Raw genomic sequence first — 243,159 nt, forward strand, 5'->3', positions numbered from 1 at the left:
TTTTTGCAAATAACAGTACTGCAGCTAAAACAATAAGATTATAAAATTTCAAAGAAAATGGTTGTAGGATGTTGCATTTTATTACAGTTTCACAATATTTTCACAATACGCATTACTTTTTATGGGAAAGTGGGGCAAAGAATTAAATTAAAATAGGATTTTTTTCAAAGGTGGAACCAGCATGATTTTAGGCTATGAGATGACACTCATTCATTCAAACCTTTATATAAGACTCTGGAAATCAGTTAAGGGAGAGCCTTATTGTCAGTGGTGCTGAGTATAAATAAAGACATTAAAAACAATCAATAAGCAAACAAAGAACCATCATGTATACTGGTTAAAACAGAAAAGAAATGCGTGTATGAGTGTACCCATACCAAGTCCTTACAGTAACACTTTAAGGTAGTCTTAACAATGGTTTTCTTGGTGATCTACTAAAAAGTGTCCCAATTATGTGACCTTCCTCTCATTAGCCAATAACAGAGGGAAGTCCGTCAATCACAAAGAAAACTGTGGTGCTTGTTATTTTGACTGTCAGTATTGTTACAGCTCAGAATTTAGCAATCCCATCAATTAAACTAGAGAGATAAGGGACTAAGAAAGAAACACAAGCTTCCTGAGAGGAGCAGCTCCATCACTCATTACTGATGACAGAGGAACTCTGAGGCTCAGCCTCTGTGGGAGGAGCAGGAAAACAGAGATATTGTACAAACACCACAAGATACCTGCAGACGATACACCTGAGTCACACACACCTGCAAAGAACAGACTCCTCGTCACACGAGACAAACTTCGTGAGGACATTTTATTTCCACTTTAATGAAGAACTTATCTGGATTTTGTTGTAGTTTCTCTCCTCAAGATCACCGGATAAAAAGTCATGCTGGTCGTTCAGGTACTTTGAGTTTTTAAAATCTTTAACTTAAAGTTCATTTTTGTCCTCTTCTCACAATTTTTGAATTTACCAAATTTAATTCACTTTTGACAGTACATATTTATTCATTTTTATATTTGCACAATTTTTTTGTTGATCTTCTTTGTTTGTTGTTTTGCAATTTCATCACGGTGCATTTGAGTGATTTCTTTGTTTTCTTGTTATTTTAGAGCTTTGCAGTTTGGTGTCTTCTAGCATCAGGTGATGCAATTAGCAATTCATTCCTTATTTTTTAACACACACAATAACTTATCAGAAACAAAATGTCTAACTGATGAAAGACTTCTTCTTCCTCCAGATCTTCACTTTATTACCTCAGCGCTGGAAAGTAAGCCCTGCGTTATTTTCCCCTCAGTCTATTAATAAATAAAGCATTAATTCACAGCAGATTGTTGAGACCTAACTTTGCCCTTCTGCAGCTTGTAAGACGGCCTGGTTTGATGAACACGATGTTTCCACTTACGGGGACTCAGAGCTCTTAAGTGACTTGAGAAGGAAGCACAGGACGAGGATCTGCTCTGACCCGGTGGACATGGAGGCTCAGACGGTGTCTGGAATCAAATCACAGCACACCAGAAACACCTTCCACACGTAAAGAGTTTAACAGATTTAACATCAGGAAGCTGTCAGTGATATAACTCATGATGTGGTACAAAGTCTGAGTCAAGAACTGATTTTGAGGTTTTTTTAATGAATGGATAAAACCACATTTTAACACCTAAGATATTGACATTTGCAAGTTCCTAATGCACAGTGTGAGTAACAGAGAATATATTGGCTGATCCTCTGTGAAGTTGTGCCCAGTTCTTCAAACCAACTCAACAAGTGCAAACATTCAGCAAGAAATACTTTTTTTACATTAATCAAAAATTTACCTTCAACTAAAGGCTGTAGTTTGATACCTTATGTGAGGAGCTCAGATGAACGGTGGTGGAAATACACTGCACAGGTGTCAGAAGTTGACCTAACTCTAGAGTGTGGAAAGGATCAACACACACTTACTGACATCAGGTGCCACTTTTAAAAATGATGAAACGGTAGATTACTGATATTTTTCTTGGTGGTGAACTTGAAGGTCCAGTGTGTAGGATTTAGTCGCGTCTATTGGCAGAAATGGAATTTCATAATTATGTTTTCATTTATTTATGATCAACTGAAAATAACAATCATTGTATTTTTGTTAACTTAGAAGGAAACAATTATATGGGCGACAGAGGGTCCTTTCTCATGGAGTTCGCCACTGGCTCCACAGAGAGACATTTGCATTTTTGTGTCGGCCACTGTGGTTCTTCTACACACTTGGCACACGGGAGAAGTTTCAGCTCTGCAACCTCACTGCTGTTTGCCACTAAATCCTGCACACTAGACCAGAGACAGGCATCCTGTGGCTCTTTAGCTTTTCTCGAGTGGCTCCCTGCAGCTTTCACAATTATTTTCTAACATTTTCATTTTCAGTTATCACTGATGTAGGCCTGAAGTGATTCTTTTATTCTCCAACTGTGAAAGTGTGGCACCTATACGCTAATTTAAAAAAAAAATGTCTTAACATTTTGTCAGCTAAAATGCACATATTTCTCTATGGCCTTGTGTCTTTTCCTCTAAATTTTGCTGAACCTCAGTAGTGCTGCCTCATCTTGAGTCTCTCTAGCTCGGCCAGCTTTGGATTCAAAATACAGAGGAGTTAATGTCTTGGTTAAAAAAAGAGAATTTAAGAGCACTTGGATGGATTCAGTTTAAAGGGATAGTGCACCCAAAAATGAAAATTCAGCCATTATCTACTCACCCATATGCCGACGGAGGCCCTGGTGAAGTTTTAGAGTCCTCACCTCCCTTGCGGAGATTGGCGGGGAGAGCGGCTAGCACACCTAATGGCTGACGGCGCCCCAGACTAACGTCCAAGAACACAAAATTGAATCCACAAAGTATCTACATACTGCTCATCCATAGTGATCCAAGTGTCCTGAAGCCCCGACATAAAAAGTTGTTTCGAAAAACGTCATATGAACTCTGTTTTTAGCCTCACTGTAGCCTGTAGCTCTGACTGCTTCTCTGTGCTCCACTCTCACGTGTGCGCGCTCAGGGTGATCGGTGATCTCTGAAGAGCAGCAGTCTCGTCAGTACTGATGTCCAGATTCTCAAGTGCAGGCATCGCCAATTCCCAGTCTGAGCAGCAAAGACTTTCCTCATCCGTTGGCATTGCTTTGCATTTGAAACAACTACACCACCAGGTTTCCAGTGCTCGACTCTGGTATTCTGCGGCTGGCTGAGGGTTCAGGCTCATGAGCTGCGGCAGCTGCTTCGTCCAGTAGCCTGAGTTCCCTCCGTGTACTCGGGCTCAAACAAATACGGCTCAACAAAGAAATGCTGTTCCTCCTCAATTTCAAAGTCTTCAGACATGTTGGGCTGTCCTTTGCTAAAAGACCGTAGTGCAAATGATCTTTTAGCTACTGTGGTTACTGTTGTCCCTCCCTGCGGTGCACGTGTCACGTGATGTAAACACAGGTGAGCAAAGCTCATGCTTTCGCTGGTCTCGCGCAAGCGCGCACACGTGAGAGCGGAGCACAGGAGCACAGAGAAGCAGTCAGAGCTACAGGCTACAGTGAGGCTAAAAACAGAGTTCATATGACGTTTTTCGAAACAACTTTTTATGTCGCGGCTGCAGCACACTTGGATCGCTACGGATGAGCAGTATGGAGATACTTTGTGGATTCAATTTTGTGTTCTTGGACGTTAGTCTGGGGCGCCGTCAGCCATTAGGTGTGCTAGCCGCTCCCCCCGCCGATCTCTGCAAGGGATGTGAGGACTCTAAAACTTCACCAGGGCCTCCGTCGGCATATGGGTGAGTAGATAATGGCTGAATTTTCATTTTTGGGTGCACTATCCCTTTAAGTTTAAGTAGCAGATAATCATTAAAAAGCCCATATGTAAACATATCATTTAGACTTATTAGTAATATTGACAGGTTAATTTAGACTTAATCGTTTGTGTTACCTTCATTATAAGGTCTAAACATGTTTTGTTTTGTTGATGACAGAATTATTATTTTATTAAATTTATTTACTTTTTAAAATTTTACCAACAATGACTCTTTTGATAATAAAGGTTGCCGACTTCTGCTCTGGACCTTTTACGGGTAAGTGTAACATGAGCATGTGTTTTGCAGTTTCAGTGCTGCTGAGGGCCTCGTCTGCCTCAACTCAGAACAGAAAGGGAGTCAGTGTGAAGATTACAAGGTCATGTTCACCTGCACAGGACAGTTCTGCTCAGGTACGTGGCACAACAATAGTGATGGGATTTCTCGTTCACTTTGAAGAGCCGGTTCAAAGAAGCGGTTCATTCATTTGTTGTTGAGGTTTTTTTTTTTTGGTTTTTTTTTTTTTTGCTGTTTTGTGTGTGTTGGAGGTGTTAGTGGGTTCAACGACAAATCGCATTACTGATTTATCACATCACGTGACCTGGATATTGTAACAAGGACCCAGAATAGACTCCATAGATATAAAGTTAGGTGTAGCCATAGCAACATCTTTTATTAACAGCAAGTCTGTCAATACAAGCAAGTGCTAGCAGATAGCGGGTTAGCTTTCTATCATTTGTTTCTAACTGAGGGGGGTCATCAATACGACGTGAATAAAGTGTCATGGTCACGCGAGAACATGTCCCATTCTTACCAGAATAACCAACAACCTTCCCCTATCCCAAAACACGGCCAAAAGGGCTCTCAATAACAAGTTTATAGTCTAAATTCAGACTTGTTCCAGCGTGTCTGAACTGCATGCTGGGTAACATGCAAACTAGCTTGCAAACCGGGCAGCGCTGATGAAATATGAATCAAGACAGAGAGTGTGTAACCCGGCCACCACGCTGAATACTTTAGAGCCAAAATCAATCTCTGCCGAGCAGCTGGAACACAAACCTTCTCATGATACAGCTAAACAGTGCACTAAAATATGTTCCTGAAAACATTTGAGACGAGAAATAGGCAATGCAGTCACAGAAACTTGATTCATATTTGATCAGCTTTGCTTAGTTTGACCAAAGTACACGAGCAGTGATTGACATGACTGACAGCTGCGTTAGAGACTCCTCAGCTCTGATTGGTTACTTTCAATTCCGTGCTGTGGATTGTAATGCCATTGGAAGAACTACAAGGAGGCAGAAGAGTATAATTGTTTTTAAAGCAGATTATCTGTCTCGTACAGCTACAGCAAATATTTATTTTTTTTTTTTTACCAACTACAGCTTTAAAAGACAAACATTTTGGGTTGAGCTCTGAACATGGTTTCTTTTATTCCTCATTGTTCACAGAGTGCAGGACACGCTGGTTTGATCACGATGACCCAACAGGAAACGGAGACTACGAGGTCCTCAGTGACCTCCTACGCATGTACCCGAGAGAAATCTGCCCTCAGCCAATAGCCATCGAGGTCCAGACCGTCTCTGGGGAACCTGCCTCCAACACCTCCGATACCTTTTTAAAGTGAGATTGATGACATCATTCAAAATGTTAAACAATAACCTGAGAAGGGACTGGTCACACTCATCAGTCTCCCTCTCTCTGTTGCAGTTATGATGCCACCTATGGGTTCGCCTGTGTTAATGCAGATCAGAGGGGCGGGAGCTGTGAAGATTACAGAGTCAGATACACATGTCCTACAGAGTTCTGTCAAGGTACTGATGCTCTTTTACTCTGGACTGAACACACTTAAGTTTTCTTGTGTGTGTGTAAAATAACAATTAACACAAAAAACAAACACAGACATATGTTGATGGTGTTGAGTGTGTTGATGAAGTAGTAACAAAAGTGGAATGAGTTAGAACAAGAGGAACTGCCGAAAGGGGAAAAAAAGTCACAAGTGCAGATAGATTAAGCAAACAAGAGTTGGAAAAAGGAGACAGAAAAAAGAATGAATGAATATACACATAAACAGAAAAATTTTACAAAATAAATAAATAAAAATAACAAGTAAAAAATAAATAAACATTACAATTTTAACATGGAAAACACATGAATAAATAAATATATAAATAAAGAAATAACAAGAAAAATAGATAAACAAATAAAAAATTAAGAAGAGAAAAATAAATAAATAGATAAATTTAACAAGAACAAAATAAACAAACAAAACTTTTCATATTGAAAATAAATGAATAAATAAATATAGAAATAAAAATAAAAACTTAACAAGAAACATCAATCAATCAATAAATAAAATTTTAACGAGAGAAATAAATAAATAAAAATAAAAAATTTCAACAAGAAAAAATAAATCAATAAACTTAGGATTTTAATACGGAAAATACATGAATAAATAAATATATAAATGAAAAATAACAAGAAAAATAGATAAATAAATAAAACATTTAAGAAGAGAAAAATAAATAAACATAAAACTTTTAACATGAAAAATACATAAATAAATATATAAATAAATATAAAAATTTTAACAAGAAAATATAAATGCTTACTCCCGTCTTGCTCTTCAAATTCAATTCAATAAATTAAAATTAAAAGCTCCCAGACCCTGGAGAGGGGGCTGACTGATAGATGCCACCACCAGCTGCTTCTTTACCTACAGAACAACCCCATGACCCGATGGAAGGGAGTCTGTTCGTGAGGTTGGAGGTGTGTGTATGCATTCATCAAATCAGATGGTCCTTTTTTCCCACTATCCCTTTCTCTTAATCCCCTTAAACAAAACACTTGTTTTTGCTACTTGTTGATCCAATTGTAAATTCCCGTCAGTGTCAGAGCGGTGTCGAACACAGTGGCTGAACAGTGACGACCCGTCAGACGAGGGTGATGTGGAGTCCATACCTCAGCTCCTGAAAACGTTCCCTGGTCAAGTCTGTGGAAACCCACTCAGCATCGAGGCCAAGACAACAAGTGGAATATCAGCCGAGCACACTGGAGACACTTTCCTCTCGTGAGCATGTTTTTAATCAAACACACAGCTTTGATGTGGTTTTTACTCAGTGCATCAGCCTTTCATCATGACTGCTTTATTCTGCTCTATCATAATACAGCTATGATGCTGCTTTTGGGTTTGCCTGCATCAGTGAAAAACAGAGGAATAAACAATGTGAGGATTATCAGGTGATACTGACCTGTCCCCCAGACTTCTGTCAGGGTGAGTCTTCATGCACGCAGAATTATGATTTATTATTTTATTCAGTAAAAGTATTGAGTTTTGAGAAAATATCAATGAAAAGTGGATCGCAGCAAGATCTTATAACAGATATGTGATCCTTATAGATGTATAAAATGACGAAAAACAAACAAGACAACCAAACCAAATGTAAATCTTTGAGTCTTGTTTCCACATGCTTTACCTGTCTTCCATGTTTGGCAGGTTGCAGGACAAGTTGGTTCAACTTGGACAATCCCACAAAGCAAGGGGACTATGAGACCCTCCGCCAGCTGCAGATGCAACACCCCAATGAGGTCTGCTCCCAGCCTGTGGCCATTGAAGCCATGACAGTGTCTGGTGTCCCTGCACACAAGACCGGTGACGTCTTTCAAGTGTGAGTTAAAGGAAAGACAACAACAGTACCAAGTGTTACTGGATAAACAAGCATCATAGCATGTCTGAAGTAGCCCAGTAAGATCAGACCATCCTGATGGCAGGATGACCTGTATCTAGACACTGAGTCTAGACTCAGTGTCGCCCCAAACAGAGATTAAAATCCAGTTGGGGCCAATCAGTGATCCGCATCTTAGTGGACAACATAAGCAGCCAAACGGGATTGTTGAGGGCGTAAAATGCAGGCTGCAGCTTGAAAAACAGTAATGGTGGCTCATGAAGCAACAAGCATCAAATCTTATGTTAGTAGAATAAACACAGCAATTAGTGAGGTTAGTAACAACAATTAAACAAGAACAAGAGAATATACTCAGAGTTTCTCAGAGGAAAAGATGTTTTTGCCGTTCTTCTGACTGAATGTGGCAAAAGCTTGTTTAATAAAATGGCTGTGTTGATGAGGAAGTTGTTCCCCAATGTTTTGTTATGCTGATTGGCTGAAGGAATTTCTCGGTCAAGGCGAGCACTTCCACACACTGAAAGAGTTTGGGCCGAGTCCAGACTGATAAAGACAGTGAAACAGAATATTCAGAATGTTATGAAGACGGTCTCACTAGGCTACGTCTGCAGCAGGAAAATTAGATACGCATAAAATGTTGGGGTGAGGATGATATGAAATCTAAAATCTAAATCTTGCTTCACAACAGTTGATAATATTGATGCCGCTCTCACATCTGCATGGTAATTATTAAACTACCATCAGCAGCTAGTTAGCTTAGCTTAGCTTAGCTTAGCATAAAGACAAGAAACGGGAACTGCCCATTGGTCCGACATCCCGTTGTTCCGACCATATTAAACCCATTGTTCCAAAGTCCCGTTGTTCCGAAATCATCATGATGCCCTGTGGTTAAGGTCTGGTTAGGTTTAGGCACAAAAACACTTGGTTAGGGTTAGGAAAAGATCATGGTGTGGGTTAAAATGAAAAAGAAAGTGGCAAACACATAAGCTGTGAGCCTGCTCCGCCTCAAGCCTTTTCCAGCTGACCCAGAGCCGGTCGCAGCGCACCATCAAGGCAGAAATACACCCGCCAGGAGCCGTTCAGCACTGCGGAGAGCTCCCCACACAACCCCAACCCCAGAGTTAATAACAGGAGGTTATGGTGTTTCACTCTCTCCTCTCTATGACACTTGTATCTCGACCAGTAGCTTACTTTTGTTGCGTTTGCTGATCCTCTATGGTACACAAATACAGTATAGTCTAGCATAATCACATATTGGAACAATGGGACGTCGGACTAATGGGCTGTCAGACCAATGACATGGACCCCAAAAAACTGGGGGGAAACAGTTCGGCCCCGATCCCACAGAAAGTGTTTTAGCAGCTGGAGGTGGCACTTTGTAATTGTGTTTAATGAGAATGAGGCTTTGTGCTCGTGATTTTTGCGTTGTGACACGCCTCACGTTTCTCCTCTCTAAACTCCTCAAGTTGAAAAAACTTCAACCTAGAGTGGAAAAAAAGTGTCCTACCTCATCTCTTTTTTTCGTTATCTTTTTTCCCATTGTCCAATTGAGCCCGGTCTCACTCCAAAGTCATCGAAATGCGACGCCTGTGCAGTGACTCGCGGCGTCAGAAACCAATTTAAAAAAGCAGATGGATGGGTCCAACAAACAGCGACCTTCACCCAAGAGAGCGGTGTTTGCATCCCGTAAGATTCTGAAGCCAAACCCTGTTCTTTTTTTCCTAAGCCTAACTGTGCTTTTGTTGTTGAAGGACAGAAAGCGTTAATTGCAGTGTTGTAGCGACATAGTGCGTTTACACATTAAATTTCCTGTGAAAACTGAAGTGTACTTTGAAAGAAAACAATGCCTGTATCAGGCTGAACTTGACACGGTGTCCCAGAATGTCAACAACCAACGCACCCAGGGTACCTTGCTCATCATATCTGGACCTAGAAAGTCGGTATGTGAGAATATGTTGGCCAGTCAGATGATTTGAGAGGCGGGCCTTCTGTGGTAGTCACGACAACAAGTTTACAGTTGGTAAACAATGGAGAAGAAACTGGTGGTAGCACCTGCATCATGGAGGCGAAGCTCCTGGACCAACTTTTGGTACTTGGCAGGTTGGCATGGGTATGCATCTCCAACCGGTATGGAGGCTCTCAGGAAGTGACGTGGTAATTTGTAGTTCAGTGCTTCTGAAAAAGGTATAGAAGGTAGCCAACATATCAGGCATGTGGTAGACAGTATGCAATTTCAGACACAGCACTAGTTTAGCCCTCTGTAAACCAGGCAGTACTGTTTTTACACTTCAACAGACACGATAACATGAGTTAATTAGTTTAACTTTAGAGGTGCTTGGCAGATATTGCTACCTTTGGATAGAGAAATATTCAGCATCAGACATCCAGAGGGAGCTCGGAGTAGAGCCACTGCTCCTTTGCGTCGAAAGGGGTCAGTTGAGGTGGTTCGAGCATCTGATCAGGATGCCTCCTGTGCGCCTCCCATAAGGGGTGTTTCGGGCATGTCCCATTGGTAGGAGGCCCCGGGGCAGACCCAGAACACACTGGAGGGATTACATATCTCATCTGGCCTGGGAAAGCGTTGGGGTCCTGCAGGAGGAAAGGTTGCTAGGGAAAGGGACGTCTGAGGAGCTTTGCTTGGCCTGCTGCCCCCGTGACCCAACTTCAGATAAACAGTTGAAAATGGATCGATGGCTAGAGAAAGACTTCATGATAAGCTAAGCCAGCCTGATGCTGGAGGTATGTCCCAAAAAATAGATCTACCTCCAGTGATTTAACATTTCACTTCCATGTTCACCTCCTCAGCAGTTCTCCTCTTGACCAGTAAACTGAGACTCGTGTGTAAAATTGTTGGAGTGCCCCTTTAATACTTTGCTTATTGTACATTCTGCAGATATGACGCTGCTCGTGGTTTTGCCTGCGTGAACGCTGAGCAGCCTGGTGGAAGACGCTGTCAGGACTACAAGATCCGTCTCACATGCCCACTGGATTTCTGCTCAGTGTGACCTCTCACATCAGCGGTCAACATTTTTTGGGGGGGGATTTACTGTTAGCGCAGCCAAGTCAATACGTCAGCCAATACTTGTAGAAGAGAGCAAACACACACATTTTCTTGCACCAGTTTTCTCCAGTATATTTTTTTCAATGTCAATAAATGTATGTTGTCATAAAAAGAAAATGCGGTCATATGATTTGTCCCACAGGTGTTAACGTTAGCATGTTAGCATTAAAAATGTTGTGTAAATATACAGTTTATATACATTTTAAGTAATATCTAGGAGACAGGGTTGAAATATATCTGGTGTCCAACCTGTGTGTTTATGCAAGAGAAAATTGTGTTATACCACCATAGATCAGTGGGAATAACACTCAAGGAACATTATGGTATGGATGAATGTATTGTGTTTATTATTGTGTCACCAGAATTATGCCCAGCTGGCATGGGTTTACAAGACACCATAAAAGTAGATAAGCCAGGACCAGAGTCCAGCGTGCATATTTTCAGGCGCTGCACCAGTCTGTCATGGTGAAGAGGGAGCTAAGACATTGCCATCACCTATACTCCACCCACAAACAACCCCCCCAGCTAACCGCCACCCAAAGCCCTCTCGGTGCCCCGCCCATCTGTCCTCAACCCCCCGAATTGGGCCACCTCGTCCACCTCAGCCTGCACCCATGCTACTGGCTTCTAAAGCAAGATTTATGGTTGTGCGTAGACCCTATGCTGTAGCCTACGCATGTCGCCCACGTCGTTGTGAGCGTTCTTACTTGTGTGGTGGTGTGTCTGTGTCACTCTGCAGTTACACCTCCCAAAACACTAGTTGGCAGCAGAGGTTTCTGTGAAGTGCTGTAAAGTTTTGTTGATTCAAAACACACATTAAACACACATTAAACATGACTTAATAGAGACAATTTCAAACACAAGTACACAAATCAGCTTCACTATAACTCTCAGCATTCACAGACAAACACTTGTCTTTATCTGGACACATTTTCCCCACAAATACACCATGCTAATGTTATTAGCACAAGTCTATGGCATTTTACATTGTATAAATTAGCCTAGCAGCTAGCAGACTTTTCCTCCACTCATATAAAACCAGGGACAACAGCAACATTTAACAAAGGTAACGGCACTCAGTTTGGCTCCATTACAACTCACAAGGTTCACCAATAAAACAACTGTCACACTGAACACGTATCCAAACAAATACAACATGCTAATGTTATTAGCACAAGCCTATGGCAATGACTTTATTTGTTTTTTTTTATCTCAGACATGTTATGATGTTACATACAGTACAGGCCAAAAGTTTGGACACACCTTCTCATTCAATGCGTTTTCTTTATTTTCATGACTATTTACATTGTAGATTCTCACTGAAGGCATCAAAACTATGAATGAACACATGTGGAGTTATGTACTTAACAAAAAAAGGTGAAATAACTGAAAACATGTTTTATATTCTAGTTTCTTCAAAATAGCCACCCTTTGCTCTAATTACTGCTTTGCACACTCTTGGCATTCTCTCCATGAGCTTCAAGAGGTAGTCACCTGAAATGGTTTCCACTTCACACGTGTGCCTTATCAGGGTTAATTAGTGGAATTTCTTGCTTTATCAATGGGGTTGGGACCATCAGTTGTGTTGTGCAGAAGTCAGGTTAATACACAGCCGACAGCCCTATTGGACAACTGTTAAAATTCATATTATGGCAAGAACCAATCAGCTAACTAAAGAAAAACGAGTGGCCATCATTACTTTAAGAAATGAAGGTCAGTCAGTCCGGAAAATTGCAAAAACTTTAAATGTGTCCCCAAGTGGAGTCGCAAAAACCATCAAGCGCTACAACGAAACTGGCACACATGAGGACCGACCCAGGAAAGGAAGACCAAGAGTCACCTCTGCTTCTGAGGATAAGTTCATCCGAGTCACCAGCCTCAGAAATCGCAAGTTAACAGCAGCTCAGATCAGAGACCAGATGAATGCCACACAGAGTTCTAGCAGCAGACCCATCTCTAGAACAACTGTTAAGAGGAGACTGCGCCAATCAGGCCTTCATGGTCAAATAGCTGCTAGGAAACCACTGCTAAGGAGAGGCAACAAGCAGAAGAGATTTGTTTGGGCCAAGAAACACAAGGAATGGACATTAGACCAGTGGAAATCTGTGCTTTGGTCTGATGAGTCCAAATTTGAGATCTTTGGTTCCAACCGCCGTGTCTTTGTGAGACGCAGAAAAGGTGAATGGATGGATTCCACATGCCTGGTTCCCACTGTGAAGCATGGAGGAGGAGGTGTGATGGTGTGGGGGTGTTTTGCTGGTGACACTGTTGGGGATTTATTCAAAATTGAAGGCACACTGAACCAGCATGGCTACCACAGCATCCTGCAGCGACATGCCATCCCATCCGGTTTGCGTTTAGTTGGATGATCATTTATTTTTCAACAGGACAATGACCCCAAACACACCTCCAGGCTGTGTAAGGGCTATTTGACCAAGAAGGAGAGTGATGGAGTGCTGCGGCAGATGACCTGGCCTCCACAGTCACCGGACCTGAACCCAATCGAGATGGTTTGGGGTGAGCTGGACCGCAGAGTGAAGGCAAAGGGGCCAACAAGTGCTAAACACCTCTGGGAACTCCTTCAAGACTGTTGGAAAACCATTTCAGGTGACTACCTCTTGAAGCTCATGGAGAGAATGCCAAGAGTGTGTAAAGCAGTAATCAGAGCAAAGGGTGGCTATTTTGAAGAAACTAGAATATAAAACATGTTTTCAGTTATTTCACCTTTTTTTGTTAAGTACATAACTCCACATGTGTTCATTCATAGTTTTGATGCCTTCAGTGAGAATCTACAATGTAAATAGTCATGAAAATAAAGAAAACGCATTGAATGAGAAGGTGTGTCCAAACTTTTGGCCTGTACTGTACCTTGACATGTTTTGGCAGAAACTTCCGCCTTCCTCAGAAGTGTCACTTGGTAGTGGTTGTGAGGCGTCTTTATCAGCTGATCTGTCAATCAGCTGATATTAGGGAGGCGTGACCATCCTGTCAAAAACTGACAAAGAACAACTTAAGTTATTATCAGAAACTAAAGATATAATGAACACCACTGAACTACAAGCCTATGGCATTTTACATTGTATAAATTAGCCTAGTGACTTTCCTCTGCTCATATGAAGCCAGGATAAATCACACACAAGATAAAATGCTATTTTTGTGGAGGCTTTATTGTCTTCACAATGTATTGCTTCTTATCTGTGAAATTAAAGTAAATACAAGCTTCGTTTCCACTGAGGGAAATGGTGTCAGTATACATAAACAGACAGGAGGTCTGCGTCAGCGCGACGCGTAGTTCTAACTCTGACGAGGGGCATGTCAGGCCGTAGCTACGGCGTTGATTCAACGCAGAAGTATAAATGAACTTTAAGGCCTCGGACAGCACGAGGGCATCTGCTTCAAAACTGCTCGTCAGTATCTGTAATGTGCTTTGGTTTTATGGTGACGTCACTGTCTTGCTAATTGTGCATGTGTGCTGTTGTCCTTGTTTATGTGCTTTTGTGTTTTTGTTTGTGGCTGTGTGCTTTGGTCTATGTTGTGTTTTATGTGGTACTTTTGTATAGTACGTGTTAATGTTTTTTGGTTATGTGGTGATGTCATTGTTTTATGAATAGTGCTTATGTCTTGTTTTTGCTTATGTGTCTTGTTATGTGCGAGTGTCACCATGTCTCTGTCACCACATTCTTTATGATGTCCTTAAATTCGTGGATTGATATAAATGTTTCTAATTTCAGATCTTTATGAATATTGCTCCATGTCCAAGGTGCAGCGTAGGAGGATGCAGTTTTCCCCAGACCTGTTAAAACCTGGGCTACGTTAAAGAGCAAACACTTGGAGGAGCGTGAGGTAACTACCAGAGCTGACACACAGAAGGGAGCAGAGGTCAGCCCGAAGTTTATTTATTTACTTATTTTAGGTGCATTTAAGTTTACTTATTTTTGGTGTAGAATTACATTGAATTATTATTATCATTATTATTTTTGTAGATATTCATGAATAGGCAAAAATGTTGCTGACATGGATGTACCATCAATCTCCTTATGTACCTCAAAATAATAATAATAATAATAATAATAATAATAATAGCAGTGGCCTATCAAATAACTTGAGAAACAGATGTTTGCAGCAGCAGTATGTCTTTGATAAAGCTTTTGTTTGAATGCATCAACAAAATTCTTCAACAATTCTTCAATTCATCAACGGATTCTTAAAACACAAAAAAGTGGTCCTCCAGTTAATATTTCTGTCCTCACATCACCTCCAATATATTGACAGCCGTAAAAGATTTGCCCAATAATATTACAGCCTAGAAAAATCTAGGCGACGGCGGCGTCACTTCCGGTGGAATATTCCAGCGGATTTATCCTGGGCTCTTTAAAAGGACGCGCCTGAAAAAGCGGCGGTGAAGTTGACAGGTAAACGGACATATGTTCTGTATATGCTGCTGACAGGCTGCAGGTTCAAAACACACAAGTCAGATTAAGTGACACAGAGATTAATCCGCGTGGGAACAAAAAGAAAAAAAAGATAAAAGGAAGGAAAGATAATTAAGATTCGGCGTGTTGCGCGCGTTTAGACGTCTCCATCATTGGACTTGTGTAGACTTTGTAATCTTTGGAGGTCCTTTCAGGTAAGATGAGACGCACTTCATGTCTGTGCGGCACCTGCATCTTCAGTAGAGTCGTGATGAGGTGTTTTAGGATATAATCTAGGTCTGTTGTGCATGACTCGAGGCTCTGTGGAGGCTGTGACGCAGTTGCTGCAGCCTTTTCTTCGAAATGCTGGGATGTTTGACAGCTCCAAACATCCACCTGCTGCTTTACATCATCGGTTATTATCATGCATGTGCTGATGGTTGTGTGCGGAGAGATGTTGGCTGCGAGGTGTTGAGGATAATCGTTGCGCATTAAGGCCCCCGCTGAGCAGCTGTAACACAGCAAGTGGTTTAAGAGGCAGAATAACATTTGGAAAGCATCAGAGATCACTGAGGGCTGAATAATGCCACACACAGGAGCTTATATATTTGAGATTGTGCTCTTTGAAGAAATAAAAGCAAAGATAATTGAGGCAGGAAGGGTTGGTGTTACGCACATGACCAAATCCATGACCGTGAAAACTTTTAATACTATTTTAAGTGTTATTTGTATTGTTCTCTAGTAAGAAAATATGTTCCCAAGTAAAATATTCTAGACCTTAAAACTCATCAAGAACCCTCACCTCACTGCGATGGCATGTTCAGGTAAAATGGGACAGTGGTGTTTGTTTTTTGTTTTTCAGTCCATTCAGTCATTCATAAATTAAGTCATGTAACCTTATTGTCCATTAACTTCTCTGCCATGCTCTCCCTGGTAATTTGCTGCCTCTCCTTGATGCCATAACACCAGTACTTGTCTACAATAAATATGCATGGTTGTAAAAAATGTTGGCTAATTCTTGGCTATTGTGGCTGACAAAAATAAATACAATTATAATAAATAGAATAATTGATTTTATGTTGTCTGACAGCCTAAAAACATACTGGTTTCACCTTTCAAAAATGTCCTGTTTAAACTGAATTTTTAGAAATAAAGTAAAAAATAAAATAACATAAAATAAAATTTAAAAAAAAATATGAAAATGTACATTAAAATAAAAAAATAAAAAATAGAATGCATTATGCTACGGTGTTTAACACTAGTACTCGTCTACAATAAAGATGAGTGGTCGTAACAACGTTGGCTAATTCTTGGCTATTGTGGCTGACAAAAAGAAATGAAAATATAATAAATAAAACAATTGATTTTATGTAGTCTGACAGTCTAAAAACATGCTGTTTTCACCTTTAGAATATGCCCCATTTTAATTGAATTTTTTTAAAATAAAGTAAAATAAAATAAAGTAAAATAACTTAAAATAATATAAAATATATTCAATTGAAAAAAGACGATAAAAATGTGCATAAAAATAAAAAAAATAGAATGTGCATTATGCTACGGTGTTTTAAAAAAAATTAATAATTGTTTTTATGCTGTCCGACAGCATAAAAACATGCTGGTTTCGCCTGAATGCAGCACTCACTTAAAACCCTCTCCAATCAATAGTAAAGTGCACTGTGAAAATATTTTAATTATAAGTCAAAGAGTTAATAAAATCAGCCAGTGATTTTTTAACCTCTGCTCTGCCCATCTTAGTTATCAGTTAAAATACCAATGAAAAATTATTGTCACATATAAAGCACATTTGTGGTAACAACATGCTCAGTGACTGGTGGCTAAAGAGCCCAACATGTAAAACCTTATCTGTCCCATTTTACCTGACGTCCCACATTACCTAACACGTGGGCGTATAGTTTCCAGAATGGATCACCTCAAATCTTATTAAGGACTGTTTGTGACACGATGATGAAGTTCATTTTTATTTCTCGTTTCCAAATATCATTCTTTTGTATATACAGCTCAGCATCATGTATCTAATGCAGAAGCACGTCTGATTCTTTATTTTGCAGCTGATACGCTGTGAGCCAGAGACAATCATGATCCTCCTGACTCCCTCCTCTGGTACGTACTTGTTTCTCAATCTTACCTGATAATCTGGATTACTGTACATGGGCATGGGTGCCAGAGATTAAAGCCTGGGTCTGCTTGGATCAAATTAGGCAGGAAAACAACCACGGATGTGCTGAGGGAGTTAGACGCTCCGACTAAATAACATGGAATGTAAAAATAATAACTTTAATTTAATTTCTGTTTGACCATGATGTGAGAGAAATAGCTCATTATCACAGTACAGATGTATTCAGTGCTAAAATGTAATCAGAAACAGAATCAGAAATATTTTATTGATCTGAGGGGAAATTATTTGTTAGTCGCTCTGATGTAAAGAAAAGAGAATTATAAGTAAGAACAACAGTATTAAATAAAAGTATGTAAATATAAAGCAATAAAATAGAATAAAGTAAAATAAGATAAAATAAAACAAAATAAAATAAGATTGAATAAAATAAAGTGAAATAAAAAATAAAATAATGTAAAATAAGATAAAATAAAATGAAATAAAGTAAAAGAAATAAAATAAAGTAAAACAAGATAAAATGAAATAAAGTAAAATAAGATAAAATAAAATAAAGTGAGATACAATAAAATACAGTGAAATAAAAATAAAATATTATAAAATAAAGAGAAATACAAATAAAGTGAAATAAGCTAAAATAAAATGAAATAAGCTAAAATAAAATAAAGTAGAAAAATAAAATAAAGTAAAATAAAATAAAATAGAAATGAAAATGTACATTCAAATAAATTAAACAATGAATGTGCATTATGCTACAGTGTTAAACATTAGTACTTAAGATATAAAAATATTAAAAATAAAATATATATTGTCACTGTGCTGAGGCTTTAAGTGTGAAATTTAACTACCATATATACATCAATAGAAAAAAGTAAACATAGAAAATATGTACAGCTATGTGCACAGATTACAGATTACTAGTTAGCATGTTTAACATTTAAAAATCAAAGTAGTGTAACTATTTTAATGTTTTCAGCGGTGTGATGTAATTTATTTGATTACATTTCCAACAAATGTTTTAAACTGGGCAATAAAGCTGATAAATACCAGGTAATATGCTGTGTCAAAAGAGGACAATGCAAAGCAACAGATTAAATATTATATTCAACTTATAAACTTTTTTGCTGAAAAGAATATATTTGTAATCACCAACATTTTCACCAGTAACTGTAACTATTCACTCATATATCGTGAAATCATACTGCAAATTCACAAACCTCATCCAATAGGACATAAAGAATCAAATGTATGACTGCTGTATGTTAACTGCATTTTTATTTGTGCTATATCGGATTATCATAAAACACAGTGAAGTTTACAGTTGTCCAGTTAGTTCACTTTGGATGATCCACTGTTATGACTTGGTTTCCTTGTTTTCTGTTGAGTCCTTTTTTTTCGTTACCAGGTAACATAGCAGGGTATTACATAACAAGAGCCTTCCCATCATGCTTTGCAGTCATTAGGCAGCAATCCAGAAATAGAGACCTGCTTGAATTTGACAGTGTGTCTGACTCTGGCTTTATCCCAGTGATCAAGACAGTGAATTAGAGTCAAACTTCACCATCAGATCTGCAACCTCACTGATTATGATGCACATGTGCGGCTCTCTGATGATGTTTACTTTGATTCAAGTTAATAAACCTGATTAATCATTTGGCAATGACATGATTTTCATACAAACTGCAGGCTGTTATCTGCGTTAACTGATGTGCTGTGTTTAACCCATGATCAGTTTTCAGATAATGATAATAATTCAAATGCCAGGTTGTAATTTGTTAAAAAAAAAAAACAATCCAAAGTGAGAAATGGAAAGCATGCTGCTGTCAAGTAAAAGTGCACGTTCATGTTGGCTTTTTGCTGTGTCTCATACGCTGTTTTCTTTCAGATGAAGAGTCTCTTGAACTCGCCTGGCTTTGGAATCACAGGAAGTTCAGGGTGAAAAACACTTTAAGGGTTGCTACTGCAACACTGAAACATATTTAAAACTTTTGCAGGTCATTTATCTGTGCATTCTGTCTTGGACAGTACTATGACTTGAGAGAAAGTAATAAACTCACAAGGGAGGAGGCCGACAGAAATAGAAAACAAAGATTTCTTTGTTGGACTTCATTAAAAAACATCACAGCTTTGTGGGGGCAGAGGCAGGTTTTGGCTGGAGCGAGGCAGTGTCAGCAGTCATTCCATCTTGCTGACTGAGATGCAGCGTTTCTATCGTTCATACTGCAAATTTTGCCTTTAAAAAAGTAAAGATATCAAGTTAAGTTGACTGTAAACAAATGAAACTATTACAATTGGCGATATAACCCCCAAAAAATTAAACAAGGGGAGGGTGTAGATCTATCTTCATACCACGCTTGCGGTTAAAGCCCAGGCTGCAGTGGTATTAATAGATTTCAACAGTGAGCTCTGTGAGTGCTGCTGCCATGCCCTTGTCTCGGGTCACTACGTTCAATCAGGCTAATTGATCTCACGTCTGGTATGTGTCAATGCAGTAGGTCCAACTCACTCTCACTATAGCCAGTGGTGTATGTGGTAGTTCCCTAAATGTTCAAAGCTTGTTCCCCACACCAGTATCTGTGTGTATTTGACCCCTTATGAGATTACATCTGAGCGCTAACACTTCACATGCATCCTGTTCAGACATGTATCCTTGTCATGTTTTTTTTTTTTTATGTGTAAATATTATCTACTGATGCTGAACTTTACTGCATGCTGTTATTTTATTTTGTAACAGTTAAGATGATAATGTTAATTGCATAGCTATGGCTGATAACGAGGCACTCTGTAATGTTGCATGCTGTAGGCTGCGAATGAACGAATGTACAGTAACAAATGCATTTTAGTGATCTGAGAGTGGATGACTGTATCGTAAAGTCGGTCTCCGTCCAATAAACATACGTCTTGGTAAGTGATGCTTCTTTTACATTGGACAGGGGAATCAATTTTAAAGTTTTGATTTAAATGTAGTAAAAGAAAGAAACACACATATGCAAACATATAGGCCTACTATCATATCCTGCAGTATGGATTCCCACTAGATGGGGTACAAAATATCATTCAGTTATGACTGTAAAGCATTAAGATTACTTCCTTTTTTTTTTACTCTTACTGGGATATAGTTATTAAACTGTTCCCACACAAACAGCTTCATGAAAAGGGAATGGTGACAGGATCATAGTAGGGATCTAGCTTTTAGCTTTAGCACAGCAGAGGTTATCAACGTGACACAGACAACTACTAACTGCTGTTGTCGTGTGGTCTCAGGTCTCTTCCAGTGTACCAACAAGCTCGTTCTGAGTGATGAAGCCACGGGACTCCAGATCAAAGAGTTTGCACGTAAAAATGCAGCTAATGCTCTGTCAGTCGCCAACATGGTCATGGGCATGGCCTCCATTCTCAGCGGTCTAAACGGGTGAGTAAACACATTGTTACTGGATTTTACTGTCAGAAACATACAGAAATAGATAAATTAAAATACTGCAGTAAAAAGTAAGGAGTACCATAGGTTTTTGAATTCAAATTTTATTCATTGTTGTGGCCCCGAGGGGCCAAAAATATCACCAAAACATAAAAAACAAAAAAAAATTAGCAATACATATCACCAAAACAGAAAAGACAAATACTAAAAAATACTAACATATAACACACTAACTCATATTTTTACCTTGGGGCCAAAATATTTATGAAAATTTTGTCATAAAACCATAGGTAACACCTTACTTTAAAATTATATATATATATATATACATATATATATATATATATATATATATATAGACTTAATTACTTACTACTGCTTATTACTACTTAATTGATTTTTTTTTTAAGTTTTTTAAGTATGTTTCTTTGTTGTTTTGTTTAGTTTTCTTAAAACCACAGGGAAATCTTTATTTTTTATTCATTTATTTTATTATTTTTATTGTCCTTTTCTTCTTCTTGTTTGTTTTTTCTGTTTGTTGCTGAAAAAATGGTAACAATTAGTAGGACCAGTGGTATGTTTTTGTTATACATTGTTATTGTGGTTTGTCCCTCAGGGCCACCGTACTTACTAAAAGTTTGAAACCATAGGCAAGTCCTTACTTGTTGTTAAAATTATTATTTTAATACTATCATAATTTTTAATGCGTTTTTTTAACTGAAAAAAGATAACAATGATTACAACCAACAATGTTTTTTTCATGCAGTGTTGTTGTGTTTTGCCTCTCAGGGCCACCGCACATTAAGTAATGCTTGTAATGATAACAGATCTCTGTCTTTACCAGATGAACTTCTGATAAAGTTCTAGTAAGAAAATGAAAAGGCCACTGTCAGGAAGCGTGATCTTAAGATCTATTTTCTCTGGAAGAATGACGATTCTTTATCTCTCTTTGTAATCCTCCCAGCACCAGTCTCAGCCCTCCTGCACCGTGGAGACACTTCAAATATTCTACCCTTTGAAACGGGTTGCTGTCATCAAATAGCTAAACCTAGCACTCACTTGTTTTTGTCCAGGCACCATCATGCTGCATGTTGGCTGGTTCTGATTGGCTACCTGCTGGATTTGGCAGACGGAGCAGTTGCCAGGCGACTCGATGCCTGCTCTGCACTGGGTAAGTGGACTGTTGTGGTCAATAGCTCTTACCAAAGATGAACTTCAGCTGGCGTGTTGTTGGCAGGGCTCGCTGCACAGTCCTTTGTCCGGACCTTCTAATTTGGCTGCGCAAAGTCATAAACAAGGGGAACCAGTAAAAGGAAACCTGAAACCCTGAAATACTCTGGATAGTCTTACAAAGTCCCCAACAGCAGAGTCATGCATATTTAATGTGATGTAACTTGAACTTTATCAAATCAGTTTCTTTTACTATATTTCTAAGGACGTTACACACTTTTCAGGGTGGAGATTTGAGTGTGAATGACATGACAGCTCCTCTGTAGCCTCCCGATTAAATCAAACATCCAATGCGAATGCACAGCCTATAAAAAGTAGCACTGTGGCTTGTTTTCAGAAGATCACAGCAGTGTTTATATTAAACCAAGAGGCACAAATAGCTGTTTTACAAGCCTCCTGTGTTAAAGTTCACATTTTCTCCGAAGCCCAAAATAGCTCCCAGGTGCATCACAATACACCGCTGGCTGCACATTTCAGGGGGCTTTGTGTCCCGACAGGGTTTTTCTGCATGACTTTGCAGGTGGATGTTGTTGTGCCCCCCCATGTATTTTTGTCAAATGAACAATCACTTTCTGATTAAGCAGCCTAATTCCACGGGATCACGCTCCAATTGTCTCTGTTATCCCGTTGCTTTGGGTTCTCTGCATATCTGAAATTGCTAAAATTGTTGACCCTGGGCTGTGGAATTCCACCTCGGTCATTCGAGCCTGTGGCCTGAATCACCTCATCCTCATCTGCTGAAAACATGCTCCGTGCTCCTGAGGGATAAAGAGACGCGGCAGTGGAGAATGTTGTTTGTAGAATGGCCTGTCGTTGGGCTGACACTGAAATTTCCACTTTGAAAATTTTGCACGTACACCACCCGCTGTCATGTGTCAGTAACACTGGCAAAGACCGTACTGGAGAGATGATAACATATCTGCAGTGACTTTAATAGAATGTAAACTCTTGACCAGGGAACTGTCACATTGAAATAGAGTAGTAACAGAACAGCTGGCGCTTGCTGGTAGCTTTTCTAAAGCCGATGATTCAGAATACTCTATCTAGCTATCCATCTACCTATCTATCTATCTACCTATCTACATTTCTATCTACCCATCTACCTATCAATCTATCTACCCATCTACCTATCTTACCTATCTACAATTCCATGTATCTACCTATCTTCCTATCAATCTATCTACCTATCTTACCTATCTACCTATCTACATTTCTATCTATCTATCTATCTATCTATACCTACCTATCTACCTGTCTATCTTTATCTTCTTGTGACGCTCACAGCGCCACATCAGTGTTCATATTTGTCCTTGTCCTGTTCAGGTGCGAAGCTTGATGATTTCGCTGACTTCACAACATTCGGGATCGCCACGTCGTTGCTCCTAAGGACATCTGACCTGCTGGACAACATCCTGTGCGTGTGTTATGTCCTGTCCGTGTTTGTCCGCCTCTGTTTCTTCTCAAGCGGTAAGTCCCAAAAATGTAGTTATTTGTTACTGTTTGATGTATGCTGCTTACTATTTAAAGGATGAAGTGGAGATGTGTTCTGGTTTGGTCACCAGGGATTCCATTCATGTACCGCGGCCTGCCCTGCATCTACTCCTCAGCCATCCTGGCCAGTGCCTCTCTGCTGTCAGGGGGAAACCTGGCAATGCTGCGGGTCATTGCAGTGGCCATGATCCTCTTTATGATCAGCCAGAACTTCTATCCCCATGACAGAGTGCTGGAGTCCCAGGCCTGGAAGAAAGTAGTCTATGCTGGAGGTAAAGTATAATTCACTTCTCTCTTGGACAAGACCTTAACTATCAGGAGTAATAGTTTCATATGTAAGTAAAGTATCATTCATATTAGAATGCAAATACAAATTTCAGGTACAACATTTATCATCTGCATGTAGTAGTGGTATCTAGCCATGTAGATCGGTTCAGGGTTTTTTTCTGTCAATACATGCAGCTGCTTTTCATATTAAAATAGACACCCCAAAATTAAAAATACATATTTTCCTATTACCTGTAGTGCTATTTATCAGTCTAGATTGTTTTATGTGAGTTGTTGAGTGTTGAAGATATCGGCTGTAGAGGTGTCTGCCTTCTCTTCAATATAATGGAACTAGACAGCACTCAGCTTGTGGTGCTCCATGGTCCCTAAAAACATTTGAAAAACTCAACAGCAATGTGTCTTTCCAGAAATCATGACCCAGTTACTCAATATAATCCAATGGCCTTGTTGTGAGTAACTATTTACTCCTACCGAACTACACCAGCCAACCATATCACAGCAGCAGAAGGAAGCGTGCATCTACTCATGGATGAGACATGAGTGGCATCCTCCTCAGCTCAGCTGTAACGTTAGCTAGCTCAGTGGTGCTGTAAGTGAGCTAGTAGTAAATGTCTGCTTCCTACAGCATGTTCCCGCAGGAATGTGATCTAAAATCATGGAGAAATTAACAACATCAGCAGCCAAGATTACCTGGTTCACTGACGCTAGCATGTAGCTACATGTAGCAGTGTACTTGCAGCCAGAGAATGACTATAACAGAGTATAGATTTTCTACCATAAAAAAAAAAAAAATCACCAATAAAAGTTTCCAAACCAAAATCTTCACAATGTTCCAGCAGGAAATAAGATCTTATATCAGAAAGAAATTAAAAACATCAGCAATCAGGATTACATGTTTCCCCAATGTAAACACTTGGCAGTAGTGAGCCTGCAGCAGATGACCATTTAAAGAAATCCAAGCAAAAGGAAGAGTGCATCTATTCATGACCGATAGGCTCATGCTCGTGACAGACTGAGATGTAAACATTTATGACGTTAGCTAGCTCAATGGAGCTAGGTGAGCTAGCAGTATGCGTGTGTTTGTAAGGTAATTAAGCAGAGCTAGTTCGTCTAGGGTTTGACAGTATACAGCATATGTGTCAAACTCAAGGCCCGCGGGCCAAATGTGGCCCGCCACGTCATTTTATGTGGCCCGCGAGAGCTTAAAAGGTCTGATTGTCTAAAAATAAATAGGTCAAAAGCGTGATTTGACCAAAAACTACATTTCCCACAATGCATGTTGATTATGTTACTCGCGAAGTGACGGCTTCCCGCCACTAGACGGCAGTGTTTCCACATCATTAACATGATGCATATTTTTAACATATTTAACATTAAGGAGTAGTTACATTTATTTTACATTACATTTGGTTACATTTAGTTACATTTATAAGTTACATCTGGCCCTTTGAGGGCAGCCATTATGCTGATGTGGCCCTTGGTGAAAATGAGTTTGACACCCCTGGTATACAGGATGGTGTGTCAGTCAGAACACAGGAATGAACTGCACTGTTTCCCAACAGGATTTACTGAAGAACTCTAACATTCAGTATTGTCATCAGTCTGGATTAACATATAAATCACCATTAGGTACTGGCGGTTGACAACAAGTTATAATAATCTACTGTAAGGCCTAAATAAAAATGCCTGTATACATATACAGTATATCAAATTAACCAACTAAAACTTTTTCAAAGATAAATGTATCTATAAGCATTAAATAATTATTTAACAGAACAGTGACCTGAAGTTACATACAGATGAGAATATTACACTTCAGAGAAATAAAAAAACTTTATCTATTAACAAAGTAACAAGGGACAATGGCAACACCCTGTGGTTAAATGAGGGTACTATAATGGTGTCACACATAACAGACATTTCTCCTCACAGGGAGCAGCTATTAGTCTCAGTTTTCACAACAGCATAAACGGTACTTCTTTGTCTTAAACGTATGCCAAATAACAGTAACTAACGTAATATTTCCTCCTGTCAATTACAGTCTATGCTTTGCAGCACTACTGGGATATCTCTTAGCACATTGCGCACTTACGTGTTCTTACACTTAGAAAATACGAACATACCAACAAAGCAACAGGCACTTGCGTTCCATCATTGACTCAATGGATTACACAGGAAGGATGTTAACTGTCATCGGTAAGTGACTCCAAACCACGAGGCAAGGCAGGCTAAACTGTTATACTCACTCACTTTCCACACAACGAAAGGCTAACTTTTAATACGTCATCTATGCCCGGCACATGTCAGTAGTAATCATCATTAATCATTTCTAAGAGTCTAAGCCTTTTATACAGCAGGTGTAGTTTGGTAGAGAGAAATTAGTTCCTAAATGATGTCTGTGGATTATCTTGAGTAACTGGGTCATGATTTCTGGAAAGAGAGATTGATGTTGAATTTTTTAATTGTAATTTTTGGCGCTTTAAGCACCACAAGCCAGTGCCATCAAGTTCCATTATATTGGAGATAATCTCTACGGCCGATATCTCCAACTCTCGGCAACTCACATCAAAACAATCTAGACTGATAAATAGCACTACAATATGTATTTTTGATTTTGGAGTGAACTGTTCCTTTAACACTCAACTTCTATTTTCTTTTGTTTCCAGGGGTCATCATGGTGTTCTGCTCTTCCTTCCCCCCTGCATGCGTGTACTACCTGCTGTGGTCAGTCTCCTACATTTTATTCCCAACATCCCTTTGGAGCAGTAAAGTGTAAAATGGGCGCTGGCCGTGCCCCAAAACTCCCAAATAGTTTACCTCTGACCCATCCGGGTGAACTGAGGCTTCCAGACTGCTGCTGCTTCCTTCTGTCATGAGGATCCAAGCTGAACATGCTCATGCTCCACAGGCGAACACTGGCTCTATTTGACCTTTATTTTAACGTGACACCTCTGAGACAGAACCCACACTGAAGACAGTTAGAGTGAGGGAGGGGAAGGACATTTTAATGTTACTAGTAATGATTAACCTTCATGCCGTTTTATGTAATTGTTGCATTTTTACTGAAGCCGGAGGTCGAATGGCTTGTTCCACAAACTCAATTTTCATCGGGTTTATCTCCTATGTAATCTCCCTACTTCGGTATTAATCCAATCTTTCATTGATGTTGTGAGCACGCAGCAGCAGGTCAGATCATTTTCTCACAGGATAATACGAAAAGAAATTTCAAATTAAATAATGACATCGATCTCATATATTTTGGCTTCTAATTTGGTTTTTAGAATGTTTAATTTTGTAATCTCACAGGAGATCACTTATTCTGATGTCCACAGTGTTAAGCAGTAATTAGTGTTCGAGTGCTCCAGTATTAAGGGAAAGCATTTAATCTATTCTATACAAGATTTCCAGTGTCTTTTCTGGTTAATCTAGAACACAGTATTGAGCATTCATACGGCACTATGATCAGTCTTGTGTTAACGACTAATGTTTGCATCAGGGTCGGGGTCACTTCACTTTCATTCAGGTCAGGATGTTTCTTTCAAATCCACCTCTCCTCTAAGAACCTTTCAAACATGATGGTGCAGTCATTCCTATGATTAGAGTAGCTGTTTGGATGTATGTTTTTAATAAGTTCACTTGAAAGTCAACTGACCCTGACTCTGGCCTGTGTGAATTTAGTTTTTCAGACTTTTAGCTTTTTGCCAATTTGTGGCTCTGTCCGAGAAACAATGCGTTAGATTTCCATATTCCTTCTGTGTCATTTTATTCAGTCATTGTATGTATTTGCCTCTGTTTTAAGAGGCATTGTAGTTTAAATTCACACTGAATCACATCTCGTAGTACTCCTCTGACTATGGCTGAAGCAGTGACATCAGTGCTGCAGGCGGAGTCAGGAACACGAGTGGACGTTGCAACCCGTAAATGGCACCGCAGCAGCAGTTTTCTGCCTCGTGATTCAGTGTGAATTTGCCCTCAAAGAGCGACAACACACAGGCTGCAAATCCTGCTTTTCCTGCCACCTAGTGGGGAAGAAATCACCTCACTGTAAGCTCTGCCTGGTGTTGTAACATTGCACTACAGTTGATGTTGGCTGTGCTCACAAATGCACCGGACCAGTAGTGATAGAGCTGCGGTGAAACTTTAAAAACTCACAAGGAAGGAGAGTTTAAGTGTGTTGCTAATCTTTAACTTGGCCAATATTCAGTTTGAGGGACATCATTTTTTTTTGTAGACGGGTCCTTTTTCACTCACAGTTTTAGTTCAGTGATTTTAATGATTTGAACCCTCTCATAAGCAATAACTCATAGTGTTAGCAATTTATCTAAATCAGCCTCCCTGATAGAGTATTTCTAGGGAAAACTAAAACAGTATTTTATAAATCAAGAAAATTAATACAAAAGGTTCATTTCTTCTGGTTCTGATATCGATCTAAACTCACTGTGGTTCTTGGCATGGCTCTAATGACTAATCTGATTAGAATCTACAGTGTTAGGTGCATACACAGCCTGAACACAAATCTACTCTAGTACATTCAGCTTTCCTGTGTGGGTGCTTTGGTTTTCAAACTGTGAAGTCACAGTAATGTATGCATCCCAAGAGCATTACAGATACAAACACTGTACTTTGCCCAATGATTAAAGAAAATCTTAATGAATAATAAGATCTGTGCTTTTACATTTACTGTCTGTATATTTTTGGCAATAAATAAGTAATAAAGAAACGACTTGTTTTCAGTGTCATTAATTCATCACAGTAATGTTTTACTGTAAAACTGTTTATATATATATATATATATATATACATATATGGGACAACGGGGTTGTACTGAAATTTTCAGAATTGGGGTCAGAGGTCACCTACAGGGTCATTTCAGGAGTAAGAGTAATCCCAACGTTAGATACGTATACGGACATGAATGGAGCCTTCTTGTTGCATCCAACATTCATTTCATTCATATTTGTGCATGTTTTCTTATAATTTACAGATACGGACAAAACAAAGCGACACCACTGTCATCATGGGGGCATTGTAGTGTAGTTCAAGTGAGATACAACCATAGGTGTCACAGTGGGCACTGTCGACCTGCCATACATGCCACTTTCTCAGTTAACCCAGTAAATTTCCACTAACCCTGCCTCTCCACCACACCCACCTCATCAAGCCAACTGCTCTCACCTGTGGATCATTACCTCTGCCAGTATAAAGACTCCTGCTTCACAGACTCTCCTTGCCAGATTGTTCTTTGTCAGTCAGTGCAAGACTTTCCAGCAAGTGTTCTCAGACTGCTTTGTTGTTGCTGACCTTGCCTGTTTCTGACTCTCCTGCTTCGCCTGCTCCCCGGTAAACCACTCAGACTTCTGTCCCTGACCAAGAATTCTGCTTCCATGTTCCTGGTTTCTGTTCGCCTGGTTCCTGTTGCTGTGTGGCTGTCTGTCGATTCTACGTTGTGAGTTTACCTGTTATGCTGCCTGAGATTTCCTGTGCTATGGATTACTTCTCCAAGGGGCTGGACATTCTGCCATCCTCTTATTGTCACCGCTGGTTCCTCGACTCCTCGCCTGGCGCGACCAACCTACTGTCTGCTCCTCACGGTACCACTGCACACGATTGAACTGTCTGGTGTGTGTGCATCAAGCAGACGCTAGAGACTCTCCTGCTTTCTGTTTGGGCGTGGCTCGCAGAAGCTTTTTGGACTGATCCTGTGCCTCGGGAGGCCTCAAGCTAAGAGGGTGACCTTTCTAGTTGTTACACTCAATGGCCATTACAAACTTCTTCTTGTCTGTGGTGCTGCATCTGGGTTCTCACCACACCTGGGACAGTAGGAGTCAACAGCCATTTAAAATATGGCGTAACAGAACACACCAGTAATACATGAAAACAATCCTCCATCCACGTGTCATGATGCATTTAACGGCCTTATAGACCACCACCGTCTACAACCCTGCCTCCATTAAATGGTACATTATTGCAACCTCCTCCAGTTTTTCCTGGGGTGTAATTCCCCTAGGTGGATTTGTCGGTCCTCTTCCTCCTTTTTCCACTGATTGTCCCCTCGCCATACATATTTGACAGTGCATATCTTTTGAGCAGAAAAAGCTTAGGGAGAGTAAGGTGACTCTGTACCTACCTGACATTTTAGGCTTTCATTCATTGAAAGGGCATCGATTAAGGATACAGTTTGAGGGATTCAAATGAAGGTCAAAAAAGCCCACCAAACCCATTTTCCCCTGGTATTTAATAGTAGAAATTCAGCAATACTCGGTTGGTGGGTTTTGTTGCTTTTGGTAGCACATGAGCCTATGAGAGCAGTCCTGCATTTCTGTTGTACTCAAATACATCAATGACCTCAGGAACACAAATGTCTTTAGTAGAGGCCAGATGCTGTGAAGCCTCCAACAGCTTGATGATGGCCGAGAACGCAGGTCGGTCTTTGAAACTCCACATCCAACAATACTTCATCAGATCGTACCTAGAAGAAATTTCAAACACATCTGTGTTAAAGGAGTTGTTTGACCTTTTCATAGATAACCTTCGTAGCCGATGACACTCATGTCTGAAGTTAGAAACTACTGCAAGCAGCTGGTTAACTTTGCATAAAGACAGGCAGCCTGGTTCAGTTCAAAGGTAACTAAATTCGCCCACCACCATCTTATGAGTTTCCCACTTTGGTTTTTGTAGCCTACAGATTAAACAAATGAGAGTGTGTTAATCAGTGAGTTTTAGATGTACTATTAGGTGGATTTTTTTTTAACCTTTGGAAAGAGATCAGTCTAGTTGCCCCCCCCCCCTGCTTCTAGTCTTTGCACTTAGCTATGCTAACCAGCTGGAGCCAGCTTCATATACAGATGTGACAGTGGTGTCAATCTCATCTAAATCTCTACAGCAAAATCTTGTTTTCCAAAATGCCTTAAGCGATATACTCCTGTATATTAAGTGACTCTTTGCTGTAAAAGCTCAAGAGTATTTAAATGAAAATGCAACTTTCATGAGTATAAGTTTACTCAGTTGCTAACGCTACACCAATTGACAGTATATTACTCCATGAGTGTGTCTCAAATTGCATACTTCCTTTAGTACACTATATTCTTGCATGGTGCACTAATTTCAGTAGGGTAGTGTGCTGCCGTTTTGCACCTACCGGAAGTAATGAACCACCTGTTGTTCTTCGTTGTCTTCTTTTTAAATTGTGAATTGCAAACAAATAGTGGATTATTATCGCCAACATTTGACTGTTATCTTCGCCCACACATAAAGCAAACTTACACCACAACATCAATGCTGACTAAAATGTGCATCAAAACTATAGGAGCAAGTTAGCTAGCTAGCGAATACTAACATTAGCTAGCCATGTCAAAAGTTGACAAGTTTGCTACATCACAAAGATGGCGGCTGTCAAGGGCTTGAAGTGTCCATCATTCCACTCTCAACTTTAAAGTGTTTTAAGTGTGTCAGAAGTACACTGCATTTTTCTGTACCATGAAGTGTGAACACACTTAGTGCACTTGTGTACTCAAAACATTAAGTGTTTACTTACAAAGGTCCTCCACAGTTCTCTGGTCTCTTCATTCGATAAGACCCCTGTAGCTTTGGAAGCACAGACAGAGGCTCCAGATCAGGGTACGGAGGAGAGCCTGGGATAAAAACAAAGAAGAAAAGTATTCTTTAAGAAATATATTTTTATTATGGTAGTAAAATGTGATGCTGAGGATATGTCAGTACTGCAGTAGAAGTTGTTAAATTAAAAGATGCTAATGTGGATATGAAAAGACACAAATACTGATTGCTTAAAGAGACAGTTCACATCAAAATAAAAATTAGGCCACATATTTTTCCTCTTAGCCATAATAAATCTAGATTGTTTTGGTGTGAGCTCTTTTTTTCAAATATACTGGAACTAGGTGGCGCTTGGCCTGTGATGCTCAAAGCACCAAAAACAAAAAATACATTTGAAAAACTCTACAGCAATGTGGCTTTCCAGAAAGCATGGCCCAGTGGTGATAATACACAGTCATTGTTGTGAGTAGATTTATGTAGGAACTATTCTGCTCTATGAAACTATATCCACCAACTTTGACACCCACAGAGGGAAGTGTGCATCTACTCAGTACCACTGAGCTAGCTTAAGTTTCAGGTCAGCCAAGGAGGATGCCTTAAATGCCTTGCATCAATGAGTAGATGCTAACTTCCTTCTGCGCGGATTGCATGTTTACATTAAGTAGCACACACTGTTACCTGTAGCTACATGCTAACATCAGAGAAATGTTATCTTTGAAAGTAGAAAGTGCATCTACAGGCTACTCTGTTACAGTCATTCACCAGCAGCAAGTGTACTGCTACTCTGTGCTAACATCAGGGAAACTTGTAATCTTGGTTGCTGATGTAGTTAATTTCTCCACGATTCACATCATATTCCTGCAGGAACATGTTGTATAAAGCCTGCATTTCCTGCATCACTAAGCTAAACGTTACAGCTCAGCCAAGTTGGAAGCCATTAATGTTAACATCAGATGCACGCTTCCTGCTACTAATGATGGGCAAGATCAAGGCTTGTGCTTGTGAAAGAGTGAGATGTAAACATTAACGGCTTCCTACTCGGCTGAGCTGTAACATTAGCTAGCTCAGTGGTGCTAGGTGAGCTAGCAGTAGATGCACACCTCCTTCGGTACAGTGATATGGTTGGTGGGTGAAAATTGGTAGAAAGAAAATAGTTCCCGCATCAAACTGCTCACAACAAGGTCTGTGGATTATCTTTCGTTGACGGGTAATGATTTCTGGAAAGAGACATTACTGTTGAATTTTTCAAATGTATGTTTTGGCGCTTTAAGCACCAAAAGCTGAGTGCCATCTAGTTCCATTATACTGGAGAGATGGCAGACATCTCCACGGCCAATATCTCCAACACTCAGCAACTCACACCAAAACTATCTATATTGGTAAATAGCACTACAGGTAAGAGGAAAAATATGTACTTTTGATTTTGGGGTGAAGTGTCCCTTTAAAGAATGGACTTGATAATGGAACATGCAGCCCTACCTAAGGTGATCAGTTCATACAGTAAGATTCCAAATGACCACCTACAAAAAAGAGAATATGTTAACAAATGTTTTGACTCATAATAATTCTGGTTGCTTTGTGTGTTTCGCTTCCTTAGCCATAACTCTGCCCTTACACGTCGCTCCTGTCAATACTGAGCTGCATCATGATCCTCTCTGGAGCCTGCCATTTGAGAGGCACCTCTGCTGCCCTCTCCCTAATTGGTGGATCCGATCTGCGTCCTCCAAATGCCATGCCCAGGCCAGACACCCGGGCTGAGAGGCCTGGGCCAATTAAGATGTTCCTGGCAGCAACATCACCATGCACCAGCCTGTGCTGGGACATCAGATAATCCTAAGGGAGGGGCCAATTACGGCCAAACATATCAGTCATTGGTTGAGATGTTCATTCAAAATTCAAGAGGAACATGGGGGAAATTGGTATCTGGATCATGACCTGCGAGCAAGATATCTAAACATAGCTCATTTTAGTTGTTTGTTTGGAATAATTAGTGTACAAAAAGTGACTCACCAGGCCAGCTGCAACCTGCTTTGCCACCAGAAACACTGACCTCTCAGAGAAGTTCAGCAATGGATCCACAGTATTGGAATTCTTCTAGAGGGAAGATAGTTTGTCATAGTGTTCAGTTTAGGACTTGGAGATTGCATGTATGACCATTTCAGGTTTAAACCAAAGCTGTGTACCACCGTTACATTTCTGAGTGTCCAGAGGAAGTGAAGGAGGTTTCCTGGGCTGTAGGCATCTAAGACCAGATACATGGGTAGACGCTTGGTCTGACAGTACAACATTCGCACCACGTTCTCATGTTTACACACTGTGGCGTGGAACAGGACCCAGTCCACAAACTCCTTAGCTTCAGGCCGGTTGGGACCATCTATGAGGAGTTAGATTAATAACAAAGTTAGTAAGCAACCTTATTGATTATAATTACAATATACCGTATCTTAAAGGTTCTGGGTGTAACATTTTACATTTAATGCTTTTTTTTCTCCCCCTTGTTAAAGGGTTTTTTTGGGGAGTTTTTCCTTATCCGCTGCGAGGGTCCTAAGGACAGAGGGATGTTGTATGCTGTTAAGCCCTCTAAGGCAAATTGTGATTTGTGATATTGGGCTTTATAAAATAAAATTGATTGATTGATTGATTGAAGTTGATTTGTTTTTTGTTTTGTTTTTTGCCAATGAATAAGTAGATTGTTACCTAACTTAAAACCTGAGACCTTCCCTGACTTCCTCGGTTGCCCTTAACAGCCTGTGGACTGATGCTATGTGAAGAACTCAGGGCAAATATTTCAGGAAATTCCAAAAGATGTGATTAACCTTAACCAAGAAATCCCTTTCTGGCAGAAAGCCCTCAATGCAAACTTCTCCCAACGGTGTGCTACATCTCGCTTCAGCCCCACTACAACGCCACAGTGTGCAACAGTAGCTAACGTTAGCTTAGATATGGAGTTTGCTAACATCAACAGACTACTGGCAGCCACCACATCAGAGTCCATACATGCTGTGTTAACGTATACACTTTACTGTGGCAGCCACTTGATGGACTTTCGTGCACAGGTTTTTTCTGGCTGAATTTGAGCTGTTACAACCGCTAACTAAAGGTCCGTCTCCAGAGCTGCTGTCTGCTCTCCTCCAGGCTAAGTAATCCCTGAGCGGTGGGGAGTGAAACAGAAGGACAACAGGGCATACTAGCTAATTCTTGTCTCATTAGTGCTAGTCATCAAATTAAGTGCCCCATATCATGATTGCAATGCCCACCACGTTGTGAAAAAAAGTCCAATTTTAGCTAGTTAATGTTTGCTAACGTTGGCTTGCTTCATAATGGCTACAAGTTGCTAGCTAGCAAAAGTAGCAAAATACTGTATTATGTAGATGATGTTAGCTAATCCATCCAGAATCCCAAATTACAAATTACTTTATTAGCAACAAAGCAGCCAAACCCAGAGTCACACAGCATGGCTAATATACAGCTAACTGGATGGACAACAAGCTGGCTGCAGCCCAAGCTAAGGTTAGCCATCTAGCTGCTACTTTACATGGAAATGCCATAGAGTGCTCCACGAATGAATCCAAAAACCTAGGGATGAGTTAGCATTTTAGCACTCCTGGTTCCTTAATCTCGAAGTCAATGGGTTTTAAAATAGGTTTCCTATTAGATGCCTGACATGAGGGCTTAAGAGACTTTCACATTTTGTCCTACGACATAAAATACATCAGTAAATACTCCACTTGTGAATTTAAAAGCTTTATGTTTCTTAAAAAAGGCAGTTGCTAACAAGTGGCTAAATGAAACGACAGAATGTCATCACGCCAAACCTGGCTTTACACACTCGAGTCATGCAGCCGTGGTGTAGTTTGTTTATAGCCTAACGTTAGCTTTTTACCTCTGGCGATTGAATTTAGGCTTCAAAAATTATAAAATTGGTGTTCATTTGTGTAGATTATCTTGCTGAACAAAACTTTTAACTATCAGAAACATTTGTTTGCCATGGAGCTTATTTTCTACGATAATCCAAAAAGTCTTCATGTCTTAAATTTTTCTTTAAAAAAAGTTTGCTAATAAGTAGTTAAATGAGACTATAGAACATCATCACGCCGAATATGACTTTAAAGCTTTGTTTTGGTGGCCTAATGTCGCTTTTTAATTCTGGCAATTGCATTTACGCTTCTGTGTAGATTTTGTTGCTAAACAAAACATTTCACTATCTTAAATTTTTGTATGCCACGGTACTTATTTTCTACAATAATACAAATGTGAATGAAATAATCCAATAGGCTCTTGGACAAGGGAACCAAAATGATGCTAAATTCCGCGTCGGCCAACAAAAAAACCCATCATCCCTCGAGTACTCTATTGGTTGCTTTGTAATGTTAGCTAAGAAAGTTATTTGCAAATGGCAAGTTAGTTAGTGTCATGGAGCCAGTGGTCCAAATGAAATACAGGTACATTACAGTTAGCAACAGTTTACTAAATATGATTGTAATGTATTTTCCAGTATTCTATCAACATGATAACGACCAGCCTTAGTGTTAGTTCGCTCGCAGCCAGAGAGAGGTGTCCCTAAAGACAAGGATTTTCTGAAGTTACATGCAGAACCTTTATGTCTATCTTGCCCTTCTCTCTCTGTGATCTCTCCACATATTTTCAACTGTTATTGTACACAAAAGGCTCGGCTCATCTTGGCCTTATGACAGATTCATGCTGTACCTCGGAGAGACTTCACCACCACAGCAGAGGAGGCTCCGTCTCTCTTCTTCAGCAGACCTTTACAAATGGGGCCATGGCGACCTGTCTGCCAAAACTCTAGTCCCTCTAGAGCACACTCTTCAGGGATCTCCCAGGGATACAAAGCTGCCTGGACCTTTGGAGTGCTCACAGCAGCTGTAGCCGGGGATACACTTTGCTGGCCTGTTAAAAAACACAAGAGTAGATGCAGGTTTACTGAGAGCCAGAGATATATTAGCACCTGGCGTTGCTCTCAGTGCTGATGAAAAAGGACAGATTTTTATAGTATTTTTCAGCAGTTTTATACAGAGGATATACAGTTATTGCAGATTCATACCATTTGTTAAATGAGCTGAGGTGCTCTGTCGTCTCTGTTTGTTCTTATGGAGACTGCATAAAATCAAAGCAACTCCTAAAAGTGTGCTCAGAGCCAACAGAGAAGGGATGATGATTACAGCGAGTGGACCCGCCGACTCCTCATCTGAACAAGAAGGAAAAGAAGAAGCAGATTCAGAATAAGAAAGAGCCGAGGAGAGGAGCACGCAATAACATGAGTCTGCAACGCAATGAGTGGCATGTGTGCGACTCACTGCACATGGGGAGCGAGGTGTCGTTGCTGCAGTCACGAGGAGCAGCTGACATTTCTCACATGTGAGGGAAATTGCAGATCATATCAACAGATGAAATCCAAAACTCTCAGAAGTTAATTCCTGTGTAGGAAGTAAAACTATGATGAAACTGAAAATTGGAAAATCAAGCAAAGCATGAAGTTTAATTGCTACTTTGAAGTTTTCCTACCTGACACCTGATGCCACAGCGTTCCCGCCAACACATATTTACAGCCTTATGATGTTGAGATTAACAGCAGCTGAAAAACCACAATATCAGGGCTGCTATCAGCTGGTTCTGGTCTGCCTGCCAGGGCGCTGACCGAGGAGGCGAGTTTGAAAGTTGACTGAATGTTAAACATTAACAAATCACCAGAAATGATAACACTAACAGGTGTTGTGCTCACACTCGCTGCTGCTTTAATACTTAACTGATTAAACTGGGAATAAAAGAATACTTCAACTGCAAAATGACTATCTGTAAATCAATTATTCACCATGTGTTACCTTGAGAAAATGTTTTTTTTTTTTCCCTGTATGCCTCCATGGTGAACGGAGAATCCAAAAAGGGCGAACATTATTAGAAATGAAGTATAATCCAGAGGTGGGACCAACTCACTGTTTGCAAGTCACAAGTCTTTACACCGAAGTCCCAAATCACATTCCAAGGATGTGGAAGTTAAATCAAAAAAGATAAAACAAACAATAAAAACAAAGAAACACATTTGTAAATGTATCTTAAACTTTTTTTCATAGTAGTCATGGGTGGATTACGTGACAGTGGGCCCCCAGGGTGCACACATGCACAAGGCCAAACCACCTCTTCCACAGAGGAGCAAGAGCCATGAACTTTGAGCTGATTTTTCCTCTTTTTGTTGTTGTGTGTCTTTGTAGTTTTCAGCATCTTTTTGTGGTTTTGTGTCTCTGTGGTAATTTTGTGTCTTATTGAGGTCACTTTGTGTCTCTTAGGGATATATTTGTCTTTTTTGGGCCATTTTGTTTCTCATTGTAGCTGTTGTGTCTCTGAGTTGTTCCTTGGCATCCCTTTGTAGCCATTTGTGTCTATTTTATGTCATTTGGTTCTCTTATGTTTACATTTGTGTCTTTTTTGGCCATTTTGTCTCTCCTTCCAGATATTTTGTGTCTCTTTGTAGTACCCTGGCATCTCTTTGTGTTGTTTTTTGTCTCTTTTAGGTCATTTAGTTTCTCTTTGTAGTTGCTTTGTGTGTCTTTCAAATTCCTTTTGCGTGTTTTGTTGTCATTTTGTGCATGTTTAAAGGTCAGTTTGTGTCTAATTAATTAATAATTTTGTGTCCTTGTGGGTGCTTTATGTTTCTTTTCAATCATTTTGTATCTCTTTAAAATCATTTTGTTTCTCTTGGGGGTATATTTGTGGTTGTTTTGTGTCTCTTTATAGTTGCTTGGCATCACTATGTAGTCGTTTTGTGGCTCTTTTAAATCATTTTGTTTCTCTTGGGGGTCTATCAGTGTCTTTTTAATCATTTTTTATGTCTTTGTAGTTGTTTTGTGTGTATTTGTAGTTCCTTTGCATGTTTTGTTGTCAGTTTGTGTGTCTGTTGTTATTTTGTGTGTCCTTGTGGTTGATTTGTGTTTCTTCTTATATAGTTTTGTGTCTCTTCGAGGGCATGTTTTTTTCTCCTAGGGTTAAATTTGTGTCTTCTTTGGCCATTTTTTTCTCTTTATAGTTGTTTTGTGTCTTTGTTGTAACTTGGCATCTCTTTGTAGTCATTTTGTGTCTCTTTGAGGTCATTGTCTGTCTTAGTGGTGTATTTGTGTCTTTTTTTTGGCTGCTTTGATTCTCTTTGTAGTTGTTTTGTCTCTTTGGAGTTCCTTGGCATCTCTTTGTAGTCATGTTGTGCTCTCTTTGGTCATTTTTTTTGTCTTTATCATTGTTTTGTGCCTATTTGTAGTTCCTTTGCATGTTCTGTGCTTGTTTAATGGTCAGTTTGTGTCTCTTTGTTGTAATTTTGCGTGTCTTTGTGGTTGTTTTTTGTCTCAATTTCATAATTTTGTGTATCTTTTAGATCATTTTGTTTGTCTATAGGTTTATATTTGTGTCTTTTGGGCAGTTTGTTTCTCTTTGTAGTTCTTTTGTCTCTTTGTTTTCCCTTGGCATCTCTGAAGTTGTTTTGTGTCTTATTGAGGTCATTTTGTTTGTCTTAGGGGTATATTTGTATCTTTTTTTAGTCATTTCACTTCTATTTATAGCTGTTTTGTGTATCTTTGGAGTTCCTTTGCATGTTTTGTTGTTGTTTGTGCTTATTTAAAGGTCAGTTTGTGTCTCTTAAGGGTATATTTGTGTCCTTTTTGGTCATTTTGTTTCTCTTTATAGTTGTTGTGTGTCTCTGTGTAGTTGTTTTGCACGTGTTGTCATTATGTGCTTGTTTACAGGCCAGTTTGTGTCTCTCTGTGGTAATTTTGTGTGTCCTTGCGGTTGTTTTCTGTTTCTTTGAGGTCATTTTGTTTCTCTGCTGCATACATCTGTGTGCTTTTTGGCCATTTTCTTTGTTCTTTATAATTGTTGTGTGTCTTTGTAGTTCCTTGGCATCTCTTTGTAGTCATTTTCTGTTTCTGTTAAGTAATTTTGTTTCTCTTTGTGGTAATTTAGTATGTCCTTGTGTTTGTTCTGTGTTTATTTTTAATCGTTTTGTGTGTCTTTGAGGTCACTTTGTGTCTCATTGGGGTATATTTGTGTCCTTTTTGGTTATTTTGTTTCTCTTTGTAGTTGTTTTGCATGTGTTGTTGTCAATATGTGCTTGTTTACAGGCCAGTTTGTGTCTCTTTGTGGTAATTTAGTGTGTCTTTGTGGTTATTTTGTGTCTCTGTTTAATCATTTTGTATTTTTTGAGGTAATTTTGTTTCTTTAAGGGATATATTTGTGTGTTTTTTGACCATTTTATTTCTGTTTATAGTTGTTTTGTGTATCTTTTTAGTTCTTTTGCATGTTTTGTTGTTGTTTTGTGCTTCTTTAAAGGTCAGTTTGTGTGTCTTTGAGATCTGTTTGTGTCCTTTTTTTTGGTCATTTTGTATTTCTTTACAGTTCCTTAGAGGGTGGTAATAGTTTAGGAGGCAGCAATATCTCAGTCCATAGGGACTTGGCTTGGTAACTGGAGGGTCGCTGGTTCAAGACCCCATATGAATCGAGCATGGAGTGTGGACTGGCAGCTGGAGAGCTGCCAGTTTGCCTCCTGGGCATTGCCGAGGTGGCCTTGAGCAAGGCACCGAACCCTGTCCATCTCCATTTAATGCATGTGTTGGTCTTGTTTGTGCATGTGTGTGTATTTGAGGCCATGTGTGTATGACAACAGAGTGAAAGATAATGAATTTCCCCTTGGGGATTAATAAAGTATTTTTTGAGTTTCTTTATGGTATTACTTTGAGTGACATTTTGCAGATGAAGGCCAGGGGGGCCCTGACACTTTGGACCCCTGGGCATGTGCCCGGGGGGCCCGTTTAGTTCTCTATCCATGATGACAGTGGCACCAGTGTGGCTGAAGGGTTTTTGGACAGAGGTGTCAGCCTCTGACTGCAACAACCACAAGAGGGCAGAGTTGCGCAAAAAATGGCCTCCAACAAGTAGCCGAGTGCTCAGTCCTGAGAGCAAGAGTGAGTCTCCAAAAGGCTTCCAGGGACCTAAGCTACACAATAAAACCCAGGAATGACTAAAAGTTTCAGCCCACTGTGTAAAGAACACGTTGGACACATCTCAGACAGACTGTTGGTCGACTATCACGAACTTACAATAAACATTTCCCACGTGAAAATATGTGTCCCAGAGCGGGAGGAGCTCCGCCTCTCTAAACACACCATGGAAACAAAATCCAGCGCTTCCCAATCACAGAAGCCCCGCCCCCTGCCAGTCCCTATTGGCTCACAGGAGAGGCTGTAGGACCCTCCCCTGACCTCTGATTGGCCGGGACACCCTGCAATCAGGAAAAGAACACGGAAAAAGATCAAAAAAAAGTTATGGAGTGAAGCCCTAATCGGATCAGGTCTGTTGCATGCTGCTGCGTAGTTTTTAGTAGAAACTAAATCCCCTCAGTGCCTCTGGAGAAGCGAGGAGGAGAGGAGAGCGCGTAACGGACATCACGAAGCAGGGTTTGGGTGTGGAGAGGAGCAGATAACCGCCCGGTTCACAGCAGAGCCAGGTATGTTTTTCCGTTTCCAAGGACTGCCTTTGCTGATGTCACCGCGGAGGAGGGCAGGAGAGGAGGACAGGTGCGCACAGTAAAGTTGACTCTCCGTGAGGCTCGGACGAGGAGCTGTCACTGAGCCGAGGATTGCGCAAAAAAACGTTTTAGAAATCAGTTTCTGAAGTTTTTCTGCATTTACTCTTTAAAGAAGTTTTCCCTCCTGGGTGGTGTTATCAGTCTGAAGTGGAATATATCGCCTCTCCACGCGTTTGGAGCTGACAGGCTCTCCGGTGCGCACGAACTGCGGGGCTCACAGGATCCCGTCCTGCTGTGTGACATCGTGGTTTAACTGTGGAGGAAGCTGCTGCTGTTCTTTAAGTGCACATCAGCGTGAACTGGGGTGTGGGATCGAGACGCCCCAGCATCAGAAGCAGCACTTTCCGCTTCAATGCGACACTGACGCAGCTGATCTCGCATCCCAGTCGCAGACAGGTGATGCTCGAGTAAATTCAATGGGAGGATCGCTCATCGGCAGAGGGAGTTTGATTTAAAACACAGACTTGTTCACTCTGGGATGGAATACAACACCAGGAATCAGCCCCAACTTCTTTAATCTGCGATGATTTTCCCATGCGTCATTGCGTCTTAGGAGCAGAAGCGGATCTTGTGTTGAAGGACAATCGTTCTTGGACTTCGCCTCCAGGTTCACGAGAGCTACACCAACAATGTCCAAGACACTGAAGAAGAAGAAGCACTGGTCCTCTAAAGTGCAGGAGTGCACCCTGTCGTGGGGGGGATCCGGGGAGTTGGTCACGGTGGTTGAGGTGCGAGGCGGCGCGGAGCTGGGAGAGTTCCCCCACCTCGGACACATAGTTTCGGAGGCGATGGTTTGCCACGCCGGGAGGTTTCCCTGCAGCGGGGACGTGCTGCTGGAGGTGAACGGCACTCCGGTGAGCGGACTCACCAACCGAGACACACTGGCTGTCATCCGCCACTTTCGGGAGCCCATCCGCCTGAAGACTGTGAAACCAGGTGTGTATTTGAATCACAATAGACCCCACACACACACACCTTTAACTCCCCACCAAACCTGTCAGGTGTGTGAGGTGCTGTAGCTCAGGAAAGGCGAGACAAGTATCATGAATAAATAAGAGGGACTTGTGGGTACATGGTCACAGCTGTGCCCCTGTCGATGGATCAGGTGTGTGTGCAGTCTTAGCTCCTCCACAGGTTAATTGTGTGTTCTCAGCTGGTTTAAGCACATCTGAATTGTCCACCTGCACGCCTCCTGCACATCCATGTGAGGACAACATATATCTTCATGCTGCTGTGGCACAAACCCGCCAAACGACATAAGTGGGAGACCTGCTGTGTGTAGCTACACATGCCTGTCCATAGTGCCCAGATCTGCATGCACCTGCAGCCCTCGTCCTCTTTGTCATCTTTGCATCCAAGTGTTGCCTCTTCTCTCGGCTTGGCCACACACACACACACACACATGCATGCATGAATGAGCAACACAGCTTTAATGTCATTGCAAATGTGTGTGTGTGTGTGAGGTCAGCTAAAAGCTTATTGATTGGATTTATGCGTCTGTTATTACCTGACTTACTGGCAATTAGTTTGTGCTTCTTTATGGCTCACAGACTAATGAGTGTGTTAAATGTGCCAAAACATACTGACAGTCAAACTCTACCAGTCAAGTGGGACAATAGTGTGTGTGTGTGTTTGTATGGATGGGTGGATTTGATGGAGGCGCTGCTGAGTGTGGCGCTTTGCAAACACTTAGCCGGGATTTGTTAATGGCTGCCTTGCCAGCTTAGACCGTGTCGGCCTGCTTGCAGCATGGAGGTGAGCCCAAGTCTAATTGAATCAATTAGGCCCATATCCTTAAATCCCCACGATGCTGAGCTGGCCAGGCGACGCAGTTTGACACCATGACTCGCAGGTGTTTTGGCTTCATTATGGTATTAGTGAAGCACATTGTGTTTGTTAAAAGTGCATTTTCTCAGCTCAGCATTAACTCTGCATGCGTCTTAACATTTCTCTGTTATGTTATGTTATGTTAGGTGTATGTTAAGTGGTGCCCGAGCCACACTTTGACATGTGCAGGCTGCTTACCATAGGCTCCTCTGTTTCCCCTCAGGGCCCTCACTGTGTGTTTATATCTCTGTCCCCTTTCTCATGATTAATTCAAGCGTCATCCATCATTGATGGCTGCTCCGTGCCAAGATGAGGTGGCTTAGATGCTGGCCAACTGGTCTGGATATAAACTTGTATTCTTGTGAGATTGCAAAGCAGAGCTGCAACGATTAGTTGATTATAGTCATTCAACAGAAAATTAATTGGAAACTGTTTTGCTGATAGTTTTTAAGATAAGAGATAAGATACACCTTTATTGATCCCACAATTGAGAAATTCCAGTGTTACAGCAGTCAAGGGGAAAGAGTCAGATTAAAGATTTCAAAATTTAAAAACGTAAGACAAACTAGGCATGCAAAAAGAGTACAAAAATACAAGAAACGGCAATAAATAATAATAATAATGAGCAGTGAATAAAAAGTGAGCAATGGATTAAAGTGAACATATTTAGTGCAAATTGAATATTGTATGTGCAAATAAACAACAACAACATGGGGGACAGTTATGCTTATTATGGTGTCCATAAGGTGTCCATAGTTTTTGCAACTTTTTTAGCAAAAAAGCCAAAAAATTTCCTGGTTCCATGCTTCTTAAATGGGAGAATTTAACACCTCTCTATGCCATAAATGAAAATTGGGATACACAATGTTAAATTTTTTGGCAATATCTGATATGCCAATATGTAGAAACTCATTTCACAGACAACCAATACCGATATCAATATATCCACTTTTTTCCCTACCTAATTTTAGTGATCATCAAGTCTTTTTTGTAGTGGAATTAACATCTTGTTATGCATGTATACTCTTATCATGAGGGCCCACCAGCAGATGAGACATGAAATACAACACTTGTCAATGTATGAAATATTTATTCATTGTGCAAAATAAGAACAAGCATGTTGGACGATTGTGAAAGTTCATTTTAAAGCTGATATTGGCCCAAACAGATGATGTGCCGATATCATCATGCATCCCTGATTGTCGCAAAGGTACTAGATGTCCAAATGAGTATTCCAGTGCTTCGTTTTTTGTTTTGTTTTTTACATCAGTGAACTGGTGGGGGAAGCTGAAAAGAGGTGGTCAGTGTCGGACACGCCGTTGTCCTCAATGCAGCAATTAAATTGGCAGCATGACGAGTCAAAGGAACATGTGAGACTAATTGCAGATGGTTGTCCGAGTAGTGAAGCACTTGCTTTGCGTCTAGTGATGCCGCCTGACCGCTGACGTTTCTACTGTAGTTACTAGTAACTTACTCAGAGTGCTAAGTCCTGCTAAAGTCAGGTTGAGTTCTGGTGGGTGATTAGTGTGTATGAATAAGACCCCCTACCCCTTGGATCCCGTCACTGCCTGTCAAAGCTTTGAATATTCTTGGGTAATTATCACTAAAGCTTGGAAGCCCCAAAAGTGGTATTCAGGACAGCCCTCCTTAAAGAAGGATATATCGATTAAGGGAGACGATAACGGGCGGATTAACCGATAATGAAAATAAACATTAGCTGCAGCTCTACTGCAAAGTAGAGAGTGACGACAGATGGCAAGACTGACTCGTGAAGGTTAAGACTTGTCACAACAGTGTTGTATGTGTACCATGTTAAAAAGTTACATCAGCCTGAAAGGAGCTTTTACATTATTTCAGTTTGTCTCCCTGCTGGATTTCTCCCCTCTCCCTCCGTGCTGTCTAGTTTGTCTTTACTTTATCTTCTCCTCTCAGCCGATTATGCCTTATCATCACATTTTTCCATTCCCACTCGTCTCTGGTATTTTCTCTCCTTTGCTACATTATTCTATATTTCACTCTCAATCTAACTTTTGCTTCACCCTTCCTCCGACCCTATTCCATCACCAGAGCACTGCTTATTTTTTCTTTTCTTTCTCTGGCCACTCAGTCCTGTGAGTAAATCTGAAATATTTCGTTTAAGAATCTCACTTCCTTTAGTGGTTCTCACTCACCTGCCAGGACAATCACACCTGCAGCTCCTAAATCAAACATGGTTTTGCGCCTTGGCTACAGCTGCTGCCCGACACTTCCCCTGCACAGTCAGGACAGAAAACAGAAGTTTGCCTGGAGTGGTCCTCTGGCTCCGAACCAGCCGATGCACTCAGTATGCAGCTCCCATCCAGAGAGAGGAGCAAGGCAATAGGCAGTAACCTTGAGGGGGCGATTGGGTATAGAGGCGTAGTGATACAGATACCTTATTGCAGCTTAGAGACTTGTGAGTGGGCAGCTCATTGATTAATGCTGTAAACAGACTTAAATCTGCTTGTTTTTGCCTCATGGAGCTTAATGGATGGACCATTTAGCTCTCAGGTCCTGCAGCAACCTTGATTCACAAATCAGGTCTGTAATGGAAACTGGGAAAAGGGTTTTCAAAACCTTCTACCCTCTCTTAAAAAGCCTGGAAGATAAATCATGATAATGATATACTGAGATAACAATGGTTCACATTTTCAGGGCTTCTCCAGAGATTACATCTGAACACAGTATATGAATACATATCTGAAGGCCAAGATACAGACGGTGTCGTGCAGGTTCACACGTAAGGCGGTTCAGAGTTCAGTTCACACAGATTAAAATAACTAGTTCACGTTCATAGTTCACAATTTGAATTTTTGAACTTCACAGTCCCAAAACATGAACTAGTTTACAATTAATTCCTCCGTTTTGTTTTGTAGCTGTGCAATGATTTTTAACCTTTAACTTACTGTGTACCCTCCTGGTCACAAGCAGCATCTACAATAACTAAGCTTCTTATGATGATATACAATCAAGCAATTAAACTTGGCATGGCACATCTTTGCCATGTTCTTCAGAAACTAAATACGTTAAGTTTTGATAATTTCATTAACTCATCCATAAATGCGTAATGTACATCATCAGGCTCCCCAGGTGCTCAGTGACCTTGTGGTTCCAGTTACAGCTTCTGGCTCAGTGACACGTGGAGCAGCCGATGGGAACTGTAGGGTTCCCCTGTGTGAATCCTGACTTCTGTCTGTTGAGTTCTTTACCGACAGACCTTAAGCTGGATCCTGATTTAGATCACTTCAAACTCAAACTGAGACAGTTTTTGAAGATGACTCAGTTATGCAGTCATGACTAATTTGGTGCTTCCTCTTCTGTGGTGCTAATTATGTATCACAGACAAAAGCCAAAAATGCGGTGCGCCAAGAAATACTGGACACGTTCTACAATCAGGCTTCCACCTCACTATCTGTGTTGCCAATTTCCAATCTCCGAAATGTTTGTAAGCGTGGGTCAAAGTTTCTTCCGTCAAGTCTGTTATTATAGATCACAACTTTTCTGTGGGAGGTGGCGTACAGGCCTCGTTTTGTGCGTATGAGACCCGGAGTGTTGGGCTGAGTTGTGTTGGCATGCCAGGTGCCATAAAACACTAAGACCTTGTCACCTTGTCACCTTGTCACGACGTTTGGTCATGGACCTTCCATGTCCAGATAGGACGTGACCGGTATGCTGGCTGTGTTGGACGTTGTGTCAAGTTCTACCTTTTTCATATATTGCATTTTTTCAAAATACACTTCCATTTTCACAGGAAATTTATTATTTACATACAGTCTCTTTTGAAATAAACACAGTACGATGGTACAACAACGCAAATTGACATTTTTCTTCCTCCAACAACTAACGCACGTGGTTAGGTTTAGGCAACAAAAGCACACGGTTGGGTTTAGGAAAAAAAGAACAGGGTTTGGCTTTAGCATCTTAAAGTGTGCGAACACCACTCTCTTGGGTGAAAGTCCGTGTCTGTTGGACCCATCCACATCCACCACTCCTCTTGCCTGCCCCACTCAGACTTTTGCTGACTTAACATTCGTTCTTGTCCTGTCGCGTTTCCCTCTGATGCCGGCAAGTGCCATTCAACTATAACAGCAACAAACCCGTATCATGCCGACGTTACAGGACAGCATTTTTAGTCAGTGTCTGATGCCGCAAGTCACTGCCCAGGCGCCTGATTTCGACAAGTACAGAGTGAGACCGTGTTGCATAAAACGAATGTTTTTAACTGTCGCAAGACTGAACGACGCTCACGTTCAAGTTCATGATTTGCAAACTGATGCATTCAGGTCACCAACGATATGAGCATGCTCACGCACAACTCTTGATAAAGATGGAAAACACTTACATGTCATGGGTCAAACTGTTTACTGTGATGTTAAGTGTTCTTCTCTGTAAAGATATAGACTGAAAAAAATATTGTCAGTCCGAAAAACAGATGAAATGTCAACATTAATCTGGTGACTTTGGTGGATAAATGGCCTCTTATACAGAATGAGCTTTATGGCCGTACCTCACTGCCACCGTTTAAACGTAAAACATATTACATCACCATTAATACAAACGCTCAATCACGCCAGTATACATTAAAGTCGGGCAGTAAAGCTGTCTGCTACAGGAAAAAAGAAGTGTTTGAAGATATTTTCATTAAAGTAATAGTATTTTTTTATTCAAAAGATAAATGAGGTCTCCTCAGGAGTCTTCTAGCTACAGAGGAACATTTTTATTTCCATTGTATATCAGGGACAAGTCACTTAGTAGCTATACCTTCAGTATCTGGCGAGAAATGAACTGCAAAGATGTGTAATTTCATACAATCACACTTCACTTAATACCCAAGGAGAGGTGATAAAAATGAGCTGCCTTCAGTTTTTTTTATTTACCATTTTCATTTAGGAAAGGGAACAATGGATAACTTAAGTACTTTATGTACCTCACCTTGGGCTTTTATTCCAATATGCACACTAAATGATGAAGAATTCAGTTTTTACTTATTGTTTAGTATCTAATAGACTCTTTTCAAGCACGCAGTCTCTTTTTTCTAAACTAAAGACACCAGAAAGGATCCCGAGGACAAATTACGCCATAAGGAATCCAGGTAAGCTTTAATAAGCTTAAATAATTGAGTGAGAGATAATTTCCGAGACAACAGAGACAAATTCAAAGGACCCTTCTCTCCTCTTTGGATCCTCTTACACTGTCGTACATCACCAGACTGTGATGCTCACTGCGTCCCAGGAGTTACTATTTGATGAAGTGTTTTAATTTACCTTCTTGATATACCTACTTTCCCTCCAACCTGTCTCTTTCTGCATCGTTTGGTAACTTGCATCATTATAATCTCCCATAATGCCTTTCGACAGCCACCTGAGAATTTGTCGGAGCTTGCTGCATTCAGTTGTTGTTCCTAAACGTGGCTGGAGAAAGTGAGAGTCGCAATATGTCTTGTGTTTTAAGGCCTAATCAGTTTATTGTTTTGGATAATAATGATACGACTGTACTGAATGTCTTCTTTTTCCTTTAAACATCTGAAGCTTCCGTTGAGGTTTTTGAAGGAAGCTTTGAATGTTTGTCGTCATATTTTATGACCTCATCACCCTAAAAAGATAAAAACAACAAAAAAAAAACATCCTATAACAAAATCCTCCATTTGAATGAAGTGATTGAGGTCTTTATTTTTTAATGAAATCCACTTACATTGCTGTGAGATTGCTGCTGGACCAACCTAATGATACAGGTGTGTACCCTCTTTTATAAAATAACAAAAGTATCCATAAACACCTCTTCCCAGTGTAAGTCTGTGGGAAAAAGTATTTTTGTATCATGTGATGGACCCCAGAAATTGCAGTAGGCCTACTACTGTTTGGCCACAATGAAAAGCTGCACAGCATTTGAATGTTGGTTTAGACTTCATATGTCAACATTATAAATGTTATATGTTATAATTCGCCACAGACTGGATGTCTTTAGCGACATGGCTCTGTTCTGGGGCCTCTCTGCCTTTCCTCGGGCCTACGCAGAAAGCCTAAGGCATTTAGTTTAGGTTAAGGCAGAGAGAGCAAACCTCTCTGCCCTTCCATGCGCCTACATGGAAAGCCTAAAGTGCAACAGACACTGCTGCCGGCGCGGCGCTGTGGCCGTTAAGTGCCGCCCCCCAACACACATTGGCAGCAGCGCGCAGCGGCACCGTCGACCGTGTATCTCCCACCCCAGCCCGGTAGGTGGCTGTACCTACACTAGTTGCCAACGGTTGCCAACTGTTAGTAAAGGAAGAAGAAGAGGAAACAACAACTTGGATTTCACGGGTGAGTTTCTAACCAAATCTTCTTATTAAAAATTTGAAAAACTTAATAACGTTAAGCATCCCGATACCCCTTTGAAAGCTGCAAATGAAACTACGGTGGCCGAGATGTATATAAAAGGCTTTTCTCGCAGCGCCGGTGTGGATTTGTTCATAGAATGTAATGGAGCCGGGCGTTTTGACGCGCGGCGTATGGCGGCAGTGTGTGTTGCACTTAAGGCATTTAGTTTAGGTTAAGGCAGAGAGAGCAAACCTCCCTGCCCTTCCATGCGCCTACACAGAAAGCCTAAGGCAGGGAGGACAGCAGCAAAGACCCCAGGAACAGAACAAAGCAGCATCAATGACAAACAGAAATGACATTTATAAGTCAGACACAGCATGAAAAGGAGGAGCTGGGGTGGAGGCAGGTTGCAAAGCAGCTTGCAGAGGAAGCAGCAACAGTAGGCAGGCCAGAGCAGTTTAAATAGGGCGCCCTGAATGAGATTTGCCAATTGGTTACATAGAAAGGAATCATGTGATCTGTCAGCTGACTCCCTTCTATCAATCAGCTGCTCCATTAGTTGGTTGATGTAGCTGGGATGGGAGCTGGGCTTGACATTGTGTCCTGCCTGAGGTAACGCAAAGAAAGGCAGAAAATCCTCACATTAGAGAAGCTGGAACCAGCTGATGTTTTGGTGTTTGATGATGAGCAGATTATTGAAACAGCCGCTGATTAATCTTCTGTCAAATGACAAAGCAATTAATAAATTATTGATTGCAGCGCTACTTGTGCTGCAGTTTGGCCTACTGAGGCTATTATCAGTGGAGTACCTGCTGTCCCCATCTCCTCTACAGTCTCTACAGTATGCAAATGATTGAGTCTTACCACAGACCCCCACTGAAAGTGTTAATTCTTTGATTATTGAAGATGTTCCTGCTTCCAGAACTCATTGTTGCTGTCGTTATTCTTTCATCCAGCAGAAAGAGAAAAACACATCACCTACAAAACCTAACCATTTTTATTACACTGCTACAAAACAGATTTTTATTTTTTAGCAGCCTCGACATCATGCGGTAATTTGCTGCTTTCTCCTCCTGAAACAGGCAATCTCAGTTTCTTTTCTTCTCTTCTGGCTGGTGTTGTCATATTGAGGTTAACACTTCATACGTTTGCCATCAGCGCAGCAGCAGAGCGGTAAGCGCACAGTCTGTGTTAATGTGGTTCCCCCCACGGTGCAGTCATCGCTTCTATGACTAAGCTGCTCTAAACCAGCTGAGAGGAGCTGTCAGGAGCTCTCAGGTTCTGTGGCTCCTTCCCCCCCACGGTAAACCTAACTGCTGTTCCAGTCACTGCATTTGTCATATGTGAGGCTCCTGTAAAGCCCAGGTTTGTCTCAGAATCTACCTTCTGTAAAGGAGGGGAAAGTTCCACTGTAACCAGACAACTAAGGTGCCAGGATGCAGCCCTTTCTTGTTACACATTCGGTGCACAAAAAAAAACAAGGTTCAATACTTTATGGACTATATAACAGTCTTTTTTAAAATGAAATTCCACTTTACTACAGTCAAAGGTCCTTGGTTGCAAAATCATCTTGAATCCAGCTCCTCCTCTCGCCTCTCGCTCCTCCCGCAGCTCTAAACATGGAGGCCGCTCAGTATTCTGAGTGCAAATGGAGCTTCACTGGCACCCTTCTCTGTGCTCCCTCTGCTGCATCCTATTTTCAGCGTGTGTGTTTAAGTGTACGCGTATCGCAGCTGTACACCTGATGTGACATCCACCCATCATCCCCTCCCACCGGCTGCTCTCCTGGCTCATTCCCCAAACCTGTCACACTTCTCCACCCTCCGCCCTGCCAGCCCGTCGGCGACGAGGGACGACGGTGCGAGCGGATGGGCATAATGAAGCCCCCAGACGGCAGCGGCTGCTGTGAATACCAAAGCACGCCTCTGACACTCTTTTTTTTCATCCCTTTATTCCTCTGTGGAGCAGCCCTCTCTTTCTGCAACTCACAGCCCTGCACCTCCTCACAATCTCCTCGTCCACTCCCCCTGTCTAACAGCGGTTTACACCTGTCTTGCATTTCTTCCCTCCTCCTCCTGCAGTGCATGACAGGCAAAGTCAGCCTAGTGAGGAAGAAGGAAATGACGGTTTGCCCAATGTCATTCCTGCATCATGTTTGCAGTCTTGGAACCATCACTGAAAGGCAGAGCTCCTCAAATCCACCGCAGATGTTTAGTGACACGGGCATCCCTCTTCATTCTACCTTGCTGATGCCGTCCACAGAGCCGCATTGCGGTAACAAACAGGCCAGCAACAAAGATAGCAATTTTAAATGTGCCATGCCTCTCACTGGCAGGCAACCATAACTTGGCAGGCATGTTTAAAGGCAGTGGAGATGAGTGCGTGCTGATTCACCAAGACTGCCTCTTTCTACTCGCTGACTGGCCGTGCTGCGATGTCAGCAGCAGCAGTGTCTCCAGGTTGCTGCTGGTGGAAATGGACGGTGTAGTTTAGGGACACAGGCGCACACACATGCTCACACACTTACACACACTCTTTTTCGGAGACTCCTGCCCTCCTTTCCTCATGTTGACTCCTAATTGGTCTCCTTCCAACAGGGAGTCGTCCCTGCAGCTGTTCATCCCTTATGAGATAAGATGAGGTCAGCTTCTAAACAGTGCATACACAGAACAGAGAGCAGAGCACAGCAGCTCTTAAATCATGAGGAATGATAACCTTCACTGCTGCGTCATCAGTACGGCTAATCCTTTTTGTTTTTCACAGGTTTTTACTCAAAGATACGCATTGTTTAAGTTTCAATGCACCAAAAAGTTGCCGCAAAAGGACACTGATTCCAACAGTTCTTGTTCTTGCAACGCTGCATCTGCTAATGTAAGATTGTGATGACGAAAATGGAGAGAAAATACAAAAGTGTTGCAGTCTATGCACAGAACAGTGCCTTACATCCCTGCGTCACACAGTGTTTTTCGCCTGATGTGCATTCTCGTCAGTTCACATTGAGTCATCGTCAGTTTTTGGATAAGCTAGCAACACTGTAACCTAGATGTTGTTTATTAATCTAATCTTTGCCTCAACCCCAAGATTAAACCTCCAGAAAACCAGGAAATGTCACACCTAACTATAACTTGTGATCATGGATTTATGAAGATAAACTTAGAGTTTTGCTGGCACTGCTCCAGCTGCTTGGCTGACTTCCCTGCAGATTTTCAAATGATTTTACCTGACTGCTGATAGATTATCAAATTGACCATCATGTTGTTACAATGGAAAATATGTACAACTTAATATTGCTAAAATATACTGACATTTAGATGCACTTAATTATGTCCAGTAATACAAATGTACTCAGATGGAGGGGTCTGTATTCTGATTTAAATGTAGTATCTGGCATCAATAGAGGAAGACAGACTATCCGTCGCCATTAACATAGGTGTCAGACATGCAAATTGTAGGAAAACATGAATGGTACATTCTGTATGCCCTCATACTTGTGTATCTAGTTTGCATAATTTCCCAAGCTTGAGAAATAAATCTAGCCCATACTTTGACACTTAGTCCAACTTTTTACTTTCATTAAACCAAAATAATTCAAGATTTTTATTGTGTATTTTTACAAAAGTGCATGTAGATTATCATATAAAGTATGAGCATGCACTGAGGGGCTGACACCTTGCCAAGGTCACACGGTTTGATGAAAAGTCAAGCTTTAAGTAACTTTTGATGTCCAAGGTCTTAAGATGGTAGAGACAAAATCTGAAGTCAATCGGATCTAATCTGTAGGAGGAGTTTGTTAAAGTGCGACCCTTAGAAAAAGCCCCTGGAAAACCACGATCATCTGTGCGAAATACAAAGTTTTAACAGAGTTCACCATTAATGTAGCTGCAGAACCACTGCATTGGAATATAGCAACACTTTCACCTATGGAAAATCACCAGTAATATCTTGTAAACCAAACCAAATCTGTAGGACTGGACATGTTCCAGCAAGACTATGATCTGAAATCGGGGAAAAATTACCAACGTTGGCAACCAAGGTTACATGTTTCCCTGATGTTAGCATGTAGCTACATGTAGCACTGTACTTTCAGCTGGGGAATGACTGTAAAGGAGAATAGCAGCACTTGAAAAAGTCTCCAGTCAAAGCTTGTAAACCATGGTCTTCACAATTGGACATGTTCCAGCAGGAATATGATCTGAAATCAGGGAGAAATTAACAACTTTGGCAACCAAGATTACACGTTCCCCTGATGTTAGCATGTAGCTACATGTAGCACTGTACTTGCAGCTGGGAAATGACTGTTACATAGTGTAGCAGTACTTTGAAAAAAGTCACCAGTCAAAGCTTGTCCTGCTGTTTTGTTGGTTTGTTTTTTAAATGTATGTTTTTAGGGACTCCTGGCTGTGCACCAGCCAACTTTCAGTAAGAGATTTTTTCCATAGGAAAAATATAAAAAGGATGATAATCTTCCCTCCTTTCTGTATGAAGCAAAGGTGGAATCAGTGCTCTGGCAGTTGCATTAAGTTATGTTAAACGCAAAGAACATAAACTGGCGCAGTGATGATGCATTTGTTTTGGTAACTGTTTCCTGGGTTGTTCCCCTCATGTCCATTAACACTGGCATTGCTTTGCTGCAGTCAGCACCGCCACCAACTTCCTGATAAGGAGTGTTTATGCCCCCCCCGCCTCGTGAGACAAACAGCAGGGGGTAGCTGGGCTGGAGTGTGCTGCTATCATACCATAAGTGGCCATGAAGACGGTGTGCTTTTAGCAGAAATGCACCACCATCCTACCCTGATGTGTTTGAGGACAGATTGTCCACAGGCTGATTAACAAAGAAATTGTCCCCTTTGTGTCGCTGTGAACAGCAGACAGCAGCTTGGTTCTAAAAAGGAAATGAAGTGTTATGAATCAATACGAAATGAAGTGTTATGAATCAATACGCAGGTGCAGATGTGGATGGGGGATGCAGGCGATAGGTTATCTGATAGTTGATTGAACCGAGTTTCCTCCAGATGCACACTCACTGCCCTCTGCGGAGAGCCTATTTGGGGACTTTGTTTATGGCTGGTTCTTTATGAAACATCCCTGTGGTGTTGCAGCAGAGGCAATAACGGGGACATAGAGAGGAGGCAGCTGGCACATCACTGCTTTCAGAAATGTTCCTGAGAAGGATTCTCCTTTGAAGGATGTATTGGATTTAAACTATGAGGGGGAAAAAAAGAAATGATGAACAGGTTTAGAGAAAAGAAAATGGGGTCAAAGAGGGAGGAGTGCGCACAATAGGAGGGTGGGGAAAGAGTGAGAAGGGGCAAGAATAGCAGAAGAAATGGGGGATTGGAGAGGAATGGGACACAGGAGACAAGAAAGAGCAATAATAATCTCAAAGCTAAAAAACATTAAGTCCCCATTAATCACGATAATAGTATTGATTCTCTGTTGTGACGGTCTGAAATGATTCTGCCCCGTGTTCATCAAGCCAACGTTTACTAATTCAGACTTGCTGCACAGTCAGTATTTCCAATCATGTCTGCGAGTAACCAATCTGTGTGAGCTGCCTGCATATATGTGTGTGTGCAAGCATGCATGATAATGAAAAATTAAGGCACATCTGAATTGGTTTCCACTTCTGGTTGCCTTTTGAGGCCAAACACAATTATAGAGAAGGGCAGCGTGCTTCCTTTGCCATGCTTTTGAATGCTGCCAGAGTATGTTCTCATTAATTTCGCTCATATTCCTAAATATATCTCCGCTCTGTGACACTGAAGGAGTGCGTGTTAGTGCTGTTTTGGCTTTCTTGGATGCATGCTCCCATAGATCTCCGGAGTTTATTTTGGAAGGTAATGATAAGACCAAGACGGATTGCCTGTCGGTGCGGCGTGGACTTGCGCATCCCTCTGTTCCTCCACTTGGGATCTTTCTTTACACTCTGGGTAATAAATCAGCTGAGAAGACTCAATCTCAGAGTTCAATCTCCTGGTTGGCTGTGGTGCTTCAGACTTGGCCCCGTGCCCGCGCTGATGGGCCTTCGTCGATACTCATTCTGCAAGCGCAGCCCACTCAGCTGTTTAGTCGTGGTACTCCACCTCAAAGAATCGATTTCGGCCCCATTCTGCTTGCACCCATGACAGCATCTCATATCAAACAGATGTAAAGCCCACCGCCTCCCTAACACACCTTCATAGTAACCACCTACTCAGCCAGCTGATGCCGCGGCCCCCTTCTGCTCTCAGAGCTGCAGCACTGCTGTTGTTTCTGACAAACCTCTGCATGAGAGGTGAGGGGAGTGAGAGTGTTTCATGTCCAATCAGAAAAGCCTACTCATTCCTTTTTTTTCAATGTTTTCCTTTTTCTTTTTGTAGAATAAAATAAAAATTCTGCCAGCATATGTTTGATTGATGACCGGGTTAAAAGAAAAATTTACCACCAAATTGAAAATACAGATTTTTCCTCTCACCTGTAGTGCTATTTATCAATCTGGATTGTTTTGGTGTGTGTTGCCAAGTGTTGGAGATGTCTGTCTTCTCTCCAATATAATGGAACTAGATGGCACTGGGCCAAAAAAATAAATTTTAAAAATACATTTTAAAACCCAACAGCAATGTCTCTTTCCAGAAGTCATGACTCAGATACTGAAGATAATCCACAGACCTTGTTGTTAGGACTTTATGTAGAAGCTACACCCACCAGTATAAACCAATAGTATCACCACGCAGAAGGAAGCATGCATCTAATGCTGATGTTTACATCTCTTGCTGGCACAAACACAACCCACACACCCATGAGTAGATAGACATGCTTCTGATGTAAACATTACTAGCATCCAACTCGGCTGCAGTGTTAGCTAGCTTTGTGGTGCAACTGTTCCTGCAGGAATAGGACCTGAAATCATGGAGAAATTAACAACATCAGAAACCAAGATTATGTTTCTGTGGTGTTAGCATATAGCTACATGTAGCAGTGTACATACAGCCGGAAAATGGCTGTGACAGAGTATAACTGCACTTTCTACTGTGAAAAAAAATTTCAAATAAAAGCTTCTAAATCAAATTCTTCACATTCGGACATGTATCAGCAGGAATATGATCTGAAGTCAGGGACAAATTAACAACATCAGCAACTATAATTACATTTCCCTGATGTTAGCATGTAGCTACATGTAACAGTGTAAGCTACGTAAGGTAAACACTTGCAGTAGTGTGCCTGGAGCAGATGACCATATAAAGAAATCCGTGCAGGAGGAAGAGTGCATCTACTCATGAACAACAGGCTCATGCTCGTGACAACATGTAAACATTAATGGCATCCTCCTCAGCTGACCTGTAACGTTAGCTAGCTCAGTGGTGCCAGGTGAGCTAGCAGTAGTTGCACACTTCCTTCTGCGCAGTAATACCTTTGGCGAATGTAGTTCAGTAGACAGAAAATAGTTGCTACATGAAACTGCTCCTAACAAGGTCTGTTTATTATTTTGAGTAATGGGGTCATGATTTCTGGAAAGAGACAAGCCAAGTGACATCTAGTTCCTTTATATTTGGGAGGAGGTAGACATCTTTACGGCCAATATCTCCAACACTCGGCAACTCGCACCAAAACTATCTGGACTGATAAATAGCACTACAGGTAAGAGGAAAAATATGTATTTATGATTTGGGGTGAGGTGTCCCCTTTAAGCTAGAGACGTTACCGCTAGCGACATTAAGCTTGCATCTTTAGTTAAAGTGGACATCCGCAGGGTTGTTTAACGCTGTTGAGACAAGGACGGACAAACGGATGAAATCATACTGAGACAAATGGCTGCAGAGGTTTGACGCAAAGTCAGTGTGAAGATACATTGGTCCTGATGCGGAAGGAGCCATTTTCTCACTATGTTATTAATGCATCGTCTGTCCTCCCTCCTCCCTCCGTGGTGAGATGTCATGCTCTGTGGAGATGAGGTTCCCTGAGTGTCCTCATTAGAATTCATGGGTGCCTGTTAGCTTCTCTAACAGGTTATTGATCTGGTCCAATCTCACCCCTGTTAAGGCAACCGACGCATCTGGCGCCGCTGCATGTGCCCGACGGCCTGATCCTTATGAAAAGTTGAGGACACCGGGAGGACGACGTCTTGCTTACAGTGTATTTGACTCACAGCTCTTATCCATGATGTTTTGCCTTTGCAGCGGGTGCTAGTGAGCTCACAGTAACCGGTGATTGTATCTGTTTTGACAGCCTGCCTTCTCAGTATTCTGCTCGTGAAGGCTTTTTCTTATTTTCTGCTAATAAGCCAATCCCAGGACACAAATTGCAGAATCTTTCTGCCCATGAAATGAGAAGAGGACTTGCACCCTCTTCAGTTGGGAGCGTGTGTTTGGTTGTCAGGTGTTTGGCTTTTTTTTATGGCCAAAACACACACAGTAACAAATTTGCCCCCAGGCTTTAGCAGCAGGCTGCTCGTCGCCAGCGCTCTCAGGTCTTCGGGCAAATTGACTCAGGAGATCACATGTGCATTACTCACTGTTTAAAGTAAGCAGTAGGACGTGTCTCTCTGCAATGCTGACGTTGTAGTGATGCAACTGTTGGAGTATCCACTAGTATCAGCCATTCAAACTCAGCATACAACAAGGCAGATTATTTGAATAGTTTTCAGACATAATCTGCTGCTACAAACAAATTCAGCCCCTGAAGGGAGACTGTGTAGAAAACCAGTGTTTTATCCACTCTGTTTTCTGTCTGTTGTTGTTTTGAGAGTGCAGGGTGTCTGCAAGTTCTTAAAACATATTATAATGTCTCAAAGTATTTTTTTGTATACAAATATCAGGCCTTACGAGTCAATAAATAGTCTGAAATTTCAATTTGTGATGTCTTAATGCCACAAACATTTTATCTAATTTCATTAATCTTTAATTTATTTTTGTCAGTCAAGCTCTTCTGTGTGTAAGTCCACATTTCTGATGTTATAAATCTTAAAATCAGGGATCTCAACAGTTAACGTTAATTGGTTAACAGATGAGAATTTTGTCCGTCTATAGGTTAGCTTTGCCACTCCTTAGTTCACTGGTGGGAGCTAATTAGCTAGCGGCGTTGCTCATTTGGCGATTCCTGTTAGTAATCCAGACCCGAACAGCGTTGCATTAGAAACACTGTGCCCACCCTTAGGTCTCCCCCCAGGTCACCCCGATGAGTAAGTGGCTAAATTTTAAGCTGCAAACCCCCTTTAGCATTTTTGTTAGCTTTTGTTAGCACGTTATCGTTGTCAGCATGGCTAGTGTTGCTAACATCCGTAAAAATGTTGCTGCCCAAAATGAAGCCACTTACTCACTGGGGCTACCTCAGGTTGAGACCGGAGGGCGGCTACCATGTTCCAACAGTAATCTCCAAATGTGCGACACGCTAGCTAGCTACTACCCAGTCTAGGTGGTGCGAAGTGCAGTGTGGCCAAGGCTCGCGTTAGCTAACCAGTGGAGACCAGAATGTGGACCATGGGCACTATTTTTCCGCATGTTAACACAGCTAGCCAGCTGACTGTTAGCAAAGCCCAAAGAAAATAAAATGAAAGGCAAAACATTTACATCACAAAACAATAAAATTTCACCACCTCTAAATGGATAGTGTTTTGAAATGTGGCGCTAAAGTAAACAGTCAATGGAGCGCCAGACTAAAGGGAAAGGCCTCTTGTATTTAATTTTCCCTAAAAATTAAGCTGCTAGCTACCTGTTAATGGGTGTTGGGCTATTAAAAGCTAAATTAACCTTTACTGACGTCCCTACTTTAAATCTAGCACTGAACTAACCATATTCCTATATAGAATCTACGTCCACGGGGGATTACATACTACCTTTATACCTACCTTGAATAAGAAAAAGATGATGTTGTCAAACATCGCTCTTAAAACTGGTTAAACTACATTAAGTGAGTGATATGTAGACACCCTGGTAGAGTGGAGTATCCTCACCTGCTTGGTGATGTTCAGGCCATGTTGTATTCATACAGGACAGCACCTCTTGTATATTCTCCACTGCCCCTTGACCCTGAGGCACCCTGGGGGTCAACGTTTGCACTGCTACAAAGAAGCTCTGCAGTCCCTTTCAAAACACATTTGCATTTCCTGTCCCCATAATGACCTTCAGCTGTGTGCGGTTGTTACAGTGTTCTTTGGTGTTTGCTGAATAAAGACTGTCATTGGTTTTGGCTCCGTCAGCTGTCATTTTTTCCGGGGTTCATTCCAAAAACGGCTTCACTAAGAACAATTTGTTCAGTCTACCATCCAATCATTGGAAAATATTGTACTTCAGCAGAGCATGTTTCTACAGTGTCAGTACGGATGATGCGGTTTTATTACACGAGTCGAAACCGGTAATGATGTAATGCGCCGGTAATACCATTCCTTGATACCTGCCGTAGTGCTTTGACAAATTACTCCATTGTTGACGGTGCATGTGCCGCAGCAGGGTGCAGAGTGTTTATCTGGGAATGATGATCATGTGTGGAATGCAGTTATTTTGGTTTTGTTGAGCACACAGTGAGAACTGCTATGAAGTTCCACCGGTGTATTGTTACCAACAGGTGCTTGTTTTGGCACACATTGCACATTGTTTCCATGTTGCCTCTCCCTGCTAGGAGATCTTGGTGAAAACTTTTACTTCAAAAGGACAGTTTCTTCTGTCGCCAAGGTAATTTTCATTTAAAATATCAAGGCTTCAGCTTGTTGCCCAGCAGTAGACTGTGCTTGATTTTAGTAACAGGAATAGTACTGAGGAGGCTCAGATGTAATCACAACATCAGAGGAACATTTTTAGTCCTCAGAAAATAGCCATCTTTATAATGAACATCATCAAACTCATTTTAGTTCAGGGGCTACATTCAGCTCAATTTGATGTCAAGTGGGCTGGACCTGTGAAACCATCAACCATAGCATAATAACTAGACTGCTGACTTGACTAACTGGACTTATAACTAAATTAGACTTGATGCAGTGTAGATGCTTGATTTTCAGGATAGGCGTAGTGTGAAATGTCCTGACCTCAAATATTTCAGTTATTGAGAGACGGAGATGGTCCTTTGGTGGCTGTAGCAACTTAAATTTAGCCACTGCGAGCCCTCACTCCCTGGGTCACAGTAGGCTGGCTCTAACCTGTGTAATGGCAGCAACAGAAAGTTTGCTGGTGCGACGGAGAGTAGAGGTGGTCAGGAATCAGACCCTCAGCAGGGTTTCTGCTAGGTAGAAATGTGGGACTTTTACTTTGTAATACTTATACGGATACAGTAAAAATACTTGCATTTTGTGTCTGTATGTTGTCAGACATGTCCTCAACTTCAGGAATAATCTTTGTAATTTTTATTTCCAGCAACCCAAAAATCAAAGAATAAAAACATTTCCCTCACAAGTTAGTGGTATTTAATTTTTAAATTGTAAGGGACACCGGTAATTAATTTTAGACTTCTGTGATAAAGTATAGACGGCTGTTGAAATTGGCATCGCTTACTGTGATGTATCAAAACTGGATCAAGCATCATTACACGCCCTTCATTTGTATGCCAGTCATTTATCATATCTCAGGCACATGTCCTGTAAATGAAAAGTGGTTTCAAGGTTGCGCGGTCTGGAAGTCTCTTAACCTATTATGATTCCAGTCAAGCGATGGCACTGAAACATTTCCGCAGAAAATCACTCTCAAGTGGCTGTACTCATAGGATGCTTTGACTTTCTTTACTCTGTGGAGGATTCATTCACTGAGGAGGAATGTGGTCCAACTGGTGTGACTGTAGTGTAGATGTGCAACCTGTTTTCTCCGTCTCGTGTGTAAGACATGTCGAAACAATCTCAAACTGTCCTGGATGATGTGATGTCAACAGGTCATTTGGATTCAGTCTTAAGTGTGTTTACACCAGACTAATTACAGAGCTGATTGATGAATCAGTCTCTCAAGACAGTTGCTAACTGGGCAGATTGGTTCGCCTTGGCTGAGGAAAAAGTGAAAACTTGAGCAAAAGAGCTGGCTCAAATCTTCTGACTTGAAAGGTCCAAAATTTGGCTTTTGAAAACGGAGTTGCCTCAAGCTAGTCCAAGGAGGGCCAGTGTCCAAGGTTGCTGGGCTTTCATATCACACTTCCTCTTGACTGGTCCAGGGCTTAGCAGAGCTGTTATGGGATGGTGTTGCTGCTGTCTGCGTGCCCAGGCTGCCTGAGAGCCATGTGTCAGGGGGGTCCTCATGAGCTGGCAGAGTAGCACGGCTCACACATGGTGGTAGAAGTGAACACACACTCAGACGCAGGCACGGGCGTTCAACACACGCACGTGTACGCACACGCAGAAATGATGGATAAAGTTCAGATTGTTCTTGACAGCCACCCACCCGCCTGGTGACCTGCGTGACCCCTCGCAGTGGTTCAGCACGAGACGGCTCCAGACTGGACATATGGGAGTGAGAAGAAATAGATCCCCTTGTCATGAAACATGCAGACGGTCTTGTCTTCAGCGCTGTGATGACAGTGTGTCGTGTCACGTGAGATGTGTGTTTTATGCTAATGTGAGCACGCTGTGCTTGCTTTGCAAATATTACCGGTGTCTGAAAGGAAGGTGCTTCCTGTCTAGGCTTCAAATGTGGCAGAAAATTGTCTCTACTGTTTTTGCTGAGTTATTTTACAGCACAGATTAAAGAAGCAAAACCCTGACTGAAAGACTATTTCTTTGAGGTCATGCTGTAAAGTATGTTATCATAAGCATGTGGTGATCCTTTAGTGGGATGACGGCATTTGGTAATTCAGTTTATCCCATTGGCATCGAAGGATTTCAGCTTTTTATATAGTACAACGGCTGGGATGATAAGCTTAACTCAAGATTTTATACTATCATGATACTTGGGTGCTGATTCAGTATGCACTGCGATTTTTAAGTACTGCAATTTGTGATTTTTGTTTACTTTTTTAACAGGAATGTTGAATCATGCACTTCTAGAGACTGAATATCATGGGGCATATTTCCAAACAATGCACAATGGACATTACGTCAGTCAGCCTTTCTGACTTTTATGTGAGCAGCATCAAATACCGCACAGAGAAGTGGTATATAAAAACATGTCAACAATAAATTATTTAAAATATGTACTTTATGAGCGTAACTTAAACTGCTACATTGAGCTGTCCCTGCAGTGCTGCATTGATTTATCTGTGGCAGCGTCACAATATCAGCATTGACTGCCACCTAATGATCGTCTGTTTATCCTGTTGGAATGGGTAAAATCTCATTTAATCGAAAAGCTGCACGCAGCATGTTGATTTGCTCAGTCCTTCCTTGCCCTGCTTTCGCTCTTTCTGTCTTTATCAGAGCAGGTCGTCCACTAATCGGAAGATCGGCGGTTCAACCCCCGGCTCCTCCAATGTGCATGTTGAATTATCCTTTGAACCTTGAATTGCTCCTGATGGTTGATCAGTGTGAGAGGCGGCACCTTGTATGGTAGCCTCAGCCACCAGTGTGTGAATGGGTGAATGTGACGTAGTGTAAAAGCACTTTGAGTGGTCAAGACCAGAAAGATGATATACAAGCGCAGTCCATTTACCATTTACCACATATGAGATGAGAATTAGCTAGCTCCAAGGTACCTCAGCCTTGCTCCCCGCCACTAGGACACTATTTTGTTGGGAAGAAAGTGGGCCGCAGCTCTGGAGACAATCCTTCAGTGGCTGTAGTAACTTGAATTTAGCCAGTGCAAACCTTCACGTCTTGGATCAAAGCAGGCTGGGTCTAACCTGTGTAACGGCAGCAACAGAGGGTTTGCCTACTGTGGCAGGGAGTTGAGATGGTCAGAGATCAGAGCTCAGCTTTGGGGTTTACGCTTATGCCAGCTGAATGCGTGTTGCTACAGCCTGAAACTGAAGGCCTGTGTCCTAAAACCTCTTGTCATTTTCTGCTTTCTTGCTTCGACTTTGTTTTTCTTGAAATGGATATACATTACTCATAGATTACAACAATAGAATAGAAGCAGTAGAAGCAGTAGCTTCCACCTTCCACCTCTGCAAAGACTTGAATGAAGCAATTAAATTGGAATTCTGCGAGTGCTGCACACAAATATCGTCAATCATTTACTCTATATGGCTCGTGAAATGTTAGGAAGGTATGAATGTTTGAAAAAATAGATAATTGAAAAAATATGTATTGATTCAGGCATTAAAAAATGGTAAAAAAAAATCTTACAAAACCCTGCAATAATCAAGTAAACCGATTTAATTCCCACCCCATATATTAGAATGTGAAGGCTCATGCTCATCTGCTATGACTTGTAGACAGGTGTGTGGGAGGAAAATGTCCATCGGTAAGAAAAGAGTATTCCTGCACAGTATCCTATTAAGTGTAGTAAACGTTATGTAAATACACAACATTTTGGTCCTTAGACCTTCATCAGGTAAACTGATGTATTATCCGATGAAAGTCTAAGGACCAAAACATTGTGTATTTAAATGACAGTGGGTGGTAATTCATTTCATCGACCTGAGCCCTAACATCTAATGCCTACTTATGTCTGGTCACTAGCATCATCATTGTTTATTCATCACCACCACTCATCATACTTCCTCTGGCTGAAGAAGGACAATATGTCCTCTGTTTCTCGAGGACATCTACTATCCTCATCACACAGTAAAAAATCTAACCACCAAGTAAATATGGAATAGTAACAATTTTTGAAAAGCACTCAGTCCGCATTTATAGGAATATGTGACTGTCATTCTCTGTCTCCCTGCTGCCTGAAACCAGCTGAAATAAGATAAAGACAGAGGCAGTGGAGATCTGCCTCACACACACATACTCCGACTCTCCCAGGGTGTTTTCTGACTTAAAAGCTGCTGTGGTTTGGCAGGGATGCGGTTGATGACTTACTCACCTCTGCTGTGAGTCACACATCCACTGAATGGCAGCTTGTGGATGAGAGGGATTCCTCTGTGACCATGAGACCACACTGACTGCCTTACAGGAATTTTACATCAGCCATGCTGTCATGTTGCTGCTTATGGCTGGTGATCATTCAGAGGGTTACCACAACAGCAAACAGCAAACACAGACACATCAGAGTTAAATGGCTATACAGTTGTGTTTTCATGTTGCAGTCCATTAACCACATTACTCACTAATGACTGTTATTGCTGCATGTTAGTCATCTGTAGATGATGGAATGGGGTTTTTCTACATTCCAGGCAGTCGTTGGTTTTAATTCATTTCACTTTTTGACCTCAGCATTTTGGAGAGTCCTTGTTGATGCGTTTAAGGACTCTATGTAGGGCTGGGCCATATGACCTCAAATCAACATCACGATTAATTGAACATTTTACGTTGATTGCGACGAATGAACGATTATTTTATTTTTGTTTTTTGCCCTCGTAGTTCACTGACAAGGTTTGTACTGTAAATACACTCAACTATTAAAGCTGGGATGTTTTTTTCAAAGCAAAAAGTGCATATCTTGTGATTTTAAAATAATTAAAGGAAACACGCAGATGAACTGTTTTCTCAATTCTTTTTCATATCACGTAGCCTCTGTAAATGCTTGTGTTATGGAGAGCTGCTTTGTGGAGGCACTTGTTGCTGGGCATTTGTCAGTCTCTTTCTTTTTTTGAGCCATGCACTGTTCATATTTGGTAACGTGATTGTGCTTCAAAGTGCTAGAACGATTTTCCCGCATTGTTTACATTTGATTTTTTTCTGTTCGGTGTCATCTTAACGAAAGCCAAAATGTCTCCAAACGACGGACACGGCATTTCTCTTCGGTACAAGTGGCTTGGTGTTCGAGTTCTCCTCCATGTTGCTTCCAGGACACGGACTGGACGTCATGTTACTACACACGCAGTTGTATGTTTTTTAAGAAGAGGGTACATGGACACACACACACACACAGTGGGGAAGGTGTTAACAGAATTTAAAAAAAAGACCGAAATTACCGACATGGGCAAGATTACATTGGTTAGAGGTTCTGAGTAGGGATGCACGATATTAGATGCTTAAACAATTAAACGTCTGACCCCTCGCTAGTCGGCACCAGAAATATTAGTAATATTAGTAATATTAGTATTAAACCAAGTAGTGTTTCATTCATGTGCGAGGCCGCTTAACTGTCATGCAGCCGCCTGCCACTAGTGGGTGCTACAGAGCTGTCAGACAGCAGTCCCCCTCACCGTGGTAATGCTCGAGTAGACTGGAGTTTTAAAACAGCACGGTGGGAAATTGGAGAGACGTCCTCTTGCAAAACCAGCGCAGTTTGACAGTACTTTGATCTAGAAAATGAAAACAAAGTAGCATGTAGGCTGTGTCAGAAAAAAACTGGCGTATAATCACTTGACTGGAGCAATGCGCAGCCACATTCAACTCAAGCATTTGGATGTTAACCAGCACAGAACGACAGCTGCTGATGCACGACCTCGCGATGACCTCGCAAGATATGCTTCCACTTTGTTGAAGGTAAAGGCTTCAGGAAGTTAGTGGAATACATTGAGCCTGAATACACCGTGCCGAGACCTGTTTTTAGACTAGTCGACTAGTCTTGATAAAAATTTTGGTTTAGTCGACAGGGAATTTAGTCGCCAGGAACATCCCTAGATCTGAGAGTCGGTTTGCCCAGCCCTAACTCTACGACATCTAAGATTTGAGAATCAGCTACCAAAAAACAAAGCAAAGCAGTGCACTGACCAGCTGCAGTATGTTCTGTATTTCTGAAGTCTGCTGTGAAACTGCGCCTACGTAGGGCAACAGAAAAGTTTATCTTGGGTGCGTCGGTACAAAGGACAACCAAGAAAGGACGGCAGAAGCGATATTTGCACACCAATTCACCTGAGCTGGACAGCCACGAAAAAGGTCCACAGGCTGAGATCAGGTTCACAGAACCCTGATGATAGTCAAGGACTGAAACGTGCTGCTATTTTTATCACTTTTCAGTATTATTTTTTGCACTCTGAGCACCCTTCTTTGGATATTTAGAATCATTTGACTTGTTTTGACATTGATCTCAGCCTGTGAACCTTTTTTGTGACCGTCCAGCTGAGGTAAATTGGTGTGCGAGCATTTCTTTTGCCATCCACTTATGCAGGAAATGTATACACTAAGGAATCAGGGGTGTGCTGAAAAATGCCAGTCTGTTTCTTGCATTAAACAGGCTGCTGTTTTGCTCTGAACTCACTTGCACACAATGACAACTTACAGACAAATAAGGCAAAGGTGATGAAATGATTACTGCTGTATTAGAAATCTCAAGTAACTTCTCTGCAAGCTGATTTTACTTGAATAAATGAAATACTGCCTAAAAGCAGGAAATCATTGATACAGTAGGCGGAACTGTAAAAAAATGTGCGCCTTGTTAGAGTTAATGATCTAAAACGTGGAAAAACCCATCAGAGTAGTTCTTAAATGGTGTATGCAGATGAGAGTTAGAGCAGCGTGAGCGTCAGTCTGTGCAGGTCCTTGATACCTGTGTTTTCTCTTCCATCTCAACCCTTCTGTTCCCTCTGTGCTCTGTTTGTTCCAGCCATCTGTTTGTTTACCCTGATTTATTGTCCGTTTTTTATCTCTGCACTACAGCAAGCACCGCCTCTACGATATGCAAATATACGACCAGCTTTGTCTCCCCAGCAAATAACGCCGTGATCCCAAGTTTGCATGAATAACTGATGATCAGGAGTCGTAACGAGGCCGCGGGAAGAGCGCGGCGGCGGTCTCTGTTTGACTTTGGTGTGGACGTAGTGAGCTGTAAAAGGATTGAGTTAACATCTGTGGTTTACAGATTGTTTTCCCTCCAATCCTCTGGCCTTGATACTACCTTAGAAATAGAAACATGTTTGGCACTCGTCCCCTTAAGGTTTGCTGCTGAGGAGTTTGACAAATGAAGCCACTCTGAACTAGATAGAATTTAACATATAGTCATAAATATAGAGGCACACATGCACGCTCATGATTCCCCCAAAGCCTGCTGTTACTCAGCTAATGATCGTTGCCCAAGTCGTTTCTATTATTGGGATGTGCTCCTATTCATCCATCATTGGCTGCTTGGTGATGCAGGGTGGCAGGGCGCATAAGTGGCCCCGCACTTTCCTCCCTCTCAGTCCTCTGTCAAAACCACCTCCACTCCTCCTCCACCCCCTCGGCCTCCCCTTTTTTTGTCTTTTTATCTCCTCTGTCCTTCTGTTTTCCTCTTGCTCATCTATGGATGGTTTATGTGGGAGACTGGCTAAAGTGGAGCAGGCTTTATACTCTTGGTCTGTGTGGTTTATAGTGCTTGCCTCAAAGGAAAGAGGGCCCATAGATGGGAAGGGGAACAATGTCCCTAATGCAGTGCATGTAAACATCATCAAAAGATGTCATGTTCAGTGAACCTACAGCACTGACTCAAGTGCTGTTTTTGATGTGAAAGTAACCAATGATTTCCCCCCGGGTTGGTAGCAACAACACAGTTAAAGGGTTAGTTTGGTTTTTGTGAAGTGGCGTTGTATGAGGTACATGTTCATAATCAGTGTATTACAAACAGTAGATGGCGGTTAGCGGGCCCCGATTTATTGCTTTGGATGGGGAGGCAGCAAAATGTATTCAAGCCACCTACATAATCAATATCAGTTTAAGGGGACGCACTAAAGAGTATATTTTTTACTGCTTTGCCTTGCTGTCAGACAGCCCTTTCCCTTGGCACTCCATTTTTTTTCGGTGTGGTACAGCTTCTGCAGTGATGCGGGCACCTTGCAGAGTGCCGTGGTGAAGAGGGAGCTAAGCCCGAAGACGAAGCTTTCGATTTACTGGTCCATCTGCGTCCCAACCCTCACCTATGGTCATGAGCTCTGGGTAGTGACCGAAACAATGATGTTGCGGATACAAGCAGCCGAATTGAGTTTCCTCCGTGGGGTGGCTGGGCTCAGCCTTAGAGATAGGGTGAGGAGGTTGGACATTCGGAGGGAGCTCGGAGTAGAGCAGCTACTCCTTTGAATCAAAAGAGGTCAGATGAGGTGGTTCGGGCATCTGATCAAGGACCCTCCTGGGCGCCTCCCACTGGAGGGTTTCATGCACATCCCACTGGTAGGAGGCCCAGACAGGACTACAGAAGGCCTATGATTGAGATAAAGTAGTGCCAAAGGAAAAGGACTGTCTGACAGCAAGGTAAAGCGGTGTAAATATTCTCAACATGGCGTCCACTTAAGCTGATATTGACTTATTTAGGTGGGATGGCTAAAATATGTTTTGCTGCTCTCCCCCACCCACTGCAGTACATTGCTCACCCTCCGTGGCAGTACTCCTGCTGGCTTTTCCAAACAGGGAGCGTGCCGACTGACATCTATTGTATGTAATACAGTGACTCAGTAGGGCGCTATGATTTCCACCATGCAGGAAACACAGCAGGAATTGAATAAATAATGTGGAATCTGCCAAAATGTGGGTGCAGTATATGCAAATTGGGGCTTTCCCTATCATTACCAGGTTTTTCTAGCGCCTAAAGCTGTACGAAGAGAAAAAACAATGCTGCCATGTTTTGGTGTCATTATGGGCATGCTGCTTCTGTCCTCTGCTCTGTTTTGGTGTTTCACCGACGGCCGGGCTCCTCCACACACAGCAGCAGGGCCAGCAACACCAGGGGAATACCCGGTTAGTTGTTGCCAAGATTTGCTCTGCTCTGCCTGAGTTGTGCCCAAATTTAGTGTCTGGACACAGAGATGTGACTGCCAGCTAATATTAGCTTGACTGCAGTCTTTTTATCTCAACCAAACTAGGGAAAACCTGTCCTCTTGTGCTTCTTGGGTCGTCCCAAGGCAGCGTCTGATGTTTCTGTATCAAGCCAGCTGTCACTTGCATCTCCGTGGTTAAAACAAGTGCACCTGTTGACCTTTTCTGACCCATAAATACATTGAAACTAGCCCAGGATACACACCAGTTTTCAGAATAAGGTGTTACCAGAGTGTAAATACATGTATGGAATTAAGATTAAATGTAATATATTTAGGGGTGGGAATCACCAGAGGATCCACGATACGATATTATCACAATACGTAAGTTTTAAGTTTATTTACTTTATTAATCCCCCTGAGGGGAAATTCAATATTTTCACTCTTGCTTGTCAATTACACACAGGTCCGAAAGACACACACATGCACAAACAGGACCTATACATGCACAAAGTGGAGAGATCTCTCCTTTGGTCAGGCGCCCCGAGCAGTTGGGGGGTTCGGTGCCTTGCTCAAGGGCACCTCGGCAGTGCCCAGGAGGTGAACTGGCACCTCTCCAGCCACCAGTCCACGCTCCATATTTTGGTCCCGACGGGGACTCGAACAGGCGACCCTCTGGTTCCCAACCCAAGTCCCTATGGACTCAGCTACTGCTTGAGTCATGATACAATATTATTGTGATTTTAAATATGTTGCGATATGCTGAGTATTGTGATAAAATATATTGTGATTTATTGTGTTTTAGTCCTTTTTTTTTCCAACTGAATATTATGTCATCAAAGGAAAACTTTGTCAACATCTGTTTTATCTAATAAAATAAAGTTTTAAGTTTGTTTATCTCACTTCAACCATTTTTGATTATGAATTGATTATATTATTCTAGTATTTGTACAAATATTAATCATTTATATATTTAAAAAATAGATACTTATGATATTACCACACAAAAATATCACAGCACTATGCTGTATCAATTTTTCCCCCACTCCTAGTCATATTCACAGGCAGTATAAAACACATTATCTGTGTCCGTTATAAACAAAAAAAAATCCTGCTAAATTGCGAAGGAAAATACTTTATTCTTCAGTGTTGGTTTGCTTTAAAAACATCCTGACAATGAACCTTATTGTTGGACCCTGCAGTTATGTGGACGAGGCCCTCTGAGTGTGTCACATAAAATGTATTGATTCATTAATTCATTTAATTTTTAATAGTTTCTCATTGAATTGAGTTTATTCACCTACCCATGATTAGACAACCTTTCTGAGAAAAAAATGTACTGAAATAGTAAAATACAGCATTGAGAAAAAATTAAAATAAAAAAATTAAAATGAATAAATAAAAAAAAAAAAGTAAATAAATAAAATGGAATCTGGAAACAATTTAAATGGATTTCCTACTGAGTATAGATAAGTACCTCATACAACCCCACTTCAGTAAATCCCAACTGTCCCTTTAAGGACGTACTTTGGCTCACAGGGAGCAGGTGCAGACGGTACAGTTTGGTACGCATCATTTTACCTCCTCACTCTCATGTAAAACTCATCAGCACCTCCCCTTTGCCTCCAGAGGGAGGCCTGTCTGTTAGCCATGTATGTAAAACTAGCCACACTTGTTCGTTGGTTTCGGGGGAGTTTCTAAGCAGTGTTGTGTTTCCATCTGGAGCCTGTTTTTCCAGATTGAAGAATGATGACGTTTGTCATTGCATGCGAGCTGCTTTGCCGCTCTGGCAGATTGCAGGTGGAAGGTAATCATCTCAACCTGCGACTCTGAAAGTCTGTTGTCTCTGACACTGAACTGATGGGAGTGCATTCCTTCTGTCGTCCTTGACAACCAGCGCGGCTCGTAGATGACAGTATCGAGGATGAAAGTATCGAGTCACGCTGCCTAACTACCGAAACAGTATCAATTACACCTGCTGACATCCAAGCTCTGGGAATAGGGATATCGTATACTCTCTTAGTTTCTCCCTTTAAAAGTTTAAAGAGTGCGGCTGGCGATGCAGGGTTTAAAATGACACAGAGACTCACGTCCGCTTTAACCTCACTCACCTGAGGACAGGTAAACTGAGGCCTGTCAGACTCAGACCGTCATGTAATCGCAGTGTAAGACCACAGTTGTACGAAGGAATTTTTGGGCTGAGCTCAGAGCAAAGATGAGAGCTGTTGGGCGTGTGTGTGTGTGTGTGCGTTTGTGTTTAAGAATAGGAGGAAGACAGTGCAGTGAGACCAATTAGCTTGATCCCAGACCTAGTGGGGATCTCTCTGGGAGCAAGGTCTCACTTCCTCTCTGGCAATGCAGCACTGCAGCTGCACACACATGACCGTGCACACACATGCTGCAGTGTTAAATAATATTCTGTCAAAGCATAAAATCCTAAAACTCGTGCTTTGTGGCGTTTTCTGTTTGTGATTAGTTGTCAAGCTTTTTTTTTTTTTTTTTTGCATCTCTTTGATCTACTTCACATCCAGTAGTCTCTCACATTTTTATCTGTCTTAACCCCGCTCCAAGCTGCCTCACATAGTCTATTTTCAGCCTTCCTTGCCAATCCTGTGAAATCAAAGGCCATTTGATGATACATTAATAATATATTTCCTTTGTAATCGCGCTGCTAGTTGTTGTACTTGATTTGTGATGAATTGTCTGCACCGGCAAATCACTCATAAACAAAAAAGGGTGAGCAATGAGTCTATGTCAGAATAAAAAAAAAAAGATATGTAAATGTGAGTTAATAATAACAACTGTGCTCTAAGACAGTAATGTTTGCCTTTGTGTTCGGTAGGCAGCAACGGGGTTGAACGCTCTGGAAATGCATGAGAAATGAATGCCTTTTGGTGGAAAGGGCGCCTCGGGAAACTCCGTAATGAGGACGAGAAGGCATTTGACATTCTCTGTCGCAGGCTACAGGCTGTTTCATTTCAGCGCTGAAGTAGAATAACGGAGGGAGTAAAACGATGAGGCGAGGAGGGAGAGAGAGAAAGAGGGGAGGACTACAGGAGAGAGGAAAAAGAGGAGGATTAGGAAGGGGGAAGAGGTCTGGGCTAAGCCCTACGCCCCATCTGGGAGGAGATGAGCCGCGCTGTCTGTTAGTCGTTGGGAGGGCTAAATTAAGTCATCAGCAGCACCACTGAATTATGGCCAATTGCAAATAATGGCTATTCGGAAATGTCACAACAATCATGTGTTGATTGGTGCCAATCCAGTCACTCAGCGGTGTCTGTCTCTCGCTGGGTCATTAAGCCGCAGAGCAGTAGTCACTGGACTCTGAACTTCTACATGTTTCTTGTACACACACTGATACACAAAGCCACATGCTGTTAGCAGTAAATTCATGTTTACCGTTTCCACTCTAAAGCCTAATTGAAAATCAGTTTCCTGTAGTGGGGAAGAATTTGATGGCTGGTCTGAAATTGTGTAGCTATTGTATGTGTAAGAGTGTGTGTGTGTGTGTGTGTGTGTGTGTGTGTGTGTGTGTTTTAGTGTGCCTAATAGGGACTCTCTGGGTGTTTCTATTCCATATCAAAGTCCAACTGTTGTCCCTAAGGGAACCTATTAGGCTTATTTTCAGGATCTTACTTGAATTTGAGGTTTCTATTAGAACATGTTTATATGCTTTAATGGTCAAAAAACACTTTATTTTCCTCACACTGTCTGTGCTGCAACACCTGTATTCACCCTCTGTCTGAGAAGGCTCTGTGTAGTACCTGGGTCTTTAAGCCCCTCCTCCCAAACCCCCAGGAACAGTGCCAGGCTATGAAGCCAATTTTACATAGTGGGCGTCACAACCCCTGCAAAATGAATGTTTCACAATCAGAATTAGAGCGCTAAACTGGAAGTTAGATGCTTGGCCACACTCCAGGGCTCGGCTGCCACAACTCTCTAGTGTGCTTGCTTTATAGGCCTCACATTGCGGAAGATCCAGGTAACGTCATACGGCGCAAGTAGAGCTTTTTTGCCGTGTTTTTGAGTGTTCCATATCTTGGGGTTGTCTGCACCGTCATTGCAGCTGGGGAATGATTGTAACGGACAATTTTCTACTGAGAAAAATCCCCAATAAAAGCTACTACCAGACAGAAATATGATCGGAAATCGAAAAGCAATTAAAAACATCAGCAACAAAGTTTACGTTTCCCCTGATGTTAGCATGTAGCTACATGTACATTAGCAGGGTATTTGCAGCTGGGGAATGACAGTGACGGAGAATAGTGGCAATTTCTTCTGTGAAAAATCACCAATAAAAGCTACTTAACACAACCAGACATGTTCTAGCAAGAATATGATCTGAAATCGGGGAGAAATTAACATCACAAACCAAGTTTGCATGTTTTCCTGACGTTAGCATGAAGCTACATGTACGTTAGCAGTGTATTTGCAGCTGGGGAATGATTGTAACCGACAACAGCTGCATTTTGTACTGTGAAAAATCACTGATAAAAGCTTTTTAACACAACCAGACATGTTCCGGCAGGAATATGATCTGAAATTGGGAAGAAATTAATAAAATCAACAACCAAGTTTACATATTTCCCTGATATGTAGCATGTAACAGTTAGCTACATGTTCGTTAGCAGTGTATCTGCAGCTGGGGATTGGCTGTAACAGAAAACAGCGGCACTTTCTACCATGAGAAATCTCCAATAACAGCTTCTAAACACAACTGGACATGTTCCAGCAGGAGTATGATCGTAAACTGGGGAGAAATTAACAACACTGGCAACCAAGTTTACATGTTTCCTGATGTCAGCATGTAGCTACATGTAAGTTAGCAGTGTATTTGCAGCTGGATAATGACTGTAATGGAGAATAGCAGCACTTTCTAGTGTGAAAAATCTCCAATAAAAGTTTCTAAACACAACCAGACATATTCCAGCAGGAAGATGATCCCAAATCAGAGAGAAATTAACAACATCAGCAACCAAGTTTACATGTTTCCCTGGCGTTACCATGTAGCTTCATTTAGCTGTGTTGGCTAAGTAGTGTAAACACTTGCACATGCCTGGAGCAGACAACTATAAAGCAGTCCGGCACACTATGACGCCACACTGTTGCCAGAGTAGAAACAACAGTTGAGAAGGAAGTGAAGCTTTGCTCACATGGATTAACTCTACATATGTTTACCTCTTTATCTGAAACTTTGGCCATGTTTAATTTGCATAATTGGTCCCCTTTAAATCCAACCAGACCACTGCTGATTACTGCGTGCTGACCTTCTTTCTTCTCTGCTGTTCATCCCCCGATGTATTTATTATTTAGCACCACTGGCTCAAGATATTAAATTAAATGCTTAATTGCTTTGAAAGGAAATAGTTGCCTGCAGCAGTCGAGTGTCTGACATGTATTTACCCTCAGATTACCCTCAAAAATAGACTCGCACATACTCGCATGCTTTGGTCCTTTTGGAGCGAGATAACATGGTGTGTGTAAACATTCCAGTACAAACCAAGCTCAAGTGTTTGCTCACTGGTGACAGCCTGCAGCTACAGCACTATTTCAACATCTCAACCCTCTCTATATCCACATTTAACATTGTCGGCTGCGACTTCTTTTTTAAAAATAAAAAGAAACCTGTTGCATTTTTGTAATCATTTACGTTTTTTTAATTCAATGCTGAGTATTTCAAATAACACGATACTTCCTTCGAGGAAATGCTTTTTACTTTGCCCTGCACTCTGGACTTTGTCCTATTTGAGGGCCAGCCAGCTTCATGTTTGATATGAATATCAGTGATTTTCTGATTAGCCTACACCAGCACAGCATGAGAGCAGCATGTGATTGTAAGGCCCATCTCATATTTAATGTGTCTGCCAATCATGACAGATTACCTCTGACCGGTCGAGCATAAGTTAAGCATGTGACCGTATAAGTCGGTCCGCCCTGCGTCGGCCTGCCGGTCACATGCTGGGCATTGGGCTTGAGCTGCTGCCCACGTGGTGCGAAAAACAGTGGCAGTATTCTCAAACATGGCTGCACCGTGGCCATATTAAGACCAGATTCTCTTTGAAAGCCGTCCAAGTTATACAAAATCCCATCGGTGCAATGAACCTGTTTGTTTGAAGTGGTTGCGCTTTGAAATGCTTCATAAGAGAGTTTGACTCGAGAGCCGTTTCTGTCAGAAAAGCCGAGGTGAAGAGTTGAAAGGAAGTGGAAGTTTTTTGATGGGGTGTCTCCAACAGAATGATGTGAGTCCTGCTTATCTAGCTGGCATGGCTTTGACGCATGGAGACAGAGCCGTGGCCTTGATGAATAGCAGTTTGTATTTTTTTAATGAAATCTGCCCCGCGTGGTTGTGTGCGTGCTGAGACGATAGGAGGTTTTGTTTACCCCCTTTATCATTATAAATATCCTTATAATGACTTTAGCGGTGTTAATTTCAAGCTGGCCGCATGTTAATCTTGAGCTCTTTTAAGTGCATGATTCGTCCGGTGTGCAAACAACAAAGTGAAATTAGGCTCTTGCACTTTTAATTATGCTTTACACCGCTGCGCTATGCTCACGGTGCAAGCCAAGAGGAGTGGCTCATAGGTGGTGGCAGCCAAAGAGTCACTACCGCTGCCTTCAGGCCAAGATCTCTTCCCTCAGACAAGGTTACACAGTTTTTATTGCTCAGGGGTGTTATTACTCATTCAAAGTAATTATACAACTGTAGGAAATATCTCTCCCAAGAAAGGGAGGGAACAGAGGGTGGGCTAATGGAGCCTATTGTTCTCCTGATCCATGTTCAGACTCCAGGGAGGGTGGAAGCACTTTGGAGTAGAGCGAGTGTGTACGTGTGTGATTGTGTGTGTGTGTGTGTGTGTAGAGCTTGCTCAGTCAGGAGGAGTTTAAGGTTGTGTGAGGTGCTGTGCGTGCCTGTGCCGAGCCTTGTCTTGGGGGTCAGGAAGAACAACAGGAGTGTTATGCTGCACTCTGCTGGAACCCAGCTGGGGCATTACTTAACCCACACACACATATATGCAAGCACACACATATTCTTGTACTTCTATCTTTGTGAGGACCTTCACTGACGACCTGCATTCCTGAGCCCTAACCCTAACCATCGTGACTACACGCCCAACCCCAACCCCTTAACCCTAAACCTTATCGTAACCTTAACCTCAAAACAGCCGTTTGAAGAAGTGAGGATCAGCCAAATTTATTGGCCGCACATCGCTGTCAGCCAGTGATTGCCACAAATAAGATGGCATTCACCAATGTAGTAGCCATTTTTCCATTGTGTCACATCAGTTTGCACAGGCTAAAAAGCAGGGCTTGAGATTATCAGCGTCCTGTTATCCCAATAACAATAGAAAACATGTTTGGGACAAACAGAGATCTTCTCTTGGATGCTGTCAGGATGAAAGGACGCAGTAAACTCACTGTAGACGTTGTGCTAGGTTGTGAACGACGAATCCATGTTGAAATCAGCCCCCAAGAACAGCGCCAGAAATTAAAGCCGATTTAACATAGTGGCCAAACGGTGGAATTACAGCTTCCGGATTCATCACCTGTTGCCCTTGGGCCCAAAAGCCAAACTTGAAAGAGCTGCTTGATTTAATTATTTTATTCCCATTCAAGTTAGCGGAGGGCTAAACCAGAAGTTAGCCGCACAGCTGTCAGAACTCTCTAGTGCACCTGCTCTATGAGTTTGACAGTGCAGAAGATCCAGGTAATTATATACCATGGGAATTGAGGTTATTTGGCTTCATGTGCCACTGAGCAACTTTAATAGGAATGACTGGGGCCCCGCCTCCAATGCTGTATCCAGGTCTCATCATACATCTGTGGTTCAAACTGGCAGACGAAGAGCTAGTTAACGTTAGCTGTTAGCAGTCGGCGGCTAGAACTAACTGCTGAAGGAGGTTACGTTAATATGTATTTAAGCACTAATCAGTAAAAATGGGTATTGGATGAATGTTAACAAAAACGTTTCCATGATGTTTTCACATGTAATTTTGTAAAATGTAGTTATTGTGAGAAACTTGAATACATACAGTTGTCTGAAGGAGAAATTTGTCGTTGTTTTTGCCATAGTAAAAAATAGATACTAGAGAGGGAACTGTGAGATATTATACGTAGCAAAAAGACCTTTGAAGCAGTTAATTAGAAAAATGTTTTACATGTTAAAAGTTATTTGAAAGGTTGTTTCATAAATGTGTATGATTGAATTTGTGGTCATTTACAGACAGTGGTAATGAAGGAACAGTTGAGGTTTTTTATAATCATGATTTTTTTTTGTTTCTCTGGCACAGAGGTTTAGTTTAATTTTATTTGTTTGCTGTGAATATCACAGTAACATCAGAATTGTACATTTACGCACAAGAACCAGATGTACTGTGTTTAGTGTGGGGAAACGCTTATTTGCAACACCTGTCCACAGGAGACTTGTTTTTTTTGTTTTTGTTTTTTTTTAATTGAAGAGGAAATGCAAGTACACACACAAAATACACCCACAAATACATCTGGAAAGATACCTTTACCAATAAACACACAAAATTCATCCCCAAACCCATACACAGAAATGCACACACACAAAATACTGGTGTGTCTACTGTGGTATTAAGTGAGAACAATGTTATTTTTCTTTACAGTTCAATTCAGTTTTATTAATCAAACCCAATATTACAAATCACAGTTTGCCGCAGAGGCCATTACAGCATACAACACCCTCTGTCATTGGACCCTCACAGTGAATAAGGAAAAAATCTCTCTCCCCCAAAAATGGTAGAAACCTCAGGAAGAGCAATGGAGGAGGAATCCTTCTTCCAGAATGGACAGATGTGATAGATGTTTTAGGGGCGAATAAACAAGACAAAATAAACAAGAAAAACAGAGAAACGTCAGTATCAGCTATTTGCAGATTTGTTATTTTCAACATCAGTATCGGTATTGACCCAGTGCTTCACAGTCGGTGCTTCCCTATCACTTTGCAAAAATGTCCTCACTCTGTTGGATAAAAATGTGTTTAAGTCCTCAGTATGTAGCAAGTACAAGTACACACACACACACACAGACATACATACTTTGTTGTAGCCCAGTGAGCACAGCTCCAAGTCATTGTTAAGTGAACTATAGATCACTGTGCGTGTATATGTGTGTGTTGGAGGAAAGGGCATAGACGTGTGTGAGTTAGTTGTGTCTATTTGTCGGGACAAGCAGCTGCGTTTCTCCATGTTTCAACTGTGAACCGTGCAGGATCTGAAGCATTAATGTTGCGTGCATTATCTCCGCTCTCTGTCTGTGTTTGTGCCTCTCTCATCTCGCCGCTGCATTTGGCCCCCTTGGATTTTACCCTAATAAATCCCAAAGAGAGTCTACTGATGTAGAACGATGTAATGAAAGAGCCGGGTGCATTTTCACTGTAATCGTACTATAACAGGTGTGTGTGCACAGGTGCGTGTACGTGTGTGTTGATTAGATTTGTCTGCGGTGGAGTTTGGTGTGGGTATCTGTCGTCCGTGTGAGCTCAGCAGATGCAGCTGCTGCGTGTCTCCAGATTCCAAGTGATTTTTTTTTTCTTTTTTGTTTTACTCCATCCAGATTTTCTGTGTTCCTTAACAGAGCTCTCAGGCCATTCCCGCTCCGAGGCTTGCTGATTTCAAGGCCTTTATCCACGCATGCCTCAGTGCTGCCTCACTCTCTGCTCCCTGACTACTGTCTCTCTGGAGATGTGTTAAAAGTGAACGCTGGGAGTTTTGAATCCTCGCAGAAACTTGTGCAGGAACATTTTGATTCGTTATATTAGACACGATCTCCAGTTTGTGTGTGTTTGCCCGCCGGCAAGTTTTTCACCGTGCATGTAAAGAGTGAGCAGCAATATGCAATGTTCTCCACACTGAGGAGTATTGATCAGTAGTGGTGCTTTTAAGTACTGACCAGAGTTGCAGTTACAGCTCGCTGATCAATACTGCATCACATTTTGACCCAGCAGATTCCCTAACAGTGCAGATCTGCTGAAGGGCAGAGTCGTCCTGTTGCACCTTAAAACACCCCAATGCTGACCTCTGTGCAGCCGTGCCATAACATGATGCAACAAAAAACATACACTTGGTTTTTGTTTTATCATTATGCCCCAACACTCTGCTTGTCTTTTCTTGCCCTGCCGTCTGTTTCTGCCCATCTTCTCTTTAGTGCCTCTGCATCACCTCTATACTCCAGACATTCAGAAACACTGAGCATTTAGAATCATAAAAAGCTCCTGTCTCCCGTCCAGCTTCTGTCAGTGCGTATGGAACTGCTCTGATATCTTTATCTACCTCGGCCCAGAGCTTCTCAGAGCTGTCAGCCCCCAGCTCAGCCGAGCCAGTAACCTCTTCTCTTTGTCCTCCCGCTGCACAGCGAGATAGAAGCAATCACGTCTGAGGCCTTCGCTCCTTTTCTTTTCAAACTTTGGATACTAACTTCATGACACCATGGTCACTTTGTGCTGTGTGGAATCCGAGCGCTGAGGGAGACAATCGGCGGGAGAGGCGCTGAGCATTCCTGTAAGTGCATGCCTGCGAACAATAGTCCATTATGTTTGTCTGAGCTTATTGTGCAGTCCGAGTGTCAAAAGAAAAATAAGGCCCTGCTGCTAGAAAACATTAAAATCAATCAGAGGCCTTGAGGAAATGCGCTTTTTGTTTTTCCAAGTAGCATTGATCAGATGTTTTGCATTGGTAAAGGCTCCTGTAGTTGCTAAGTGACCACTGAGAGACTATTTGAAGCATATTCCATAGTTGAGAGTTGAAATATTTCTATAATTCTTCACAGTGTGCGCTAAAATATGCAAAGCTTCAAGCGCTTTAATGTGCAGTATTTCATTGATGAGGAAAAGAAGGGAAGAGCTGCTGATTTTATATAATGTATGCAAATGTGGCGGAGGGTAAACACAGCTAAACTCATTCTGACCTTGATTTTATGAAATAGAGTTTATTTACAGTGTAGTGCTGATGTAAATGGAATCAGAGTGGAGATGTGCATCATAATATAAAGTGTATAACTGTGACATAATGGCAAACAGTGTGCAGATTGTGTTGAGGGAAAACAATATTAATGCTCTCTTTACATTTGCTCTTGCATTTGCACACGACAAAATGAAGTACGGACTTGAAAGGTTTTTGGATATTCAGCATGTGAGTTACAATCGACCCAGTCGCAGAAGTAAATGTCGTCATCGTACATTTCTACAACCACAAATATGTTACATTTGCATGTTTCGTACATATTGTTTCCATATTTCTTAAGCGAGGTAGTGTATGAGTTTACTTCATCGTTGGGAAGTGCCTGCCAGGCTGCAGACCACAATTGGAAACTTGTTTTTCGGCGACCCTGGGCAGTGTTTCCAGCATCTTTTTAGCTGCCAAATGTGGGTGTTTCATAGCGACCTGTCATTGTTTTTCTGTTGGGGATAGCAGCATAAGAAGCAGTTGTTTCTTACCGAGACATCGCTGAGTTTTCGGCAGGGATTGTGCCATCAAAACAGAGTATTTTAAGCCAAAACATGAGCTTTTCCCAGCCATAACCAGGTTGTTTTTGTGCCTAAACATAACCACACAATAACTACAGTGTCTTTGAAATGTTAAGTTTCAATAACGTTGGGTGGTATCATTCCATAGCCATCAAATGATGCTGTTTTTTCAGTGTTTTCTGCATCAGACACCAACACCAAAAGCCACCTTTCGACAGGCTACAATACACCGCTGGGTGGTGTCAGTTTGTAATGTAGCTGGATGGAATGTTTTGCGGTGTTATGATGCGCCGCTGATGGCCGGACAGCACCTGTTGCAACAGTATGATACACCACAGGACGGCATAAGTTTGCAACGCTGGCGGTAACGTTGTAATATAAGGTGCTGGAAAGTCCCTATAGAGTGGGCAGTGGTGGAAAGGTCCAACATACCCTGGACTTTTACCTGGGGGCCTGGTGTTAGCTTCCTGTATGAATGTAGAGTCAAACCATGATGCTTTTTTCTAAACCTAACCTTTTGTACCCCGAACATAACTACATGCTTTTGATGACATCCCGGCATTTGTTGCGGCGTCCCAGAAGGTCAACAGCAGACGCAGGAAGATACCTAGTGCATAATATGTCGACATGAAAGTCCACTGACAAAGCAGCGATATGTGATGACTTTGGATGACAACGTCTCTGCATTACCAGGGTTTTAAGAAGGCAAGTTTATTCCTGGTGGTATGATTTTGGCAGGGTAGAGCCACACACCAACACTGTCCTATACCATATATACCATTGAAGTTCTATGAAAGTATAAAGGTGTTTAAAAAAAAAAAAAATATATATACCACCCATGCGGTAGTTTCAATATATCCGCTACATAGTAACTAGCAAATGGAACGTATCTATAGTCTGCAAAAACATACAATGCCAATATATATTCTGGTGATTGTGTTTATGTAGCGGATGTGTTGAAACTTTACAATTCAACAAGGCTATAGCATATGTGTTAGACAAAAAACAACTTGGTTATGGTACAATACCTGCTGGAAATGCAGGGAGGTCTCCGTAAAAAACACAACAGTTTTTCATGGCTAAAAAGATGCTGGAAACTCAACAAAGAGTCACTGAAAAACCACCATTTTTTTTTGTTTGTTTGTTATGATTTTGGTTAAAAAAGTCAGTTTTGGTGGCACAGTCGCCGCTAGAAATGGGGCAGTATCATGCTTAAAAAACAACCTTTGTTGTTTGTTGATCTCAAATGGAAGTCTGCAGCTTGGCAGCTGTCACACTCAGGTGTCATGCCATCCAACATCCCCTCCACCTCCCTATGACAAAGTAACCTCATTTACATGTTATCAGAAGGTCACTTTAGAAACCTTGACATGAAATGTTCAAGTATAACCAATCTGTGGGTTGCAGAAATGTACAACGCCAATGTTTTGTCCTCTGGCGTCTGGGCTGGTAATGAATTTTAGTGCTTTTCACCTTTCTTTTAATGAGCAAAAAGTCATCTGCAAGCTGCACTTTGATGTCAGTAGATTGATAATTTTCAAACTGATTGAAAACCTCTGTCCAGACAGCGTGTCAGAAGCCCAAACCTCCCCAAGCTAAATTGGTCCCCAGACGCAGTGATCGGACCAAATCGATAAGCCGCCACCAAATGCTTGTTTTCTTTCTTTCTTTCCTACCCGACTTTGTGTGAGGTGGAAATGCAGTTCACAGTGCTCACAGAAGAGCTACGTGCTTTGTATTGATTCTTTAAAAGTGATTGTTGGAGATAAACAAAGGGAAATAGGTTTTAGTACTTCACTACAGTAATCTTATCCACTGTATATACTGGCCTCTGTGCTCGAATTTCACTCTCTGTAATCAAAACAAGAAACACCAAGGAGATGATTTCTGTACGTGATGAAACCCACTTCTCTTTCCTCTCCCAAGTGTCACCAGCAAAACCAGATAATACTGTAACCTTCAAATCATCAGCCTCAGGCACAGTCTCGCTTATCTTACCCTCCGGTGAACTTGCCCTCTTTGGCTCCACTCTTGGCCTGTCATTCTCCTGAATCAGCCTCCATCAACCCCGCCTCATCCCTCATGCACACTCCTGCTTAGCCAGTCAGGTGGCGGCAGCGCCCGGGGGCTTTAACCACGGGAGTTGATGACCATGAAAGCAGTGACCTCGAGCACTGGAGAAATTTCACCTGGGATTTGTGTGACTACTTGCGGATGAAAATAAATCTATGATCCATGTTTTGGACATTTGTAGCCCGTTATAAGATCAAGAAAACTCTACCTGCCTCTGCCTCTGCTCTTGGCTTGGAGAAGATTGTTTACATGTGAGCTGGGAATATTCAAAAAAACAATTATTCTTTTTTTGGCCCTTTAGGAACCTGATAGAACGCTGTTGAATCAATAACACCAGGAGTGTTGTCTAATAGAGTTAATCGACAGTGAAACAAAAGGTCCATTAGGTGGACATCCATCATCACCATCGCCCCACCTGAGACACAGATAAGATATCAGTCTGACGCCTCTACCGCATGAAGGTCACCATGTGTGGTGTACCATGTGTGGTGTATCATCTGTGGTGCAATCACCTGCTCGCCGTGCTCTCCCCGCCATGCAATTTGGCTTAGAGGTGGCTTTTATAACTGCAATGGCAGCTAGTAGTTTGGAAGGCTTGCCACACGAGCAGAGATTGCGGGGGGAAATGATGAAAGAGGGTAGCAGGCGACAAGAGGAGAGGAGGAAAAAGTAGCAGATAAGGATAAAAAAGAGTAGACGCACTGAACGAGTGTGTGAGACAGAAGAAACTAAGAGTGAGAACAGGCGTGGATTTGGGACAATGATGATAAGAGTACTCCTGGTCTCTCTTTGGTGGTGTTGGGTCTGGTGTCACCGAGTAGGACTCTCTGTCCTCCTCTCAGTTCCCTCTCTAATAACACGGGGATAATGCACCGAGACTTGAACCACATCTCTGCACAGAACATACAGGTGAAATGAGAGCTGTGCTGATGACTCAGACGGGAAGGATCAGAGAGGCTCACTGTTTGTATGTCAGTGTGAAGAGACAGCAACAGCCCTCTTCCCCCACAGCCATGTTATTTATGCACAGCCCCTTCCATGGCAACACCTTTGGTCCTCCCACTCCCCCTCTGTCTTGTTCACCGGAGGGGAGGTGGTGTATTCAGCTGCTCCTCCTAAAATGGATCAATGCATCGCCTCAGGTGGAGGGGGACTGTAAATTCCCAAGATAGAACCTTTCAGTCATGCCATGTATTGATCTATCTTAAGACCTAAAGGTGCTGCATCGCAACGCAACACAAAGGATACTGCGAGAACTCCACACAATGACGTCGTTCATGACTTTACCATTAAAGGAATAGTTTGGATTTTTTTTAAGTGGGGCTGTATGAACTACTTTGACACTTTGGGGAAGTGGCAGGAGTACCAACACAGACGCTAAGCTACGGCTTGGCAATATGGACAGAAATTCATATCTCGGCATTTTCAGGCTGACTGGTGATATCCTATATATATATGTCTTGGTATTTTCTACAAAATGGGCTCCATGTTTTCAGCAGCAAGTCAAAGCCACATTTGAGATGTCACAAACACTTTTATAAAAACAGACTGTGATCAAAACTGCTTCTCCAAACTTGGCACGTGGTGACTGACATCTGCTGCTTGTAATACATTGTCTATGGAAAAGTACCCCTTACAACCCCATTAAAAAAATCTGAACTGTCCCTTTAATAAAATTAGATAAGAGAAAACTAAAGTTGTCAGAAGAATCAAAGTCACAGCCTGGATCATCGACCCTTTTTCTTCTCTGACTGTTTTCGTCCTTGTTGCTTTTTTCCCCTCTCATCATCTGTCATCCGCCGCCTTTGGCTGCGTGGGCGTGGGGTCTGCAGCAGCGTCAGGAGACACAGGGGCATATGTCCTACTCCTGATCCCTTTATGTAAGGGGTTTTGCAAGGGGAGGAAGCGCTTGGTCAGGGGTTGGGTCATAAGCTGAGGCTAATTGGCAGCGGGCGACCGGTACCCCGCGGGGACAAATGAAAAGGTGAGGAGGGCAGGGGCCACGCCACTCTAAGGGAGGGCTCTAAGAAAACATATGGCAACACTAGATCTTGTGTTGTTGATTCCAATTTAGAAAGAGGAGGAGGAGGAGGGAGCAGCACTGAGTGTAGCGAGGCTGAGAGGAGCAAGGAGAGGAGGAGGAGGGAGGTCGAGGCACAGATGCAGTGTAATTAACAAAGGTTGCCATGACAGGGGTTGATAACACCACCAGCCTGTTGCTCTGTGAGTGCATGTGTGCAGACCAATATAACACTGATGAATATCCGAATGAATAACTTGAATGAAAACTTTATTTTTTTACAGGTGAGCTGCACAGTTGAGATAAAGCCTTTTGGAAAAAAACCATTTGAAGTAACAGTTAATCACGAGTATTGATGATGCCATCATACTGTCAGTCTATAAATTAGAATAAATCATGTGTTTAACTGATGCTATTCAAACAGAAACACTTTATCATTTATATGCAAGGGATTATTTATCTGGCATCTGTAACGCAGCTCTTGTGTAATCAAGTTGAGTCCCGGCTGGCTAACGGCGTCTGTTAGAGTGATGTCTTGAGGCTGCAGCCGGTGAAGCGTGACAACAAAAGATCTGTCAAACGTGTGGTTAAAAGGACAGCGGCCTCAATCAATGAATCACGAGAACACATCCCACTGGATTTGTTTTGGATTAGGCCAATTTCCTACAAGACGTCAGTAATCCCCTGGAGGACGCAGGTTTTTAAGTCTTTTTCGAGGCTGCGGAGACGCAGTCTAGTCAACATCACTTCCCATCTGTGGCTCTGCATCAGTGATGGTCTGCTCCAACGCCACGCAGAAACTGCCAGCGCGAGCAGATGCAAGCTGGGTGGTATTTACAACAGATACAACCTGCTTGTCATTTCCATTTCCTCAAGAGCATAGAAACTAAATATACCTTCATATGTACGTGCTGGCTTTAAATGTCCCACTGCTCTTTGGAGTGAGTGTCAGAGGAAGAGGGATTAAGTGAGCAGGCCTAGTGATGCTCTCTGTCCACACATTGGCCAGATTATGACCAGGCTCAGCTCCAAGCACGCTGTTCCATGCTAATTGCAATTGACTGTTATATAATACCATTTGTAGAGTTGGTTTAACATAAAATCACATCCACAGTATTAAGATTGACATTTTCGTGATGTAAATTCTGCAGCACGTTTTTTCTCCTTTGGTGGATTCTGTGTGAGCCAGCTCACATTTTTCTGTTGCCTGCCCCCAGATTTATCTGTCCAATCTGTCTTTATCTCTCTTTCTGCCTGTCCAACTCATCCATGCATTCTCCTTTCCATTTCTTTCTCCATGCAAACATCCATAATCCTGTGCTTTGTCTGGCACCAGGGATCGATCGAGCATCCGTTCCCCAGCAGCTTCCTGCAACCTGGGCTTGTTTTCCAACTTGGATCGATACTACGTCAAAATAATCCTCCTTCTTTTTCCCCCTCTCTGTCCTCCTGACGCAGCAGCACCTCCTTCATACATCTCCGTCCTCCGGCATCTGCATTTTGCACCGCAGAGCGGCGGCGCATGGATGAGTCCCGTCTGACAGAGGGCGCATCGATTTCTCCAGAGCCACGCGTAACGCTTGGGAGCATTGATCCAGGCGGTGTTAAAGTGGTGTTCCTCATTGAGGCCCGATTACATGCTAAATGGGGTTGTCCATAAAGGGCCGGTTGGACATAGAATATAAAACTGTCATGTTGAGATGCTGTACTGCGTAGGAGCACTCCAGGGAGACGGTGTGTTGCCAGCAGTTCTGCTGAAAAAAGATGTTGATTTCCCACTCACTAAAGAACAACATACACTGGCATATCAGTCTGAATAATTGATGGCACATGAGAACATAGAGGGCGCAAGAACAGCTCAATCCTCCAGAACTTCTGTTCATGTAGACTCAAGGCTGGAAGTGCAAGTTCGGTACATCTGAGGATATCCCCCAGTGTTGGACTGGGATTGCACAACGTACTTTAAAAGGACATTTCAACCAGCTCTGCATCAAAACAGTGTGAGTAGTTAATGAACTGTGGTGAACTTCCTTCCTTCTAACCAGGGCTGAGATATCCCTGCTTGGCCCCTGGTGAAACTCTGCTGGATAACATAAATTACATCATCATGCTGGCCTTCAGGCTGTTGCCATGGATGTATTAATACAGTGATTCCCAACTGGTAGGTCACGGCCCAAAACTGGGTAGTGGGTCCATTCTGAATGCACCGTAAGTGACTTGCAAATGCAAATGACTTGAGTTTGTAAAAAACACATTTTATTCATAAGTACAATGAATTTCCAGCACAGAGCTTTTATTTTGAAGTGCTGTTTCCTGCTGTAGAGTGAGTGACTGACGGACAGCTACTTAACAGAGACAGCAAACCAGCTCGAACACGTGGCCAAATGCAAGTATGACGCTGAATACATTAAACTGTGGTCCTCAGCCGGAAAAGGGTGGATTGCCCACTCCAGGTCGGGGCGGAGGTCCTGCCTCAGGTGGAGGAGTTTAAGTATCTCGGGATCTTGTTCACGAGTGAGGGTAGGATGGAGTGGGAGATTGACAGACGGATTGGGGCGGCGTCGGCAGCGATGCAGGCGCTTAACTGGTCCGTTGTGGTGAAGAGGGAGCTTAGCCAGAAATCGAAGCTCTCGATTTACCGGTCAATCTACGTTCCAACCCTCACCTATGGTCATGAGCTCTGGGTAGTGACCGAAAGAATGAGATCACGAGTACAAGCGGCCGAAATGAGTTTCCTCCGCAGGGTGGCTTGGCTCAGCCTGAGAGATAGGGTGAGGAGCTCGGACATCCGGGAGGGACTCGGAGTAGAGCCGCTGCTCCTCCACATTGAGAGGAGCCAGTTGAGGTGGTTCGGGCATCTGGTAAGGATGCCTTCCGGACGCCTCCCTTGGGAGATGTTTTGGGCATGTCCAACCGGGAGGAGACCTCGCGGCCGCCCCAGGACACGCTGGAGGGATTACATCACCCGGCTGGCCTGGGAACGCCTCGGGGTTCCCTCGGAAGAGCTGACGGAAATGGCTGGGGAGAGGGCTGTCTGGGCTTCTTTGCTGAGGCTGCTGCCCCCGCGACCCGGACCCGGATAAGCGGAGGACGACAAGTACGAGTACAAGTACGACCTTGAACTAATGACTAAGGTGAAATCTGGACCCTGTGGCTGGACCAGTTGGGAACCACTGTATTAAAAGCTGCAGCATCGGCCGTGTGACCTCGTTCATTCCTATGAAAGTTGCTCGGTGGCACATGAAGCCAAAAAAGCTCTATTTCGGGTGTATGAAATTACCTGGATGATCGACTCGGTTTTCGCTGATATAGTGGGTGCACTCGAGACTTGTGGCCCCTGAGCACTGCCGAGCAGCCATCTTCCACTCTCTGGTGATTCCCACCCCTACTCTCTTCCTCCTCTCTTGCGCTGTGTGTGCAGGCCGCTTGTGGTGGGAGTGCAGTTTTAGTGAGGTTTTTGAGGTAATGTTGATACTTTTGCTCTAAAGCTCTGGATTGGAACTTTTAGAAGCACAAAAGAGTGATGCATTATGGTACTATAAGCACTGTAGCTCTCCTGCTATTCAAGATTTTATTCGGTTATAGCTAAAAAAGAGTGTGCTAAGTAGACCATTACTGAAAAGAGAAACATTGATCATGTATTTGTTTTATAAGAAGTTATATTTGCAAATGAATTATTAGCCTTGAGGAAAACTTGGAAGAACTAAGAGAACATAGAAGTCCTTCAGTTTCATTTTGTACTTTCTGTATGAACCCTGGTTGGGTGTATACTGTACCATACAGACCGCCTTTACATACTTAAAGCTTTCCGTTGCTCACCTGGGGACCATCCTGTTGATGACGGGGTCAGAGAAGACACGGCTCTGCTCTGCCGACCGCTCAGAGCACTCTCACACCTCCTGCTCCCCCCATGAGTGCTGCAGAGAGGAGAAGGGACAGGAACACGGCGCGGCGGGTAATTGCTTCAGTTTTGACGCTCGCACCTTCTCCTCCTTTCTCCCGTCTTCTCCATCAATCTCTTTCTTATTCCTGCTCTCTCCACTCGCTCCTCCTCCTCCTCTCTGGCCTTTGACTCGCCCCCCTTCTCTCACTGTTCCCTCACCTCCTCCGTCAGCGTCTTTGACATTCCTTAAATTAAGTTGTTTACCTGCTTCGGCCCCTCTCCTCCTCCGTCACCTCCCTGTTGCCCCCACATGCTCCTCTCTGACTCCTGCTCTCATGACGGCCTGCTGCTCACTCGTTGAAGAAGCTGTTGAATGAAAATGCCAGATGAGGAGTTAATTGTCTTATAACCAACGTGGTGTCTGGACCACCCTTATTAATTTAAGAGCTGATGAGGAAGTATTGATCCCAGTGTGCCTGCAGTGTGTCATCTCTAGTGTTCCTTCCTGTCCTCCTCTCTCCTTGTGTATGTATCACGGGTGCTTGTGCAGCGTCGTGTGATGGATGAATTGAGGCTCGCATGAACCAACCTGTAGTTGGAAAATCATTACTAACATTTAAGACATTGGGCAATGATCAGTAGCTCCTGCTCCTACAACAGGCACCAGTAAACAACTTCAGATCCTTCCCTGGAGGACGCCTGGTTAATTCTCGCCACGTATATCATATTTCCTGAAAGGGCAAACATGTTTTCCTTCTTTCCTCATTTTTATGGAGGATGTGTGCTGGTTGAATCGGTATCTCATTAAATGTGATCCTCCATTCACTCTTCATATACACTGCCCTGTTTATTTGCCTCAAGACAATATTTTCATTGGGGTTTGCCGTCTTTTCAGTGTTTTAATGTTGTTAGAAAATTTGAGAGTTTTAGCGACTACCTACAGAATCAAAGGATGAGACGTTTTCAGAGAGAAAATATCAAGAAATTTCAGCCTGGTGTTAAAGCTAATGAAAAATATATGTGCGTGTCCCTCGGGTCATCCAGGCTTAATTGTGTCTGTGAGAAATATTTGATCAAGATTTCATATCTCGGTGCTCAGATCTCATATTCAGGTTGTAGCTTAAGTTCAGAACATGAAGTACCATTGAGAACAAAGGTAGTTCTGCTGATAACACCTCAGTGGAATCTCAGTGGATTTTAGGGTGCAGTCAAAAGCAAAGTCAGATCATTTCAGTCGAGGGTCTAAGTAGGGGTGTGTCACATTATCTCGTTCACAATAATACCAAAAAATTCATATTGTGATACTCATGATATTTTGACTTGTTGACATATTGACATCATACTGTTACCCACAGCAACAACAAGCATGGCTGAGAGCGAATTATTTCCGACTGCAGTAGGGCTGCAACGATTAGTCGACTAATCGATGAGTAATCGACTATTAAAATAATCGGTGACTATTTTAGTAGTCGACTAATCGGTTTGAGTCTTGTTTCATAGAAAAGTATTATAAAAGTGCCCCAAAATACTCTTATTGCAGCTTCTTACATTCAAATATTGGCAGCTTTACACACTCTCCCATGACGGTGAACTAAAACCCTTTGGCGTGCGTACAAAACAAGACATCAGATGACATAATTTTGGGGTCTGGGAGAGACAGACCGACATTTTTCAACATTTTAACACATTTTTTGATGAAATGATTAGTCGACTAATCGAAGAAATAATCAACACATTAGTCGACAATGAAAGTAATTGTTAGTTGCAGCCCTAGACTGCAGTGGTTCCAAAAAGAGGAGCAGCTTTAGTAGTGTGGAAAAAATTGTGCCGTCATTAGGCCTGGGCATCCTGAATGTTGTTTTTTTCTCAGTCTGTTTTAGCAAGAAATGGCTCAGATGAAACTCATTCAGAGGCTCCTCTGAGATGTTTTTTTTTTCCAAATTTGTCATATTGTCAAGAATATCATTATTGCAAAAATACCCTGAAATATCATGATATTATTTTAGGGTCATATCACCCACCACTAGGTCTAAGGAATCTGAGCTGTACCACATTCAATGGAAAGGTTTGGAAATCTTAGGGGGAATTAGTGGCATCTAGTGGAGACGATTGCAGATTGCAACCAGCTGAAACTTCTTCCGGTTAGAATTCCTTTAGTGTTAACTGATCAGGAGGTTTTTTACCAGGAGCTGAATTATCCACAGAGGTCTCCTCCTCTCCAAAACAATTGGACCAGGTGTTTTAAACTGGTAAAAACACTGAATACAGCAGCTATAGGTTTAAAAAATCTGTGTTTTTCTGATGCTCTTGTCGTGGAGGGGCTGCTAACTGTGGTGACCAATGCATGAATATGAATGGCCCTATCTAGAGCCAGTGTTTGGTTTGTCCACTCTGGGCTACTGTAGAGACAATGGGGATCTCCATAGACACAGACATAAATATAAAAGGCTTATTCTCAGGAAATGAATGCACCACAGTTCTTATTTTCAGGTGATTACAAACTAAAGAAAACATACTTATTATCCTCAGTTTCTGCCAACATGTTCCCCTAAATCCGACATACTGGATCTTTAAATGTCTCCTCACAACCTGCAAACCCTCTATTAACCGTTCGCCCCTCAGGTAAACAACGACACAGTATTAAGACCAGAACATCTTGCTTCCACAGTGGCAGTTATCCTAAAGCAATCGGTACCTTAAACGCTTCACTGCTTGTATAAACAAACGTGCACTTTAACTTGTCACTTTGAGGGCTTGAGCCTTATATATGTTGTATTGTTGTGGCAGTGTGTCTTTGTGGACACTGTTTGCTCCAGGGGCCATGTGATTGTATGTTCTGCTGTTGCAGAGCGCACCGAACCCCAAATCAACAGTTAAGCTTGATTTGGCAATAAATTATTGAATCTTGAAGGATGGAGGGCGTTGTGTGCTGTACAGATTGTGAAACCCTTTGAGATAAACCTGTGATTTTCTGCCATATAAATCAAATAGACTTGAGATAAAATGAGCACAGTGGAGATATGTGTGAGTCACCTGTTCCTGTCAAGTTCAAAATAGAAAACATCTTTTCGTGCTACTGTTGCTATATGAAAAAATACATATCTGGGTCTTGTTATTGGACTTGTAAATAGTTATAACTAACACAAAAATAGGTCCAGATGACTCAAGCAGGTCTACATCCAACACTTCTGAACAGACTAGTTTTTACTTAGTCCAGGGATTTAACCAAGTGTTCATGTGGACAACTGGCTGTGGCATAGTCAAGTGTCGCCCCTAGCACACACTGGATGCTTCGCACTGCAGCTTATTAACAGACAACCACGTTGAGTTCTTACTACTTTTGCTGAAAGATCCGTACTTCCTGCACCTCTGCATTAGCTTAAAATCAATTGTTGACAACCCCTAATTAAACTTTACTTCTCACCTGAAGAGCCGATCTCCAGAGCTATGACTCTCTAGGAAGTATCTTTTTTGGTCATTGTCTTTATAATGACGGGATTGTGAGTCGTCGAGCTCGAGATATTTCTTGACCTCAACAATGAGTCTCTCTTCATCCATTCTTTGTCACACACTAGACAGCAGCAGCTACAGAGTTCACTTCATACATCAATGGTGAGGAGAGGAGTCGAGCTGCTATAGGAGCAGAGAGATCCAGCCACCGCTGGCGTGGGGTTGTACATTGAAAATAATAGGGGCATATTTTTAGATGCAGGGCATTCGCCACTAGCGTGTTTTGGCCCTCAGGCCATACAGAACTTCTGGATTTGGATGATTTAAACAATAAACATATCGAGGAGGTTGCTATCTTGCTAATTCTGAGATCAAGACAGAAAAAAGCTAGTTTTGTCATCGTAGATGGTATGAAGGGCCTTGAATCAAGCACGTTGTGACCAAGGGCATTGGCTTAGTTTCAGCAATAGAGGTCTGGGGATCTTCCAACAGAAAATTTAGCATGTCAACGACTTAATTTCGACATCTCTCACTGTGAGAGAACTGACATCATCTCACTAAAGGCTGCCCCAAAACTCTGGAATTCTCTTTTTCCCGCCATCCAGTTTTCAATGGTCATCTTGAAAACACTTTTGCTACTTTCATGTTTTTGTTGGGGGGACAAATGACCATGCTCTAAATACTGACGGTGGAGTGTCCCCTGTGTTCCCCCTGAAATCTATGGTTATGACAGTGGCAAGTGCCCCTACAGCTCATGTGCATATTGCATCCTGTAAATGTTTAGCATTAATTTATGAGGACGTACACAACCAACACTCCAAACGGACACAGGATATGCAAGGCAACCATTATGCACATGCAAACGCATAGTTAAAAGCAAGTATATTTCCACTCTGAAGAGAAATCATGTTTTATTCCAACAGGAAATGCACAGATCACAGATGAAAAACCTTTTGTGCATAAACTCAGTTATGCATGTTCTATATGAACTGACTGACGCTGGTTTGAATCTATACAGTCACTCAGGTCTGAAACAATTCACCTCATCAGCTCAGAGCAGTTGTTGCAGGGAAATATGATGTAATCTCATTAGCGTTGTACAACTATTGTTTTCACTTACTCACGTGGCCCAGATCCAGGTGCCTCATAGCTGCTCCATTTTCAGCCTTTTCCTTCCTGGCTTTGTAAGGAGCTGTTTTGCTGCAGCACGACTTCTCTCAGAGGAACACGACTGGTACTGGCGAAGGAGGGGCCGGACGTCCTCCTGTTGCCTCATTGGCTGTAGCCGATGATTTCATGCACACTTTGTGGTTGTCAACAACTTGGGGAGCATCAGAAAAGGACGTTGCTTTGTAAGGAATGTCAAGGCCTTACATCATTACCCAAGGTGGAATCAAAACATGTGCCTGCCTCCACACACATGAATGTAAAAGGCGTCATCGCAGATATAGTGATGGAGGCAACTTATGGTGTTGACCTCCAGATTTGTGGGAAAGAATTGTCTAAAATATTTACAGCAGTTCTGCAATTACTTAAAAGTGTAAATCAGTAGATGTTATTCCCCTCTGTAACACAAGTGAGGCTGACTCCTCCGTCCTTGAAGAGGCCCATCTGAAGTCCCTCAACAACATGGAAAAAGTCTGCACACTGTAGCTCCCTCAAGGCCCCTCTGAAGTCCCTCCCGTCAGGCTCATTAATGACATAACACACTGAAATAAATGCAGTTCTCTCACCACGAGAGAATTCAGTTGAAACTAAATTAATGCAAAGAAAAATTAGATATTCTGAGCATATCTTTCCCCAAACAATAAACTTTCTGGTCTGCTGTAAAATATAGTTTTGCATAAAAATTAGGAATGTCACAGTTAACCCTTAAACACTGGTGCTAGCTCTGTTAGCTTCCTAAGCAGCATCAGCACAGCTAGTGGTGCTAACATAGTTAACAATGCTAAAGGGGTTTTGCAGCTCAAAATAGGCCGCTTACTCACCAGGGGTACCTGGGGGGGACTGGAAGGTGACCACCATGTTTCAGCAGCAACGCCATCCCGCCATCATAGGTCGATATGGTGTTACTAGTGCTAATCGCCAAATGAGTCGAGAAGATATAATTGCGGCTGAAGCAGCTACATGACCCAGTCACTAGCTACATGACTCATGAACCATACCTTCACGTCAGTCCACGATCGGCCCCTTCGCCCCTTGGTGAAAAAGTGGAAGCCCCAACAAAAATGCTTAGTTAGCGTTTAGCTAGCTATGAATTATAAGGTTAAAAGAGAGGTGGTTAATGTTAGGGTAGTTACCAGTTAATGTGTGTTGGACTAACAAAAGTAAAATTAACTGAAACGATCAACAGAAAAATATTGTCATTAAATCTGACACTGCACAAAACTGAAAAATCATCAGTATCAGTGTTATTGTTAATCATTGTCATAGCCCAGACTGTGAAAAAAATAAAAATCCCACTTAGTCAGGCACCCAGTAGCTCACCTGATAGAGTGAGCCCATGTACCAAGGCCATGTCATTGCTGCATCAGCCTTGGGCAACCTGTGGCCCTTTGCAACCTGTGGCCCTTTGCTGCATATCGCCCCCCTTTTCCTCCCCTTTCACACTCATTCTGTCCGATCTAATAAAGGCAGAAAAAGCCATAAAAATAATCTTTCAAAAATAAAATAAAATTAAATTGAAATAAGTTAAATTAAATGGAATTGAATTGAATTAAATTAAAATAGATTAAATTAAGTTAAATTAAATTAAATTAAATTAAATCCACTTAGCACAAAGTGTACAGAATTTCTTTTTTGTTTGTTTATTTTTCATAAAAAAAGTGGCATTATATAAACAAACTGGCACTTAAGGGTTGAATTTCTAAAAATTAATTCATATTTGTTTGTTGTGATCAGGACTAAAGTTGGTTAAAACTTTTAACTCAGTGAAAGTGGAAAATATATTTATATAATATATTTTAATATCAGTTTTTGGTACAGACATTTTTGTCCTCTGACACCAGAGGGAACTTTTTTTGAAGGATACACAAAGGTTAATCCCAGTGACGTCACCTGAACGCATCCTGGCTACTGTACAACAGTGTTTAACATCAGATGGACAGTAGGTATTCAGACAGGAAAGCAGACATGTGGTCAAACTAAGACAGAAAAACCAAGTAACAACCAATTCCTTCACCCAGGAATGGAGGATGAGTGAATGTGCATCTGTGTGGGTGAGTGTGTGTGTGTGTGTAGGTGGTGGGTCCGCTCCGTCAAAGCGATTTTCAAATTAACTTGCAATGTAACAATGAAATGAAAGAGGTCGGTGCCAACAATGTGGACTAACAGTGTGGAGTGTAAGTGAGGCCAGCGAGGCTCACCTCTCCTCCACCTCAGACGCTCACACAATAGAGCCTCATTCTGCTGCCTGTCTCCGTCTGTTTGCTCTGCCTTCCACAGGCCACTGCACCCACAGCTAATCACTTCAGAGCTGCTCCTCTGAACCCTTCAGATGACGAGGCAGGACGAGCCCTCTTGCCACAGGATCAAACAGAATTCTTCAGTTCAGTCCAGTGTCACACAGTAAACATGTTGAATCTGTGCTCTATGAAACGTATCATCCAGACACTGTAGGATGGTGTCCCTGCCTCTGCTGGTGCATTGCTGCATGTCTTGGGGCACCTTTACATTATGAATAGTGTGAAATGATTGGCAGGGATGTGTGCTGCATGACCTGCGTGCACTATGTTGTACAAACAAAAAGGGGACTGACTCATTGACCCCTTTTTTCCCACAAAAATCAACGCATATAGGAGAGTTTTTACATGTGGGAAAACCACTTAAAATTGCCAATAGACTCCTCGCCCATTGCCAGTAAACGAGTTTGCCTTTCTTGTTTTTTCCTGGTTTACATTCAATGTCATGAATGTTCTGAAAATTTCAGGGGACAAGAGCAAGACGGTAAAATTAGGTGACAATGACAGTCTTGCCGTCCTGCCATTCCATCAGGCGGTCTGTTTGTTTTTGCCTGTGCCGTCCAGAAGGTGTTGTCTGTCCACTGTTTGCTGTCTGTCTGATTCCACCTGAACGCAGCATGAGTTGATGCTGGACAAGGACAGGGATTCAGTGAGGTGACGTCATTCTTCTTGGCCTTCGTGCATTCATTGTGCTGCAGATTGTAGCTTTTCAAGTGGTTAAACAAGTGAGTTGTGTTGCTTTGTCACCCAGACACAACTTTAATGCACTTTTTGCGTGAGACCTATTCTCTCCTAAATCCTAAATCCTTCCAAACAACAGATAATGATGCATGATGAATGGATGATTTTACCCGTCTGCAGTCGCAACATTCAGGAAAGTTCCTCCCAGGCTGCCGCTGCAGGGTGCGCTCTCAGCAGCATGACAGCTCTTCAAAAGCAAAAGCTGGCTGTTAGTTGAGGAAAGGTTTGATTTAATATGCAGAGGAGTTTACTATGAGCACGTTTTAACCTCAATATTGCAGTCGATCGTGTTCATTTAATTATGGGATGTTATCAAGATTAATATTGGATTAATTGTGCAGCTCTAGTGGGTGTTGGTGGGTTTTTGGTCCAGTGGGAAAACGGCTATAGAAAAACATCTCCATAGCTCTACGAGAGGTGGGGAACTCCACAGGGAACGTTTTAATTATATTCCCCACAGTAACTGTATTTACTTTGCTGGGTGTGTGTTACTGAAAATGAGAAGACTCCAGAGTGTGTCTTCCCTGCCGGCGTCAGGAACATGTGCTCCTTAATGCACAACTATAAGTCCAGCTTTATGTATTGTGCTCTGTGTGTGTAATGAGTGAGTTTGCTTGTATGTGAAAACCTACATGGCAGTGAACGTGTTTCAGATGTTGGTCTGAGTGTGTCCTCAGTCCAGCAAGTGCCAGTGATCATTATCTTTGCACCCTTCTGTACGAGTGTGAGGCTTCCTCTGTCAGATCACTTTGGCAAAACTGTCATATAAACCTCTATTATGATGGATGAGCTCTCTCAAATTGCATATTCCCGCTCTTGCCTCATCTTTGTGACAGTATTAACGTAATTGGGCCTGTTAGAATGCAAGACGTTTGCCGCTGCTTAGCTGCTTACCTTCCCCACCAACCACTCATGCCCTTTGTAGTCTCACCCGCCACCCAAACCCAGCCAGAGCATTAATTACCAGCTGAGGGCACGTTCTCGTGTCTTATCTCGCTCCGGCACGAGGGCTCAGACTCAGACAGACGTGACATTTTTGGGGAAAGTCATTGCTCAAAGAGCAAAAACAAATGAGAGTGACATCCTGTGAAAGGCCACGATATTACACGAGATCTACAGCTGACGCGTTTACAAAACGTCATTGTATCCCAATTACATGCGGCCCTTTGGTGCTTTGTGCGCCACGTGCAGCCCTCAGGCAGGGCCCGGTCAACCTATGCAGGGCACACAGACGCGGCATGGCTGCGTGTGCTTGACCTTGACTCCTGCTGTCGATACGTGTCTGAGTGTGTGAGCAGATGCCCGTCTGTCATGAGCTGCACTTCACACATCTCAACACTTAAATGTGCATTTACATCAAAATGATGTGTGAGAGCAGGCTGAATAGCTGTTGACAGGCTGATTAGATGAAGTGTGTGTCTGCGTTTTGTGGGCACGGTGTATTTATTTACATGTATGTGTGTGTGTGTGTGTGTGTGTGTGTGTGTGTGGAGGTCAAGAAGCCTCGTGTCTAGTGGGAGAATGGTCTTGGTTATAAAGTGGAGGTTGTTATGCAGGAGGGAGGCGGTTCACATGGAGACCTTGAATGTGTAACAATGAGTAATTGTGCAAGCAGCAGGTGCAGCCAAACATCCAGGTTCCTACGTGCCCCGCGTCCTCTTCTGCAGTCATCCATCGCCAGCCTAAGACCCGTCCTCATCCAGCTTCCTCATTTAACCACGGCTTCATATTCACCCCGTGGCCTGGGATTGTTTTTAAATTACTCTCATGTCCCTGTTGGCAATCACATCTGCAGCCTTTGCGTTGAATATAGATTGCGAAGTGGAGAAGGCGGACAAGTGACACGCTGCGAAATCAGGTGTGTGTGCGTGAGTGTGTGCTCACAGCTCCTGTCATGGCTGACTTCGCTGAAATCACGCCTCTCACATTAAAAAATGGCTTGTGTTTATTTTTGGCTCTTATTCTGTTTTCTCTTCTTTACTCAAAACATCCCACCACTTTTTTTTCTTCTCTCAGAGCCGTGTTTTGCCACGGTGAAATTTATTCATCAGCGTTTCCTTTGGGTTGTGAGTAGGATGACAAGAACATTTATTATATTTGTCATGTTTGTGGTGGTTAGTATTGTTGCCTCACAGCGAGAGGGTTCCTGGCTCGAGCTTGAGGTGGGGGAGCCCTTCTGTGTGGAGTTTGCATGTTCTCCCTGTGTCAGCGTGGGTTTTCTGAGGGTGCTCCGGCTTCCTCCCACAGTCCAAAGACATGCAGGTTAGGGTAATTAGTGGAGTGGTTATTATTGTCTCCCCACTCGGAATTGGAGGAGCCCTCGAACCGCTGTGCAGAGCCTGCATGCTCCTCCAGTGTCAGTGTGGGTTTTCTCCAGGTACTCCAGCTTCCTCCCACAGTCCAAAAACATGCAGGTTAATTGGTGACATCTGTCTCTACATGTCAGCCCTGTGATAGTCTGGCGTCCTGTCCAGGGCGTACCCCGCCAGCTCCAGCCCCCCTGCAACACCCAACAGGATTAGCACTTATGGAAAATGAATGTTCTTAAACAGTATCCATAAAATGAAAAGAAGCAAGCAGCCTTGGAGGGTGCGCGCTTTACGCTCAAGATCTTTTGTGATTTCTTCTATCGGCAGATATTGGATATCCTTGCCCTTTCCTCTCATTGAATGTTTCATAGAAACACTGTGTGATCACAGTTACACCTGTGAGGGCAAACTTATCACATGCTGCCAGATTACTTAGAATGGAATAGAAATGGCAGAAGTTCACACCTGTTCAAGTGGTTAATTACCGCTGGAGTGTAACTCCTTTTCCTATAAAAACCTCTTCACCTGCAGGAACGTTCTGAACCTTTATGCATCTGATATCTACTCAGGAAACCTCCCTTTTACTACCAACCGAGGGAAAAAACACCCAGTGCTGATTCTTATCAAGCAATTTTGGGTCAACCTTTCCCTCCCCTGTTCGCCAGTGTTTGTGTTCAGCTGGATGAATAGAGGATGTTAGTCAAATACACCCACTTCTAAACCAGACAGGGAACAATGAGAACATTGTGCAGTAGTGGAGTTGCTGTAGCTCCTTGACCACCTCTTGTTTGCTTGGTCCTGTACACAGCCGAGATTGCTAATAAATCTAGTCGTGAGTGCCTTGTTTCAGGAAGTGCAGATAAAGAGGGAGAACTGGAGTGTAAATGCGCTGGCGTGAATCCACGTCTCCTCTCATTGGTGGGTTTTTTGTTTTACCTCTGCACTGAATGTCTGACTCATACTTTTCTCAAGGAGGAGGCGCCCTGCCAGCATGGGCGGATTATGAGACATTGGGCACCCAGGCAGAGATATGCAAAAGGCACCACCACCTCTCCTACAAAGGAGCAAGACACAAAAAATTTGTGGTGGTTTTCCTTTTTTTAATTGGTGGTTCTGTGTCTCTTTGTGGCTTTTTTTTGCCCCTTTTTGTGGTTACTTTGTTTCTCCTTTAGGGCTGTATCAGTCAGTGTGAAAGTGAAGAGTGCTCCCCGCCATGTGGGGACCAAAACATCCTCAGAAGTAGCCTACAATGAACGCTCACTGAAAAACAAAGTATGAGTTTACTTGAAGCCATCTCAGACGGCTGGACACATTTTCCCCACAAATACAACATGCTAATGTTTTTAGCACAAGCCTTTGGCATTTTACATTGTATAAATTAGCTAAGCGGCTAGCGCACTTTTCCTCTACTCATAAGAAGCCAGGGACAACAGCGACATTTAACAAAGGTAAAGCTACAAAATTGGATTACAACTCACAAGGTTCACTGACAAAACAACTCTTATACGAAACACTTTTTCCAAACAAATACAACATGCTAACGTTATTAGCACAAGCCTATGGCATTTTACATTGTCCTGCTCATATGAAACCAGGATAAATCACACACACGACTTAAAATGCCATTTTTGTGGAGGCTTTATTGTCTTCACAATTTATTGTTTCTTATCTGTGAAATTAAAGTAAATAAAAGCTTCGTTTCCACTGAAGGAAATGGTTTCAGCTTACAGAAACAGACAGGAGGTCTGCGGCGCTGCAACAGGTAGTTACATTTCTAGAGAGGTAAACATCAAGCTACGTCTATGTTGATGCAGAGCGTACGCCGTAGGTGTGGCATCGATTTGACACAGAAGTATAAATCTTGTATGAGGTGTCTTCAACTAATAATTTGAATCTCAGACTTTCAGAGGGCAGCCGTAGTTTATTTGCATCTTTTTGTGTCTCTTTGTGGTCATTTTAAGTCTCCTCCTTGTCAAGTTAATTTGAATGAAGCTTTGGAGGTGAAAGCCAGGGGGGGGGCCCCTGACACACTAGGCCCCTGCGCCTGTTCCCGGTAGGCCCCGCTCAGTAATACATCCCCACCTGCCAGCATGTGTTTCCACCTCAGAGAATTAGTCGATTTAATTTAGGCTTTGTAACCTTGAAAACGCCATTCATCTTTCTGCTGTATGGATTTTATTTTTGACGTGACTGCTCGTCCCCCCCCCCCGCACTGTTTTCTGCCTCTCATTTTTCTCCATAACACCGGCAATGCTGGTGGCAGCCAGGCACGGTGAAATACAGACTGCAATTGGATGAAGTGCAAGGCTCCCAGACAGACGTGAGCGGGGTGAAAGGATTTGGAGCCCCATGCCAGGCAATCTCCCCGATAATGGAATGTGGCCGCCTAACAACATTCATAAATATTCAGATGAGGCGAAATGAGGCTGCCCAAGAGATTGTGTGGCACAAGCTGTCAGCGGCATGCGCAAGAAGACACAACAGTGCTGGTGTGCTGGAGGGAAGAGGCAAAGGATCTCATTCTGCCATATAGAGAGAGTGAGGAATGCGGGGGCGGTGTTGTTCCTTTTTTTTTTTGTTTGAGGTTTGTTTGATTTTAAATATGAACCCTTGTTGAGCTGATCTTGTCTTTCTGAATGGGTAAAAACAAACATCCCGCTGGCTCCAAGAAGTGATGTACGCCGGGGCTGGTTGAGGCCCCGCTTCACCTCAACAATTAGCATACGCTGCAGTTTCCCCTCAAAGTATGTGTCAGAGCCACAATTAACATGGCAGTGGCTCCCCACATTTGGTTTAGCCCTGTGGGTCATGGATAAATACTGGAATCCTAATGACTGAAAGACTCTCTGCAGAGTAAGTGCAGCTAAAAAACAGAAGAAGCATTTATACCGGCTTAGTATCTGTGCTAATATCTGAAGTATCAACCCTAATCCAAGGAGCTCAGTTTGGTTCTGTTGATCTTTAGCTAATATTATCACAGCACTCACTGTCTGCACAGTTGGCTCCAGCATTAAATATATCTGTCCAATTTCAGTAATAGAACTAAATTGAAATGTAGATTAAATATAAAGAAAAGATTAGATCTCTTCAATGGCTAAAATACAGCTGAAATAACAAAATTAACTTCCATTTTCTGCCTTTCATTTGGATGAACTGTGGTAAAAAGGGCACGAAATGTCGCTTTGAATAGAGAAAAGCAGAAGTAAACAATTTAATTGGAGCCAAACAGCATGCACACCTCCTTTGTGCCTGGCAGAAGAAAAGGACACTACGACTGGCTTTGCTTCTTTGCCCACAAAAGAATCTGACCTTGTATAACATTCCTTCTCTCCTGTCTGTCAGAGCTTCTGTCTGTCAGAGCCTCTCCTCTTTTTTCCTGCCAGACATCAATAGATGTAGAAGTTTGATTGAGCACGGAGCGTGGCTTGTCGTGCAGATGATTGGACTGTGCAGCACTTCTTTTTTAATCTCTTATTTATACCCAGTGCCAAGGACAAAGTGTTTCTTGTGCATTGAGGCACAGCGATTACATTTAGGCCATCAGCAGAAACAAGAGCATAAAAATGTAAAACAGTGTGAGTTGTCACCAATATTTAATATTTTAATGTTTATGAGGCAACTATTCATTGTGTACTGTGGATGGATTAGTTAAGATCATCGTCATGGGCGTCTGGGAGCAGACTGTGCAGACTAAAACACCCCCAAGATGCATCATAATCTAATCAATCAAACCATATGCCATATGCCAAGGTGGTCTGGGTCACATTTGACCACACATCTTTTGTAGCATAAAGACTTATGCATCCCCAATAAGGATTACGTCATCAATGTAAGACTTGGCGGTGGTTTTGGTGAGAAAGCGCTAACATTCTATAACATGCCGATCAACTCTAATGGAATAAGACATGTTGACCAGGTCTAAACAGTCTTTTAGGGTGCTTTCAGACCTAGAGTTGTCTTGCTTTGGTCTGAATCAGGGACTAATTTTCTTCCAAAGTTGCATAGTTGCCTAGTGTTGGTTCGTGTTCTTACAAGCAGACCAGATCAAATGCCTTGTGCGAGAAAGCTGCTCTTGATTGGTCAGAATTTCCATGCGGGAAAAATCCAGGAAGTAAAGCAAACGTTGAAGAAGAGTACACTTGCAAGATAAATGTGACACTTTCTAATGTCACAATGGAGGGACAACTACGCAGGTTGATTTTAGCGCTGCTCATCGTGGACTATATTGCTGTCATTGTTCATTTTAGTCAAACCATACAGTTTGAAAACGAGGCGCGGCTCCAACTAGAAAACAATGTTTTGATGCATTGGATGTGCTGAATGTGCATATTAAGGCAGTACAGGAGGAGGTGCACATTAATAATCCTCCAGGACTGTAACATGCTCATGTTTAACCCAAACAATGTGTCATGTGACTGCAGTTGGTTCAGATCCAGGTCGGAACACGTTCTCACCACAAACGAAGCGCACCAGAGTTCGTTTATAACCGGACCGAGACCACCTCTTCAAGAAGGTCTCAGTCCGGTTGTTTTGGTGCGCACCTGAGTGTGATTGCAGTGTTCACACCTGCCCAAACGAACCGCACTTAGGGGGCAAACGAACTTGAGTTCAGTTGAAGCGAACCAAACAGGGCAGGTGTGACAGCACCCTAAGGTAACACCATCTGACTGAGTGTATCTGTTCCGTGATTTGATTTCATTCCTAATGCCATTTCACTCTTTTGATTGGGATTCAGATTGAAGCTGTGTGATTGAAATATCAGTTCATATACGTTTTGCTTTGCTTCCCCCTGATGCATAATAAAAAGTTGAACGTAGCTGCTACACATGTGGGTGTAAACCTTTTCAGGACCACCCACAGACAGACTGTTTGAACCATTGATTCGAAACAAAGGTTGATCGATCACGCTTTACCCTGAGTTTGAATGGAAATGCATGATCTCTGCGGAGCCTAATGTGTTTCAGTGGCACTGTTACTGAAAGCTGTTTAATGGAGGATTTATTTGACTGAGCCAGTCTCTCTCTCTGAACATTTGATTTAGTGAGTTGAATAAATCGGACCACCTTGTGTCACAAATCAAAGAGTGTGCACTTTCCTGCGCATGCAACTGTTGACTTTTTGCTGTACGGCTTGTTGCCCTCGCCTGTAACTTGACCCCTCACTGATTTTGTGGTATTTGTGGAACCTCAAACATCCAGGAACACATAGTGGCCTCGTTGTTAATAATATTACATATTCAATTGTCATCTAAAATCTGAACTCTAGTGTGAAGTGTTCTGACCAGAGGAAGTACCTCAGCTGAACTAGCGGCTAAGGATTGCGGTCTTCTGGAAAAGTGAGCCATGAGGTGGGACTTCATCACTGCTTGTGTATATGTGCATGTGGTTGTGCAAGCTGAGGGGAGGGGGGGGATATTTTGAATGATATTTTTGTGGTGTGGCTGTTCCTCTGAACCTTGCTTTAGATTATATGTTTAGTCAAACAGCCTCAACAGCTCTGCGTCTAGAATATCCCAAATTCCTTCCAAAGCAAACCATTGCTTAATCTCTGAGGGAGCAACTATTTCATGAAGCAGCTCCAAAGAAATAAAAAAATAAATCCAAACAGGCAAGATAAAAAAAAACCCTCATTCCATTTTCTTATTTTGTCAGAAAGTCCCCCCACTGTGGGACAAGCGTCGCTCTGTGCTGGCACCCAGATAAAGCGGATCAGCTGGCATAGAGGAGGCGTCCATGTCCAATCTTCGTTTTTGCCCTCCCCAACACTGTTTTGTTATTAACTATCTACTCAGCCTGCTGTAGGGAAAGCAAAAAGAGCGAGGAGGAGGAGGAGGAGGAGGAGGAGAGGGAACAAGCTGCCAAGTGAGCCAACATGCCACTCTCTCAAGGACGTTGACTCCTTTGACTGAGGACAGCGTCGGTCAGACTGCAGTGTGTGAGCGCGTGCACGGGCAGAAGGCGTCAGAGCCTTTGGGTCATTCCTCTGTGTGTTTATTTTTAGTTCCTAGCCACTATAACTGGGCAAATCCTGAGGCTTAGACCATCAGGGGGCCTCGGTTAGGAGGAGAGGAAAAAAGGCAAAGCAGCTATTTGGATGGGCCGAGCAGCGGCTTCCATTGCATAACGATAGGTCAGTAGTCACTCATTAGCTAATGATGGCTATCAGACCAGGAATTAAAACCCACTTAAAAACTTAATAGGGGTATGCACTTTTGACCCCCGCAGTCGTGATGATGTTACTGTATCCCGGCAAAAATCCATTCGTGTCTTACTATTCATAACATGGTCTCGTTCATTAGGAGTCATTTTAAACAGCAGAATGTAAATGCGAGCGGTCGCAGCGACGTGCCAACTCGTGATCAGATTAACACCTCAACACAAGCTCCAAACAAAAGCTGCAGCAGGATGCACAAGCTGACAGAAACAGGGAAGAAGTTCAAGCTGCGGACTTTGCGAGCTGTGATTCTGCAGTGTTATGACTTCTTAAGATACCAGTAATGAGAATTTTTGCATTGCAGATAAAGACTTTGATTGATGTTTGGGAGAGAAGTAGGCGGGAGAAAAGGGCAGGAAAAAAAAAGGAGGAGTTAAAAAAAGCTCTTTGAATGCAACGGACAGGAACAAGATAAGTGGGGAATGAAAAAGCTGGGGACATAGAGGAGGGTAAAAGGAAGAGAGGCACATCATAGAGGTGGTGAGAGCTCTCAGTGCTGCCACAGTGCGAGCTGAATGACAGCATATCAGATAGCAGCCGAATCGTGGCGCCCTTGCTGAACTCCTCTGCCAAGGCTGTCACAGCCATGACTGGAGAGTAAAAGACACTATTGCATGTGCACATGAATGGAAGGCCTACGTTTTTACATGAACACAATGCACTCTGGTAGCACAGGGGTGAGATGATAATTGCTATAATTAAATCTCTAAATAAAAACAGTTCTCACACGGTGACAGGCTCATATTAGTGTATTTATGGCATCTTTATTGCAATGACTGTCTTGGACCATCAAGGGGAGCACTTCTTATTCACTGTCACTCTCATACAGCTCCACAGCAGCACTAGAGAGTACATGGAAACATTATGTTTTCATTTAGGGCCTTAAGGTCCAGTTTGGTGCTGTTTCCGTACCAGGCAGTGATGTTCCACATCAATGGTGCAAGAGTAGAAACACCTCTGTATTTGCTGGAATTTCCTCAGGCCTCGCAGGTAAAACAGTCTCTGCCTTGCTTTGCTCACCACCAAGTCAGTGATGTGAGCACCAAGGTATTTCAAGCTATCCTCCCTCTCCACAGAGGACCCATTGATGTTAAGGGGGGCGTAGTTCCTTGGCTGCTTCCTCCCAAAGTCCACTATCATCTCCTTAAGCAGGATTTATACTTGTGCATCAGCTTTGTGCAGAGCCTATACACGTTGTGTACGTCTTTTTGAGCATTTATACTTGTACGGTGGTGTGTCTGTGTCACTCTGAAGTTACACCTCCGAAAACACTAGTCGGCGGTGGGGTTTCTGTGAAGTGCTGTAAAGTTGACTTGATTCAAAACACATCCAAAACACGTTACACATGGCTTAATAGCAACAATTTCAAACACAAGTACACAAATCAGCTTCACTATAACTCGCAGCATTCACAGACAAAGCACTTGTTGGACACATTTTCCCCACAAATACAACATGCTAATGTTTTTAGCACAAGCCTATGGCATTTTACATTGTATAAATTAGCCTAGCAGCTGGCGGACTTTTCCTCTACTCATATGAAGCCAGGGACAACAGCAACATTTAACAAAAGTAACATTACAAATTTTTGCTCCATTATAGCTCACAAGGTTCACTGACAAAACAACTGTCTTATACTAAACACGTTTTCCAAAAAATACAACATGCTAATATTATTAGCACAAGCCTATGACATTTAACATTGTATAAATTAGCCTAGCGACGAGCAGAAATTTCCTCTGCTCATATGAAGCCAGGATAAATCACACACAAGACTTAAAATGTTATTTTATGGAAGCTTTATTGTCTTCACAATTTATTGTTTCTTATCTGTGAAATTAAAGTAAATAAAAGCTTTGTTTCCACTGAGGGAAATGGTTTCAGATTACAGAAACAGACAGGAGGTCTGTGTCGCCGTGAGTTGTAGTTAGATTTCTGGGGAGGTGCAAGTCAGGCTACAGCGCTGGGTACAGTGAAGGCTCTATGTCGATGCAGAGCCTAGGTTGTAGGTACGGCGTTGATTTGACACTAGTATAAATCTTGCCTTAGTTTTGCTAACATTCAGGAGTTGGTTGTCATCCTGACACCACCGCTAGGTCCTTTTCACTGTCATCTGTGATCCGGCCCACCACAGCTGTGTCCTCAGCAAACTTGACGATGGTGTTGGAGTCTGAGGTGGCTACACACTTGTGTGTGTACCAAATAATAGAGGTGAGAAAAGCAGCCTTGTAGATTCGAAACCAAGTGCGTGTATCCCACTGCAGTAGCTATAGTTCTGCTCATTTCCTCCCATGCCCTGCTCATCCCCCGTTCCTCCACCACAACTGCCTGATACACTACTGACAGGGCCGAGAAAACAGTCTAATGGTGTGTATAATTCTAAAATGGTTTCCGTAATTAAATAGCGTCTTGACACTAATTAGTTCTAGCTGTTGATAATACAGCCAGCCCAAATTCTTTTGCAATGCCTTCTATTTAATTAACCAAATGGACTGATAAATAAGGAGCCACTTGCTGTCAGTCTTGCAGTGCATCTGTAAACTAATGCATGTTCCTCAAACCAGCTCCTCCTGACTCTCCCTATTGTTGGCTAATTGCTGGTTAAACAGGGCACTTGGCCCATCGAGGGTACTGCTGCAACACAGCTCACGCATTTATAGCACTGTTTCTTTATTCGGCCCACTTACAGATTGAAAAACTGGATTGGGATGTTTCACAAGGCTTTTTGGCCATGCTGGTGTCATGTGGAGGGAAATCTCTGTCTGTCGGTTGGTTGGTCCACCACTTCCAGTTGTTTATATGCTAACAACTGTTGAATGGATCGGACTGAAATTTTGTGGACATTAATGGCTCCTAGACGATGTATACAGTATGTAGACTTTGGTGATCCCCATAGACTGTATAAGGCAATAGACATACCAGCTAAAAACAACATTTTCAGTAATTAGTTTATAGTCAGAATGTACAAACCTGTGTGTCTGCATAGATATTGATTTGAAATAGAGGGAGTCAGCCATGGCCTCTTCCTCCACCTCACAGCCGCTGTCTTTTCCTCTGTATCTCTGCTCTCTTATTCTGTTTCTTATGAGCTTATTGGCTCTCTGTCCACATCTCTCAGCTTACCTTGCCCTTCTATCTCCCTCTGCCTCTTTCCTCCCTTCCCCCCTTTTTCTCCACTTTTTCCCCTTCCCATGTTTTACCTCTCCTTTTAGAGATTCAGCTCATGGCCACCTCTGACGTCCGCTTGGCTCTTGACATACAGTATATGACCTTTTAAACCATTTGTCTCTAGGGACGCTCCATCTCCAAGCCCTCTCCGCTTACACATCAACCTGGAAACACTGCTGCTGTTTCTGTTTTCAGTTGAGCATTAACATTGCAACAGTGCACCTGGCTGACGCAGTTGGCTGGTTTGGATTGAAAAACCTCCTCTGTGTGTGTAGGGATGAATGATTCCTCCCTCCTTCGGTTAATAAACCAGGGTAAATTTTCCACCAGTCTCTGTTGCATTAAAATGAAGTCATTTGTGCTGTTTTTCCCATAGTATAATTAGACAAGGCAGCTCTCTACGGAGCCCATTCTTTCGGTGGAGCTCAAGCGAATCACTAGAGGTCCCCGAGGATGCTGCTGGCCACCACTACACCCCGCTGTATGGGAGTAAAATATGACTGCAGCATCTACAGCCCCTGACTCTCATCTTCACTACTGTGAAGCCTTCTGCAGGCTCTCAGCTCTGGAACATAAGTGATGTGCAACAACAGCAAACAGCACACATGTGATAATTTAAAACCCTTCCACAGTGCCTTGCGGCAGAGGCGGTAGCATACACTCCTCCTCTGTGACGGATGGTCTTAGACAGGTGTTGGAAGCGCTCAGGAATGTCCGACCAAATGTCTCACCCACATGACGAGTGTTGTGAGCTGTTTGTGGAGGATGTGTTGTAAAGACAGTGCCTTTTGTTCAGAGCTACAAAAAGTATATACCCAAAAGACTCTCTTGAGCAGAGCTTGTCACAAAAAGCTCAGCAACTGGGATCTTATTGAATCTTAAAGGCAAAAAAATATGGCTCAAAACAATAATTTTTACGTCATAAACTTGTTGGGTTGATCCCTCTGTTCGGCTGTTGTTGACTGAAGTCCAAATCAGCTGAATTTGTCCAGTCACCCCAGAAAATGAGGTGCGATTAATGATGTGAGGTAATGACTGGTATTCATCAGCATCTAGTTAGCATACCGTTGCTAAGTAGAGACCTGAGATGAGGGCAGCAATAACCCAGCACAAAGGTGATATTATTACTAGCCCTCTGGCCTCTTGTAAAGTAGTGTCATCACACAAAACACAGATACAGTACACACACTTCCTGCAAGCTCACACAAACCCATGGACAAATAACTGAAGAGGCAAACTAGGCCCAGGCCCAAAGTGTCAGTGCCCCCCAGCCCTCAGCTGCAAAATGTTGCTCAAATTAACAACTACCATACAGGGAGAGAGAGATGCAAAGAGAGACATTACAAAGAGACACAAAATCTCAAAGAGATGCAAATGGACTACAGAGAGACACGAAACGACCAAGAAAGACAAAAATATACCTCAGAGAAAATGACCTCAAGGAGTCACAAAATGACCACAAAGAGATACAAAGAAACTACAAAGAGATACAAAACAACTATGAAGAAACAAAATGGCATCAAAGCAACTCCAAATGATCCAAAAGAGATGCAAATGAACTACTGAGAGACACGAAACCACCAAAAAAAAAGGATACAAATATATCTCTAAGAGACACAGAATGATTTCAATGAGTCAAAAATTGACCACAAAGAGATGTAAAGACATACAAAACAACTATTAAGAAACAAATATGACAAAAAGCACAAAATGACCACAAAGAGATGCAAATGAACTACAAAGAGATAAAAAACAACTATGAAGAAACAAAATGACCAAAAAACACCCCCAAATGACCCCAAAGAGACACAAAAGGACCTCAAAGTGACACCAAATGACCTCAAAGAGATGCAAAAGAACTACAAAGAGACACAAAAGATGGCGGTCTTTTTACGAAAAGACCAAATGACCAAAAAAGACACAAATATACCTCAAAACAACTACAAAATTGCCACAAAAAGAAACAAAAGAAACCAAAAATGCATAGCAGCTGCAGAGAGATGCAAAACAAAGAAAAGAAAAACGAGGCAAACCACCTGAAAGCCTGCGTGTCCTGCTCCTGTGGAGGAGAGGTGGTGGGGCCTTTTGCATATCGGTGCCCAGGGGCCCATTGTCTCATAATCCGCCCATGCATGAACCCCTCAAAAGCTTGTAAGCATTTATAAGGGATGTTAAAAATGTGCATTTGAACTCTAACACTATGGTGTGTGTTTTATAGCAGGATGGGTTTGTATTGGTGCAGGTGCGTGCTCTCTAATCCACAAAGGTCAAGTGTCTTGAATGAGAATGAGTCTCTGCAGGATCTGTTCAGAACTCATCCTTCGCCTCATCAAACCACACTTCAGCTCAGCATTGATCTTAATGACACAATATATTCCTAATGCAGCTGCGTGTGCACTTCTGACAAATGAACACTCCGCCTGGCTCCGAGCAATCTGATTCTCTTCCTCGTCTTTGTCATGCAGGGACTGATATTCATTTCCCACTTAAATATTTGGAATGTGTGGAGAATTTCTCAATGCGGACAGGCTGGCCCTTCCTGCTGCAGTTTCTGGCATGCCTTGCTCTAGTCCAGACCAGTTCAGGTTTCATGTAAGACCAGAGAGGCACATGGGCGCATCCATCACACCCTCAGGTCCTTGTTGATGAGGACAGCCTGGGGAGAGAGGTCAAGGATTGGTGCAACAGTGTAATAATGAAATGCAGCCTGCTCACATTGCAGCTGGGAAATCTAGGCAAGGTGACAGCCACTGCTGTCAGAGAACAGGCATTTCACACAGCAACAACACATGATGGGACCGTGATACATTCCATTAGAAGAATTCCTCATACATTGTGTTCCTGTGATGCAGGTGTGCTGTTTCCCAAGCTGAAAGGCAACATTACAAGTATTCTGTATTGTTACATGAGGCTCATGAGGGATCATCCAAGCTGGGGTGCACATACATCTTTGCTGTGTGCTAACTGCCTGCCTGCCCCCTGCTGTACAGCTACTGTCATAGATACATCTCTCCTTCACTGGAGCAAGCTGGGTCAGCTCTCCAAACTTAAGTTTTTTACAGAAGTAAATTACATCCTGAAGCATGAAGGGATTTTTTTTGGTATCACATTTCTCCTCATGATAAATAGCTGCACTCTTGTCTTTCTTTGAGAACAGCAGCTGGCGTGAGCTTGACTTTATGTCCATTACATTAGTCTCCAAAGTTTACATGATGGAGGGAAAACAAGACTAGGTCACAACCAGATATATACTGGACCGTTTATGAAACACTACAGGGCTTTTGATTTGAAACAGGAAGCGGCGGCATTCACTCAGTCACGGACTTTGCCCAGCTGTTGCTGTCTAGCCAGAAAAATAAAGTAATACATCTTAAAATCAGGAGCCTGCTTCCTCTGGAGCTGTACCCACTGATCATTTAACACAACCCGCCTCTCTTCAGATCCAGTCGAGGATGTACATCCTCATGTGACTGGTGGAGGCCGCACAACCATCGGCCGGTATTTGAGCCAAAGTCTGCCGATAACAATAGCTAGTAAACCGGGAGCGTATCTATGTTTCCCGGGTTCTTCGTTCCCCACTTAACCCCACAAAATAGGTTCTATGTTTCCCAACCCTTTTTGGTTGAGCGGGGAACATAGAACCCAGGAAACATAGAACCTTTCTGGGTGGTAAGCGGGGAACATAGAACCCTGGAAACATAGGGATGACCCTAGTAAACCATCAAATAGTTGACCTTGCGGGTTGTTCCTAAGGTGGCGGCACTCGTTTCACATTGTAACACGTAGGCCTAATATTCACTTTTATTCACATTATTCACATTTAGTCTACGTCTTATTTCTGCCTGCTCCTTATAACAGTGTCGCCACCCGTTCAGACATTGTAACCTGTAATAGACAATAATATTTAAATCATTTTAAGGCTTTTCATGCAGACATGGCTGTTCTTAAAACATTTTGATGAAGCGATCCTCTTTCCTCTGTCCAAAACTGCTGTGGCTGGCTAGTTAGTTAGCTACCTTGCTAATTCCACCATGCTTTTTATGCTAACGTTACAGTGGTTACAGAAAATGTGACAAAATGTCACTCCTTACGTTAGCAATGTGTTTTCCTACTACTGTGACAAGAGTGTGTGGACGCAGCTCTTAGCTGTTAAATTGTACTCATGTAGCAGTTAGCTAGTTAGCTATCTAGCTTGCTAATACCACTATTACACTGATTTTATGCTAACGTCACAGTTGTTAGAGAAAATGAGCTCAACGAATTTGTCACTCATCTGAATAGCAATGTGCAATGTGGATAAAGCTGTTAAATTGTACTCATCTAGCAGCTAGCTAGTTAACTAGCTAGTTTGCTAATACCACCATGCTATCATGCTACACTGGTTGCATAAAATAATACAGGACAGTCAGCACCTACTCATTTTGAAAGATGAGGAAAGACTTATCATCACACACCCTGACCAGAGGTGTAACTTCATCATTCACAAAGTCACGGACAGACTTTTTAGCTGCCTCACATGCTGCGGTCCAGCTAAAAAACATTAAAATACACATAGCTATGAAGACTTTTTGTCGCTGCCTTTTATTAAATCAAATATTTATTAATTTTTTGGCACTGCACTGTAACTTTTGATCTTGTATTTTATACAATAGCCTTTATCGTCATTGTGCAAAGAGTATACAATACAATTCTGATCAGGTGCCAACTAGTCATCAAAACAAGCAAGAATAAGCACTGCAACAGAGCCAAGAGCAGCCACAACTTGCGCGCCACCGCCATCTTTTCTACCATCTTTTTCATGCCTGTCTTACCTTTTTTTTCTTCTATTTTTTAGCTCTTTAATGGCGTTATGATGTGTTTCTTTAGTGGTTTGTTTCGATGCTCTTGATGTTTTATGTGAAACACTTTGAACTGCCTCATTGCCGAAATGTGCTTCACAAATAAACTTGCCTTGCCTAAACTTCTCAAACCAATCGTGCAGAATCCCATGTATCCAAACCCTTGTTTAGCATGTTTCAAGAAGTCAAAAATACCTAACTGCTTTTGTTTGCCACTGTCAGTTGCTCAACAAATATATTCACAAGTGACAGACCTAAAGACATAACCACAGGAAACACAAGCTACAAAAGAAGAAACCCTTCTGGGGACGGGTATTTGATACTGACAGGACTCAGAGTTTTCTAGTTTCACTTTGACTCTGCAAATCTTCCTTCGAATCCCCACAAGAGCTGCAGCAGAATTTGAATTGGATGCCTCCAGCTCTCAAAACTACAACAGATCCTAAACTCAGAGTAGACAGGTGGATGTCTTGCTCAGCTCTCGAGCTTTCGGGAATATGACTTCACAATGTTGCAATGTTACGTACTGAATTTTGCACTACGAAAGTGGAAACATTAGGAACAAAAACGTTCAGCTAACCCTTAAGTTGATGTAAATGACGTTTGAAATTTTCCCATGCAAACTGTATAATAAAATCTGTACTGTTATTGTGCAGTGCAGCAGTTTGAAATCAACTAATCTTCATCTTATGGATTAGGATGTCACCTTATGTATAGGTTGAACCATGCTAATGTGCCTGGTAACCTGCCTCTCTCATTTGACTTTACAATCAGACTGGCTCAGTTTGTTTTAGACTTTATCCATTTTTAGCCAGTCTAGCTCCAAACTAACCTGTATGTGCCAAGCCTTCACAGAAACGTCATGCCCAAAACTGGGATCAAACTTGTGCATAAATGCAACAGCATAGTCCAGAGGCAAACAGACCCAGATGGCTGTGATTAGGAAAACTGGACTTGTGGAAAAAAATGGCTGAAGGGATGATCAAAAGTCCTGGTGGAGTAAGGAGGAGGAGGAGGAAGAGGAAGAGAAGGAGGTCAGCATGTACTAATATTGAGAATCCTGAGTGCTGCTTTGGAGAGCAAAGGAAAAAAAAGTTGGGATGGACATGCAGTATTGAGTCCCACTGAGTTCAGGGACAGGTTGTTAAAGTCACAGATATCATACCTCTCATTATCTTTCCTGGGGGGCGTTCTGATCACAGGTCCATCTGCGTTTTAATGATGCTCCTGTAGCTGAGGCGGTGCTGTTATGCACTCCCTCTTATGTGAGGAGATAGAGTTGAAACAAGCAACATAAATGAAATGTAATTAACTAAAGACCTTGGGAGGAGACGCCTTTTGGGTTTGGGATGGACCCCTCCCATCTTTTAAACCCTGGTTTTATTATTATTATTGTTATTTATCAATGGAGAATGCAGAAATGCTTAGTTACAGGCAAACAAACATGCCAGTTTTTTATACCTTCTTTTCATTAAGCCCCTGCAGTTGGCATCTCTTCTCTCCATCCAACAGTGAGCACAGCTTTTTAACATCACCCTGAACATCATGCTTTTTGTTCAGGTTTGTAAAACCATGCACACAATAGCCAACAGAACAGATGGACCAATCTTGATTGCATTTCTCTATGTAGGTAAATATGTTGGAAAAATGTCCATGGACTTGTACATCCACTTCAGAGGGCCAGTGCAGTATCTGCACACTCAGGCTACATCGACATTAACCCATTTAGACCTAATCTCGCCTGGAAAAAAGGCATTATAAAGCCTGTATAAAACCCCTAATCCTGAGCATATTCTGAAAAATGTAAAAGAACTGACCTCGCCTACTAAAACCTTATTTTCTCAGGCTCTGGAGCAGATATAAACATGAAATAAAAAGCATTTGAGAGCTTACAAGTGTAGCGTTTATTTGTACTTACTTGTTTTACAGTAATCTTCAACTTAGATTTTCAGAAACTCAGTAAACAACAAAAATATCAATAACAGACAACCATAAGACAGAGAGGAGAGTGTGTGTGATTCAGATAACTATTTATTCACCATCAATTGTTATCATTGTATTTCTATTTATTTATTTATTTATTTATTGCTGCTATGTATTTATTTATTGCTGCTGTTTATTTATTTATCTATCGTCAATCATGTTATCATTGTATTTCTATGTATTTATTGCTGCTATTTATTTATTTATCATCAATCATGTGTTATCATTGTATTTCTATTTATTTATTTATTGCTGCTAATTGAGAGCTCTGTAACATTACTATGAAGCTCAAATACAAGTCTTAAAAGTCTAAGGTCCTCATTTATTATAGTCAGTCAAGCCATTTCGACAAATCAACATCCCCCCCCGAAGGTGGTTGAATCACACACACCCCCGAAGGTGGTTGGGGGGGGCGGGCGGGCGGGCGGTATGTTGATACCGAAAGGAAACAGGAAACTGGCTTCGCCTCTCGGGTTAGGGTTAGGGTTCGAGCCGCGAGCGAATGTGTCAAGCCGGGCAGGAAGTCAGCTGGTTAGGGAGCTGAACTGCTTGTCGACCGGCGTGGAGAAATGCGCGTCTGATGTGAACGGAGGTGCTCCGGCTCGCACGAGAATTTCGGTGCACTGCGCTTCGCAGCACTTCCGCGGGCGGTGTGGCCCTGGCGTAACCCTAACCCCTCGCTTGAATCCATGATTGACAGCTGTCAAAAGACCGATCTGTTTTCCCGGCAGAAAATATAAATGGGGAGGGGTCAGGTGCAAGCATGCTACACGTGTAATTCAACCAATAACGAGGACTTTGCATTACTTTGTTGTTGACCTATTCTGACCAATCATGAAGCTTTTTTTCTGTCACATGACCTCACTGACAAATAGATAGACATCCCTTGCACTCACCCACGTGGGGTTTCAGTCAATCGTGGCGCATATCATCAGTCACATGCCTCAAAAAAGACGATAACGTGGAAATACACACACATGTGTATTCCGTCCTTAATCCCTTTCATTCATGGGTATCCCGTCCTTAAAGGGATATACACATAGATGTGTATTCCGGTCTAAATGGGTTAAAACAATTTGGTTTTAAAGTATATTGCTACATTTACGCTCTAGCATCCACTATACTAGGGTGTTTTGGATCCTCAAATAAAAAAACCTTTGAAAGCACTGTTGACCTCCTTTTAGTTTGATACTTAGGAGTTGTGTTTAAGGGGACCGGTCTTGTCAAAATCCAGTGCTTGAGCAGTGAAAAAAGCCGTCCTTCAACAGCTTGGCATGATACGTGGCCGGTTGCTGTTATAGTTTAACGGTGCCCGACGGTGTCGCGGGGAAATGCGCCGGGAAAAGAACGAAAGTTAAGGCAGCAAAAGTGTGAGTAGGGTGGGCGGAAAGGGTGGTGGATGGGTCCAACAAATATCGACCTTTACCCTGGAGAGTGGTGTTCGCGTCCTCTAAAATGATAAGGCCAAACCCAACCACGTACGTTTGTCGTTGGAGGAAAAAAACATCAATTGGCATTGCTGTACTGACGTAATGCCTTTATTTTGAAAGAGGCCATATGTAAATTTCCTGTGAAAATGGAAGACAGTGCATGTAACCGGAATAACTTGACATGGTTTCCCAGAACATCAACGTCCAAAGCATCCAGGGTACCTTTCACATTGTATCTGGATGTGGAAGGTCCGTGACCAAACTTCAAAATGTGACGAGGTCGGAGTGAGAATGTGTTGGTTTTTGTCTGGATCGGCAGAAACGGAGACTTTTGAAAACAATGACCCAGATAACCACGTCATTTTCCAATTGGGTCTTATCGGTCGCAGTGTGTCAAGCAAAAAACATAGTAGTCAGGTCCAAGGGCGTAGATTTTGGGGAGGCATATATGAAACTTGTGGTGTAAATATCTTTAATTTTGTCAAAGTAAAACTACTGCTACTTTCGTGTTTTTTTTATTGGGGGGTCAAAGGCAAATATTCAGGGGGCCATGTCCCCTGTGTCCCCCCAGAGTCTACGCCTATGGCTATGTCTACACACCTTTTATGGTTTCATCTTTCTAGTGCGGATACTCCTTTTCCATTGCCATGGCTTCCTCCAGCATGGATAATGCTCTCAGTGTCACTATAATATGTTGCTATATTTGCTTTGCAGCAACTCCCAAACTGTTTTTCTCCACTTTGACTGCCTTTTACTGACATTCTACTTCCAATAACAGTCTCATCTCGTTGTCTATCCAAGCAAAGAAATTGCTGGTCTTACTTTTCACCATTTCTGTAGTATTTTGTAACTAAGCAACCATCAGGGGTGTTAGTGTGGACAGAGATTTATTTCTGAAACAGTGCTAAAATGCGTATGTGTATGGAGATTAAAAAACCCTGTAATAAATATAATGAAAACATATTAATGTGGATTTGGCCTCAGACCCTGTTGGGCTGAGACGCCTGGCTCGTGTGGCCCAGCCACTCTGCAGACAGCTTGTCAATACGCTGAGTCACAGGAAAGAGCCGGGTTGACAAGCTTTTTGAGAGAGCCCTGAGCAGAGCAGGCCCAGGAGAGAGGAGGACAAACGTTGGAGAGTCACTCAATAATAGTTCTCATAGAGAAGTGCAGAAATAGCTCAGTGGAACATGGGTGGCCGGCAGAAAAGAAAAGGTATGACATGTGATGAGCATCATCTGGCCAATCAGTGCGCGTTTGTCCAAATATCAGTAACTGCACAACTGTCTGTAACGACAGATCATACAAGCAGGGCCAGGAGCCAGGACCGAATGCCATTTACAATATTTGACATTTTAATAACGTGACACGTGTCAGCGGATGTTACTGTTAGCTTGCTGCTGCGGAGTGCATGTGTCCCTGGGAAACATTTTAGCACTTAATCTTGTATGCAGTTTGGCATTAGTCATGAAAATATACTACATGTATTCATGGATGGATTACGAGACAAAGCACCCTCGGGCACAGACATGTAAAAGCCCCACCACCCCCACACACCTCCTATATAAGAGCGAGACACAAAACGCTTGCAAATGACACGACTGCTTTGTGTGTTTTTGCGGTCATTTTGCATTTCTTTAAAACCATTTTGTCGTGCTTTGTAGTTGGTTTATATCTCTCTGTTGTCATTTGGTATCGCTTTGTTGTTTTGCTTCTCTTTGTAGTCATTTTGTGTCTGTTTGTAGTTATTTTATATCTCTTTCTAGTCATTTGGTATTTTTTATAGTCATTTTGCTCGTCTTTGTGGCCATTTTGTGTCTCTAGTTGTTTTACATCTCTTTGTAATTTTTCGATATCTCTTCATTGTCATTTGGTATCTGTCTTTTTACGTGTCTTTTACGTCTTACTCACTTGTTTATATCGTAACCCATCGTTTATATCTCCTTAACAGTATACAGCTTGTTGTTTTGATTCTCTTTGTGGTTTTGTGTCTCTCAATAGTCATTTCGCCCCTCTTTGTGGCCTTTTTGTGGCTCTTTGTAATTGTTTTACATCTCTGTGGAATTGTTTGGTATCCATTTGTAGTCGTTTGGTACCTCTTTGTGGTTTTGTGTCTCTTCATAGTCATTTTGCTTCTCTTTGTGGCTCTTTGTAATTGTTTTATATCTCTTAGTAGTCATTTTATATCTCTTTCTAGTCAATTGGTATTTCTCTATAGTAGTTTGCTATCTAATTGTGTTTTTGCATCTCTACGTAGTCATTTTGCTCCTTTCTGTGGCCATTCTGTGGCTCTTTGTAGTCGTCTTGAAAGGCTTTGCACTAGTTTGGTATCTCTTTATAATTGTTTTGATTGTCTTTGTGGTGATTTTGTGGCTCTTTGTAGTCATTTTATATCTCTTTGTAGTTGTTTGATATCTCCTTATGGTTGTTTGGTATCTCTGAGGTTTTGCATCTCCTTTGTAGCTGTTTTTCTAACAATCACAGTGGCCTAAGAGCCAAAGAGGTCAGGGGTTCGGCCTGCTCAGTAATCTAACCATGCACGTATATCAGTATTTAAGAAGAAGACGAGACTTCATTTAAACAGATTGGAGGCTTAGTCATACACGAAACTCAGTTGGCACTCAAGAGAATCCATTTCTCTAAAGATTTACCTCAGCCTCCAATTGGCATGACATGTTCACGTAATCTAAACAGGCTGTGTGACTGATGCATCTCAAAGTGGGTTCTGAGCTTGAACAGGAAACACATGTATTCACCAAAGCACCTTCATCAAGGCTGTTGAGTTTAATCATATTCTGAGCAGCTTCTCTCACCATACCTCGTCTTTCTTCAAGAAACCCTTAAAATCAAGTTTGCTTCGCAGTCAGAACAGTTTATCGTTGGTTCGGTGCCCACAGAGACAAACAGTCCCTCACACCTTGTGATCAGAAAGATCTGTCAGCGTTTTCTCTTAACGCTCTCTCCCCGGTGTCCTCTGAGGGGCTCAAGCTTCTATTTATTCCTGGTGGTTCATTTGAGCTTAATCACATTGCACCAACTAGCAGCCACCTGGGGACGGGCAGAATTAATGAGTGTGAGGGACGGCCAGCAGATGGATAGGGGACCAAGGACCCTGCTAGGAGTGTGCAGAGAACGCCTGCTGTTAGAAGAAAAAAATTCTCTCCCTCTCGACTCAGTCACACGGAGAGTAATGACAAGGAGAGGCTGTCTGCAGGCTGACTGATTGTTCTGAGCTGTCCACACCTCTGAGAAAGTCTACAGAAACGCTTCAGGGTCTGAGGAAGCTGGCATCCAATATCTATCTCACTAGTGGGACCTAAGAAAAACCACACTGCATAATGAAACATGACGGATATTAGGATTAAAACCTGTCTGACACAGACAGGGGTCACCACCCCAGGGCTGGACGAGTCAGAGATGGTGGCTTGGATTGTGTATTGTCTTTGATTTTTCATGGATGTATTCTGTGGTAAAACACCAGGATCCTTGATCTCTGTTACAGAGCAAGGGACTGAGAACAATCTAACCACTGGAGATGACAGATAGCAGCTCGGCTCCACTCATTGAGTTGAATTCTTGCAGTTATTTTTTAAAAACTTCTCATAAATAAATGGAAGTTGAGTTATCTTACCTTCCTTTGTACGTACAGTTTGTGGCCAACAGACAGTTCAAGGTATAATATTACCTCATCCAAAAGAAATTTCACCATGTTTGCTTACAAAATCTAAAATGCTGTGCAATATTACTCAGATTTTAATGTCATTGCAAAGGTAACCAGTGAAATTTAGAGCTCACAACAAGATTTTACTTTTGTTTTTAAAGCACTGAACCGGCTCCGGCATATCTGAGTGACCTTTTACACTACTGCTGTGTTCCTTGTCACTGCGGTCATTTGACAAGCTTCTGCTTTCCATCCCATTTGAGGCGTAAAGGTGACCTTGCTTCTTCTGTGGCCGGGCCCAAGTTGTGGAACTGCTGCCCTCTAAATGTTCGATTAGCTGCCAACATCCACTGTTTTACTGCTTGTTTTCTCTGGGCTGTACCTAAAAAATCTATAGCGCCTGGTCTAAAGTGCATTTAGGGTGCATCCAACTCCACTTTGATAGTTAAATGGTGCATAAATCCAGGCCCAAAATGAAGCGCAGCGGGCACAGGGGTTGTATTTAGTCCTTTAGTGAATCATAGATATACTTAGGTGTAAACATGACTTCAACCAATCAGAGTGTCATCTCTCACTCCCTTTAAAAGCCAAGTGTGCCTGCACCTGGCACATTGCTATTTACATGGCAGATTTGGCAAATTGGAGAAGCGAGCGTTTTCCTACTGAGAGTAATTCAGTAAGAGCAGTAATGGCACTGCAGCAAATATCATGGGTCCTTGAAGCAGCTAAACTAAAAGCTGTAGATTTAAACTTGACAGAGGAAACAGAACGAGTCCTAGCTTCTGAAATTATCAGTGAAATTATGTTGCTCTTTGTGTGTAAACATGTAAATTGTCTCCCTTAATATGGAGTCGGACAGTAGCTCTGCTGTGCTCTCTGCTATGTTCACATTTTACAGAAAGTTATTAATATTTTCCTTATTGATGATGTATTGTTTCACCCACCCTGTTTGTGACAAGTAGAGTGTACGTGTGTTGTGAACCCGTCTATGAAGGCGCATCTTGCTATCTAAATAACATACCTTTAAAAAGCAGGAAATACTGCGTCATTACTACTTGAGACCAGGTTTTTGTTCCTCAGTGGCGCAGTTGCTTGCTGCTGCCTAAGAATAGGAGCTAGGGCTGCCCCTGACTAAGAATTTTCCTAGTTGACCAGTAGCTGTAATTCAGAGTCCTTAGTAAACTCGTCGCCCACATGTTTATGATGTTAGTGTAATTATTAAATGATATATTTTGGGCAGGGCAACACAATGGTTTGAGTTGAAGGTGTGAGAAAGAATAGTATCAGTAACGTTGTTAACACTGTGCTACATTACAGAGAAATACAAAACTGTACTAATGAACCTTCATTAATATAGGCCTATATTTTATTTACAAGTGCACGTCACACACTGAGCGAGCCGCCTGTTAATAACGCTTTTTTAACACATTTTTTGAATGAAAAATGTAAATATACATTTCTGCTTTAACAGTTTTACTCAATTAAAATAAAAAGTATAGTGCAGCTGGTCAGCTTTAAAGCCTGCTCAGATTCAGTTTTACTAGGAACTTACTTTGCTTTCCCACTTTGTTAAAGTGCAGTAAACAAAACATGCTTATATCTAAAGTGCAGCTTAAACAATTTTACTCAACTCCAATGGCGTTGGTTATTTCTTTAGCGCGATGGTCAGGGAAACGCTCTTTCTTTTTAAACGACGACGATATCGTAGTTTGCACCAGATTGCTTTTTCTAGTCGTGCCGGTTAACGTTCAAACTCGGGTGGTGTCGCTTTAGATGCGTTAGCATGTTAGACGTGTTTCCAAGTACATACCCGACCGCTGTTCCGCAGTGTTGGCACACTGCTTTTGTCTTGTCCACTTGTTTATGTCCATCTTCGTATTTTACCTTGAAACCAAAGTGTTCCCAAACGGAGGACTTAAGGTTTGCGGGTGGGTCTTCAGGTTCGTCAGGCTCAGTTGCCATGTTGTCAAAATGCGAGAATGCGCTGCACAAAGTGAAAGCGGAGATTTACGGGACTCGGTCCGTCACTCAATTATGTCCGTCGGGGAACTAGATATTTTAAATGGTTCGGCTCGCAAAAACGGAATTAAAATAAAATAAAATAAAATAAAATAATATTCTGCGCCTAATAATTTGGTACAGGGTCGTGCCAAACCGAAAGTCGCGTACCGAACGGTTCAACACAAATACATGTACCGTTACGGCCCTATGCCCGACATGTTATTGACTAGCCTGTGGAATAACCACAGGTACCAGCCCTGGAAATTAACCTGACGAGGACACTTCCTGTGTCTGTCCTTTCAAATTAAATTCCCACATGGTCCAGTCATATAGGTTTTGATGTATTTTGACAAGGCGCAGCTACGAATAGATATTCATTTTTGTTTGTTAGTTTGTTTTTTCTGCAACCAATGAAATCTTGCCAATTAATGACCTTTCTGGTTGACTAACATTTGGTCGACTATCTGGGGGCAGCTCTAATAGCAATACACCAGACCACACCTCATTTTAAAATCTGCTCTCCCATGGGTGCACAAATGGGTATAGATACATTTGCTACTTACAAAGCGTGGGCACTGGCTGTAAAAATGTCAACTGCATCGCTCTGAAATGAGCAATGTGTCGCGCTCTGCACTGCTGTGTGTGTTTTAGGTGTGTCAGTACATGTTTTTGTCGTTTGTCAATTTCTGTACTATTATCTTTTTATCCAGTGCCGTGACTTGACTAAACTACACCAGCCACACTGTATGAATGTATATGTATGTGGTATAGAAAATCCTGCAGATGTACTGTCACTGCGCTTTGTGTTTTTAAAAGTGAAGGACAGTTTCAGCTGGAGAGAGACTCCTATTGAAAGAGAGTTTCTGTGCAGCGGCTCTGCAACAATACAGCATGTTTTTATTTTTATATAACGTTAAATGAAAAAGAAAATAGGCCAGATATGTACCGAGGCTCTTCTTCACTTTTTCTAAACAGTAGGAAGAAGTTTTTCGTACACACAGCTTCCCAAGGTGACTGTTTGGATTCAGTTTGCTGTCATAAAAGTGTTTTATTTACTCACACGTAGCCTGAATTGATTTTGATGCAAAAGATTATACACAGCGCCTTTATTACTGTACCTGTTCACTGTAATATATATCCAGTGGTAGGCAGCCTGACACTTTAGTGTAATGAATATGAATAGTGTTCTGTGGTAATTTGATTCATGTTACCTGTCGAGAGGCCTCGTCATGGTTTGTGCGCACGTGGCAGATCTCATGTCACATCAATTCACGCAGGTACAGAAGGTATTATGTTCTCCGTCATCATTTCAGGAGGCAGAACAGCATGATATAAATTCAGCCCATTTACCAGACAGAGTATCACCTGTCCTACTTCTGTCTCTGTGTTAGGGGAGCTGTTTTAAATATCGTCTCGAGATGGTTTGGCAAATGTCTTAAAGTCATTTTTACTGCCTGACTCACGGACTATAATAATTTTATGAATTCCAGTGTCATTGAATATAATAGGTCACTTTGAAACTTGTAATATAAAACAAATGTTAAACTTTATTTGATGATTAACTTTACTTTTTTTTCCTTCTTTTTTTCCATGTGGATCCTCGTCCTCCATCACTTCATAACCTGCTGTGACCGAATCAGGTAAGAGCAGTGTGTTCCTCTTCTCTGCCTGTTGAAAATACATCATGTATTTACTGTTTGTCTGCTGCGGCCTTGTTCACATTGTGAGAACGGAGCAAAGTTTGAACTTCAGACAGCAAAAAACCCAGTGGATTACGTACGATAAGAAAATGATTCTATGAGTTACAAGTTTCTGAAATTGTATGCTTCATATGCAGTGAGGCATTATCTAATTTAATATGTGCTAATTTGCAGGCATTTCTAAAACAGAAATATGAACGTTGCATAAAACCAGGTTTAAAACTCTTGTGTCATTTTATTGACACGTTGGAGTCAGAGGTTTCTGTAGAGGGAATTTGGATATTTCTTTTTAATACCCAATAAATCTGAAAATACTGTTAACAGCCATTAAAAAAATCAATTTTCGTCATGTTTTAAGTAACAAAATGTGATATAAATCTGGCTATGAATGAGATATGAACAAACCCCTCTGTTAAAACCTTCAGAATACAGACATGAATAGAACCTGAAATGTATGGTGTATGTAGGTGCTACTGAAATGGAGATTTCTGGCTCAGAGTTATGAGACAAAACAGAAGAAAATTGATTTTAAAAGATGTGTATTGCAAAGTTAGGGTAAGACACTTTAGGAGAATAGGGTTAAAATGTAACTTATCAATTAGAGATGCACTGATTGTGAAAATGTGTGTCAGTAGCAATGTTACAAAAAACTAGGGATGCAAAATAATATCGGCACGTTAACAGTATCGACCAATATCGGCTTTAAAAGGAAGTATTTGAATCGGCCAACATTCCTTTTCTTATTTTTGCACAATGAATAAATATTACATGCATTGAAAAGTATTGTATTTCATGTCTCCATCTGATGGTGGGCCGTCACGATCAGAGTAAACATGCATAACGTGATGTTAATTCCACTACAGAAGAGACTTGATGATCACTAAAATTAGGTGGGGAACTAAAGTGGATATATTGATATAGGTATCGGTCATCGGCTATAGCTGCTTTAAAAGCCTTTTTATGATATATGATACATCATAATTCCCTCTCTGATATCTTTTTTTAACTTCTTATTATTATCTTTTTATTTTTATTTTTTCTGAAAACAGTGAGAGAGACATTTGTATTGATTCATATTCTATTTCTGTCCATTTCCAAAGGATGGCTATGAAAAAGGGGATATAACAAAACTATAAACAACCAGAGAGGTAGAGATGAAGGCTAAAATGAAATAAAACAGAGTTAATAAAATGTTTGTAGCAGTGTGGCGTCACAATTTTCACGTTACAGTGCAATATCTGGACACAGAGGAGAACGCAGTAGAGAAAAAAAGAAAACTTAATTAATAAAAAGTTAAGAATGTTCCTTCAAATGATAATCTTAACAATGTCAGGTCGCAAAGGTTTGACATATTGCACCCATTTTTCCCAGGGTTGTACGAAAATGTCCATCTTAAGGTGTACAGAGAAAGTGACCTTTTCCATCATGTAAATCTCTGTTGTCCCTCTCTAATCTGTAAAATCTATTTCATGCTGCTGTGACAACATCAACAAACTGCTCCTTCAAACAGCTGGATTTATTCAAGTTGCTCACCAAAACTAAATTTTAGGAGATCACATTGAACACATCATAAAAATGTTATAATTTACCTTACTCTTTTTTACCGAAGAGATACTGAACACATCATAACGTAGTTAAGTGCAATCTCCATAATGAGTTAGTTCCATCCATCAGCTGCTAACAGCTAACGTTAACTAGCTCTCCTCCTGCAGAGTACAACAAGGACTTGTTGTCCACAACGTAGCATTATTAGGGAAACAAAGGGGTGCGTCCCCTGATGCTTTGATAGTCAGTTTATGGCGTTCTTCAGTCCTGACTGCATCCTGGGGAGGATCACTGATCATTTTAGCCTGTGCAAAAATGATGTGACCCAGCACAAAACCCGGGACCACGTGTACTTCGCGGCCATTCGTTTTTCGTTTCAAAATAACAAATTGAAACACGGAAAACCAACCATTATCCGTTTTTTGTTTTGAAATGACCAAACAAAAAAGGAAACAATCTGTCTCCTGTTTTTTATTTGACAATAAAGAAAAGAAAAACGGAAAACGAACGTTATCCATTATCCGTTATCCGATTTAATTTGGGAATTTAAAAAAAACCCTGTGGGAAACTCCTTTCTCTATTTATCTGAAACAACTCGGAGATAATTTTGGAACAGGAGTTGCCGACTTGACTGAAATTGACGTCACTTTGACAGAAAACTGGTGGACAAAAAGGAACGTTTGGTCCATGGTAATAAAACTTTTTATTAATTCACGTATTGCATATCTTTTTTTTGCGGCCATGTAATGTGTAATGTGGTATGCCGTTAGTTGCTGTCCATGTGGAGTGACCTAGATTAGTTAGAAAAGTTATTTATTAGCATAACATGTCAGATAAAGCAATATTCTAGTAGTTATAGGAAATGTACATGCTCTGTATGTACATTTCATAGCTCTTATGTGCTCCACGAACGACCCGTCAAGAGATGTGTGTCATCAGAGAGCGTCAGGCGGCACTGGGCCCCGGTGGCAATATGTCTTTGGATGAATATGCAGGTTTTATTGCAGAAAATAGAAGAAATGGAATGTTCTGTGTTGATATCACTGCTGCGTTATGTACCCAGTTTGGAACGAGACAGGGGTTTTCTAAAAGGAATGTGCGGAGGTGGTGTGCTGAGCAGGGGCTTACTGGTCACAGAGAAGAAATGAACAAAAAATAGAGAAAGGAGTTTCCCACAGGGTTTTTTAAATTCCCAAACGGGAGACATCGTTTTTTTCCTTTTTCGTTTGGTCATTTCAAAACAAAAAACGGATAATGGTTGGTTTTCCGTGTTTCAATTTGTTATTTCAAAACGAAAAACGAATGGCCGCGAAGTACACAGCCCCCACTGCTATCAGTGAATGTCATCTTATTTGCTGATAAGCCGGTGGCTGTCAACAAGGCGAATATCGGCTGATACCGATGTGTGGGTGATAAATCGGTGCATCTTTGTAACAAATTTCACCAAGAAACTTCCCCCTGCTGATTACTTAGATTAAGACTATTGTTATTTACATTGCAGGTTTCAGAAATGTAACGTTTAGTTTTGCAAATGAGGCATTTTCTTATTAAATGTGCTTCTTTCATAAACTTCCAGAACAGAAATCTGAACTAAAATAAACCTGTGAGTATTTTAGATGTTTCCTCTCCACTAGTCTGAGAGAAGACATGTTGTGGCTGCAAAACAGCCCAAATCTCAAAATTGACCAGCGCATGAAAACAGTGTTTCCACCTGTGGCGTCTCCCCTCAGTCGTAGCATGGCTGTGTGTATTTTCTTCACTGCCTGCCTTTTTGCCCCTTAAAAGCCAGTGGATGTTTTTTCTAAGTAGGTTACCTCAGCATGCTCGCCTCCCTGAGCTGCGGCGCTGTGCTGGAAACGGTTATTTCCCTCTCGTAACGTCCTGTTAGGTCCTGTAGTGATTTGACTGTCTAGAGCAGAACATTGGCGGCCTGTCTCAGCCCTGCTGTTCCCTGAAAGGGAAATTTAACAAAAATCTCCCGGGGCCACCGCAGCCCATTGCTCCGGAGACCGCTGTGGGGTTGTGATCTCAACCTACTTTATGACCTGTCCACAACCAATTACATACAGAGCTCGACAGACTACAAACCCCAGGGACCCGAGGGTGCCTTATAGCCTGCGAATGGAGGCCTTTTGCAGCTGCTCTCATCCAGCCAGTTAATACGGCGCTGTAGAGGAGCATGGTGTCAGTTTTCAAGGACAGTCAGAAGTTAACTTGGCCTCTCTGCGTGCAGGCAGGCTGTCTGATTGGCCTCAAGTGCACCAACTACAGCCTCTCCACTGTGTATTAAGTACAGCCACTCCAGCATCAATCATACTGCCATATACAGCTGGGGAAATTAGGCCATATGGTTATACATTACATTAAGTCCTTGGTAATCATATGTATGAATGGCAAGAGTTGTGTTTGCTGTGTTGTGTGTGACATTGTGCTGGATGTACTTGTGCTTTCTGTGTCACAGTCAAGTTGCTGCTGATGGATAAAATGAGCAGGTTTCAGTTTCACTTTGTGAGCTGTTGCCTTAGCAGCATTAACGTCCAAGTCCAACCCTCTAAAGGCTTTTGTGTACTCCCAGAGAAATGCTGCTCTGACATTATGAAAGTGGCAAACAGCTTTTTGTTCTGTGTGTGTGTGTGTGTGTGTGTGTGTGTGTGTGAGGCACACTTTATAAACTTTACAAATCTGGCAGCCCCACCTGCTTCCTGTAGTGTTCGGCCAGGTGGGCAGAGCTCACAGCGCCCTGCAAATTCTTTTCTGCAGATGCCAAAAGGCCTTTTTCACGGGAGACACTTTGACATGTCACAGTCGCAAAAGCACAGGTGTGAATAGTAAAATTAATAATGGCTGAATTCTATTTAGCTGCTTCGGTTTCAGGGTCCTGTTATTGTGCTCGTTGGGCCACTGTCATGCCTCACTGCGACACTTGAATAGACCGGAGCCATTGTTAATGTTATTAGCGCTTCTCCTACTATGACAGGTCAGAATTTCGACTGTGAGAAAGACCTATTGCCTCCATGCTGGCAGTGGTGGAGAGGTGCAAGGGTGGAAAGTGTGACTGAAACTGGGATCCAGTTCTGAGAACCAGCCCACTCTGCATTTTCAAATCAGTGTTCAGCACACACTCTGGGAAATACTGCTGCTGGTGTGCTGCCTGTAAATGCCATATTTTATGTTCTGGAGGCTGCTCAGCTCAGTCACCAGAGGAAAATGTTGGCATTGTACAAACCAAGAATATGTTCCATTTGCACATTTCATATGTATCTTATCAAGTGTGACACCAAGGTGAGATGCTGCCAAGTTGCCGACCACTGTTCAAGATCAACAAACAACAAATCCAGTTGTGATTTAGTGAGTTGTTGCTGTGTTTTCAACGGCTCAAGGCACCAAACGTGGGTGGTTTGCAGCGACCTGTGGCTAGATTTTCAGCAGCTTTTTAAGCATGAAAAGCATTTGATTTTTTTACCAAGACGTCACTGCTTTTCCTGACAGAATAGTGCCATAAGATTGCTGCCTTTCCTGGGGGGATAGTGGAATGAAAAGTGGACCGCGCTCACGTGTGTGCACTTGTGCGCGAGACCAGCGAAAGCACGTGAACACACATGAACGCGGTGCCCATGTCTCACGATTTCGCGCAAGCGGGCACGTGTAAGCGCGGTGCTCAGAGAGGCAGTTAGAGCTACAGGCTACAATGAGGCTAAAAACAGAGTTCAGATTACGTTTTTCCAAACAACTTTTTATGTCAGGGCTTCAGGACACTTGGATCACTATGGACGAGCAGTATGGAGATATTTTGTGGTTTCAATTATGTGTTTTTGGACATTTGAATCTGGGGCGCCGTCAGCCTCCATTAGGTGGAGTTGTGTTGCTACCCCCTCTCCCCTTGGATCTCCGCAAGGGATGTGAGGACTCTAAAACTTCACCTGAGCCTCCCTCGGCATATGGGTGAGTAGATAATGGCTGAATTTTCATTTTTGGGTGCACGATACCTTTAAGCTAAAACATGTTTTCCTAGCCATAACCATGTGATTTTTTTTTTTTTTTTTTTTTTTTTTTTTGCCTAAACCTAAAAACACATTAACCACAGTGCTACATGATAACGTGCAAATGTATCTGTGGTTTGCAGAAACATACAATGCAACTTTAGCTCTAGCGATTGCCTTTATAATTTCATTTCTTGCACCAAAGACCAACTCGCTTTAAATTCAGGGAAATGTAGACGCTCTAGAAAATGTACATTTTATCTTTCCTTGACATTGCGAACGTGTTGTGTCTGTCTGAGTGTGTTTTCCACCCTAAGTTCTTTGCAGATACTGTAATGTGGCTGGTTGCAGTTAAGTAAGAACCTTGTTGTTGTTAGAGAGGTTCAAAGAGCCCAGTTACACCCATGTAAGAGCTGAAAATGACTTCTTCTCCATTTTCCGTAAGAAACTATGTAAAAATCAAAGGATGCATGTGTGGAAATACCTATTTCTCGGTGCTGGCGTCGAGTCCGACATTAGCAGAGATGCATGTTAGGAAACAAACCCCTTCAAAGAGCAAAGAGTCCGGTAGGATCATGTGTTGCAGCTCTTTGCATCATCATCATCACGGATAGAGCTTTATTCCAGAAAAGTGTTTGGGGATTTAAGAAACACAAAACTCGCCCGAGTTAAAACAGATGTTATTTTCTAACATCGTCACTCTGTTTGGAATGGAATAAAACACTTTGAGTCACACAGCGGCAGCAGCAGCACCATATATTCCCAACAGAACGAAGAACTGTGTGTGACACTGCTTTTACTTCTTGACAAAACAACCTGCACAGTGTATCTGCGCAGTCACCAGGATTGAAATCCCCAGAAGGCGTCAGGATGATTGATGCTTCTCTCTGTTGATTGCCTTCCTCTTTTCTCTCTCTTTCAACCAACTCAGAGGCCTGAATGCAGCCTGGAAATGAAAAGACAAGCCATTGGAAGCACTCCGACACTGATCTGACGTCACGGCTCTGCTTCTCTCTCTGTTTCTGAAAGCTACCTTTTCTCAAAAATGTAGACAGCTCTGACGTCTCTGTTTTGACTCGGCCTCTTCCTTTTGCTGTGTCTGACACTGTGTATGTCTGTCTTTGTTCCATCAGACAGTTTTGCAGCACGGTGAACCTCTCACATGTAATATTTATGCGGAGTATAAAGGCTGATGGCGTGTCAAGCGGCCAAACGACATGTGAAAAGAGTCTTGTGTAAATATATGCAACATTTGCAGGCTGGATTTGACACACAGTGATATCATGGCACAGAAGATGCAAATCTGTGATACCCCTCTTCTCGCCTCCTCAACTCTGTCTGTTTTCTATTCTTCTTCATTATTATTCTAATTCAAAAGCACCCTACAGCGAGTTGCATTCAGTATGGGCCGGTGTTCCGACATTTATCCTTGCAGAATTCAATTACTGCTCTTCCTTTTTGCCTTTCATTCTGGCTCTCATTCATCCAAAACCTTGAAAACGCTTTTATCATTTTTCATAACAATGCCCCAATATCATAAATCTGAGCCCGTGTGCATGTCTCACCGTGCTCGGCGTGATTGTGCCGGGGGGCAGGAGGATAGGACAGATATAAGTGGCATCAATCACAGGCTGGTTCATCACTACGCTCACCCTCAGACAAACGGCGTTTACAGCAGCGCCGTGCAGCCCCCACCAGTTGTTAGTGTTTACAACCTGCGTCTGCTTTTCTTTTACGGCAGGCTTTTTATCTCCTTTGTGCTTTATCAGGCGGAGGGACCCTCCTGTTGGCTGCTTTCTTATCTGACCCCGGGGTCATAAATGAAAACTGCTATCCCTGTTGACACAAAGACAGCTTCATCTCAGGGTCTGACTTAAAACATCTCAGTCATTGTTTTGATGGTATTTCCTGGCTTTTATTTTTAAATTGAGTTTTATTCGTTGCCCCTCTACCTCAGTATTCTGGAGCTGGATTTTAATTTAATGACAACAAAACATTTTGAACCTTTTAAAGTAGTAGCTGCTAAAATGTGGCTGTAATTTATCAGAAGTTATAACAGAAACAAAATATTACAAAATACAAAAAGGATTATCCCTTTTTACATCTAGAAATATATATGTGGATATCTGTATTAGAGCTGCAACAAATAGTGAGGGAAAAATATGGAGTGCTGCACTGTGTCGTAAAACAACAACTGTCCAGCTGAGTCAGTGTGAAAGTCCATGGTGTAGGCAGGCAGTCCAAAAATGCATCTGAGGCACTCTGACTGTAGTTAAAAATCCTTTATTAATACATGGATAAACCAACGGGTTTCAAGTCTCCATCAGGGTGTAAAATGCACAGGAAACAGGTGTGCAATTTAAGAACTCATGTAGTGGTTATGTGACACAGATCACAGGATAAATTGATGAAGCTCTACTAGACAAAAAACATATTAAAGGAAACTGCAAATGAAAATGAAGTAAGTGTATACTATGAGTAATCCAAATACCTAGTAACAAGAAAAAAGAGGTTTGATCCCAAATAAGAGAGAAAGAAAACCACAGTGAGTGCAACTGCAGCAATTAGTATTTTAATCGATTCATTGTCAACTCCTGAATGAACCGCCTGCTGATTTAATAATTGATTAATTGGTTTGAGTACATTCTTAAGAAAAAATAAAGTCACAATTCTCTGATTCCAGCCTCTTTAATGTAAAGATTTACTATAGTTTCTTTACTCATTATGACAGTTAACTGAATATCTTTGAGTTGTGGACAAAACAAGACATTTGAAGAAGTCATCCTGGGCTTTTGGAAACACTGATCACAATTTTTCACCATTTTCTGACATTTTATAGATCAAAATCAAATCAAATCAAGTTTATTTATATAGCACATGCAACTGAACGAGGTGCTGTACAAAATAAAAGAATGACACACAAATATAAAACAGAATAAAACTGGTAAGAACAATTACAAATCTGAAAAGATAAGATGAAATGCTAAACTATTGAAAACCATTGCCATTGAAAACAAGTTCGTCTTAAGATTTGTCTTAAAAGTGTCAGAGGAGGATGAGCATTTGATTAACAGAGGAAGGCTATTCCAGAGCTTTGGAGCAGCGACTACAATGTAAGGCACGATGTGTCTTACACACCAGCCTCGATCATGGAGCAGTTAGAAGACAATGTTCGGAGGATCCAAGAGGTCAAGAGTTGGAGTTGGGGCAGAGACGTTCAGCAATGTACTGAGGTGCCAGCCCATGTATGGCCTTAAAAACAGATAAAAGAACCTTAAAATCAATCCTGTATTTGATGGGTAGCCAGTGCAGGGATGCTAGCACTGGTGTAACACTTCGAATAATAATCACCAGATTTGTTGACAATGAAAATTATTGGCGGTGAAGATTCTCAGTCATCCAGGTCGTGGTAATCGTAAGTGCTAATATCGTAGGCAACTGGACTTGCTTGTGTTTCTTGAAGACGTTTCGCCTCTCATCCAAGAAGCTTCTTCAGTTCTGAATGACTGGTACAGAGTTACAGGCTTTAGGCTTTGAAAATTATTGTGAGTTTCAGCCCTAATTTGTATGTTAATATGCAAGTTTAGTGCATCAAATGCATGAATGTGGAGTCTATTCATGACATAGTCAAAGGTTTTTCGGCTACACTAGCAACGTGGCTCTAGGTATGGCGATGTCAGTCAGTCCACCAGTAATTGAAATAACTCATCCACTGTTGTATGGATTGTCATGAAATTTGGAACAGACATTGATAGTTTCCAGAGGGTGAATCCTAATGACTTTGGTGATCCTCTGACTTTAACTCTCACACCACCAGCAGATTGATCTTTCTGGATCTGAGCGAAAGCTCAAAGCGCCACCACCGCAAGTTAAAAACCAAGTCCCTTTTTCTAGCCCAGCGTGGCCACACATTTTGATAGATGCAGTTTTAGATCTCTAATGATATGGGAATGTCTTGCATTAGCACTTGCAAGCTTGGTGTTGGTGGAGTTTTTAGAGTGTTTTCTGCCCTATAGTCCCCGTGAAACAAAAGTTAGTGTCTCTAACTTCTGTACTGTGACATATTTCCCTGTAAAAAATGAATGTCAACAAAGGTTTTGCACTGATATCCAAACACACATCTCTTCATATCTCTTTCCATATTGCTCTGTTAGCTAGTAGCTACTACGACCCACAAACAGTGATGTGTGGTTTTTTCACACCAGTGTGGCAAACTAATCGCCTGAAGTCTCAATTGATTGGATGAACTTCTGTAAAGTTCCCTCAGTGCAGGATGAGTCCAAAAAATAACGCCACCTCACTTGGTTTTACAGATAAGGAGTGATTCTGATGTAAAAATACTGATTTTTTTGGACATATATTTGGCACATACAAGTGATAAATGATCAGTTAACACAGGATTAAAACTGGGGAAATTTATTTGTCATAGACTTGCACCTATTACAATTTTTTGGGCCGATACCGATTTCCAATTTGCAGAGTGTTTGGATGGCTGATTCCGATTTCATTTTTTCAAACCACTTTACAGCACACAAGATGCTGCAATATTTTCTATCTTTACTTTATTAGAACATTTTAACCAAGCTACAACCAGCTTTTCAATAATTATCTCGAACAAACAAACAAAAACAGTGACACAGGTTAAGAAACATTTTCCTTTTTGCTCAAATATAACTTCAGGTGCAGTATTAAAAAAGTAAGTAAGAAGGGCATAAATAAATAAAAACATAGATAAATGAAATAATAATCTTGGTGTGTAGCATTTGTGGGTAATTTCTTGAATAGACAAAAAAGTAAAAATATCTCCAGTGGAAAATTCACGCAGGTCTTCAGGACGCGCCCGCCAGTAAGCGCGCGGACACACGCCTCGTCAGTTTCAAGCGGCACCGTGCAGCAATGAGAGCTCCGCAGTTTAGTTTAACACAGACAATTAACAACTTTCTCCTTCTCTGTCTTGATGTGTGTGCATGAGTGATTAAGGTGAGAAGCAGCCCATGTTTTACTTCCTCACATCGCCCAAGCCGTGAGTTGCACGTGTGTGTGTGCGCTGTTGATGTTACAAGATGTCAATCATGCTGTGCGCCGGGAATTTGACCGGCATTTTAAATCGGCATATTTTAGACTGACCGGCCGGTCGCAGGTCACAGCCGATCATGTGAAAACTGGCCCGATTCCAAGCACTGCCGATAAATTGGTGCAAGTCTAATTTTTCATTTCATTGGGTCTTAAACTTTGTATTGTGTCTTATTTGCCCCAGAAGTTGAGCTTTCTCATCTGTTAATAGAAAACTATCGTAACAGCAATATGAAAATATTGTGTTATGGTCTTTAAACTAACTTGAAAGAGACACAGATTTCCCCAGAATCAGTCTGTGTTGTCTCCCAGTGAAGATTATTCTTTTAGTGTGATAAACAACACTGCTGAATTTTCCTCCATATCTCCCTTGCTGACTGATGGACGCCCAAACTTTGAGATGAGCTTTACTTCTCTAACCCTTCACAAACACTCCTTCTGAGGTCCAGGGAAAGTTTCAGGTCTTTAACAACGTTGCCTGACCCTTCCCAAAGTGTTTCCTGCTGTAGGGTTGCTGAATATTTCCACGTCAGCCATCTTGATTTAAAAAAAAAAAAAAAAAAAAAGTTTTTTTTTTCTAGGTTTCTAGTTGTGCTTGGATCTTTTTTTTTTATCACCAGTCACAGCCACGTTTTGTGTTTCATTTATCTGTTGCTTTGACTGAGGCCAGTTAATTCAGTCATTCAGGTAATTCCAAAGGCTTTAATAACATGTTTCACTCACAGTTGTTGGTATCCTGGCTGTGTGTGCCTGCCTCTCAGACCTTTATCACTTCATAATGATGTGTATTTTGCCACCATGTGAGGACAATATCAGTATTTTTGTGATGTATTTGAATAGAAGTGGAAATGTGTTTTAATTTTGAGTTATTGTATCAGTTTCTGAATGAGACACTTTATCATCCACACTTTTCTCCCCTCCCACGTGACGCCTCTGTACTCCAGAATAGAAGAGGTCAAGGGGTCAGTGACCTCATTTGTGTGTCTTAGAAGTGATAATAATGAAGTGAAATAAAGTAGCTCCAGTTGTCTCTGACGGGCCCGGTAAATTTCATGCTAAGATAATTGCAGTGGTTTACACTCTGGCAGCCCATGTTCACTACAATGCAGTTTCATTATCTGTGTGTATTTGATCCAAAGATGGTGAGCAAAGTCAAAGCTGGCCTGAGGACGACTGAGGCAATTAGTAAAAAGTCGTTAACACAATGATGAGTGATGCCTCAATCCGAACCAGGCCGTGTCATGAAAACTGGACTGTTGGGTAATGACGTTTCCTTCAGCGCCTCTTCTGTCTAATTGAAAATGTATTTATTCCTCTGAATTAGCGCCCACTCTCAGCCTTCCCTCCCTCCCTATTAAGAAGATTGGCTGTGAACGTTTAACTTTGTCCGTCCACTTACAAGTGAAATGGTTTGAAAAAAAAAAAATCATCATCGCCACGGGTTTGTGTCAGCTTGATTAAGTGGCAGAATGTCTTTGAAGTGCCAAAGTTTGATTTCCGCACATGTGCCGGCTTTTCCCCAAGAGGGGCTTTGCTGGGGCAGAGCAGGCCGAGATGTTGTGTGATGTCAGGCCATTTCAACTGAGCAAATTTAGTTTGTAATTGCCTCTCTCGCTTCTTCCCTCTTCACTGCTGATTCGAAAGAGGGGAGTGGTGAAGTTACAGATAATACAGTGCAGTCAAGTCTCCAGAGGAAAATATTGGTGTTGTGCGTTTGTGGAAACCACAAATATGTTACATTTGTGAAATATCAGCATTTTTGAAGTAATGCTGGTGGAGGGGATGACAAATGGTGTGCCACCAAGGCAAGACACCTGCCAAGCTGTAGAAACCTGCAGACCACTGTTCGAGACCAACAAACAACAAAAGCGGTTGTAATTTAGGAAATGCGTGTTTTTCAGCAATTCATCACTGCTTGTCCAGCGGCTTTTTAGGCATCAAACACAGGTGTTTTGTAGCCATCTGTCGCTGTTTTTGTTTCCATTGGCTTTTTAGGCACCAAACACAGGTGTTTTGTAGCCACCTGTCGCTGTGTTTATTTTCTGTGGCTTTTTAGACACCATACATTGGTGTTTTTTTTACAACCTTTTCCATGTGGTGGAGTGGCTTCATAGGCACCAAACTTGGGTGTTGTGTAGCTACTTATCACTGTTAATCTAGCAGCTTTTTAGGCACCAAACGTGTGTTTTGTAGCAACCAATCACTGTTTTTCCAGTGCCATTCCAGACATCAAATGTGGGGGTTTTGTAGTGACTCATCACTGTTTATCCAGCAGCTTTTAAGGTACCAAACGCAGGTGTTTTGTAGCAACCTGTCACAGTTTATCCAGTAGCTCTGTAGGCACCAAATGTGGGTGTTTTGTAGCAACCTGTCACTGTTTTTCCAGCAGCTGTTTAGGCATCAAATGTGAGTGCTTTGTTGCCACTGTGACTGTTTTCCAGTGGATTTTTAGGCACCAAACATTGGTGATTTGTAGCAAAGTGTCACTGTTCATCCAGCTGCTTTTTAGGCACCAAATGCAGGTGTTTTATAGCAACCTGTCACTGTTTTTCCAGCAGCTTTATAGGCACAAAACATGGGTGTTTTGTAGTGACCCATCAATCTTTTTCCAGCCCCTTTTTAAGCATTAAATGGGAGCGTTTTGTAGCTTCTGTCACTGTTTTTCCAGGGCCATTTTAGGCACCAAACGCATATGTTTTGCAGCATGCCTAAACATGATCACATGCAAAACACAACATTGTTGAAACATAGTTTTAATGTTTCTGTTATGTAAATGTAACATATCTGGGTTGTTTTTTTTTTTTTTGCAAAAAGTACAATTCCAACATTTTTTCCTGGTGATTGGTTTGCATAGTGTGACCTTGTGTGTTTTACAATTCAGGACATTTTCACAATAAGCATTGTCTCGTGGAAGTATGTTCCTCTCCCCTCCTCCTTTTCCTCCTTTGCTACCTACAGTATGTTAACCGGGGCAGTCGAGCACGAGGTGTGGAGTGGAACAGATGTCATTATGCATGCCTCTGTAGATTAGCTAATCACAGGCACCACCTGGGTGTGCTGATTGCTATTAATCCACTATTGTAATTGAAAATTAGGGGTTGCACCGCAAAAGCATGCTGTCTCTTCATTGGCCCTAATAGAGTCCTTACACCTGCCTCCTGACAGACTTGTCATTCACGCTGAGAGCAGTAATACAGCATCAACCCCCCAAGGCGCAAAGCTATGGAAATACCCAGTTATTACAGACATAATTGTGATGGCTGCTATCTCTTATTACAGTGGTGCTACTTGATCTTTAATTGACCGTTTCACATTTGGTACAGCAGCATTAATGCAGGATGCAGCACATCTACAGTTTCCCGAGGACATACAGTGTAACTGCACAAACCTCGCCTCCACAGTTCAACCATGAATATGAATCAGTGTGTACAGTCATAGATCATTAAGTGACAATGGGGCTGTTGTGGCAGATGCAGAATGAAATATCTTTCATAAACAGCAGCACAACACAATGTGTTTCCAGACAGTGTCAGCATGTTAGCAGGCAGCACCCCTCCATGAGTTACCCACTAAAGGGAAACCCTGCATTCTCTGAATGATGCCCCGCCACCGAGCCTCAGCCCTCGTTCCGCTGCCAGCTCTTTGCTCCTTCTGCCATTGATAATCCTGTTCAGAAATGTTCTCAGGGAAAGCGGATTATGGCGCATAGTGGTATGAATTTCCCTACAGTTGTATCTCACAGTTAATTAAATTTATCATTGTCTTTGGAAACGGTTGGTGTCGTCGTTCTCTTGACTCTCGCTGGGATGTGTGCTCTAGTGAAGGGACGTCCTGTCTGAGTAATTAAGCCTAATGGATTCCCTTCACCTGGGGCTTCATGCCCTTAATCTGCTCATTCACCTGTGGGTGTGTGTGGGTGTGTATGTGTGTGTGTGTGTGTGTGTGTGTGAGAGAGTATGTAAGCTTAAATATATGGCTGATTGGTGTATCTGTGCTCAGGCATTTTTTTAAAGGTGCAGTCTTTAGAATTTTATGGTATCTGATGGTGAGGATCACAGATTACAACCAGATTAAACCTCTCCAGTGTGGAACGTGTGAACGTGTGGTTAAGCAGGATTTATACTTCTGCGTCGACGCCTTAGCCTAATGTGCGCCTACCCAGAAATGTAACTACACGTCATGGTGACACAGACCTCCTGTTTATCTTTGTAAGCTGAAACCATTTCCCTCAGTGGAGACGAAGCCTTTATTTACTTTTATTTCACGGATAAGAAGCACTAAATTGTGAAGACAATAAAGCCTCCACAAGGCTAATTTATACAATGTAAAATGCCATAGGCTTGTGCTAATAATGTTAGCATGTTGTATTTGTTTCAAAAACGTGTTTACTACAAGACATTGAACCTTGTGAGTTGTAATGGAGCCGAATTTTGTAACGTTACCTTTGCTAAATGTTGCTGTTGTCCCTGGCTTCATGTGAGTGGAGGAAATCTATGCTAGCTGCTAGGCTAATTTCTAAGTGTTTGTCTGTGAATGCTGCGAGTTATAGTGAAGCTGATTTGTGTACTTGTATTTGAAATTGTCTCTATTAAGCCATGTTTAATGTGTGTTTAATGTGTGTTGTGAATCAACTAAACTTTACAGCACTTCACAGAAGCCTGCCGCAGACTAGTGTTTTGGAGGTGTAACTGCAGAGTGACACAGACACACCACCACACAAGTATAAATGCTCACAACGACATAGGCCACATGTGTAGGCTACAGCCCAGGCTCTGCATAGAGCTGACGCACAAGTATAAATCCCGCTTTAGAATTCCCTCAGTGTTGTTCAGGAGGTGTTTCTTTCAATGCTGTTGGGCACGTTGCAGACAGGCAGCTAACCCAGCACCTGGGGCGGCTGTGGTTCAGGAGGTAGAGCCGTCTTCCACGAGTCGGAACGTTGGGGGTTCAGTCTCAGGCTCCTCCAGTCCGCATGTGAAAGTATCCTTGGGAAAAGTACTAAACCCCATATAGCTACCAATATGCAAGTGTGTTTAGGTTGAGTAGCACCTTGTACAGTGGCCTCGGCCAACAGTATATGAATAGGTGAATGTGACATGAAGTGTGAAGCACTTTAAGTGGTTGGTAGACTAGAAAGGCGCTATACAAGTGCAGGTACATTTACCATTTAATGTATGCTCACCTTTTTTCTCTGATAACATAAGATCCAGGGGCCGTATTCACAAACATTGTGAGAACACTCAGAGAGCTCCTAGCTTAGCCTAAAAATATTTAGTAAGGAGTCCTAGCTTAGAAGTGATTTAGGGAAGTTCTCAGGGCGAGTCTGAGCAAGGAAGGGACAGAAACTTTTACCTTAGTGAGGAGGTGTGGTTGACCCTGTTGCTAGGTGTGACGCATGCTTTTAACAGATGTGATTGGTTGTCACAGACACACCTCTTTGTGAGCCTGCAAGGTGTGGACACCCAGTGGAAATAAAATGCACTGCAGACTGTAAAGGTGTTGCCGTAACTGTCGGCTGATGGAAGGTTGAGACAGATCCAACTCATCACTGCTGCACTGTTGCATTTTTCCAGTTTTCCAAATATCTTAGTGCTGTGATTGTTTCAATTCTGATGTTATATTGTTATTGTGTTGGGTGGGAAATGTGAGTGTATCCCTAATGAGATGGACCACAAACATTATCCCTGCGCAATGTAATCTTATCAGATTTCATTCACTCACTGTCATTCAGTGGAAAATACTGGAAAATATTTCTCTTAATTCTGTCTGGCTCTGCAGTTTTTTCCTCTGATTAAGAAACTGAAGCCTCTTAAAAGTCCTCCTCCCTGCTCCTGACAGTTTTTCACCTCTGGAGCTCCATAAAGGGATGAGATAAGTTGTAAATAACTTTTATCTTTACAAGGACCTAGTCTTAACTTTAAGAGGAGAATTTCTAAGAAAATGTCAGAATTCGAAGAACTTTCTTAGAATTTCATCACTAGGAGCAACTCTTAGAACTAGGACGCTTTGTGAATACGGCGCCAGATGTTCAAGAGGTTTTTAGCAGGAACCGAATTATCCGCAGAGGTCCCTTCCTCTCCAAAACAAACAGATCCAGTGATTAAACTGCTAAAAACATGAATAAATGTGATTGGCCCGTTCTAGAGCCAGTGTTGGTTTGTCCGCTTTGTCCATACTGTGGGAACGTGGCCGTGCAACATGGCCGACTCTGAGAGCATCCCTGCTCCGTATGTAGATAAACGGATCATTCAAAGTTGACTAAAACACAACAGTTCTTATTTTCGGGTGATTATACCCTTAAGGAGAACATACTTATTGTGTTATATTACATTTTTGCTGATATATCCCCCCTGAATCCTACACACTGGACCTTTAAGCAGTTTTTGAGTTATTGCACAAAAGAACACGGGGTAATAATCCCTTGCTTCTGTTATGTAACATGTTAAAAGTGCACCAACACCCACTTATACAGACAAATACACACACACACAGAGTACAGTACACTTTGTACCACCGTGCATAGCAACCCCTCCATACAAACATGCACACACATACTTGTGAAATCAACTTTTTATGAATGACAGCCCACCTCCACACTGCATGACATTTTGTCCACAGACAGTGCTATTGTTAAGAGTTTTTATTTTCAAGGAGACATAAAAAAAAATCCAAATGCCAACAAGACATTTACAGCAGTGCCTCTCTCGTGTGACAAGGCAACGACTTACTGTTGCTATAGTTATTCTGTTGGACTTCAAACTCAAAAATCTTTTTTTGGGTCATCTTTTAAGAGTGTTTATAATAACTACCATTTTCCTCTCAGGGAGCTCTTCTGACGAAACCCTTAGTCAACAGCACAATAAGTTCCCCAAGTACCTGCTGCGAGTCCAGAGATGGAGGGAAACTCATTTAGAAAAAGTAAACTAGAACAAGTAAAGCTGGCAGTATCCGCTTGTGTGGCTTGTGTGTGCAGCCGTCACTCCGCGCTGTCACGCCGCTCCCCTCTCTTCTCCTTCAGTGCTGCCAGCGCCAAACTTGTTTTTCGTCGCTCTCGACACATAAGAGCAGGGTTGTTTTGTTGCAGAGCGAGACACACTTCTCCACGCTAAGAGATAGCAAAGCTTTCAGCTGTCAAAAGAAACCTCGAGGAGTGTGTGAGGAGAGCACAAAAGAGGCTCGTCTCTGAATTCATCGCAGTGCACCTCCAGCTCGAGCTGTGCAGGGGGGCGTTGAAGATGGACACCAGAGTGCACCTACTACATATGGAGCTGTATTGAGTCTCCGTCAATGCGTGCAAACATCTCCTCGTCTCACCCTCCTCTCTGTTTTTCCTCTTGTCCCACATTCTTGACCATGTGTATCATTCGCTGCATTTTTACTGTCACATTTCTTTATTTCTCTGTTTTACAGTACAGTGAATCTCCAGTGTATCAGAGGAGCATTTGTGGCGAAATAACCCAGATAATTATCATCGAGTGAGTCAGTGGGAGTGAGTCAATGTGTTTGTGGTCAGGGGTGATCATGTCCTCAAGCATTTATTGACATTGCAATATGTTTCTGAAATAATATCTCTGTGGTTTTGTGCTTGTACGTGGAGCTCGTCAGGGGAGGCGGCATTTTGTAGAGTTGTGTTTCAGTTGATCCTGGTCCACTGAATCAGTTAAATTTTTATTAGGCTTACTCACAGTTCTGGCTCACCCCTGAGCTCCATTCTTCTGTCATGATTGAAACCACCCTGCGCTTGTTAAGGTTAACCTCTCAGGGGGGTGACCTCTCCTTTTGTTTGTTTGCGTGTGACTGCATGCCAGCGTGAATGAGAGCGAGTCTCAGTGAGTCAGCTGGAACCATCACACATGGAACGAATCACTTCAACATAAAATCCCAAATCCCCGCGATGGAAAGCTCCGGCGAGCTATCTCTCTGACATCATACTAATAACAAAGACCTATGGACCAACAGGGAGAGGACTGGACTCTATTAAATCACTTCTGACGGGATCGGTCCCTGAGCAACTCAACACCATGACTCACCCACTCAGGCTGGGTGTCGTTACTGCCACGGTCTCCGTGCACGCTGTTCAATCCTGACAGAGAGCCCCTCATATTTTCAAGATGCTAATAAATTGTCTCGGGGCTTGGTGACATTTTGTTGTGGATCTAATAAATGTGTATGTTTTCCTTAAGGCATATAGTCACAGCGTCTTTCTGCTGTGCACCCTATAGGGAGCACTTTGAATATACATTTGCAGAGTTGCTATTGTGCATGTGTGTTCTCTGTCTAACACTTTCCTACAAACATATCAGGAATGCAAACAACTTGCTTTCTGGCAAATTTTGCCCTTTTCATGCATATTATGGTGACCCTTCACAGTTTATCCAGCAGCTTTTTAGGCATCAAATGTGGGTGTTTTGTAGCAACCTGTCACTGTACATCCAGTGGGTTGTTAGGCACCAAACATAAGTGTTTTGTAACAACCCATCAGTGTTTTTCCAGCAGCATTTTATGCACAAAACATGGGTGTTTTGTAGTTACCCATGTTTATCCAGCCACCTTTTTGGCATCAAATGTGGGTGTTTTGTAGAAATCATTCACTGTTTTTCCAGCAGCTTTTAGGCATCAAATGCTCGTACTTTGTAGCCACTGTCACTGTTTATCCAGCCACTTTTTGGGCATCAAATGTGGGTGTTTTGTAGCAACCTGTCACTGTACATCCAGTGGGTTGTTAGGCACCAAACATAAGTGTTTTGTAACAACCCGTCAGTGTTTTTCCAGCAGCTTTTTAGGCACAAAACATGGGTGTTTTGTAGTTACCCATCACTGTTTATCCAGCCGCCTTTTTGGGCATCAAATGTGGGTGTTTTCATTCACTGTTTTCCACAGCTTTATATGTACAAAACATGGGTGTTTCGTAGTGACCTATCACTGTTTTTCCAGCAGCTCTTTAGGCATCAAATGTGGGTGTTTTGTAGCGACCTGTCACTGTACATCCAGTGGGTTGTTAGGCACCAAGCTTAAATGTTTTGTAACAACCTGTCAGTATTTTTCCAGCAGATTTTTTGGCGTCACACGTGGGTGTTTTGTAGTGACCCATTACTATTTTTCCAGCAGATTTTTAGGTACCAGGTATCAGTGTTCTGTAGCAACCTGTCACTGTTTTTCCAGCAGGTTTTTAAGCATCAAATACTAGTGCTTTGTAGCCACTGTCACTGTTTTTCCAGCTGCTTTTTGGCATCAAATGTGGGTGTTTTGCAGAAATCATTCACTGTTTTCCAGCAGCTTTATATGTACAAAACATGGGTGTTTCGTAGTGACCTATCACTGTTTTTCCAGCAGCTCTTTAGGCATCAAATGTGGGTGTTTTGTAGCAACCTGTCAATGTACATCCAGTGGGTTGTTAGGCACCAAGCTTAAATGTTTTGTAACAACCTGTCAATATTTTTCCAGCAGATTTTTTGGCGTCACACGTGGGTGTTTTGTAGTGACCCATTACTATTTTTCCAGCAGATTTTTAGGTACCAGGTATCGGTGTTTTGTAGCAACTTGTCACTGTTTTTACAACAGCTTTTCAGGCATCAAATGCGAGTGCTTTGTAGCGTCAAAATAGAACACAAAAGTCTGCCCCCAGTGTCATTAGATTAGACGAATCTGACCTGGCTGACTGAGAATCTTCACTGACATCAACTACATAACTTACGTTGTGGAAAATAATTTCTTGTCATAAGGAATTGTAAAAAATCATGATTGTCAGGCATGGGTTTATTTTCCTTGGTTAATACTTGTGCAGACATCTTTATAGTATAATTTACTGCACATCAAATGTACAGAAAGATTTGTGAAAATTACATTTTCTGTCTCCGTCCTTACGATTTTCTAAATTATGTGGTGGACAGAGGAAGAAAAAGTGTTTGAATTAGTATCCAGGGCAGGTAAGACCTGGGCAGTCTTTGTGTTTGAAGGAGAGGACGTTGTCGGACATTAATTGAACTTCATGTAGTTAACTGTTCCTCCCAACACTGCAGATATGTTACCTTTCTTTTTTTTTTTTTAAGATTATTTTTGTGGGCTTTTGCCTTTAATGACAGGATAGAGAGTGAAATGGGGAGACAGAGAGAGAGAGTGGGGACTGACATGCAGCAAAGGGCCGCGAGTCGGATTCGAACCCAATCCTGAACGTGATATTCATGTCCTGTAAACACACTCATTAAAGATGGTTCTGTGCAAGACTACATTGTCTCTTTCCAACCTGTAGAATATGACACGCCCACTGATGTCATCACAGTCAAAACTTGAGGTCACGGGAAACCTGCTGTTTCTTAGATCCAGCTGGGAACTAACGTTTTGGGTTCTGAACCAATTTATTTTTGGTCAAAATGCTCCAAATGGTTCAAAATTAGGTGTGGGAACTGGAACGGTAGAGCCTGCGCCCCATGTACTGATTATGATAGATTGATTTTTATTTTGTGTCATGCACATTAACGTGTCCAACCTTCATGGGTTTACAAGACACCACTGAACTGACATCGCAGTAAACCATCCAAAGTACAAAGTATTATTTTACTGCTCAGTCCAGAAACAGAATACTCTGTCTTCTCTCCCAGGCTTGGCAAAGAAATTCAGCCACAAAAAAAGGTTCCTCTTTTGAAACAAATCTCAAATTTTTCATGATCATTCAGTCTCTAAAGCTAATGGCAACGTTCCTGAGTGCAACTGTGCACATGGGGATCATTGAACTCTTTTTTTATGAGACAATAAGTTCGTAATTTTGTAGCAGCCTGTGTTTTAAATCCAACACAGCCCGTCAGTCTTCATCTGTATCAAGTCAAAGCAAAAAAAGGCCAAAAACATCTTTAAAATCTGTCTGTCTCATATTGATTGGATATATATTTAATAGAATTTCCTATTTATTCAGCAAAGGCCTTTCTCACATGGTTATATAATATTACACTGCCATATTTTTTCTTCCAGCAGCTCCCTCATTTTTCACCATTCATGTGTTTACATCGCTGCACATACACACAGATACACACACGCTGCGCTGCCTCCACACACACTGCAGTGTTATTACATAGGGTGTTGGCTGACTCAGCCGAACCCCATTTCTGTCCGTCTCGTAACAGCAAGCTCACAGATGTTCATTTTGATTCGCTCCAGTTCACCCCCCCTTCACACTGAGAGTCCATCGGTCATATGGAAGAATTATTTATTAAACATAACGAACGTCTGCTGTGTGCTACTGCAAGAATACAAATTTGAGTCATCAGAGAGAGCCTCGAAAAACAGCATGAGGTAAATACTCGGTTGACATTCAGTGGTTGTAGAGAGGTTCTGCCTCTGATTCTCTTCATATCTGCTCTGTGGCGTCTGGCTGCTAAAGCCTTTTCATCTGCTGTGAGTGACTGATGTGGCTGCCCTCTCCTCCCTGGGCATGTGCCCAGCTTATTGAGCAGCCCCTTGTGTGCGCCTTCAAAGAGATACAGATAAATCATGGACTAAATGTCAGTATCCAGTGGCTGAGCAGTGTCCATAGGCTCCACTAAACCAAAGTCACACACCTACCTTTACGCTCAGCAACCTGTCCTTCCACCATAAGGAATCTCTGCGCACACACACACACACACACACGCACATCTATCAGCAAGAGGGATGCAAGGTGGACACATGGCTGAAACGACTGAAGTCCAGCCAGCTGACTCATTTCGGTGATAGGCGAGTATCCTGTTCTGCAGCCAGAGGCTCCAGCACATGATGGATGGATGTAATGCAGGAGAGTGGTTTCTCTTTATGCACACCATCCCTGCCTGACCTGGAGATGGACAAGAGGGATCAGGTTGTGACTGCATGTGTGTGTGTGTGGATACACCATTTCCTGGACCTGGAATTGCTTTTTGAGCTGCGGCTACGTGTGACAGCACATGGTGAGGAAGTAAAGTGAAGGACCGGCCAAAGACCTCAGAGGTGAGGTGTGGTTTTTCTGGTGATGAAATGTTAGAGTACCTGCAGAGGTTAGAATAACTACAGTATGTTGAGTTTGCTCCTCTGTGTAAAACACACCCTTAGAATGAGTTTCTCTCGATGTGTTCTCAATTAAAATGCCCTCTTGTTCAAATATTATTTTCTTCACAGTGTCCGTTTTGAAGCCGTGCTGGAGCTTTTTGATCGTATCACACAATCTCTCTCAGCAGATGGAGTTTGCTTAGTTGTTGTGGAGTTGTGTTTGAATGTTTGAATTCCGGAGCTTTTTAACGGCTTCTCGTCCGCGTTGGCCTCAAAAGTGGAGACTGAAAGTTCATTCTTGACTTTGAAAACAGCAGCTGACAAAACAATCTCACTTTAAAGTCCAGTGTGTAGCTGCTTTGGAGCCTTTCGATCAGCAGATTGGGTTGATTCAAGATTCAAGTTTTGGATCTCAACTTTTAGGCAAACTTGGAGAAAAGTCCTCCGAGTCTGGGAGGACTTTACTAGTAGTTCAGGTGTTATATCTTAAAAATGTCAAGATATAACACATCAGATGTCTCTATCAGCACCTTTTATTTTATTTATTATTTATTTTATTGTTGAGCGATACATTTCTTAGTGCAGGCTACATTAACAGAGAAAGCTCAGATCTTCTGCTTGCAGCGCCTTGCAGGCAGCACATACATGTACCACTGCACACTATCCTCCTGCACAGCTCATGCAGCTGCAGCTTCAGCCTCTCTCTGCTGCATTTCTTCAGCTGTATACACTGGCTCGAATAAATATGGCTGAATATCAGAGTCAGCCAAAACACTGTAACATGTATCGTCGTTCATAACATCTAGAGCTTAGATCAGGCCCAAAAATCCAGTCCAGTGCACGTCCTGTCCAAGTCCGGCCCGTCCCTTTAACTGTAATTATGAGCCCGAGCTCAGTTTAAACGCAACATTTTTTTAAGGATGCGAACGTGGACATTGAAGGCTGACTCTCGTCTTTCTTTCCATGGCAACCCTTCGTCATGTGTCTCTTAAGTGTCGAGGTCCCCGTCTTTTTGCTGTCATATACCGGCACCGTGCTGCCCTTGGTACACTCGACGAAGCCGACACACATGTTGTCACCGTCGACAACTGTCCACGGGTTGGGTCGGGTTTGGTCTCGGGGAGAGAATCTAAGCTCTAATAACATCCTATGCTCTATTATTTTGGGATGCCCTTTTCGCTGTTGGAAATGTACGTTTGCAGTACCACCAAAGAGAACAAGAAGTTTTGTTTCAGAGCAGCAGCTCCAGGTTGCCAGGGGGTGTACTCTAACTAGAAACTAGGGCGGGGCAATAACTATATACAGTATATGGACATATTTTCAATCAAGATCGAAATTTAGACAGCGCCGTTTATATCGATATAGAGTCAAGTTGCGTTACATAACACACACCCGTTTGCATCTCTCCTCTCTGCCCCACTCACTCACTCACTCACTCACTCAAAAGTTCTCCATCAACACTCAGAGAGACACAGAGCTGCTCCTCTGTTTAATCTGTCTGTTAGATAAGATAAGATAAGATCTTTATTGTCTTCCTTAGAAGAAATTTGTTTTGGACCTGCGAGAGACCGTCCACTGTCACACAGCCGCTACATATACAGACAACATATAAATTAAGAAGACAAATATATACCCCCCGCCCCAACATCCCCAAGTATTGCACATTGCCCCTAAGTTTAAAAAGTTGACCTTCATTTCCTGCTGTTAAGTAGCTTGATTGACAGTGGGATAAATGAAAATTTGTACCTGTTCAACTTATAGTTGGGTAACCTATACCGTCTATGCCAATTATTTTACCTGCCCTCTTAATCAAGTTTTGAAGTTGTGATCTAGCTTTGATGGTCAGGTTACCAAACCATGTTGTGATGCCATAATGGATAATAGTTTCAATGGATGCCCTATAAAACAATAACAATACATTTTTATCTACTCCATGTACCCTGAGCCTACGCAGAAAATAGAGACGTTGACTGATTCTTGAACACACATCGTCAACATGATAAGCCCACTGTAATTGAAAATCAAAATGAATGCCTAAGTACTTGTGTACTGTAACCTGATCAACTCTTTCCTCATTAATAAAAACTGCACTATGATCACCAATGGACCTGGGGTCGAGCACCATTTCTTTCGTTTTCTTGACATTTAAAACCAGATTATGCTCCTCACACCACTGCACACACCTTTATCTCTGACTTGTACACACAGCAATATCTGAGTCCGCTGTCAGTAGACTCAGTATAGCCGTGTCATCAGAGAACTTAATAATGTAGTTGTTAGGATGGTGATTCCTGCAGTCATTGGTGTATAATGTGAAAAGAATAGGAGAACTGACGCAGCCCTGGGGAGCACCAGTGTTAATAACCTGAATGTCAGAGAGAGTTGAGTTAACTTTCACCTGTTGCTGCCTGCCTGTAAGAAATGAAAAGTACCATCTGATTATCATTAGTCTACAGTGTGATATCAGTCTATATGTCGCACAAGCTACGCTAAATCAGTTTGTAAGATGAATGAAATTACCGCAGTAGCACACGTGCACTCGAGCACTGGGCGGCTAGTTTGTGTGTGAGGTGGATCATAGAGCATCAGGCGACAGATGTGTTTTAAAAAATGCAGCAACAACACAGACGTTTCATATACAAGACGTATAAAACGAGGACAAAGAGTCTTGTTCCTTCCCTCCCTCGGCCTCTCTGTTGATGCTCTGTGCGTAGTTTAATAAAAGTTTAATAGCCTAAATAGTTGTAATATTTAAACAATTTTACATTTTTCATTCGAAAGGCCAACAGATGGAAAGCAACTTTTTAACTCGCCCTACAGAGATTTTTAATTGTTTCAAACCTACTTGATACTTTTATACTCAGGTTGTAGTTTTGTGTCCTGTGCTGCAAACCTTTAGACCTCTGCAGCTCCAGTGCTGTGTGCAAAAAGTTAACGTAGAGTCCTGCTATTTATTTTAAATCATTTTTCATTTACATGTTGTGCAGCTGTATATTTTCAAACAGGAAATAAAATCCCTGTCTTTGCATTTTATTTTGATCACAGTCTGTATTTATAAAAGTGCCTGTGACATCTCAAACGTGGCAGCTGAAAACATGGAGCCCATTTCGTAGGAAATACATTCACATCAAATTCATTTTTACATTTTTTTCCAATTAAAATGAATTTGCCGCTAATATCACGACTCATGCAGCCCTAGTGTTTTGTCAGCTGATCACATATGTTGTATTTACAATTCTACAATACAATCCAAAAATGTAGTGGAGCAGAAATGAGATGTAGAGGTTAAAGTGCCGCACTGCTGTAGTACAGTACAGTGCTGCACTTTGGTAAATGGACTTAATTACTTTTCACTGGCTGCTCCAGAGTTCATGTCGGGATAACAGAAGAAAAAACACAACCAGCAGCCTCTTGAACACAAGCAGAGGGAAGTAACATTCATTCAGATAATATCCTCAAGAACAGTTTTGCGCTTCTTTCTTTGCTTCCTCGATCTGACCAATAGTCCAAAACCTTAATGATCCTGAAGAGGGAATTACATCAGCCTGAGAAATGCAAGCAAATTGCAAATATAAAACAGCTCGGCATTCTCACCAAATAAATGGCTGCAATGATTAATAGACTAATTGATTCATGAGCTAATTGTCTCAGCACTAACGTATGCAAACACAGCGCGGGCGCGTGCCTGTGTCAGCATCATGCCCTTTGAAGATGAGTGTGAGTCAAGGATGGAGGCAGCATCTGGGTCAGCGCGGCAAAAGATGCACATGTCAAATCAGCAACTGCAGCTCCTCGGGCTGTGCTTTCCAATACAATGCCTTCTGCTCTGTTGTGCATATTATTAGCAGACGTGCCTAAAAACATCGCTGCTGACTACCCAGGGCCTTTGAAGAGAGCCTTATGAGAGCATCGCACAATCCCACAGCAGTGAGCCGAGGAACAGAGCAGACACCTCAGTAGGTACTTGTCCCATGTTAATATCTCCTGACACATTTCATACTCTGCCGCATTGTCACCGTGACATCAAATCTTTGATCTGTGATATGTAACAGCACCACTCCGGTGTGTTTTCAGACCTCACAGCGTCCCTTTTTTTGGGTTTAAAATGTTGGCAGTGTTTGCATGAGTGTGTGTGTGTGAGAGATGAAGGGAGGAAAAGAACAAGATAGAGAGACTTTTGTGCCCCCTGAGGTTCTCTCTGATGCATCGGGCAGCATATTGTCAGTGACAGCCCAAGTTATTAAGGCTAAGAGCACATCACTTTACTTGCTCTGCAGAACCGTAAACCACAGAGCTGCAGAAGCTCCCGCTGCTGCTCCATCCATCTCTATGTGGTTCCTCTCCCTCCGATCCTTCAATAATACTCTGATTGATCTCTCCCCATGTTGCGTCTTTCATTCCCTCAGATCCACTGATGACAATGAAACCCTTTGTCTCCCTCTCCATATGATGGGATGTAAAGATGAGCCTCTATCATGGAGATGAGGCGAAAAGAAAAAAAGATTGCTGCACTCTTTGATCTCAGTTTCTCATTCAGTCTCTCCGGAAGCTATTGTGTGTGTGTGTGTGAGTGTGTGTGCGCACATGTATGCTCACGTGCAGTGTGAGTGTATATCCGTGAGATTTGTGTGTGTGTGCGTGCACAGCAGGTGTTTGTGTGTGCAGATAGACAGACGGAGGTTTCAAACCTCGGCGATGGCAAACAGCAGCAGGCTTTTGATGATGCACAGTGCAGAAGCGAGCTTCTTCTTCTCTGCATCACAACCAGACGGCCTCAGCACAACAGATCCGCCAAAGGAACAGCGGGGTAAAGAGGAAATGTGTTCGGAGGCTGACATGCATGTGCACACAGGCACACAGATAAGACCTGCACACACAGTACTACTCCCCTGCTGGACTCTGCAGCATTATGTTAGCCTTTTTATTATTTTATCGTTTGTATGACTCACACGGGGGTTAACCTCACTGTTAGAGGTGTAGAGCTGTGCACCTTAGAGTGGACGAGAGCTGCTGGGATATTGGAGCCCAGAGATGAAAGAGAAACAAGTAGCTAAAAAAACTACAGCCTAAAGACACCTTATTAAAGATCTCGCTCTTTTCATCCTTCCTCCTGCTCCTCTTCCGATCGGTCTGCCTGCTTATAAAGCTGGAAATGCACGCTTGAGCAACGCCCTCAGCGGTAGTGGACAACAGAGGTCTCCATGGCTCGTTAAAGTCTGTCTTGCTGTATTGACCTGTTTTTTCTTGCTGCTGTTTGTTGGTTTCTTCTTCCGCAGTGCCTCTCTGAGTGACTGCCTCCACACTGTCGGACACAGGCCTCTGGCCACAGCACTAGTCTCAGCGTATGGTTCCATATTGACTCTACGCTGCCTGGAGTGGCAAACAGAACCTACATGAGGAAACTGGATCGTTAGTGTCATTGACAGAATCTGTAGATTTTAGCAGTGGAGCTCCACTCAGTACTAAATGAAGCCATCGTTATCAGCTCAGCCATAATGTACATTATTTCCTGGTTAACGGCTTTCTGAAGGACCACAAAGTCCATGGAACCGATCATGATGTGATACCTCTGAACGTGGAGCTGTTAGCTTAATAGCCGAGCTTATACGGGGATAGTTTTGTGCCGAGAGAGCAAAACAGTTTGGATCAGAAGAAGCTGAAAGTGATGACTTACTGATGTGGACGCCAGACGTGTTGGTCAGACGCCATTGAGTCTCATTTATAAAACAGCATGTAGGATCCATACTAAAAATGTGCATTGCCAATTTCCTGTCTCCGAAATGTTCATAAGCATGGGTCAAAGTTTCTCCCACCAAGTCTGTTTCTACAGATCACAACTTTTGCGTGGGAAGTGGTGTACACCTCTTTCAGGCCTCCTTTTGTATGTACGCAACGTCTGTACATGAGACCCCTGGTCATTGCCGTTGGCTTCATAATTAACTGAACTACATAGTCATTGACTAGGAGACTAGATCATTCAGACCGGCAGAGCTATTCCTAATTTTCCCCTTTATCATCCTAAAAGTCAGCTAACTACTGTAGTGCTGGTGTCGACTGAGCTGTACTGGACCCGACAGACTGCAGGGCAGATAGCAGTGCTCAGGGAGGTGGTTGGACATGGATACTGGGCGAAGGAGAGGTTAATGTCATGATCTGTCAGTCTGCTCCACATCACAGGAAGTGAACAGAAGAGGAGGGCGAAAAAAGCCCCGCCCGCTCAGGTTGACTGCGGGGTGGCTGTGACTGTTCTTTCACCTCCCTGCCCCAGCGAAGAATCCAAAAGGGACAGAGGAGACGAGAGAGGCTCGACCTGAGCTTTATTTTAGCTTTTTGTTAAATGTCTTCCTCTGAGCCACAATGGGATTAGAAAGGACAATTTCAAGGTTACTTCTCACTGTCTGGAAAAATAAAGCTTGACAGTTTCGTCACATGCTGCAGCGCAGTGATTGGGAAGGACAGGGTACCTTGAATTAATGTGAACAATCATCCATTACACCAACCAACACGCCCTGGCTGGATGCTCCAAAGTTGAAAGATATGAGACACACATGCTCCATGTATCAACAGAATAGGTGTGTGCTATTAAATGAGCCAAGAAAGCATCGAGCCAGTTTTATCTCAAACATGTAACTAATGGATATTTAGTACAGTCAGCCAACAATAGCAGGCAAACCATCCGGAGCCAAGAATATATTTCTGAATGCCTATTGCCAAGTGCACTGATGATCATCACATTGACTATAATAAGCCCGCAACATTAAGCCTGCATGCAATGTGTAGCAAGACCATTCCTTTCAATTATCTGCTTAAAGAGTTGATCGTGCTATTCTGCCAAGGGTGCGGGGATAATGCCATTGTCCTTGTGGCACAGCGAGCCCAAAATAGCACCAGAAAGAGTCACATCCCCCCCCCCCCCCCCCCCCCCCAGCATCTCATCCCCCTTCTGTGTTGTGTCATCGATAGGAAGCTGAAACTCACGCCTCATGAATTCTGCCATTAAACACAATGAAACATTTGATTTAAAGTTGCTCAGCATAAACTTTTTTTAAAATTCTGTTTAACAAGATACAACTGGAAAATTGGATGGTGTATTCTGGGGTGTTCAACCTGGTCATTAGCCATGTTATGGCAAAAACACCCAGCCTGTGCAGACTGACCTTATGTCGAGATACCATCCCACTAATTGGATTTTAAGAGGCATGTATCTAAACTCTGGGGAGAAGGGGCGACTGGGGACATTGATTTTCTCCATGTAACATTTTTCATGCCAGAGCCCACCTCCATCCACAATTAATCTTTTAGGCTCTGGAGCCACTAATTGACTTCACACTGACTCCCTTTTACCGGACAATTACAGCTCTCGGCTTTAACAGTGGCAATAAGAGCAACGAAGCTTGTCCGAGGTGGGAAAACAATCCACGCCTCCCCCATTTCAAGGGAGAGTGTTTAAGGGGAGTGCTGGTAGTTCTGCTGGGGATGTGCTCGTGTACACATTTTCAAACCGGTTTGATATTGAGCCAAACGCCTGACTGCACAGGTATGCTAAATTTTACCAATAGGTGTCACACTTGACTCAGCAGCCATTCCCAGATGGAGCATATTGACCACCACCCACCATGTCCTAACAGCAAACAAGCTACCGACTGTTGCGTAACATTAGAGCTCTCTGTCTACATTGAATCCAATAAATATGCACTTATTTTACCACTTAAAAACATCTGTAAGATGGGTGAACAGCTTACTTGCTACCTTCCTATGTTTGTAATGTTACTTTTTAAACAGAAAACACAAGTTTTATACTGTCATATCTAGAGGAAATGACATACAGTATAGCCAACAGCAAGTATGTTGTTATTAGCAATGGTCATTTAGCTTAAGCGGGATTTATGCCTCTGCATCTAATCGACGCCGTACCCTATGCCATAGCCTGATGCGCACCTTCCCAGAAAATGTAACTACACGTTGCAGCGACACAGACCTCCTGTTTATTTTTGGAAGCTGAAACCATTTCCCAATAAAGCCTCCACAAAAATAGCATGTCAGGTCTTGTGCGTGATTTATCCTGACTTCATATGGGTAGAGAAAAACTCCGCTAGTCGCCTGGCTTGTAAAATGCCATGGGCTTGTGCTAATAATGTTAGCATGTTGTATTTATTAGGAAAACGTGTTTAGTGTAAGACAGTTGTTTTGTCAGTGAACCTTGTGAGTTGTAATGGAGCCGAAATTTGTAACGTTACCTTTGTTAAATGTTGCTGTTGTCCCTGGCTTCATATGAGTAGAGGAAAAGTTTGCTAGCCACTAGGCTAATTTATACAATGTAAAATGCCAAAGGCTCGCGCTATAAACATTAGCATGTTGTATTTGTGGGGAAAATGTGTTCAGATAAAGACAAGTGCTTTGTCTGTGAATGCTGAGAGATATAGTAAAGCCGATGTGTGTACTTGTGTTTGAAATTGTTGCCATAACCTGGCATCTGGGCATCTGTCAAAAGCTCAGCCAGTTTGCATAAAATCAAACCAGTTTAAGCTTGTACACTGGACCGGACTGGCTAAAACGGAAATTGACCCACCTCTAAGTTTTACCACTTTCATTTTAGTGAATGTCAGCATGGCTTTGAAGAGTTGAGACCATTGGTGTTTGAACCCAAAATGTCTTTCTGTGTGTGCCTGTTTGAAGAGAAAACCAGACTTGCCATTTTAAGGAGAAAGTGGAGAAACTGGGTGTCTCTTAGATGCCAATACACTGTTGATTCTCTCTCTGCCTGTCACACAGAATGAGGCAGGACATTCTGTTACCCTGAGTTGCCAAATGAACCTAACAAGGTGGTAATTAGCAGATGGCGGGGGCTTTCTCGCTGTTTCCAGAGCTGCACAACTGTCAGAGAATTGCCTCATTAGACGCCCACTGACACCCCTGCTGGTGACATCTCTGCATTGCTTTCGCTCTCATTTAGTGAAAGCACAGTGTCTATGCGAGCCCATTGTAATAATTTGACTGCCACTTTACTGGGAGCGTGGGTAAATATCTTTACTGCTATAGTCAATTGTTTTGGCCCTGGTGAAGTGAGGGCATGCTGGCGTGCCAAGAAGCGAGCCAAGCAGCAGGGATTTTACAGAAGACAGGTCTCTTTGCTTTCGGCAGAGTGGTTCTTGTGCCAAATTCATGAAACACTGTGGCTGATAGTTTCACCTGAGTGCTCAGCATCTCGTGTGCAGGCCTATGTGCCAAAAAGTTGGTTTATTTCAATATTTCTCTCTTTGCCAAGTGTTCAAAGAAATGTGGCTTGTGTGCTATTTTTGTTTTTCATACCCTCATACACCTTCCAGTCATTTCCTCAGGTTATAAGGTTTTTGTAGAAATAAAAAATAACGGCCCTGACACCCCACCACCCTGTAGCAGTTCAACAAGCTCTATTAGCTTTTTAGTTGTCTAATAAATTCATACAAATACAACTGAACAACTTCTGAATTCAAGTTTCTCAAGAAGAAGACAAAGAACTAAGACAAACTTATTGCCATGTTAACTCATCGTCTTGGTTTGTCACTGTTCCAACAATCACCAACTGGTTTGGTTGGGAGAAAAAACTTGATTCACCAAGTTAGATGTGAAAATGTGCTTTTTTTCCCCATGCTGTCTCTCTGTGCTTTTTTATTAATCCTGTAACATTATCCCCACCACTCAGTCACCACCTTTCTCAGCTCAGTTGCCTGCCTCAGACTGACCTCTAGTGGCACATGTTGTGCACTACATTTCATCAACCATCTCTGTATCAGTTTAATAGAAAAAGGAGCATCTGTATTTTTGACAGTATTGAAAATCATACTGTCAGGATTTCTAAATACCCTGGTATACCGTAATACCATGAGACATACATACTTAAATTCTATCCATGAACATGCTAGCAGTAAGGCTGTAGAGTTGGCAGTGGTGGTCCACCATTTTGGTCCAGACTATAGCCTGTACAATAAAGATCGAGGACATGACAGCTCCCCAGTAGTGAAGCCAAAACATGTCCATCGTCCCCTTGTGGCTGGCTGCTGTACAGGTCATAATCTGCCCCCTCTACGTAGCGGTAGGGGATGTGGGCCAAGCTAAATATTAAAGTACACATCAATACATTTGTCCCAAAGATGGTTTTTGTCATTTGAGGTAGTTCTTCTCACACTACTGTTTGTGCTTGTGTTCATTTTTCGGATCAGTTTGGTTTTTTTTTTAGTTACTTGATGCTATAAAAAGGAGGTTTAACATCATGATTGACAGCTGTGTTTGCCAATTGGTGTGCTTGTGATCAGTGGCACTGGTCAGATGAGTGTATGGGCCCAAATGTGATACAATTGAGAAATGGCAAAATGGCAGCAGCAGTGTCTGGAATATTTTGGCTTCATTTTTGTACAGTGGGAGTAAGTGGAGACGCGTCACTGTTTTTTACAGTCTGCAGTCCAGACTGAAACTTCTCAACATCTAGTGGTCAGAATTCCATTATATTTTTCACAGACGGTAGCGGACAAGGCCAACTGACTTTTGTTATTCCCTGAATTTTCGGAAACTGCCCATTGGTTCAACATCCCATTGTTCCGACCATATTAAACTCATTGTTCCTAAGTCCATTCCGAAATCATCATGATGCCATGTGGTTAAGGTCTGGTTAGGTTTAGGCACAAAAACCACTTGGTTAGGGTCAGGAAAAGATCATGGTGTGGGTTAAAATGAAAAAGAAAGTGACAAACACATAAGCCGTGAGCCTGCTCCGCCTCAAGCCGGTCGCGGCGCACCATACGCCTGCCGCGAACCGTTCGGCACCGCAGACAGTCGGACTAATGGGATGTCAAACCAATGGGCTGTCGAACCAATGACATGGACCCGAATTTTCCTCCAGTGCTACTATGAGGTTATCTTTTTTGGTTTTGAGTGGAATCACTCAACACCATTGGATGAATTGTCATGAAATTTGGTTCAGATATTTAAGATCACCTCAGGATGAACTGCAGTAGCTTTGATGATACCTTGACTTTTTATTTAGCGCCACCATTAGATCAAACTTCAAGTTGGCCAGTACTTTGGTTGATGAGCAATTAGCCAAACATCAGCTCAAAAAAAAAAACAAAACGCTTTTCCGAAGTACAACTAAATTCTTAAGCTGAAAACACACAAAATAAGAATGTTTCTCTGTGAGAAAAATTCAATAAATAAACTCAAAAACACGCTGGCATTGCAGCTACTTCTACCTTTGCGTTAGCTTAAAATCATATTTGCACACCCACCAATCAAACTTGATTTCCCACCTGAAGAGTCAATCTTCGTGCTGTGGCTCACGTCTGTCCTCATCCATTCTTCTACACAGGAGAGACGGGGACAGCAATAGGTGAGAGATCTCTTTACAGATCTATGGTGAGGAGAGGAGTCAAGCTGCTACGGGAGCTGGGATGTACAAGCAGGGAGGGAGTGTGGGAAAATGTGCTTTTTCAGGGGCCACAGGGCTGGAAATAGAGTAGTAGTAGTGTTGCGGGGTGGCTTGTTCATAAGCACCAGGCGCATCTAGCTGCCGCCAGTGTGGTTGTACACAGAAAATGATAAAGGGGGCTGTTTTAACAAAAGATAAAAGGAAGGTGCCGTTCACTGTTTGTCGCTGCCCTTTATTCTTGTTTTCACTGTGTTTTTCTGTAAATTTGGCAGAAAAAAACCCAAATTCCGTTATTTCCCCAAAGGATTGTGGACATTTAAAAGGCGTTGGTGTCCTGCAGCCTGCAGAAAAGTTGAGTCGAAAATAGTGATCCATGCTGCTCAACCTGTTTTATAATAGCAGAAGGACTGAAGCTCTCGTCCACTCCTTTGGCTGAAAAACAACTTGTCTCTGAATGAAAGACTTTTTACAAAGCGCTTCAATAGTTTTGACATCAGTTACAGAAAATGACAGATGGTGAGGTGAACTCAGAGTAGCAGTTTCCCATGGCAGATACCAAAATCTAATTGTCCTGGGGGACTGGGGGAAGGATGATGGGCAGCAGCATGTGCTTTGTTTTCATTTCTGTGGATGAACGTGGGATACTGTGAGAGAAGGACAGGAAGTGTGGGTTTTTGTTCGTACATCCAGACAATAAGTTTACTTAGACTCTTACTTAGATCTTTTACTATTGATCTAAGTAAATCCTCTCCTGTCTTTTCTCCGCCTCCTGAAAACTAATAGCAAATTTTCGACAGCGCCAGAGCGGGGGCTTGGTTTCTGTTTGTCTTCATAGCGACTGATCTAAGAGGACAGGCAGAGAGAGGCTGCGGTGGACGCAGTGACAGGTTGATGCACGCTCCTCTTGAACGCAGAGGTTGGTGAAATTAAAGAAAACTAAAGGTTAAGTGGTGAGCAGTCAGAGAACGAAAAAAGGGGAAGATGCAGGGAAGGCGGATACCTATTCAGAGAGTGATCTCAAACATAGGTACAAGGAGCCCTGTGGGGATCTGCCAGAGCTGATGAATCTCCACGGCGAGGGAAGCAAAGACGCACAGTCAGAGATGGAGCGATTGAATGATGATGAAAGGGCAGGAGGAAGGAGGCGGGGCGGGTTTCCATGTGTGTTCCCATGCATCATCATTACTCCCCTCTGCAAACACCCCCCCTTCTCCCTTCACCCTCGCTCCCTCTGTTTTTAATGATTCGCCATCCTTGAACTGCAGCCCCCCCGTTTCCCCACCAGCTCCCCCCCTGCATGAGAGAGTGTCTAATAGCCAGATGACAAGGCACAAAGACTTCCATTGTGTCCCACATGCCTCGTACTACCAGCCCGGCAGGCCAGTGATGCGCTGCCTTGTAACCTAGCGGGAAGCTGAGAGTTGCCGCTCCCTCCCATTCTCTCTTTCTCTCTCCGTCTCTGGAGATATGATGCAGCACGCTAACGCAACCTGACAGGCGGGCCACAAAGACTGCCCTGTTAGAAGCACTTGAATGGGAGTTTGCTGTGGGCCGAGGAGGTGATTTGCATGTGTTTGTGTGTGTGTGTGTGTGTGTGTGTGTGTGTGTGTGTGTGTGTGTGGGAGACAGAAAGAGAGAGATTGATTTTGTTGACCCAGTGGGGTATCTACTCTGAGTTGCAGGAATCCTGTGGTAACAATTAGCTCCATCAATTGTCCGTACTGAAACCAGCTGATCTTTAAATGCAGTCCCTGAAAATGGATCCAGAGAGGCAAATCTGAGCATGATAAAAGCCCCTTGTGAATCTAGAGTCACTCCCATCCCCTTGAACATGGGAACAGGCCCGACCCGGCAGGGGAGGGACCGAGATGTATATTGTTTGTGTTTGTTTTGGGGTTTTCATGTCTCATAGCTTCTGGGAACATGCACCGCAGGCTTGTGGCTTTCCAGTTGCAAAGCGTAGCCAGACCCGGCTTTTGTTTCGTTGACCTAAATTCCTCACATTCATTGTGCCAGTAAAAACTCTATAGAGTTACATAATTGAGAGCCATGCTTCTCTTGGCCCCGGCCCTCACTCGTACCTCTGCCATGGTGCAGTTACTGGACCGATTCAACTTTGAGAAATATTTCACCACTGGAAAGATGGTCACAAAACTGGCCTGTCTATTCAGTAGAGAGACTTAAATACTTTTGAACGTGATGCTACATTTGCTTTTGCTCAAGAAGTAAACCTACAACTACCAGAATGCACTGTGCCACACCGAACCAATAAATTCTTCAGCTGGTGGGCGACATAATACGAGGTTGGTCCTGATTACACAGGAAACAATATGTCAAACAGCTGCTAACAAGCGATCTCTGAAAATATTTTAGGCAATGCAGAAACAGAATCATAGTTTATATTTGAACAGCACTAACTATAGACACCGCAGGCTGCACTGGGGCCCGTGGGGTTGAGGGGCCCAATTGCCACCTGTGCAAAATTTAACAAGATTTAATGGTGAGAACTGCAGATTGCAACCAGCTGACACCTCTCCCGGTTAGAATTCCTTCAGTGTTCATTGTTTAGGAGGTTTTTACCAGGTGTTGCGTTATCCACAGAGGTGGATTAAAACAGGTAAAAGCAGTTTTACGTTACACATCAGTGTTTCTCCTGTGCTTTTTGGCTCGTCAGGGACAGGGCCCCAGCCTAGCACCTGCTAATGTGTACTCACCTTTCATCTGTAATACCTTAAGATCCAGATGTTCAGGAGGTTTTTACCTGGAGCCAAATTATCCGCAGAGGTCTCTTCCTCTTCAAAACAAATGGACCTGTGGTTTAAGCAGGTAAAAACACTGAATAAAAAAAATGATTTTTTTATTGACGCTAGGGGCTGCTAATTACAGTGTCTGACACGAAAATGTGAATGGCTTTATCTTGAGCCAAAGTTTGGTTTGTCCATTCAAGGCTACTGTAGAAACATGTCAGTTAACATGTTGGACTCTGTATACAAGGACCTGCTTCCTATGTAGACATAAGCGGCTCATTCTAAGGTAATGGAAACACAGCTATTCTTATTTTCAGGTGATTTTACACCAAAGAAAACATACTTATTATATCCTGTTCAGGTTCTGCCAATAAATCCCCCCAAATCCTGCACACTGGACCTTTAAAGCACATTTCGTCTCATCTGGCTCATTTAAGCTATAAGATCTGAGCGCTGGTGAGATGCAGGGAAGTTTACCATAGTTCATTTACACACACTGCCCACATTGGTGATACAAAGCTGGTTGAAAATCTTCAAAGTATGCCTTTAAGTAAAGCAGCAGGCAACCTTGTAAGCTCAGTATTTCAGAATCACTTGAATTATTAGCTTATGTGTTTGCCTGCAGAGCAAAAGCATTGCTCAGAGAGCTTTTCATAAAAATATTTTCAGCATCATTTTTGGCAGATGTTAAGGGGGGAGAATCGACCCCCTCGACCTGGCTTCATGATGCCGCTGATCTGCCGTCCCAGCGGGAGTCGTTTTTGTCCCCTTAGGGGCTGAATGAAAGAACTTCATTTAATTTACAATTTTTTTGAATTTGGCAAGCGATAGCTTTTTACTCCCCAGCAGTCAAGTCCATCCTTCAGTACTTCCTGCTGAAAAGCATGAAAAATACTGTTGAAGTTTCAGAGTAGAGTTCTTGTTGAGTGTGGGATGCGTAGGATGCTCCTCACTCTAAAATGTTCTTTTACTTTTACTGTGGGAATATTTCTCTTTGTTACTACGCAGTATGATTATGTTTTATTCTGTTTCCTTCTGCAATTTTCTGCTTGTTTGAACCCTGCCACTCTTTTGAAAGACAGGATTTCTTTTTGTGTGTGAGTGTGTATACATTAGTAAAAAGATTCAAATGGAGTTTAAAAATGTTTCATATTGAAATCAAAGAAGTCTTCAATGACTTCTGAGTGCGTGTGTGTCTGACACACTGACTCAGAGTATTGTAGTATGGTAAAATATTAATCAGCAGATTAGCCGACAGCAGAATTAGTCTCATGATGGCAAAGTCGTGTATTAACAATCTCTGTAGGTGTCTTGCTGGGAGAGGTGTGTATTATCATACTGACCGATGTTCCTCAGAGAAGCTTGATGCAGATCTCACAGCCTGGCTTCTGTTTGATTTTGATTTGTCAACATTTTCTGATCTACAGAAAATCTGCAGGATCTTAACACTTGCGTCAGAGAAGTTGGCAGACGTTGCCAGCAAACAGTAGCGTATTCCAGCCTTGTAGAGATGTGTGTGAGACCATAGGAAAGAGAAAAAGCAGATGTAGAGCACATGGATGGATGACTGAACGGGCCTACCAGCCACAGGCCCAGGGGTCCAAAGTGTCAGGGGCCCCCAGGCCTTACCTTGTAAAATGTCACTCAAATCAACACCTACTAACCAGTCAGAGACCAAAACAACTACAGAATGACACAAAACAACTACAGGGAGACAGAAAATGACTACAAAGTGACAGAAAAGACTTAAAATGACCTCTAAAGGAGACCAAAACAACTGTAATATGACAAAATCAATGGCAAAGACACACATAATGACTACAAATAGACACAAAATGACTACAAATAGACAAGACACAACCACAAGGACACTCAAAGTGACTACAAAGAGACACAAAATAACCACAAGGGGACACAAAGTGACTACAAAGAGACATGAAGCCGCCATAAGGAAACACAAAATGACTACAAAGAGACAATTAAAGACTACAAAGAGACACACAACTGAAAAGAGACACAAAGGACTACAAAGAGACGCAAAATGACTACAAATAGACAATGAGCAACTACAAAGAGACACACAACAACTGCAGAAAAACAAAAAGGACTACAAAGAGATGAACAACAACCACAAGGAGACACAAAACAACTATAACATGACAAAATCAATGGCAAAGACACACACAATGACTACAAATAGACAAAACAACCACAAGGACACATAAAATGACTACAAAGAGACAAGACTTAACCACAAGGACACACAAAATGACTACAAAGAGACATGAAACAACCACAAGGACACACAAAATGACTACAAAGAGACACAAAATGACTACAAAGAGACAAGATACAACCACAAGGACACACAAAATGACTACAAATAGACATGAAGCAGCCATAAGGAGACATAAAATGACTACAAAGAGACACACAACAACTGCAAAGAGACACAAAATAACTACAAAGAGACACAAATATTACAAAGAGACACCAAACAACCACAAGGAGACACAAAATGACCAATAAGAGACAACTAAGAACTACAAAGAGACACACAACTCTAAACAGACACAAAGGACTACAAAGAGACAATTAACGACTACAGAGAGACACACAACAACTGCAAAAAGACAAAAAGGACTACAAAGAGACGAACAACAGCCACAAGGAGACACAAAACAACTAAAAAACACAAAATTACCTCAAAGAGACAAATACCAGAAGATGCATAACCAACACAAAGGGGCACAAAACATCCACAACCACCTGTGCGTCCTGCTCCTGAGTGGGAGAGGTGGCGGGGCCCATTGCATATCTGTGCCCAGGGGCCCTACTGTCTCGTAGTCCGCCCGTGGTAGAACATGATTTTGACGAGGCGCATTACAGATAAAGTTGTGAGTCACTCTGATAACTGTCAGAACAACTGCAACATGATGTTGTAGAGATAGCTGACTCGTAGTGCTCACATCCTCACTCGTATGTGTGAGGTTAATTGTGTACACCCTGCCAGACAGTTTCAAGGAGTCAGCGCTGGTTTTTGATGCCGGCAGTGTAACTGAAGCCATATTCAAAGCAAATCTGCGTGTCCATTCCGAGGAAGGAGCTCCTGCCCCACACAGCTGGAGTCCACAGAGAGGAAGAGTGCTACTAGAGCAAACACAAGGGAATTCTTTTTCTGTTTCTTCTTTCTCTCTTTATCTCCCTGTTTCCTCTCTGTCGCTCAGAGGAGAATGGTAAATTTCCTTCCTCCTTGAAGATGACAGTGCAGCCACCTTTATTTCCTCAGACTTTGCTCAAAATGCTGTCGTTCCTGAGAAGCAGCAGTCCTCGATTCATTTTCCTGTTTTTTGTCATTCGTGCATCTGGGTTTTAATGAAAGAGCCCAATTAATTAATGTTTCATCACATAATACAGCTTCAATATCTTCACCACTTAGCGCCCAGACTCCTCAGGTACAAGTAATTACTGTCTAGACAAGGACCCTTTTTGATTCAGGGCTCGTAGCACATTGTTGTCCGTCGGTGGAGTTGTTGTAGCTTGTTATGAATATTAAATTTCAGCATGTCCTTTTGATTGTCTCAAAAGCAAATCATCAGAGTGGGCGTTTTGTAAACGAGTGGCGTGTAGAAAAATGCCCGCCTACGTGATTTAATTGTTGGACTGACCCAGATTTCTCTTTCCTTTCTACTAGGTAAGGTGTTGAACACTGATTTGCGTCACTACCTCAGCCTGCAGTTTCAGAAGGGCTCCCTGGACCATAAACTCCAGCAGGTGATCAGAGACAACCTGTACCTGCGCACCATTCCCTGTGAGTACCCTCTGCATCCTTGGGCGCCTCCTCTCTCTGTCTGCTTGTTGACCTCTGACCCGTCCAGATGGAGCTGCTCTGTTGTCATCTGCAGCTCTGCATGCACCATCCTACTTAATTGTCTGCCTGCATTTTCTGTCTCTAAAAAAATGTAACTTATTTTCTACTCAGTTCCCTCCTGTCCTCCTCAGTGTCAGTCTTCCAAAACGGCACTATTCACTTCATAATCTTAAAATAACTATTAAGAAGCACCCAGTCTCAGGCTTAAAGGGTTAGTTCAGATTTTTATGCCTCCACGCCGCCGATCGCCGTGGCCTGAGGCGTTGTGTTTTTGGGTTGTCCATCCAACCATCTCTCCATCCCATTCTTGTGAACGCCTAAAGGTTTGTTTCTCCAGTTTGTTGTTGGGTTTATTTATTTATTTTCAGATTTGGCACAAACATCCACTTGGACTCAAGAATAAACTTGTTAGATTTTGGTAGTAGAGGGTCAAATTCACTGTGTCCTCTTTTGTCTCATTCTTGTAAATGCAATACCTCAAGAACGCTTTGAGGGGATTTTTCTTTTATATGGCACAAACATCCACCTGGACTCAAGAATCAACTAATTGGATTTTGGTGGTCGGAAGTTTAAAGGTTAAGGTCACTATGACCTCGTTCAGTTCATTCTTGATAATGTGAATATCTACGGAACACCTTACTTTTTTTTTTTTTTTTTTTTTTTTTTTTTCAAATTTGGCACAAATGTCCACTTGGGCACAGGGATGATCTGATTAGATTGTGGTGGTCAAAGGTCAAGGTCACCGTGACCTTGCGCCATTTCATTCCCATGAACATGATATCAGAAGAACACCTTGATGTAATTTCTTCAAATTTGGCACGAACATCCACATGGACTCAACTATGAACTTATTAGTATTTGACGGTTGAAGGTCAAGGGCACTAAGACCTCATTTGTTTTATTCTTGTGGTCGTGATATCTCAAGAACAACTTGAGGCAGTTTTCTCAAATTTGACACAAACGTCTAGTTGAACTTAACGATGAATGGATTAGATTTTGGTGGCCAAAGATCAATGTGACCTCATCTGTTTGACTCTCGTCTATGTAATATCACAAGAACGCCCTGAGGGAGTTTCCTTAAATTTGGCACACACATCCACTTGGACTCAGTGATGAATTGATTAGAATTTGATGGTCAGAGGTTAAAGTCACTGTGATCCACACAGTCTAATAGGATAAAACAATACACTGATGACATTTTATATCCAAAAGGTCAAAACCAGCTTCACCCTGACATCACAGTGTTCTGCATAAACATGTTTCTGGCCATTATTCAAAGTCATAACTCAGGATTAGAGTTTACATTTGGTCAGATACTGAATTGGTGACACCAATCTTGAAACTGTGCTGATTGTATAGATCGTGAAGCAGCCATGTTTTCACAGACACAGGTGTAAACTATAACTGCAACTTGACTGGTGCGCAGAGGCATTCAAGTGTGGGGTGGTAATTCTAGTTTGAAGTTGGGTTGTATGTGGTACTTATCCATACTCAGTATATAACAGGCACCTGCAGGCAGAAAGCGAAACAATGTACTGCTGTGGACAGGGGCAGCACCAAAACGTATTTTAGCCACCTAAAATCACAGCCCATTCCCACGCAAGGTGGTCTGTTTAAATACGACTTCCTACTCACTGATCCCTGGTACACCAATGCTGCCACACACCACTGCTGCTGCTGCTGCTGCTGCTGGCAAAGCCTTGCTCCATCACCCCAGCCTCCACCTTTCTTATTCAGAGTTCTAACATGGCTCAAAGGTCAAAATGGTATTAAATGTCTTGCTTGGGCCCACTCTTGTATCCCCAGGGGCGATTTTCTGCACTGTGCTCACTGTTTTGGTTCAGCATGCTGCTTGTCTATTCCAGGGAGCATCTTAAGAGCGGAGCCATCAGCACTAAACGTAACTGTATTTACATTTGTTGGGATAAATGGTTGAATCTATAACGAGGGTGTTCCTGACTGAAGTAAAATTACTGTTTTTGTCAAAGGAGTCTGGTGGCGTTAAAGAGCATTGCTAAGCTTCCGTGGTGATACTCCCTCCAGCATCTCCATACTGGAGGTGTGCTGACTGCCATCTACTGCAGGAAGAAGTACCTCATACAACCCCACTTAAAAAAACCCTTAGAGAAACTCAGATGTCCTCAGAAAACCTGAGTAGACTTAACACACAGACTAACATTATCTACCATGAGTGAAATATGCTTTGAGACTAAAGGGCTTGGACAAAAGAAACTGTACTAGGATGGAGGAGAATGAACTTTCTTGGTTTTTATGTTTAATTCAACAAAAATGAGTTTTGAGACAGAATATGTGAAGTATTGAATTAAGAGAGACGTTTATTTTCTGGTTCTGCTCAGACCTCGCTTATCTTAAAATTAAAGGTGTGAAGGAGTGCTGCTAACTTTGTTCTCTGCCGCTCCTCTTCAAAACAGAAGAATAAATAACCAGGACGGAACGATTTTGTTTTTATACCCGAGTGATTTTAAAATGGACATCAAGGCCAACAGGCGTAAATGAAAGAGCAGCTGCAGTTCTCTGAGCTGCACAGCTGAGTTTAAAAAAAAAAAAAACAGAAAAGAAAAAGCATAGTTTTTGCCATTTATCACCGCTCCAGACGTCGTTTATTATCTGTGTAACTCTCAGTTAGCATTTTGAAAGCTCTCATTTCTGACATTTTGCATGGAGTGAAAGTCATTTTTAAGGCGTCATTTGAATATGCATTCAATGTACAATAAAGCAGTAATGATTAATTGGAGATGATGGCATATAATCAGCAGGGCTCTCCACTCTTATCTTGCTGAGTGAGTCTGCCCACTGATTCACTGTAGGAATATATGAAACAATTAACAGCATGAAGCACAAAGCCTCAGTGCTCCGCAGATATTTAGTTGCAGTATGTAGAGTTCAAAGCAGTAACTTCTCAATAAGATTATTACAGTTGTTTCAGCACTTATAGTACACAACCATGGATGGATTACTGAGCAGGCCTGCCGGGCACAGGCTCAGGGGCCCAAAGTTTCAGGGGCCCTTTGGCTTTCACTTTCAAAGTTTCTCTCAATTTAACACGTACCAACCAGGAGAAGACTCAAAAAGCCCACAAAGAGACACAAGAAGACCACAAACAGATGTAAAAGAGCTGCAAAGAGACATAAAACAACCACATAGAAACTGGAATAACTGTAAAGACACACGAAATAAATAGAATTACCTCAAAAAGCCCCAAAATTACCCCGGAGAGTCCCAAATGTCTCTTAAAGGACACAAAACAACACTGTAGGACACTGTAATGAAAACAGCTTAAAAAGACACAGTTACCTCAAAGAGATACACAATGACTTCAGTAAGTCACAAAATGGCCTCAAAGAGACACAAAACAACCACCAGGAGACACAAAATGACTACAAAGAGACACAAAACAACCACCAGGAGACACAAAATGACTACAAAGAGACACAAAACAACCACCAGGAGACACAAAACAACCACAAGAACACACAAAATGACTACAAAGAGACACAAAACAACCACCAGGAGACACAAAATGACTACAAAGAGACACAAAACAACCACGAGGAGACACACAATGACTACAAAGAGACACAAAACAACCACAAGGAGACACAAAATGACTACAAAGAGACACAAAACAACCACAAGGAGACACAAAATGACTACAAAGAGACACAAAACAACTACAAAGAGACACAAAACAACCACAAAGAGACACAAAACGACTACAAAGAGACACAAAACAACCACAAGGAGACACAAAAGGACTACAAAGAGACATAAAACGACTACAGAGACACAAAACAACTACAAAGAGACACAAAGCGACTAAAAAAGGGATACAAAACAACCACAATGAGACACAAAATGACTACAAAGAGACACAAAACAACCACAAGGAGAAACAAAACGACTACAAAGGGACACAAAATGACTACAGAGACACAAAACGACTACAAAGAGACACAAAACAACTACAAAGAGACACAAAGCGACTAAAAAAGGGATACAAAACAACCACAATGAGACACAAAATGACTACAAAGAGACACAAAACAACCACAAGGAGAAACAAAACAACTACAAAGGGACACAAAATGACTACAGAGACACAAAACGACTACAAAGAGACACAAAACAACCACAAGGAGACACAAAATGAACACAAAGAGACACAAAACAACCACAAGGAGAAACAAAACGACTACAAAGAGACACAAAATGACTACAGAGACACAAAACAACTACAAAGAGACACAAAGCGACTAAAAAAGGGATACAAAACAACCACAATGAGACACAAAATGACTACAAAGAGACACAAAACAACCACAGTGAGACACAAAAGGACCACAAGGAGACACCTTATGTCTACAAAGACACAGTATGACTACAAAGAGACACAAGACAACCACAAGGATACACAGAATGATTACATGGCCAAAAAAAGACCAATTAAGACATGATGTTACCTCAAAGAGATCTAAACACCTACAAAGAGACATGAAACAACCACAAAGAGACACAAAACCACCACAACCACCTGTGTGTCCTGCTCCTATGTAGGAGAGGTGGTGGGGCCCTTTGCATATCTGTGCCCAGGGGCCCACTGTCTCATAATCCACCCATGTACACATCATATTCTGGCATTACCCGATTCTCTACATTTGGGTCCACTTTAGAGAGTCAACACTGAAGACATAAACACGATTCCATGTGAGACATTGCAGTCTGGCTTCAGTAGCGCAGCATATGTCCCTTGTCCACTCCGCTCATGCAAGCCTGTGCCAGTGGCTCATCACAGCGCGCTGAGCCACAGTGACCGCGCGAGGAGGCTAAATGGCCACTACAGCACGATGTCTGTGCTCATTACAGCAGCTCCAATGGCTTCTCGGAGTGAGAGAAGCATGACTTCCTTCTTGCACTACACACAGCGAGGCTTCATTAAGTGTAACTCCTGGCTCCCACAGAAGATGACAGGGGCTCAAGACAGTGCCCGGGGTCCAGGGCACCGCAAAATCCTTGAAGCCTGGCTAAATCCCAGCCCCCAACTCTAGCACCAACTACCTCTTTTTTCCACGAATCCCTGGGCATTAACATCCGTCACGGCACTGCAATCAGCTCCAAGACTCTCATTGCTAGATTAAAAAAAAAAAAAAAAACGAGGAAGGGATAACGGAAATGTAAAAAAAGTGCCCCAGGTTTTCAATCCTTACTTTTTTTTAGAAGATTGAAGAGAGTTCCTTTCAAGTTTTTAAGCCACTGAGACAAAAGACAGAGTTCAGCTTTGCATTGATGTAGCTCATCATGAAATCTTTGTCCTGCTACAGAGACATAAAACGCTGAAAGTAAACTGTATTGAATGAAGTTTTTCCTTCTCTATTGCATCAATCCACAGTGACCTATAAATTATAAATGGAGAAATAAATGGAGGTGTTACAAGGTGAAACGAAGCTCAAGTATTCGCCACTTGATCCTGATTTATTTCTCTTTTTTTTCACATCGCCTCAGACCTCAAGCTCCTTTTTGTTGAATTACATAACCTTGTTCATAGCAGACAATATGTGATGTAATCTCTTCATTCTGCAGGAGAAATGATAAAATCATATTTTTCTGAGCTTTGAGTGTTAATCAGTTTTCATTCTTACTTCAGATGAATACCTAACTGAGATCCTGAATGGCACCAATGCTCCATTTACCACAGTATCATGATTCAGATGGCTCGTGATTTTTAGATGGGCGTCGGTGTAAAGCAACTGCCGGACTTTACACTTTTCAGCAACAAAGAAGTGCTCTTGTGTTTTCACTTCCTGTCTACGCCCGAAGTGAGACAGTGTTGCATCTTCTTGTGATCTGAACAATTGTACAATATAAAGGAGAGACTTGTTCTTCGCTACAGTTTTTCATACATCGACTACCAGTTCTGCCAAATGCTTAACGGCTGCCCAAGACTAAGAATATTCCTAGTTGACCAACAGTCATCATTAGGGCCATTAGTCGACTAGTCGCCCGCATGTTCATGTTATTGATTTAAGCATTAAATGATATATTTTGGGCAGGGCAACACAATGGTTTGAGTTGAAGGTGTGAGAAAGAATAGTATCAGTAACGTTGTTAACACTGTGCTACATTACAGAGAAATACAAAACCGTACTAATGAACCTTCATTAATATAGGCCTATATTTTATCTACGAGTGCACGTCACACACTGAGCGAGCCGCCTGTTAATGACGCTGTGGGCTAATGGGCATGTAGCTGCTTCCATGTTTCAGATGATACGTCATGTTTGTAGTCGACCAGTGAAGATGAGTTTACATATCACCCTGGGTTCGTCCTTCACCTTCTCAAAATGATCCCACACTTTGGATTTCCTGCCCGACATGTTATTAACTAGCCTGTGGAATAACCGCAGGTACCAGCCCTGGAAATTAACCTGACTCCTGTCTGACTGCTGAGCGTGGACACTTCTTGTGTCTGTCCTTTCAAATTAAACTCCCACATGGTCCCGTCATATAGGTTTAGATTTATTTTGACAAGGTGCAGCCCTTAATAGAGTTGCATGGCTGTTTTTTTTTTTTTTTTTTTGCGACTAAGTGACCAATGAAACCTTGCCTAATGACCTTTCTGGTCGACAAACATTTGATGGACTATTAGGGGGCAGCCCTAAAATAAGCTCGACCAAAATCATGAATTATTAAAAGTAGATGATGTGTGTGTGACACCATTAGATCAGACTGAATATGCCAGCTTTAAAAAGTGTGTATTCAGATGAGATTTGAAGCTGAAAGAGGAGTCAACATTGCAAATGTCTTACTGGAAAGGGTTCCATAGGCGGGGAGCGGAACAGCAGAAAGCTCAAGAATCCATGGTAGTCAAGCAGGCAGATGGTGATGTGTTAGGATCTAAGGGTGCTTTCAGACCTAGAGTTGTCTTGCTTGGGTCTGAATCAGGGACGAATTTTTTTACAAAGTTGTATAATTGCCTAGAGTTGGTTTGTGTTCTCACGGCAGCATTTACAAGTGGACCAGATAAAATGCCTTGCGCTAGAAAGCTGCTCTTGATTGGTCAGAATCCAGGAAGTAAAGCAAACATTGAAGAAGAGTACACTTGCAAGATAAATGTGACACTTTCTAATGTCACAATGGAGGGACAACTATGCAGGTTGATTTTAGCGCTGCTCATCGTGGACTATGTTGCTGTCATTGTTCATTTTAGTCAAACCATACAGTTTGAAAATGAGGCGCAGCTCCAACTAGAAAACAATGTTTTGATGCATTGGATGTGCTGAATGTGCATATTAAGGCAGTACAGGAGGAGGTGCACATTAATAATCCTCCAGGACTGTAACATGCTCATGTTTAACCCAAACAATGTGTCATGTGACTGCAGCTGGTTCAGATCGAGGTCGGAACACGTTCTCACCACAAACGAACCGCACCAGAGTTCATTTGTAACCAGACTGAGACCACCTCTTCAAGAAGGTCTCAGTCCGGTTGTTTTGGTGCACACCTGAGTGTGACTGCTGTGTTCACACCTGCCCAAACGAACCGCACTGAGGGGGCAAACGAACTTGAGTTTGATTGGACTGAACCAAACAGGGCAGGTGTGAAAGCACCCTAAGAGTGTGGGAGGGTGTGTAGGTATGAAAGAGTTCAGCATTCGGCATGTGACCTGTGCAGACAGCAGAAGCTCAATATTGTTGCTTCCCACCTCCTTTTCTTGTCGCAATTAGAAAGTAAGAAAGTAAGGAAGTTGGCACCATCTGATCTGGTATCTGTCAGTGTAATTTTAAACTCGTTTTTTTTATCCTTGTGTCTTTCTTCCTTTCTGTTGTTCAGCTGCATTAGCGTCTGGGAACCTTGATGGTAAATGCTTGTCACTTGGTCTTTAGTGCCCCTCTGAGTGGGTGTTCAATCTAGTAGGAGGGGGAGGAAAACAGAGTTCACACGTAAAACTGGAGAGCTATATCTTGTTGTTAAGCCCTGTAGACCTGGTGACTACTAGAGCTTTTTTTTTCGTTTGCTTTGTGGTGTGACACTTTTTTGTCCTGTGTTGTTTCCATGCGGTTGTTTCATCTCTTCAAAGTGAGGCTTGTGAGGAACGACACACACGGAGGAAGTTGAAACAGCGTGCTCTTTTCCAGTGAGAATTAGCAGCAAATTTCCTCTTGTCTTCTCTTCAAAGCTCCTTATCCCAGCGCTCCCTCTCAGATTACAGTTAGATTTCCAGTTTCAACATTCTTAGCAGTCGCTGTCTATCCGCGGCTGGGGTGTGATCTTACTCTTCACTGGAGAGACTGAAGAGATGCTGTGCTTTGTGAATTCACCCATCCAGAACACATCAGTGCGGATAGCATCCACAGCCTCTGTTTTCCTCCTTTCTTTATCAAGCTGTGACACTCTTTTCTTTTAAAATCTCATCACTTCTTGATGTCGCAGCAAAACTTGAGACATCAGATGATAAAAATACAATTACTAAGGCACATGATGGTGTTATAAGAATGGAAAGTGTAAGGGTGTTAAATGTGATCCAACTTGTTTGTGAGTCTTCAGGTAACATAGCTGAATAAATAAATAGCTGAATAACCACATTTCTTTGTTCCTACCTCCATAAACAAGCTCATATTGCCTCCTCTGCTCTGCTGGTCTCCTCTGATTGCTCTGTTTGACAGAATAAAAGATTGTCTCTGCAAAAGACTAAGCAGTTTCAGATGTGACGGCTTATACTGCAGGCAGGATGGATGGTGACACAGAGAGAAAATGAAGAACGAGGATAGGTTCCTATTAAACTCTGAGTTAAATTCCCTCGTGCCTGCAGCGCAGCCGGATAGCTGAGCGGTTCAGCTGAGGTATCGTGAAAGCCCTGATTACATCTAAGATAACGTTAAGCAGAGCCGGCGTGTTACGGAGCGTAAAATCATTTTCATAACAATATGTCGTCAGTGTCTCATAGATGAGAGTATCAAAGAGGCAAAACATGACATTTTCTTTAACCACTTGAGGCAGTTATGGTAGATTATTATTTAATGACTAACTTTGCATAAACTGAAATGAAGTGTAGAGCTTCACTTTCGGAGCAGCAAAGTGTTTTAAAGGTCCAGTGTGTAGGATCTAGGGGGATATATCGGCAGACATGGAATATGATTTAAAAAGTGTGTTTCTTTTAATGTATAATCACCTGAAAATAAGAATAAAAGTGTTTATGTTACCTCAGAATGAGCCGTTAATATCTACATAGGGACCTCGCCTACAGAGTCCGCCATGTCGTTATACGAAAGCCCAGAACGGACAAATCAACACTTGTCACGTTTCCATGTTTTTGCACTGGCCACCATAGCTAACAGCCTTGCCAGAAAAACTTACCGAAAGAGGCGTACCGTACGCCACTTCCCACAGGAAGGTTGTGATTTATAAAAACTGACTTAATGGGAGAAACTTTAACCCATGCTTAGGAACATTTTAGAGACGGAAATTGGCGACGCAGATGGTGAGGTGGAAGCCTGACTGTAGAAAGTGTTGAATATTTTTTTGCGCATTGTCCATACGTACAGTTTAAATATGGATCCTACACGCTGTTTTATAAATGAGGCCCCAGGTCAATTTGTTTTGAAGATGAAGAGACCTCTGTGGGTAATTTGGCTCCCAGTAAATACCTCCTGAACATCTGGATCGTAAGTTATCGGAGAAAAAAGGTGAGCACACTGGGTGCAGCAGCACATAGAAATAGGAAACACTGTTTTGTAATGTAAAACGGAGCAGGAGCTGAGGTGAAAGGCAAAGCTTTCGATTTACTGGTCCATCTACATCCCAACACTCACCTTTGGTCATGAGCTCTGGGTAGTGACCGAAAGAATGAGATTGCGGATACAAGCGGCCGAAACTTCCTCCGTGAGGTGTCTGGGCTCAGCCTTAGAGATAGGGTAAGGAGCTCAGACATCTGAAGGGAGCTCGGAGTAGAGCCGCTGCTCCTATGCGTCGAAAGGGGTCAGTTGAGGTGGTTCGGGCATCTGATCAGGATGCCTCCTGGGTGCCTCCCACTGGAGGTGTGTCGGGCACGTCCCACTGGTGTCAGGCCCCGGGGCAAACCCAGAACACGCCGGAGGGATTACATATCTCGTCTGGCCTGGGAACACCTTGGGGTCCCCCAGGAGGAGCTGGAAAGTGTTGCTGGGTAGAGGGACGTATGGGGTGCTTTGCTTAGCCTGCTGCCCCCTTGACCCGGCCCCGGATAAGCAAACAAAAACGGATGGATGGAACTACTTAATTCAGTGTCTAAATTACCATGTCTGGGTCTGTTTGTTTTCGAGAGGAGACCTCTGCGAATAATTTGACGAGGGGTAAAAACCTCTTGAACATCTAGATCAGGAAAAAGGTACAAGTTCTGTCTGTAAGGGAATCATGGGAATCATCATTTAGAAGATGTACGGCAGGGCCCACTGGTAATTGCATCCCTGTTAGTTCAGCATTGGTGTTTATAACCTTCCCCCAAAGCCAAAAACCCCCGGACATTCCCATACAACATGTATAAAAGAGCCAACAGTTCTCTGGGGGCAAAATGAGCCATAAGGGTCCTGTACCGGCCCCATTTCATGTCTTAGTCTAGGCGTTAGATTTGCTTTATGACAGAATTTCAAGTGTATAAACTGGTGATTTAGGTCTCTTGAGGCACCAGTGACATCCCAGTTTAAATCAGTGTTTTTACCAGTTTTAATTTCTGGAAGAGTCATCTGCGGGTAATTCGGCTCACCGTAACAACCTCCTGGACAATGATCACTGAAGGAATTCTAAACAGAAAGAAGTTTCAGCTGGTTGCAGTCTTCAACCCTCACCACTAGATGCCACTAACCCCCCTAAATCTCACCCACTCTTCCTTCAAGTGAAAAAGAAAAGAGAAATTAGTTTGAACTCACTTTGCAACTGTTGCTTCAAGATGATTTCAGACACAAAGCTGCTGACCTTGACCGTCACCCCTGGCATAAAGGAGACGCTATACTGTAAAAAATGTCCCTGATTTTTACTCCCACGTCCTAGGAGAGTCTAGCCTTGGTTAATGAACATGAACAAATCTTTCCCCGGTGGAAACAGGTGGTAAGGCAGTAATCTTTATTGGAAATGACGTTCACAGTGAATATGCTGTGGGGGGAATTCACAAATTAATTCTTTGCTTTATTGCAAATACGGATGCCCCAGAAAAAGTCTGGCATCAACACATTTTTTACTTAAGTAGCATTATTCACCATTATACATTTATGTTAAATCATTATATTCCACTATATCGCCATGGAAATTAAGCTGTGCGTGGGATTTTGAGGAGAAATTGCTTTGTGAATGCACTGCAGATATAAAAGTGCAATTATTGAGCAAACAGGCAGAAGGTCAACAGTGAAGTTAAATTTCATCCATTCATGTTACTTGGTGCACAACTTACTAAAGCTGTCGTCTCTGATTCTCCTCACTTGTGTGTGCGGCATTAATATAGTATTTAATTGCATCCTTAAGGAATAAAAGTGGTGCTGCCGTTCACACAAGTCAAAGTAAAAGTGTGCAATTAAAATCCTGTTCATTATCATTATCATCAGTTACACTTGCTCTGTATTCTGACAGCTGTGCTGCTGTGAGGGAGAAGGTTTTTTTTCTGTGTTTCATATTTTAATAATGTATTAATAGCTTTGTGGTCCCAGCTCTGTTGACTATTCATGATGTAGACACAGATTCACCCCTGAGTGCTGTATTTGGACTTGAATCAAATCTCTGTGGGCATGTTGGATACAGTGTCACTTCTGGCTAAACCCATCCTCCCTCGTTAGTGAATGGTACATTCCCCTTATTTGGATGTGCCCTTTGTCTTAAAAATAGACAGTATAAAAATAATGACCACAGCCATCGTGACAACACCCATTAGTTTGTGGACTCCTGTTTCAAAGCCGCAAGTTTGGCATTTTGGAGCGAGAAGTGACCATATTTGGACAAGAGGGTGAAGCTAACCCTAATGCTAGCTGCTAGCTTGGTTAGCATGGTGCATTTACAGTCTGTGGTTAATTGTGATAATGCTAATGCTAATTTTCACTGGACAAAAACAGGCTTAAAACCATTTAAACAAATGTACTGGCCAAAAAAAAATGTTACGCAACCAAAATGTTACGATTGACTTTCATGAACTGAAAACATACTGAAATGGTGATAGCTACAGCTATGCCTATACCAGGAGTAGACAACCTTCTCTAATGGCTACCTGTGGCTTTGACCAAAAATTAGGCTAGATTGAAATGTATAACGCTTATTTTTGAACGATAATTCTTACATTATCCAATAATAACAATGTGTAACCTACAACAAATTAAAAAGAGAAAAGGTTAAACATTTTGTCAACTAAAACGTGAGTCATAGCGACGTCTACAGCCGGGCGCATTTTCTCTAACTTTTGCTGGACATCCAAAGCGGTATCTTGTCTCGAATCTCTTTAGCAAAGCTACCTTTGGAATCCACATCCAGAGAGGAGTAGTCTTGTAGGAAAATATTGAATTTAATAGTACATAGACAGATTTGTTTGCTTTCGTGCAAGATACCAAATATCCATTACTACCTTACTGCAGAGTAGCCACCGTACAACCTATGAATGATTAGACCTATTGGCAATGTTGATAAGCTAATATTGACTTAATAAGGCTGTTACCTTTATTATAAGGCTCAAATATTATTTGTGGCTCCAGACAGATTAATGGTGATTAATGACAGATTTACTTACACTAAATGTGAATAACTTACAGGGTAATCCAGGAATGGAGACATTTTCTGACTTTATGATGGATTCAGAGGCAGGGAGTTGCCTTTTTTTTTGGTCTCTCTTGTTTACCATGCCTGTAAATCTGAAGGAATTACGTTCTTCTTTGGTGCTCTTGGCTATATCTGTATGCAAAATTGAAGCAGCTAACCTAACAGCTAACAGGGACTAGGCTTTTAACTGAAGTTTTAGGGTATTTTGATAAAACTAAAGACATTTCCACTTTAAATTGATGCCAGAAAGGAACAAATTAATGTGTGAAAATTCACCAGAATGCAGGAAATTCAGTGTTTGGTGCGTAATATGGCGGAAGATCCCAACTTCCCCAAAATCTTACAATGAAATATATGCCCTTGGTTTAGTGTCAGCATTTTTGCAACTTGCCAAATACATTAATTAGCAACATTTTCTCATTTCGTGATTGAAAACGTAATTTGCTCGGCATTATGATTCCCTCAAAACTCTGCTGTTTTAGATTAGTTGTATATGAATGTAATTTCTAGGAGACAGGGTTGGCATGGGTTGTGGCTGCTGCAGTGAACCAGGCATCTAATTAAGACAGGCCGTTATATGTTAAAATCTGTAGCCACACTGGGCTAGTAAAAGAGCAAAGGCATTTAATTGAAGTTTAACAGTATTTTTCCCCTCCACCATGCTCCTGAGGTTGCTGCTTGGTCTTAAACTGTGTCATTGTCGGCAGGTACCACTCGGCTACCCAGAGAGGGGGAAGTTCCCGGAGTGGACTACAATTTCATCAGTGTGGGGGACTTCCGTGACCTGGAAGAAAGTGGATTGCTGCTGGAGAGTGGCACCTATGATGGTATGTCTCAATACATCACACACATACCACGACTGTAGCAGTGAAATTCCAGTGACAGCAGGTGATGCAGCATTTAACTGCTTGACATGAGTTTATTTACAGTATGTTCTCACACAGAGCGCGCTCACCATGAAATAGCTAATTATGAGCATTATTAGTTGAGACTGCAACTCGACCTCGTGTTACGGATAATGAGAAACAGGTGGCGACAGGATGAAGAAGAAGAGCTTGTCATAATATTACAGGATGAGGGTTACTTTTTAATGAGGAGATGTCACAACACATGGTGTACAGCACAAACGTAACACACCTCTTTCTTTTTTACACTCCTTCTGACTCTCTGATGCATCAGGAAAACCCCCGCACTCACGAGGTGTTGCATTACCAGCGTACACGTTACTATGGTAACCAAATGATCTTACATATACAGGCTTTATTCGCTGCTTACACAGATCGCAGATGGGTTTGAAAGTAGTTTAGCCTTTGAAGCGCTGCTAAAATCACATATTCATAGAATATCATGAAATATCTTGGTCGGTCAAATTTGCTGTCACACCACAAACGAAGCACGCTCAAGTTCACTTTGAAGACGCAGCTTTTCATGTGCTCTCAGCTTGTTTGGACCTCATCAGGATTCAGTTGACAGCTTTCACCCCAGCCCGAACGAACTGAATCAAACTGGCGCCGCAGGTCGCGAGATACCCATCGAACAGGCTAGGTGTGACAGCGCCCTTAGAGATGAGGTAGAATAGGGAAGACCATAATAGAAAAACTACTGCCCAAAGAATGAAGAATAACCATAGAAACAGAGTATTAAGTTATCGCTACGATACATGGTCTCAGTCCTCCCCAAGGACATGGCTTCATCTGAGGATGAATCCCCACACGATGCCCGGGTTATTAGTTCTCCTGTGAATGTGCTGAGCTGTCCACCATTAGGTCATGGGATCAACACATTGCCCATGTCATCAACCGCCTGTCACCGTACACGTGAAATAGCTGGAGATAATATATCCCCAAGCGATTCTGTTGCCACAAAGAGCTTCACCGTGGTCCTCTTACATGTTGTGTTGGGAGCTCGTAGCTTCACCGTCAGCCCTGTGTCCCATATCCAGCCCCGAGGGACTGGCCCTTCAACCCTGAACCTATGAACCAGTCAACAGGATGAATAATGGATCTGCTCTGCCCTTACCTACTTAATGTGACACAGCCGTGTGTGTATTGGAAGCACAGATTCAGAAGCCCTGGAAAGTTAATTATTAATTACCAGACTTTTGACCCGTGAATCTCTGCAGATAAACTGAGAGATAAAGTTTTCGCACACAAACACAGATTTACAGACAGACAGGCACTTGAATACGGGGACAGAGGGGGAGATATTTACTGCATAATGAATGATTTCCCCACGGTGGGTTAGTCATTGACTACAGATCTGTTCGCCAGCGTACTGTAGATTGTAAAGGCAGCTTTGAGGGCCCATTCACACAGAAAAACAATGCTTCAGAGGAACATTTTTAAATTTGTATTGAAGTGTATTTCATTCATGCGGAGCACGGCTGCAACACTGGTTCATAGCTGGTGGTGCTTTTTTAAAATTTAGTCTTTATGTAACCAGGTTTGTTCCATGATCTCTTTTACAAGGGAGACCTGGCCAAGAATAGTATGTAAAAGCAAGCAGATTTAAAGGTCCAGTGTTCAGGATTTAGGGGGATACATTAGTGGAAATGGTATATAATCAAATAAATATGTGTTCGTTAGTGTATAATCACCTGAAAATAGGAATTGTTGTGTTTTTGTTACCTTAGAATGAGACGTTTATATCTATATAGGGAGCGGGTCCTCGTCCACAGAGTCTGCCATGTTGCACCGCCATATTTCTACAGTGGCCCACAACAGACAAACCAAACACTGGCTATAGATTGGGCCATTTGCATTTTCACATCAGCCACTGTAGTTAGCAGGAGAGCCCTGATTGGGACTGTGTTCCCTATCCCGCTCCTGTCGTCTGAAGAAGAAGAAGAAGAAGAAGACGAAGAAGAAGGAGAAGAAGAAGCAGAAGACGAAGAAGTAGAGGGAGAAGAAGACGAAGAAGAAGAAGGAGAAGAAGCAGGACTGTTTTCACTATCCCGGACTGAGTTATGGACTGAGCTACTGCCGCCCCAAAGGAGGAGAGAGAGGGGATGACATGCAGCAAAGGGCTGCGACTGTGGCAGTGACATAGCCTTTGTACATGGGGTGCCTGCGGCCTGAGGCGCCCCTTCAGCTGGACTTTATACTATTGCTGCTGCTCCTACAGTGTGTTATCTGTTGCCCCCCGTTCCCACTGGGTGTGTGTCAGCATGGCTACAGGTAGTTCCTGTCAGGTTTCTATCCATCTATAATGAAATTCACTTCCTTGCGTTGGACACTAGTGGCATCATCTGTATATTTACAGAGAACTTAAAAGCTTTCTTTCCCAGTTCAGTTGTGACTCTGGGCACAACAAAACGCAAAAAGCCCTGCAAACAGAAATTGTAACTTCCATGTTTGAGATTTAAAAGAGAAGATAAGTAGGTAGGACTTCTACTAAGGATAGCTTTGTAAATAAAAACATACTAAAATGAAATGTGAACGTAACTTCTGTGGACGCTGGCTGGATTACATGCTTAATGAATTTTACATCATCCCACTGTGGACAGAGACACAGGTTCAGGTGTAACAGAAGACAACTTTTATTGAATTATATGCAGTAAACACACCTAACTGCCTCTTGGTGCAGCCGAGCACTTTATCTTTTTTTATCTCCCTATATTTTAATTTGTTGCAGCTTTTTATGACATGGACTCTTCATTTTGTTTTGTGCTGTGGGTATAGTATTCACTCTTTTATGTCCTCTGTTTTATTGTTTCCATGCTGCCTCGCTGCAGAAAGAATTTTCCTCTTGTGGGACAAAATCTGAACTGAACTGAACTTTGAGTGTAAAGGACTCGGGGAAAACCACACTCCATTCCCATGTCATGATTCATCTCTCTCCCCCTCTCTTGTGACATGCCTTGCTTTCTGCAGCACACGATACATTTCTCTGTCTGAACGGGGCCTTACTGTATATGTGGCCGGTTTAATGGAAACATCAAACCTGGGCAGCCATGTTCAGTGCTGTGACTAATCCTCCAGGCCCGTGAACAATAGGGGCTGGATGTATCCACAGTTAATCTGTAACTAAGAGTGACACTCACTCCCACTGCTCTGCTGGAGCCAATATCTGAGACAATGACTGTTTCACAGACTGGGTGTCATATCGCTCACCAATAATAGAAAGTTATTTCAGAAGTCCAATATTATGAAAATACTTAACCAAGCATAAAGGAGGCAAATTGTGTTTATGAGATCGCTCCTCAGCATTAATCCAGTACATTTTCAGCTCCCAACGGTGTCGCTCCGTGCATTCCAAGCAGGTCTTAGCAGCGAAGTTGACTCAGCCGTTGGTGAAGTGGATGGGGAAGTTTTAAGACCGCCTGAAAACAAAGAGAAATTGGTTTGCCAGTTTTTTGTTTTACAGAATGATGAAAGTGTCAGGGTGTGAGTAATACTTGTTGCTTCGGCTGTGCCAAAACTCTCGAGAATTAGATTTGCGTGCGTGCCAGGGTGTGTGCATGTATGTGAATTAGGGCATATCCAATTTTCTAGCCCTCACCGTGGTCGGTACAGAAAAGCCAGTCGCATGAATCATTCATGGCAGAGACAAGGAGCTGAAATGGACAAGCAGAATTCAAGGAAATCAGGTGTCTCATTTTGTTGAGACTCAGAGTTAGCAACAGTGTCGGTTGGTACAGATTTTGATATAAAGATGTTCACTTTTATGGCTTATTATTCCCCGAGTTATGCTGACATTGCAAACGTTTATTTACCCCATATGCCATTAAATCGTGGGCTTGGTTTTCTAGTTGTGTAATGCAAGGTGGTTACAGAACAGCAGACTATTACTGTGGTGCTTCATTAGGTTGCATAGCTGCACTGTCCATGTTTACAAGACTGTTATGGGAATCATTATCTTGATTACATGTTGGAGGTTTAGAGCATCATGGGTGAGTGAAAGTGGCCCAATGCAAGGAGGCAGCGGAAATGTAAAATAGTACAGAGTTACACACCGTGGATAAATCAATAAAGATGAGACAAAGAAAAAAGGGCTTAGTTGTCGACAAGACAGTGCTATGGTACTGTTGTTCTAGCTTGCAGTTAGGCCCAATCCCATTTTTAGTTGTACCCCTAACCCACATTTGCGTGTGCTCCTTTGTCTCTCGGAAAAGAGTGGTTGAAATCTTACCATGTGAAACAAGCAAGATGTTCTCATGCACTGTTTGTACTTTTCCGAAGTACGTAAAGTATCTACATACACCATATCTACACCTCCCTAACTTTATCTTAGGGTGCTTTCAGACCTAGAGTTGTTTTGCCTTGGTCTGAATCAGGGGACTAATTATGTTTTAGGTTATTTCCATGCAGGAAAAATCCAGGAAGTAAACAAAACGTTGAAGAAGAGTACACTTGCAAGATAAATGTGACACTTTCTAATGTCACAGTGGAGGGACAACTACACAGGTTGATTTTAGCGCTGCTCATCGTGGACTATATTGCTGTCATTGTTCATTTTAGTCAAACCATACAGTTTGAAAACGAGGCGCGGCTCCAACTAGAAAACAATGTTTAACCGGACTGAGACCACCTCTTCAAGAAGGTCTCAGTCCGGTTGTTTTGGCGCACCCCCCACACTGAGGGGGCAAACAAACTTGAGTTTGACTGAACCGAGCCAAACAGGGCAGGTGTGAAAGCCCCTAAAGCGCATAACTTTACTTGATGTACATCAGTTCTTTCATGGGGTGCTATATCGTAGGGTATTATACGAACAGCTGTGTGTGCATTTGAGTAGGATGTGATACAAACCATTGTAGGAGGATACATTGAATTTCATTACACTTGGTTTGGAGTGTGATTAAAAAAGTACTCTTCACTTGCCTTACCCCTCCATCCCAACAAGGTTCGGGACACCCCCTGGCGTGGACGTACAAAATGGAGGAGTAAGGGCTAAGTGGTAGGGATAAGAGGTGTATTGGGACTGAGCCTTACAGTGTGTAGTTGTGGGCCTGCTGTGGGCCACCCTGACAGGGGATGAGGATGTAATCCCCTTTGTTTGCGCAGTACAAAATGTATTCCCCTCGACAATCATGGACTTCACTGCCAAAGGAATGACCATTTACCATCCCCTCGTTCTGCTGGACCACATTGCCTACAACCATTTTATAATAGGGTCGTTTCTGATATAAAAGGCTTTGTGAAGTTCTGAGGCAGAGCTGCATGGCTGTGGATTAGATAGAAACAGGGCAGCGGGCCAGAAGTCACAGAGAAGGGAGGGTGCAAAGGTGCTGCGCTAGCAACAGCTGCCCACTCCTAGGAACTGGCAAATCAGAGGCTTGAAAGATTAAGAAGTACCTCCGCTCTGAGGACTGCACTGCTGATATCATAGGAGTCGGATTAGTGTTGTTATTGCGCACGTCCAAATAAAATAAGAGAACAAAAAAAAAAAAAAAAGCTGAAGGAGGAAGCGGAAGAACAAAAGATGGAGGGATAAAGAGAGAGGGATTAGGATGGATGACAGCAGCTAAATAAGAAAAAATAAGGACGGGAGTAAAGATGGGAAGGGTGTCGGTGCGCAGACTGAGTACATAAACATTAACTAGAAGAAAAGTTTATGTGTGAGAAGCAGGTCAGCTAACAGTGGATTGTGTGGCTGTGCACCACACACACACAAGCACAGGGAGTAGAGGAATGCAGGGTTGACAACGTTGGCTTGTGGAGTGTGAGCGTCCATGCCAAGCAGGGCCGGACCCTGTGCCAAGGCTGGAGCACAAGATGGGCTTCACCCGCCTGGGGCACTGGCAGTCACTGATGAGGCCTGGGCAGCCAGGGCGCTGCCCGAGAGAGTGGAAGCCCATCCTCAATGATTAATGAGGGTCTGTGACTGCGGCTGGCAGGTTCAAAGAGGCAGAGGGATAAACGCAGAGTGAGGGTGGAGTGGGGTGGGGGGAGCTCTGGGAGGGAGCCGGTGGAGACTGAGCTGGAGTATAAACCCTAGAGAGGTTTTCCAAAACTTCCACAACCTAAGGGGAGACTCCAGTTTCGATTTGTGTTTGAAATAGGGCTGGGTGTCGTTTGAAAAAATACGATACCAGTACCAATAGCTGTACCTTTAAAATGAAACCAACACCAAGATAATTTAATTCCTTTTTTTGCTTCATTCCGTGCTCATCATGTGAATGGAGGCATTTAATTGCATAAAAGCCACCAGATGCCACTGGCATCTAGTAGAGCCAAGGTTTAGAACATTTCGGTGCCATTTTGGCAGACTGAACTCCATCAAATACACCACACTCAACTTTACCACACCACACACTGTATGGGCAACCCTGTCTCTTAGAAGTTACATTTGTGTGTTACTAAACATTGTTGTGGCAACATAATTGCTGCCTGCATTATGGTCAGAGACTACATTTCCTTGAGGTAACAAAACACGACATTCTTGGGCCACACAGGGTTCACACAGAGATGGTTGAGGATGATGGCGAGCGTACAACATGCAGGACGTTGACACCAGAACTTTGAGTTCACATCCACACTCCTGCTTTAGGGTTAGGCAACAAAAGCAGTTTGGTTAATTAAAAAAAAGTAATAAAACAATAATTCTGTAGTCACAACAGGTGGGTACTGTATTGGAAGATTGGCAGCAAACAACTGAAATACTTGTGAACATTTTGCTGATGTGTTAAGTACATAGGCGTCAAGATCGGGGGGGTGCAGGGGACATAACCCTCTATATATTTCGGTCAGTACCTCAAGGGTATCAAGTACCAATCCCAGACCTTGTTTGAAAACAAGAAACCAATACACATTGCTAAATGACTATTACTACATGAATCTTTGCTCCCTAGCATTTCCATCACAGCTCCTAGCTTCTAACTGTGAAGGGTGTAGTGACAGGGTGCTTTCACACCTGCCCTGTTTGGTTCGGTTCAGTCAAACTCAAGTTGGTTTGCCCCCTCAGTGTGGTTCGTTTGAGCAGGTGTGAACACAGCGATTACACTCAGGTGTGCACCAAAACAACCAGACTGAAACCTTCTTGAAGAGGTGGTCTCAGTCTGGTTACAAACGAACTCTGGTGCGGTTCGTTTGTGGTGAGACTGTGTTCTGACCTGGATCTGAACCAACTGCAGTCACATGACACATTGTTTGGGTTAAACATGAGCATGTTACAGTCCTGGAGGATTATTAATGTGCACCTCCTCCTGTACTGCCTTAATATGCACATTCAGCACATCCAATGCATCAAAACATTGTTTTCTAGTTGGAGCCGCGCCTCGTTTTCAAACTGTATGGTTTGACTAAAATGAACAATGACAGCAATATAGTCCACGATGAGCAGCGCTAAAATCAACCTGCGTAGTTGTCCCTCCATTGTGACATTAGAAAGTGTCACATTTATCTTGCAAGTGTACTCTTCTTCAACGTTTGCTTTACTTCCTGGATTTTCCCCACATGGAAATTCTGACCAGTCAAGAGCAGCTTTCTTGCGCAAGGCATTTGATCTGGTCCGCTTGTAAATGCTGCCGTGAGAACACGCTTTGTCACAAATTTCGTCCGTGATTCGGGCCAAGACAAGCGAACTCTAGGTCTGAAAGAACCCTTTGAGTGGTTGTGTCTCCCTGCAGACGAAACTCTGGTCACAGTTCTCAGACTTTATTCAGACTCATGAGTTGGAGATGATATACGCTGGCAGCTGCTCGCTAAAACTGATAATGTGACAGTTATCATTTGTTCTCATCCACAAAAACACACGGCGTCAGTAGTGCATATTTCAGCTCGGGGGATCTCTGCGGTCACGGCAGCCTTTTAACGGGAAACAAGTTTAAAAAACAAAAAATGCCCCCTTTGACATGAAACTACTTCGTCCTGGCAGCAAACACAAACGTGCATGTGTAACATGAGTGAATGGCTGTGTAATTCACCGACGGTGCCAAGCAAGTGTTGGCCCGGGCTGTTAAAATGAAAATGGCTTTGCTTTGCACTGTCCACCCACCACTCTCAGAAAGCTGCAAAAAGAGCTTTAATGTAATCACACTATGTCGAAATTATCAGCCCTCTGCGCTCACTGTTTCTGCTGCTGTTACCTTCAACACGACGGCTACTTGTCATTTTGCCACAGCGTGACTAAAGTGGAGCAAGATTGAAATTACATAAGCTGTTGATGACCAGAAATGTTGAATTTTACAGTGTGATGAGCTGTAATATTTTTATCCACCGTCCTTTTTCTTCTCTTTAAGACGAACGTTGCATCTCAAAGGTTAAACATAACCACCAAATAGAGATGTAGATGAACCTCATCTGCTGCTTCTAACCTCCTGCTCAGTCGACACTCAGAGCACAGTGGAGTAGAAAGTATAGATTTTCTTAACGTGTTTCTATAAACGCTCATGTAGCTGAAGTGTTGGTGAGTGGGCGACCTGCAGAACAGCATATTGTAAAATCCCAAGGTCAGAATTTTGATCTATCAAAAGGGATCAGCTTGTGGGAAGAGCGAGTCTTTCTTCGATATTACACTAATTATTTTTGCCCTGTTTCTCTCTCATTGTTGCCTTTACAAGAGAACACAGCATGTTGACGTGTTGATTCAGCGCCTGCATCAACAGGTGTCTATTTTTGTCCCACACACACGGTCATGGGGAGCTGTTAGCATGGTGGCTCCCAGAATTTTCCTTTTTCTGCTCGCCCAGAAAGAACGAACAGCCCATTAATCTGAGGCTGTAATTAAGGTGGAAGATTTGAGGTGGTCACTCTGACACAGACAGGGTTGTCGGAGGGTGACCAGACGTCCTGTTCAAATGAGGACTGGTTTTTAGAATGTGTCCTGGCATCTCAATAGGAAACGTCTTTGTCCTGATAATGAGACATTTGTTAATGAGGCAGGATTATATATCAGGAGCACGGACAGGTTAGATCAGTGTTTTCTCTCTCTGGCATTGAGCGTGAGGGGAAGCACAGCAGCAGCTTCCACGTCACTGGATGAGCTGTTATGGCAGCTATGACTGCGATGAATTTAGATGATGAACTGGGCAGGATGCGTCTCGCTGCTGCCAGTCTAATGGTGGCGGGTCATTGAACAACAAACGGCTCGTTCTGAGCCACAAATGTTCAAATCTGTTAAAGGAATACTTCACCTCCCAAATGACCATTTTATTTCAGCTACTCACCCTTTGTTACGTTGGATTGTTGAAGAAAATGTTTTTCTTGAATGCCTCTGGGAAACGAAGAATCCAAAAAATTGCTGATGATGTTTATTCTTAGTCTTGTGTTTATTCTGTTGATGTATATATATCATAGTAACCATTATAGCACAGTACATATTTTATATTTCTGAATGCAACCCTAGTTTATACAGTGTAATGTAGCACGCTGCACACATTTGTATATGTTTACACACTCACAGACAATGAACATTTATATTTTATTCTTAATATCTTTAGAGTGTTGTGGCATAATGCACATTTTTAATCTATTAAATTTCGGGCTTTCAAGCGATTAAAAGCATTAATCTAATTAATTACATGCTTTGTGATATATTAATCTAAATTAATTGCATAGGTCAATTTTTGCTTTGAAAGTATTTTTTAAAAAATCAATTGAAATAAATTTTGGCAGATGTGTCGTGGTAAAGCTGCAGTGTTTTGGACACATTTGTCCCCCTGTCCTCTACCACCACCACCCAAACTGGTCTGCAGTCCATCTTACAAGGGAGTTAGTTAGTCAGTCACAGGTGGACTTACTCAGTTTGCATGTGAACACCTGGTCAAGTGTGGCTTGACAAAGTTAACTGCTAGTGCTAGCTCAGACCTCCAGGTCCGCTGCTAAATGCTTTGCATTGAGGTGATATTTCAGGCTTTGAGTTCTCCGATGGTACGGAAATTCCTGACTGCAGAAATTGCAGAGAGCGGTGCTCCTATCAACAGTTCCATCTTGGTGTTTTTAAAATTGAAACGTTCTATTCAAGGGGCCGAACAGCTTAGTCTCGACTGCCTCCATCATTTAACAAAGCAACTATGACGCACTAGGTCAAAGGGCACCACGGGACACGATTAATCAGAGTTAATTTTTTTAACCTGTTATTTTTTTCTGTGATTAATTAATCGTAATTAAGGCGTAAGATTTTGACAGCCCTAGTTTAATTGTATTTTATTGCTTATCTTACATACTTCTTTCTCATACTCCATTCTTACTTCTTATAATTCTTTAGTCTTTACATCAGAGCGACTGAAACAAATCACAAGTCCACCTCAGGGATCAGTAAAGTCGATAAATGTCTGATTCTGATTCTGGTTCTGAATTGAAGTCATTGGGGTCCACATTTAACATTTATTTATCCAGTCGTATGCTCAGTGCTTTCCAAACAGACAGGTAACTGAACAGAAAGTAAAACTCATCTATTCTCTCTTCAAAGCCAGACTCCACTGACAAAAACAGTAATTTTACCTCACTGAACACAGGAGCTGCTGGTCTACCACTGCCTTGATCTGTTCATTTGTTTGTGTTATTGTGTGACTTTGGTGTCTTAAGGGTTTGTTTGGATTCACTTAAGTCACACAGTAACACAAACTAACTAACTGATTGAGGCAGTGGTAGACCAGCAGCTCCTGTGTTCAGTGAGGTAAAATTACTGTTTTTGTAAATGGAATCTGGCTGTGAAGAGAACTCCGTTCAGTTTCCCTGAGCATACAACTGGATAAATGAGACTTGGATTATACTGCCCGAGTTGTGTGAGAGTTTACAAATGGATGTTTTGATATAGTTTTGCTGTTGTTAAATGTGGACCCCTATGACTTCAATCCATCAAGAATTTACTTGATTCCTTTTTCACCGTGGAGACATGCGAGAAAAACAAAGCTTTCTTCCCAGATTCAAAGTAACACGAGATGAGTAATTGATACACAAATGGTAATTTGAAGAGTGAAGTGCTCCTTTAAGTTTGACTTCTTCTAACCAGACAACAGCTGCAGCAGCGTAAGTGCTAATTTACAAGCACGAGTCAGTCTTGACACTGACAGCTCCTGACACGCTCAGTACTTTATGAAATAAGGCCCCTCTTCTGTCAGGGGTAATTCATTACCACTTAAAAGACATGTCTGCTTTTATTCTTTCACTGTGTTAATTTTGTTGTTGTGCCCGTCACAAGTTGTATTTAATCAGATATTCTTTAGCTGTTTATTCACTTATTTATTAGTCAATCATTTGTCTGTTAGAATCACGAATATCCACCTGTTTGATGCGGCTCATTTTTGTTGCCCATGTTCCGGCTGTTTTTAATAATTAAACCTTATTGTCAGTGCCAGAGCTGGTTGAAATCTTTGATATGATAATACACACTATATAGTGTTGTCACATCAAAAGAAAGATGGGGGAGTTTTTTGTCACATTGGATATTAATAGAATGGAGCATTCTGACTCTATTAAATGAATCTGTGAATAATTAGTAACTGCTATATTACAATATGATTACACATTAAATAAAATGATAGAACCGAGCGTAGAAAGCTGGAGAGCGCCGTGCCCCGGAGTCACGGGATATAAACGCCAAATTAAACTGCATTTTGTTAAAGTAACTCGGAGTAAAAGTAAATGAGGAGCCGCGTGAGATTCAAACAAACTTCTCAATTAATAAACTTCACCAAAAGACCCGACCCCTCTCACTTAATTCCAGACCCAGCCTGCAGTCTTGTGAGTTATTTTCCCAGGCTGCATAATTTTTACATCCGCACTAGATGAAGTTCTACGTTCCCATCAGTGACTGTGGCTCATTAGTACAGTATAATTACAACACGATCCATCTCACTGCAGTTCCTTATTGTGGCCGCTGTCTCCTGGCTCCTTGGCTGTAATGGGTACTTACAGAGGCTACTTGTGCCTTTGTGTGAGCCTCAGCGTGCACACAGAGTAAATTACCACTTCTAATTTAACTCCCTCATTTTGCATTCCGACAGTAAGCATCCTGTTAATTACAAACCTAGCAAAGGATTTAACGGTTTTCGATAAGGTGCTGATATTAATACTTCATACATTAAAACACGGATTAATGTAATTACCTTAATTAATTATGATGTATTGAATTGTGTGACGCTCGAGATTAATTGCGCTTTTCAGTGGGTGGGCTGATTGTTGATTTAGCATGTCATAATTATAGCTGATAAAGAAAAGTGTCGTCAAGTTGTGATGGTTTCTGGTGAGTCTGTATCCTGTCTCGTCTTTGGACAATGTTTCCCACCCACTCCATGATGTGCTGCTCACACACAGGAGCACATTCAGTGACAAATTTCATCAAGATGCACCACAGTGCACCACAGGAAGTCATTCCTGCCTGTGGCCATCAACCTGTACCACTCATGCACATAACTGTACATATTTCTGATGTTTACTCTTATTCTACTGATGTAGATATTGTAGTTAAATTTCACCAGGGCTGCCCCTGACTAAGAATTTTCCTAGTTGCCCAGTAGTCATCATTTAGGGCCATTAGTTGACTAGTCGGCCACATGTTTACGATATTAATGCAGTCATTAAATGATATATTTTGGGCAGGGCAACACAATGGTTTGAGTTGAAGGTGTGAGAAAGAATAGTATTAGTAACATTGTTAACACTGTGCTACATTACAGAGAAATACAAAACCGTACTAATGAACCTTCATTAATATAGGCCTATATTTTATCTGTGCACGTCACACACTGAGCGAGCGGGTTCAGTAAAAGCTTCTGTCACACGATATAAAGTTTATAACTCACCGAAATGCCTTACGATCATCCACACATTAATTATATTCCAACAGAAACAGCATTGATACGCTCCCAGAGGTGCAGACAATCAAATTCAGTAAATATTAAGCCCAAAATCATTGCGTTCAAGAGTGGCAGCTTTTTTCTACCATATGTCACCATGGTTACCAAGGGTCCTTTTGGAGTCTCCTAAACATCCTTTTTGGAAACGCCTAAACATGTGTAAAACAGTCATTTTCTGTAGTACTGTTCTGAAATTTGAGCTTGGACTAGATAAGCTCTCATACTTTGGTTCCATAGTGTTTACCAGCTCTACCTCCCAGTTACAGTCATCTGCATCTTTTTTCAAGAAAAAAATACAGGCGAGATATAAAACCTTCTTATTTCAGTATGTCAAAACTTGTATAACTTAATGGCAGAAGCACTTACAGTGAGAAAACCTCAGAGTGTTACCTTTTAAATGAGACCATGCATGTACAGGTGCTAAATACAGAACAGGAACAGCTTTCAGTTCATTTTTGGTATGCTTTGGAAAGGTGTTTTTGTCGAATTATGCAGAATTCATAACAGTTTAATAGGCTGTAGAAAATATTTATTTAAATGAGAGACCGAAAGTGAAAAACTAGTGTGCCTCATTTTGTTTTGTGTGGAAACCTTAATTCCATTATCACAAAATTTCTGTCAGTAAGAAAGTGCTTTCTCCTTCTCTGCATTGCCTCCAGTTGTCCCTCCTTTGTTCCATTCTCATTTCTCGCTCTTCCTCCCAGCGGACTCCTTCGTCACAGTAGCTGTCCACTCTCTGATGTGCCGTTTAACTGTTACAATACAATGTTCAGCCACTCAGACACAGCTCAGTTTTAAACCACGCTGCAATCCCACACAAACACTGGAGCACTGTGGTTTCCCAGAGACGGAGAACAACCAGTGAATCAATATTTGTACCATACCTGCCCAACTGTTCTCCTCACCTCTCGGGCTTTGAAGTTTTCATCCTCTTCTGTTGTTTTTTATTCTCTGGCAGGGAGAGAGAAGGTAGCGAGTGCTAAAGTGGGTCACCCTCCTCTCCTATAGTTGAGGAAAGACGAAGACTCGCTCTCTGGTGTAAGGCTGTTTGCTGCCTTAGGCACCAACATGACAGCAAAGGCAAGCTGATGGACTTAAAGGGCCAATCGAGCGCTTGGGAACCTACCTTGGCATAAACGCTGCAGTCGCAGTTCCCCAAGGAACGAGGCAGTAAATATGACAGTACAGTCCAGGCTCTTTGGCTTCGCTCTGTTGTTTTGAAACGCATAGAAATGCATTTAAAAAGTGTTTAAACACAATAAATAAGAAAAACACACAGTTTGCTTTTCACAGATGGGAAGCCAGCTAGGGATCGTGTCTCTGTTGTTACATTACAGGCTCCTGGATCTGGAGCAACAACATGACCCTCTCCCCGTGTTGGATGAGGCATATGGCACTGTGGGGAAAACAATCACAGGCCAACAGTTTGGGTCAGTCGTGACAGTGATAGCAGCATCCAGTGGGAGTTAGCAAAGGCTAATTTACGTCAAAAATTGAGGGGAAAAACATTTTCTCTTATCCAGAAATCCGTTCCAAAACCTGAGTTACAACAGCAAAATCTTGGCCTCGTTTTGTTCCAACCGGTGCGTCTCTGCCAAAGATGATTTGTAGCCGACAGTCAGACTCCCCTGTGCCTACTGAAGAAATTTAAACAACTGCTACAGTCGGAGTGAGATGGTCTCTTCTTTATCTGGTATCAACAAAGTGGTTTTGCAGCTGCACTGGTGCTGAGGTGTCGCCTCCTTGTCTGTGGTGAACTGCAGAGCCAAGAAAGGATCGCAGTTCTTTCCAACAGTATTTAAGCTTCGTCACTGTGTGTGTGCTTTCTAGTATTCCTGTAGTCAAGAGGTAAAAATGTTCTCATAAGTGTAGAGGAATCCCTCAAGCAGGGTGGTCCAACTGACTCCTAGTCATTGCTTCTATGAGTGGCTGTTGTGGTGTTAGAGCAGTGGTTTAAGATTAAGAGGTAGGTTCGGGTTATCTTAGAGTAAGGGTTAAAGGGACAGTTCCTTGAGATTGTTTTGAGTTGCTAATTGTTGGAGATATCAGCTGTAGAGATCTCTGCTTCTCTCTAATATAATGGAACTAGATGGCACTCAGCTTGTGGTGCTCAAAGTGCCAAAAAATACGTTTGTAAAACTCAACAGCAATGTCTCTTTCCAGAAATCATGACCTGGTTACTCAAGATAATCCACAGACCTTGTTTTGAGCAGGTTCATGTAGGAATTATTTTCTTTCTACCGAACTACACCCATCAACTGTACCCCACAGACTACCAACTACTAGCAAGCTAGCTTACTTAGCACCACTGAGCTAGCTAATATTACAGCTTAGCCGAGGACGTCATTGATATTTACATCTTGTCTGTGAGTAGATGCACACTTCCTTCTGGGTTGTGATACAGTTGGCAGGTGTAGTTCGGTAGAAAGAAAATAGTTCCTACTGGTTTTGGGCAGTAGCGTCACTACAAGTAGCAAAGTTACTAATTTAACTGCATTTTTCAGTAGCGTGGTGGTAGTGTCACGACTTTCTGAGTCAAATAGCTTTTCAGGAATGAAATTGATTAAGGGGGCAATCACACCTACAGGGAGCGCTAGAAACGAGACGCCAGTAAAACAATTGATTCCCTATGATACGGGGCGTCTGACTGGTTTTCAAGCATTTTTTATGACGAGCGTCTTTCTGGCGTCTTTTTAGACGCGCATTTGTAGACGCTGAAAGTTGAAATAATTTCAACTTTTGGGCCTCAGGTGCCAGCAGCACCATAGCTCCGTCTTGGGTCCATTTTCAATGTTTTGATCGCCCGGTTGCTCCTCATAAGGAGTGCTCATTGAAAGGGCGTTTCAGGCATTTCAAGTGTCTTTGAGTAGCGCCACCTGTAGGTATGATCGGCCCCTAATTGACAGAGTAGCGCAGTAGCGTCCCCAAAAGTTACAAACTCATTTTCTCAGGAAAAGCCTGGAAATGCAGCAGACTTTTTCCTCTGTGGAGGTCTGCATAAAAGTAAGGATAATAACACTGAGGATAAGTAATGTTGCTGATGTTAGTGCCACACTGAGGCATGTAAAACAAGGGAAACACTTCCTCATGACATCACATACTAATGCCTCAGTTTATTCTGCTTGCTGCTTCGCTATTGGTTTTTTTGTTTTTTTTTGTTTTTTTTGGCAAGACCCAGTCTTGAGTAACCAGGTCATGATTTCAGGAAAGAGACATTGCTATTGAGTTTTTCAGATGTTTTTTTTATTTTTTATTTTTTGGTGCTTTGAGCACCACAAGCTGACTGGCATCTAGTTCTAATATATAGGAAAGAAAGCAGACATCTCTACGGCTGATATCTCCAACACTCTGCAACTCACACCAAAACAATCTAGACTGATAAATAGCACAAGTAAGAGGATTTTTTTTGGGGGGGGGGGGGTGAACTGTCCCTTTAAGGTGAGGTATTTAGTAATAGGGGTCACAAGTTGGGGTTATGCAATGAATATATCTAAAGAAAGCCTGTACATGTTCAGTTAAACATATTCATGAGTATATTTCGTTGTCTCTCTCTTCCTCTCTTCATCCCAGGTAACTACTATGGGACCCCTAAACCTCCTGCAGAGCCCAGCCCCGTGCAGCCTGACTTGGTGGACCAGGTTCTGTTTGATGAGGAATTTGACACGGAGGTCCAGCGAAAACGCACAACCTCCGTCAGTAAGATGGACAGAAAGGACAGCGCCGCGCCAGAGGAGGAAGACGAAGAAGACAGGCCTCCTATGGTCAACGGCCTGGCTGGTGAGAAACATCATTGTCTGTTTCTTTCACTGCTTCTGCAATTCATACAACTAGTTGTAATGCAGCTGTGCTTCATACCACTTTTCTCCAAATTTAAACCCCAGCAGTTTTTTGTTTGCTCGATTTTATTTTTATTTTCCCAGCCGTCCATTATATTGTTCTCCGAATGCGAAACAGCAGGACCTTTTTCTCTCCTCTTTATCATTCGTTTCTCCAAACAAACGTTGTCAGGATTAGCTGTTCTGCATGCAAGGTCAGCACTAAATCACAGCCCTGCAAAGTCAAGAAGCAGTCAAAGTCTGGCTGAGATCAATAGCAGCAATCCCTCGTTTACAGGGAGAGACTTTGTCCTTGTTTCATTCCCGTACAAGGATGTCCTCACATGGCTCGTGGCACCAACTAAATCAGAGCATGTTTCGGCTAATGACGAGTAGCCCTCATTGGGAGAGTAGTTAGGAAACCTGTAACTGCTGTGTTATTATAAAGCACTACAAACTAAAGTGGTAATGGTCAGAACTGTGTGCCACCATGTTACAAAAAGACCATCCATATGAAATCGTTTTCTCTCATCATACCATCCGCCGCTCGAAGCAGCCAACTGAACAAAGCAGCAGCTTCTGGCCCTTCACAGCTCCAGCTGGAGGAGGCTCCCTCAGCTGCCCTGTCCTCTGTTATGGCTTCAATGACGGGCCTGTGACCAGTCTCACACACACCCTGGCCTGGTGCTGTATGGCACTGCCACTCCACAGTGTTAGCCAAGTGAGCCACTCTGCACAGAAAGGACCAAGTGCTGCAAACACAGCTAATTACCAGTGCCGGCAGCATTACGTTGCCAGTTATATTATTTGTTGTGTTTTTTTGATCCTTGAGAACAGCTAGCCAAATATGTTGAGATATTTGCAGCACAATTACCACAGTTCAATCGACAGACCACTCTGTGCTAATGTTCAACATTCATGCAGGGTGAAACACAAGTATATGCCTCTCTAAATAAACTAAAGAGCAATGCAGGGTTGCCCAGACTTTTCCTGAATGTGAGGAACATAAGAATGTTTTTGCTATCACTAATGCCTGGTTCACACTACACGACATTTTCGTCTGTTCCAACAGTCACTTTGTCAGATTACGCGATTGTGGAGTCATAAAATCGTGCCGTGACTTGGCCGACAGACTTGACACATTACACGATGGCCCACACCAATCATCCCCGGTCATCTTTCACAACAAGTGTGATTGCATCAGGTTATCTTGTCGTATTATTATTACTATTATTTCTGTGACTGTGTCTGGTCATGTGCCAGCCGAAAGATGGCAGGAGCTACATTTAAAGTACCGTATGCAAACATGCAAGTCACTGATTTCTCCACAAGCTCCTGCAAATGTTTCACAATAAAAGCCTATTTGGAAAATGAAGTGATTCTCTCAACCAAAGTTATAATGGGCTTTTAATTTGAAACAGATACAGGAAGTGTTGAGTTTGAAATTTCCTAGAGGAAATATCAAGAAGCCTGTGGTGTTGTTGTCGTACAGTTGTCTACGGCAGCAGATCGCTCTGTGTTCCTATTGGTCAAAGTGACAGCTGTGACAAGAGCAATCGTGAATGACAAAAGGAAAATCAAACATGCTAGACTTTTTGTCCGAACGTCGTGAGGTGTCCCAGACATGGCGTTGGTTGTTCTACTATGAGACACTACACGAGATGAAACGATGGATTATCGTGTACGACACTTATTGTCGTTCACGATCCGAGCTGACATGGTACGACGCTGCGTCGAGCCATTATCAGGCTGATACCGTGTCGTGTGAACCCGGCATAAGGGTGCTTTCATACCTCGAATTGTCTTGCTTTGTTCCAAATCAGTGACGTATTTTGTTGCAAGGTTGCAAAGTGTAGTAGTTTACTTTAGTTAATATAATAAATGGAAAATGGTCTTGCATTTATAAAGAGTCTTTCTAGTTTTCCGACCACCGAAAGCGCTTTTAGATGGCACAATGCCTCATGCCACATTCACATATTCTTACATTAGTGGCCAAGGCTACCATACAAGGTGCCACCATTCACACACACCCGCACGATGGAACAGGTCTTCCGATTAATGGATGAGCCGCTCTCCTTCCTGAGCCACAGCCACTTGAATAATGATAATAACCTTGCCCCAGACTCATCTGGAATATAAAGGCTAATTCAGCTCACAAAATATGAACCATATCAAGCATCCACAGGAGGACGGGAAATGCATCTTTTCTCTGTGAGACATGGTTACATGTCAAAGGAAGGAGGGGAAATAAGTCCAAAAAAAAGAGTGAGCAAGTATAACTGCTCATCTCACATCCAAGAGCAAAAGAGAGAAACATTGTCAGAGACACATCATCTCTGCGGCCCCGGGCAGTAACGATGACAGTGCGGAGCCCAGCCAAGGAAAAAAAAGCAGTCATTGTAGAAGGATGTCAGTCCTAATTCTGTAGTTCATGATAATCTGAAATGCAGTTTATTGTACCATTGTCATCATGTGGATAGATTGGATTGTTAAAGTGGTGAAAACCGGAGAAGAGGAAGACGTATGACCATGCCTTGAAGGTAGTGTAATAACGGTCACGCATTGTTTTTAACGTCCATTTTTCTTTTGTGTCCTTGTAGAGTTGTCGTCAGTTTATGAAGCCTGCATGCCCACATCTGCAACAGCCCCGTTTGTGTATCTCTGCGAGGGCTAAAAGCTGCTGTAGCCTCGAGCAAGAGTCTGTATGCAGTCAATTATTTTGACTTTATAAGTGCAGAAATCCCTCTATGGGTCCATGATGAAAAAGAGGGCCCCAATTTCGACACAGAAAAGGCTCTTGGCTCCCTCCAGTCACTTTCCATCCCTGCCATTCAATTACCCCGGCCAAACAGACTGAGCATTCAATGCCATGATGAAGCTAGGTCATACACAGCCAGATGAAAACCTGCAGATAAGAGCCTCACACAGACAGCAACACACACACATGCAGCAGCCTGTGTGATGCTAATAGAGTTGTGATGTGGCGCTCGCGGCTGGGGGCTGAAGCATTGGTCAACTCTTGCCCTTGCCTGGGAGGCAGTTCCCAGTACATCGCTGCTGACATGCAAATCCTATGGCAATTGCTTTGCTTCCGTCCTCTCTCTGTGTGTGTACTCTCCCCATCTCCCTCCCTCTCTCGCTCTCTACCCCTCTTCCTCTCTTGTGGATGCAACCGTCCACCCAGTGTACAGAGGAAGATCAACTCGAGCGACAGCAGCAGCGCAGAGAGATGCAAGGAGCCCAGAGGAGCTCCAATGGCGCCACATTCTCACCTCCTGTCTCTTTTTCCTTCTACCATCTCCCACACCCTTACTCCCAACCCATCCCTCTGTCTGTCTCCATGCCCGTGTCCCTCACACCATGCCGGGCCACAGAGCACAAGGACAAGGCGGAGTGGAGGAAGACGGTGCCCAGCTACAACCAGTCCGCCGGGGCTATGGACTTGCGTGTATGGAACACTCAGGATGAAAGTCAGGAGCCCTTGCCTAAAAACTGGGAGATGGCCTACACAGAAACCGGCATGGTCTATTTCATAGAGTAAGTAGCCTTTCTCCTGCTACTTGCTTGCATTGTTTTGGTCCTATTACTCTCCCATTACATCAGCATTGTGCTAATCCAACTCCCAGTACTCTCCCAATTCATCTCTTTTACAGCCAGGGTAAGCAAAATGTGTTGAGAGATCTGGCAGCCCTGTCTAACTCCCCATCCAGCACACTCCTCTGTACTGTATCAAACCAGGTGTTGGACATGGAAGTTATCAGTGGGCTCGGCGATGGCAGTTGTGTTCTCGATTAAGTTTTGCTTTTATTTCCCCTGTGTTTGATGTCGGGTTTGTTGGCTGGTGCTAAAAGCAGCAGGCCCTGCATTGTTTACCTGGCCCCGTTAGTGTGGCAGGCAGTCAATGCCGAGCGGCTGACAGAGCCAGGTGCTGCTGCTCGCCACTAAATCAATAGCTCATTCTGCCAGCCAGAGAAACAACAGGCTAAATGAAGCCCGCCACCCCTGACCTGCTCTCTCAGTTCTGCTCTTTATGATCTCTGCAGCTGCTCACTCTTTTCCTTTCTCTGCTCTATGTATTCCTCCTTTTCCCTCACTCATTACTCTGCCCCATTCTCTTTCTTTTTCTCTCTTCCTTCTACCTCAAAGGTTAGTCTGAGCTTTGTTTAAATTTTAAAGGTTTCTTTAATAAGCCATTTCATCCCCAAACATTAGAAGTTAGCCACACTTTATGTTTTCCTGGAGATTTTAGTTTTGTTTGTTTGCTCGAGTTGGTGGAATAGCTTCTGGGCAAAGTGGCTCCTGAGAGTTGGAGTGCTAATTGCACGATCGTCACAGCATCTTAATTGTTTTGAAAATGATTTTAACTGCACCTAAAGCCAAGTCTCCTCTTTGCATTTCAGTCACAACAGCAAGACCACTACCTGGCTGGACCCCCGCCTCGCCAAGAAGGCAAAGCCTCCTGAGAAATGCGAGGAAGGAGGTGAGACTAAAGACCGTTTTACACAAAAATCGTGCCACAGGATCCCTTCTTTACGCCATCTTTGTATTTTTACACAGAATCAAACTATGGCAGCATCCTACCGCCTCCGTGATTCTAGATTTTAGATAGCATGCCAGCATCCCAGAAACAACTGATGATAGCAGCGTCAGCCTCCAGCATGACCTACGACATACGTGTCGGCAGCACTTTCTAAACCAGTGGTTCCCAACTGGTCCAGCCCAGGGGTCCAGATTTCTCCTTAGTCATAAGTTCAAAGTCCAGCTAGTTTACTGTCCCTGTCAAGTAGCTGTCCATTAGTCACTCACTCTACAGCGGGAAACAGCACTTTAAAATAAAAGCTCTGTGCTGGGAATTCACTTTACTTAAAAATAAAGTGTGTTTTTGACAAATTTGACTCATTTGCAGGTCACTTGCGGTCCATTCTGAATGGACTTACGACCCACTTTTGGACTGCAACCCACCAGTTGGGAACCATTTCTTTAAACAATAACAATCATTTACCATCCCCGTCATATGGCAGGTGATCTTGTGGGTAAGGAACTCCCCGTCTGCATCGTTTTCCCAATTTGCAGACATTTGTGGCTGCTGTTCTTCTTTGAGTTAGCTGCTAACTGCGATTAGCTGCCTTTTAAATCTCTTTAGATCTGACAAACATAATACGTCATCATAACGTCACACCCGTCTCATCCGTGATCCCGTCCTAAAGGCTGTCCTTTATTACACAGACGATGTGATGCTGTTCCTACCTCTGCTTAAAGGCGAGACAGCTGTGTGTCCCCAACCCGCAATCGTACATCTCATGAAGAACAACGAGGCAGAATAACGGTGTGACATTCCCACTTTGAACAGGCAGTGTAAAAGGAGCAAATATCTGCAGATTATTGGAATGGTAGTAACCCTCACACGGACACTTGTACTCCTTAGTCCCATTCATATCCTCACCTCCCTCACCACATACACACCTTCAACTTCTTGCTGCATAGACTAGTATGTGCACGAGCCACATCCCTGCCTCCATGAAGAGGGCGCTGGCTAACAGACGGCGATTGAACAGCTGAGCGGGCCTGATCACAGTCATGCCGGTGACACAGCACAAACCTCCGCTCTCCAGCCTGCCCCTCTCCTCCTAATGGCTTCTGGGACACATGCAGGGAGCTCATCAGTGTGGCATCTCTCAAAAGGCAATTTTCTATGGCCCCTCTTGCGTAAAGATCTCCTCTGAGCCGCATGTGTTTGTCACACAGCAGCAGAAACTCAAGATGTTGCACACATACACACTGCTGGAGAGAAAAGGCTATTATTTTCCAGGGAGGCTGTATAACAACTCAGCATTTCCTCCTTCTCTTCCCTGCTTCCTCCACAGTGTGTATTAAGCCCTAAACACATAGTGACAAATAAAAGCAGTCCCTCTGTTCTCCAGGTGGAGGTAAGGATGCTGTGAAGCTGCCAGTCAAAGCACCACGTCTCATTGTGTGTGTCCAGTAGTCCATGTGGTGCCTCAGCAGTATCTAAAGTGATTTGCGTCTGCTTTCTTCCCGTTTGTTCCCCCTTCAGAGCTGCCCTACGGCTGGGAGAAGATTGAGGACCCACAGTATGGCACCTACTACGTGGAGTGAGTAAACTTCTCCCTGTGCATGAAGGGACCCAGTGGGATGCAGCTGTGAATTGTGGTGGATGTGAAGGATATGGCTTACTGCTCTTATCCAGTCTCTTTCTGCCTCTGTTGAAGTGACAGTCGAAATGTTCATCCAAGGGTTTCAATCTACTGTACACCTGTGTGGTTCCTCTGGAGTTGTGTCTGCATGCTTGATTTAACTGACTGCACTATTTTCAATGGGTTCTGTGTTATTATAGTCACATCTCCTGCAATTTAAAGCCGTATCGCTGATTTTCAGAGAAGGGATGTCACAAATACCGATATTTTTGTAGGTTGCCAAAATTCCAAACACGTGTTGGTACTCCTTTTCCTCCAGTACTGTCGGTACCAGGAATGCAACACTTCTGGGCCTGACAGGGCAGCATATACGCCTAAAAGTAGGGCCATCTGTTTCAATTAATTAAGCTTTCCATAGCTTGACACCTGGGCTGCATGGTTGTGCTGTGGTTAACATTGTCGCCTCACAGCAAGAGGGTTTTTTGTTCAAACTGGGGGTGGGGGAGCCCCTCTGCGTGGAGTTTGCATGTTCCAGACTATGTGATAGTCTGGTGACCTGTCCAGAGTGTACCCCGCCTCTTGCTCAGTGTCAGCTGGGATAGGCTCCAGGATAAGCAGTAATGGAAAGTGAATGAATTAATGAATAGCCAGACACCCATTAAAGGGTAACTGTTTATTTTTTTTAAGAAAATCACAAAATGACATAATGACACAATGACAAGAGGCCTTTTTTCTTAGTCTGGCGCTTCATTGACTCAGTCAGCCTTAGCGCCACATTTCAAAGTAGTATCGATTTATTGGTGGTGAAATTTTGATGTTTAGTGATGTTAATGTGTTACCTTTTATTTTATTGCCATGTTAACATGATTAAACATAGAGCACACTGCCCACCCTCTGGTCTCCACTTGTTAGCTAACATTAGCCTTGGCTGCTCTGCACTGCATACTACTGAGGTTGAGAGCTAACGTTAGCTAGCTGTTAGCAGTGCCATCTTATTTCAGTCACTGCTGGTTGCTGCGGAAACATTGTCCACACCCTTCAGTCTCCCCCTGATCACCTCGGTGAGTAAGTGGCTTAATTGTGAGCCGAAAAACCTCCTTAGCATTAGCCATGTTTCCATCCAAAAGTGATTCGAATCATTGGGAAATGCGCATTAAAAGAAATACGAATCCTGTGTGTTTCCATTAAATGTACGGACTTTGGTGAAAACTACAAACTCGCACGAGTTTTCCGCAGAACTGGAAACAAAACAAGTCTCGCATTATTCTTCTTTCTATGTTTTCTGGAAGTTGGCAACCAGCTTGTAAATGCATTACCGCCTTCCCGACCCAGAGTGTGGATATCACCATGGAGAGAGGTGTGCTATGACTTAACTTAAGTTGAACATAACTGTTTCCATCCCCCGTTTTGCGGATCAACATTTTTTCAAATCAACCAAAACCCGGCTATAGCGAGCGTATGTTAGTTTGTGCGAATCAGGGGATTTTAATTCGAATTTTGGCGTTTCCGTCATAATTTTCAGATGCGATACTTCTAGATGCGCATCTAAACAGGCTGATGGAAACATGGCTATTGTTAGCTATGTTAGCACCGCTAGCTGTGCTGACAGTGCTAACAGTGCTAACTAGAGTTGTACTGATACCAGTATCGGAAATGCCTCCGATACTGCCTAAAATGTGGTATTGGGTATCGACGAGTACAGACTATGACCAATCCGATACCACGTACTGCTTATCTTTATTTTACGCGCTGGTATCGGATCAGTACTCGGTATCAGCAGATACCTAAGGTTCAGGGATCGGAATCGGTATCGGGAAGGAAAAAGTGGTATCGGTGCATCTCTAGTACTAACAGAGCTTAACAGAGCTCCTTAACAATACCTAAGGGACTTTGTGGTTCAAAATTAAGCCACTTGCTCACCGGGGCGACCTGAAGAGAGACCAGAGGGTGGGCACAATGTTTCTACAGCAGCACTGTTGGGTCTGTATGGCATTGATAGCGATAATCACCGAATAAGCAGCTCCACTAGCTCCCACCAAACGCAGGTGGTGTGCAGTAAACTGAAGAGTAGCAAAAATAACCTCTAGACCAGAGCCTTTTTTGACCAAAAATAATAAAAACAAAATCTGTGTGGAGCCGCACAGAGATTCTGGAGCTTACACTTTGCAGAGCTGGCAGTGAAAGCAAACAAATCTGTCCACGTTTGACGTCGAGTTGATAAATGTCCAACTGTGGGTAACTTTGGCTCGTCACTGTCACATCTTACCCAGCTGTCCAATCACAACAACAATGGAGGAGAAATATGTTAATTTACTATAGATCCATGGTTTTTTAACCTTCTTGTGCTCAAATCACAAAATCTCAAGGCACACCTGTTTCTACATCTGTGCACAGTGGCCTCTTATCACTCTTGTCAGGACATAAGACAATAAAAATAACAAGAAATAAGACAGGTAGCTTTCATGATACTGTCTACTGACAGTTTTTCTTTTCTCTTTTTTTTCGGTGGTAGGTCGTCTTCACTGGTGCTTTGTTGTAATTTGCTCTGTACAATGAAGCGATCCATCGTCCCACTCATGGCTCTCTCCTTTTAATTGATATGATCCCTCACACTGGCTGCCAATCAGGGAGATTTTCTAAATTGAATTAAATTAATTTAATTTTTTTTTTTTTTTTTATCCAGAGTTTGCCTCTTTATTAGGAACAACATTCTGATATAGTCAATTAAAAATTCATTCATAACTTTTTGTTTAGGCCCAGTTGAATATTGCACTAATAATGTGCGGTGATCACAAAATCCAATGGTGCACCATAGACATATATTAATATATGTTTCATCACCCACAAAATCTCATGAACCTTCGTAGACTAGTACGTTGCATTCGAGACAGATCATCATATTAAAATCAAAATTTAATTTAAATGTTTTAATAAAGGTGTGCATATTCAAGTCCATTTAAGTAGTACTAAATTTCTGGTATTGTGACATGCCTGTTCCAGAGGTATAGAGGCATTAAATGAGTTCATCTCAGGGGACCTGTGGAATATGTGATAGTGGCATAAAATGCTTTTGTCCGTGAGGTAGTTTCCCACAGTCCTGCAGAAAGCAATTATGTCAGCAGAGATAACACTGCTGGGTTACAGCTTTGAGTGCGTGAACGAGAGAAGACAGCGAAGAAAACAGACAATGAAGGCTCAGGGTCCCTGAGAGTGAAACAAGGGCCGAGATTCCATTCTGATCAAGAGTGTAAACAAGAGCACAATGTTCCATTTTAGTCCCATTACTGTGGTCAAAGAGGGAGAGACCTGCAGGCAGGGGGGGACTCAGAGCTCCTGTTTATGCAAGAGGGTCATTGAAAGGCTGCCTCTCCCCCGTCTCCGTCTCTTTGTCTGGCAAATTTTGTTGTGAATGAACGAGCGAATGTGACAACGTGACACAAAGTGCCATTATTTCCTCTACAGCCAAACAAAACATGAGGTGTGGCAATCAAGGGGCGAGAAAGTGAGCCAGAGAGGAAATGAAAGAGTGGGAATGAAAGAGAGGGGAATGTTTATCTCTCCACACTTAATGGGGAGGGTATCTCTGTGCATGAGTCATACGCAGCAAGAGCACTATTTGTTGAACACATACACACACACATACACATATACCATCAGCGCCTCAGCATGTGGCTGATTCACTGTGCAGCATCGATGCTTTCTGCCTTCCCAAGGTGCTGTCATGACCGGGATTTACAACTGTTCAAGCTCATTAGGCAGATGAGCTACTTCTCTCCATTACCATCTAACCGTGGAGGGACATTTCTCTGGGTAGCAGAAATTGTTCCGGCACGCAGGTGTGACCTGTGAGTCATTAATTGTTTTTAGATTGAGTTTGGCATAAATTCCCCAAAGTGGAGTTTTTTCAGAGCAGTTTAAAAAGACATCTCTGGCCGTGTGATATGAAAAAGGAGGCACATATCCATTTACATCCATCTACAGTTTATTTAATCTTTTGATCCTGGGATTACAATGCATCAAGCAGATGCCGATCCCATCATGGCGATGTGGACTATCGCGCCAAAGATTGCTACTGATCCTCTCTATCCAATTCTCTTTGAATCCACTGAGAATGTCCAGGCAGTTTTTATATTTCTGAGGTTTAGTCGTGCTCTCAGTCCATCTGTACGTGTTGCACTTCTGGCACACACAGGTTTGTGTTTGTCGTTGTGTCAGAGCAGCCTGTACAACACGCTGTCTGCCCAGCATAGGTTACGTCACACCCAGCACTCATAGTCAAATCACAGGTTTGCATGACTGTATCAAGAGTGTGGACAAGCTGAGCTCTGTGAGGTCAAAAGGTACGACAGCAGACAGACAGAAAAGCAGGAACATTAGTGGGCAGTCAGACTGTTTGTTGTCAGCTGATGAATAAAATGATGAACAGAACGCCAACAAAAACAGGATGGAAACACACCAGGATCACCTACGCTCCTTATCTTAGAGCTTTATCTAACAACTTGTTCTATTGTGTTGAGATCTTTATCATCTAATGTTGTTATCTCTCTTGTGCAGCCACATCAACCAGAAGACCCAGTTTGAGAATCCAGTGCAGGAGGCGAAGAGGAAACTGAGCGTCGACACGTCTACTGTAGGGCTGCCACCTGTAGCCGCACCCTCAGGTAACTGCAACCACAGTATGTACACAAGTGGTAATGGGGAGAGAGTTGTAGGGACAAAACGTTAACTCAAAAAATTCAATTTGATTTATTTTGAAAATCAAAACCGCATTGAGACATTGAGCCAATGTGATTTAAGATGCAAGGATTAAATGCTGGCATAATGAACACATGTAATTATAGACATTGGTATTGTGGTTTTAAAATAATGAATGTAGACACTGGATGTCGCCATTTGGTTTGTGGAGTCCCCTTTGAAGCTCAATTTGGCATTTGGCCGCTGCCATCTTGGATTTTTTGAGCCAGAAGCAACAAAGAGTGACCATATTTGGACGAGAGGGTGGAACTTACCCTAATGCTAGCTGCTAGCTTGTTAGCACAGTGTTTTTACAGTCTGGTTATAATGTGATCATGCTAATGCTAATTTTCACTAGCAGAAAAACAGACTTGAAACCATCTAAACAAAATGTTCTGACCAGGAAAACTGAACACCTGATATAGGGCCGGGCGATATGTGTATGCGTGTGTAATCATGATTGACACAGTGTGGGGTTGTATTTATATTTTAACGTCCAACAAATTTTGATCTTATCTAATTGATAAGAAAGCTCAGAGTGAAGGGGGGAGAGAGAGAGAGGGGATGACATGCAGCAAAGGGCCACAGGTTGGAATCGAACCCGGGCCGCTGCAGCAACAGCCCTGTACATGGGGCGCCTGCTCTATCGAGTAAGCCACCGACGCCCCCAAAGACACAGACGTGGCGTGCTTCAGTCTTACTAGTTTCTTTGCTGATTTAATGTCACATTTGGACTCTGAATGCTTAATGATTTTCAAATATAACATAAATGGGTGGCATGGTGGTGCAGTGGTTAGCATTGTTGCCTCACAGCAAGAGGGTTACTGGTATGAACCCAGGGTGGGGGAGCCCTTCTGTGTGGAGTTTGCATGTTCTCCCTGTGTTAGCGTGGGTTTCCTCCAGGTGCTCCAGCTTCCTCCCACAGTCCAAAGACATGCAGGATAATTGGTGACTCTAAATTGTCCGTAGGTGTGAATGTGAGCGTGACTGGTTGTTTCTATGTGTCAGCCCTGTGATAGACTGGTGATCTGTCCAGGGTGAACCCTGCCTCTCGCCCAATGTCAGCTGGGATAGGCTCCAGCACACCCGTGACCTCCATCAGGATAAGCATAAATATATGAACATAAACGGTGCTCTAGCTGAATACCTTTTACATTTGGCTGTGTATCCTCGTCTTCCTGCTGCTCCATACGCTGCAGCACAGGTGCAGATGTTGAGTATAAAGACACAGCATTATTTAAACACAGGTTCTGGCCTTATAGTTTTAGCTTTCTGTTCAATGGAGAATAAAACCTATATAACAAGGTATTAAATGTGTTATCCAAACACTGGAGCACTTTTATCATCTACTTCACGCTGAGATGACTGTCTGAAAGATGTTCTAACAGTTGACAGGCTGCTGATAAACATTCCATAGCCTCTGAAGCAATGATATTCAATTTGAATAATGGAGCGGCGCTTCACTGGGCGGCAGAATTCATTCTGACAAGTAGATTGTGAAATAGGGAGAGCTCTGAGGTCTCTTTGAAAGTGCTTTTGCCCCAGTCATTCACCGCAGTTCAAAGATCTCTTTAGAACAGAGGAAGGGAAGGAGACAGAGAAGGAGAAAGAGGTGAGAGTGACTTATGATCATAAATTGCATTTCAGCTGGGTCATCTGTTCATCATTTACCACCTGTGGTGAACGATGCCGCTCGGCTGGCCTAATCACCCTCCTCTCAGTCAACGTAAGGCTCCGAGAAGCGGCAGCCCTGCGTTGTTGTAACACGAGTAGGAATTATTAGACTCTTCTGCGTGCTTACACACAAAGCATGACCACATTAGCATTCAAACTAGCCTCTGTGTTTCAGACGCCCCTCGGACAGAGCTGTCTGCCTCACTCTGCTGCATGCAGACCCCCACCTCCCACAGCTGAGCCTCTCTGCAGTCTGCGGCTGATATTTCCTCCGTGTGCCACCGCCTCCAGCTTCGACTGCCTCCCCTGTGCACGCTCTGCACCTTCCCACCCTTGTTAATGAGAATTAATGGGTAGTGGTCTTGCGCAAGTGTGTGGACGTACGTGAGGTGGCATCTAAACACTGTTTTGACAAGGCTGGCTCGCCTGACCCCCCCAGACAATGCCGCAGAGCACAGGAGCAAAGCGCAGCACTATGCTCAGCCATAATTACAGCGCTGACAATCCTGTCTGACATTTCATATAATCACTTCACCCCCGAGAACACAGACTGTCCCTTTGTGGCCCACAGCTTAATCAAGATCATGTAAACATGGCTTTGGTGTATAGCCCCCCCCCCTGCTCCAGCTTTACTTCTCTGTCAGCATTGCTTTCATGGTGATCATGTGAGAAACAGAGCTGGCGAGCGTGTGAACATGGAAGGCCTCGACGTTCTAAATCCTATCAAACATGCATATTAGACACACGGTCACACCTTAAAGGAGCAGTATCTCAGATTTAGTGGCATCTTGCGACGAGGATTTTAACCAGTTGAAACTTCTTCAGTTCGATTTCTTTTAGTGTTCAGGAGGTTTTTATTCGAAGCCAAAATATCTCTTCCTCTCCAAACAAATGGATCAGATTTTTCTGACACTGCTCGTCATGACAGGGCTGCTAACTGCGGTGGCTAAAGCGCAAATGTCCCTATCTAGAGCCAGTTTTTGGTTTGTCCACTCTGGGCGACTGTAGAAACATGGCGGAATCCGTCGACTAGGACCTGCTCCTTATGTACATATAAACTTCTGAAATCATGAAAACATGAGTTCCCTATTTAGAGCCAGTGTTTGGTTGAGTGTTTTGTTTGTCTGTCGACCTGCGAGCATGGAGCAAACAAAGGAGAAGGAGAAAAAGAAATAACTTGTCCGCCGCTGAGATTGAAGTTATTTTAGGTGAAGTGGGGTTGTGAAAAACATTTTTATTTTCCTCTGTTAGTGTTGGTGTGTCAGAGACAGGTAAATCAAAGGCTTGGAAGGAGGCAACGGGTGCCGTTAACTCTGTGTCCTCTGTTGTAACAATCATCCAAAACGCTAAAGGAAAATGGTTCGACATGAAGCTTGAAAAGATGCACAAGTACACACACTAACCCTTCCCAGTCACAGCTCTCTGCTGCACATGAGCGCATTGCTGCATCATCTGAGTGGCCTCTCTGTCAGTTTGCCCTGACCCTCGACATTTGTTGTCTCTGTTGTGAAATTAAACCACTATTAAAACATCTTAATACAGGCAGTCTTATGTCAGCAATAAGCCACCGTTAAGTTTAACAACAAGTAAGATAGTCTCCCTCCAACACTCAAATTCAGGTTCACCAGCTGCCCATTGTGAGCGGAGACTTCACGTCTTAAGGCCCTGACACACCAAGCCGACGGTCAGCCGTCGACCAAAGTTGGGCCGTCGGTGAGCATCTGTCGGCCTAGTTTTTGCGGTGTGTCCCTCACTGTCGGCACTTTGGTGTCACCGGCTTTTCGGCCAATTGAGCATGTTGAATCGGCGCCGAAGCTTGTCGGTGAGAGAGGTGGTTTTATTTCCTCGCCCCTGTAGCAAGTGAATCTGCCTGTAGTGAAACTGGGGCTAACCGGTGCTTCCTCCTCAGGCTCCACTTCACTCAGCTGCCCGACAGGTTTGCTGCTTCTTCCCATTTTAACCTGAATAACAAACCGGAGCTAGCTGTGAGGCTAGTGGAGCGTTAGCCGCAGCATGACCAGAGGGAAGCACAGCCAGTTAGCCTCCGCTAGTCTCTGAGCTAGCCCCGGCTCTCCGTTTGGATTCAACCGGAGCACCGAGCCCTGGTTTGTTATTCAGGTTAAAGTGGGAAGAAGCAGTGGGTTTATCGGGCAGCTGAGTGAAGTGGAGCCTGCGGAGGAAACACCGGGACCGTCTGGATGTAATAGTCCGTGGAGGTGCTGCGGTGCTCGGCTGCACAGATAGGAAACCCCTCGGCTGACAGGATGTACCACTCTATCACTCCGCTCTCTCTCACGCAGGCGCAGAACGTACGTGCCACTTGGCCGTCGGATGTAGTCCGTGTAGTGTGTTCAAATGCAACTGACGCAGGGCGACGTGAGGCGACGCAGACGACGCAACAGTTGGCTTTCATTGCCGCAAGTTCTTTAGTGTCGGTTTGGTGTGTCCGCACCTTAAGTGCTTTCCCACATCTGCAGCAGGGGCGATTGCTCTGAAACAACAAGGGAGGCTGATCTTCCCCTAACACTTCATAGAAGAAATGGTCAAATATGCACTATTGAACTTACATTAAAGTAAGAATTCACATTGCATTAAACGTGCACTGGGATGCGTTTCACATCATGACTACGATGCTCAAACGTCAGCTGTTTATCACCAGTTTTCAAATGCGATCTCCCTGTCATACTCTCGTGTCAGCATGGTGGTCGTGGAGCCTCCGAGCATTCCTATGAGACAGCGCTGAGCAGGTTTCTTTCATGCAGCAAAGCGAGACGGTCATTGGATAAATGCGACAAAATCGTCACTTCCAGGGAGGCTCAGCTTCCCTGGGACCTAATGGAGCGGTAAGCGGGAGAGGACGCTCGGTGTCTGCATGATGATTGGAGGAACTGTCTAAAAGGCTGAACCCCTTTGTGATTGACAGCGCTTCGCATTTCGAGCTCAGTCCCACGCGGATATTTGCAAGTGGAGTCTTCTGACAGAGAGCCGCCCAGAGTTCCGTATTTCCATAAGCCATATAGCTCATTTTCACCATTAAACCCATCTGAAAATCTATGAAGTGATTATACACAAAATAAAACAAGCCTATTATATTCTAATTCTGCCAATATATCCCTTTAAATCCTGAACACTGGACCTTTAAATCGTCATGAGGAGTTTCATGTTATTGCATCTGCATACATGTGATTGCACAACATTAATACACATACACAGTCTTGAGCAAATGTCTCTGACACAGCTCTGATGTAGGAGTGTCATGGTAATCATAATCTTTTTTTTGCTTCTTCAGTGCGGTCACGTTCATCCGCCAATTGCAACGCAATTATGCAAATCACAATCCCATGACACGTTGAGAGTGGTGTTGGAGGCAGGGGGGAGGAGGAGGAGGAGGAGGAGGAGGAGGGGGAGCTTCTATCTGTACCCTCCCTAATGAGATTGATGTCCCACCATCTATCAGTGTGGGAACTGCCAGAGAAGAAGCCCAGTGTGCAGGGACACAGCACATAACTCACAATCTTATAGGCTCTCACCACGGGGAAGGGCGACGAGGATTTAGTTAGAATTTCCCTCTTTCTGTCAAGGCTAACTCTATTTCTCTCTCTGTCTCATCGCTCTTATCTCACTCTCTTTCTCTCACACACACCCGCGCATGCACGCACACACACCGTCTAATATAATCCCTTTCCTGTCTTCTAAAAAGTTGCCCCATTTACACATCCTGCAGGCGCCACAAAAGAAATTTGCAATGAAAAGTTTACCTGGAAAATGTCAGGCGCATTTCAGGACAGATTTATCCCCGCAGTGAAAGGAATTGGTTGTTTGCGGTGAGGCTGGGGCAGAATATAGACATCCTGCAATAAGTGGGTGTTTACTGGCTTTGCAAACGGAGCAGTCGACTCGCAAGTTTCTTGTGTGTGTGTGTGTGTGTGTGTGTGTGTGTGTGTGATTTGTTTGAGTTTGCACTTAAATTACGACTCTCTCAGAGCGTTTGTGTAATTACTAGCAGTGAGCGACGTGCCGTCAGACACATTGTCACCGCACGAATGTTGTTATGATGGAGACAGATGGCAATTTGTGAGCAAGCCTTTTCAGTTTCTCTTCATATCCAGGCCTCTTTTTCACACACGCGTGCACGCTCACATACCACACAGACAGCCACAGCACGGAAAAAACCTGTGAACTTTAAAGATGCTGCGCTCATCTATAGAGTCAATGCCGCTGTGACTTCATTTATAAAAGCTGAATTTTATATCCTAGTATTTATTGTCAGACTGGAACTGTGCAATGTGTTGAGGCGGAAGCAGCAGAAGCAATTTAGTATAGAGTAATTACAGTAATTAGGCCATTAAAGATATTTTTCTTCATTTCCTTTTCCATTACCTCTTGTCAATCTCCTCTTTTTCCACTGTCATCCCCGCAGCAGACGAGCCTGGCAGGGGAGTGCGGGGCTTCACGCGAGATCCGACTCAGCTGCAGGGCTCCATGCTGCAGACAGCACTCAGAAAGAGCCCCCAGGGTTTTGGGTTCACCATCATCGGAGGAGACCGACCAGACGAGTTCCTCCAGGTCAAAAATGTACTTCCGGATGGGCCTGCTGCGCATGACAACAAGATCGCCTCAGGTAGGGTTCCCGCCACGAGCCTACTGTTTATTAAAGTGCACTCCGGCATCAGCTGTTCAACGCCATCCGACGTGCCTGCAATGCAAAGTCACACGAGGAGGAAACGCTAGAAGGAAGAGTTACGTGGAGACAAATAGGCTTTTATTACTTGTCTAAACAAAACGTAATCCAGAGTCACATTCACGTGTGTGATGTTTGCATGGCATGTACGCCTATGTACACAGAGACACTCGGCTTGGCATCAGCCCTACGTACTGTACATAATACAGTTTTATGTACCCAGAGTAAACACAAACAAACAGAGGAGAAAAAACACCAAACAGGCTCTGTGAATGTCACATTGCTCGATCAAGCTGAGGCAAAAGTTTATAGTTTACAGTGTTCAGTGGAGCAGCTCTAAAAAAGGACACTTCTGTCAATAAAGCATGTGTCCAGTTTACGGTGACACACAGATTTTATACGCAGCCGTATATCACAGGTTTAATAGGCCTGCAGAGCGGGCGTCTTTCTGTGGACTGCTTATCTGCATCATGTGCACATGTAGCACACACAGACATTTGTGTCACATGTAGCTTTGCAAGTCTGCTTTCTATAAACTCAGTGTAGGAGCACCCGCATCCCAGCGGCTCCCATTTATTGTATGTGTTAATATCACTTGCATGGTGATTGGAGATTATGGGTGTGTCAGTATCCTGGAATTTGTGATAACTGTGACATTTAAAAATGAAATATTGATATCACGTTAATAATAAATTTTGTGTAAATAATCCGGCACCTATTAAAGGTCCAGTGTGCAGGATTTAGAGGGATCTATTGGCAGAAATGGAGAAGAGCATTCATGACTCTGTCTTCTTTAGTGTATAATCACCTGAATCTAAGAATTATTTTGTTTTTGTTACCTCAGAATGAGCTGTTTACCAGTTCAGACCAATGATTTGCGAGGAGATGAAACGGTTTTAGAACATTACAGAGAAGAGTTGCAGCGGTGTGAACTGGCCAGTCTGAGCTGGACTCAAGCCGGCTGATGGTGTCACCTGCAACTCAGCTGATCAAATCGCCAGCAGCTGGTTTTAAAGCACGTCACCTGCTTCTATAGCTAGTCGGCTTGTAGTGAAGTCTGCTGGTCAAGTCAGAATGACCGCAGATGGCGTGTTGCGGCAGGTGCTCGGTCCCCACTCTGTTTCTGTCCTCACGATGTGCCAGCGTATTTATTATGAACACAGTCCATCTGATACTCGTTTTGTTTCTGTTTTTCACCGTTTTATCACTACTACAAATGCAGCTGTAGCCAGTATCTCACTATCACGACTCTAATTCATATTTTAAGAAGCTACAAATTATATTCAGCCACTAAATAAACCTGAAAAGCTGCAAATCAGAACAGAAGTACAGAGAGTTGTTGCATAGAGATGATACACTGTCTCATCTAGTTGCATTGGTGTGACCCAGCAGGTTTTTAGAACGTTGCAGAATGGCGTGCTGCAAGTAGTTGCCTGTTTCAACTCGTCTCGTCTGAAGTTTCAGTTGGTTGCAATCTGCAACCTCAACACTAGATGCCACCACATCCCACACACTAGAGCTTTAAATCATTTCCATTTTTTGCTGTTCTCCCAGTGCCATCTGGTTGCCTTTTCACTGTCCATCGAACAAGCAGTGTTAGATTTTAGGGGGATTTAGTGGCATCTAGTGGTGAGGATTACAAATTGCAACCAGCTGAAACTTCTCCTGATTAGAATTTCTTCAATATTCACTGTTCAGGAGGTTTTTACCAGGAGATGAATTATCCACAGAGGTCTGTTCCTCTCCAAAACAAACACCAAGTGATTTAAAACAGTAAAAACATTAAATAAAGCAGGTTCACATGTAAAAAAAAATGTGTTTTTCTGACGCTGCTCGTTGTGGAGGGGCTGCTGACTACGGTGGCTGATGCGAAAACATGAATGGCCCTATGTAGAGCAAGTGTTTGGTTTGTCTGTTGGTGCACTCCGTGGACGAACACCAGCTCCCTGTGTAGATATAAACAGCTCATTCTAAGGTAACGAAAACACAACAATATTTATTTTCAGGTGATTATACACTAAAGAAAACAGACTTCGTTGAATCATATTCAGTTTCTGCCAATATATCCCTCTAGATCCCACACACTGGACCTCTAAGTGTAATTGCTCTTTTCTAACATATTTGTACAGTTATGGTTACAGACTCTCTGTCGGCCACATAATCTTATCGTGTCGAAAATCTGATATTCTTCCAGCCATAATTTGAATTACTGTTAGTGAAGTGCTTCAGGATTCACATTACACTTATATTGATTGTACTGAATGCTCTTACTGCGACACCAGCGCTGCTGCTGAGAATCAACATGGAAGTGGAACAGGGAGAGTAATTATTTTCAATGTTTCATTTCCCTTGAGAAGGAGGATAATTGATTAAACCAGAGAAATGAATGTAATTAATTTCATTGCGCCCACTGAACTGAAACTTCATGTAACCTTCTTCCGGATTTAAGACTTTCTGACTGCTGCGCCTCGAGCATTTATTTATGCTATGAGTCCAGTGTTTTAAGTTTCTGAGACTCTTATCTTTTACCTACATTACCAGTGTTGTTTTATGGATGCTGAGTCGTTAGATAAGTCATTAGAGGTACGTGGAGTGGGTTCTGAGCAGGCACTACATCGGGATATGGAGCGCTGTGTTTGCTACTGTAGGAGAGGGTATTGATTGTGTAGGCGGGCTGAATCCTCCACTGGGCTTTTAGCCAACTGGCCAGTCAGCAATTCAGCCGACCATCCAGGCTGATATCTCAGCCGGGGCAGGGGTGATGAGAGTCACCCCCCTCTTATAGGGAGATGAAAGGAGGAAGAGGAGAGCGGCATGTCAGTGATCTTGTTCTATTTTATACTCGCGCTCCTTCTCTCCGTCCCCATTAACATCCTTGAGTTTTATCAAGGGTCGGACAGAGGAGGAGAAACAGAGATTTCACTTACAGTATGCAGTCCAGATAATTATCATTTAATTTACTGGGATAACAGCCACATTAGTATTGTACATCTTTACATATGCCTCGGTGTACTGCAGAGCTGCAAGCACTTATCGATGAGCTGTCAACAGGGTTCCCACACATCTTTACCAATTAATTTTCAAAAATTTTCTGTAATAATTTACCCGATTTCTATGAATCTATTAGGTAGTTTGAAATATAGGCCTATAGAGTGATCTCAGGGTGCGATAATGGGCTCTTAATTATGTATGCTCGCCATAAAACAGGAATTATAGCAAAGATGTAACGTAGATATGTTATGGAGCGCCTTTATGTCTACACATACACAGGCCATATCTGGCCTCGCTACGACAGACGTAAAACATGCTGATGCTGGCAGCGTGTTGAGCAGCCTTTTGGGTGTCTTGATGCTTTTTGTCTTGGCAACAAATTTGACCAATTTTAGCAACAGTAACAAGACAAGACGCTGTTAATCAGGAAGTACTCGTCTGAAGACATTGGCACTTTATTATCGTCTCGCTGAGGACATTGGGACTTTGTTATTGCGTGTTTAGTTTTTTATACTCTTTGGGTCCTACTGATCCCAGATAGCTAGGAGAAATTAAAAATGCATACTTAGCAAAAGCTCAGGTCACAGGAGGATATAATATTTGTTATTTGAAAGCCATACATTATAAACACTCAACTTTCCCAGGCATTTTCCGATAAGCAAACTGCTAGCGCGTGCTAACTTACTAACTACTGTGGCAGTTTCAACAGTCACGCAGTGCACCACTTGATTTTAAAAAAGTGATACAAGGAACATATTTTGCACAGAGTTAGCAAAGTTTGGGGATTTTTATGAACATATGTTAAACAATATCCAACGCAATCTATATTCAAAACTTTTCCAAAACATTCTGTTAGTGCCAAACCATTTGCAGGTTTTTCTGTTTCATAATATTTCCAGGAATTTCATGACCTGTGTCAGCTGTTAAATTAATCGTCAACTAATTTGATAATCGATTAATTGGTTTAATTTTTCAAGAAAGATTCCATGTTCTTAAATGTGAATATTTTCTGGTTTCTTCACAACAACTTATCGACTAATCGACAATGAAAATTATCGTTAGTTGCAGCCTTAGTGTGGTGATTTCGTTAACACAGTCCCCACCGTCATTCCACAAAATGTGTAACAGCTCGTTGTTGTTTGTAGGTGACGTGATCGTGGACATCAACGGGGCATGTGTGCTGGGGAAGACTCACGCTGATGTGGTGCAGATGTTCCAGTCCATCCCCATCAACCAGTACGTGGACATGGTCCTGTGCCGCGGCTACCCGCTGCCTGAGGACTCCAGCAGCAGTGAGGAGGCCTCAGGAGGCCTCTCCACCTCCAAGGACACTTCCCCTTCCCCCTCCACCTCCACACCACAGGACCCGCACTACACAGTCCCAGATGGAGGCACCCTCCCCAGGCAGACCGCTGCAGTACTGCCCATGATCAACGGAGGACGCCATCACCACCATTCTCACCAACACCACCACCACGTTCCTCACATCCCCAACCAAGAAGGCCCCGATCCCACTCTGTTGCAGCCGGAGCTTGTGAGCGTGCCCTTGGTGAAAGGTCCTGGAGGTTTCGGCTTCGCCATTGCAGATTGTCCCCTGGGTCAAAAGGTGAAGATGATCCTGGACGCCCAGTGGTGCCGCGGTCTGTTGAAGGGTGACGTCATCAAGGAGATCAACAGGCAGAATGTCCAGACGTTGAGCCACTCCCAGGTGGTGGACATCCTCAAAGACCTGCCTGTGGGCAGCGAGGTCAACGTGCTGGTGCTGAGAGGAGGTGAGTTGGCAGAAATGTGTCACACTGCAGCCGCAGGTAGAGCCTTAATCCTTAGAGGTATGTCGCAGCTGGCAGGGTTACAGTGCTGACGCTGTGACATCTCTTTTGTTAACTCGCTGCTGTCTGTATTAATCTGCTCAGGTTACTGTTCAGAAAACAAACAGGTGTTAGTGCCCAGAGATAGTCTGGAGCTTTTAGTCCCACGCTTGTGAAATCATTTAAATCCCCACACAGCTTTGTGTCACCTGCAGCCTGTCTGTCTCTTACTTTCCATTTCCCAAAAGGAAATAATGAGTGAAACAACAGAGGTGACAAGCCCACCTGCTAGTGTTTGAAATTAATTTCTTAAAGGGATACTGTTCAGATGTTCTGCCAAGTTTTTTATCATAGCAATGTGGGCACTATGTGTAAATGAACTATGTGAAGTTTCTCTCCATCTTGCCAGCGCCCACATGGCGTCATAAGGCAGAATTTTGCTGGCTCTGGGGCTGTTGCTCAAACTACAGATACGTAATTATGCATTAGAAAACACATTAGAAAACAAAGAGTATCAAAGCAGATAAACTAAGTAGTGCTGATAAAATATGAACCAAGATTCTGTCACTGTGTTGCCTATTTCTCACCCAAAATGTTTTTTTTGTTGTTTTGTTTTTTGTTTTTTTAGCCTACTTTTTAACTGTAAAACAAAATCGTTTGGTACCAGCCTGCCACCATATTGTTTTCGGGGGGGCTTAGATCGGGCATGTTCTGTCCGAGCCCGGCCCGTCCCTTTAATTGTAATTACGAGCCCGAGCCCGGTTGAAACCCGCCATTTTTTTAAGGATACGAACGTGGACATTGAAGGCTGACTCTCGTCTTTCTTTCCATGGCAAGCCTTTGTCATGTGCCTGTTAAGTGTCGAGGTCCCCGTCTCTCTGTGCTGTGATATACCAGCATCGGTCTGCACTTGGTATACTCAACGAAGCCGACACACACATTGTCACCGTTGACAACTCGTGTGGGGCCAGTGGCGCCGTCAAGGGCCCCCCCCCCAGGTGTGATAAGTAGTTGGTTCCATAGCCTAGGTCTATTATGAGGAGCCCAACCAGTCCGAGTACGAGGATGGTGGTGGGAAATTACAGCCCGACCCGGCCCATGGGTCGGGTTGGGTGTGGGTCGGGCTCGGGCTCGGGCAGAGGATCTAAGCTCTAACCTACATCTAAATAGTAGGGGTGGGACCATGATGTTTTGCAAGTCTTTGCACGCAAGTCCCAAATCAAGACTGACACGTCCTGATTCAAGTCCCAAGTCCTATCTGCAAGGAGACAAGTTGAAACAGGCAACTACTTGCAAAGCTCCGTTCTGCAACGTTCTAACAACCTGCCAGTTCACACTAAAGCCTGATTTATGGTCCTGCGGCGTACCTACGACGTACCTACGTCGTTGCCGTGACGCCGTCGTGAACCCTTTGAACTTCTCCGTCACTCCGTTTTGTCGCGGTGCAATTCACCGCCAGAGCGATAGGAGGCTGCGTTCCTTTCCTGAATGGTTATCGTCGTCTCTAGTTGATTCTTTGTTTAGCTTCCAGCTTTTCCAGTCACAGAGAAATGAACGTATCCGTATCCGTATTGAACGTTGAGCATAAATGGGCCTTAGTACTGCAACATCTACATCGCAGCAGAAGATGTTTAAAGATGGCGGGGATGGCGCAATCTGGAAATACGGAACCGGAAATGCGTTGCTACCAAGCAAACCAATCACAGCCCTCTCGGTCTGCACTGGGTCTGCGTTGCCTCGACGTGTGGTGACATTTTTGGGGAGGTGCACGTCAGGCTACGCCAGGGGCTACGGCGAGCCTTCTGCGTAGCCACATACCCTACGACGTAGCGACGTCGTTGATTTAACGCAGGACCATAAATCAGGCTTAATGCAACTAGATGAGACAGTGTATCATCTCTATGCAACAACTCTCTGTACTTCTGTTCTGATTTGCAGCTTTTCAGGTTTATTTTGTGGCTGGATATAATTTGTTGCTTCTTAAAATATGAATTAGAGTCGTGATAGTGAGATACTGGCTACAGCTGCATTTGTAGTAGTGATCAAACGGTAGAAACAAAACAAGCATCAGATGGACTGTATTCATAATAATACACCACAATATTATAAATAACCGGCACCAATTAGTGAGTCAATGAGAATGTGTGTGTGTGTGTGTGTGTGTGTGAGGGGCATTGGCAGCAGCAGCAGCAGCAGCGACCCACCATTCGATGCCGGCACACGTGAGCACAGAAACAGAGGGCTCAGCGGGGATGGAGCACCTTCTGCAACAAGCAAACACACCGTCTGCGGCCATTTTGACTTGACCAGCGGACTTAACTACAAGCCGATTGGCTGTAGAAGCAGGTGACGTGCTTCACGCTCCAAAACCAGCCGCCGGCGATTTGACCAGCTGAGTTGCGGGTGACACCATCAGCCGGCTTGAGTCGAACTCAGACGGCCAGTTCACACCGCTGCAACTTTTCTCTGCAACGTTCTAAAACGGTTTCATCTTGTCGCTGCTCTTTGGTCTGAACTGGGCTTAAAACACAGACATGACTGTTAAGAAAAGGTGGTTATATATAAAAAGCAGCAATGACTAGCAATAAAAATGTATTAAAATTGCAAATGTCTGTGTACAATTCAAGTGTTCTGCTGGAATTTAACTACACACTTGAGAAAAAGCAAATGCCGCAGCCATTTTCAAAGTGTTTATGTCTCTCTTTGGCATATACAGTCCAGTTTTTTTAAAAGACCGTCTTTCCAGCAGTGAAATACGTCTTTAAGAGAGAAAGCAACATTGTTATACAAGCGCTGACAAAGGTCGACTCAGTTGAGGCGAGATGTAGTGTAACACGTAGCGCGTTTTAATTTATAAATAACAGGTTGGATCGTGGTTTTCTGGAGGTATTGCTTGGGCACACAGATTGTCCCAATGTTAAATAAAGCAATTTCACGCTCCGGTCCACACCAACTCTGCATCACCCACCGTGCACCTTCCCAAACAGGGAGGAAGTCATGCTTAGTCACATGGTGAGCTGTGCTGGGAAGGCGAGGAGAGATGGCAGTCTCAGTGATTCACTTGCTGCTCAGAGAGAAAGAGAGAAGGAAGGGAGGAGAGGCAGAGCATGGTGGGTAATCATTGCCCTTCTTCTCACTCTGGGCTCTCAGCGACTTGAAGGGCTTGTTCCTTTTTGTCTTTACTGCAGTGCAGTAGCCTAGATTCCAGAGATCAGTGTTGCACCCACATATCAGATGCACTCAGCTGGGCTCTGCTCGCAGCTCCAGGGGCTTGTCCTGTGTCTGCGTGTGTGCTGCTGTTATTAACTTCTCGCCCAGTTGTGCCAGCCTTATATGTATTTCTTTTTTTTTTTGCGCGTGCATATGCATCATGTGTGTGTGTTACTGCTTAAAAAGGGGCAGAAGATCACAGCTTTCCAGGACTAAAAGGAGCATCGCTGCAGGGCTTCCCTCAAGTCACCAATAAACCAGGATTAGGTTAGGCTTTGCTCCCAGCCAGAGGCTACAACTCCCTCCTGATGACAGCAGCAGCAGAGAGAAATGAAACAGGAAATTATTTGGCCCTGATCCCTGTTCTGGATTTAAATCTGGAAATGAGACACAGTCCCCTTCCCCGTGGGATATGTACTGCAGTCAGTGCTTATGATATCAAATGAGCAGGGAGATATCATCAGTAGTTCTGCGTCACTACTATCTGAAAAGGAATTAAATCAAACAGAGTAATGTCTCCTACACATTTATTCATTCAGCAACATTCATTAAATCATTTACGTAATTCTGTTGATGACACTCACAAACTGGTTATTAGAAGCTGCAGAGTGAGAGTGCGCACTGTGGCAAACAGCTGGCAGGTTTAACCCAGAGAAGTGCATGTTTCCCATGGCCTAGGGTCACCTCTGTGTCTCCCACCCTGTGGTGACATGCAAACCATCTCTGCTACTGGAGTATACTGGCCCCTACTGGTGGAGTTACACCGTGATTCACTGGCAGAGAGGAGAGCAGAGCCAGGTATTAAAAATCAGTTTGGAAACCTGAGGCACTGAATTCTGAAAGACTTCGAACGAGGTGCAGAGAACGTCTGCATAAAAAGATGGAGAGGAGGTTCACTCTTAGAAGTAAGGGTTCTTTCTGAGGGGATGGTTCTACCCAGACACATTTGCGCACAAAGAACCCCTTTTTGAAGAAACAACTCTTCAAGGGTTTTTTGTAAAGGTAAGGGTTGGAGTAAGAACCCTTATTTGGAAGAAAGAGTTCAAGCGTGGGTTTTCAAAGATCCTCACTCTCAGATATCCAAATGTTTACATGTTTCAGATGGTATTTTTAAATATTTATTTATCTGAAAACATGTGTTCTGCCGTAGTTTCTTTACCATCATTTTATGTCATACAAGCCCAGTTTTGGTTCCCAACCCTGCCGCACCTGAAACAGTAAAGGTAAATCAATCTGGCACTGAATTTCAAGGGGGACTGATTATACTGTCGGTGTATTCTCAATGCATTTGATTAGAAACATATTTTTACGGTGTTTGAAGAGAAAGTCCCGCACACTGCTCTCGATCAGTTTCACAATTTATTCATAACACTGACTTTTCAGTCCTCCTGGACCTTCGTCACGAGTGTTCAACACCATTATTACACCATTACAGTGAGCTTAAATAGAAACTGCTCTACCCATTTCACCCATTGTATTTAAGCTCAGTGTTGTGAGTAATGGTGCTGAACACTCTTGACAAAGGTCCAGTACAGTAGGACTGAAAAGTTTGTGTTACTAATACATTGTGAAGTTGAGCAAGAGCAGTGTGCTGGATTTTCTGTTCAAAGACTCAAGTGATATTTTCAAACATTTCTGCATCTGAGACAGTTGGATGTGTGAATATCTTTCTGCAAACAAATTGGATGCGAGAGTGAAAAACAATGCAGCAACATAGGAATGTAGGCACATGCTTTTAAAGAGGACGTGGAAGTTTAGAAAGAAAGAAAATTCCATGACTTTTCCGAAACTTTAAATGATTTCGACTAATTTCACGACTTTCCAGGCCTGGAAAAATGAGTCTGTGAGATAACTTTTCTAGGTTTTCCATTCCTTTGGGAACCCTGTCTCATAGAAGGGTTCTAGGTGGAACCTTTCACAGATGGTTCGAGGTGTAGAGGCCAAAATACCGGCGGCAAATGGCGCGTGTCAAAAAATAAACTGTCCTATTATTGCGTTTTTCCCCACTCGCTCTGCTTGTACATACCAACTCCCGTAGGAGCTCGACTTCTCTCCTCACCACTGATGTATAAAGAGAACTCTGTAGCTGTTGCTGTGTCTTGAGTGTGACGAAGAATGGATGAGGAGAGACTCGTTGAGGTTGAGAAATATCCCGAGCTAAACGACCCACGATCTCGTCTTTATAAAGATAATGTCCAAAAAGATATTACCTGGCGAGTCACAGCTCTGGAGATCGGCTCTTCAGGTGAGAAGTCAAGTTTAATTAGTGAGTGTCCACACGAGGTGGAAGAGGTGCAGATCTTTCAGTAACAACAACTTTGTGTGGTCAAGTCTGTTGACGAGCTGCAGCGAGACGCATCCAGTATGTGCTGGGGTGTTTGGTTCTAGGTAGCAATGGTCCCAGACTTCAAATATCTTGGGAGCATCATCTCCGAAACCTGCAGCATGGACAATGATGTCCAAAACCAGATAAGGGCTGCCTCAGCTTCCTTCGTTAGGCTGCGCAAGAGGGTTTTCCTGAATAAGGAGCATACAGACCAAGGTTGCAGTCTACCAAGCTATCTGTGTCTCCACTCTACTCTATGGCTGTGAAGCGTGGAGTCTGTATCGCCGTCACATCCATCAGCTGGAGAACTTCCACATCAAATGTCTCCAGCCCATCCTCGGACTAACCTGGCGCAACCGTGTACCACACACAGAAGTCCTGAAGAGAACTGGTACCAAGAGCATGGAGGCCACTTTTCTTCAATACCAACTGCGGTGGGTTGGCCACACCATCAGGATGACAGAGGACAGACTTCCACGGCAACTGCTGTATGGTCAGTTACGCCATGGTCAGCGATCTGCAGGAGGTCAAAAGCGGAGATACAAGGACCAGCTCAAAACAATGCTCAAGAAGTGTGGGATACAGTACACACAGCTGGAAAGCACTGCCACGAACCGTCCTCTCTGGAGGAGACTTTGCTGGCATTCAACACCTGGAAGAGGAGAGGAGTGAGGCGAGGGAAAGGAAGTGCCAGGGGAAGAAGATGATCACTGCAGCCAAGGCGACAACAATTACTGACTTCATATGCCCTCACTGTAATAGACCTTGTGGCTCACGCATTGGACTTCATAGTCACCTCAGGACTCACCAGAAGAAGAAGTAGAATGTCATCATCGGATACGATGGACTACCATAAGCAAGTAAGGATCTAGGTAGAACCCTCTGAATGGGTTCCAGGTTGCACAGTTGTAAAAGATGCTACCTGGAACCAAAAAGAGTCCTCTTATGGGGACAAGAAGAATCCTGTGTGGTTCTTGTTAGCACCTTTGTTTCTAAGAGTGTAACTGTGATGCTGAGGGTCAACAGGTCAGCAGAGTGAGTAAAGATGCAAAGTACAGCTCCTCCTCTAAGCCTTTAAGCCACATGCCTACACAGATGTCTATTGTTGTCCTCCTATGTAATTGTATTCAGACTGTAACGTCCACCTCTACCTCTCCTCTTACAGGTCAGACGTCTCCTGTGAAATCTCTAAAACCAGTAAGTTGATCTTTGTAATGTTTCCTCCATTTCGCAGCACGAAACAAACACTGATGATAAAACTGCCACTGAATTATTCAAAAGAAAAAGGTTTTAACTTGGTTACCCGTGAGCACCGCTCACTGTGTGTGTGTGTGCTGTGGAAGCTGTTGTTAGCTACATTATTCAGTGAGCCCACATTAGCCAGGCTGTTATTTCTGGAACTGCATGTGGGTAAATATGCTGGCTCCTGGCAAACAGCAACTTAACATCCCCCTGCGTATGGGTGTTTAAGATGATATGCCATGTTCAACAGCTTGTTCCTGCGCTGCTCCTCCATGCCGCACTCTTAAAATAGCGAGGAGCAGCAACAGGCTTACTCATACTGTTTTATTGGTTCAACATGGAATTACAAATGTGTGGTTGCACTGTTTTTAGAAATTAAGAGGTACTTTTTGAATCAGCATTCTGGAGGGTAAGCCCACCTTGAATACACTTTCCTGCCTCAGCTACATTTCTATCAGAGACATTAAAACAGTATGTACAATAAGGGATTGATTTTTGTGGTCAGTTATGGACCTGAATACATCACAGCTCTTGTTTCTGTGTTGCAGTGCACGGCTCCCATGTCCCAAGCCATAACCCAGCCAACTCCTCAACCGGCTCCTCATCCCACCCCCCAGCAGCTGCCCCATCCACTCTCTCAGCCCATCACACAGCCGCAGCGACAGGAGATGATTAACAGCACAGAGGCCCTCGGTCAGCCCGACGTGGCCCCCAACCCGCTCCCTTTCCCTACCAACACGCTGCGCTCGTCTTCACCCAAACCGGACGCGTCTGAGCTCTACCTCAAGTCCAAGGCTTTGTTGGACAGCAAGCGTAAGTGCACGTGATGTAATGCATGAAGGGTCTCAGCCGCTGTAGCTCAGGATGCCTGTTGGAAAACAAAGGTCCTCCATCCTCCTCCTCCTCCTCCAGGGCATTTTATCTGACGAAGGAAAGCTAAAGATCTCAGTTATCCTGGCAAGATATTCATTATTTGAATCAAATATTTCTTAAACTAACTAAATAATTTCAGACATCCCTGGCCTTGATCGCAGGCTGAGACCACTGCATTATACAAAACACACACTGCCCACATGCCAAACACACAGACAGCATAATTAATGTCTTTTGTCTTTCATGACAGTTGTAAATTAAATCCTGTCTCCCCTCTCTGCAGCTCCTAACACAAAGGACCTGGATGTGTTCATCAAAAGGAACCAGGAGTCGGGCTTTGGCTTCAGAGTCCTCGGAGGCGAGGGGCCGGATCAGCCGGTAGGTATCAGCCCGGCACGGTCCAGCCGTTTACAACCAGGCTTGACGTGCTGCTGGAATCCCAAACCCTCAGATACTATTAAAAAAAAAAAAAAAAAAAAGCAGTCAGGCAGCAAGCGAATCAATATTTGAGCTGCGTTCAGATAAATTGTGGGAATATCTGCTCTTGCTGCAGGACAGTAGGGAGAAAAACTGTATTTTGCACATAGGAAATGAGGCATCAAATGCTCAAAGCAACTTGAGAGGATTTCAACTGTTTATTTACAATAACGCCGGTCAGTCCTCGTGCTCACTCCGGCTCGGATCAGTGTGTCAAGCTGTTTCTCTCACTTCCTGTTGGATGAGAAGGAACGTATTGAAGCTCAGCGGAGTCCCTGCTCACCCTATCCAAAATCCAAAACACCCACACATCATCACTGACAGCTTCCCTGTATCCTTCTCCAGCCACGTCAAGAGTCTTGGTGTCATTCTTGACAGCAGACAGACCTGGACAGACCTGTATCAGGAAGTCAGAGCTAGTTAAAGGCTAAAGTGAACAGATACGTTTATAGCTTTCTTTTTAAAATATTTAGCGAGCTAGCTTCCCTGATATCTGGAGGTAGTTTGTTCCATAGCTTTGGCTGCATCCCTGATCTTCATCCGGCTCTTTCTGGGAACCTCCAATAAACCAGCAGGAGATGATCGCAGTGTTCTTGGAGGCAAATAGTTAACAAGGAAGTTAGCGATGTAGCTCATGTAGGGCTTTGTATACAAGGAGGAGGAGCTTAAAATCAAGTCTGAATGCAACAGGAAGTCAGTGCAGAGCAGCGGAGACTGGCCTGACATGCTCTCTCCTCTTGGTTCTGGTTCGTAGCCGAGCTGCAGAGTTTTGAATGAGCTGAAGCCTCTCAGTGGTGTTTTTTCGGAGGCCAGTAAAAAGTGCGTTACAGTAGTCGAGTCGGCTTGAAATAAAGGCGTGAATCAATTACAAATGGTCGTACCATGGCGATGTTTCTGAGGTGGAAAAATTATGTTTCCGTCACCTTCTTAATGTGGGACTTGAAGCTTAGATCTAAATCAGATATCACAATCCAGGGAGTTAAAGTCCCCAGAGTTTTGTTTTAGGGCCAACAAGCAGGATTTCAGTTTTGTCTTTGTTTAACTTTAAGAAAGTATTGCTCAGCCATTTATTTATTGCCAAAAGACAGGTAGTAATGAATCGACCATAAAAACCCTCTGCTCACCTTCAAAGCCCTCTACAACCTCGCCGCCACTTCCCTGTCTGTCCTTCTCCAGGAGTAACCCCTCCCCTGCTCCCTGCGCTCTTCCCCTGCTGGTCTCCTGACCACTCCCACCTCACGCCTCAGCTCCTCGGGCGCCAGGGCTTTCAACCACACTGCCCTAAGGCTTTAGAACTCCCTACCTCCACACATCCGACAGTCTGACAGCATAACATGCTTCAAATCCATCTCAAAACCCACCTGTTGATGCTGGCTTATGCACTCTAACACTGACTGTGAATCTTTTTTTTTTTTTTCTTTTTTTTTTGTAGAATTCAAATTTTTATTGATTTTGGTTCGGTTGGTACATGACACACGTCAAATGAGACATTCAATCTTGACTAGAGATCCGTACAGGAGGGGGCACAGCACCAGCTTCAATTAAAAAATAATCAAAATAACAAAGTTAAAGTTGAATAAATAAACACATTAGAATTGATAGTGATCATATTTTTTTTTTAAATGGAAAAAATACAAAAAATAGGCAGGGCAAGACAAAACAAAAACCACACTCCCAGACAGTGCAGAATAATTCCAAAAATTCCCCCCAGATTGGTCTATGAGCCGATTAGTCATCCTGGTCAGCATGGATTTGTAAGAGGCAGTTTTTGTCATATAGTTGACCCAGTCTTTTATTTTTACTTACTTTCCCCCAATAAACACAGTCTTGGAGACACTGGCAATGTCTTACTGAGCCACTGACTGTGAATGTAATTGATTTTATCACAGCGTGTGTGTGCCCACCTCTCATCTCTGTATTATATACTCTGTAAGGTGACCTTGGGTGTTTTGAAAGGCGCCTTTTAAATAAAAATGTATTATTATCATCCTTTCGTCTCCACAGGTGTACATCGGCGCCATCGTGCCGCTCGGTGCAGCCGAGAAGGACGGGCGCCTGCGGGCAGGGGATGAGCTGCTGTGTATAGACGGCGTGCCAGTTAAGGGCAAATCCCACAAACAAGTGCTGGAGCTGATGACCAACGCCGCCCGCATGGGCCAAGTCATGCTCACAGTCCGCAGGAAACTGACACACTCAGGTGGGTCTGTTTGAATAATCAGGACTGCGTCTCTCTGAGAGCACTCAGAGGTTTTAAGCACAGCTTCTTGTTTTCACTCCTTTTGTTTAGATCAGCATGCTGGAGGAGGACCTCTGAGCTACAGCTTTGATCTGGGATTTCTTTCTCACTAATCCTTTTAAATTTGTTTTGGATGACTTCCTCGCAGATAAATCTGAGTAACTCAAGTTCAACCAAAATTGACTTTTAGGGTCTGTGTAAACATTTTCCCTGAAAAGAAAGTTTTTAAGGAAAAACTCTTTATTTACTTTAATCACAGAGAAGTGAATAAAAAACATTTTATCCACCGATATTGGAGAAAACAGCCAAAGTGGCTTTGCGGTGTTTATCTGTCGAGGCTGATGGGAGCTGTGTGAAGGGCAGTGGAGATTAGATCAGCTGGTGGAGTTGATTTACATCTCAAAGGATGAAAAAAACAAGAATATGCTGAGTTTTCTTTTTCAACAGCACAAACCCCTGCTGCATTCAGGTTTGTTTACCCCCACAAATAACCGCTCCGTGAATAGTAGCAGCACTTTTTGAAATTACTTTGGATTTGATGTATCGCAACAACAGCTTTGATCACGTTGCAGAAATTAAGCATCAATCATGTAAGGCTTTATGCTTTCAAAGCAGGGCTTTAGAAAGAGATTCCCTGATGCCGGCTGACAAAACAGGGACTCAGCAAAACAAACATACAATGAAGAGAGATTGAGGTAGATCAGCCTGTCCTATGAATAACAAATTGTAAAGGGCTTTTTCTTCTCAAGTGTAGAGTTGACAGTCTTGTATTTCATGTGTGCAGCAGAAAGGGTGTCTTCAATAAAGCCGTCGTGCTTTGGATTATTTTTGGAAGGATCTGAGGAAGGAGGATCTGAAGGATCTTTTCACAGATATTGAAGTGTGTGTCAGCTAAATCAGAATGACCCCCGCTCAAAATAAACATTCCTGTTGTCCTGTCGGTGTAAGTGATGAATTTTAATGAGCTGACCTCGTCCTTTCAAAAACAATGGAGAATGCGAGCGGAGCTGTTCCACATGCGTGACTGTAAACATTCCCCTCGTGTCTCTATGTCCTTTGTCAGATGGTGAAGAGGAGGAGAGCGGTCAGCAGCCGCAGCAGGTAGCGTCCGCCCTGGTCAACAGCTCTCCTAAGATGTCTCGTGGCGAGGCTCTGAACGCCGTCCAGCCCGCTCAGCCCTCTCGGCCAGAGTGCTTTGATGTCACACTGCAGCGCAAAGACAACGAAGGCTTCGGCTTCGTCATCCTCACGTCAAAGAACAAGCCCCCGCCTGGAGGTCAGAAACAAAGAAACACATCACATATACTACTTTTTAAATATCAGGTTATATCAAGCGTGTCATTATATATCTGCTAAACGTCAGAAGTAAACACTGTCATTGTGAACATGTTAGCATGCTGACGTTAGCATTTGGGTAAAGCACTGTTGTGTCATGGTTCAGCCCCACATAGGGTCATTCCCATGTTCCCAGGGTCATTTGTTTCCCAGATTTATATTGCACATAATTGGAACATAACAAAGGGTCCTATGTCCCCCAGTTCTACATATGTGCTCTCCCAGGGTCCTGTGTTCCCCAGCTTTACATAGCACATAATGGGAACTTAAAAAATGGTCCCCAGCTCTGTAGTCGCTTAATATAATATGGGCTAGGGTAAGGTTAAGGGACGCATGATTCTGAGAGTCCTGAATTGCACTGGACTTGGCCTTAATAGTATGTGCTCTACCCAGTGAGCTGTCAGAGTGCCCCAACAGTTACTCTGTCTGAATGAGGACTAACTCCCAAAGCCCTAAATTTATAACAGTAAAAATTAGTCAGCCAATTAATTAACCAACTATAAGAGAGGAAGAAAAAAAAACATGAAATAATATATGAAATAATTATGAAACAATTAACAAACACAAAAGGAGGGGTAATGTGTGTAAACAGAAAATTGAACTTGGAAACACAGGGCATTTGGAACACAGGACGTTGGACTTTGGGAACATAGAACCAAGGGAACGAATTACACTGGGAACATAGGACTATGATAACAAAGGACCCTGGGAACATAGAATGTTGGGAACAAATGACACTGGGAACATAGGACCAAGGGAACAAATTATATTGGGAACACAGGACCCTGGGGACATAGGATGTTGGGAACTTAGGATGTTAGGAACATAGGACCATAATAGCAAAGGGCCCTGGGAACATAGCATGTTGGGAATATAGGACCCTGGAAACAAATTATACTGGGAACATAGCACTTTGGGAACATATGACTCTGGGAATATAGGATACTGGGAATAAGGACATTTGGAACATAGGACCCTGGGAACATAGAACGTTAGGAACACAGTACCATGATAACAAAGGAGGCTGGGAACATAGGGAGTTGAGAACAAAGGACATTGGGAACATTGGACCTTGGCAATATAGGACCCTGGGAACAAAGAACGTTAGGAACACAGCACCACGATACCAAAGGAGGTTGGGAACACAGAACCCCCGGAGCATAGGATCCTGGGAACATAGGATGTTGGGACCAAATGACATTGGAAACACAGGACCCTGGGAACATAGGACCAAGGGAACAAATTACACGGGAACATAGGACTATGATAACAAACGACCTTGGGAACATAGGATGTTGGGAACAAATGACATTGGGAACATAGGAAGTTGGGAACATAGGACCAAGAGAGCAAATTACATTGGGAACACAGAACCCTAGGAACATAGGATGTTGGGAACTTAGGATGTTAGGAACATAGGACCATGATAGCAAAGGACCCTGGGAACATAGCATGTTGGGAATATAGGACCCTGGAAACAAATTATACTGGGAACATAACACTTTGGGAACATATGACTTCAGGAATATAGGATACTGGGAATAAGGACATTTGGAACACAGGACATTGAACTTTGGGAACATAGGACTCTGGGAACATAGAACATTGAACAAAGGAGAACCATGATAACAAAGGAGGTTGGGAACAAATGACATTTGGAACATAGAACCAAGGGAACAAATTACATTGGGAACATAGGAGGACCCTGGGAACATAAGATGTTTGGAACATAGGACTTTGATAACAAATGACATTGGGAACATAGGAAGTTGGGAACATAGGACCGAGGGAACAAATTAAATTGGGAACATAGGATGTTGAGAACTTCGGATGTTAGGGACATAGGACCATGATAGCAAAGGACCCTGGGAACATAGCATGTTGGGAATATAGGACCCTAGGAGCAAAAAAACGTTGAGAACATAGGACCCTGGAAACAAATTATACTGGGAACATAACACTTTGGGAACATATGACTCTGGGAATATAGGATACTGGGAATAAGGACATTGGGAACAAATGATATTGGGAACATAGGACCTTGGGAAAATGGGATTCTGGGAACTTGAGACCCTGGGAATATAAATATGCTCCCGTCTCACACAGCTTGCCTGGCTTTAGTTTTTTAGGCTTGTTATTCTCCATTTTATCTTTGGGTGTTTTCAAATGTAAGACTTGTAAAGACTTTGTAAATGAGTATACCATACATGCAAATGCATAATATACTGAATGCTGTGATCGATACATTGGAATATTGATCCCGGTAACTCAGACACACTGTAACCTCTTTATTATTTGAAATTGATGCTCCATCATAACAAACCACATGAACAGGTTGTCATTCCTCTGTGTTTCCGTTTCAGTTATACCTCACAAGATCGGCCGAATCATCGAGGGCAGCCCTACAGACCGAATAGGTCAGATGAAAGTGGGGGACCGAATCTCTGCTGTTAACGGCCTGTCCATCATGGAGCTGTCCCACAACGATATCGTCCAGCTCATCAAGGACGCCGGCAATTCTGTCACTCTCACAGTTGTGCCTGAAGATGGTAGGTTGGCAAAGAGAGTAGTCTCAGTCCTGTGAAACTGATTTCCAAAATGAATTATCAGGTTTACTCTCTGGGAATAAGATAATGTTGATGCACTCTCAAAAGCAGGTTTCAAGGCTGCTTTGTGGCGTCCAATAACACATCACAAGATCTGTGTGCCGTGCTAAATGGGTGTGTTGTATTTATTTTGTTTTCACAGACAGCGCTCCTCCATCTGGAACAAATTCAGCCAAGCAGAGCCCTTCAGCACAACACAGAGCTATGGGCCAACAGCCTCCCAGCTATCCAGACAGGTACACGGATACACACACACACATCCTCCCATACAAGAACAGACACTAACACAAGCTTGTCAGCGTTTCTCTCAAGTCCACTGGAGACAGTCTTAATACAGGTTCTGCCACTTGAACCATAAATTAGCCCCAATCCTCTTAAAGCAGGCTCTGGTTTGAGCTACAATGCGGCCCATTAGCATCTCTTGTGGCCCACGCTTGCCTTGTTATCCAGAAAGACAGAAAATCCCCCCGTGGTCACTGTTTGGATGGCGAAGCCAAGAAAAAAGAGGCAGATTAATAAGGAGTCTCTCTCTTCCTCTTTGATCTTTCTTTTTAAACAAGATTACCTGTGTCAGACTTTTTAATCCATTGCTGCTGCAGCAATTCTCCGCCATAATTTCTCACCCTCGCTCGCTCGGTTTCGCTGCCTATCAGCATGTGTTCCCCCTTCTCCTCATTTAGCCTGTCTGTCCATTCCTCGCCAGCACCCTCCCTCCTCGCCGTCTAATCTCCAACACATGCCTCGGGTCAGCCCAGGCTAGATATGAGCTGAGGTCGTCAGCTTGGCTGCATGGAGTGTGTAAACTCCTCTCCATGCCAGTTCTGCTAAGAACGCCGAGACTCTCGCTAGATAGTGTGTCAGCGAAGCTAAGTTCCCACAAAGGCATTATAATGAGCTCTGCGAAGCATTAAAGTATGCCCCCGTTATCTGCCACTGAACTGTATAAGCAACATGGCTCCTTGAAGGATTTACATAGGTCTGTGCTGTATAATAAAACTAACAGAAAGAGGCTCATGCTGCTGTAATGAAGGCGTGGCGGTTTGTACTGGACGCAGCAGAAGGGGAAGAGAATGAGACTTATATTCTGCTCACTCTCCTCACAATATGTGCTGTGGAGGACACGACACATGCAAGCTAGTGGAGGATTATAAAAAGCACCTTGGACATCACTGAGCACATACATTTTAATGCACAAGTTTCCCCGTGGCAGATAATCCTTCACCTTGAGATTGGTCACAGTATTGGACGCACTTCGTAACAGTTTTTTATTCTCATCTAGTGTTTTCTACACTTTAATGTCTGTTTCACACGTTGTTTATGTGCTGACATTCAGTTCTCCTCTGTGGAACAGATGTTGGGCCGTATTTAAACAATCTATAGCACATGGTGCGAGTGCATTTAGAGCATATACAACCACTTGTGCTGGTTAAATGGTGCGTAATCCTGCTGCAAAGTCAGGCGTCAGGTGCAAGGTTTTTATATTTAGTCCCTCAATTGATCATAGGTGTGTTTTGGGCACAACATGAATTTAGCCAATCAGAGTGTGATTTTCTATTCCCTCTACAAGCCAAATCGCCTGCACCTGGCGCACTGTTAATTACGTGGCTGATTTGGCAAATTGGAGAAGCTAGCGCTTTTCTGCTGAGAGTAATTCAGTAAGCGCAGTAATGTCTCTGCAGCAAATATCGAGGGACATTAAGCCTTTGAAACCTGGAGCCACGTCACTTTTTTTGTGCCGCTTTCAGACACTTTTCGCAAGTTTTTAAACCTTTGAAGCTTGAGCAAATTGTTGATATCATTCACAGACATGTAAAAAAGGCAATGAGCAACTCTTGTTTTAGGCCACTACTTATGCTTATTATTATTTATTGCTGTTTCTTGTATTTTTTGTGTCTTTGTATCTTTGTATCTCTTCTTGACTGCTCCAACACTGGAATTTCTCAATTGTGGGATTAATAAAGGTGTTTCTTATCTTATCGAATGAGAAATGTCCCACAAATTGCAAAAAAAATAAAATAAAAAATTAATAAATAATAAATATATAATAATATAAATAAGTAGATTCAGAAAAATATTTTTAAAAATAGGGAGAAAAAGAAAAAAAGCTTGAAAAAAAACTTGATTTATTATTATTGTTTTTACATTTTAAAATTATGTTACACAATAAAAAATAAATGAATAAAAATTCAAGCACTTTTTCCAGGTCATTTCCTTTCCATTTTTTAAACTTTCTTTCTTTGTTTTTTTTTCTTTTTCATTTTACTAATTTACTTGTTTTTACTTTCTCTTTTTTTTACTTACTTTTTGTATGTTTCTGAAGGAAATCAAGTCCATTTGCTCAGTTTTTAAAGGGTTAAAGCAGCTAAACCAAAAACTGTAGTTTTAAACTTAACAGAGGAAACAGAGCTGCTCCTCTTGTGTAAACGTGCACCGAGTTTCTCTTAACGGGCAATCGGACAGCAGCTCTGCATCAGTGACGCATTACTTCACCCACCCACAACCTGTCCGCGTGTCCCTGTGTGTGTAACAAGCAGAGTGTGCATGTGTTGTGAGCCCATCTATGTAGGCGCATCTTACTATCTGCGCCCTTTTCTGTTGGTCAGTGGTGCAGACGCTTTCTGCTGCCGCAGAATAACAATGCATCACATCACACCTTTTTCAATCACATCTCTTTAGACCTACACGGCCATGGACGCGCAGATAGGTGAAAGCACATTTGCTACTTACACAATGTCAGTACTGGCCATGAAAATGAAAACTCTATCAGTCTGAAACTAACAATGGCAGTTGCACTGCACCTTGTGTATGCTACAACTAAATATACTTCATAGCTACAGTATGTTGGTGACATTATAATGTGTTTTTTTCTGGGGTAGGAACGGTGACACTGACGTGAGGAACTCTTTCCCACCAAGAGAGATGGGAGCACTCATCACTTCGGGCCCTAAGCAGGTAACACCAAAGCCACACTTACTAAGTGCTTCTTGATTTACAGCACATGGTGTTTGTGATTTACTCCTTCTGCTCTAATGCCAGTTGATCTTTATATATTCTTAACCCGAGGGCTACCCTTGTGTCAAGACATGCTCCAGTCTCAGAGGCTTATTCTTGTCTGTGAACTGCAGGGCTGTTTTGTGGTGGAGCTGGACCGCAGCCAGCGTGGCTTTGGCTTCAGTCTGAGAGGAGGGAAGGAGTACAACATGGGCCTGTTCATCCTGCGACTGGCTGAGGACGGACCTGCTCTCAAAGACGGCAGGATACATGTGAGTGTTTTAAGCTTGTCTGTCTCTGTCCTTCGAATAAACCGAGTAATAATAATACTGCACACTGTTGCATTTTATATTAAAATGATAGGTGGTACTGTTGGGCTTTTTAAAGGCTGACACTGTCGGGCCACAGGCAGCGACTGAGATGTTTTGACTTCACTTTTGAGGAGCTGTCATGCCATCCATCTTTATTATACAGTCTGAGGTACACTCACTGGCCACTTTATTAGGTACACCTTGCTAGTACTGGGTTGGACTGCCTTAATTCTTGGTGGCACAGATTCAACAAGGTGCTGGAAACATTCCTCAGAGACTTTGGTCCATATTGACATGATGACATCACACAGTTGCTGCAGATTTGTCGGCTGCACATCCTCGATGAGAATCTCCCGTTCCACCACATCCCAAAGGTGCTCTGTTGGACTGAGATCTGGTGACTGTGGAGGCCATTGGAGTACAGTGAACTCATTGTCATGTTCAAGAAAACAGTTTGAGATGATTTGAGCTTTGTGACATGGTGCGTTATCGTGCTGGAAGTAGCCATCAGAAGATGGGTACACTGTGGTCATAAAGGGATGGACACGGTCAGCAACAATACTCAGGTAGGCTGTGGTGTTTAAACCATGCTCAGTTGGTACTAAGAAAATCTCCCCCACACCATTACACCACCAGCAGCAGCCTGAACCGTTGATACAAGGCAGGATGGATCCATGCTTTCATGTTGTTTACACCAAATTCTGACCCTACCATCTGAATGTGGCAGCAGAAATCCAGACTCATCAGACCAGGCAACGTTTTTCCAATCTTCTATTGTCCAGTTTTGGTGAGCCTGTGTGAACTGTAGCCTCAGTTTCCTGTTGTTAGCTGACAGGAGTGGCACCTGGTGTGGTCTTCTGCTGCTGTAGCCCATCTGCTTCAAGGTTGGACGTGTTGTTGGTTCAGAGATGGTCTTCTGCAGACCTTGGTTGTAACCAGTGGTTATTTGGGTTACTGTTGCCTTTCTATCATCTTGAACCAAACCCTAGAGATGATTGTGGTTGAAAATCCCAGTAGATCAGCAGTTTCTGACAACCATGCCACATTCAAAGTCACTTAAATCACCTTTCTTCCCCATTCTGATGCTCAGTTTGAACCTCAGCAGGTCGTCTTGACCATGTCTACGTGCCTAAATGCATTGAGTTGCTGCCACATTGACTGGCTGATTTGCATTAACAAGCAGTTGAACAGGTGTACCCACTGAAGTTGACAGTGAGTATATGTGTGAATGTCTGTATTCTTACTCCGACAAAGGAGTCTGATTTTTGACACAGAAAGCAGCAATCAGGCGATAAGGGTTTTAAAGTACCTTGACTCTCATCTTAAGCTGTGTCACAGTGTTTGCCGCAGTTCAAACTGTTAACCGTGTGAATAAGTGAGCCAAATTAGCGAGCAAAAACACAATGACTTCCCACTGTTTTCGAGAACACTGGCATGCACCTATCCCTTTTACCTCACTTAATGTTCTTCCATCACACCCCAACCTCAACTCTGCTACAACCCCAGGGAAGGTGTGCTTGCAGTTTGAAAACCTCTGAAATTCTGAAAGACCTTCTTGTGTGACATGTTTAGTAACAACAGACTATATCTGCACTACAGGTCGGAGATCAGATCGTGGAGATCAACGGCGAGGCCACCCAGGGCATCACGCACACTCGGGCTATTGAGCTGATCCAAGCAGGAGGCAGCAAAGTTCACCTGCTGCTTCGACCTGGCCAGGGTTTGGTCCCAGATCACAGTGAGTGACTGCTGACAGCCGCATGCATGTACACACATTGTTGCCTCTGCATATAGTTCTACACAGTAGCATATTAACCATACATGTTTCCAAGCTTCTGTATGGATATGCTTGATAGCAGGGTGCTGAGTTTTTTTATTCTCATGCATGTGTTGCAAGCTTCTCTCTTGACCTCTGTCTCTCCTGTCATTCTCTCTACTTCTATCTTGATCTTGTGCTCTTTATCTGCTCCTGTTTTCTGCACTGGCACGGCCGTCTATTTCTACCTATTTATCTTTTCCTCCTATAGGTCTGAACTCTTCTTCCACCCTGTGCTTCTACATGAAACCAGAGCATCACTAAAGGCCTCACTGCTTTTCTTGGTCTGTCCCTAATAACCTTGGTAAACCTTGTACTCCTTGTACTTTTGCCTTTGACCTCTCCTTTCAAAGTGACTCATCTCCCAGATTTAAGTGTCGTTCTCTTGTCCCTTCCTTCATCCCCATGATCAATCTGACATAGATCAGTTAGCAGAGTTACTCTTCCCCCTGTGGAGGGCTGAACCAAAGCAGTGAGTCCTAGAAGAACAAACAGACCTGCAGGAGCGCTGGGAGGCTTCAGAGCTCTGCAAGTTATTTTTTGAAAGGGTATTGCAAAAACCTGGGATGCCACTGAACACACACCTTGTCCTGAGCAGAGCAGAAAAATTCTTAACTAGATATTGATCAGCAAGTGACACGTGGTAAAAAGGATCTGTGTGCATTCACTGGCATCAACCTTTTAATCCAAGAATCCACATTAGAATGAATTTCTATGAGTTTGTCGCTCCTAGAAATCCAAAAGCTCATTTCAGCACCACTAAGTCCATCACTCTTCTTTTTCTCTCTCTGGTTTTCTGCTGCATATATCTGCTCTCAATCACAGCTGTGCAATTCTTATCAGCTCGGGGGGGAAATTGAAACGTCAGTGGTGGGTGAACACCAGCACCTTTTCCATTGATGGCTATGTCGTCGGCCGATACATATCTCAAACAAGGCAAATATTTAGGGGGATATTACAGAGGGTTATTACAGAAAGCGAGCAAGGTGGATATCTTTTTTCACAATATGAGGAGATTGTGCTTCTGTTGCATGACATGTTTAATTATCTGAATTTATTTATTTATTCTTTATTTTTGAATGTGCAAAATATTCCATGTACGGGATATTTTAGCTTATGCAGATCCTTAGAGTTTGTACATTTCTGCTCAGCTAGAACATGTTGCACAGAAGTACGTGAAATGACCACGACCTCTCAACACTGCATTACATGGTAGTGGCACATACTGTGTTAGAATTATGTGGTGGCGGCACAGTTGGGTGTAGGCATCAACATTTCTTGTTTGGGTTTATGTTTTCTTTTAAAGTAAGTACATTTCAGTCAGGAACACTTTAGTCACAGAAGACTTTATTTCCATTTGCAGCATTATATTTGGCGGTATGGCTCTGTTCTGGGGCCTCTCTGCCTTTCCTCGGCCTATGCAGACAGCCTCTTCCACATGCCTACGTGGAAAGCCTAAGGCGGAGAGGGCACACCTCTCCGCCCTTCCATGCGCTTACGTGAAAAGCCTAAGGTGGAGAGAGCACACCTCTCTGCCCTTCCATGCATTACGTGAAAAGCCTAAGGTGGAAAGAGCACACCTCTCCGCCCTTCCATGTGCTTACTTGAAAAGCCTAAGGTGGAGAGAGCACACCTCTCTGCCCTTCCATGCGCCTACATGGAAAGCCTAAGGCAGGGAGAGCAACAAAGACCCCCAGGAACAGAGCAGCGCAGCATCAATGACAAACAGAAATGACATTGATAAGTCAGATACAGCATGAAAAGGAGGAGCTGGGGTGGAGGCAGGTTGCAAAGCAGCTTGCAGAGGAAGCAGCAACAGTAGGCAGGCCAGAGCAGTTTAAATAGGGTGCCCTGAATGAGATTCGCCAATTGGTTGCATAGAAAGGAATCATGTGATCTATCAGCTGACTCCCTTCCATCAATCAGCTGCTCCATCAGTTGATTGGGCGGTTTGAGATCAGCTGATGTAGCTGGGATGTGAGCTGAGCTTGACATTGTGTCCTGCCTGAGCTAACACTATGCTCAATTTGTTATGTATGGGGTGGTATGGTTTGGTTCAGGCACCAAAACTCATTCTCGGTTAAATTTACTGCAGTTGTTATGTCAGAGCGACATTGTTGAGTTGAGGTCAGGCACCAAAACTACCTGCATTTGGTAAAAATAACTATGTTTGTTATGTCAGGGGCAACACGTCTGGGTTTAGGTACCAAAATTAATTGGTTAGGTTTTGAAAAATCTTGTGTTTATGGTTTAAATGACTGCTTTGTTAGACACAGGCGGCATGGTTTGGATTAGAAAAAGATCATGTTTTCGGTTGAAATAAGTACAGTTGTTTTATGTGGGGCAACACGTCTGGGTTTAGGCGCCAAAAAATTTGGATAGGTTTTGAAAAATACAGTGTTTTCAGTATGAATAACTATGTTTGTTACGTATGAGGTGGCATGATTGGGTTTCAGGCACCAAAACTGCTCGGTTAGGTTTAGAAAAACTTGTGTGTTTGGTTGAAATAATTACGTTTGTTATGTATGGGATGTAAGCACATCATAACAGACTTATAAATAAGTCTAAGTTGACTTTCACTTACTAAAAGTCCACTGTTTGTTTGAGCCATCAATGCCCCTGACCTCCTCTGTACTTGGACTTTCTTGCTTGTAATACTAAACTTCATACAACGTATGGGGTTGTAACACTGACCACCCCCCATTGTGGGACATTGTTGAACCCATTCGTGTGTCAACCATAACGGAGGATCCTACTTGATTTTTCATTGGCACTGTTTCGGTGGTGCCGGTGGTGTGTCAAAGACCGTTCCCCCCTACCTAAATCCTGAGCCAACCCCTAGCTTTAACCCAACCACTGAGTGGGGCGCGACGCATTAACAGGAGGGAAACACTATTTGACAGGGGGACACATTTCTATACAACACTAGCATGTAATTTCAACACAGTACCTGCCATCACCACGTAATGCAGTGTTAACAGGTTCTGGTTCTTCCACGTATTACTGTAAGACCAGGCTTGACATCTTCTTACGTCCTATTGCTTGTTTCTCAGGTTCAAAGGACAAAGTAACCATTCCAACCTCAAGCTTCCCCAGACTTTCTGTATCTGACGGGCAGTCATCTCCGGCCTCTCCATCCTCCGTCTCCCTCTCTACCTCTGAACTGTCCCCATCTTCACCCAAAACAACCGCCCCTGATGAGTTCTCCAGGGGGGATCCCAGAGCATCTGGGTCCCCTGGCGCTGGGCAGGAGCATGGTAGGCAGGCTAACCGATCAAGAGGACAACAGCCGTCTCACCACAACCATAAGCGTACCACCAGCCCCAGCACCCAGACCAGAAAAACGAGCAGGAGTAACTCCAAGTCCGCTAGCCCGATGAGAGCCACTGATGGCTGGGCAGATCACGGAGAGCGCTCTCAGAGCCCCAGAAACGAGCGAGGCCACAGTGGATCCCTGGAGGACATGAGGAAAGACAGAAAAGCCCAAGGGCAGAGAGACCACCACTCTTCTAGCCCCAGGAAGGGCTCTAAGAGAGAACATGACCCAGCTGTGCCTTTGAAGAACCTGGAGGAGCCCCAGAGCCCCCGGCGTCCAGCTGGCCAACAGCCTAGCACTGCCTCTGGAGAAAGGAAGGACTGGAGGTACAAGGAGGAGGAAGCAGCCTACTGGCAGGAGAGGGGGGCTCCAGAGAGTGGAGACAAAAGCACGGGGACCAGCGAACGCCACAAGAAGGGCAAAAGGGCTGAGCAAGAGGCAGCGGCACAGAAACCCCAAACGCACAGGGAGAGGGCAGGGTCAGATGTTGATAGCGGCACCCTGACCCGGAGAAGCGGAAGAGAGAGGGGGGATAAGGAATATCGGGAAGAGGTGAACAAGAAGGATCCCAGAGGTTCAAGCAGTAGCATCCAGGACCCCAGCTGCAACGGGAGCACCACCAGCAAGAAGGCTCCCATCACCCCTGGTCCATGGAAAGTTCCCAGTTCTGCCAAGATCCAGTCGCAGGTGGAGACAACGTTTGCAGATGTCTGATACTCCCAGGATTCTTAAAAAAAGCTGAGCCTCTAAAAGATGGACATTCACAATGGAAGGATTTTTATTTCTAGCAAACTCGGACAAAGCAGATCACTGTGTAACCAGCAACATAGCTTCTCATTGCTTTATTTTTTTTCACCCAGTTTGCCTCGGTCAGTTTGCATCAAGCTGCTGATGTCTGATACATGAGTATTAGTACTGTGCGACGATATGTGTAACAGGTTGGTTCTGAGTGTCTTTTTTGTTGTTGTTGTTGTTGTGTTTTTTGGGATGCGACACTGAAGTCTTTTTGTGCCAATCAGACTCCGGTTATAAAGAAGCTGCTCCGTATTGCACTCACTGTGAGATGAACTGCGCTCCCTGTCTACCCGCCTCGATGAAGGATTCGGCTTTTTTTTGTGTCACTTTGAAGGTTTAAGATACATTCATGCCGTCACTCAGCTTTTCTTACCCCCCCCCCCCCCCCCGGCGAGATTGATTCACAGTTGCTGTCACTGGTGGATGGACTCAAAAGTGGCTGCAAAGCGTGACACTTACTGTCTTTTTTTTTTTTTTTTTTTTTTTTTTTTTTTTTTTTTTTTTTGACGCAAACTGTTCGGGTGACTGCATTCATGCACATGAGAAGACTCTTTCATCCCATTAGCTTACCAGAGGGTGGACGGACCACCTGGGAGCTTTATATGCATCAATCAGCAGACCAGATACTTGTGGTTATAATGTTTGTTACATGTGTGTTAATAATAAAGCATAATGTAATTTATTGAAATTATATGTAAACAAAAACTGTCAGTACACATATCCACGCTGAGTCACTTCACCTTCAATGTGGGACTTAACGACAGAAATAAAATGTGTAGGCAAGCATCACCATCTGAGACAACAACACTATGAAAATCTATACATTCTATTTCTACGACTTCACGGTCTGTAAAACATGAATCACGCGAGCCTGATTCATAATGTCGTCTACTGTTCGCAGCTCTGTATTTTACGTCCTCTCTGGCTGTGTGTGTATGTATACAAGCTGACTGGTAGGCCTGTGTATTTTAGATAATCGCTGTAGCATCGACTATAATCTGAGACATATATTATTTAACAAAGTGATGACACGTATATCGACACATAATTTAGATGAGTTGAATTAACAGAGCTTGATTGTAAGAAGTGAGAACTCTGCCTTCGACTTGTTAAGAGGTATTTTTATTATCACAAATGTAGGCACAAAAACATTCTTCCTCATTCTAACCTACAAATCTATTTTTGATCCTTTTTTTTATAATTTAGTACACGATCCATAATGTGAGAAAAAATCGTATGTAAATGCTTAATTGTTCGTCTTTAACACCATCATGGCTGTCACGTTTGTGTTATAAATACACTCCCTGAGAATGCAGTTAATTTTCCACACATGGAGGGAACGTCATCACAATACGCTCCCCTCTTTGGGAGTTTTATTTGAATTTAATCTATAATCAGATTTAATCAAACAGGGATTAAAGTACCAGATGGAAAAATATATCTATTTTTAATTTATTGGTATGAGTTGTGCCCTGCTCTGGAGACAAAATCTAGTGTTGTCTTAATGTAGCTTCTGTGGAGTACAGAGACATCTAGTGGTTCATGCACTACTCTTCACAAACTGCTTCAAGCGTCCCCTCATCAGCCTGTTGAAGGAAGTAACACGTGCATCTATATCGGTCTATGAGACCACGTACTAATTTATTGTCCACTTTATTGTTGATATGATGGGCTACTGTATTATTTACTGTTCATGCCATTACCATGTATGATACTGTGGCCTTGCATCGCTCCAACATATATATATATATATTAAAAGAAAAAAATAAAGTCTTTTAGTTTTGACATCATGGTAGTTGTAAATGTTTATAAATTGTACAGCACCTGTATAAATCTTTGCCTTCATGCAGGAAAAAAAATCCTCTGTAAATCGTTTCATTATTTTTTTAAGGGAGTCGCGAGGAAATGATATAAAATGGGTGAAAAGAAATAATCTGGTCATGGCATTCTGTTCATGCACTGATAAATAAAGGTTTACTGAATAAACGAGACTGATGTGGGTTTATTTATTTATTTTCATAGATTTAAGGGAAGTAAAATTATTCTATTGATCCTGCTCTTATTGGTAAAACAATCAAAGGCCTGTTACAAGATTCACATGTTCCTTCTTGCCTTATATACAGTTTATTTTGGTGGATGTGCCTCTGCCGTGTTAACAAGTATCATTTTTAAAACTTCTCTGACTGCCACCACAGATTATCTCAATACCATAAACCTTGAATTAAAAGCCTGGTCCTGATTAAATGCCTAGTCCCTTTTACGAGCCTAGCGTGGCTCCACATTGTGACAAATAATCACCTGTCTCAATCAGACTCAGAGAGCTTCAAATTTAAATTAAAATTTTTACTTAAAGATCCTGGCTTAGGAGTGATTTAGGAAAGTTCTCAGTAACTCTTACCAAGGAAGGGACATAAACTTTAACCTTAGTGAATAGGTGTGGTCGCTCCTGTTTCTAGGTGTGATGCTGTCTTTTAACAGATGTGATTGGTTGTCACAGATATGCCCTTTTGTGAGCCTGCAAGGTGTGTACACCCAGTGGAAATGAAATGAACTGCAAACTGTGAAGGTGTTGTCAGTGTTAGTGCAATCACTGCTGATGGTAGGTTGAGACAGACCCAAGTCATTTTATTTCTGGTGTTAAAGTGTTGGGTGGGAAATGTGTGCATATCCCTAATCATATCAACCACACATATTATTCCTGCACGATCTAATCTGTAGCCAGCGTTTGGAGAATATTCCTCTGACGTCTTTGTTTCCACCAGTTCTCCTCTGCCTTGTAAGAAAATGTCACAATTCTAAGACTTTCATCACGAGGAGCAACTCTTTGCACGAGGAAGCTTTGTGGATACGGCCCCTGGTCTGGTTGCCAAGCAAGTCATTGTTTTTTTTAATAGAAGGTCTTCAAATGTGGGTTGTTGGCTACCTCAATTTATGTGTCCGTTCCTTGATTACTCTGTAGGTAATTCTTAAACCTTTAGTCTGTAAGAGTCCTCAGATCAAAAGAATCAAAAGGGTTTTTCGGTTTAAAAGACTCCTTTGAACACACGAACAAGAAATTATTTTAACATTAGTTTTTGGTCACAAGACTGTAACAATCATCAAAGTGTGATTCAGTGCTAAAACCTGAGGCAAAACTGATGCAATATACAATTTTTAAAAGCACTACAGGCAGTAGTGACATATTTCCAGCAGGACCTATTATTATTAGCAGCAGTAGAAAAGAGTATAGTGCTTACATGTGTATGTATTAATCATCCATTGCTGCATATTGTGTTGCACATTGTAGCATAATACACATATTTTTATACATATGTAAGGGCATTGACACGGTTGACAGTCGCTGCCTCCTCTCTGTGGAATCCACTTAGTTTCCCTAGTTGACTCTTCCAAATTTTAGTCTTTTATTTTATTGTTTTTAATAAAGAATTTACTGTGTTTTTATAATCCTACTCTGTGTAAAGTGTCTTCGCAGACTCTGAAAAGCTCAATAGAAGTGTGATGTATTACATAAAACTTTATTTACTAGTTTTATACACTGTAGCAAAATGAACATATTTATATTTTTACATATTTTATTTTTCTGCTTTGTTATAAGTCTCTACCCTATACACCAGAGTGACTGTAAGGTATCACAGATTCCTCCCAGAGATCAAAAAAGTATTTTTAATTTCTGATTAATGACCAGTATAATGATTATAGAAAGTAAAACATGTTCCAGTGTACATACAAGAACCTGACTGGTGTTTTAAGACAGCCTTAAAAAAAACTGTGAACTCATCCTTTAATTCGGCCTCGCAGTGTAATAAAAGGTTTAGTAACAGCAGTATTTGTTTCACACTG

At 42.7% G+C, this 243,159-nt stretch overlaps 4 protein-coding genes across 13 annotated transcripts; 3 read left to right on the forward strand and 1 right to left on the reverse strand.

Annotated features, from left to right (window-relative positions):
* The first annotated feature begins 745 nt into the window (after nucleotides 1-745).
* LOC117258708 (mucin-5AC) lies at nucleotides 746-10,649 on the forward strand. The gene is made up of 11 exons (XM_033629809.2): nucleotides 746-895; nucleotides 1,105-1,135; nucleotides 1,233-1,262; nucleotides 1,354-1,525; nucleotides 4,098-4,201; nucleotides 5,240-5,411; nucleotides 5,499-5,602; nucleotides 6,678-6,858; nucleotides 6,959-7,062; nucleotides 7,285-7,456; nucleotides 10,365-10,649. Exons 1-11 carry the CDS (start codon nucleotides 881-883, stop codon nucleotides 10,474-10,476), a joined length of 1,197 nt encoding a protein of 398 aa, XP_033485700.1. The 5' UTR covers nucleotides 746-880; the 3' UTR covers nucleotides 10,477-10,649.
* A 4,206-nt stretch (nucleotides 10,650-14,855) lies between these two features.
* Nucleotides 14,856-28,225, forward strand: tmem269 (transmembrane protein 269). 5 transcript variants are annotated; one of them, XM_033628962.2, is made up of 8 exons: nucleotides 14,856-14,944; nucleotides 17,014-17,065; nucleotides 18,964-19,013; nucleotides 20,343-20,490; nucleotides 21,570-21,667; nucleotides 23,050-23,193; nucleotides 23,289-23,489; nucleotides 26,172-28,225. In XM_033628962.2, exons 4-8 carry the CDS (start codon nucleotides 20,450-20,452, stop codon nucleotides 26,279-26,281), a joined length of 594 nt encoding a protein of 197 aa, XP_033484853.1. In that variant the 5' UTR covers nucleotides 14,856-14,944; nucleotides 17,014-17,065; nucleotides 18,964-19,013; nucleotides 20,343-20,449; the 3' UTR covers nucleotides 26,282-28,225. The 5 variants fall into 5 exon arrangements, with proteins under 5 accessions (XP_033484853.1, XP_033484851.1, XP_033484852.1 ...); XM_078169820.1 differs by lacking the exon at nucleotides 14,856-14,944 and adding an exon at nucleotides 14,951-15,159; XM_033628960.2 differs by lacking the exon at nucleotides 18,964-19,013 and having other exon boundaries at nucleotides 14,863-14,944.
* Nucleotides 28,226-29,721: 1,496 nt separating this feature from the next.
* Nucleotides 29,722-36,739, reverse strand: LOC117258250 (tyrosine-protein kinase STYK1). Of its 3 annotated transcripts, none has more exons than XM_033628959.2 (10): nucleotides 36,583-36,739; nucleotides 36,375-36,494; nucleotides 36,122-36,265; nucleotides 35,767-35,967; nucleotides 33,252-33,433; nucleotides 33,070-33,150; nucleotides 32,675-32,892; nucleotides 32,539-32,579; nucleotides 31,040-31,136; nucleotides 29,722-29,974 (listed from the first exon to the last, which is right to left on the reverse strand). In XM_033628959.2, the coding sequence occupies exons 2-10, from the start codon at nucleotides 36,424-36,426 to the stop codon at nucleotides 29,803-29,805; spliced, it is 1,188 nt and encodes a 395-aa protein (XP_033484850.1). In that variant the 5' UTR covers nucleotides 36,427-36,494; nucleotides 36,583-36,739; the 3' UTR covers nucleotides 29,722-29,802. The 3 variants fall into 3 exon arrangements, with proteins under 3 accessions (XP_033484850.1, XP_033484849.1, XP_078025945.1); XM_033628958.2 differs by having other exon boundaries at nucleotides 33,070-33,153; XM_078169819.1 differs by having other exon boundaries at nucleotides 33,070-33,153; nucleotides 36,375-36,428; nucleotides 36,583-36,708.
* A 3,630-nt stretch (nucleotides 36,740-40,369) lies between these two features.
* On the forward strand, nucleotides 40,370-241,310 carry magi3a (membrane associated guanylate kinase, WW and PDZ domain containing 3a). 4 transcript variants are annotated; one of them, XM_033628244.2, is made up of 22 exons: nucleotides 40,370-41,578; nucleotides 163,230-163,346; nucleotides 176,897-177,016; nucleotides 193,498-193,704; nucleotides 197,117-197,279; nucleotides 198,143-198,222; nucleotides 199,798-199,855; nucleotides 204,452-204,558; nucleotides 210,726-210,926; nucleotides 215,123-215,749; nucleotides 222,487-222,518; nucleotides 223,112-223,376; nucleotides 223,720-223,814; nucleotides 225,918-226,110; nucleotides 227,213-227,425; nucleotides 229,848-230,033; nucleotides 230,233-230,326; nucleotides 232,967-233,042; nucleotides 233,216-233,353; nucleotides 234,992-235,130; nucleotides 235,420-235,492; nucleotides 238,262-238,397. In XM_033628244.2, the coding sequence occupies exons 1-21, from the start codon at nucleotides 41,272-41,274 to the stop codon at nucleotides 235,470-235,472; spliced, it is 3,471 nt and encodes a 1,156-aa protein (XP_033484135.2). In that variant the 5' UTR covers nucleotides 40,370-41,271; the 3' UTR covers nucleotides 235,473-235,492; nucleotides 238,262-238,397. The 4 variants fall into 4 exon arrangements, with proteins under 4 accessions (XP_033484135.2, XP_033484134.2, XP_033484133.2 ...); XM_033628243.2 differs by having other exon boundaries at nucleotides 235,420-235,512; nucleotides 238,262-238,368; XM_033628242.2 differs by lacking the exon at nucleotides 235,420-235,492 and having other exon boundaries at nucleotides 40,371-41,578; nucleotides 238,262-241,310.
* Nucleotides 241,311-243,159: the final 1,849 nt, after the last annotated feature.

The sequence above is a fragment of the Epinephelus lanceolatus genome, chromosome 8, assembly GCF_041903045.1.
Source record: "Epinephelus lanceolatus isolate andai-2023 chromosome 8, ASM4190304v1, whole genome shotgun sequence".
Lineage (NCBI taxonomy): Eukaryota > Metazoa > Chordata > Actinopteri > Perciformes > Serranidae > Epinephelus > Epinephelus lanceolatus.

Coding starts and splice junctions, on each gene's coding strand:
- tmem269 (XM_033628960.2), top strand. CDS start 17,041: ATGATCCTCCTGACTCCCTCCTCTG. Junction 17,066..20,342: donor CCTCCTGACTCCCTCCTCTG/GTACGTACTTGT, acceptor GTGTGGTCTCAG/GTCTCTTCCAGTGTACCAAC. Junction 23,194..23,288: donor CCTCTGTTTCTTCTCAAGCG/GTAAGTCCCAAA, acceptor TTTGGTCACCAG/GGATTCCATTCATGTACCGC.
- magi3a (XM_033628242.2), top strand. CDS start 41,272: ATGTCCAAGACACTGAAGAAGAAGAAGCACTGGTCCTCTAAAGTGCAG. Junction 177,017..193,497: donor GGAGAGTGGCACCTATGATG/GTATGTCTCAAT, acceptor TCTTCATCCCAG/GTAACTACTATGGGACCCCT. Junction 197,280..198,142: donor GGCATGGTCTATTTCATAGA/GTAAGTAGCCTT, acceptor TTTGCATTTCAG/TCACAACAGCAAGACCACTA.
- LOC117258708 (XM_033629809.2), top strand. Junction 1,526..4,097: donor ACCAGAAACACCTTCCACAC/GTAAAGAGTTTA, acceptor TGTGTTTTGCAG/TTTCAGTGCTGCTGAGGGCC. Junction 6,859..6,958: donor ACTGGAGACACTTTCCTCTC/GTGAGCATGTTT, acceptor ATCATAATACAG/CTATGATGCTGCTTTTGGGT.
- LOC117258250 (XM_033628958.2), bottom strand. CDS start 36,426: ATGTCAGCTGCTCCTCGTGACTGCAGCAACGACACCTCGCTCCCCATG. Junction 33,154..33,251: donor TCCTCTGGACACTCAGAAAT/GTAACGGTGGTA, acceptor TCTTCCCTCTAG/AAGAATTCCAATACTGTGGA. Junction 29,975..31,039: donor GAGAACTGTGGAGGACCTTT/GTAAGTAAACAC, acceptor AATTTCTTCTAG/GTACGATCTGATGAAGTATT.